Source organism: Bubalus kerabau, chromosome 2, assembly GCF_029407905.1.
Source record: "Bubalus kerabau isolate K-KA32 ecotype Philippines breed swamp buffalo chromosome 2, PCC_UOA_SB_1v2, whole genome shotgun sequence".
NCBI classification, from domain to species: domain Eukaryota; kingdom Metazoa; phylum Chordata; class Mammalia; order Artiodactyla; family Bovidae; genus Bubalus; species Bubalus kerabau.
Window position 1 is genome coordinate 176,840,778 of NC_073625.1, and position 225,208 is coordinate 177,065,985.

General features: G+C 46.4%; 4 protein-coding genes, 1 long non-coding RNA gene, 1 other non-coding gene and 1 pseudogene across 16 annotated transcripts; 5 read left to right on the plus strand and 2 right to left on the minus strand.

Annotated features, from left to right (window-relative positions):
- The first annotated feature begins 1,381 nt into the window (after positions 1-1,381).
- LOC129644132 (uncharacterized) lies at positions 1,382-5,422 on the plus strand. Its single transcript, XR_008710753.1, has 3 exons — positions 1,382-3,066; positions 3,988-4,193; positions 4,879-5,422. It is a non-coding gene; the product is annotated as an uncharacterized LOC129644132 (long non-coding RNA).
- A 4,600-nt stretch (positions 5,423-10,022) lies between these two features.
- On the minus strand, positions 10,023-63,491 carry ESYT3 (extended synaptotagmin 3). The gene is made up of 23 exons (XM_055569561.1): positions 62,022-63,491; positions 41,102-41,143; positions 39,452-39,586; positions 35,298-35,374; positions 33,731-33,797; positions 33,044-33,133; positions 32,511-32,566; positions 31,059-31,179; positions 25,758-25,928; positions 24,998-25,080; positions 23,339-23,387; positions 23,049-23,138; positions 22,607-22,669; positions 22,441-22,503; positions 21,839-21,907; positions 21,221-21,307; positions 20,505-20,654; positions 18,342-18,811; positions 17,564-17,662; positions 16,932-17,063; positions 11,656-11,761; positions 10,798-10,847; positions 10,023-10,472 (listed from the first exon to the last, which is right to left on the minus strand). The coding sequence occupies exons 1-23, from the start codon at positions 62,337-62,339 to the stop codon at positions 10,436-10,438; spliced, it is 2,625 nt and encodes an 874-aa protein (XP_055425536.1). The 5' UTR covers positions 62,340-63,491; the 3' UTR covers positions 10,023-10,435.
- TRNAG-CCC (transfer RNA glycine (anticodon CCC)) lies at positions 50,353-50,425 on the plus strand. The gene has a single exon. It is a non-coding gene; the product is annotated as a tRNA-Gly (tRNA).
- LOC129644134 (uncharacterized) lies at positions 58,729-61,353 on the plus strand. Of its 2 annotated transcripts, none has more exons than XM_055569562.1 (2): positions 58,729-59,935; positions 61,024-61,353. In XM_055569562.1, exons 1-2 carry the CDS (start codon positions 59,212-59,214, stop codon positions 61,101-61,103), a joined length of 804 nt encoding a protein of 267 aa, XP_055425537.1. In that variant the 5' UTR covers positions 58,729-59,211; the 3' UTR covers positions 61,104-61,353. The 2 variants fall into 2 exon arrangements, 1 of the variants encoding a protein (XP_055425537.1); XR_008710754.1 differs by lacking the exon at positions 58,729-59,935 and adding an exon at positions 60,008-60,920.
- Positions 63,492-73,310: 9,819 nt separating the features above from the next.
- On the plus strand, positions 73,311-86,178 carry LOC129644529 (protein phosphatase 1 regulatory subunit 14A-like; annotated as a pseudogene).
- Positions 86,179-105,660: 19,482 nt separating this feature from the next.
- MRAS (muscle RAS oncogene homolog) lies at positions 105,661-173,420 on the minus strand. 9 transcript variants are annotated; one of them, XM_055569566.1, is made up of 8 exons: positions 172,856-173,066; positions 172,637-172,728; positions 145,737-145,794; positions 144,166-144,376; positions 115,699-115,852; positions 114,031-114,130; positions 108,138-108,217; positions 105,661-106,527 (listed from the first exon to the last, which is right to left on the minus strand). In XM_055569566.1, exons 4-8 carry the CDS (start codon positions 144,356-144,358, stop codon positions 106,428-106,430), a joined length of 627 nt encoding a protein of 208 aa, XP_055425541.1. In that variant the 5' UTR covers positions 144,359-144,376; positions 145,737-145,794; positions 172,637-172,728; positions 172,856-173,066; the 3' UTR covers positions 105,661-106,427. The 9 variants fall into 9 exon arrangements, with proteins under 9 accessions (XP_055425541.1, XP_055425542.1, XP_055425540.1 ...); XM_055569567.1 differs by having other exon boundaries at positions 172,849-173,066; XM_055569565.1 differs by lacking the exons at positions 145,737-145,794; positions 172,856-173,066 and adding an exon at positions 173,283-173,387.
- A 26,521-nt stretch (positions 173,421-199,941) lies between these two features.
- Positions 199,942-216,155, plus strand: NME9 (NME/NM23 family member 9). 2 transcript variants are annotated; one of them, XM_055570372.1, is made up of 9 exons: positions 199,942-201,296; positions 203,271-203,342; positions 204,955-205,071; positions 206,141-206,216; positions 208,876-208,958; positions 211,199-211,291; positions 212,187-212,341; positions 213,950-214,089; positions 215,850-216,155. In XM_055570372.1, exons 1-9 carry the CDS (start codon positions 201,132-201,134, stop codon positions 215,945-215,947), a joined length of 999 nt encoding a protein of 332 aa, XP_055426347.1. In that variant the 5' UTR covers positions 199,942-201,131; the 3' UTR covers positions 215,948-216,155. The 2 variants fall into 2 exon arrangements, 1 of the variants encoding a protein (XP_055426347.1); XR_008711113.1 differs by lacking the exons at positions 199,942-201,296; positions 203,271-203,342; positions 204,955-205,071; ... (3 more) ...; positions 212,187-212,341; positions 213,950-214,089 and adding an exon at positions 215,028-215,189.
- Positions 216,156-225,208: the final 9,053 nt, after the last annotated feature.

The window sequence follows — 225,208 nt, forward strand, 5'->3', positions numbered from 1 at the left end:
ATTGTAAAGATTTCCAGGAAGCAGCATAGTGGAATGCAGAGAATAAATGTCAAAATATAAGCACCTAGATCCTTAGTGTGGTGACCATAGGGATTAGAAGTTAAGGTAATATCTTAGGTTTTTTTAGATTTAAATTCTTTGTTTTGTTTGCCTGCAATTACATTTCTTAACACTAGCCCGCAATTTGTGAAAGAACTTGTGTCTTTGAGGGTTGAGTAGAAAAAGTATTTGGATATTCAGTAGTATAAATGCTCTTAGTTAATTAGATTACTCCAAGAAATTGTTGTGAACCAGTTTGGAAATCCAGTGACTTTTGAAAGGAAGAAATATAATTTTTTTTAATTGCAGCATAGTTGATTTACAATTGTTAGTTTCTGGTGTAAAATGATTCAGTTTTATGTGTGTGTGTGTGTGTATGCACACATTCTGTTTCATATTCTTTCCCATTATGGTTTATTATGGTAGCTCAGATGGTAAAGAATCTGCCTGCAATGTGGGAGACCTGGGTTTGATCTCTGGATTGGGAGGATTCCCTGGAGGAGGGCATGGCAACCCACTCCAGTATTCTTGCCTGGAGAATCCACCAGGACAAAGAAGCCTGGAAGACTACAATTCATGGGGTTGCAAAGAGTTGGACGTGAGTGTTTACAATTATAATAGTTTATTTTATTGTAAAAGTTTATGTAATTTACAGTTACAATAGTTGATTTACAGTTGTGTTAGTTTCTGGTATAGCAAAATGATTCAGTTTTATGTGTGTGTGTGTGCATGTGTATACACACATTCTTTTTCATATTCTTTTCCATTATGGTTTACTATAGGACACCAAATATAGTTTCTGTGCTATACAGTAGGACCTTGTGTATCTGTTTTATATATAGTAGTTTGTATCTGCTAATCCCAAACTCTTAGTTATCCTTTCCCTACTCCCATTTCCCTCTGGTAACCATGAGTTTGTTTTCTGTATCTGTAAGTCTGTTTCATAAGCAAGTTATTTATGTCAATTTTAGAGTTCACATACAAGTGATATCATACGGTATTTGTCTTTCTTTTTCTGACTTACTTCACTTAGTATGATAGTCTCTAGGTCTCTCCATGTTGCTACAAATGGCATTATTTAATTCTTTTTTATGGCTGAGCAATATTCCATTGTATATATGTACCACATCTCTATGTGTTCCTCTGTTGGTGGGCATTTAGGTTGCTTCCATGTCTTGGCTATTATAAATAGTGCTGAATATAGATAAATATTTATTTATATTTAAATAAATAAATGAATAAATTTATTATAATATAAATTTATTTATTTATAATATATCTAAATTATAAATAGTATGAACATTGGGATGCATGTATCATTTTGAATTATCATTTTCTCTTTATGTATATGCCCAGGAGTGGACTTGCTGGATCATATGGCAACTCTAATCTTAGTTTTTTAAGGAATCCCTATGCCGTTTTCCATAGCGGCTGCACCAGTTTACATTCCCACCAACAGTGCAGGGAGTTCCCTTTTCTCCACATCCTCTCCAGCATTTGTTATTTGTAGACTTTTTAATGATGGCCATTCTGACTGGTGTGAGGTGGTACCTGACTGTAGTTTTGATTTGCATATAAGAAGTATAATTTAAAAATTACTTTGTCTGAATTTTGTCAGCTAGTTCAAGACAGCTTGTGGTTAACTCTTAGTTTAAAACAGGAGTTTTAAAACTCTTCCTCAAAGGCCAAGGTGTTTTTCTGAGGGCCACTGAGAGGGATGGTGCCACTACTAGGAAGAACATTAGGCCCTCTCTATCTGGTCTGCTTTTATCCTGGCAGTTCTACTTTTATCCAGTTGTAATTATTTAAAATATAAGTACTGCAACCATTGCTTGGCTCTTGATTTTTTACCATTTTATGGATGTATAATTGACCTATAATAAATTGTGTATAAAGTATTGTTGTTGTTCAGTCGCTCAGTCATGTCTGACTCTTTGCAACCTCATGGACTGTAGCATGCCAGGCTTCCCTGTCCTTCACTGTCTTCCAGAGTTTGCACAGATTCATGTCCATTGAGTTGGTGATGCCATCCAACCATCTCATCCTCTGTTGTCCCCTTCTCCTCCTGCCTTCAATCTTTCCCAGCATCAGGGTCTTTTCCAATACGTCAGCTCTTCGTATCAGATGGCCAAAGTATTGGAGGTTCAGCTTCAGCATTAATCCTTCAATGAATATTCAGAGTTGATTTCCTTCAGGATTGACTGGTTTGATCTCCTTGCAGTCCAAGGGACTGTCAGGAGTTTTCTCCAACATGACAGTTCAAAAGTATCAATTCTTTAGTGCTCAACCTTCTTTATAGTCCAACTCGCATCCATACATAACTACTGGAAAAAGCATAGCTTTGACTAGACGGACCTTTGTCAGCAAAGCAATATCTCTGCTTTTTAATATGCTGTCTAGGTTTGTCATAACTTTTCTTCTAAGGAGCAAGCGTCTTTTATTTTCATGGCTGCAGTGATTTTAGAGCCCAAGAAAATAAAATCTGTCACTGTTACAATCTGATAAATCCTGATATACATATACATCTGTGAAACCATCAAAATAATATACCTATTGTTCCAAGAGTTATTTCTTTGCCCTTCATGACCCATCCCTATTCCTATCCCTAGGCAATAGCTGATCTGCTTTCCATCACTATAGACTAGTTTGCATGTGACAGGATTTTATATAAATGGAATCATACCATATGTTCTCATTTTGTCTGGCTTCTTCCACTCAGCATAATTAATTTGTGATTTTTTTGCATGTTGTTGCATTGATTAACTGTCCATTCCTTTTTATTGCTGTGTAGTATTCCATTGTATGAAGATACCACAATTTGTCTATCCATTCATCTGTTGATGGAAATTTAGGTTATTTCCAGTTTTTGACTACTACAAATTTCGTAGTAGTGTTCATGTCTTCATATGGACATATACCTGATATTCATTGACTTGAAAACTGTCCTATTTTTGTTTCAGTGATACAGGTGGAAGTGTAAATTTGCTTTCTGCTCGTCCTGGTTAAAAGTAAAGTGTCTAAAAACATGTAATGTTTCTTATGTTGTCTTTTTTTTTTTTTTTAAAGTTGCATGGTACTGTAGTCAGAGAACATGGTCTTTTGGTATTGGATCTTTGGAATTCATTGAGATTTTCTTTATGACTTTATTGTGATGAATTTCCACATATTCCACATGTGCTTTAAAAAGTCTAATCTCTAATATATGTAGTGTTATTAATATACTGTTTAAATCAACTTCATTTCTATCATTTTTTTTTGTCTACTTGGTTTATGGAAAATTCTGAAATCCCTGAATTTGTCAAATTTTGTTTTTTCATAAGTACTTTAAAAAGTACTTATGGCCTGTTTTATAAGTACTTATAAATTCATAGTCAATAATATCTTCTTGATTAATATCTCTTCATTGCTTATACATGCTTTTACCTTGAATGTAGTTTTGTCATTTTAGTTAATAGTTGCTGGATATTCTTTTCCTTTTTTTCTTATTTTACGAATCTCTTTTTATATGTTATAAAATATAACACATATGCTAAGTATGGTAAAAACCATAAATTTCAAGTATAATAAATGATTATAAAGTGAACACCCATGCAACATCCGAGAAATACAACATCACCAGCACTCCAAAAGGCCTTCTCCACACACCATATGTGTCTTCCCCAAAGAGATAATCATTAGCTTGGCTTATGTTAATCATTTACTTGTTTTTTCTTTTTTTTTAAAATAGTTTTGCCAGTCTTGTGTGTATGCCTAAACCAAGATAGTTGAGTTTTGCCAGTTTTGAGCTTTATAAAAATAGGATCATGCTGTATGTTCTTAATTCTTTTGTTCAACATCATGTTTGTACTATTCATCTGTATTGTTTTATGTAGGTCCAGGTCATTTGTTTTCATTGGTGTCTAGTATTCTTCTATGAATGTTCCATAATCCATTTGTTTGTTGTTCTAGGGATTGGCATTTGGGTTGCTTCCAGTTCTTGGCTATTGTGAGCTACTGCTGTGAACATTCTTGTACATGTATCCTTGTTCACTTGTGTGCAGGTTTTCTAGAATCTAAGAGGCAAAATTGCTGGGTCCTAGAGGAAAACACCGGAGAAGGCAATGGCAACCCACTCCAGTACTCTTGCCTGGAAAATCCATGGACGGAGGAGCCTGGTAGGCTGCAGTCCATGGGGTTGCTAGGAGTCGGACACGATTGAGCGACTTCACTTTCACTTTTCACTTTCATGCATTGGAGAAGGAAATGGCAACCCATTCCAGTGTTCTTGCCTGGAGAATCCCAGGGATGGGTGAGCCTGGTGGGCTGCCGTCTGGGGTCGCACAGAGTTGGACACGACTGAAGTGACTTAGCAGCAGCAGCAGAAGACACATCTAATGATGTGAATGGATCCTCTGGGGTTGTATAGTGTGTGACTTTGATAGATTATATGTATTTTAACTTTAGAAGAAAATGCCAAACTGTTTCCAGAGTAGTTGTACCAACTTATATTCCCACCATTAATGTATGAAGCATCCCCAGTTTTCCATATTTGACCAACTTTTTTGGTAAGTCAATTTTTTTTTTTTTTTGCCAGGATAATATGTAGAGCTCTTAGTGTGACTTTAATGTTTATTTTCCTGATTACTAATGAAGTTAAACATCTTTTCCTTTGTTTTTTTTTAGTTTGTAGTTTATTTTTGAAGTGCTTGTATGTGTTTTGGTGTTTTTTTCTGTTGGACAGTCTGTCTTCCTATTGATTTGTAAGAGTTATTTACATATTCTAGACATAAACCATTTGATGGTTTACACATGTTGTGAACGCCTTCTTCCATTCTGTTTCCTCTTTCCATTTTCCTCTAGGATTCTTTCCTCGGCAGTAAAGAATCCTCCTGCAAAGCAGGAGGCCCCGGTTCAATTCCTGAGTTAGGAAGATCCATGGGAGAAGGGATAGGCTACCGTTTTCATGAACTGAAGAACTTAATTTTAATATAGAGAATATAGTTAAAGATGTAGAGATTTATAGTCAGTTCTCTTAGTGTCTTACGAAATCTTTCTCTAGTCACAAACTGTAAAGTTACTCTTCTGTGTTATCTTACAGCTGTATAGTTTTGCCTTTCACACTTAGTCTAATATACCTGGAGGTTTTTTTTTTTTTTTTAATGTGGTATAAATAAAGGACTATTACCTTTTCTGTCATGGATACTCAGTTGTTTCAGCACTGTTTATTGAAAAATCTATTATTTCCCCTCTGCTTATAGTGTTTACTTCTGTCATACATTGAATATCTGTTTGTGAATGGGTCTGTTACTGGACTCTCTTCTATTCTTTTGGTCCATTTATCTCCCCCTCACTAGTATCCCACTGTCTTCATTATTTTAACTTTAAAATAAATTTTGGTATCCCACCCTTTGTATTTCCATGTGTACTGAGTCTGATTATTAAATTATACACACAGACACACACTACATATTGAGATTTTTATTGAACTTTCATTAAACATAGGATCAGTGGGGAAAATCAGAATCTATAATGTTGGATCTTCAAACTCCTACTGTAGCATAGCTTTCCACTTGGTTAGGTTTATTTTAACATTCTGTAATAAAGTTTCATAATTTTCCTATAGGGATTATTGCCAGATACATTCATAGTATTTGATCTTTATGCATTTATTTATAAGTTGTCTTTTTAAAATTTCACTTTCCAGCTGTTTCAGAAATAGAGAACTATAATTGATTTTTAAATATTTACTTTATATTCAACATTCTTGCTGGAAACTCTGATTAACTCTAGCAGTATATCTTTAGATTATTTTGGATTTTCATACTTATGATCATATCATCTGCATATAACAACAGTTTTGGTCAGATATACCTGTTTTTCCTTACCCAACTACATAGGCCACAATATAGGGCTGAGTAGAAGTGGTGATAGGAATCAACCCTTTCTTGTTGCAGATTTCAAAAGGAAATCTTTTAATGCTTCACCGTTAAGCATGATGTTGAGCTTCCCTGGTAGCTCGGCTGGTAAAAAGAATCCTCCTGCAAAGCAGGAGGCCCTGGTTCAATTCCTGGGTTAGGAAGATTCATGGGAGAAGGGATAGGCTACCCACTCCAGTATTCTTGGGCTCCCCTGGTGGCCCAGATGGTAAAGAATCTGCCTGCAGTGTTGGAGACCTCAGTTCGATCCCTGGATTGGGAAGATCCCTGGAGACAGGAATGGATACCCATCCCCGTAATCTGGTCTGGAGAATTCCACGGACAGAGGAGCCTGGCAGGTTACAGACCATGGGGTCCCAAAGAGTCGGACATGACTGAACAACTTTCACTTGGTACCATTACTATAAACAGAAGTCTAAACTACCCTTGGGTTTGTCATTTTCATCCTTTTACTTTCAACACTTCTGTGTGTTTGGAGAGAACCTCTTGTAAATAGCATATAGCTGTACTTTTAATTTTCACGGAATTTGACATTATAAGTTTTAATAGTGCCTTTACTATGATTGTGGCTCAGCTGGTAAAGAATCTGCCTGCAATGTGGGAGATCTGGGTTCAGTCCCTAGGTTGGGAAGATCCCCTGGAGAAGGGAGTGGCTACCTACTTCCAGTATTCTGGCCTAGAGAATTCCATGGACCATATAGTCCATGGGTCACAAAGAGTTGGACACGACTGAGTGACTTTCACTTCACTTACTATGATTACAAGTATATTTAGAAGTCTTTTGCCTATCTTTTGTTTTTTTTTTAAATATTTTTCTATGCTACTTTTTTCTTCTTTCCTATTTTTTTGGAGCAGTGTTGAATTTTTATTCTTCACTACTGATTTGGAAGTTTTATATTTCAACTCTATTGATTTTTCTATTGTCACTCTATATTATTGGTTATCTTAAAAATTTTAATACACACTTAAGTCAAGGTCAGGTCAGAAGACAAAAACTACATTGCACAGGTAGCCTAACAGGAAACATTTAAAATAAGAATTGCTGACTAGTAAAAGTAGTGAACTGCTAAAAGGAGACAAAAGAGGACTCTAAGGAGTATGCAGTAGTGACTTGGGAAAGCAGATACCACCCCCAGGGGTAAAGGAGAGTGAACAAGAAACGAACTTAAGAGTGCCTTCCCACGAGGCTGGTATTTAAACCTCTGAGTAGAGGTCTGGCTGCCACAGGAACAGGCAACCCACTTGTGGCAAATAAACTTGCCAGAGGGTGTTGGATGGTGCTAAACCATGAAGACTGTGTTTATGGTTGCAGGGCCCAAGGGCATGAGCCAAGAGTAAACTGTGGCGGGTGCTTAGGTAACAGAGAACAGCCTCACACGACAGTCAGCTAGCTGCCATGGATAAGGGCACTTCAGTAAAGAAAGAAAAGCCCCTTCTTCCCACTCTGGCCTTGCAGTGTCTCTGCAGTGTCCTCAATTGATAAGCCTAACATCAAGACCCCTGGCAGAGGGGAGGAGGCTGTGTTATTTCTAATATCAAAGCAGGGCCAAGATGGGTTGATTTGGAGCTGAAAGGTAACTAGTAACTGCCACATACAAAGCTATATTTTAAAATATAAAACTCCTTAGTGCTAAGTGCTAAGTCGCTTCAGTTGTGTCCGACTCTGTGTGACCCCATAGACGGCAGCCCACTAGGCTCCCCCATCCCTGGGATTCTCCAGGCAAGAACACTGGAGTGGGTTGCCATTTCCTTCTCCAATGCATGAAAGTGAAAAGTGAAAGTGAAGTCGCTCAGTCATGTCCGACTCCTAGCGACCCCATGGACTGCAGCCTACCAGGCTCCTCTGTCCATGGGATTTTCCAGGCAAGAGTACTGGAGTGGGGTGCAAAACCCCTTAGCTTCTTAAATAAGGACTTGAATACTTTTAACATTCCTCTGAACCAGCTTCAAGGCTCTTAGATGTCAGTACTAGCCCAGTTTTGCAGACATTTTAGGTTGCTTGCTTGCTTGTTTAAAACAGTCAAGACTTACTTAGGTTTACCTTACTCTCTGTTGTTTTCCACAAGCCACTCCTGCCTTATGTTACATTTTGTTTCTTGCTGAAATACATCCAGTGGCCATTTTTCAATTTGGTATTCCCATGTGCTTCATACTAAAAAAAAAATTTTTTTTTTTTTTTTGCCTGTGAGCTTCCTTTTAGTGGGAATTATCTGCTGTGGTGGTTCCACGTGTGTCCTAGATGGGAATCACAACCCTAGGGGCAATTTTGTGGTTGCCCCAGTCAGGGCTTGACATGGTTCCAGGTTCTAAACCCAACTTCACATTAGTTTCAAGGTTTCCAAACTAAGTCAGTTGTGTGTAACTTCAGACTCCATGTTCCCGATAGGAAAGAGTAGTTGATTATTTCCACCCATTGCTGACAGCCAGTTCCTTGTCCTCATTCTCAGCCAAGGTGTTTTGTGAAGACAAAACTTTCCAGGCTCCATGTCCCTTACATAGTAGCTTTACCTTTTATCCGGTGCGCTAAAATTCTGGTTCTCTTCAAAACACCCTCTTCAGTTCCTATATGCTACTTTAGATTTTCTCTTTGAACTATCATTGGAACTTAACCTGTGTTACTTTTTAGTCATTCATGTTTAAAATCATGCTTAAAATTTATGGTTTAATTAGGTTTTCTGTGTGTTTGGACTAGAGGAAGGATAGGTTTTCACTTGTCTGCTTTGTCTGCCATTTTGCTCAAGTAGTTGTTTTAGGGTTGCTAATATTCAGGAAATGATATATGATACATTCCATTTATTCCTCTGGTACTTTATCGTTTCAAGGAACTTGTCTGTTTAGTGAACATTACAATGCTGCTGTGAGGTAGATAGGACAGGCATCAATTGTCCTATTTTATAATGAGAACTTGTCACTCAAAACAGCAAAAACAAATTTTATTACACATCTGCCATGTACTTAGCATGGATGTACTAAGTCTTGTACTTAGTCTTGGATGATGGGGGTAAAAACTCAAGTAACTTGAGGTTAATTAGAAAGTAAACAGAAGCATCAAATACCAAACACAATACAGATAGTTTCTTAGCATATGACTTTAGTAGATATTTAATAAACATTTTTTTAAATTAAAGGTTACAAGGTAGGGAATTGTTAAAATGAAAAATGTAGAATGTTGATAGTAGATGCCGTAGGTTGGGGGAGAGGCCCTGTCAGTGTGCGCTGGCTCAATGGAGGAGGTGGGTTTGACACAGGCCTCTTAAGAGGTGAGTAGGATTAGTAGGCAGGATATATTTGGACAGTTCTGGAACAGAGCATCTGCACATGAATAAGGCAGCCAAAAACTGGAGACCTGATTGTGTTCAGTCTAAAACACAAGGAGTGGGCTTGAATTTTGTAGAAAACAGGAAAGAGATCATTTATAAGTGAGAGTAACCTGACAGAAACTTTGTTTTAAGATGTTACCATTCTTTAGAAAAGCTGCAGTGAGAGCAGTGGTGGGGGAGGAAGCAAGGGCAGGGGGTGCTGCCTGAGCCGACAAGTGACAAGAAGACTTGACAGCAGCTCTAGGAACATGAGAAACGACAAGAATATTTGGTTTTATAAAGTCTGAAATGCAAAAGAGGCACTTGTTTAAATATACAGTTTACATAATTGGTTTTTAATGTTGTGTAGGTGAATCAGCCCTCAGAAAAGTGGAACAGAATTCCCAAACCTATCTAAGAGAGATACGGAAAGCCCCTGTTCTCTCTGGCACTCCAGTCTCCAGTGCTCTGCTATGGGAATGCAGACAGACCTGGGCTTGAAACTCTGTTTGCATTTTCTTAATAGAAATAATGCCACATGCTGGAGTTTGATCCCAGGCTATCCCACACTGAAGTACTTAACTCAAGGTATATAGGTATATCACTAACATGGTTGTCATCAGGAAAGTATGTTTTAGTTTCACAGTAGATACAGGAACAAACCTCCAGAGAAGTACCAAAGGTGGCAGCCAGTAGAGCTTAGGTAGAGTTAGCTCTCAGAACTTTTGGGTGGGTCACTTTTTAGTCCCATAAAAAACCTTCCTCCCTGCGTCAGTCCCTGCCCAGGAGTACTGACAGCTGCTCCACAAATGGACCTCCCCCATCTTCTGTCTAAGACAGGACGCCTGGTGTAGACATGCACGTCCTAGGTCAGAGAAAATGCACCACTGAGGTTCTGATCATTTGTTAGGCACAAATACTCCACTTCTTTTTGGATTTAAACAATTAAACCCAACCAAGAAAGAGTAGTTCTTGCTTTTACATGTGTTTACCGCTGCATAATACTATCCAGTCATGCAGTTATACTGCACACAAGAATGTGTGTATGTGTATATATACACATATGTATGTGTATATATATATATACACTCACACATATGTGTATTTTCAAATTGCTATCGTGATTTAAATAACAATATACATATGTACATATTTAAAAAATAAAGATGTTGTTGTTCATCATCAACTTCTAGGCTGTCCATCTGGAGTCAGCTCATACCTGTAAGACAGTTGGATTTGGACTTGTGTTAGTATTGCGAGTGTGCTGTGGCAATATCAGGACAAGTGGCCTAGTCTGTCCTACTTGGGCCTGTGGGACCAGCAGAACTCATCTCTGTAAGTTGACCAGCCAGGGTTAAGACTAGAGCTTACAGCGGTTCTTTAGGTAAATGAAGTCTGTAAGCATTAAAGCCTTAAGTAAAAGTGATAATGTCCCCCTCAATAAGATATTGAAGAGGGAAGAACTTTGAAAAGAGAATATGGGCAACCACCTGTAATAAATTGAGTAGCAGATTTAATGTGATAAAATTAAACCACTCACTTACCACTGTGAGAAGCCCTTAATCAGATCTTCTTTTGATAAGTCAATCAGTACCTAAACAAGCACAAATTATCAGTTCTTGTCCTCAAAACTGCATTAAATGGAAACATATTGGGATAAATGAAACTGATCCTAAAAAGGGCCTCCTTCAGTTTTGAGCAATAGTTCTTTTTCCTTTGACTTTCAATATATAGAACCTCTCCAGAAGGCCAGTACTGACACCAACCTCAGTGTCCTAGGAAAAGGTGAACTGCTATTTGCAGTTGTACCTCAGGAATTTACTTAACGAATGTTTTAGAGAAAACAGCTTGCCTTTACTTACAAACTGATTCAGAATTTTAAGCAAGACACTATAGTTTTCTCAACAATAAAAATGGGAATATCATCACCTACTTCACAGAGTGGGCTTTAAAGAATGAGCATAAGATAATGTTTAAAATACAACAACTACAGAGTATACAAATACCATTCTTTTTTGTCTCTCCTTCCTGAGGATTATATTTACTTTTACATTCACCACAAAAGTCTTGACATAATGAGAAGATCCAAGCTTCACACAATGCTGTACTTGTGAAAACAATACTTAATATCATAGTAGAGGTTCAAATACTTTTGTAGTGATGAACTTGGATATTCTTGAGTTTCTTAAAATAGGGTTTATTAATTTATATACTTTAGTTTTAAGAGTATTTTTTAAAAGGCACAAAACAAAAAACCTCCCAGTGAGGTTGTATCTTCCTTAAAGTCAGTTCTGATAACAAACTGATGATCGCATCAAAATTTCAGCAAGGATGTGTTCCACCTGTGAACTCCAGGTAGCCACCAGGAGGGAAAGAGTACCAAGATCCCCTTTTGTACTTACCTTTCCCAGTTCCTTCCTTCTGTGTGAACCAAGTGGTCTACTGTTTTTCACTGCGACATCTAGTGACCTCTTCTGTACTTCATCCATGGAAACAAAAAATTCAAATCTGTAAGGAGCAGAAAGTCAGAAATGAGATTTATATATTTTAATTATTTTCATTGAAAATCTCTAGTGTTTCATCCATTTTCCTACCTTTAAAACAGAAGATACAGACTGTCTACTGTTCTAGATACTATCAAGAATCTAGAGCAGTATTAGGTTACAGCAAATACTTGCTGCATCATTATCATAGATAATCACTGTCCTGTTACAAAACCTGGAAGTGTCAAGAGGCCATTTACCCCTTTTGAGAACTTCTTTGGACTACTGTGCTTTGGGGTTGCTTCTTTCTTTCTCTGACTCTACTCTGGTTATCACTCTGTTCAGCTGTCCCTTCTCTCTCTGCCTGCTCATAGTACCACCTCAGTCCCTTTTTGTTTTTTCTGACCAACTAAGGGCTAGGTTGCTGAATAATTAGTTTTGCTGAAATTGCATGGAAAAAAGTGTCCTTTTCCCACTTGTGCCTGTGGAGTAAGGCAGAGGAATCTTAGTATACAAGCTTTGTCACATACTCACAAGAGGCCTCTGGACTCCTTCAGGATTAAAAAAAAAAAATCTTTAAATTTTTTTAAATTGAGTGAAGATTCTTTAAATTCAATAGTGCTTTACACTTTTCAGAAGTTTGACATTCATGATTTAATATAATCCTATAATATCTCTTAATTTTTTAAATTGAGATATATATGACATAGCATTATTAGTTTTATGTGTCTAATAATGATGTGATTTGTATATGTTATAAAATGATCAGTCTAAGTAACATCACCACATATAGTTACAAAAAATTTTTTTTCTTGTGATGAGAACTTTTAAGATCTATTCTCCTCGCTACTTTCAAATATGTAATACAGTATTATTAACTATAGTCACCATGCTATACATTATATCCCCATGAATTACTCACTTAATAGCTGGAAATTAGTACCTATTGACCCCTGTCATCTATTTCACACACACCCTAATCTCCACCTCTGGCAACCACCAATCTCTATATCTATGAGCTTGGGTTTTTTTGTTTGGTTGGTTTTTTGGTATTTTTAGGTTCCACATATAAGTGAGATCATAAGTATCTTTTTCAAACTTATTTAACTTAGTAGAATGCCCTCAAGGTCTATCCATGTTGAAAATGGCAAGATTTCTTTTTTTATGGAGTCGCGAAGAGTCAGACACGACTGAGCGACTTCACTTTCACTTTTCACTTTCATGCATTGGAGAAGGAAATGGCAACCCACTCCAGTGTTCTTGCCTGGAGAATCCCAGGGACGGGGGAGCCGGGTGGGCTGCCGTCTATGGGGTCACACAGAGTCGGACACGACTGAAGTGACTTAGCAGCAGCAGGTTGTTTCCATGTCTTGGCTATTGTAAGTAATGCCACAGTGAATACAGGTGTGCATATATCATTTTGAATTACCGTTGTTTTAATAAATACACAGAAGTAGAATTGCCTGGTAGTATGGTAGTACTGTTTTTTTTATTTTTTTTGAGGATCCTCCATACTGTTTTCCATAGCTGCCCCAATTTACATTCCCACCAACAGTGCCCAAGGGTTCCCTTTTCTCCATATCCTTACCAACACTTGCTATTTTTTTATAATAACCATTCTCACAGATATGAGGTGATATCTCATTGTGGTTTTGATTTGCATTTCCCTAGTGACTAATGATGTTGAATATCTTTTCATGTACCTACTAACCATCCATATTTCTTCTTCAGAATAATGTCTATTCAGAGCCTCAGCTCATTTTTAATCAGATTTTTTTTTTGCTGTAGAGTTCTGTGAGTTTTAATATAGATTTTGGATATTGACTGCTTATCATATATGATCTACAAGTGTTTTTTCCAATTTGGTAGGTTGTCTTTTTATTTTGTTGGTTTCCTTTGCTGTGTAGAAGCATTTTAATGTGGTCTCAAGTTGCCTCACTTGTTTAGTTTTGCTTTAGTTGCCTTTGGTTTTGGTGTCTAATCCAAAAAATCATCACCGAGACTGATGTCAGTGAGTTTAACTCACCTAAGTTTTCTTCTACGAGTTTCATAGTTTCAGCTCTTACATTCAAGTCTGTAGTCCATTTTAATTTTTGTGTACAGTGTAAGATAGTGGTTGAATTTTATTCATTTGCATGTGGCTGTCCAGTTTTCCCAACACTACTTGTTGAAGAGACTGTGCTTCCCCCATTATACATTCTTGTCTCCTTTGTCATAAGTTAATTGGCCATATATGTGTGCGTTTATTTCTGGGCTCTCTATTCTGTACCATTGATGTCTCTTTATGCCAGTACCATACTGTTTTGATTATTATAACTTTGTAATATAGTTTGATGCCTGGAGACATCAGGGAGTATGATGCCTCCAGCTTTGTTCACCTTTCTCAAAATTGCTTTGACTCTTTTGTGGTTCTATGCAAATTTTAGGATTTTCTATTTCTGTGAAAAATGCCATTAGAAGTTTGATTGCATTGAATCTATAGATTGCTTTGTATAGTATGGACATTTTAACATTATTCTTCCAATTCATAAGCATAATATATCTTTCCATTTGTTTGTGTTGTCTTTGATTTCTTCCATCAATGTCTTAGTTTTCAGAGTACAGGGTCTCTTACCTCCTTGGTTAGATTTACTCCTAGATATTTTATTCTTTTTGGTGCAGTTGTGAATGGTTTTCTTAATTTCTCTGATACTTTGTTGTTAGTGTATAGAAATGCAGTGGATTTCTGTTTATTAGGTTTGTATCCTGCAGTTTTACTGAATTCATTATAATAGATTTCTGGTGGCATCTTTAGGATTTTCTTTAGAAAGCACCATGTCATCTTCAAACAGTGACGGTTTTATTTCTTCCTTTTTTTTTTCCCTTCTTGTCTGATTGCTATGGCTAGACTTTCCAATACTGTGTTGAATAAACCTGGTGAGAGTACTGGTCTTGTAAAGTGGGTCTGCAAGTGTTTCCTCGTCTATATTTTGGAAGAGTTTGGGAAGGAATGGTATTAATTCTTCGAATATTTGGTAGAGTTCACTAGTGAAGCTGTGTGGTCCCTGGACCTGTTTGTTGGGTGATTTTTGATTACTGATTTAAACTTCTTCCTAGTAATCAGTCTGTTTACATTTTCTGTTTCTTCATTATTCACTCTTGATAAGTTGTATCTTTCTAGGAATTTATCTTTTTCTTCTAGGTTATCTAATTTGTTTGATGTATAACTATTCATAGTCTCTTATGATCCTTTGTATTTCTGTGGTATCAATTTTACAGCTTCTGTTTCCTCTTTTTTGTCCTCTTTTTTTTCCCTTGGTGAGTCTAGCTAAAGGTTTATCAATTTTGATTATCTTTTCAAAGCTCTAAGTTTCATTGATTTTTTTTTCTATTGTTTTTTTAGTCTCTATTTCCACTCTGAACTTTATTTCCTTTCTTCTGTTAACTTCGGACTTTGCTTATTCTTCTTCTTGTTCCTTGAGATGTAAGGTTAGGTGGTTTGAGATTTTTTACTGTTACACTGTTATCATATAACAGTAAATGATATATGCATTTACTGTTATGAAATTTCCTTTTAGAACTGTTTTTGCTACATCCCATAAATTACGTTATGTCACATTTCCATTTTCTTTGAACATATCTTATTTGTCTTGATTTCTTAACATGATTTTAGTCTTCTTAAATTTAACACTTGTTTGTGGCAGCCTAGTATATGATCTATCCTGGAGAATGTTCTGTGTGCACTTGAGACTGTGTATTCTGCTGCTTTTGGATGGACTGTTCTATGTATTAGACCAGTTCATCTGGTCTAGCAAGTCATATACAGCTAATGTTTCCTTATTGAATTTATCAGATGATCTATCCTTTGATGAAAGTAGGGTACTAAAGTAGCCTCCTTGAATTCTGAATGATAAGTTTCCCCAGTAGAGTATTTTTGGTTGGAAGCATTTTTCTTTCAGCACTTTGAATATATTGTGCCACTCCATTCTGGCCTGCAAAGTTTCTGCTGATAGTCTTATGTTGGGGGCTGGCGGGGGGGGGCGCTCCCTGATAATGTAATTACTTGTTTTTCTCTCGCTGTTTTTAAGATTCTCTTATCTTTAACTTTAGATATTTTAATTATAATGTATATGGTGTCAATCATGTACTCAACAAGAGACCTCTGAACTCTTTACTTCTGGGTTTACATTTAAGATCAAGGTTGCCAAATCTGCCTTGTAGATAATCCAGGCATAAATTGCTGTTAAAAATTTGAGAGAGAATTACTAACAGATTAGGTTTGTCACAAAAGTCAACCTCCTGTGTTCCCACATAGCAATTTTGACATCCTTTTATGTCAGAGCTCCCTTTGAAGGCAATATTTTTCACTTGTGTGACTGGAGAATATAGGATGGTGCCTAATATTAATAGAAAGTGTTCAATAAATATTGAAAGAATTAATTCTCTCTCCCCACATTCTTTCTTGATATCAATGAACTAAAAATGTAGCTTTTGAAGGAACATTAGTCTTTAGACATGACCCAAAAAAGAACTCAGTACAGCTCTTTTTAAAATGAGTAGTTATTGATCAAGATAAGTGGAAACAAACATCATTAGGTAACTCATCCTAGGCTGGCTAGCAATGTCTTCTCTTAGGATCCCACAGCAAAAAGAAGCAAGTACCTTGTGATCAACTTAAAATCAAGAATAAGAATATTAAAGATAAGACTTACCACCACAGACTCATCAAAAGCAAGAAATGTGATTAAACTCTGTCTACTAATTTTGTCCCCAAGGACATGGGTGGACACACTGGGGGAGGGTAGCTGTTCCACCTATGCTTGTTACAGGAGTGAAGACAGGCCAAAGAGCTTGGAACTTTGGAGGAAATTTTAGGTCCTTAGGTTCAAGGTATGTTTATTTATGTTTGAAAACAAACATCTGACTAGATTCAAATGTTTTTGCTGCCAAAGGGGATTCGTTTAAAGAGAAAGAGTGTGGAACATTTCATAATCAGGAACGCTTTGGTCCACACAGGCAAGAAAAATGGGTAACTGTTTTGCTAAACTTCTCTGGCAGTCCTTTTCTCCCACAAAATGTAGAAGCTTCATGACTGTGTTGGTGTCCTGTTCAACCCCAGCCCTTCCCAGCATCTGGCAGTTGCCAGGCACACAGGAGGTACTCAGCAAATACTCACGTGGCTGAGACACTCTAAGCAGGCTACCTGGGCCACTTACGTCTCATCAAACCGGGGCTCCAGGGTCTTCCGCTTCACTGAGGTCTTCTTACGACTTGCCCACCTCCTTTCTGGCAACAAGTAGACTCTGACATAGGGATCAGCTCCACTGCTGGTACAGGGCGTCAGGTTTCTGATTTGGTTTCAAACACATTAAAGAAAAAGGCCCCTCATTTTGAAATACTGAAAGTACTCATTTGGAGAAAGCTGTACTAGCCATACAGCTTTAGATAGCCTTGGGGATAAAAATGCCCTGTAATCTAGACCAAAAAAATCAAAAGTCTGCAGAATTTGGAGGACAAAACATCAGATGCATGGTTTTAAAAACATGTGTTTTTATGAAGTTTGGGGTAGAGCCAAGTACTTTTCCATGTAAAGGAAGTTGAAGATTCTTGAAAAAATGTCCTGGCTCCAGGGCACCCCAGACAGCTTTGCAACAGATGTGTCTGAGCAACACCCTTGATTCTGGAGCCTGTCAGCTCCATTGAGGATCCTGTTAGAGCATTCGAACCTCACTCCTTCCAAGTGTCTACCTTGGGGCTGCCTGTCCCTGCCATTGCTCCAAGTGCCCCCAGTGATTTTTGGTCACCTGATGCTCCCAAGGGATCTTTCCTGGTCCTAGCGTCTCTTTACCTGCAGCCGTTGATTAGCACGCTGAGACAGCGCCGCAGACACACATAGCGCACCGTGAGCTGAATCTCACCCAGCCCCCGATGCCCGAGATCCCCGCCTCTGTAAAGAAAGGGCTTGTCATTTCTCTTGCCATTACGGGTGCTGGCCTCTCCCCCCACCCCCAAGAAGCATGTCAGTTAACAGATTAATTCTCAATAAGGTTCCTTTTAGTTGGAATTACTTCCTATCCCGCATTCATGTATAATGATCCTACTTCACTGTAGGGAAAGCATGGTACCATAGGAAAAACTCTCTAGCAACATCTGCCTTTATACTATGATTTCTTGTGGAATCTTGGGCAAGTTACTCAACCTTTATAATAGTAAGTTCTGTCTTTTAGGGTTACTGTGAAGATCCAATTGCTAAGTCCAGAGTCAACACTTAATAAATAGCAGCCATTGATTATATAATTCCACATTCTTGGCTTTCCATATCATCCCAGTATAAATAACTCTTTAGGATCCAAGGTATGTTTTTGCTGTAAGGAACCTTAACAACCAAAGCCCAACACTGTTTTATAGTTGGTGTATAGCTAGAGCCCCACCAGACTTTTGGGCACATGCACACGTGCTTTCTCTCCCCACATCCTGTGTTCTTTCTATCCCACCATGCTCCCTTATGAAACCATTTTATGAAAAACCAGGACTTGCATAGAAAAGTAAGTTCATATCTACTTTTCCATCCAGGGAGGTATTTTCCATGCAGGTCATTTTAGAAAATATTAAGCAGAGGTGCATACTCAGTGTTGAGGCTGATATCTGTCAGGTCAAAGCAGGAAGAAGCCAGGGAGTTGAGTGAGGACATGCTGGGAGCCAGCCCTTTGGGTGGCCATGCGAATGGGGAGGCAGGGCATTTCATGGGTCTGGGTGACTTGATGGGCCCTGGAGAGTGGGGGCCTGGCACAGCCAGGTAGATGGTGGCCAGACTCTTCTTCCCCATGGGTGCACTGTCCTTGCCTTTGGGCTCTGGGCCCGTCTCTTCAAGCATGGGCTTGGTGGCAGTGATGGTGGCAGAAGTGGTGTTCTTGGCGGCTTGCTTGATCTCGGAAGCAGGGTCTGGAGGGCATGACAGATCTGTAGGGCCCTCTCCCTGGGGTGGGGCTCTAGGGTCCTGGTTGGCGGTGACCTTCTTAATGAACAGAGGGCCTTTCTTTAGGGCTTCAGGTCCTGTGTATGGACTTCCCAGCTCCCGTTCTTCCAAGTGCAGGAACTGTAAGCAGATGGCAGGGTTGTTTATGGACTGGCACACCACTTGCACTTTCTCCCCGTCTGCTCTCACCTTCACCCCTGGGAAATGGTTCCTTCTCTCTTCTGGAAGGAACAGTTTCCTCAAAACTCTGTTCCTTCCTGACTGCCCAATCCAATGGATTTTTACTCCCAGACCTATTTTCGTAACCTCTCTGCCTCTGGCTCCCTCTGACCAAACCTTCTCATTGCCCTTCTTGCTGCCTCAGTAATCGTCATGAAGACTCAGTTGTGACTCCCTTTTCTCTATACTAGTTCTGGTTGCTGGAGACCTGACCCATTTACCTTAGCCTTCCTGTATATCACCAGCTGCCTTCTGGATGTGATAATTTCTAACCACCACCTTATTCACCATTGCTTTCCCCTAAAATGTGTTTTCTATCCAGATACAATCATGTGCTCCCAAAGTTTCAAACCTCAGCCATTGTTTCTCCTTCTCCTTTTCCCATCAATCATTAAGACTCTTCCCAGGAATTTCCATTTCCAGTAATATGGTGATCAAAATATTCTGAAAAACCTCTTGTTAGAAATGCTCAATAAAATGAAACAAACATATTTCTAAACGCATAGCCAAATTCACAAGAAAGTAAGGGAAATCCCTAGGTTTTAAAAAAAAAAAAGCAAAAAAAAAAAAAAAAGAAAACTGAAAAAAGGTTAACTTTCTCAGGGTTATTTATCAACCTTAGAATCCAAGGGGTTTGGAGATGAGGCCTTGGGTCATTGTAGGACCTGGGAAGGTGGGATATGTTTAGTGAAAAAGTAGTCTAGGATAAACATTTCACCCACCAGCAAAGACTGATGACAAGAAATATATCTCAGCCTATACTATGGCTAGTGGGAAATAAAAGTATTTCCTGAGAATATGGCACTGTATAGGTTTGTCTCCTATGAATTTTGGATTCATATTTATACACCCTATGGAGTCACGAAACCCAAAGTTTGAAAATTAATATAAAAATGGACTCAGGTTTATAATGTTCCTGAGGTGCCTGGCTGCAGCCAAAGCAGAACTTCCTTGGAAGTGAACAACCTCACTTCAAGTCACAAAGGTAACACTGAACACATGTCTGCAACCCCAGTTACCAAATGTAGAAATGAGTCACCATGAAAAAGCACCGACAGACACAACAGACATCAAAATTTAACTCCCCAAGATCTTCAGATAACAGGATTAGCAGACATACATTTTAAGTATTTTCAAATAATTAAAGATGGACTAGAAATGAAAATAAAATACAACAGAAGATATTGTAGATTTGGAAAACATAAAGTGAAAAATGAAAAAATAGCCTTTGAAATAAAAACCATGAACAGGTTTAACAGCAGATTAGGCATAGCCAAAGAAAGATTTAGTGGTATGGAAAACAGGTCTGAGGTGATTAGAAGGTAGCACCAAGAGATAAAGAGAGAGAAAATATGAAGGTCAGGTCATGTTAAGCCATGGAGATGATAAGGTCCAATGTAATCAAAGGAAATGTAGAAGGAGAGATTAAAAGATTGGGAGAGGCAATATTTGAAGAGAAAATGGCTGACAATATCCTGAAGTTGATACTAAAAAATATGAATCCATCTCTGAACTTCTTCGCAACACAGGGCAGATACTTAGTGCTGGGGCAGACCACCCCTTGCCCACCCTGGAGGAAAAGGGAGAGATTTACCCGAAGCACCAGCCTCATGGAGATGAGGCTGTCCAGGCCTGAGTGGTCCAGCTGGAAGCGCTGCTCCAGAGTAAGGTCTGCATGGGGGAGAATCTGGCACAGGGGGAACTCCAGCACTCCTAGAGCACACTCTTGGTCGTCATCAAGCACCTGGGCAATGGGCCGGTCACAAAACAAGATGATAACCAAGCCCCACCCTCGCCAGCACTACTCGGCTCCAGCCAAGACTGAGTTTACTTTGGTAACTATGTTCTGTGCTTCTCTTGGCCTCTGGTTCTGTTCTGAAAACTGGAAATGAGACCTGACTTGGTCCCTGCCTTCAGTCAGGGCAAGAGAGTGACTCAGGGGAGAGGCAACCATGACCTATATGAGGCAAGTTTGTCACTGCCCTGGGGCCTTCAGGGCTTTAGGGACTGATGAGCTGTGCTGCTCTATGATGGGACCAAGTACATCATCATTAATGTCCTGAGTAGATTTCAACCCAGGCCACACTAGGTGCTATTAATATTTAAAAACTGGAGACTCTGGCAGGGAGTGCCATGGGACTTAAGGGTTTGTCCTTCCACAGCCTCCTCCCCAATAACCTTGGGCACCTGCTCATGAGATGTGGGCCCTCAGTATCCCCTCCTGACTCCCTGGGGAACCTGCTCAAGCCCCCACCCCTCGCGGCTTAGACACCTCTGAGCTCTGTTCCAAGAGCCCAACTTCATGCAAACCTTCAGATGCAGCTGTTCAGCAGCCACATTGTGCACGAAGAAGGAGAACACCTGGCTCCACACAGGGTCCTTGCTGCAGGGACAGGTCTGGGAGCAGGAGAGAAAGGGAGCACTGAAGGGTTAGGTTGGGCAGAGCAGGGTACCAGTGCCCTCTGCTCTTACTCCATCCACCCAGGGATAGACCCACACATGCTGCAGCTCGTAGGAGGCAACAGGTCAGGGCAGCCAGACTCAGAGGTGAGGAGAGTGTGCCAGGAACTCTCACAGGGGCTGAAATCCCACCAGCACTAGAACTCACTTCCCTAGGGAGGTGGTGGTAGAAGGGCAAGGGGACTTCTGCTGCTGGGGTGATGGAAATGTCGTAGGCTGAGAGCCATGCCTAAGCTGGAACCCTGGTTCTGCTTTCTAGCTCTTGGAGTCACTGATCGCTGGTCCCCAGATTCTTGAACTATAGAACTCTTTCGTGAGGTTATTTTGAAGACACAGTGATATAAAGCACCTATAATGTGCTCTGGCACCTATTTCAGTGTAAGCTAATTACCTTCACTTTTGCTTCTCTCCCTGAAGTGTTGGGGCCCCCATTTCCTTAGTCTTTGGCTGTACACCAAGCTATCTTACCTTGCTCAGGTGTGTCTTCTTGCCTACAGAGAGCCTGACGTAGGAAGAAGGGTCTCTGCTGACTTTATTCTGTGAGGGGACAAATCCGCAAAATAGAGATAGCACCCACAGTGCCAACTTGAGACCCTGCCTCTCAACCCTCAGGAGCATCGGTGGGACCTGAGGCCACCCAACCTGCGTCCCTTTGAGAGAAGGCCTCCTTGGTGCTCCCAGGGGTCTGGGCTGTCATCACTGTGCCAGCACCTGGGCTGGGCTGACCCTGTGGGGAGCTTCCAAGTTAAAGACAGGAGGCATGGCTGGACACAGGTGCTTGTTCCCTAGAGCTGTGGAGACAGACAGGGTGGAGCTGAGCTCTGGCTTCCCCTGAGCTGTGTGACCCAGGCACTTAGCTTCCTGGGTCCTATTTTTAAATGGCAATAAAAATGGACACATAGCCACCATGGGACTCAGGCATAACGGATGTGGGAGGAGCCCAGTGCCCAGCTCACTGCAGACTCAGTGATCCCCATTGAGTCATCATCCCCAGGCTGTGTACACAGCAGACTGGAAGCTGTGTTTACTCGGGGAAAGGAGCTGTCACTTCCTTTCACAAACACACTTACCCTGGCAAATCTGGACAGCTTTTTGGCTTGATATTCACCATTTAGGTACTCAAAAGGGCTTCTCTGCAGCACGAGAAGAATAGGGTGAATGAGCAACATATGGACATTTGAGAGTGACGGGCACAAGGCAGGGTGTGTGTGATGCTCTGGCCATGTCACCACTCACCGGCAGGTTGCAGGCGCTCTCCAAGAAGACCACGAGGATGGCAGTGGAAAAGCTCCCACGGTCCTACAAGCAGACACAGACCCTCACTACAAGCAGGGGACAGGCAGTTTAGGAGAGCCCTCTTCATGGCTCCAGACTGGCCATCCCTCCCCTCACAACCTAGCTCTTTGTTGAAAATACAACTGCAGCATGACAGACTCGAGTCAGAACTGGTGGACTTCCTATGAGCTGGGCTGACAGGCACTAACAGAACTTTTAAGGATCCCATCCACCCTGTGTGGAGATGAGGGCTGAGGGACACGCTCTCCAGAAGGCGGGGCTGGCCGGAGGACCCTGAGCAAGATCTGCGGCTTCAGGTCCCTCCTCCTCCCTCCTCCCCACACACCACTCACAAGTGCCCGCCTCCACCTTTCTGCCCAGAAGCCTGACACCCTGCAGTCACCTCAGTCACAGCGTCCGGCTCTGTGATCAGTGAAAGCCATTCCAGCCGCAGGTGCAACCGCCCGCTTGTTGTGTTGTTCAGCGCAAACCACTGCAGGGGGATGGGGAGGGGAGCTTGGGGACAGGGCCAGTGAGACCCCGTAGGGCCCTGATAGGGGCTTCAGGGAAGAGGTGAACCAGAGCAGACAGGGTGGGCTCTGGGCTAGGAGAGGTGGTTATGGAAGGCCAGTACTACAGTTTGGGGCGGAAGCAATGCTGTCCACAAGGAGGGGTTGCAGGTGCCAACTCTACCTCATCCACCACTCTGTTGGTCATGACATCCCCGAGGCAGATCTGCAGGCTGGAATACACAGGGAGTGAAGGTCAGTTCAGCCCAGGGGCAGCAGCAGGCATGGAGGCCCACTCTGAAATGTTTTCAAGTATCTGAGTGGACCTCAAGACAGGACCTTATTCATCCAAAGAATGAATGCAAGACCACTTTGAGCTCAAGCTAAGGAAGAACTGTCTAGCCACTGGGGCTGCTCCCATTGGGCATGCTGCCCAAGCAGGCAAGCAGCTCTGACCCCCGGAGGGGAATAAGCTAACGCTGCTGGACACACTGGCTCTGGATGCGCAATGAGGGTGCTACTGGCATTTTGGCTGGGATGAGTCTTCATTGTGCAAAACTGCCCATGCATTGCAGGGATTTAGCTTCTCTGTCCTGTGTCCTCTAAATGCCAGTGGCACCACCTCCCACAGTCACTGTAATAACCCAACAGGCCCTTCCATTTCCAAAACTGCCTCAGATGCCCTCCAGGGGCTAAGTATAGTTGGCATGAGTGTGAAAGAAGGTAACACATTCACCGTGTGCCTCCCACCTACCCTGACAAAGCCCAGCTGGGATTTAATTCCATGTTAACTGTTAGAAATGTGCTGGACCTCAAAACACACTTGAAATCAGTTACGTAAAACATGAACCACAGACACACTTATAATCTGTAACATTACAAAAGTCACAACCCCTTTAAGATGAAAATTTAAAATGGTAAGTCACATCTGGTGGTAAGCTATTTCTTAGCCTGTTAGGTTGTGCCTGTCCCATTTTGTTTCTACATTTTAAAATCACATGTACATGGAAACAAGCTAAACAACTTAGGAGTATGAAGATCTGGGTAAAACTGTTCTGCTGCTTCCTAGTCCCGGCCTCTGAGATGGGCAGTGGTGTCGCTTCCACACCAGCACATGTGAACACACACACATCCCCCCTGGAAAAATGTCGACTGCTTCCCCCACTTCCTTAGCTATACTGAATATCCTCGTGGTCAACACACATAGATCCTACTCATCATTTTTAAAAGCTGTAGGGTATTCTTTAGTTTAGCAATGATAAATTTATTCAAATATTCAACCAGTGTCCTCTGAGTCTGGTCATGCTTCCAGGTTTTTTGTTTTGCCACCATAGATAGTTCTGCAATAAATGATTGAGGTCTAATGCTTTTTATAGGAGATTCCTGAAATTGGGATGGCTGGACCAGTGTAATTTTGGGGTTTTGATGGCCCCCACCCTAGTCCTTTCAATCCTTAGAGCACAGAGGCTCTGTTCCACCACAGAGTGAGCACATGTTTCTTGGGTGCTGGGGCCAGGCTATGCATGCCAGCCTTAGCCCTGCACACTGCTCCAGATGGGACTCTGGGTACATTATGAAGAGCACAGAAAGCAGAGCCCATGGTGCACAAACCTCAGGACCCCCTCCATGCCTCCAGAGGGCTAGGACTCAGGGCTAGACACCCAGGGGACGTCTGGGGAGGAGGTCCATGGCAGCGGTATGGAATGGCAGTATTGGCTGCCTGGCACAGTCACCATGTCAGAGTGTGGTGGGAGTTGCAGGTCCCTGAATGGTGCAAGTGGGAGTACCTATGACCCCAAGGGCTAGAGCCCTGCACCCCCAGGCCCAGCTTGGCCCTCCTCACCTGCCCAAGAAGTCGTCCTTGTCAGGATCCTCATCGTACAGGTCCACTTCCAGATCCTGCCCAGGGACTTCATACACTATGAACTGGGAGGAAAGAGAGGTAACTTGACCTGCAGGCCCCGAAAGCTGATGAAACAGACATCAAGCATGACCCCAGGGGAGCCAAGTTCCAGCCCTGCCTCCTGGAAGCTCGGAGCCCTGGGCAGGTTCCTGCCTTTCTCGGTTCCTGGAGAACCTTATTGGAAGAAGGGAGTGATGCCCTCTCCTGTGGGATGCAGAGACTCAGAGGCATCTTGTATAAGACTGTGGCAGGGTTGGGGCTCGGACGGGTGGCTGCTCTGTTTTCTGCCAGGGGCTTGTGGCTTCCAAACTGTGACCCTTAACCTGGCTGTGGGCCTGCCCTACCCACAATAGGGACTGTGGTTGAACTTAAGGGAGAACTTAAGGCTACTGGCATCTGGTTCTGAGAGGGGGCAGGACTGCCCCTGAGGTTCTATGAATTGGAAACTTCCAATGAAGCTGCCTCTGGTCAGGAAAAGAGGGAGGAATCAATCAATAAACTACTCCACCAGGAGCGGCCATCTCCAGAAGCCTAGTGGGTCTGAGAAGTAGGTCTGCCTGTCCCCAACGCCATGCCTCTGGCACAGTGCTACCCCATGGGTATGTGAAGACCATGAAGGCAGAACCCCATCTTGTTTGGGCCAGTACTGCCCAGAGTGGAGCTCTGGAGAGCACCTGGGAGCCGCTAAGGAGCCCCTTACCTCAAACACCTCATTCCAGGTGGGGGACAGGTTCTTATAGATGGTCCTGCTCCGGAAGTGCTGCAGGCCGATGCTCACCTTGGCGTAGGGGTCTGACTTGCCTCGGATTCCCAGGAAGCTGTCCTTCTGGGCCAGCTTTTCAGCCTCCAGCAAGTGGACTCTGATCACTCCCTGCAAAATGCCCCAATCTGAGGCTCACAGCTGTTTCGAGGAACCTCAAAGTCCCCAACTTCAGGGCCAAAGCCATCAGCTATCACTGCAGCCCCATCTCACCCTTTCCACAACTGGAGACAGAAGCCACAGGGCCACAGAGCAAGTGCGGGCAGGACCCAGGGCTCAGTCCACTGCATCAAGATGCCCGCACACATTCCCGCCCTTCTGACCTCCCTGCCTCCAGCCTACCCCGTGAATGGCCTGTTCAACTGCAGCCATTTCCTCCCCTGTGCCAACTGCCATGCTGCCTGAGCTGGTTTCCTCCTGTGAGCTGGTTTCCTCCCGTGTTCCATCCCTGTCTCTAACCCACATGCAGACTGAGATCCAGTATCATTTCTTCCCAACACCCAGATGTACATGCCCCTGTGGGCACTGCATGATGCTCACAGTAGGTCTATGGGCTCATCAAGGCCTCAGCACTTAGTCACCTCACTCCCAACCCTCTGGGCTACATCTTAAGCCAGAACAGAGCACAAGAATTAGGACAAACACTTAAGGGGACCAGGAGACCTCCTGCCTAGCACTGTTTTTTTTAAATAGTAAATACATAAGACAGTAGGTGCTGAGAGAGGGCATCAGAGGGCAGACAGACTGAAACCACAATCACAAACAACTAGCCAATCTGATCACATGGACCACAGCCTTGTCTAACTCAGTGAAAATAAGCCATGCCGTGTGGGGCCACCCAAGACAGACGGGTCATGGTGGAGAGGTCTGACAGACTGTGGTCCACTGGAGAAGGGAATGGCAAACCATGCAGTATTCTTGCCTCAAGAACCCCATGAACAGTATGAAAAGGCAAAAGGATAGGATACTGAAAGAGGACCTCCCCAGGTCAGTAGGTGCCCAATATGCTACTGGAGATCAGTGGAGAAATAACTCCAGAAAGAATGAAGGGATGGAGCCAAAGCAAAAAAAAAACAAAACACCCAGTTGTGGATGGGACTGGTGATAGAAGCACGGTTTGATGCTGTAAACAGCAATATTGCATAGGAACCTGGAATGTTAGGTCCATGAATCAAGGCAAATTGGAAGTGGTCAAACAGGAGATGGCAAGTGTGAACGTCAACATTCTAGGAATCAGCGAACTAAGATGGACTGGAATGGGTGAATTTAACTCAGATGACCATTATATCTACTACTGTGGGCAGGAATCCCTTAGAAGAAATGGAGTAGCCATCATGGTCATCAAAAGAGTCTGAAAAGCAGTACTTGGATGCAATCTCAAAAACGACAGAATGATCTCTGTTCGTGTCCAAGGCAAACCTTTCAATATCATGGTAATCCAAGTCTATGCCCCAACCAGTAACACTGAAGAAGCTGAAGTTGAACGGTTCTATGAAGACCTACAAGACCTTCTAGAACTAACACCCAAAAAAGATGTCCTTTTCATTATAGAGGATTGGAATGCAAAAGTACGAAGTCCAGAAACACCTGGAGTACCAGGCAAATTTGGCCTTGGAGTACAGAATGAAGCAGGGCAAAAGCTAATAGAGTTGTGCCAAGAGAATGCACTGGTCATAGCAAACACCCTCTTCCAACAACACAAGAGAAGACTCTACACATGGACATCACCAGATGGTCAACACTGAAATCAGATTGATTATATTCTTTGCAGCCAAAGATGGAGAAGCTCTATACAGTCAGCAAAAACAAGACTGGGAGCGGACTGTGGCTCAGATCATGAACTCCTTATTGCCAAATTCAGCTTGAAATTGAAAAAAGTGGGGAAAACCACTAGACCATTCAGGTATGACCTAAATCAAATCCCTTATGATTATACAGTGGAAGTGAGAAATAGATTTAAGGGCCTAGATCTGATAGAGTGCCTGATGAACTATGGATGGAGGTTCGTGACATCATACAGGAGACAGGAAGCAAGACCATCCCCAAGAAAAAGAAATGCAAAAAAAGCAAAATGGCTGTCTGAGGAGGCCTTACAAATAGCTGTGAAAAGAAGAGAGGCGAAAGGCAAAGGAGAAAAGAAAAGATATACCATTTGAATGCAGAGTTCCAAAGAATAGCAAGGAGAGATAAGAAAGCCTTCCTCAGCAATCAATGCAAAGAAATAGAGGAAAACAATAGAATGGCAAAGACTAGAGATCTCTTCAAGAAAATTAGAGATACCAAGGGAACATTTCATGCAAAGATGGGCTCGATAAAGGACAGAAATGGTATGGACCTAACAGAAACAGAAGATATTAACAAGAGGTGGCAAGAATACACAGAAGAACTGTACAAAAAAGATCTTCACGACCCAGATAATCACGATGGTGTGATCACTCACCTAGAGGCAGACATCCTGGAATGTGAAGTCAAGTGGGCCTTAGAAAGCATCACTATGAACAAAGCTAGTAGAGGTGATGGAATTCCAGTTGAGCTATTTCAAATCCTAAAAGATGATGCTGTGAAAGTGCTACACTCAATATGCCAGAAAATTTGGAAAACTCAGCAGTGGCCACAGGACTGGAAAAGGTCAGTTTTCATTCTAATCCCAAAGAAAGGCAATGCCAAAGAATGCTCAAACTACCGCACAATTGCACTCATCTCACTGCTAGTAAAGTAAGGCTCAAAATTCTCCAAGCCAGGCTTCAGCAATATGTGAACCATGAACTTCCAGATGTTCAAGCTGGTTTTAGAAAAGGCAGAGGAACCAGAGATCAAATTGCCAATATCCGCTGGATCATGGAAAAAGCAAGCGAGTTCCAGAAAAACATCTATTTCTGCTTTATTGACTATGCCAAAGCCTTTGCCTGTGTGGATCACAATAAACTGTGGAAAATTCTGAAAGAGATGGGAATACCAGACCACCTGACCTGCCTCCTGAAAAATCTGTATGCAGGTCAGGAAGCAACAGTCAGAACTGGACATGGAACAGCAGACTGGTTCCAAATAGGAAAAGGAGTACGTCACGGCTGTATATTGTCACCCTGCTTATTTAACTTATATGCAGAGTACATCATGAGAAACGCTGGGCTGGAAGAAGCACAAGCTGGAATCAAGATTGCCAGGAGAAATATCAATAACCTCAGATATGCAGATGACACCACCCTTATGGCAGAAAGTGAAGAAGAACTAAAGAGCCTCTTGATGAAAGTGAAAGAGGAGAGTGAAAAAGTTGGCTTAAGGCTCAACATTCAGAAAACTAAGATCAACATTCAGAAAACTAACTTCATGGCAAACAGATGGGGAAACAGTGGAAACAGTGTCAGACTTTATTTTTCTGGGCTCCAACTGCTGATGGTGATTGCAGCCATGAAATTAAAAGACGCTTGCTCCTTGGAAGGAAAGTTGTGACCAACCTAGACAGCATATTAAAAAGCAGAGACATTACCTGGCCAACAAAGGTCCATCTAGTCAAGGCTATGGTTTTTCCAGTGGTCATGTATGGATGTGAGAGTTGTTCTATAAAGAAAGCTGAGCACCGAAGAATGATGCTTTTGAACTGTGGTGTTGGAGAAGACTCCTGAGAGTCCCTTGGACTGCAAGGAGATCCACCCAGTCCATCCTAAAGGAGATCAGTCCGGGTGTTCATTGGAGGGACTGATGTTGAAGCTGAAACTCCAATACTTTGGCCACCTGATGCAGAGAGCTGACTCATTTGAAAAGACTCTGATGCTGGGAGGGATTGGGGGCAGGAGGAGAAGTGGACGACAAAGGATGAGATGGTTGGATGGCTTCACTGACACAATGGACATGGGTTTGGGTGGACTCCAGGAGTTGGTGATGGACAGGGAGGCCTGGCGTGCTGCAGTCCATGGGGTCGCAGAGTCGGACACAACTGAGTGACTGAAGTGAACTGAACATATGTATTTGCCCTTTAACTCAGCAATCCCATTTCCAGAAGTCTATCCTAAGGACCTACTGGCAAAAATATGAAAAGACATGTACAAGGCCCGTCAGTAGAGACTGGTTGAATAGATACAGTACATTCACATGGTGGAGTACGGTGTACCACAATGCCATGGGGTAACCCTCACAACACGTGTGTGATAACAGCAAGGTGAAGAAAGCGGTAGCCTGCTGCCACCCATCCTAGAAAGAGAGACTGTGCCTGCAGTCAGATAATGCACACACAACCATACAAATGTATATGCTCATATTAGAAAACAAATAATGGAAAGTAATAGAAGGATAAACCTTTACTTATAGGGGAGGCAAGAACTAGGTGGTAGAAGCCAAGCTCCCTAAAATAGCTTTTCATACTGGACTTTATAAGAGTGCAGATATTTCACATGATTGTAAAAGGGCGTTAAGATTTAAAAAAAAAAAAAAAAAAACTCTAGAAATAGGGAATGGAAGGAAACAAATCCATGAAACATTCATGGCCAATTGTCACCAACACAAAGAGGGACCAAGTGAGTTTAGATTGTAGCAACTTGATGTACATGTCCAGTGGGATGTGCTCTAAGGACAGAATGTTTACAGTGGTTTTGATGTAGGCGACAGTGCTGTGTTGTTATGCTGAGGCTGCTAAACCTGCAGGGTGGGTAAGGACCACGCGTTCCCCTGCATGACCTGAGGGGGCTGATGCCTCCCACCTGGCACTGATGGTAGAAACAGGCACCTCCCCTTCTCCTGAGGCCCTGACTCCCTGACCCACAGCCAGGGCACCTTCTGCAGGGAGGCCACGTGGCTGTCCCCGGGGGCCTCCTGAGCTGGGCCCAGGATGGGCAGGGGCAAAGGGGGTGGGCACCCAAGGAAGCCCCATATCCTCGCTCCTTCCCAGCAGATGTGAGGGTCCTTGGCATCAGCAAAGGATGGAGTGGGAGCCTCCTGTCCCTTAAGGGAAGGTGGCAGGCTCTGGAGTTTTCTGGGGGTGAATGAGGCTGCCCACAGACCCTAGCACAAGCCCTGTGGGGGACCAAGGTCCAGGAAGAAATGCTCCCTGGGCTTTTCCCTTCCAAGACAGGTAGCTTTGGACAAGTCATTCAACCTTCCTGAGACTCAGTCTTGGCCCCCAAAAATGGGATGCCAGGCCCTCACAGGGCAGAAATAAGCATTACCATCTGAGGATATACCCCTCTGCCTGGCCCGTCTGTCCTTCAGCTCTGGGCCTGGTGCTCTGCAGCCAGTGTGGGTACTCACACAAGGCAGAGGGAAGCGCAGGTTGGTTACGTCCAGCCCCTTCTTCACGGGCACAGTCACACGGTTGGGCAGCACCAGGTGGGTGGCAATGAGGTTCTCCAGTAGGCTGTCTGTCATCTCACTGGGGAGAGTGGGCACGACCAGCTATGGAGGGTGGCAGCACCTCCCCCCGGCCACCTGTCCCTCCGCCCTTCCCTGGACCTGGAATGAGGAGCAGAGCTTGGGGACAGGTGGGTCCCTCCCAGCAGAGAGCAGCCGTGACCCCAACCTGTCTGGATGAGGGATCAGGGGAGGATGTAGGGTGTACATTTTGACAGCCCCCCACCCAGATCATGCTCTATTCCTCTCTGAAGCATCTCATCATGGTAACCAAAAGCAAGGACCTGGATGCTGGGTTAGAATCTCGGCTCCACCAACCACAAGCTGTGTGACCTTGGAAAGTCACTGATCTCGACCTCAGTTTCCTCATCTCTACCTGCTGTTATAAGGATGAGTAAATACATGTGAAGTGCGGAGAACAGTGCCCCATGTCCAAGAAATGCCAGGTACACGTTCATGACTAGCTCTTCTACTCCCTGACATCACCTTGAAATTCTCTTTATTGCCTGATTCCATCTCGCCAGTACAAGGAGACAGGGCAGTGCCTATAACAGGGCTGGCACACAGTAGGTGCTCAAGAAGTATCTTCTGGACAAAAGAATGCATGACTGGATTCTCTGTGCCTAGCGGGCAGAAATCAGTGGGAATGGCCCCAGTGAGTGAGCAAGTGGTCCTAGCAGCAGGTGAGCCAGCTCGGGGGCACCCTGGCTAGTTCACTGTCCCTCCCTCATGGGAGGTGTGTCCACCCAGGGCTGGATCCCTTCTCTGCTCCTCTTGGGCCCCAGGGAGGCAGGCTGCTCAGACCAGCTCCTCCTTGCTGGCTTCTGCTATGACAGCTGCCCGCCCCCTCCCACACTGGTGTCTGTGACGCGGTCACCATGGGCAGGAGCCATGTGGACTTCTCACACACGCGTGGGTCAGGGAGGAGTTAATAAGAACAAGGAGGACACTTGTGTGTGTCCACACCCACTGTGCCAGTACCACACACACCTGAGTGTGTTCTCCCAGGGAACTCAAGACAGAGGAACTAGGCTCCCGTTTACTGAGAAAGAGCCCAGAGAGCTGAAGGAACTTGTCCAGAGGTGCACAGTGACTAATGGGGGGCCGGAAGTCTGGCCTGCTTCCAGAGCCTGCGCTCGCCCCTCATCAGCTCACACAGCCTTCTCTGGGACATCCCATCTCATGGTGTCACTCCAAACACACCACCCCTGACCCTCTGGAGGGGCAGGTCCCACGCCTCTCCTGGTGTAGAGAGCAGGGAGGGTTCAGCCGTGGGGCAGCTCCTGTCACTGACCGCACAGCCCGGGGTGGGGCCCACCTAGGCTCTGCCTAGCAGTCCACACAGGCCCTTACTTGATTCCTGGTGCATCCAGCAGGTTGGTCAGGCCTGTCCAGTTGATCTGCAGGTGCTGCAGGGGCAGAAGGGGGCAGTTAGGCTGGAAGGAGGCAGGAGCCCCGGCTGAGCATCCTCACGCCCACCCCCATGGGGAATTCAGCCTTTGGGGGTGGGGGTGCCCTCTGCACGGTGCTGGGTGGGTGAGGTATGTCCTGTCCTGCTCAGGACCAAGGCTGTCAGGTGGGCTGCTTCCTGCCAGGACCACAGGAGTGGCCCAAGCGCACGGCCAGGCCAGCCTGGCATCAGAGAGCCTCTGCTCCACCCTAGGCAGCTGTGTGACCTCAGCTGGCCACTTCTCATCTAGCCGGCCTTCTTCCGGGTCTTGGGGACAGCAGGGTGGAGCTCCTCAGGCTTCCCAGGGAGCATATGAGATGATGGGTCTAGGTGGGCTTGGGCACATCTGTTCTTGGGCTCAAACCCAGTGCCTGGGCAGCGGGGGTCAGCGCCGGTTCACAGGGAGCGGCAGGCCTGCCTCGTCCTGGGGACTCACCGGCTTTTGAAGGAAGAACATAGTCACGGCTCCCACAAAGGGCTTGTCCACCAGTAGGGGCTCCAGGATGATCCGCAGTGTGCCCTGCAGCTGGACGGCAAGGAGGGACCTCAGCCGCCCTTCTCCTCACACCTGTTGCGCTGAGCGAGACGCTGCTGGCTCTTTCATGCCCAGGCCACCCCCAAATGTCAGGGCCACCTGCCACCACTGCAGCGACCGCACTCAGGGAAGAGAAGCCTGCATGCAGCGGCCACCCCTTTGCTGGCCACCAGGGTCCCGGCTGCCCTCCACTGCTGTGCTGTCTGTGGGCCTTCAGCCTGGCCCACAGCTGGGGCCCAGGCATGCTCTCCAGCTCAGCTCCACTCCTGCCATAAGCTCCGCCTCCTCCATCCACCTGGGTTTCTCAGCACCCGCTCAGCATCTGTAGAGCGTCTCACTTCCTGGGGTCATTGAAGCCTCTCTGGCAGGGAGATTCCACCAACAGCGGCAGGATGGGGCAGTCCTGAGCAGTGGGGCAATGAAGCCCAGCCACCAATTCCTGGTCTGTGATCTCAGGCCTGGAGTCCCTTGATTGGTACCAGCCTCTGTGCCTGGTGTCATCGCCCCCTCTGCAGCCTCCTCCAGTGTCACCCCACTCCCCGTGCCCTGACCCCAACCCTGGAGGTAGTCATACCAGCCTCCACCCACCTGGATCCCGTTCACACCAGCCTGTATCTTCTGCAGCTCCACACTGATCTCACAGTCCCCGATATAGCTGGAAGTGGGGAGGGAGGAGGAAAATGGAGGGCAAGGGTAGGTCCACAACTCAGAAAGGTCAAGAAACTTGCCCAGAGCAGCCCAGCACAAGCCTGAGCCCTGCATCACCTGGATGTGGACTCCCTGACAGCCTCGGCCTTTCTCAGCTCTGTGCAGACTCCTAGAGACAGTACCCAGGGTCTAATGAGCATCCCCACCTCTGCCTTCAAAGGCAGCAATTCTGCATACCACCTCATCCCATGACACCCCATGGATGCCAAAGAGGAGGTCTGGGGTGCACACCCTACTGTGCTTCCACCCCATCTCTGCCTAGGTCTCTGCCTGAAGACCGCAGAGTATCCCTGTTGCCTCCCTCCAGCCATTCATGCGGGTTGTTGCTGGGGGTAACGAGGTGGGCAAGTAGTAAGATCTCAGAAGACTGAGTCCAGCTGGTGCTCCTGCCAAGCAATGGTCACAGGGAGCCCAGAATGGGTGCCCTTGAAGGTAGTCAAGGACTGAAGGAGAAGCGGAGGGAGAGAGCAGCTATCCAGTATCTGTAGGGTGCAGGCTGAGGAGCCAGACATCACAGAAATGCTGAGTGTCCCCTGGAAGACTGGGGTGTGCCCGGGGATCCCAGGGGCTCCCTGAGCTGACTGGAGAGCTGGGTGGGTTGGCTAGATAACTTTGACCAGTGCCAACTATTCACACAAGCATCCTGTGGCAGCCTGGGGGCCACAAGGGCCCAACTGCCAACAGTATCTTAACACATTTGAGACCAGCCCGCACGTGGGGATGGATATTCCCAGAGTTACTTCCTGTCTTCCCAGTGTGTTCTTAGCACCAGTCTCTGGGCTAAGGACAGGATATATGTGGCACTGGAAAGGAACGGGCAACATTGTGGAACCTCGGGAGTTGATCCTTGGTCCTTTAAGCACAGTTCAAATCCCACCACCTCCAGGAAGACTTCCTGGGTTGAACCTCCATTCTGACTCAAGCCTATTATCAGCTTCATTCAAAATAAACGTCCTTGCCTGATCCACTAATCAAGTCACTCACATGTCTTTGCATCCTTTAGTTTTTCTGATGTGCCACAGTGCCCAGTTCTCCCCCTGGCCTCTCACAGCCTGTGCTCCAAGCTCCCTGGGCCACACCACAAGTCCCCACGTTTTCCTGTCACACTTGCTGTCTCTTGCTACATCCTCTGTGAGACAGCTGATCTGACCCTCCAGGTGACTGGGCTCTGGCCTCCAAGAAAGCTCTGCTGCCTGGGCCTTGGTACCCAAAGCACGCCTGGTGCCTAGTCTGTGGGAGGAGCCAGGCCTAGTGGCTCTCCTGGGACCATCCTCCCCATCCCAGCAAGGACCCCATGCTCCAGCCCAGCTGGAAGAAGGGGCTTATGTGCCATGAGAGGCTTTCACACTCCACATGAGTGTTTATTTGCAACTCCATCTTCAACCTGGCTATTCCCACAGTGCTCCCCCATCCCCCACACCAGGCCCCCGGGGGCACAAGGGCTCACCAGATCTGCAAGTCCAGGACCACCTGTCTGCGGTTGCGCTGGTCTGTGTGCGTCTTGATGCCGTTGACCCTGGGGCACTGGAAGAGATGCCAAGGTTGGGGGGTGGTGGTGGCGGCAGGGAGTGACCTGGTCAGCAGGGGTCTTACATGGGGTAGGGGGGCAGCAAGGAGTTGCCAGCCCTGCCCATTGGTTTCAACCACAACAACCCATGTGACCACTGCACTCCAGGGGTGAGCACAAATAGAAAAACCCACCCTGTAGACCCTGCCCACCTGTGGCATCTTAATACCTCCCTCTACAAACAAGCAAAATTTTCATAATGGAGAAACAGTTCAATCAACCACAGTATTATCCTCCTACTCTCTCCATGCAAAATGATACTTACAAACGCGTTGACACATGAAAAGGTGACATCAAAGAATACAGAGCCAACAGTGCAGGAAAAAAGTAATACAGGGATATGATGAGCAGTTCATTAAAATTATTATGTACATTTTTTCAAAGAGTTTGTGGTAAGTGTGATATGTCAGCTTTTTAAAAAGTATAACTTGTTATAATTTATTTTCTTCTACATTCTCATATTTAACATTTATTTTTGTCTTGGTTTTATATTTTAACATTCCTTTTCTTTAAGAGGGCCCCCCAAATTGCAGGAGCTTCAGGTGGGAGAGCACTTGGCTAGATGTTAAAGACCCAGAAAAGCCAGCAGAAGCCTGGCAGGGAGGAAGGGCCTGTCACTGACTTGCCCCAGCCTGGAGTCTGCTCCCGGGCTGGGGGCTGGCCTGCAGGCACCTGTGAAAGCCCAGCCAGCCCCAAGAGCCCCATCTGTGGAGACTGCCCTGGAGCAGGCCGCCCAGTTGAAGGTACCACCACAGAGAGGAGGGGTAGCCACTGCTTATAGTCTGTTCTGTGTCAGGCAGGCGGTCCCAGCCCAGGGCTCATGGTGAGGTGTGGGGCGCCAGGCTGGTCAGGTGCTCCATGTGGAGCACTACTTACCTGGCCATGCACAGTGGCCCTGATGCCAGGCCTGTTAATCACACTTCACAACCACCCTCAGAAATGGGTCCTTTCCTCTTACAGATGAGGAAACTGGAACTCAGAGAGGTTAAATCACTGGCCCAAGGTCATAACAGCAGTGAGCAGGGTTGGACATGGACACAGGAATCAAATGAAGCAGGAAACATTCTTGGGCATGAAGGGAGTAGGTGGACGGGGTGCACTGGGCCTGGCTAAGCAGGAAGGTCACAGGCAGAGACCTCTGTGATGCCCCCCAGTGGAGAGGTGGGAAGGGGAGAGGGATGGGAGAGTTAGGAGGGGTGGGAGGAGCCAGGACACAAAAGACTTTGAATGTCAGGACCAGGCATTTCCCCTGCAGGACCAGGGCATCTGGTCGGTCTGCAGGGCCCCTGCCAAGTGCTCATGAGAGGGTGAAAACCACCCTTCAGGACCAGCCACTCCTAGTGAGGTAGGAGGCAGAGGGGCCCCAGGGCAGGACAGCTGGCGTTCGTCAAGAGGAGTAAAACTGAAGCTCTGTTTCCCCTAGACACTCCAAGGACAGTTAGTGGCAAGAGTTGACTCTGAAGTAAAGATGACTGCTCCTGAGGTCAAGGAAAACTTCCCTGTCTGTCTGTACATGCGCAGGAAGGCTCCTTGGGGGTCAAAAAGGGAGGGGAGCCCCCCATAATGTGTGGACATGCACCCACCAGCCTCTGCAGCGGAATCCATTCTTAGCAAAAAGTTCTGCATGCACGTTTGGGAGGGTTCTAGAACAGGTCAGATGTGGGGAAAGAAACCAGATAATTGGCCAAAGGTAAACAAAGACCCGGAAGGACTGCTTTATATAATGATTTAACCACCTCTTTCCTGCACTCCTCATTACGGGTGACACCCACACCCTTTCTCTCTGGGTGTGTACTTCTGCGTTGTTTCTGTCTTAAACTATTTCTGTGTGCTCTCACACATGTTATGATAATAAGCTCTGGGTCTCTGATAATAAACTTTGTATCTGGTTTTACAGTTTTTGCCTCCTTGAAAACACTTTTGCTTTCAGTGGGGGTAAAAAGCCAGGGAGCAATATCAGAAATTTCAGCAACCTCAGATATGCAGATGATACCACTCTAATGGAAGAAAGTGAAGAGGAACTAAAGAGCCTCTTGATGAGGGTGAAAGAGGAGAGTGAAAAAGCTGGTTTAAAACTCAAGATTCAAAAACTGAAGATCATGGCATCTGATCCCAACACTTCATGGCAAATAGAATGGGGAAAAGTAGAAATAGCGACAGATTTTATTTTCTTGGGCTCCAAAATCACTGCAGTGACTGCAGCCACAAAATTAAAAGGTATTTTCTTCTCCTTGGAAGAAAAACTATGACCAACCTGACAGCATATTAAAAAGCAGAGACATAACTTTGCCAACAAAGGTCCGTCTACTCAAAGCTATGGTTTTTTCAGTAGTCGTGTATGGATGAGAGTTGGACCATAAAGAAAGTTGAGTGCTGAAGAAATGATGCCCTCAAATTGTGGTGCTGGAGAAGACTCTTGAGAGTCCCCTTGGACTGCAAGGAGATCAAGCCAGTCAATCCTAAAGGAAATCAGTCCTGAATATTCATTGGAAGGACTGATGCTGAAGCTGAAACTCCAATACTTTGGCCACCTGATGTGAAGAGCCGACTCACTGGAAAAGACCCTGATGCTGGGAAAGACTGAAAGCAAAAGAAGGGCGTGGCAGTAGAGGATGAGATGGTTACACAGCATCACTGACTCAATGGACATGAGTTTGAGCAAACTCCAGGAGATACTGAAGGACAGGGAAGCCTGGAATACTGCAGTCCATGAGGTCACAGTCAGTCACATCTTGGCGACTGAACAACAACAAGCCTCTATCCCCTGATGGTCTGGCTTTCATCCAGGCTACCCAGGTTCAATTCCTGGGCAGGGAAATATCTCACTTCAGGACTGCTCACTGCTACCTTGCTGAGATCACTAGGCCTGCTTCTGCTGCCAGTAAGGGACTGCTTTCCAGCAGCACATGGTCCCATAGGCATCACCGCCCGATGGGCAGACTGGCCAGGCAGGCTCTGCTATGAACACAGCAGTCTATGGGCTTCTTAACTCTTCACCTGCTGTGTACCCCTCTGGGAAGTCCTCCCTGACTCCCAGAGCCCCCATGCCTCTCCACTCCTGAATCCACGCGTTCCTCCATCATCACGTATACACTGCCAGGTCAGCATCTATCATCCACCAGCTTATACATCTGCCTCCACAGAAGGACAGAGTTCTTCCTGAAGGCAGGGGTACAGCCACAGCATCTCTGACTACAGAGCACGTGGCTGGGCTCAGTAAGTCATACATGAGTGAAGCAGGGAAAGAACAAATAACCAACAGATGCTGAGCCAGTCCAGGCAGAGCCTGAATCAGAACCCCCAGGATCAGGCCAGCCTGACCTGCCCCCACTTGGGCGGCTAGCTGAGCACACACCGTGGGGCTGGAAGACAGCTTTCAGTGGGCCAGCCTGCCTTCTGACCCCTGCTTATTCTGGGGCAGACCAGAGGCCAGCACCTCTGGTTGACAGGGTGATGGACTTCATGGTGGCTCTGCCTGAGGTACGCATTTCTGATGATCGAAATAAGACATTATAGAGGAGCTATAGGGCAGGAAAAGTGAGGCAGGAGGATGGACCAGGAAATGCAGCCTAGAGTCGGGACAGGACGTTAGGTGTGTTCAACACACACAGTTTTATCCTGGTCACTGAACCAGCATGGATTTGTAACACAGATTGCCAGTATCAATCAGTTAGTAGAGACTTAGTCACTGCTGTGAAGCACTGACCCCCTACTCCATGAAGGTGAGTTCTCCCCAGCTGATGCTGAGGTTAGCAAGCATGACTGGTACATTTTTGTGCGGGTTGGCTTCCACCACATGGCGTGTTTTCAAAATTGTGCTTTAGAAGAATGCAATTTCCTCCCACTTCTCTTGTCTCTGAGCCAGGCTTCCCTAGAACCCGCAGAGACAGTGGTGCGGGGACCAGAGGCTGAGGGGTTTATCCTGAGGCCAGAGACTGGGACGTGCAGGTGGGGGCTGGGTGCCCTGTGAGTCAGGCGTGACCCCCCCGTGGGGGCGGGGAAGAGCCTGCTGCCCCTCCCGAGACAGCACCAACCTTCTGTCCAAAGTAGAGCTTGGTGAAGGTGAAGGTCCTCAGGTGCATGCTCTTCTCCCGGATCTTGGGCTCCAGTTTCTCCCGGAACTTGTTTTCCATGATCATGCTGAGGTAGGGCCAGATCTGGAAGATGATCTGGGAGGACAGGACGATGCCCTACATGCTCAGGTCTGTGCTCCCTGTCCCAAACCCACAGCTGCCCAGGGGCGGTCCTTATACTGCAGCACCCATCGGCCTGTCTGCCCACCCTATCCCATCAACCTACCTGTCCATCTGTCTGGTCATCAAACTAGATAACTATGGCCATGATTCTCATGCTTACAGTGAGATCCCAAGATTTGCTGCCATTGTGCAGCCCACCATGAAAGTCATTCAGTGAATTAATAAGATGAAGCCCTTTAGTTCTGTGCTAAATAAGGAGCAGGTGCCAGAGGTTTAAGAAGAAAAAAAAAAAGAAACCACAGAAGGTAAATTTAAATTGTTTCCTATGGATTTGATTTTTTTCCTAAGAATCAGAAAAGGCTGCCTATAGCTGAATTCTGCAGCAGGACAACTCATGGCGCTGGGAACCAAGTGTGGGACCTGGGGAGAGAGGGTGGCAGAGAGAGGGGACCTGGTGGCAGGAGATGGTGACCAGAGAGGGATACAGATGGCCCTGGAGGTATGGGCTGGAGGGGCAGCAGCCCACGTGTTCTGTTTGGGACAAGCCTACTCCCTCTTCCTCTCTGGGACCTGGGCCTTTATTTATTTTAGTTTTGTGTGTGTGTGTGTCTGGACCATTTTGTCTTTTACTGAATTTGTTACAATATTGCTTCTAGCTTACCTTTTGTTATTTTGGCCACAAGGCATGTGGGATCTTAGCTCTTGGCCAAGGATCAAAACCTGCACCCCCCCCACCCCCCATCGGAAGGCGAAGTCTTAACCACTGGACCACCAGAGAAGTCCCTTGCGCTTTAATTTAAAGATGCAGCTCCCTCTTTTCAAACCCTAATCGGAGGAGACTGAAGGAGGTGAGTTTCAGGGCTTAATGCCCATTGTCTCAGAGGCCTCGATGAGCCAGGCATTGTGATACTTTAATTACCTCATTAGTCCTCACAACAACCCCACGAGGCAGGGACCATAATTATTGCCATTGCACAAAGGCAGGAAGCATCTCCGAGGCATCAGGGGACCTGCCCTGGTTGCGGAGCCAGTGCTGCCAGGTCGTGGCGGGGACCAGGCGAGACCCAGCAGCTGCTGTCAAATCCCTGATCACAGCCTTCCTCTCCCCAGGACACGCTGGTCTCAGCCTGCTGGGATTGGAGGCCTGCATTTCCCTCTGTACCTTCTATCTTTTCTGCTGTGGCCATGCATTACTTTCACAATTAAAAGACAAAAATTTCACAATTAAAAAAAAAAAAGCTTTTTTTTAAGAAAAGAAAGTCATTGTCTGGTGAGGAGAACCCTGAGGGTGGGAAAAGTGGAAGGCCACCACCCCAGGGACTAAGGGCCACCTTTGGCTCCCAGACAAGGCTTCCATCAGGACTGCAGGACTGCCTTGCTCACACAAGCTCCCCCCATACCCCTGCCCCATCCAGGGTCCACACCAGGCCCAGGGGGAAGACAAGGCCTGGAGTGAGGCCAGCACCCCCAGGCTCGCCCCGGCCTTACCTTGTTGGCCCATTCAACCCGTTCCATGTCCGGGAAGTGAATCTAGGGAACAGAAGGCCGAAGAGGAAGTTAAGACTTGAGACCTGCCGCCGTCCCAGAACCAGGCAGGCTCCCACTCCCAAGCACAGGAGCTTTGCTGAGACCCACCCTGGATACCCAGAGCCCACCCTCCAGGAGGGGAACCAGCCCGGTGGTGCCCACCCACCTTGGACCACCTGACACTGATCCGACCCTGGCTGCCAGCTCCTGGGTGGGAGACGTGGAAGGGCCGTTCTGCACTGACCCTCCACCCTCACCTTCCTGATGGAAGCATAGAACCCCAACCTGGGCCTCCCCCAGGGTGACACCTGAGATGGCTTCTTGCAAATTCCATCCCCCTTATTTTAATGATACAAGTAATCATAGCTTCTGCAGAAAAATTAGAAAATACAGCTAAACAAATACAGCAGAGAATGCTGCCTGGTAATAACTGTCATTACCAGGTTGATTTCCAGGCTCTTCTAGAAACAAGTATCTGTAGTTTTCACAGAAACTGAGGTCACAGCGCTTTTTCTTAGCCTGCTTTTTTTCACTTAACAATATATTATGATGGTGCTGACCCAAGGGTAACTGCTGCCCATTTGAAAGGCCAACAAGGGCACTCTGCCATTTTCAGGGGCAACTACAGAGTGGGGTGCCCCCTCACCTCCCTGGGCCCCACCCAAGGCTCCCTGTCCCCAGCAGGGAGGCCCCTCGGGCCAGGTCCTATATTCACAGCCCCAGGCCCTGGGCCTGCCAGGTGAGGGGGATGGAGGTGGGGGGAGGTCCCTGTGAAGTGACAATTCTGTTGCCTAACCTTTGCATGACATGATCCCGAGGGTGCTGAATCCCTCCCCACAAGAGTCTCAGTTTCAGAATGTCTACTGAACTTAATACCCACCCCCCACTCCAGCCCCACCATCATCCCCAGCACCAGGATTTTCTGGGATGGACACAGTAAGCATGTGTGCGTGCCATGGATCCATAAAACGAAACGATGTCGTTTTACTGTCGCCCTGCAAGTGTCTGGGGCATGAAGTCAACCCCAGATCAGGTTCATGGTGGGCCTGGGACCTCCTGAGGAGGAGAAAGGGCCAGCCCTTCCCACCCCAGGGGCTCAGAAGGTGTGCTGTCCAGGGACTGAGTATATGTGTCCATGCAGTGCACATGCCTAGCACAGCCCTGCCAAGTGCCAGGCCCTGTGCTGCCCAGAGATCCCCCAAGGATCCAAACACAGACCGAGGCCTCGTCCACCTGCCCAGGAGAAGAGCTGTTCCCAAAGGAGGGGAAAGAGACTTCATTCTCTCATGAGCAATATTTTTTGCCCAGTTTTTTAAATTTTGGCTGCACTGAGTGGCTTGCAGGATCTTGGTTCCCCAACCAGGGATGGCACCCATGTCCCCTGAAGGGGAAGTAAGGAGTCTTAACCACTGGACCACCAGGGAATTCCCTTGGAGCAGTTGTTAACAGTCTGAGAGGTTAGAGGAGCCCAGTGTTTCTGAGACCCCTGGAACATCACACCATCCTCCCAGGCTCAACTTCCCCAGCTCTGGGCCTGGGGCTGATACCAACTTGGAGAAGCATCTAATATTCCCAGGTGCTGCCAATACTGCCTGGTTCCCTGAGAGGGAGCCAGTCTGGCCCAGGAACGGAAGGGGATAATGGGGCAGGAATCTTGCGGGGAGTAGGGCAGGAGCCTGACCAGTTCACCAAACTGGATTCCAGGCCAGCGCAGGGGGAGACTCCTTGATTGTTCCTGGGTACACTCACTACCCAGCACTGAAGTAAAACTCCTGCATGTGGGGCTGAATCAGACCTCTTTCCTTCCTTTGATTGCTCCATTCACCTCTCTCTTAGACCTCCCTTCTTCCCAGCAGCCTTCCCAGAGCTCTCAGGTTGAGGCTCAGTGTCCCGATTAGGTGTTGCTGCTTCTCCATTACAGCTTTCAACATCCCTTATTAAAGTTGCTTGGCCTTCTGCCTGCCTCCTCACTGCATGGCAAGCTTTGGTGGGCTGACTCAGCTGTGCTCCCTCCTAGCACCCATCTCAGGTGTATGAATGTCTTAATAACTATTTGTGGAATGAATGTGGGATGAATGAATTCTCCTGTCCTCAAGGAGCTCCCAGGCTGCTAAAGGAAGCAAGCCATTAACAGGCTATTCCAGTACAGGATCAGCACCCAGGCCGGGGCAGAGGGGGGGCCGGGGCAGGGGGGCCCACAAAAGGGAGAGTTTGGTTACAGTGGGGCTGTCACTGGAGCCTCTGCCCCTCTCCCGCCCAGGCCTGCTGGCTGGACCTTTCATACCCTTCCTTCCACCTTAACTTCCCATCCCGCCCCACACACCTTATGTGCATACCCCTTCCAACGCACTGCACCCCTGCCCAGGTGGTTTTCTCCCCTGGAAGCTGAGAAGTGCTGATCTGCTGGGTCCTGGAAAGGTGATCCAGCGTGCTGGGTCTGACCTCACCCACACTCGGGATCTAGTCAGGCAAAGATTCCCGCACTGCCTCCATCTGATGAATCCAATAGATTCATTAGGGTGCACCAGGGTGGGGCTTCTAATTCATTTTTAACAAGCTCCTGGCATGATCCTGGAGTTCAGTCTGGGTTGGCTGTAAGGGGCCACTGACAGCCCATCTCCTGCATTAGAGTGACCCACACTCACCCTGAAGGGAGGACAGCATGGCAGGCCCAGGGCCCGCACTGAGTACATTGTCACAGTCTCTCCTGACCACCCTCGCCTGTATTTGAGGCTCCTGCCTAAGAGATGCCCCCAGAGAGTGAGTCTGAACCCCTGACAAGAGCAGTGATTCAGACAAAGAGACCATCAGGACACCCTATTTCGCCTTAGGCACCGAAGGGCCTCCCTGGGCCTGAATCTTAGCCCTGTCTCCCTCCTCCGGGAGACAACACAAGAGCTGGGCCACCTCCTTGGTGACTGCCCCTGAGTAAGTTCTGGACCAGGGAAGGAAGCAGACAGGCTGACCTTTATGGAGCAACTGCTCACACCCAGTGCGTCAGTCCCATGCAGACAAACGAGTCTTTCTCTCATTATAATTCAGACCTTTCCTGACTCCAAAGTCTCAAAGTTATTCTGTTTTTATCTATTGGCTTTGTGTTTTAGTTTTCACATAAAAGTAAGGTCTTCAATAGTCTGGAATTATTTTTTTATAGTGGGTGAGGTAGGTATATAATTTATCCACACACTTGAAGTCAATTTTCTAAGAAGGAAGATAAGGGGAAGGAGCACAGGAGGAGAAAGGCAAGGCAAGGGGCGGGGGGTGGGGGGGGTGTTGGAGGAGGTGGGGGGGTGGGTGGAGGAGAGGGAAGGGGAGGAGTTGGGAGATTAGTTCATGTTTCCTACTAACTAGTGAAGGTACTTCCCTCACACACAAGCTGCTCATGTGCACCTCAGCGTGTTTCAGGACTTGGCACTGAACACCATGGTCTGTTTGCCTGTTCTGGCATCACTACCACACTATTTTAATCTCTGTGACTTCACAATATAACCTGGGGTAGGGTGATTCCCCTCTTTTTGCTTTTCTTTTTCAAACTGCTTTAGATAATAGTAGGTATTTCTGCTTCCATATGAATTTCAGAATCATCTCGTCAACCTTCCCCAAAAATACCCTCCTCGGAATTTGATGGTTATATTTCCAAATTCATAGATTAATTTGTGGAAGAACTGACCTCTTTAACAGTGTGACATTTTGCATCCATGAGCAGAGTATTTCCCTTTATTTATTCATATTTGTATGAACTCAAATTCATTTTTTTTAAATACAATCATTTTCTATGATTGTATTCATATTTAGGATCATAACCTTTTCTCTAAAGAAGTCCTACACATTTTTTGTTACATTACTCTGTAGGTTTTGCAGTTACTAAAAATGATGTTTCATTTTCTGGGCAACTTTTCTTGAAATTTGTTACCAGTTCTGTTAATTCTCATAGGTAATTTATACACATTTGTAATCTCCAAGTGATGATTTATTTTTTTCCCACTCCTTATCCTTACACCTGCTTCTCTGTGCCAGTCCTCTGGCACTACACAGGCACTCATGGTGGTAGCAAGTAGCTCTATCTGGTGCCCAACCTCAAAAGGAAGTTTCTCCATGAAGCATAATTTTGCCATGAATTTGGGAAGACAGCCTCAATCAGACTGAGGAAGTTCTTTGCAATTTCTAAACTTCCAAGCGCTCTCATTATAAATGGGTATTGAACTATATTCAATACTTTCTCATATTTATGAGCGACTCAAAGTTATTTTTTCCCTTTCATCCATTAATGTGATCAACTTAACTGATGTTTCTTTCTAAACCAGAACCCATCTCTCTTTCCTGGTATAAATCCTACTTAAAATATTTAGCTAGCCTGATATCTCACTTAAGTTTTATACACTAATGATTCAAAGTGATACCTACAGCTAAGTCCCTTTGGACTGCAAGGAGATCCAGCCAGTCCATCCTAAAGGAAATCAGTCATGAATATTCATTGGAAGGACTGATGCTGAAGCTAAAACTTCAATACTTTGGCCACCTGATGCAAAGAACCAACTCATTGGAAAAGACCCTGATGCTGGGAAAGATTGAAGGCGGGAGGAGAAAGGGACACAGAGCATGAGATGGTTGGATGGCATCACTGACTCACTGGACATGAGTTTGAGTAGGCTCTGGGAGTTGGTGAAGGACAGGGAAGCCTGGCATGCTTCAGTCCATGGGGTCACAAAGAGTCAGACACGACTGAGCGACTGAACTGAACTGAACAGCTTTTGTTCTTGGACAATTTCTATCTGATTTCGATATAGAAATTTTATGAATAATTGTAAAATGAGTGGGACACTTTTCCTTATCTTCTGAAACAACATGTAAATATAGGAATTATCCGATTGATGGAATTTAGTATATCTTAACCTATAAAACCATCTTAGCTGGAGACTTTTGAGGGTGGTTAATCACCATTTCTCTCTTTAGAGGTCAATGGTGTCTTTAAAGGTTAAAGGTCTATGATCTCTTAGTGTGGTAATCTTGACATTTATATTTTTCTAGAAATGTATCTAGTTCATCCAGGCTTTCAAATGTCTTGATACATAGTTATTTACAATGTTTCATTGTCTTAATCTGTTATGCCTATATAGTCATTTCTGCCTTTTTCATTCTATAGTTTATCTTTTTTCATAATCAAGCTTGACAAAGTTGTGCCTATTGGCCTGTTGTTTAATCTTTTCAGACAACTTCAGTTAATAATTTTCTTTACCTTTTATACTTTTGGCTGCACTGAGCAGCCTGAGGAATCTTAGTTCCCAACCAAGGATCAAACCCCGTGCCGCCTGCACTGGGAGCATGAAGTCTTAACCACTGGACTGCCAAAGAAGTCCCTACTGTTATTTTAAAATGTTTCTTCATTTTCATCCTTATATTTATCATGTTCTTCTTATTTCTTTGATCTAAACCTATTGTTCTTTTATTAGTCAGACTGTGAGTTTTAGAGTTGAATCATTTATTTTTCAATTTTTCTTATTTTATGATAAATTTAAAGTTATAAATTCCCTTACAATTTTCGACATCGTTTTTCATCATTATTCAGCTCTCAATTTTTGAAATGTCCATGATTTTAAAAAAAGTTTTTTTAAAAATTTTAATTGGAGGCTAATTACTTTACAATATTGTGGTGGTTTTTGTCATACATTCACTTGAATCAGCCATGGGTGTACATGTGTTCGCCATCCTGAACCCTCCTCCCACCTCCCTCCCCATCCCATCCCTCAGGGTCATCCCAGTGTACCAGCCCTGAGCACCCTGTCTCATGCATTGAACCTGGACTGGTGATCTATTTCACATATGATAATATACATGTTTCAGTGTTACTCTCTCAAATCATCCCACCCACACCTTCTCCCACAGAGTCCAAAAGTCTGTTCTTTACATCTGTGTCTCTTTTGCTGTCTTGCATATAGGGTTATTGTTACCATCTTTCTAAATTCCATATATATGCATTAATATACTGTATTGGTGTTTTTCTTTCTAAAACAATGGTTTTTAAATAGTAATATTTTAAAATTATCTAGACATATACCTACAACTATTTATTGTTTTCTAATTTCATTTCTTTATGTTCTGAACACTCTGCTCGTTGGAATATATTGATAATACCTTTGTGGCCTGGTACATGATTCATTGGAATATATCAAAAATATCTTTGTAGCCTGGTATATGATTAATTCCCATGACTGTTCCACATATGACCAAATTATTAATCACTGCCTTTAAATAGTGTTTATCCTTGTTTACTCTTTTGTGTACTTGATTTTTCATGTTCAGAGAAGAATATATGAAAAATTTCAAGCCCAATTGCTGATTTACCTAATTCTCCGAGCAGTCTGTGAGTTATTGGCTTATATTTCAAGTTTATATTATGAAATACATATATGGCCATGATTATTACACGTTCTTAATTATGGTTCCTTTAATGAGCATATTGGAGAAGGGCATGGCAACCACTCCAGTATTCTTGCCTGGAAAATTCCATGGACAGAGGAGTCTTGTGGGTTCCAGTCCATGGGGTGTAAAGAGTCAGACAGGATTGAGCAACTAACATTTTCATACTTTTATAAGCATATTACATCTTTGTCTTTAAGACATATCTGAGTTAATATGAAGCTTGCTTTTATTTCAAAGTTGTCCATTTGTATCTTTTTTCCATCCTGTTTTCAGCCTTTTTGAATTCATGTTATGTCCTTTAAGACTTACTTTAATCCCTTATTAGCCCCATTTTACAGATAATGAAACTAAAGCTGAGAGTGAACTTACAATCACCAGCTGTGGAGTATGAGAGCTGTGACCCAGATCCAGGACTGTCTGTGATTTTCCACTCGTCCACACTCGCTCCTCTTATAAAACATTACATACCACTGTTTTCCTCTCCTGCAGAAAGTCTAATTTGGCAGAGGACTGCCCTCACGGGACCTGAGCCTTCACCACTAGGCCACACTTTCTACGTCACTAAGGGCTTCCCTGGTGGTAAAAGATGGTAAAGAATCTGCCTGCAAGGCAGATCTTGGTTTGATCCCTGGGTCAGGAAGATCCCTTGGAGAAGGGAATGGCAACCCACTCCAGTGTTCTTGCCTGGAGAATCCCATGGACAGAGGCGGGCTACAGGCCATGGGGTCGCAAAGAGTTGGACATACTGAGCAACTAACACATGCATAGGGTTCCATAGACACTTGCATTTGATCCCCTCATGTTGTATAAAGTGAACAGCAAACACGCAGTTATCCCCACTTTACATATGAGGAGAGGCTCAGGGAATAGCACTTGCCAAAATCAACCAGGAGACCAGAACTCAGATCTTCTCACCTAAGTCCAGCCTTCAAGTCTTTTCCCTCATCCATTTACCCTCTCCTGCTGCTACCTGAAATGTCAGCATTTGAAGTCTACTTCTTAGTGCTTTTCTAACCTACTCCTATGCATTTAAAATGCCACCTCTGTCAACCTCAGTTTTCTCATCCATATGTGGGCATAGTACTACCAACTTCACAGAGTTACTGAGAAAATTAAATAAAACAATTCAAGTATGGTGCTCAGTATACTTCCCAGCTCAGAGTAAATGCTCCAGAAATGGTGACTGTTGGTGGAAGGCATACAGACCTCAGAGGTACAAACACTGACACCTCTGACCTTAGGTACTTGCCAAAAACAAGATCCTGTGGGTTGTATGTCTAGTTCTGTTTGATCCAAAGCCCAGCAAATTCTCTGGGTCTCCTCGTGCCCACGACTTTGCACTTTGGGAGACTGCTGAGAAAAGGGAACAGAAGATGAGAAGAGGATAACACAGCTAAAACCGCTGAAGCACAAGAGGAAGGACCAGGGGTGGCTGTTGTTTCCCTGGCCTCGGCTGATTGGCTGAGCTCAGTGCCCAAGAGGCCCCATGGGAAATTCTGCCCAATGGGGGTGCTCCAAATGTAGGCAGGGCAAAAGGATCCAATCAAAGCCTCTGCCTCTGTCTTTCCCTCCCCAGGTAAACAAAGGGAAGGCAGAAAAAGAAGCCAGGTTGGCTCACTCTCAGACTGAATCCTAAAGTCATTTTAGTTCCAATTCCCAGGAGCCTGGGAGTATCCAGGAGTCTCTGGGACCAGCTAGGATGAGAGACACACCCACCACCAGGCAATGCAAAGGGCTAGACTCTGAGCGGTTCTCAAACTTTTCTGTATAAAAACTTCACCTGGCATTTGGCAAAACTAATACAATTATGTAAAGTTTAAAAAAACGAAAAACAAACAAACAAAAAACTTCATCTGGAAAGCTGGTGAAATGTGGATTCTTGGTCAGGTCCCTCTGAGATTCTGACTCAGGAGGATGGGGCAGGGCCTTGAAACTTGCATCTTTAATAAGCTCACCTGCTCCTTCTGATCCTGGTGGTGGAGGATGCGAAAGCATGAGTGCTCAGGGCCTCCCAGGCTGGAGGACCTGCCCCAGACCTAGAACAAGGTGGCCCTTCTGCTCCCCAGTGTTCCTGACCAGGGATACAGTCACAGCCTTTGTCTCCAGTGATTACTCTTAGGAGAATATCGCTTTGTCATCAAATTTTTACCCGTAGCCTACGGACCTCACTTCTTTTACAAAGGGAATATCTTTTGTGCCACAAAGAGCAAAGGGAGGCATGAACTAACAGGTGAAAAATACAGCATCACAATTCTGCCTGGCTCGAGGCTGCCCTGGCCTCTAACAGGTGTGTGGTCCTTTTCCTGCAGCCTCGGGTTTCTCCTGATTGAGAGCAGAGAAGTTGCTCAGTCCTGTGCTGCCCACAGGATCTACAATCCAGAGAGAGAAAGGACAGATGTACTTCTAAATGGAGACAGAGCTCTTGAAGGTTCATCTCCATAGAAACACGAACCCTCTTCTGACTGATGTATTACGGGTATGGGCAGTTCTCCAGAGCAATCCTGGAAAATTCAAAAGTTGCTGGGGCCTGTGGTCAAGTCACCAGAATCTCAGATGCCTGCTCTTCCACCCGCAGGAGCCCTTGGGCAACTTTCAACAGATGAGCTCTCAGCCCACATCTACGGCCTCCTTAAGCTAGCACTGTCATGCGGCTATTAGTGTACTTGGCCCAAAGCCTTCCAGGCAAAGTGGACTAATAATTTAATGACGGCAGTTTTAGATATGGTCAAGAGTGGTGGTAATCAGAGCCTAGAGAGGTAGGAAAGACTGTAAATCAAACCAAGTCTGGGATTTCCCTGGTGGTCCAGTGGCTAAGACTCTGCACTCCCAATGCAGGGCGCCCAGGTTCAATCCTTGGTCAGGGAACTAGATCCACATGCTGCAACTGAAGATCCTGCATTCCACAACTAAGAGCCAGTATAGCCATATAAATACACACACACACACACACACATAAATAAATAAAACAAGTCTAAGAATTCTAGACTGGCAGAGGCCACCAAAATGGTGATGTTGGTGCTTCATCTTTAGGTGGTCACATGCTTTATTTCTTAAACTCTTTAGGAAAAGTGATTGCACAGCAGTGAGGAAATGGAACCAGAGAGTGAGGGCTGCATGCCACTAGGTGGGCAGGGGGTGGGGGGGTGGAGCCCACAGATGGGCTGGAGTTGGGCTGAGAGGCCTGGACAGGAGGTTCTGGCCACCAGACTCTCTCAGGAGGCAAGGGACTAGAGGGCTTCACTTACAGAGCATGCCTGTCACTCGGTGAATCCTGCTTCCTTCTCACAGAGACAGTGGCTCCTCCCTTGGGAGCAGCTGTGTACAGACATAGAGATACACACAGACATATACAGGTAGGTGGACACACACATGTAGACACACACACCCAAGATATACACAGATGCACAGATACATGTACACACAGACACACACACCCAGAACTACACAGACCCATCCACAGAATCACTTGTTGTTCAGTCACTAAGTCATGTACAACTCTGTGACCCCATGGACTGCGGCCTACCAGGCTCCTCTGTTCTCCATTGTCTCCCATAACTGGCTCAAATTCATGTCTATCAAGTTGGTGGTGCTATCTTACCATCTCATCCTCTGCCACCCCCTTCTCCCGTCACCCTCAATCTTTCCTAGCATCAGAGTCTTTTTCAATGAGTCAGCTCTTCACAGTAGGTGGCCAAAGTATTGGGGCTTCAGGTTTAGCATCAGTCCTTCCAATGAACACTCAGGGTTGATTTCCTTTAGGATTGGCTGGTTTGATCTCCTTGCAGTCCAAGGAACTCTTAAGAGTCTTCTCCAGCAGTACAATTCGAAAGCATCAATTCTTTGGTGTTCAGCCTTCTTTATGGTCCAACTCTCACATCCATACATGACTACTGGAAAAACCATAGCTTTGACTAGCCAGACCTTTGTTGGCCAAGTAATGTCTCTGCTTTTTAATATGTGGTCTAGGTTGGTCATAGCTTTCTTCCAAGGAACACTTGTCTTTTAATTTCATGTCTGAAGTCACCATCCACAATGATTTTGGGGCCCAAGAAAACAAAATTTGTCACTGCTTCCATTTCTTAACCATCTATTTCTCATGAAAGAATGGGACCAGATGCTATGATCCTTAGTTTTTTAAGTGTTGAGTTTCAAGCCAGCTTTTTCATTCTCCTCTCTCACCCTCATCAAGACACTCTTTAGTTCCTCTTCACTTTCTGCCACTGAATCACATGTACACACAAAGATCTAAGTACATACTCTCTTTTCTAGAAAGAAAAAGAAAAAAGCCTCTGGATCCTGCTCTGAAGGGCATTTCTATACACACACTTCTGCTGACTCATCTGATCTTGCCAACTCCTCCCCAATGGAAAGAAGAGAGAAGATCCTCTCCCAGGTGTCTGGTGGGGAAGGGGATGCTGCACAAGAGGCCTTGCTGGGCTCCTGTCCTCTTGAGACAGTCCCTGCTCTCTGGGTGCCTCTGCAGAGTTCCTCCCTCGCCAGAAAATAGCCCATATTTCAGTCACTTATCTCCTGATGAAACATTGCCTTACATCCCTTTTTTTCTCTGTTCTTGGGAGGTAAACGTTTAACCATGAAAACTGTTTTTAAAAATTATTATTATTTTTGACTGTACAGCACAGCATGTGGGACTGAATCTGGGCTCCCTGTATTGGAAGCTTGGAGTCTTAACCACTGGAACACCAGGAAAGTCCTGAAAACAGCTATTAAATCTGTTACTTTTGGGGTGAAAATCACCCTGCCCAAAGTGCCTTAAGAGAAATAACTGCTTTGCCAGCTTGGAATTCCATTTTTGGGCTTCCCTGGTGGTTCAGGAGTAAAGAATCCACTTGTCAATAAAGGAGACCTGGTTGGGAAGAGTCCTCTGGAGAAGGAAATGGCAACCCACCCCAGTATTCTTGCCTGAAAAATCCCATGGACAGAGGAGCCTGGCAGGCTACAGTCCATGGTGTTGCAGAGTTGGACATGACTGAGCAATTAAACAATAACCACTGTTCTAGAATCTGTAGGTTCCTGAACAGCACAACCAGCCTTGAACTGTCCTCAGTTGGCTGGACTCAGCAGGATGACTAAGCAGACAGATAATGTGGGTGGCAGAAGCCTGTCATCCAGGCTGAGGAGTAAGGGCTCAGAGCAGAGAGGGACTGCTCTGAGCTACCTGCAGAGTCATTGTTCAGGGAGTGCATGCATGCATGCAAAGTCGCTTCATTCGTGTCCAACTCATTGTGACCCAGTGGACTGTAGCCTGCTGGGCTCCTCTGAACCCATGCCCTTCTCCAGGGGATCTTCCCAACCCAGGGATCGAACCCAGGTCTCTTTCACTGCAAGCAGATTCTTTACCACTAAGCTACTGGGGAAGCCCCACCTGAGTATCATCCTAAATTGCCAGCGAGTTCAGTGACCCTGCTAGGTCTGGTAATGCCTTGAGGGTAAAAAAACTTATCCTCTTGCTCATTAAATTAGTAAAAGGCCAACCATCCAATCCCAAAGGAGGGCAATACCAAAGAATGTTCAAACTACCAGACAATCGTGCTCATTTCACAAGCTAGCAAAGTCATGCTCAAAATCCTCCAAGCCAGGCTTCAACAGTACATGAACCAAGAACTTCCAGATATACAAGCTGGATTTAGAAAAGGCAGAAAAACTAGAGATCAAATTGCCAACATCCATTGAATCATAGGAACAACAAGAGAATTCCAGAAAAACATCTACTTCTGCTTAATTGACTACACCAAAGCCTTTGACTGTGTGGATCACAACAAACTGGAAAATTCTTCAAGAGATGGGAATACCAGACCACCTGACCTGTCTTCTGAGAAATCTGTATGTGGGTCAAGAAGCAACAGTTAGAACCAGACATGGAACAACAGACTGGTTCCAAATTGGGAAAGGAGTACGTCAAGGCTGTATATTGTCACCCTGCTTACTTAACTTATATGCAGAGTACATCATGTGAAATGCTGGGCTGGATGAAGCACAAGCTGGAATCAAGAGAATTTTTCCAGGAGAAATATCAATAACTTCCGATATACAGATGAACCCACCCTAATGTCAGAAAGTGAAGAGGAACTAAAGAGCGTCTTGATGAAGGTGAAAGAGGAGAGTGAAAAAGCTGGTTTAAAATTCAACCTTCAAAAGATGAAGATCATGGCATTTGGTCCCATCACTTCATGGCAAACAGATGGGGGAAAATGGAAACAGTGACAGACTTTATTTTCTTGGGCTCCAAAATCAATGCAGATGGTGACTGTAGCCATGAAATGAAAAGATGCTTGCTCCTTTAAAGAAAAGTTATGACCAACCTAGACAGCATATTAAAAAGCAGAGACATTACTTAGCCAACAAAGGTCCGGCTAGTCAAAGCTATGGTTTTTCCAGTAGTCATGTACAGTTGTGAGAGTTGGACCATAAAGAAGGCTGAGCGCGCCAAAGAATTGATGCCTTCAAACTGTGTTGGAGGAGACTCTTGAGAGTCACTCGGACAGTAAGGAGATTAAACCAGTCAATCTAAAAGGAAATCAACCTTGAATATTCATCGGAAGGACTGATGCTAAAGCTGAAGCTCCAATACTTTGGCCACCTGATGTGAAGAAAAGACCCTGATGCTGGGAAAGACTTTAGGCAGGAGAAGGGAATGACGGAGGATGACATACATGGTTGGATGGCATCACTGACTCAGTGAATTTGAGCAAGCTCTGGGAGACATGACTGAACAACAATAGTCATCATCTTCTTCCTCCTCTGCCTGTTCCTTCTCCATACTGATAAGGCCACAGTGAGGAGGAAATGAGGACCTTTCAAGTTCTTAAGTTTTGACAGATAAGTTTGATGTGTAATCTATATAAGGAATTAGAGAAACAGGGTCTGAGTTGTTTTTGTTTTTTTTTAATCTTTTGGCTACATTGCAAAGCTTGTGGGATCTTAGTTCCCCAGCCAGGGATCAAATCCAGGTCCCCTGCATTGGAAGCCCAAGTCTTAACTGCTGGACTACCAGGGAAATCCAGGGACTAAGACTTACATTGCAGATGTTCAGTGTGGCATTCATGCCACAGATTCTTATTGAAAGCCTGTCTGAACTGGGCACTGAGCAAAGAGCTGAGGGTACAGAGAGATATAAGACACACACCTTAAAAGAATATTTGATCTGGAGGAAAAGTTGGGACATAAAAATAGGTAGGTGCAAGTCAACACGGAAAGTGGGTGTGACAGAAGGGTTGCAGCGCAGGTCCCTGAGCTTTGACTTGAAGGAACAGTCAAGGGAGCCAGACTGGAAGATCAGAGGGAGAAATTTGCAGACACAGAGAGGAAACAACACCCACCTCGGCCCACCAAAGAAACAGGTCCAACTTGGACATAACCAAAATACTGGATGTCCGAGAAATGGTCAAGCCACTTATGGTCTCTTCATATTAAGGATATCATAACCTTTAAAGATTTTTTGAAAGAATGTTTGCAAGATAATATTAAGGCCACAAAGAGAAAAAAAATTCAAGGGTACAAGTTTTCAAAAGATTGTTTTCATATACCTTTTATACAAAGGAAGTGCTCTCAAACATAGGATATATTTCCGGGTGGTGGAATTGTAAATGCTTACTCTAATATTTACTTATAGTCCATATCCAAATATCCTACCATGGGACTATTTACACTTTTATAACCAGAAAAATGAGATTTTTAACCAGTTTATAACCAGTTACTTTAAAAAGTAAACACAGTGTGGGCAAAAGAATGGATTGGGTGAACCTGGGGTTTTGAAACATCCTACCTCCTGGAGAGTTCCTTGGTTTTTCAAGGGCTAGTGACCCTGGGCACAGTGGGATGGGACTTCTCAGGCAGGAGCAGCCACCCACACCTACACAGAGAGGGTGCACAGGAGCTGAGCCCTGACTCCCAGTGCAGCCTGAGGGATTCAACCATCATCTCCTTGGTTTGAAGTGACAGGATAGGTAACGAGAATGAGACTCTGTCCCTTTAATAGTTCCCACTGGGCCAGAAAACATTTAACTGTCTCTTCACTATTTGCAGTAGAAGAGGAGGTGGTGGAGGAGGAGGTGGTGGAGGAGGAGTTGTTGGAGGAGGGAGGGAGGGGAAGAGGGAGGGGGGAAACTTTCCTCCAGCACACGGGAACACTTTGGGGCTATGAGCTCTAGGTTTCCTGAGATTTAAAAATGCCTGAGAGTCTACCAGGAGAAGTAACTCTGAATGGAGGGTGGGAGGATAGGAAGGCAGGGCCCCAGTCCCCTGCTCCTCTATGTAGCTGTGTTGTGGCCTTCATGGGCCATGATGAGGATGACAGCTCACACCTCCCAGCAGCTCCCCCAGAGTCACTGGGGTCATTCCCATGGACAGACCGTCTCTGCCTGGGGTCAAGGCTCTGGACCACAAGGCCAAGACAAGCTGGAATCAGCTCTCCGTGCCTTTCTGTCCCCTGGTGAAGGACAGGGGCTGTTCTACCCTTGACCCTGATCCCAACCTATCAGCTGACCTCCCAATGACTTGGATCCTTAGCTTGGAGAAAAGGTTTCGGGGACTCCTCTATTCCAGGAAGATTCAGCTCCCCATAACTTGCACCAGGCAGTCTCCTGTGAGTCTCGTTGCTGTTGTTCAGTCACTAAGTCTTGTCTGATGTGACTCTTTGCGACCCCATGGACTGCAGCACATCAGGCTCCTCTTTCCTTCACTATTTCCTGGAGTTTGCTTAGATTCATGTGCAATGAGTCGGTGATGCTATCTAACTATCTCATCCTCTGCCACCCCCCTCGCCTTTTGCCCTCAATCTTTTCCAGCATCAGAGTCCTGTGAGTCTGGGTATCATTAATTACCATCCAGATCTGCTCACTCCAGGACAAGATGAGCCACTCAAGTGACCAAACATGATGGAAACTTTGGGTTCGGAGTGACCCACCTCCTCCTACAGCCTCTTCCTCCAAGGAGGCTGTCTGGGTTAGATTCATTCCCTCCCCCATGCTTTCCCAGAACGTGCATTCCACCTTGTAGGATCATGCTGTGTCAGAAAAGGGTGTTCTCGTGGCTCTGCATTCAGCTCAGGGGTTCCTTGAAAGCAGGGACCATGTGTCACTCATGCTGTGGGCCAGGGTGCAGCATGGTGCCTGACACCGCAAGTCCTCAATAGATGCTTGCTCACTGAGTAAAGGAACAAACATGCGGATGCCTGAGATCCCTGTGCCAGGCCCACATTCCACCTCTCTTATTACCCAATCCAGGCCCAGGACATGGTAAGTCCATGAAGCATCACTAGGTCATGGGGCAGAGACCCAAGGGGCATGATTAAAACCTGCCCTGCCCCTTCCTTCCTGCCTCGGATGCCATATGAATGACCTCACGGGGGCTGCAGAGGCCTTTTGGGAAAGAAGTCCCCAGCTCCAAGCCATGCCCAACGAGTCTTGATGTTTAAAACCAGGCTCCATGGCCCTGACTCTGAGAATTGAGCTTTGGGGTTGAAGTTGCGAGTTCCCACACTAGCTCACAGCTGTCACTGCATTTACTCCCCTAATTAGCAGAATTAGTACAGGACTGACTGTGGGAGCCTGGGCCCTGGAAGACTGCCGCTCCACCCACGAAAGGAATGTGAACTCTCAGCCTCAGGAAAGCAAAGCGCTCAGCCCTGGTTGTCAGGCTGAACAGCTGGCACAGAAACCTAGAAGGATCCATCCCAGGTATCATCATCCCAGGGATGCTGCTGCGAACCTTGGATCGCTCAATGCTTTGAGCGAATGGCTCACCTCTCCTGGGTATTTGCTTCAGTGGGCACCCCCACTTAGGTGGTGGGGAGGCAAGAAAGATTGGGAACAGTGTCCTGTGGGTTTGGGGCACTGGAGAAAAGCTAAGTTGGAGCTGATCAGTGGTGGCACACTCCTGCAACTAAAAAGGCTCTAGAGCATTCCCTAGAACCTCATCATTTTCAGGCAGGAATCAGAGACTCAGAGAAGACAGAGGACCTTCTCAAGGTCCCCCAGTGAATGAGCCTCAGACTCCAAGTCCACACCACCACATTACATCAGCCCACTCCCACCGCAGGAGACACACGAAGCTGCCAACTGACTGCTATCAGCTGCCAGGAGAGTGAGCATGGCCAGGCCTGAGACCACAGATAGACACAAGGTTTCTGACAGTTTCTTCCCCTACCAGGCGGGCCCTCATCCCCCAGACACATCCACCTGGAGGCAGGTGAGACTCGTACCAAACTTCCCTCCTTACACCGGCCCACTCGTGCAGGGGCACAAAAATATCTGATAAACAAACCAATTATCCAAGTGAGCGCTGGTCAAGGGCTCCATGAGCAACAACCCATAAACCACAGGGCAGCAAAGGGCCAACTGTGCCCAGATCTAGGAGGCAGCCTGTAGAGACCCAGCTGGGGGCCTAAGCCTCTGGGCAGGGGACAGTGGAGGCTTCAAGCAGTTTAGGTTACCTGAGGAGCCCAGAGCACAAAGGACTGACTCTGAAGATCAGGTGGGAAGTTTAGGAAGTACCAGAGGTGGAATTCCATGAACGGAACCCCAGGAAGGGCTGGAGTCTCCAATGGGCCCTGTACCCTGCAGCCATTCAACTCCAGAGCACATTTGCTGCTGGGCCATTTGGTAACGAGCTTCATTTCATGTTAGGAAAATGGAGAGTTGAGAGGTCTGGGAAATTGCAAAGGATACAGTGACAGACCCCCAGAGCATGCAGTCATGCCTGGCTCTGAACAAGCAGCTTTTCAGACTCAGCTCATCACAACCACGTGTAGAAACGGAGCCTTCAAGGCCAATGACTAGATGAGTGGTGGAGCAGGGACTATGGGATCAGGGTCTCTAGTTCTATCACTGTGCTGTCCACCGCTCCCAGCCCTGGCAAGGTGGGCTGACTGCAAAGGCTCTTGAAAGTGAAAGTCGCTCAGTCGTGTCCAACTCTTTGCTCTTAATTCTTTGAAAAATCTAAAAACTGAGTATGAGGAACATTGGCATGAGTGGCAGGCAGTGGCTGCTCCCCTGTTCAGAAGAGGAACTGCTGTCTGTCCACGTGGCTGGGGCACATTCACAGGACAAGGGCCTCCCTGGCATCGTTACTTGTGACCCCTTCTATAGCAGAAGCAGACTTCCCTTGAGCTGTTCCTGGAAGGGAACCAGAGGAGGAGTGGAGCTGTATCAAGTTAGACCAGAAACAACCTCCTTTAACAGGATTTCACAGGTGGGGACAATGAGAGCCAGCACGGGAAAGCAACTTCTCTTATCACCTGGAGGCAGCAGCTGGTATGACATGTTGAGGAGGAGTCTAGTGGGGCAGGAAAGGACGGCTGCAGTGAGAAGGGACTGCTGTGGCCTCTCAGGTCTGGCTCAGCCTGGCCTTGGCCTCTGTCCCCTCACAGGGACTGGGTGCAAATTAGAGCAAGGTGTGCACATGGCTGGACAGGCAGCAGGGGCGGGGGCCCACCCCCACTCACTGGGTGCTGGGTGATGACCTGCAGGGCTTCAAGGCCCTCAAGACCTTTTCTTCAACACCCTGGCTAGTGGTCTGCCAGTTGTTAATTAGTAAAAATATTTCTGGACACCAAAGATCATAGTCCATCAATCCCCTTTCACTCAAGAAAACCAGTTCTCCAAACAGGGAAGAAGGCCCACTGAAGGGTCCACATGTCAGATAAAGATGCCCAAGCTCTGAAATCGTGGGCAAGGGTCCCTCTTCCCCACCACATGGGAGCCACCTCTGTCTTCATAAACAGTGTTTGTCCTCAGGAGGCAGGCAGAGGGAAATTCAACCAAGTAGGTTCCAGATTTTCCACATCATCCCTGGGCATGGAAATCTCCATGAGGCAGATTCAAAAGCCCACGTTTGCATCTATTTGTGTGCTCTCCACAGGTGTTCACACAGACAACCTACTTCCCCAGACCTGCTTCACATTCCAGATCCCCAGTCCCAGTCATAGGCACCCAGCTCTCCAAATCAGAATGCAGAAGACCCTGGTCCCTCCTGCACCTTGCTCTAGGGCCCTCCCCCCCCACCCCTGCACCTTGGTCCCCACTACCACTGATACCACCTTGGCTAAAATTGGTTTCTCAACTGGTCTCTTTCCTCTAGCTTCACCCCTCCCGCCCTGCTGCTTTTTACAGGACCTTTCCAAAACCTTCCCCAGACTCCCTTCAGAATCAGCCCCAACCTCCATCACACCTACCTCAATCTGGCCCCTGTCCTTCAGCCTGCACTGCACACATCAGCCAGGCAAAGCACCAACACCCGCTCAGATACCAATCACACCGCGCCTCCACGCTATGCTCACAGGCCTTCTCTGCTTAGACTGCTCTTGGCAGGGCCACTGCTTCAACCCAGCGGGCTCGGGCCTGGGGTATGGTTTACAGGGTAAGAATCCAGGAGGTACCGTCTTGGGTTTTGTCTCATCCATCTCGCTGAGCTCCCTGTTGGCTAGGTCCATGTAGCTCTGGGGTCACCTCCCCCAAGAGAAGCCAGAACAGTTTCTATGGTGTCTGTGGGAGGATAGGGGGTTGGGGAGTATCAGGGCCCCTACAGGATCTGAGTCTTACTCCAATTTCAGAAACATTGCCTTGGTATACAGCTAAGTGCCTGGAGGCCTCCCTAACACAGGGAGGGGCAAAAGGGGAGAGGTGTCATTTGGTGAGGTCTCAGGGACTGAGGCTGCCATGGGGTCACGACAGAGGCCTAACAGGCAGCCTGAGACCCTCATCAGTGAGTAAGGAGTGTGGTCAGGTACAGGCCTGCTCTCTGGGTCCACACTTCTCAAGATCACAAGCCTCCATAGAACAAGCAAGGTCTGGGGGAGACAGGCCCCAGACTCAGTCTCCAAGGCTGCTACCCAATATTTGTAAACCTAATTCTGAAGCTTTACTGTCCATCCATATATTAATAAGTATTATGGGGACTTCCCTGGTGGTCCATTGGTAAAACTCTGTGCTCAATGCAGGGAGCCCAGGTTTGATCCCTGATCAGGGAACTAGATCACATGCCACAACTAAAAAATTCCTGCATGCTGCACCTGAGACCTGGAGCAGTTAATAAATAAATAAAAGGTATCATGAGCTAAATTGTGTCTCCCAAAATTTATATTTTGAAGTCCCAATCCCGAGTACCTTAGAATGTGACTGTATTTGGAAATAGAGTCTTTATAGAGATGATTAAGTTAAAACAAGACCATTAGGGTGGGCCCTAATCTAATCTGACTGATGATCTTATCAGAAGAGGAAATTTAGACACAGATATGTAGAGAGGGAGGGCCACATGAAGACATAGGGGGACAGAGCCAAGGAGAGGCATCAGAAGAAACCAACCTTGCCAACACCTTGGTCTTAATAAATTTCTAGGCCACCCAGTCTGTAGTACTTTACAGCAACTGTAGAAAACTAATGCAGTAAGGCTTACTTTCGAATTTAACATAAACAGGCCTTTCTAATATCTTCTTCTCATCCCTTCAGCAGTTACTGTCACCAGCGGCGGTGAGGAACCTACAGCCTGGCTGGATTCTAGAGTACAGGCCTCAAGCCAGAGGAAGTGAAGGGTCTGGTGGCCTCTGGACAGCTCTCCCCTCCGTGTGCCTGAATGTATCTGGAAGCCATCAGAGACAACCAGCCCCAGTTCATCATCCAGAGAAGAGGGCTTACAGCAGACCAAGTCTCAGACCAAACACCCCTCTTGCAGGTGTTTCCCAAACTCATGTGATCATGAGACTCAGGGAGGTTCCTTAATTCCACCTGGGGGTTGTGAGGTGGGGCCGAGGGCTTGTTTCTGTGAGGTGGGCCAGGAGATTCTCAGGATGAGAAGCATTTGAGAAGCCATAGCCCAGGTCATTCCACACCAGGAGATGGTTGTGTAGCTGCAGAGTGTGTATCTGCGTGTCTCTACCAGTCCAGGGAGGGAGAGAAGCCTGTGTCCCAGCTAGGCGGAGGCCGGGCCTCTCTCTCTCCCTCGCAGTCCCGTCCCTGAAGTCTGGTCTCTAGCCCGGCCGCCTCCCTCTGTCCCGGCCTCTGCCAGCGGCAGCTAGTCTGCGTTTCTGTCACTGCTGTATCTGCCAGTGTTGCACCCTGCGTTTTTGCCTTGAATCAACAGGCGAGTGGAAGAAGTGTCTTCTGTCTCCCTCAACAGTAACTTTGCAGAGTCCCAGACGCCCTTGTTTTTCTCCTGGGTGTGGCCCGCCTGCGATTTTTCTCCCAGGTTCTGGGCCCTCAAGTGAAACCCTGGTTCATGCTCCCAGCACAGCAGGACCAGAGGTGGGAATGAGACCAGGGAGCGCCGCGGCGAGAGGCACGGCCACCGCCCCCAGGGTCTGTCCCCTGGGGACCAGGTGTGAGGGTACTAGGCTCCCACCCTCCTTCGGGTCTGCGCGCCCCAGCTCCTTCGCCGACCGCAGGTTCCTTCCGAACCCCCAAGGCATTCGCCCCAACTCCGACCCTCCGCCCGGCTAGGCCCGGCTCACCCAAGCGGGCAGGTGCTGGCCCAGCAGCTCGCGGCTGATGAACTGGCGTTCGTTGTCTAGGAATTCGAAGGCGGCAGCCAGGCGCCCGAGCTTCCCGCGGCGGTTCCTGCGCCACCACATCCACAGCAGGACGCCGAGCAGCAGCCAGGTGATGCTGAGCCCCAGGTAGCCGGCTAGGTAGACAGGCGCCAGGCAGAACAGCACGCGCGCCGCGAAGGCGTAGAGCTCTGGCAGCAGCTGGCTGGGTAGGCGCGGCTCGCGGCCCGGCGCGCGCTCGGTCCCCCGGGCGCCGGGGGCGCAGGGCTCCTCCGAGGGCATCTCGTCGTCTCCCTCTGCCCTCACCTGAGTTCAAGTCTGCGCGCAGCGACGCCCAGGCACATCTGTCCTCCAAGGGCGAGGACCAGACCGCCGCACCGCGCCGCACCTGCCCGAGTGGACTCTGCTGCGCAGTTTCCGCGCCGCGAACTCGGGGTTCTAGGCAGAGCACCGAGCGCGGCGCCTAGGAATGCGCTGCGCCGCAGCAGCTCTCGGCTCCACACCAAGCCTACAGTTTAGGACGTCTCCGCCCCCGGGGGTGGGCCCAGGCAGCAGGGGGCGGGGTCAGGCTGCTGGGCTGGCGCCTGTCAAGGTCTAAATAGAAACCCAGTGTTGAGGGCGCCCTCGCACTTAAACGTTCTGTGCAGGTGACCTAAGAGGTTGTAGGCACAACACTCGGGTTTTGCCCCGGGGAGTTTGTGACTCACTGAAGCATGTGGACAAATGACTTGTCATGGATAAGCATCACCTAAAACCGGTTTCCTACACCCAGTCTGCAATATCCAGCAGTGTAGTATTCTCTTAGCAAGGGCCACCCAGCCCTGCATCTGAGTCCTCTAGGTGGATTAGAGCGCTGTACCTCTGCTCTCTCCTCTTGCACCTATAAAGCTTAGATCTAGCCCTACGCCCCACCTGATCAAGCTCAGTGTCTCCTCTCTGCCCCACCCACACTCCAATCCTCTGTGCCGGGTGTCAGTTTGAAACTTCATTCTCTACATCGATCAGACACTGGGAGTTTCCCGGGCCAGGCCAATCCTGCTCATCTCTGGGCGCCAGGTACTGTAAGCGATGGTGAATGACAAGGGAAATGAAGAGCAAGCCCTTGGGGTGCTTGGCGGCCAGTTATGAAGCCCATGGTTTCTACCTAATCTTTTCTGAATGGTCAGAACAGGTGGAGGGCTGAGTTCCAAGTTCAGACAGTAAATCATTTTGTGGATGACATACATTTTAGGCTCGCCGGAGTGGGGACATCAATTACTGGAATGGGATCTTCAGTTCAGTTCAGTACCTCAGTCGTGTCCAACTCTTAGCGACCCCATGGATTGCAGCACACCCGGCCTCCCTGTCCATCACCAACTCCCAGAGTTTACTCAAACTCATGTCCATTGAGTCGGTGATGCCATCCAACCATCTCATCCTCTGTTGTCCCCTTCTCCTCCCTCTTTCAATCTTTCCCAGCATCAGAGTCTTCAAATGAGTCAGTTCTTCGCATCAGGTGGCCAAAGTACTGGAGTTTCAGCTTCAGCATCAGTCCTTCCAATGAATATTCAGGACTGATTTCCTTTAGGATGGACTGGTTGGATCTCCTTGCAGTCTAAGGGATTCTCAAGAGTCTTCTCCAACACCACAGTTCAAAAGCATCAATTCTTTGGTGCTCAGCTTTCTTTATAGTCCAGCTCTCACATCCATACATGACTACTGGGAAAACCATAGCTTTGACTAGACAGACCCTTTTTAGCAAAGTAATGTCTCTGCTTTTTAATATGCTATCTATGGTGGTCATAACATTTCTTCCAAGGAGTAAGTGTCTTTTAATTTCATGGCTGCAGTCACCATCTGCAGTGATTTTAGAGCTCAAATAATAATAATAATAAAGTCTGTCAGTGTTCCCACTGTTTCCCATCTATTTGCCATGAAGTGATGGGACCAGATGCCATAATCTTAGTTTTCTGAATGTTGAGTTTTAAGCCAACTTTTTCACTCTCCTCTTTCACTTTCATCAAGAGGCTCTTTAGTTCTTCTTCACTTTCTGCCATAAGGGTGGTGTCATCTGTATATCTGAGGTTATTGATATTTCTCCCAGCAATCTTGATTCCAGCTTGTGCTTCCTCCAGCCCAGCATTTCTCATGATGTACTCTGCATATAAGTTAAGTAAGCAGGGCGACAATATACAGCCTTGATGTACTCCTTTCCCAATTTGGAGCCAGTCTGTTGTTCCATGTACAGTTCTGACTGTTGCTTCCTGAACTGCATACAGATTTCTCAGGAACCAGGTCAGGTGGTCTGGTATTCCCATCTCTTTCAGAATTTTCCACAGTTTATTGTGATCCACACAATCAAAGACTTTGGCATAGTCAATGAAGCAGAAGTAGATGTTTTTGTGGAACTCTCTTGCTTTTTCGATGATCCAGTGGATGTTGGCAATTTGATCTCTGGTTCCTCTGCCTTTCCTGAATCCAGCTTGAACATCTGGAAGTTCACGGTTCACATACTGTTGAAGCCTGGCTTGGAGAATTTTGATCATTACTTTACTAGCATGTGAGATGAGTGCAATTGTGCGGTGTTTTGAGCATTCTTTGGCATTGCCTTTCTTTGGGATTGGAATGAAAAGAATGTGATCTTGAAGCTGGCAAATGATTTGGAATTGTTCTGTGCGAATGTGCTAAGTCACCTCAGTCGTGTTCAACACTGTGACCCTATGGACTGTAGCCTGCTGACATCCTTTCAATAGTTGTATTGAAAGGTCAGACCTGATGGATGACAAGCACAATGTAACTGTATTCTCTTTTCCTCAGTCCTTCAGGTATCTATCTGTCTGTCTGTGTCTGACTTTTCCCTTCTTCTCTCCTGGATAAAATTACTTGTTGTGATGGAATGTGTTAGCAACACCTGTGTTCCTGGTGGTCCGAATAGATGGACTCTTCTCTGTGGTTCTTGGTCTTCCAGGACCAGCCAAAACAGTAGCTGAAACCACTCAGCTTGGCATCCTGTTATTACATTTCCCAGCACAACCTAGGAAGTCAAAGTAGGCAATGCATCTCACTTGAGTTCATTTTTGGAGAGTTCCTTTTTGAATGTACATAATGCTATTAAGGGCTCTGAGAAGTCTGCAGATAAAAAGCTATTATATTCAATTTAAACCACTTTTCCTAGATTATTTGACCACAGAACTCCTTTCCTCAAAACACTCCTCTAGAGGTTGACCCAGGTCAGCTTGAGCTAAGGGAATGAGGATGTTTGATAGGGATGCAGGGAGGTCCCCTGGAGCCTGAGGAACGCAGGGAGTTCCCCTGGAACCTGAGGCAGGAATGCGGCTGACTTTTGTGATGGGTGGACTGGGGAGTTAACTGGCACTGGGCTCTGCATCCCTGCTGCTCTGTCGCTGACCTGTCTCTTTTGCCTCTGACTGAAGTGGAGCACCTTCCTCACAGCTTCCAGGGTCACAGAGCTCCACAGAGAGACTGCTTAACCCTTATCCATCCTAATTCCAAATGCCTTGGAGAGAGTACCCGATTGTATCTATTGTCTCCTCCCCTCTAAACACAGCAGGTCTACACCACAGCCTCCCCACCACATTAGTGTGCTTGGGGAAGGGATGTGGAAGGTAGTGTGTTTGGGGAAGATTACCAGAGAAGGAAGTTTGTTGATTTGGGAGCTGATGTCCAAAATGAGATCTGGAGCACCCAGCAGGATGCGGCTACCCCCGCTGTGCTACCTTCTCTGCTCCTTGAACACACCAAGCTTGTTTACAACTCAAGACTTGTGTACTTGCTGTTCCCTCTCTCCAGAATGATTTCCACATAAATTTCCTCCAACGTACATTAAGGAAGTGGTATTAGGGTTGATTTTCTTTTCTCTCTTTTCCAAACTTTATTTATAATGGCATTACATTACTCTCATAAATTAAATATAGAAGAACATTGATAATACAGCAACTAAAACTCCATACCCCATCTAGAACATTGGAGCCATTATTTTCCTTGAACTGCACACACAACTTTAGTTACTACAGCCAGCAAAAGACATTTTATGTTCTGTTGGATCAAAACCTGGGGGGAATAATGCCTTCCAGAGCCTTTGCCTGAACCCCTTTGAGAGTTCACTGTATTGTACCACTTTTCCAGAGAATGCTAGCTCATTTGTTCAGTATATTTATTGACTGCTATTGTGGGTTGAATTGTGTCCCCACCCCTACCCCCCAAAATAAGTTGATGTACTAACCCCTGGTACCTATGACTGGGATCTTATTTTAAAATAGGGTCTTGGTAGATGGCATTAAGACATGATCATACTGGCTTAGAGTGGGCCCTAAATCCAATGACTAGTGTCCTGATAGAGAGAGGTATTTGGAGACAGAGACACAGAGGAGCTGTCCAAAGGGAGCAAGCCCATGCGAAGACAGGAGCAGAAGCTGGAATGATACAGTGCAGACCAAGGGGAAGGGCTGTGGGCAACCACCAGATCTAGGAGGGAAGAGACAAAGAAGCCTAACCCAGAGCCTTCCCAGAGAGCACGGTCCCACCAGCACCTTCGTTGAAATCCTTGATTGAACACCTTGACTGCTGGTCTCCAAGACAGTGAAAGAATAAGTTTCTGTTTTTTACACTTGATCTTAGCCAAAAGGCCAATAAGTGATAAATTTCTTTGTTTGCTTTTTGAAAGTTAACATTTATTTTTGGCTACACCGGGCCATCATCGCTGCAAGCAGACTTTCTCCAGTTGCGGTGCGCAGGCTTCTCTTGTTGTAGCTCCTGGGCTCTAGAGCTCAGGCTCAGTAGTTGCGGTACATGGGCTTAGCTGCCCCACAGCACGTGGAATCCTCCCAGGCCAGGGATGGAACCCATGTCCCCTGTATCGGCAGGAGGCTTCTTAACACTTGGACCACAAGGGAAGTTCTGAATTTACATTCATTTAAGCCACCCAGTTTGTGGTACTCTGATATGGCAGCCCTTGGAAACGAATACAGCCACTGACCAAGAGCCAGACCCTGTTCTCACCACAGGAGGCTCAGTGTAAACAGGATGGATGAGACCCCTGCTCTCACAGAGCTGCCATTCCAGTGGGGGAAGACAGACAGCAAACACACAAATAAAGAACAGAAAGTAGCAGGTAAAGAAAACACTGTAAGGAAAGGTAGTCAGTTGTGTGTGAGAGAGTAACTGACATGGGACAGAGGGCTGTTTTATTCTGAGTAATTTAGAAAGGGCTCTCTGAGGAGGTGACGTTTGAGTTGAGACTCAAAAAAAACCCAAAAGTCTACATACAACTTAAGTTCATCTTTAAAAGAAACTTAATATCTTGTAAAAAATATCTCTTTTTGAGAACAGAAAGAAAGAGCCTCTGATCTGTAGGTGTCATCAGTTTAACATTTGCATTTCCATGAGGGATTAGAGTAATTCTGTATCTCCCCTCTTATCACACTGAGAACTCCATGAGAGCAGCGGCTACATCCTCGTCCTCAGTACCCAGCCAGAGTTTGACACAAAGGGAGAGGCAAGAGCATAGTCAGTAATTTGTTTGCCCGAGTTGAAATCTAGAAGGGAGAACTTTCTGACTCCCAGGAAGTCATTCCCTTTTCTGCAGGGCAGTTTCCTCATCTGTAAAATGGAGATTGCAGTAATACTTAAATCAAGGGCTGGTGGGATTTCCCTAGCAATCCAGTGGCTAAGACTCCGCGCTTCAATGCAAGGGGTGTGGGTTCCACCCCTGTCCAGGGAACTAAGATTCTACATGCCAAGTGGCTCAGCCAAGAAAATTAAAAAAAAAAAAAATAATAATCATGGGCTGGTGATGAGGATTAAGTAAGACTCAGTGTGTTTAAAGTTGTGTGTCCAAATAGGAAAGTCGTCAAGGAAGACTTTAGTTTTGTCTGTATTGTTTAACTTATTACAGCAAGAATGTATAATATTTTTTTCTGTATAATCTTTTCCATTGATGACTTGGGTTGTTTTCACCTTTTGTTTATTATGGATAATGCTGCTATGAACTTTGGGTACAAATATCTATTTGAGACCCTGATTCAATTCTTTGGGGGTATACACCCAGAAGTGGAATTGCTGGATTATGGGGTAATTCCATGTTTAATTTTTTAAGGAAACACCATAATGTTTCTCATTTGTTACATTTAGTTCATTCAGCTTCAGGAAATTACAAAAATAATTCATGCTTGCTTTAACAAATAATACAGAGGTATATGAAGAAGAAGTTTAAATTCATGCACTCCATGTACAATCAGTACTATCTGTTGGGTTTCTTACCTCACTTCTCTTTCTCTATTTGTACAAAGACATCTAAACAGAGCTAGTTTTAGTTCTGGTTCTTTTTTTCTTTCATTCCTCCCCCGCCCAGATGGGGATAATATAAACCGTAAAGCTCCCCATTATCACTCCCACAAAATCTCCATGAGGTATGTTTTAAATATTGAAATTATTTTATAGTTTGTTATTAAGACAGAGAGATCAAAATAACATCCAAATGCTCATTAAAGTGGTAGAAGTATATACAGGAGGAAGCAACCACTAGAATTGTTGGAACCAGACAGGCAAAAAAAAGAAAAATCAGAAAAAAATGTTATTGTTTTCCAAGTAGCTGATCACCTATAGTATGTCACTCTGCAGAGGGTAAATGCATTTAAAATGAGGCCCACAGAGAACAAAGTTCTCAGGGTTTTTTCTGCAAAAGTAGAAGTAGACATGAGACCTGTCACTCAAATTATGAAAAGAGAAATGCCAGGAAAAGTGAGAATAGGACTTACTTTTAGCAAAAGAAGGATGTCATGGTGACCACTGCAGTGAGACTTTCTTGATCTCTTGTTTGGATACCCCAGCATCCAGCCTCTTGTGTGGCTGGCCTCTCCCGGTCTCCAGGAAGAGTGTCCGAGGCCCCCAGCCCCATATTCTATTTATACTTGTCTCCCACTTCTACCTCCCACTAACAGCACCTGCCTGAAATAAATCCACAGATGTTGGCACTTGTGGAATAAGTCTTTTTGTTTTGTTTTTAATATTTATTGTGTATTTGCTTATTGGGCCATGCCAGGTCTTAGTTGCAGCATGTGGGATCGTCAATCTTTGTTGTGTGAGACCTAGTTCCCTGACCAGGGTTTGAACACGGGCCCCGTGCATTGGGAGTGCAGAGTCTTAGCCACTGGGTCACAGGGGAAGTCCCCAAAGAAGTCTTTCTGATTATTAAAAAAAAAAAGTTTTATCTTTCCAAATATATAAATACATATATGTCCTCAAAGACAGTAGACTTATTTTAGAATTGTTAGATCTGCCTTAAATGTGTTGGTAATGTCCCAAAGAAAGGCAATGCCAAAGAATGCTGAAACTACCGCACAATTGTACTCATCTCACATGCTAGTAAAGTCATGCTCAAAATTCTCCAAGCCAGGCTTCAGCAATACGTGAACTGTGAACTTCCTGATGTTCAAGCTGGTTTTAGAAAAGGCAGAGAAACCAGAGATCAAATTGCCAACATCCGCTGGATCATGGAAAAAGCAAGAGAGTTCCAGAAAAACATCTATTTCTGCTTTATTGACTATGCCAAAGCCTTTGACTGTGTGGATCACAATAAACTGTGGAAAATTCTGAAAGAGATGGGAATACCAGACCACCTGACCTGCCTCTTGAGAAATCTGTATGCAGGTCAGGAAGCAATAGTTAGAACTGGACATGGAACAACAGACTGGTTCCAAATAGGAAAAGGAGTACATCAAGGCTGTATATTGTCACCCTGCTTATTTAACTTATATGCAGAGTACATCATGAGAAACGCTGGGCTGGAAGTAACACAAGCTGGAATCAAGATTGCCGGGAGAAATATCAATAACCTCAGATATGCAGATGACACCACCCTTATGGCAGAAAGTGAAGAGGAACTAAAGAGCCTCTTGATGAAAGTGAAAGTGGAGAGTGAAAAAGTTGGCTTAAAGCTCAACATTCAGAAAACGAAGATCATGGCATCCGGTCCCATCACTTCATGGGAAATAGATGGGGAAACAGTGGAAACAGTGTCAGACTTTATTTTTCTGGGCTCCAAAATCACTGCAGATGGTGACTGCAGCCATGAAATTAAAAGACACTTACTCCTTGGAAGGAAAGTTATGACCAACCTAGATAGCATATTGAAAAGCAGAGACATTACTTTGCCAACAAAGGTCCGTCTAGTCAAGGCTATGGTTTTTCCTGTGGTCATGTATGGTTGTAAGAGTTGGACTGTGAAGAAGGCTGAGCACCAAAGAATTGATGCTTTTGAACTGTGGTGTTGGAGAAGACTCTTGAGAGTCCCTTGGACTGCAAGGAGATCTAACCAGTCCATTCTGAAGGAGATCAGTCCTGGGAGTTCTTTGGAAGGAATGATGCTAAAGCTGAAACTCCAGTACTTTGGCCACCTCATGCGAAGAGTTGACCCATTGGAAAAGACTCTGATGCTGGGAGGGATTGGGGGCAGGAGGAGAAGGGGACAACAGAGGATGAGATGGCTGGATGGCATCACTGACTCAATGGACATGAGTCTGAGTGAACTCCGGGAGTTGGTGATGGACAGGGAGGCCTGGCGTGCTGCGATTCATGGGGTCACAAAGAGTCGGACACAAATGAGCAACTGAACTGAACTAAACTGAACTGAATGTTCCTTTGGCCCATACAATTATGAAGGAAAACTGCAACTCTCATTCCTTAATTGTGAAGAGTAGGTTCCTGGGATGTATTAAATGTTTATACCTGCTATGGTAGATAATCACTTAATACCTGTTAGTAATTCAAATTCTGACTGTACTTATTTTTATTAATAATTTATTTTTAATTGGAGGATAATTGCTCTACAGTATTGTGTTGGTTTCTGCCATCCATCAACATGAATCAGCCATAGGTATGCATATGTCCCCTCTTTCTCAAACCTCCTTGAACTCCATCCCATTCCTCTAGGTTGTCACAGAGCACTGAGTTTGAACTCCCCACGTCATACAGCCAGTTCCCACAGGCTGTCTATTTTACATACGGTAATGTATGTTTCCATGCTACTCTCTTCATTTGTCCCACCCTCCCCTTACCCCACTGTGTCCACAAGTCTTCCTCTCCGTCTCCATTGCTGCCCTGCAAATAGGTTCATCAGTGCCATCTTTCTAGATTCCATATATATGCATTAATATACAATATTTGTTTTTCTCTTTCTGACTTGCTTCACTCTGTATAACAAGCTCTACGTTCATCCATCTCATTAGAACTGACTCAAATGCATTTCTTTTTTGGCTGAGTAATTTTCTATTGTATATATGTGCCACAGCTTCTTTATCCATTCATCTGTTGATGGACATCTAGGTTGCTTCTACGTCCTGGCTACTGTAAATAATGCTGCAATGAACATTGGGGTACATGTGGCTTTTTCAGTTATGGTTTTCTCAGGCTATGTGCCAAATAATGGGGTTGTTGGGTCATATGGTAGCTTTATTCCTAGTTGTTTTTAGGAATCTCCATACTATTATCCATAGTGGCTGTGTCAATTTACATTCCCACCAATAGTGCAAGAGGGTTCCCTTTTCTCCATACCCTCTCCAGAATTTATTGTCGGTAGATTTTTTGTTGACGGCCATTCTGACTGTTGTGAGGTGAAACCTCATTGTAGTTTTGATTTGCATTTCCCTAATTGAACATCTTTTCATGTGTTTATTAGGCATCTCTATATGGAAACAGTGTCAGACTTTATTTATTTGGGCTTCAAAATCACTGCAGATGGTGACTGCAGCCATGAAATTAAAAGACGCTTACTCCTTGGAAGGAAAGTTATGACCAACCTAGATAGCATAATCAAAAGCAGAGACATTACTTTGCCAACAAAGGTCTGTCTAGTCAAGGCTATGGTTTTTCCAGTGGTCATGTATGGATGTGAGAGTTGGACTGTGAAGAAGGCTGAGCACCAAAGAATTGATGCTTTTGAACTGTGGTGTTGGAGAAGACTCTTGAGAGTCCCTTGGACTGCAAAGAGATCCAACCAGTCCATTCTGAAGGAGATCAGCCCTGGGAGTTCTTTGGAAGGAATGATGCTAAAGCTGAAACTCCAGTACTTTGGCCACCTCATGCGAAGAGTTGACTCATTGGAAAAGACTCTGATGCTGGGAGGGATTGGAGGCAGGAGGAGAAGGGGACGACAGAGGATGAGATGGCTGCATGGCGTCACTGACTCGATGGACATGGGTCTGAGTGAACTCCGGGAGTTGGTGATGGACAGGGAGGCCTGGCGTGCTGCGATTCATGGGGTCGCAAAGAGTCAGACACAACTAAGCGACTGAACTGAACTGATGTCTTCTTTGGAGAAATGTCTTTTTAGGTCTTCTGCCCATTTTTTGATTGGGTTATTTGTTTTTCTGGTATTGAGCTACATGAGCTGCTTGTATATTTTGGAGATTAATCCTTCGTCAGTTGTTTCATTTGCTATTGTTTTTTCCCATTCCGAGGGTTGTCTTTTCACATTGTTTATAGTTTACTTTGGTGTGCGAAAGCTTTTAAGTTTAATTAGGCCCCATTTGTTTATTTTTTTTTTAAATTTCCACTTCTCTAGTGGATTTTTTAGTGTGGAAACATGATCTGGAAGTTTTGATACTATTTTAATTTTATTTTTGCCCAGTATCCCTTCCTTTATCTTGTAACCTGTGAAAAATTGATTCCTCTCATTTTCCAAAAACAGGCCTAGCTCCTACAATCTGATGTTTAATCCCACCTTTGTCTTTGACTCCTTTGTTCATTCATTCAATAAGTATTCACTGAGAGTCTTCATACCAGGCAATATATAGAACACAGGAGATGCAGCAGTGAATGAAGCAGACAAAACTCCTACCTTGGGAAGTTTATGTTCTAATTTTTTTTTTTTCTTGCTTGGTAGGCTAGCTATCATATACTTTTTCCTAATGTATTCCACCCTACTCTTTAAGGGCCTAATATAATTTTGAGCTTCTTCTACCTTTGACTAGATGAGCCAAAATCACTCCCCTGACCTCAGACAGCAGTCACGGTTTTCAGCAGAGAATCTCTAAGGAGCATCTTCTGATACATGATGTTGTTGGAAACCAATTATTCTGTTTCACATGCTGTTTGTGTTTTTTTGATCTGGAATCTTCTGTCGGTTCCAGTCCTGTTACTCAGCTGGAGATTGCTCCTCAGGTTCCTGCCTGGGGTGACACAGACTCTTCCAGGATTGGCAGATGCAGAAGTAGCAGAAGTGCCTGCCATGGAAAGGCACCAGTCTCTCAGTAATCCATGCTGACGCTGCAGCTCAACCCCGCTTGGAGGTCTGTGACGGCTGCTGCAGGCGCCTCCATGTACTGCGCGCCAGTGCTGACCCAGGCGCAAACCTGCCTTGCAGAAACAGGGACCAAGTGAGAGACGGCAGTCCCCTCTGTCATCACCGTCCTTCTGGAAAACTAGCAGGCTGTCTAACTGCACACCCCCACATTGGCTGCAGTTCTATCTCAGTCCTTCAGTTTCAATTTTTCACATAAACTGCCTTAATAATTATGTGCTGTGTGATTAGTCATTCAGTCGTGTCCAACTCTTTGTGACCCCTGCAACCTGCCAGGCTCCTTGGTCCATGGGATTTTTCAGACAAGAATACTGGAGTGGGTTGCCATGCCCTCCACCAGGAGATCTTCCCAACCCAGGGATCAAATCCAGATCTCCCACATTTCAGGCAGATTCTTTACCATCTGAGCCACCAGGCAAGTCCAAGAATACTGGAGAGGGTAGCCTATCCCTTTCCCAGGTGATCTTCCTGACCCAGGAATCGAACCAGGGCCTCCCGCGTTGCAGGCGGATTCTTTGCCACCTCTTTTCTTAATTAGTTGCATTTTCAAAACTAATTGTGATATGGTTTTCAAGGAAATTTTCAACTTAACCTAAATTTTCAAATGTATTAGCATAGAAGTGCTTATAATGTTGTTTTTACATGGCTGTAGGATCTATAATCAGATGTTCCATTTAAATTCTTGTTAGCTACTTTTTTTTTGTTCCCTTAATCAGTCTTGTTAGGGATTTATCAAATTTATTAATCTTTTTAATAATCAATTTTTGACTTCAATTATTTTCTTTATTGGATGTCTTTCTGCTTCCTAATCATCCTGCTTCTGTCTTAATTATTTCCATTATTCTACTTTCTTTGGGTTTACTCTGCTCAGTTTTTTTCCTTTTAGGTAACTTCTTGAGATAGAAGTTAAGATAATTTAATTTCAGCCTCTTTTCTCTTATATGCATCTAGAGCTATAGGTTTCCCTCAAGGCACAGCTACAACTGTATCCAAAAAGTTTTTAAAATAACAAATTGCTAACATTTGGAAAAGGTCAGTTTTCATTCCAATCCCAAAGAAAGGCAATGCCAAAGAATGCTCAAACTACCGCACAATTGCACTCATCTCACACGTTAGTAAAGTCATGCTCAAAATTCTCCAAGCCAGGCTTCAGCAATACGTGAACCATGAACTTCCTGATGTTCAAGCTGGTTTTAGAAAAGGCAGAAGAACCAGAGATCAAGTTGCCAACATCCGTTGGATCATGGAAAAAGCAAGAGAGTTCCAGAAAAACACCTATTTCTGCTTTATTGACTATGCCAAAGCCTTTGACTGTGTGGATCACAATAAACTGTGGAAAATTCTGAAAGAGATGGGAATACCAGACCACCTGACCTGCCTCTTGAGAAATCGTATGCAGGTCAGGAAGCAACAGTTAGAACTGGACATGGAACAACAGACTGGTTCCAAATAGGAAAAGGAGTACGTCACAGCTGTATATTGTCACCCTGCTAATTTAACTTCTATGCAGAATACATCCTGAGAAACACTGGGCTGGAAGAAGCACAAGCTGGAATCAAGATTGCAGGGAGAAATATCAATAACCTCAGATATGCAGATGACACCACCCTTATGGCAGAAAGTGAAGAGGAGCTAAAAAGCCTCTTGATGAAAGTGAAAGTGGAGAGTGAAAAAGTTGGCTTAAAGCTCAACATTCAGAAAACGAAGATCATGGCATTCAGTCCCATCACTTCATGGGAAATAGATGGGGAAACAGTGGAAACAGTGTCAGACTTTATTTTTTGGGCTCCAAAATCACTGCAGATGGCAACTGCAGCCATGAAATTAAAAGACGCTTACTCCTTGGAAGGAAAGTTATGACCAACCTAGATAGCATATTGAAAAGCAGAGACATTACTTTGCCAGCAAAGGTCTGTCTAGTCAAGGCTATGGTTTTTCCAGTGGTCATGTATGGATGTGAGAGTTGGACTGTGAAGAAGGCTGAGCGCCGAAGAATTGATGCTTTTGAACTGTGGTGTTGGAGAAGACTCTTGAGCGTCCCTTGGACTGCAAGGAGATCCAACCAGTCCATTCTGAAGGAGATCAGCCCTGGGAGTTCTTTGGAAGGAATGATGCTAAAGCTGAAACTCCAGTACTTTGGCCACCTCATGCGAAGAGTTGACTCATTGGAAAAGACTCTGATGCTGGGAGGGATTGGAGGCAGAAGGAGAAGGGGACGACAGAGGATGAGATGGCTGGATGGCATCACTGACTCGATGGACGTGAGTCTGGGTGAACTCTGGGAGTTGGTGATGGACAGGGAGGCCTGACGTGCTGCGATTCATGGGGTCGCAAAGAGTTGGACACGACTGAGCGACTGAACTGAACTGAACTGAACCAATTATACATCAGTGTTATCACCAGATTCGGATATGGAACATCTTTATCACTCCAAAAATTTTCCACATGCTTCTTCCCAGTTAACACCCATGTCCAAAGGTAACTACTCTTCTGATTTCTATTACCATTGGTAGATGTGCCTGTACTTGACCTTCATATAAATCAAATCCAACAGTATCCCAATAGTATATATACTTTTGTGTATACAGCTTTTTTGCTCAACTTAATGTTTTAGATATTAAATATTAATCTGTGTTATTGCATGTGTGATTTTTAAATGCCTTGTAACAGTCCATTGTATGGATGTAGTACAATTTGGGCTTCCCAGGTGGCGCTGGTGGTAAACAATCCACCTGCCATTGCAAGAGATGAGGATTTGATCCCTGGGTGGGGAAGATCCCCTGGAGACGGAAATAGCAACCCACTCCAGTATTCTTGCCTGGAAAATTCTATAGACAGAGGAGCCTGGTGGTTTACAGTCCACTGGATTCCAAAGAGTCAGACACAACTGAACACATGCTACAATTTATTGATCCATTTTTATGAAGGCAGAAATTTAGTAGATTTTTAAAGAGTTTTTTTTTATTATAAATAAAACTGCTATGAAAATTATTACACTTGTATTAGGTTGGTGAAAAAGTAATTGTGGTTTTTGACTGTGAATTTTGAATCATTATAACTAGGCCCAAACACATCTTTATTAAGCAAAATAGGAAATATTATAATCAACACAATGTTGTCAAAAAGAAATAAATTTGTTCATTCCTGTAGCATAAAAATCCGTGTTTCGGGATTTGATGAATCTTGGAAAGCATTTTCTTCCTCCCACTGGTTGTGGAAGCATTTTCCCTGTAAAAAGTTGTTGAGATGAAGGAGTGGTGGTCAACTGGTAAGAGGTCAGGTGAATATGGCCCTTAAGGCAAAACTTTGTAGCCCAATTGGTTCAACTTTTGAGGCATCGGTTGGGTGACATTTGGTTGGGTGCTGTTGTGGAGAAAAATTGACGAATGCTGGCTGCAGGCATTGCAGTTTTCAGTGCATCTCATCAACTTGCTGAGCATATGTGGGGAAGTTAACAAGATGGTGCCAGTCAGGCACTCTTGCCCCATGCTCTCATGCCCTCTTGGCCCATGTTCTGTGAAAAAGACTTTGCATGGTTGTGTAACAGTTGAGATCACTTACGGCACTGTGCATGCGCTTGCTTGGTTGGGCTACTTTGTGCAGTATGCCTGTATGGGCACCATCTGGTAAGGCTTTGCTGTTGCATTGGGGCTACATTGGGGTGGCATCATGGTTATGTTATGGCTGTGTTATGGCTATGTTATGGTTATATGGTAGCTGCTGCCACAGCTTCTGCATCAGCCAGGAGAGAGGCTGTGTTATGGCTGCTGTGCCAGCCAGGAGAGAATAAACATGTCTGCAGTTCCTGCGGCTCCTCGTGTCTTCTTCCAGCCTCTTACTTACCCTGGGTTCAGCGAACAGTGCAGACAGTGTGAATAGCAAGACAGCTGGCATCACAAGCAGGATTAGCAATTCAGCATACTTCTTAGATGTAATGGTTTTGCCAAGATTCAGAAAGCTGTAGTGGATCAGACAGGCAGCATGCCACCAAATAACGACCATGACCTTTTTTTGTGCAAGCTTGTCTTTGGGAAGTGTTACGGAGGTTCTCAGTCCAACCACTGAGCTGGTCATTGCCGGTTGTTGAATACAATCCACTTTTCATCGCACATCACTATCTAATGGAGAAATGGTTCATTGTTGCTGTGTAGAATAAGAGAAGATGACACTTCAGAATGATGATATTTTTTGATTTGTAGTCAGTACATGAGGCTCCCACTTATTGAGGTTTTTCACCTTTCTGCTGTTGCTAAGTCACTTCAGTTGTGTCCAACTCTGTGTGACCCCAGAGACGGCAGCCCACCAGGCTCCCCCATCCCTGGGATTCTCCAGGCAAGAACACTGAAGTGGGTTGCCATTTCCTTCTCCAATGCATGAAAGTGAAAAGTGAAAGTGAAGTCGTTCAGTCGTGTCTGACTTCACCTTTCTAATTTTCTTCAAATGCTGAACGACCATAGAATGGTCGATGTTGAGTTCTTTGGCAAATTCTCATGTAGTTGTAAGAGAATCAGCTTCGATGATCCTGTCAATTGGTCACTGTCAACTTCCAATGGCCTGCCACTGCATTCCTCACCTGGTCTGCTTTGCAAAACTTCTTGAAGCACCACGGCACTGTTCGTTCGTTAGCAGTTCCTGGGCCAAACATGTTGTTGATGTTGTGAGTTGTCTCTGATGCTTTATGACCCATTTTGAACTCGAATATAAGAAAAGTGCTCAAATTTGCTTTTTTGGCTAACATTTCCCTAGTCTAAAATAAATATAAACATCAAATAATAAATCATTAGCAAAAGCAAGAAATGCACATTAAAATGATGTATAACATAACCACATTTATTTAAGAATGTATTCCAATATCAAACAGCAAATTTCAATAATGCAAAAATCAAAATTACTTTTGCACCAACCTAAATATTTTAGGTAGACATATATTCTCTTGGTCTTGTGTGGAATTGCTTGGTAATATGATATGTGAATTTTTAGTCTTAGTAGATACTGCCAATGTTTCTGCTATTTTAAATTACAATGTTCTGAATAAATATTAATTTTATTATTTTCTCATTTCCTGACATATTTATAATTAACAGTATGGAAGAGTTGGGGCTTCCCTGGTGGCTCAGACAGTGAAGAATCCACTTGCAGAGCAAGACACCTGGGTTCAATCCCTGGATGGGGAAGATCCCCTGGAGAAGGGAATGGCTATCCACTCTAGTACTCTTGCCTGGAGAAATCCATGGTCAGAGGTGCCTGGAGGGCTGCAATCCATGGGGTCACAGAGTCAGACACAACGGAGCAACTAACACTTTCACTTTCATGGAAGATGTTAATGCTTTGTCAAACTTCTTTTTAAAATAATATGTCTATGCTGTTATGTCTTTTCCAGATTTAGTTATTTACTGTTGCCTGCGCCGGCTCTTCGTTGCTGTGTGCAGGCTTTCTCCAGTTGCAGTGAGCAGGGGCAACACTCTTGTTATGGTACACAGGCTTATTGCAGTGGGCTCTCTTGTTGTGGAGCACAGGCTTTAGGCTTGTGGGCTTCAGTAATTTCGGTGGGTGAAATAGCTGTGGTGTACCGGCTTAGGTGCTCTGCAACATGTGGGATCTTCCTGGACCGAGTATTGAACCTGTGTCTCCTGCCTTGGCAGGCAGATTCTTTACCATTGAGCCACCAGGGAAGTCCCCTCTCAAACATTTTTAAAGGTCACAGAATAATCACAATTTTTCTCCTTAAGATTAAGATTATTAAGGTTATTAAGATTAAGATTATTATTAAGGCTAAGATTATTAAAGTCACTGTGAACAGTTTCAACTTGTTCTACACTACTGTGCAAAGTGAGGACTGCCTATATTTATCACAACATAATCACAAGAGTGATAGCCTGTCACCTTTTCCATGTTCTGTTGGCTAAAAGCACGTCACTTATCCTCACTCAAATGGGGCAGATCAGACTATACAGGGCTTAATGCTAGAGGGGAGAGATCATGGCCTGTTTTCAAACTTTGCCTCAGGTCAGTTTAGTTGTTGCTCAGTCATGTCTGACTCTTTGCGACCCCAGGGACTGCAGCATGCCAGGCTTCCTTGTCCATCACCAACTCCCGGAGTTTACTCAAACTCATGTCCATTGAGTCGGTGATGCCATCCAACCATCTTATCCTCTGTCATTCCCTTCTCCTCCTGCCTTCAATCTTCCCCAGCATCAGAGTCTTTTCAAATGAGTCAGTTCTTTGCATCAGGTGGCCAAAGTATTGGAGTTTCAGCTTCAACATCAGTCCTTCCAATGAAGACTCAGGACTGATCTCCTTTAGGATCGACTGGTTGGATCTCCTTGCAGTCCAAGGGACTCTCAAGAGTCTTCTCCAACACCACGTTCAAAAGCATCAATTCTTCGGTGCTCAGCTTTCTTTACAGTCCAACTCTCTCATCCGTACATGACTATTGGAAAAACCATAGCCTTGACTAGATGGACCTTTGTTGGCAAAGTAATGTCTCTGCTTTTTAACATGCTGTCTAGGCTGGTCATAACTTTCCTGCCAAGGAGTAAGCGTCTTTTAATTTCATGGGTGCAGCCACCATCTGCAGTGATTTTAAAGCCCCCCAAAATAAAGTCTGTCACTGTTTCCCCATCTATTTGCCATGAAGTGATGGGACCAGATGCCATGATCTTAGTTTTCTGAATGTTTAGCTTTAAGCCAACTTTTTCACCCTCCTCTTTCACTTTCATCAAGTGGCTCTTTAGTTCTTTGCTTTCTGCCATAAGGGTGGTGTCATCTGCATATCTGAAGTTATTGATATTTCTCCCGGCAATCTTGATTCCAGCTTGTGCTTCTTCCAGCCCAGAGTTTCTCATGATGTACTCTGCATATAAGTTAAATAAGCAGGGTGACAATATACAGCCTTGACGTACACCTTTTCCTATTTGGAACCAGTCTGTTGTTTCATGTTCAGTTCTAACTGTTGCTTCCTGACCTGCATACAGATTTCTCAAGAGGCAGGTCAGGTGGTCTGGTATTCCCATCTCTTTCAGAATTTTCCACAGTTTATTGTGATCCACACAGTCAAAGGCTTTGGCATAGTCAATCAAGCAGAAATAGATGTTTTTGTGGAACTCTCTTATTTTTTTGATGATCCAGCGGAAGTTGGCAGTTTGGTCTCTGGTTCCTCTGCCTTTTCTAAAACCAGCTTGAACATCTGGAAGTTCACAGTTTATGACTGAGTTTTCTAATCATGAACATATGACCATGTTACATCTATTCATTTGGTAAGGTCTTCTGTAGTTTGTGGGTTGGTTTTGTTAATTTATTTGTTTAGGACAATGCCTGTAACTTTCAGAATAGAGGACTTGCATAATTTTTAAAGAGCTTTTCCTAGGTTTTAAATATTTTTATTGCTATGGTAAGTGTGTTGATTTTTAAATTTTATTTTCTAGTATGTGACCAGTAGATAGAAATACAATAGATTTTTTTTTAAATTTTGAACTTGTATTCACCAAGTCAACTTATTAGTTTGTATATTCTTTTAGATACTACCCAAATATAATCATGTTGTCTGCCAATTAGCACATTTTTTACGTCTTCCTTTCCAATCTTTATGTCTCTAGTTTCTTTTCATTGCCTTTTTGGAATGGCTAGGGCTTCCACTACAATGCTGAATAGAACAAGAGTAAAATTCTTGTTTTGTTCCTGATGTTAAAGCATTCAATATTTTATCATTGTGTGTGATTTAACTGTAATTCTTTAAGAATGTGCTTCATCAGATTAAGAAACTTCTTTTATATTAGTTGGCTGAATTTGATGTTAAATTTGAGTAAGTGCTTTTTCTGAATCTATGGGGATGATTATGCAGTCTTCCCCTTTTTTTTTTTCAGTAAATGCAGCAAACTGTGGTGATTGATTTGTGGATATTAATTAAATGGATGTATACATTTGACCCTGCAGGCCTAGGATAAAACCTGTTTATCATTAGATATTATCCTTCTATCTTATTAGAATTATTTGATTTGCTAATGTTTTGCTAATAGAATGTTGGCGTCTATATTCATGAGCAACATAGGTCTGAAATATTCCATTCTTATAATTTTCTTCCCTTGTTGATTTGTGATATCAGGATTATCCTGTCCTCTTAAATGAGGGAGAAGTTTCATTTTCCTCTGTCTATGAAAGAGTTTTTGTTTGGTTTGTAATGTATCTTCCTTTGATGTTTGGTAGAAATCAAGTCATCTGGGTTTAGAGTTTTCTTTGTGGAAAAGTTATTAATTATTAATTTAACTTCACTAACACCTATGACTATTTCGTATTTTATTTATTCTTATGTCAGCTGGGAAAGATTGAGGGCAGGAGGAAAATGGGGTGACAGCTGATGAATGGTTGGATGGCATCATCAACTCAATGGACATGAGTTTGAGTAAACTCCAGGAGATACTGAAAGTCAGGTAAGCCTGGCGTACCATAGTCCATGGGGTCGCAAAGAGTTGGACATTACTGAGTGACTGAACAACATCAGGTTTATGTTCAATATGTTACAGTTTCTTTATTTGTCAGTTAAAAACTATTCTATTTTCCATTGTGATTTTCTCTTTGATCCATTGATTATTTAGAATTTTCTATTTAATTTTTAAATAGTTGGAAATTTTCAATATGTTCATTATTGATTTTTTCATTTGATTCCATTGTGGTTAGAGAACATCTTTTGTATAATTTCAATCCTCAGATATATGCTGTTTTGTTTTATGGTCCAGCACATACTCTGTCTTTCATTCCAATCTTAAAGAAAGGCAATGCCAAGAATGTTAAACTGCCATACGATTGTGCTCATTTCATATGTAAATTTACACCCAAAATCCTTCAAGCTAGGCTTCAGCAGTATGTGAACTGAGAACTTCAAGATGTACGAGCTGGGTTTAGAAAAGGCAGAGGAACCAGAAATCAAATTGCCAACATTCGTTGGATCATAGAGAAAGCAAAGGAATTACAGAAAAACATCTACTTTTGCTTAATTGACAACAAACTGTGGAAAATTCTTAAAGAGATGAGAATACTAGACCACCTTACCTGCCTCCAGAGAAACCTGTATGCAGGTTAAGAAGCAACAGTTAGAACTGGACATGGAACAACTGACTGGCTCAAAATTGTGAAAGGAGTAAGACAAGGGTGTATATTGGCAGCCTGCTTATTTAACTTACATGAAGAGTACATCATATGAAATGCCAGCCTGGATGAATGATAAGCTGATTGCCAGGAGAAATATCAGCAACCTTAGATATTCAGATGATACTACTCTAACAGCAGAAAGACAAGAGGAACTAAAGAGTCTCTTGATAAGGGTGAACGAGGAGAGTGAAAAAGCTGGCTTAAAACTCAACATTCAAAAAACTAACATCATGACATCCAGTTCCATCACTTTATGGCAATTAGAAGAGGAAAAGTGGAAGCTTTAACAGACTATTTTCTTGGGCTCCAACACCACTGTGAACACGAACTGCAGTCACAAAATTAAAAGACATTTGCTCCTTGGAAGGAAAGCTATGACAAGCCTAGACAGCATATTAAAAAGCAGAGACATCACTTTGCCAACAAAGGTCCACCTAATCAAAGCTATGGTTTTCCAGTAGTCATGTACAGATGTGAAAGCTGAACCATAAAGAAGGCTGAGTGCTGAAGCATTGATGCTTTTGAGCTGTGGTGTTGGAGAAAACTCTTGAGAGTCTCTTGCCTGCAAGCAGATCAAACTAGTCAATCCTAAAGAAAATCAGCCCTGAATACTCACTGGAAGGACTGATGCTGAAGCTGAAGCTCCAATACTTTGGCCACTTAATCTGAAGAGCTTACTCATTGGAAAAGACCCTGATGCTGGGAAAGATTGAGGGTAGGAGGAGAAGGGGGCGACAGAGGATGAGATGGTCAGATAGGAACACTGACTCAATGGACATGGGTTTGAGCAAACTCTTGAGTGACAGTGAAGGACAGGGGGGCCTGGCATGCTGCAGTCCATGGGGTCACAAAGAGACATGAATTAGTGACTGAACAACAACAAATATACTCTTAGTTTCATGTGTGCTTGCATATAAATTTCACTCTGCAGTTGGTAGGTATCATATTCTATATATGACACTTAGATCAAAAAGATTAATACTATAGATGAGAACTCTATATCCTTACTAATTTTTTGTCTCACTCTTCTTAAGGTATTGAGAGGAAAGTTAAAATCTTTTGTGACTATTGGTTTGTCCCTTCCTTCTTTTAATTCTGTCAAATATTGTTTCATGGATTTTAAAGCTGTGATATTGGGCACATACACATTTATAACTGTCTCTTGATGTTTGTGCTGTATGCTCAGACTCTCGAGTTGGGTCTAACTCTTTTCGACCCTTTGGACTGTAGCCCACCAGGCCTCTCTGTCCATGGGATTTTTCAGGCAAGAATACTGGAGTAGGGTACCATTTACTCCTCCAGGGGATCTTCCTGACCCAGGGGTCAAACCTTTGTCTCTTATGTCTCCTGCTTTGGCAGGCATATTCTTTACCACTAGCTCCACCTGGGAAGGCCACCAAGGAAGGCCTTGATGAATTCACCATTATTATAAAATGTCCCTGTTTATCTCTGAGAGTTCTCCTTGTCTTGAATATGAATATAACCACTCCAGCTTTCTGTGCTTACTGTTTCTTACTGTTTGTGTGATATATCTTTTTCTATCCTTTTACTTTCAACTTATCTGTGTTCTTATATTTAAAATGTGTCTCATATATATAAGGTTGGGTCATTTAAATAAACTAATTAGAAATCTCTATCTTTAATCATAGAATTTGATCCTTTTGTATTTAGGTGATAACTGACATGTTTGGCTTTAAGTCTACTGTATCACCCTTTGCTTTCAATGTGTTCCATCTGGTATTCTTTCCCTTTTCTGCCTTTTCTACCATTAAAAAAAATTAAGCAAAGAGCGAACTGACAATGCTTCATACATAATTGGAGGTTTTAACACCCTTCCCTCACCAATTGGTAGAACCAGACATAAAATCAACAGATATAGAGGATCTGAACCACAGTATTACACTTTGACTTAATTGATATTTGCAGGACGTTGCATCACAAAACGGCTGACTGCTTACTTACACCAGGTGCTAAGCAGTAAAATTAAAAGGATTGAAATTATACAGACTATATTCTCTGCCACAGTGGAATTAAATCAGAGCTCAACAATAATAACTAGAAAGAACTGAAATATTTGGAAATGAAAATACACTTCTATATAATCCATGAGCCAAAAAAAAAAAATCACATGGGAAATTGAAAAATATTTTAATCTTTTATAAAATAACATTAAAATTACAATATTTTGTGCTAAGTTGCTCGGACCTGTCTGATTCCTTGAGACCCCATGGACTGTAGCCTGCCAGGCTCTTCTGTCCATGGAATTTTCCAGGCAAGAATACTGGAGTGGGTTGCTGTTTCCCGCTCCAGGGATCTTCCCCATCCAGGGACTGAATCCACCTCTCTTATGTCTTCTGCGTTGGGAAGTGGGTTTGATACCACTAGCGCCACCTGGGAAGCCCTAATATTTTGTGAGATGCAGCTAAAGAGGAAAATTCACATCTTTAAATGCTTATATTAGAAAGAAGAAAAATCTAAAGCCAATGACCTGTGACCCTACCTCAAGAAATTATATAACAAAGTACAATTTGGAACATAAAGTAAGCGAGAAAGGAAATCATAAAGACAAGGGCAGTAATTAATGAAATCGCACAAAGGCCAACAATAGTGAAAAATCAATGAAGCCAAAAACTGGTTCTTTTAAAATGTCAGCAAAATTGATTAGCTTTTGGCTAAACTGACAAAGGGGGGAAAAAAAAGAAAGAAGACATAAAATATTAATATTAGGAATGAAAGTGGGGACATCACAATAGTCTCCACAAATACTAAAAGGATAGTAAGGGAATCAAGTATTATAATTAACCTTATGCCAAAAAATTGGGCAATCTTGATGAAAAGGATCAGTTCTCTCAAAGAAAAAAACTACTTAAACTGGCACAAAAAGAAACAGGAAGTTTGGATAGCCCTTTATTAACGTCAAAAATTGAATTTGTAATTTAAAACTTGCCAAAAAAGGCCACGACCCGTAAGGGGTGCCCCGGGCGGTAGGCGAAAGCGCACAGCGCGGCGCGGAGGCCGGGCCAGGACCTTCTAGCAGTTCAGCGGCTGGGCGAGCGGACGCTGAGCAAGCTGCGGTCTCCATCGCGGGCCGGGGTTGGGGGCGGGCGGGCAGCTCCGGGGGCGGGGGGGTCGCTGCAAAAGTGACGCGTGCGCGTCACCGTCAAGTATGACCGGCTGAAGCTGCAGCTAAGCCTGGAGGTGGAGAAGTGGATCGACGGGCGCTTGGAGGAGTTGTACAGCGCAGGGAGGCAGACAATGAGGTCAACATCGTCAATTGTTGAAAGTAGAGAGCGAAAAGGAGAGAAGCCAGAACAGCCAGGAATCTTCTAAAGTCGTGCACGAACCCCACAGAGGGCTTCATCCAGGAGCTGCTGGTGAAGCCCCGAGGCCTCCACAAGCAGCCAACTTTCCGCCAGCCCAGCTCCTTCGGCGTTGGCAGCATGAGCCCCTCCAGGACCGAGCCCGGAAGGCGCCGCCTTGATCCTCTCCGGCCTGCGTGACCTCTTACAGCATCTCCCCTTAACGCCGTCTTGGCTTGTTTATAAGTTGTATTCAACGGTTCTGTAACAATAACACTGCGTGCCTGTTTAAAAAAAACACACACACACACAAACGTGCCGAAAACCCCAGGCCCAAGAGGCGTCACTGATGAATTCTATAAAACATTTTACAAGTAAAAACCAATCCCATACAAACTCCTTTAGAAAACGAGGAAGTAGAAAACACTTCCCAATTCATTTTACAAAGCCAGTATTACCTTAATACCAAAACCAGATGCAGACATTACAAGGAAAGGCCTATATTCCTCATTCAATAGGTGTAAATTTAAGTAAAATTAAATTCTCACTTATGTAAGTATGTCTACTGTAAATATGTATTGAAAGGTGAGTGAGTGTGAAGTCACTCAGTCATGTCCGACTCTTTGGATTGTAGCCCACCAGGCTCCTCTGTCCATGGAATTTTTTAGGCAAGAGTACTGGAGTGGGTTGCCATTTCCTTCTCCAGGGGATCTTCCCTACCCAGGGATTGAACCTGGGTCTCCCACATTGTAGGCAGATGCCTTACCATCTGAGCCACCATGGAAGACCATATTGAAAGGTACTTGGGAACCTGTCCGACTCTTTGCAACCCCATGAATCGCAGCACGCCAGGCCTCCCTGTCCATCACCAATTCCCGGAGTTCACTCAAACTCATGTCCATCGAGTCAGTCATGCCATCCAGCCGTCTCATCCTCTGTTGTCCCCTTTTCCTCCTGCCCCCAATCCCTCCCAGCATCAGGGTCTTTTCCAATGAGTCAAGTCTTCGCATGAGGTGGCCAAAGTATTGGAGTTTCAGCTTCAACATCAGTCCTTCCAATGAATACCCAGGACTGATCTCCTTCAGAATGGACTGGTTGGATCTCCTTGCAGTCCAAGGGACTCTCAGGAGTCTTCTCCAACACCACAGTTCAAAAGCATCAATTCTTCGGCACTCAGCTTTCTTCAGAGTCCAACTCTCACATCCATACATGACCACTGGAAAAACTATAGCCTTGACTACATGGACCTTTGTTGGCAAAGTAATATCTCTGCTTTTCAATATGCTGTCTAGGTTGGTACATGTTTACCTAGCATTAATGATGATTTTTCTAGTTGGTGGTTAAAAAACCAAAAACTGTGTAGTTGTGCTTTTCTACATTATTTGAATCTTAACAAGTATGATTTTGCAGTAGAATAACTGTTCTTTAAAAAAAAACAATGAGCAAATGTTTTATTAGCTCTAGGTTATGGGAATATGAATGATTTGTGGTTTTCTTTGTATTTTTCTGAATTTTTAAAATAAAAATAGATACTATTTTTTGTTTTGTTTTTAGTACCCACCCAGTCTTTAAAATGTTAGGTAGTTTCTTTCCGCTGCTGCTAAGTCGCTTCAGTCATGTCTGACTCTGTGTGGCCCCATAGACGGCAGCCCACCAGACTTCCCCGCCCCTGGGATTCTCCAGGCAAGAACACTGGAGTGGGTTGCCATTTCCTTTTCCAATGCATGAAAGGGAAAAGTGAAAGTGAGGTCGCCCAGTCGTGCCCAACTCTTAGCGACCCCATGGACTGCAGCCTACCAGGCTCCTCTGGATTTTCCAGGCAAGAGTACTGGAGTGGGGTGCCATTGCCTTCTCCGAGTTTCTTTCTAGTCCTATTTTATTCGGTGTTTCCTATTGGGAAAGTGTACTGAATTTTATCAAATGACATGTACAGATATGACCACATGATTTTTAACTTCTCCTCCTACTGAGCCACACTGGCATTCCTGGGGGAAGCAATTTATTGCTCAAATGTCTACTTAGTAAGGTACAAGCAGAAAGCAAAATTTTTCCACTGTCCTTCAAGCCCACTTGCTGGGTGTGCTCCCCTTCACTCTGGATGAAATCTTGGAAAGCTTTCAGCTTTCATGATTATTTTTGGTCTAAGGAGAGTTTCATTTTAGTAACTAAAAAGCTCTATTCAATCCAATATTTAAAACTACAGTGTTTTATCTAATTCAAATGTCTCCTCCCCTTTAGCTCTGCCTCTGACTAGGAAATCTGAGAAGGGGACAGGGGTTTTACTTCTTTCCTAAGTGATGTTTTGGGGGCTGTATTCCTCAGGATTCTTCAAAGAAACAGAATCAGTAGGATATCTATATTTGTATTGAAGTAAATTTTTATGAGGAATTGGCTCACATGTGGCTCACAGCTCACATGGAAGCTGAGAAGTCCCTGCATCTGGGTCTATAAGCGGGAAACCCAGGAGAGCTGGGGTTGTGACTCAGCCTGGTCCAAAGGCCCGAGGAACAGAACAGATGGTGTAATTCCTAAGCCAAGGGCAGGAGAAGACTGATTATCTCAGCTCAGCAGTCAGGCAGAGAGAGTGAATTCTCCCGTCCTCCATCTTTTTATTCTATTCAGGTCCTCAGTGGAGTGGACGATGTCCACCCACACTGGGGAGAGCCATCCTCTTTTCTCAGTACACGGACTCAAGTGTTAATCTCATCCAGAAACATGCTCACAGACACACCTAGAATCATACTGAACCAAATATCTGGGCACTGCGTGCTCCAGTCAAGTTAACACGTAAAATTAACCATCATAGGGACTGTCTGGGGGAGAGCAGAGATAAGGAGTGGGGGTCCTATTGATCTGGTACTTTGTCACCTGGTGTTGGTACCCTGGGGTGTGTTGCACTCACAGTTACTGAGGGGGGCTTGCTCCCCCAACACTGAGGCTCTCTTGTGTGGAGATTTTAACCCAGGCTGTGCCTCCTCGTGTTGGCAAGTGTTGACCTCTCCTCTTGGTCCCCGGTTCTCCTTTTGCCCAGTGTGGGGAATCTCTACTAAATACCACTCTTTCCATGGGGTCCACTGCTGGCCCACAGGAAATCGGCACAGGCCAATGCTGAAGGTCTGAAGATCTGAAGTGCAGGCCTTTTTTAAAGACAATCCTCACCAATAATCTGCTGTCAGACAAGGGCAACTCCAGCCAGTTGCTGACCTTGAGTCTTTATCAGGCCCTGTGTCCCTCAGGTGTCAGGAGCCCCTCCTTTGACTTGAAGTGCAAGGCCAGGTGGTGGTGGTGGGATTATGCTCACTGATAACACTCGCTTTCCAAACGCCTCTGCACTCCTCCTCCTCAACCCCTCAAGTAACCTCATGGTCTGGGGGGTCCTCTTGGGTGGGCAGAGGTCGGGTGACTGGTACCTTAAGGAAAGGAGGTGCTAGACAACTCTGCCCTTGTCCTTGGCCTGTGGGGTTCTGCCAAAACTCTGTTTTTAATATCCCTTGTGTGGAATAAGTATTCTCTTTATACTCAGCTGGGTTTATGAGTGTCTTTTAATGTCTGCCCCTATTTTCACACATGAAATTTCTCATTTATTTTTTTCTACTTGTTTCACCAGACTTTGATACTAGGGTATTTCTAGCTTCATGAAATTACTCAGGGGCTTTTCTCTATAGTTTTGTAAAGTTGGAATAATGAGGAAATTGCTTCTTTGGGGGAAGTTAAGTACGAGTTAGCTGTAAAACAGTCTTGGCATGGTGCCTTTTTATTATTATTATTAATTTATCTGATTGTCTTGGGTCTTAGTTGCAGCACATGAAATTTTTGTTGTGTCAGGTGGGATTGTTCGGTGAGGCACTCGGGCTCTCTATAGTTGTGGCTCGCAGGCTCCGGAGTACATGGGCTCAGCAGTTGCGGTGCATGGGATTAGTTGACCCATGGTTCGTAGTATCTCAGTTCCCCTGTGTGTGTTAGTCGCTCAGTTGTGTCTGACTCTTTGCAACCCTATGGACTGTAGCTCGCCAGGATCCTCTGTCCATGGAATTCTCCAGGCAAGAATACTAGAGTGGGCTGCCATGCCCTTCTCCAGGGGAGTCTTCCCGACCCAGGGATTGAACCGATTCTTTACCATCTGAGCTACTGGGGAAGCCCTTGTTGCTGTTGAGTAGCTAAGTCGTGTCTGACTAACTCTTTTGTGACATCATGGACTGTAGCCTGCCAGGCTCCTCTGTCCATGGGATTTCCCAGGCAAGAATATTGGAGTGGGTTGCCCTCAGTTCAGTTCAGTTCAGTTCAGTCACTCAGTCGTGTCTGATTCTTTGCGACCCCATGAATCTCAGCACGCCAGGCCTCCCTGTCCATCACCATCTCTGGAGTTCACCCAAACCCACGTCCATCGAGTCGGTGATGCCATCCAGCCATCTCATCCTCTGTCATCCCCTTCTTCTCCTGCCCCCAATCCCTCCCAGCATCAGAGTCTTTTCCAATGAGTCAACTCTTCGCATGAGGTGGCCAAAGTACTGGAGTTTCAGTTTTAGCATCATTCCTTCCAAAGAATACCCAGGGCTGACCTTCAGAATGGACTGGTTGGATCTCCTTGCAGTTCAAGGGACTCTCAAGAGTCTTCTCCAACACCACAGTTCAAAAGCATCAATTCTTTGGCACTCAGCTTTCTTTACAGTCCAACTCTCGCATCCATACATGACCACTGGAAAAACCATAGTCTTGACTAAACGGGCCTTTGTTGGCAGGGTAATGTCTCTGCTTTTCAATATGCTATCTAGGTTGCCCTACTAGGGATCAAAACCGAATCCCCTGCATCACAATGCATATTCTTAACCCCTGGACCACCAGCAAAGTCCTGGCATAGTGCCTTTTTTTGGTTGCAGTGGGCTTTTGTTGCAGCAAGTGGGGGCTACTCTTCATTGTGGTGCGCAGGCTTCTCATTGAAATGGCTTCTCTTGTGGAGCATGGGCGCTAGGGGGTAGACTCAGTAGTTGTGGTGCATGGGCTTAGTCGCTCCACAGCATGAGGGATCTTCCTAGATCAGGGACTGAACCTATGTCTCAGGCAGATTCTTTACCAATGAGTCACCAGGGAAGCCCTGGCATGGTGCCTTTTAAAGTGATAAATCCATAACAGTGTTTTCCAAGTTCTTCTATTGTCACTGAATTCCTCAAGTTTTCTACCTCTCTATGGTTCATATTCGGCAATACACACTTTGTCAGAAAATCACTTTCTTCATAGGCTTTGCCATTTATTGCCATAGTGTAGCACATGTGTTAGCTTCCTAGGGCTGATGAAACAAATTGCTATAAACTGGGCGGCTGAAAGCAACAGAAACCCACCCTCTCCTAGTTCTGGAGGCCAGAAGTCTGAAACTAAGGTGTTGACGGGACAGTTTGTCCTGGATGCTCTCAGCAAAGCTTGGTGCTCCTCAGGCTGGAGCTTCATCCTCCAGTCTCTGCCTTCATCCTCACTTGGCCTCCTCTGTGTGTCTTTGATCTTGTCTCCTTTTTCTTGTGAGACGCTGGATAGTAAACTTAGCTGCTGCTGCTGTTTAGTCGCTCAGTTGTGTCCAACTCTTTATGCCCTCATGGACTGTAGCCGTCCAGGCTCCTCCATCCATGGGATTTCCCAGGCAAGAATACTGGAGTGGGTTGCCATTTCCTTCTTCAGGGATCTTTCCAACCCAGAGATCAAACCCGAGTCTTCTCCTTGGCAGGTGGATTCTTTACCACCGAGCCACCTGGGAATCAAGTTTGGGGATCACCCTAAATCCAGGATAATCTCATCACTAGATCTTTAATTATGTCTGCAAGACCCTCATTCCGAATAAAGTCACCTTCACAGGTAATGGAGTTCAGGATTTGGACATATCTCTTTTAGGGCCACTATTCAATCCAGTTTGTTGTTGTTTAGCTGTTAAGTTGTGTCCAACTCTTTTGCGACCCCATGGACTGTAGCCTGCCAGTCTCCTCTGCCCATGAGATTTCCCAGGCAAGAATACCCGAGTGGGTTGACATTTCATTCTGCAGGGGATCTTCCTGATCCAGGGATCAAACTCATGTCTCCTGAACTTCAGGCAGATTCCTTACCACTTAGCCACCGAGGATGCCCATTCAAATCACTACTCTTTTACTTAAAGAATCATGAGAATTGGATTGAGGGTTTCTGAGAAACATACACATTTATCTGTAATTAAAATTTTAAAAATCGTCTATTTTCTGGGACCTTCCAGCATCAGTAAGAGAGCCTTGTTTACAAGATGCCACCAGGTCCATTTTCACAGGAAATAAGTCTATTGCTTCCTTTTCACCACATGTGCGGGGGATTTGGATGGCAACACTGAGTTCTGTGAAATTCCTCCCTTAGAGGTGACCTGGAGAGAAAGGAATAAATATTTCACACTTTCTGCAAAAAGTTTATTCATCTATTTGAGAATTCGAGCTTTCTAAAGAGTGGGGGGAATCAGAGGCACAGAACCATTCCTTCAGGTACCATGCTGTTGCCTTCCCAGGCCTGGCACTTCTTGAGGGCAGGGGCTCTCATAACATCATGGTGGGAGGGGGTGGAGGAGGGCAGGACCCGCATCTCCGCCGGAATCTCCTCCCGCTTTATGCTGTCACAGGGCCACCTCAGTGCAACCTCCCTTTGAGGAAAAAAATAGTGTAGCTGCTGGAAACAAGAGAGATCATGAAATCTGATGAGACTGGCTGTCACAAGTCAGGGTTCTATTTGCTAAGCAACTGTAATGAAAACATTACACATTTCCATCAAGATTAAAAACTAAAACCACAATAACTCTGAGCACCATCATAAGTGAAAATACCTGTCACAACCCTGTCAGATGGCACACCACACAAACCACCACCACCACCCCTGACAAAACAGTTCAGCCTCTTGGAAGTTATGAATGATGGGACTTCCCTCGTGGTCCAGTGGCTAAGACTCTGCGCTCCCAATGCAGGTGGCCTGGGTTCAATCCCTAGTTGGGAAACTAGATCCCACGTGCCATGAAAGATCCCAAATGCCACAACTAAGACCAGGCACTGCCAAATAAATTAAAAAAAATTTTTAAGTTCTCATCACAAGAAAAAAAAAATTTTTTTTTAAAAGGAAGTAGACCCACTGGAGCTCTGGAGAGAGGGAGTCCTGCAGCCATAGAAGAGGAGAGAGTGCTGGCCAGTATATCTCAATCTTCCCAATGCATCTGAATCACCTGGAGGGCTTGTGAACCACAGGTCACTGACTCCACCCAAGTCTCTGATTCAGTGGGTCTAGGGTGGTGAGACGGAGAAGGCAATGGCACCCCACTCCAGTACTCTTGCCTGGAAAATCCCATGGATGGAGGAGCCTGGAAGGCTGCAGTCCATGGGGTCGCTAAGGGTCGGACATGACTGAGCAACTTCACTTTCACTTTTCCCTTTCATGCATTGGAGAAGGAAATGGCAACCCACTCTAGTGTTCTTGCCTGGAGAATCCCAGGGATGGGGGAGCCTGGTGGGCTGCCGTCTATTTAGTCGGCACGACTGAAGTGACTTAGCAGCAGCAGCGGGGTGGGGAGAATTTGCATTTCTCACAAGTTCCCAGGGACTTGTGAACCACTGGCCCAGGTGGGGCTTTGGAATCTGTCCTGTTAATAAGCTCCATCTGTGATTGAGGCAGAGCCTTTCAACATTTTGTTAAGTGCTGGTTACAGGGTGATCAGCCCTGGTCAGAGGCCAGGGACTTAGGTGTGTGGGTGTTTAGACCCAGAGCGGGATATGTACTGGGGTTCATCTAATGGTTCCTAAGAGGGCTCTCCAGCCTGGGCATGTGTGAACCATTTGTGAAATGTATGGTGAACTTGCTATGCTCCAGACCCTGGGTCCCACGGTGTACCTGAATCTGAATACAAGCTGCTGTTCTGGAAGGCAGAAAGACCCAGAGGGTGAGTGAGAGCAAGGTAGAGGGGTCTGACCCTTGATATCCCAGGACTCTTACCCTGGAAGCCCAGTCAGAGGCCTTTGGGACCAACCCCACCACGTGAGGCTGGCAAGGGACCCATCTGCTCTGCGATGGCGCCACCTGGTGGACAAGAGGAACACTGGCTTGGTGGCAAGGGGACCTTCAAATGGGGATAACGCGTACCTCTTAGTGCTGCTACTACTGCAAACATCATGTTGGTAGTGCCAAGAACAACAGCTAGGAAATATCAAGAACGTACTCTGTATATGCCAGACACATACCATATAAGCTCTGTGGATTCATCAACATTTAATCTTCATGACACTAGAGGACTGTAGTCATATGGGTTTGGTTTTCACATGAGGGAATCCCGACGCATAGAGCTGGAATAACTTGCCAAGGCCACATGGCTAGTGAGGCAGTGTCCGCAGACCCCTGTTTGGGGCTGGCTTGGAGGGCACCCTTGTGGCCCAGGCTTTGCCACTCTGGCCTCTGAGAACTGGAGAGAGCTGTTTAACATCTCTGAAGCTCAGGTTCCTCTCCTGAGAGGAGTTTAGTGTCCTCCTCCTGGGGTCCAAGTGAGGGAAGACCTGGTGAGAGAAGCCCTCAGCTCTGGGCTTGGCTTCTGTGCAGCCCCAGGGCATCATTCCCACAAATGTCTGGTCAGTGGTTCCCCATCCCATGCAACAGACCCAGCCCTGCCCAGCGCAGAGCAAGCCCTCAACAAGTAGCATTTCAGCTCTTGGCCTAAAACAGGGGCCCCAACCCCCGGGGCCACAGACTGGTACCAGTCCATGGCCTGTTAGGAACCAGGCCAAACAGCAGGCCGTGACTGGTGGGCCAGCAAGTAAAGCTTCACCTGTGTTTCTAGCTGCTCTCCGTCACTCCTGGTACTGCCTGAGTGCTGCCTCCTGTCAGGTCAGCAACAGCATTAGATTCTCACCGAAGCACGAACCCGACTGTGAACTGCACATGCGAGGGATCTAGACTGCATGTTCCTTAAGAGAATCATCTGGAAACCATCAAGTCTCCCCCAGTCTGTGGGAAAATTGTCTTCTACGAAATCGGTCCCTGGTGCTGAAAAGTTTAGGGACTTCTGACCTAAAAGAAAATATCTGTGTCAATAAATCCATCTCCTTTCCCCGCCTTCGATACTATACCCCTGGCCCAGTGAAAACGCTCGTCACTTCTGAAGAACTTCCTTGCAGAAGTGAATGACAAGGAAGAGAAATTAACACTGAGCGTTAGACAGAGGCAATCTGGCCCTGACTGAATCCAGGAACCAGCAGCGGCCAGGAAGCCTGGCTGGGTACCCCCCCTCCAGGGTCAGAGCACCCCTCACCCCCTCACTACGCCCCAGCACAGGGCAAGTTCTTCCCCTGGCTCCTGCTGGGGTGTATGCTGGCCAAGCTGGGGGCAGCTAGTGACCATGTCAAAACAGACTTAGTCGGCTGTGGGAGGGGTATGGTTAGAGAAATATGGATCTCATTGGCCCCTGAGGCCCAAGTGAAGTGGGGGTTTATGCAAAGACTGAAGCCCTGAATTCAGGAGGCCCTGAAGCTGGACTGGAGAGGGAGATGGCGTCCGACTGAGTGTGACTTGGCTCTGCCCCCTGACGTCAGGAAACCTGTTGTGACAGAGGTCTTGAACTTGGCCCGGGGGAAAAGTTCTGGGTGAGAGGGTTCACAGGGTGCTTTGGAGCAAACTTACCCCCAGATTACTGCTCTGTGAAGGGAATTCCCCCTGGAATTCTGGGGTCAACAAAAAGATTGCCTACTGGACACAGGCTTTTTATTGGGACAGCTGGCTTAACATGAAAGCTAAAACTTATTTCACTCTTAACTCCAGAATACATTTTCAATGAAGTAAAGTTGATGACAGAACACCTACAATGTGCCAGAATTGTTTCTAGAGCTTTCTATGAATTAGCTCATTTAATCTTCACTACAGTGGTATGAGAGTCCAAGGAAGAGTCCCTTGGACTGCAAGGAGATCCAACCAGTCCATCCTAAAGGAGACCAGTCCTGGGTGTTCATTGGAAGGACTGATGTTGAAGCTCAAACTCCAATACTTTGGCCACCTCATGTGAAGAGTTGACTCATTGGAAAAGACCCTGATGCTGGGAAAGATTGAGGGCAGGAGGAGAAGGGGATGGCAGAGGATGAGATGGCTGGATGGCATCACTGACTCGATCGACATGAGTTTGGGTAAACTCCAGGAATTGGTGATGGACAGGAAGGCCTGGCGTGCTGCGATTCATAGGGTCACAAAGAGTCAGACACGACTGAGCAACTCAACTGACTGATACAAACCATAAATAAAATCAAAAGATTAATTAGATGCTAGGAAAATAAGCATGAATAAGCAATTTCTGAGGAATAAAAACTGACAAAAAACTTAAAATGCCCAATTCTACTGGTGCTCAAAGAAATAAAAATAAAATAGAAATTTGATGCCATTTTCTTCACGTGTCCATTAAGCAGACATTTCGAAAAAGATGGTAACAACCAGGGGTGGTCAAAGTATAGGAAATGTACATTTCTTATGCTGGTTCACACATTTTATCTTTACTAGCTGATCACAGGTATTGCGTTATTTATTTAATTTTGCCCAATTACTGTTCACTTAGATCATTTTCAATTTTTTTTTGTCTTATGAATGCAAAGACCATCTTTGTTCATCCATTCTTTGCAACTTTGACAATTTCTTTAGGAAAGGGCCCCAGGAGTGGAACTTTTAGGGTAGAGGATTTGAAACCTCTTGATGCTGGATCCAAATGGCTTTCCATGAAGGTAGAGTATGTTTGGCTTGACAAGGGGAGCTGGGTATGAGCAGAGCTCAGAGTAGCCCTGGACCTGGAGAAATGAGAGTAACAGGTAGAGTGAGTACAGCCTGGAGGCTGCCTTGCAGATGAAGAGCATGGGGTGGGGGGAGGGAGGGACTTGGGGGAGAGAGGCAGGCGGGGAGAGATGGGAGGGCAGAAGTCAGAGGATGGGGTATAAGGTGGAGCCTTCCAGGCTGGCCATCCTAGGGAGGACAGTTGATGCCCAGGCGTGCCCCACAAGGGAGGCAGGAGGACCCCATGGGGCAGATTGGCCTGGATTCTAGCACTTCACTTACTGGGGCAGTCACCCAGCTCCTCCAAGTCTTAAGTGAAGTGAACCAGGCAAAGCACAATGACTGGTAGGTGATCAGTTGCGGTCACCTATGGTCAATAAATGGTGCCTGTCGTTACTAGTCAGCACTCCAGAAGCATTTACTGATTTGATTCTGGAATTTCGGCTAACACTTAAATAAAACATTCCCTGTGCCAGCCATTGGCTTCCAGGTGGCACAGAGGTAAAGAATCCACCTGCCAATGCAGGAGACACAGGAGACACAGCTTTGATTCCTGGGTTGGGAAGATCCCCTGGAGTAGAAAATGGCAACCCACTCCAGTAATTCTCCAGTAATAACTCCTGGGAAATCTCATGGACAGAGGAGCCTGGCAGGCTACAGCCTCTGGGTTCCAAAGAGTTGGATATGACTGAGCACACACGCACGTGCCAGCCATTATTCTTAAAGTGTATATATCTAATTCAAACCCAAACAATCTGATAAATGAGGAAATCTAGGCACAGAGCAGTTGGGCACCTTGCCAAAGTCATCAGCCAGCAGCACAGCTGGGCCAGACCTGGGCACCCATGTTCATGGCCCCTCCCCATGCCACCCTGCACATCAGTAATATCAGAATCTCGGCAATGCCAACTGCAGAGAAGGAACAGAAGTCTGAATTCATTTGGGGGTGGGGGAAGTTGTCATATTGACTCAGAAAATGGTTCTGGTGCCTGCATCAAGGGCTCCTCCAGGTCACCTTCATGTAGGATCCAGGCGGGGTCCCAAGCGGCCCCTGGCTGCAGGCTGCTCCCACAGGGGAGCACCTGGGGCCCCTGGGTCTCACCCATTGTGCTAACTGCTGGCTGGCCAGCCTTGCTCAGGAAGAAAGTCTGGAAAAAGGCAGCAGACAGGCCAGGTGGTGCCCCTGGAAGGAGGCCCAGCGCAGAAGCTCCGGAAAATGACAGTGATCTAGGTTCAAAATGCCTCTGCTGAGTCACTCAGGGGAAGTTGATCTGCATTCAGCTCACTTGGAAGAAGGCGGGGATGTGGGAGATGCAGTGAAAGATTTGCCTCAAACAAGTTAAAATTAAAAGAGGGTGGGGTGGCTGGCAGGACCAACTCATCCTTGGCATGGATGGGGTGCTGGTACACAGCAGTCTTGGGAGCCAGATGGACCCGCAGGCAAGGCCAAGCCCCATCAGCCCCGGCTGTCCCTGGGCCTCGTCTTCTCTTCCTGTAAAACAAGGGCCATACCACCTGCCTCATGGGTGCCCGAGGAGAGTAAACGAGATAGTATGCACAAATAGCACCGTGCCTAGCTTACTGTAAGCTAGTATCATGAAACATTCGTTGGTGACCAGTGTGTGTGGTGCATGTACCCTGTGCGGACCAAGTAACGTGGGTTGGCTGATTCAGGGTTCTCAGGATCATGTGCCAGGAACTTGGGAGAAGCTCAAGTGCTCAGGCCCCATCCCAGACCTGCTGATTCTCCCGGGGGATTATGATGGTTGCTAATGTTTGAGAACTGCCACCTAACTGATAATATTAGTATTGCTGTTATAGAACAAGGTGAAAAATTTTATTCTTACTAATAGGGGGAGCCACTGTCCTGGTTTGCTAGGGACTGTCCTGGGTTTAGCACTCAAAGTCTCACATCCCAAGAAACTCCTCAGTCACAGGCAAACTGGAAGCTTGGCAACCCCCCTCCATTAACAGTTGGAACCAGGGACTTCCCTGGTGGTCCAGTGGTTAAGAATCCACCTTCCAATGCAGGGGATGCAGTTTCGATCCCTGTCTGGGAACTATGATGATTCCACATGCCAGCAGGCAACTAAGCCTGCACGCCACAACTAGAGAAAGACCAGGCCACACAATGAAGACCCAGCATAGCACACCTGTCTCTCCAAAAACCAAAGAGTTGGAACCATACTGTACCCTAGGAAGGGATTATGGGATTGTGGCAAAAGAAAGCCAACCAGGCAAGGGGGAGGGAATCTGAAGGGTAGGTGCTTAGCTGACTAGTTGCGGGGGGAGGTTGCTGTCAGAGGAGGCGTGGGTGGGATGGCAACTGGGCAAGGTGTGGGGTGAAGGCCAATTGAGAGGCCCTGACAGCCAAGGGGCCATCCTGGGGACCCCAAATACTCAGCACAGCTCAGGGGTGGCTACTGAGTGTGGACTTCCTTTGTAGAAACTGAGGCAGAGGCTGACCTTCAGAGGAAGGAGGCTGTGAAGCCTCAGAAACCGAGTCTGCAGCTGCCCTGGGGCTGCTGTAGGCTGGGGACCAGGGACACAGGAGGGCAGTACAGGTCTTTCTGACTTAGGTTTAAAGGTATGGAAGCCCCTGGTGATATCTGTAATCATTATTAATCCATTTAATAGACATTCGGTATTAGCATTGTAGCACCAGGCCTGCCCCTGGATCTGGGGTCATACATGTACATCATTGTAGATTGGACAGACTGGTCAACAAGTTAAGCCAGGCTCTGAGAGGACCTGCTTGGGTGAAGAGAGAATCCTCATAGGCAAGTGTTGGTTTACAAAGGGTTGGGCTCCTCAACCCATTTCCTTCTTTTATTAACCAATTTTCACTGAGAAACTATATGGTTCAAGGAATCAGCCTAATGCTCCCTGGTGGTGCAGTGGTTAAGAATCCACCTGCCAATGCAGAGGACATGAGTTCCATCCCTGGTCCAAGAAGATTCCACATGCCATGGGGCAACTAAGCCCATGGGCAACAACTGAGCCCGTGATTTAGAGCCTGTGCTCCGCCACCAGAGAAGCCACTGCAAAGAGAAGCCCACACACTGCAACTAGAGAGTAGCCCTCACTGGCCACAGCTAGAGAAAGCCTGCACGCAGCCAAAAAATAAGAAAGGTTTGCCTCCAAATTAAAATATATATATATAATTAGCATAAAAATGGAACCCATCTCGTGGTCTCAACCTGGCCATCAGCTGAATCCTCTGGGGAGCTTTAAAAACTCTTCATACCTGGGCTCTGACCCAGGCCAACTGCACCTGATTCTCTGGGGCTGTGGCCTGGGCAGCAAGGTTTTTTCCCCAAACTCTGGAAGTGATTCTAATACTAATATACAATCCTTTGCAAACCACCAGTTATGAATTTGAGATGATGACATGTCAGGAACCTTTGCTATATGCCTTACATCCCTTCTCCGAACCTGGCGTCCACCCGGGGAGCCTTGCCAAGTGGTCTCATGCCATCATGGCATCCTGCGTTTCCTCTCCACTTTGCCAATTCTGCCCAGGAGGCTGGGGCCTGAGCGGCAGGTGGTGTTAACCCCAGTGGGAGGAGCTGGATGAGTCATGTGTGGGTCATGCACTTAGTCACCTGGGGGATGGGGAGAAGAGGGGAGGCCACCCCCATCTCAGGATGTTGTGGGGGCAATGTGGGGGGGTGTGAAGAATGTTAAAGATGGACCTTCGCTCCTTTCATTTCCTCTCCCTACTCTTGGTGGCCTTGAAACTAGCAGAAGGCCCTGCAATCAGAAAAGGAGGTTCAAGGGGCCAGTTCATGTTTTAACTGAGGGGGAGATCCATGACCATCTCCCCAGAAGAATGCATATGTACACACAATTTTGCATACGATTTTTGAAAAATGTTTATTATTTATTTATTTTTGGCCATGCTGAGTCTTCATTGCTGCTTGGGCTTTTCTCTAGTTGCAGCGAATAGGGGCTGCTCCCTAGTTGTGGTGTGTGGGCTTCTCATAGCAGTGGTTTCTCTTGTGGAGCGCCAGCTCCAGAGTGTGCGGGCTTCAGTAGCGGTGGCACTGGGCTTAGTTGCCCGGCAGTATGTGGGATCTTTCCAGATCAGGGATTGAACCCATGTCCCTGCATTGGCAGGAGGATTCTTTACCACTGAGCCACCAGAGAAGCCCCTGCATATGATTTTGAGGAGGGGTAGAGAAGGGGTCAGCCACCCCACCCGTCACCCCACAGAGCCAAGGTGAATAACCCCCATACTAGGGTTCCTGGTGGTCCCTAGGGCCCTTTAAGAGACCCTTGTTCATCAGACACAGGAAGGAGAGGAGGACCTGGGCAACTTCCCCCAGAAAGCGGGCTGCTGTTCTGTAGATTAGAACCAAACAAGCTGCCCTTACGTCCACATGGTAGGAAAGCACACAAGGCTGGGCCTTAAGTCACAATTTCTGACTCAGTAGGTCTGATATGGGCCTGGGTGACTTGCATTTCTAACAAGTTTCCAGGTGATGCTGAAGCTGCTGGTCTGGGGACCAAACTTTGAGAGTCACTTACCCGATTATTTTACCTCTGTTCATCAGTCCAGGTACGTGTCCCATGATTGAGCAGGAAGCGGGTTTGAGTCAGAGTTAATGCTTTCCCTTTTCACTGCCAGGATGTATGTTCTACTGAAAGCATCCATCAGTTCTTGGCTGGTAGAACTCAGCTTTCTTATGTTTAAAATTTCACATTAGCATGATAATGTGCTGTTTGCCACAATGTGTGTGTGTGTGTGTGTGTGTGTGTGTGTGCGTGCGCACGCGTGCTCAGTCATATCCAACTCTTTGTGACCCCATGGACTGCTAGGCTAGGCTAGGACTCCATGGACCCTGCTAGGCTCCTCTGTCCATGGAATTTTTCAGGCAAGAATACTGGAATGGGTTGCCAGTTCCTTCTCCAGGGGATCTTCCCCACCCAGGGATCAAACCTTTGCCTCTGGTGTCTCCTGGGCTCTTTACCAGCTAAGCCAACAGGGAAGCCCCAAGCACGATGGTGGAAGTCTGCAAAGTGAGAGTCCTGGGGGATGAGAGTATCTCCAGCTGGTACAGAACACCCACCTTCAGAGAAAGTTCCAAGAACACTGAGCTTTTGTGTGTTCTCAGCTTGGATTCAGAGCTCTGTACATTGAATGTGGCTGTCTACATTTTCAGAAGAATGTTTGAGCATTTGAGAAGCAAACTGGGATCAAATTTGCCTTTGTGTAAACACTTCCCATAATTAAGGAAACCACTTGCTGGCTGTGGAAACACTTCTGAGTTTGCTGCCTGGCCAGGTAGAATCTTGTGGCTGTTACAGGCAAAGGAGCAAACTCTAATTGTTGAGTTGAAAGCAGATGAGACTTCTCTTGGGTGGACTGGCTGAGCTGGCAGTCCAAGTGCCAAGGCACAAGTGCATCCAGGCTGGATTTCATTCCGATGCTGTTGATATCCTTTGTAGGGCAGTGATACTCAGATTTTACTGCACATACGAATTACCTGGGGATCTTATTGAAATGCAGATTTTTTTTAAAGCCTGGATTTGCTTATTTTAAAATATTTATTTATTTGGCTGTGTCAGGTCTTAGTCAAGGGACACAGGATCTTCTGTTGTGGCACATGGGCTCTCTAGTTTGGGGCATTCAGGCTCTGTAGTTGAGGCTCGCAGGTTTAGCTGTTCCAAGGCATGTGGGGTTTTAGTTCCGTGACCAGGGATCAATCCCATATGCCCTGCATTGCAAGGCGGATCTTAATCGCTGAACAACCAGAGTTAAGAATTTTGTCCTGATTTTGACTGAGTAGGACAGGACTAAAGGAGAACTATCAGAACATCCTTTGCCCTGCTCAGCGCCATATACCCACTACCCAGCCCAACGCCTGGCATGGGTGGAGTCCAATAAATCTGTGTGGAAGGAATGAATAGGCAGGCAGCCACACCACCCCTCCCCATTCTAGTCGACAGTCTTCTCTGCCCCCAGCCCAGAGGGGATGAGAAGCTGCCTCTAGCCCCCAAGTTAACCTGCTTCAGCTGTCATCACCCAAAGAGTACCCAGAAGGGATTTGGTCTCTACACCCTGGGGAAAAAGACCCAAAGTTTTTTGCCAAGTACCCAACAGTTTCAATCAAAAGAGAAAAGAAATCACTTTATACAAAAGACTGTAATCTTACAGATGGGGGCAGGGGGCAGTTTCCATGAAAAGCAATATCAGACAATCCACTTGGTGTCCTTTGCAAAGAGCATCATTTCTAGGATCTGTACTATGGATGCCACACTTAGCTTTAGCTTTTGTCTACTTAGGGAGCACACATCATTGTCCCATTCATAGGCGAGGAAGCTAAAGATTGAAGCAGGTAACTTACTCAAAGGCATATAAAAGTCAGAGGCAGAGCCCGAATGCAGGGCTGTTGGACATCAGGAGGCTGTGTCTCTAAACGAGTGCTCACCTGCCTTCATCCTCTGGCTCCACGCAGGACGGGGACATCATTCATAGCCACCTGTGGTTTTCTCCTTGAGTTAGATTTGCTCTGCAAGTGGGTGTCATTTTGGGCTGGACACTGACCACATACAATGTTCTTATCGTAACTTTAGGAATATTTGAGTAAGAGGAAATCAGACAGACAAGAGCTCCTCTGCTTTTCTTTATTAATGAGTTGGGATACACAAAGACTTAATAAAAGTTACACAAAAGGCTCAAGCTTCATCGAGATCTTCAGGCATCACTTGTTTCACGACAACGGCCACTAGCGTAGACAATGGCTAACACTGTGTCATAGAAGCTGGGCGCTCACGGGCACTCAGCAATTCAAATGTCTTTCATTCTAAGTAAACCCGACATGGAATCCCTACTCCAATGGGGGCTGCAAAGGGAGGGGACCTGGCTCTGGCTCTGGATTGACTGTAACACGTCTGAGGGGCTGCTGAGGGGTCAAAGCTGCTGTGTGTTAGTGGGTCTTGTCTCCTGGGAACGGGAGACAGGCCACACTAGGCTCACAGGCACTCTCCACAAGGAGATGGGGCATGGGGTGGGGCGCACAAAGTCCTAACTGAAGCCATCCAGTGTCCCCTGTGAGGGGAGGCCAGTGGCCATCACTCCAGGCGTGGGGGTGGGGAGGATGGCTCGGATCACTTGCCCTCTAAGGGGAGAACAGGAGCCCTACTAAGTGAGGGGAGGGGCAGGATGTCAGAAGGAAATCTGTGAGCGCACAGTGACAAAGACAGGGGGTGAAGGGATTTCAGGAATGGTGTGCCCCAGGGGGCATGAAGGTAGCACAATTCAAAGCCGGTAGGAACACCAGAGTGTCACCAAAGACACAAGTCTCATTGGGCTCTGCACTCAGGGAGGAGCACGGCTACTGGTTTTCCAAACCGACCCTGCCAGGTGCCCATGTGCTGGGGGTACCGCTGGGTACACTGTAACTCAGGCCTAGGTGGAAGCCATCACTGGCCCAAGAGCCCACAGTTCTCCAAAATGCAGAGAACCATCTTTCAAAAGTGTTATTTACCCATCGCAGCTGTAGGGGAAATGAGGTCATGGGAAATGAAGGCGGACTATTAACAGGGAGACTGCCGAAGGCCATCGTTTACCCAGTTTCTGCCTTCAGCATCGTGGGCTACGTGCTGAGTGCAGGAGAGATGCCCTGGAAGATGGGGCTGGGGGCTGGGGTAGATGGCACTGCCCTAGTTGGGGGAGGGCCCAGAAGCAGCTGGAATCCCCTTGTCTGGTTACATTCACAGCTAAGGGCTTCATTCTAAGTCAACTGGTCTGCTTCCAACAAGACTCCCCAGTGCCATTGGGGAACCGCAGGCTCCACAGTGGTTAAGGGTGCTGGTGGTGGTCCATGCCTGGGAACATTTCACAGCGGATATTGCCCTGTGGGCAAGGCTTCCTGGCCCGCTCCACCACTCTCTCCATCACCGCATCTCCATCCTTTCTTCTTCCCTCTGTCTTGCCTCTTCCTCACCTTCAGTTAACAGCTGCCACCCAACTGTACCTGGGCTGCTGGGATGTGGCCCAGAGGAGCATGAGAGTTGGAAAGGGCCTTGTCCTGTCAATGTTTAGAAGGCCCACTGACATTACGGGGTCGTGGGAAGATCTGAATGCCTGAGCTGAATGTTGTTATCCTTCCTTTTCGACTCAGAAAAAAAGGGCCATTTAGACAAATCATGAAGGCTAATTTTCCAACAAATTATTTTGTTCAGCAGCAGAGTCACTCTTTGGCTATGCCCCCCACCCCTTCCCCCACGTTGCTGGTGACCTCGTTGAGTTAGGACCATAGCATATTTTCAAAACTAAAGAAGAATCCAGGTGTCTCCATGTCCAGCTGGGTGTTCACTTGCTCCAGAGTTTCTTTCTCCAAGTGGTGACCAGGCCACCTGCTAGGGATGTTCTAGTTTGTTTGGTGGCCTGATTTGTAACAGATAGAAAATAAGGTCACTAGCCGACTGCCTTGTCTTCTGACTCTCTCTCCGGGGTGTGCTGTGGCTCCTGCTGCCTCTCCGCCCTGCCCCACCCCACCCCACCCCATCTGGCTCATACCAGCAGCACCTGAGAGGCAGGTGGGCATTGTCAAGGAGCTGGGGGCTGGCCCCTTGTAGAAACAGGTGTAGGGGAGCCATGTCCTCACCCCAACCTTTCTTTCTCTTCCAATTATAGTAAAGATCCAAGAGGTTAATAAAAGTTTGTGCCAGAAAGGCAACCTGTAATACTAAGCTTGCAAATACTTCAAGGGGTTTTTGCTCATTTATTGGACTGAAGAAGTGAGTCAGTTGACTCAAAGGGAAAATGGCTTCAGGTCTTGGTGCTATTTTAGTAAGAATAGTATTGGATCATTTTTGGTGAAGACTTAGCACAAACTAGAATTTTCCAGATGGTGTCCATGTTAGCCAACTTCAATGTGGAGACCATTCACACCTGCTCAGGGAGTTTGTATCAGAGGCACCAGACACGCAGGTGACGGGAGAATGCTCTCTCACAGCTGCTGCGAAGAACACAGAACTCCACCCACAACACGTGAAAAAGAAACGAACACTTTCACAATGCCAGTCAGCTTGCTTCATTTATACATCTCCAGGTTAAGGCGAAGCCCTTTAAAAACTGATGTGCCAGCCCCTCTCCTCAGCAAAATAAAACTTTGTTTCATAATATCTGTATCCTGAACCACAGTAAAGCCTTCTGGGTAAACACATCTCTCTTCTCTCCAGTTTACAGGCTGTGAGTGGGGTCTGTTTCTCTTGAACCTCCAGCCACGGTCGCTGTGAACTTCCCAGTCTCTCGGTCACTCTACTTTCATAATGAGTTGAGTTTTGGCATGGCTGGGAAAATTCAGCTAAAAAAAAAACCCACAATATTCCAGACATGATATCGGAGAGGTCTGCTGAAGACTTGAAACTTCACCAGGCAGTGAGTACAGACCCCTTTAATAAAATAATAATCCCTAAAATAATTTAAAAATCTACAAAAGACACCCAGGCTCAGACAATGTGGACTGGGGGGTGGGGTTGGGGGGAGCTTGATCATGGCTTGTTTTCGTACGTGGAGAAACACTCCCACATCAAACCCACACTATGGAGTTCAGAGAAACAACTCAGCCACGGAGAGAGGGAGGGACCGGACTGCGTCAGCACAGGGGCTCGGATGCTGCTTTGCTCACTGCTGCCTCCTCGTCTCTGGTGAGACACCGGGCCACCTGTGCCCCTCCAGGAAAGCCAGACCCTACCTCCTCCCTGCCCTCCCTCCCTCTCTCCCTTCCTGTGCCAAGTCCTCGGGCCAAGGGTCATGGTTAGAATGGTCTTCGATGCAGTTAGGCAGTGGAGGGTCCCGAGGGCTGGCCAGTTCCCGGTCACTGTGCCCAGGGCCTCGGGCCATCACAATATCACGCACTGCAGTTTGTGGGTGCCCGTGGCCCGGTCTCCCCGCCATTTGGTTTTCTTCTTCTTCTTCTGGCTTTTTTCCGGAATCTGCTGCCTTTTGAGAGAAGGAAGGACAGAATAGCAATGTTACAAAGGGCCTTTGCTTCTCCCTGCCTTCTCCTCCCTTGCTCCTGGGCCTGTGACTGGGAGGTCAGCTCTGGTTCTGGATGGGGAGGGGTGGGGGAAAGGGGGCAGGGAGGGGACGTCCTGGTCCTGGATGCTGGAGGAGGAAGGCCTGGCCTGGAAAGCATCTCTAAGGCAGGGAAAGTAGGAAGGGAGAGAGGGCAGAGCAAAACCTGCCATCCTACTGGTGAGATTTCCTGATACCGTGCTATGGCTGCATTTATTTCCATCACATGTAACATCAAGCTATGTTATATGTCATACAGTGTTGGCTTCTATGTGTGTGTTTCATATTTTATTTTATTTTTTTAAAGATTTTTTTTTAATGTGGACCATTTAAAAATTCTTTATTGAATTTGTTACAATATTGTTCCTGGCTCACGTTTTGGTTTTTTGGCCAAGAGACATGTGGGAATCTTAGCTCCCTGACCAGGAATCAAACCCTTGCTCACTGCATTGGAAGGTTAAGTATTAACCACTGGACCACCAGGGAAGTCCTGTTCATTATTTCCTATGTCTAAAACCTGTCCTTGGAACTAGGAGGTCCATAACTAAGACATCGCCCCCTCCTGGTGTGGTAGCATCTCCTAACACCAGGCAAACACCCCTGAGAAAATAATTTCATGAGTGCAGGACTCCCAGCTAAAGCATAAGGTGAAGGCTGCCAACCACAGTCCTTGCTGGGGAATAATCAGAAAAGGAGGTTTTTGGGTGTGTGTGCATGAGTGTGAGTGTGTGCACACACTGGGGGTGGGGGGCTGAGAGATGGCAGGTCAGGAAGCACATGGTTACAGCCTGCATGTGATTCCACAACTCTGTGAGAGCCCTAGAGGTCTCCAGCATAAGATAACAGGCTAAATGCACGTCGTCTGCAAACCACTGATTAGGTGTCTCTGTAGGTTGAGGATTTGGGGAACAGGAAAGATAGAGGATGATGAGACCAGCCAGGAGGCTGTCTCCATCATCTAAGCATGAGATGATGAAGCTTTACACCTAACTACGCAAAAGAATGTACAAGAGAACATGGCTGGGGTTTCTGACAATCCTCGCAGACCGCCAGTGTGTGGGGACTGGTGAGGAGACAGATGTGCAAAGCCTCTGTGACTGCAGCCTGGGAATCAGATGCTGGTCATTCAGCTAGAATGTCAAGGGGTGCTCTGACATCAGGGAAGACGGGAGGGCCTACTTTTTACTGAGCTGGCAGCTTTGGTGTTGGGAGAGCCTGGGATTGGATGGGGGGGAGGGCAGGATGGAGGCGCTGCCCAAGGGGAGTCTGAGCTGCAGGATGAAGGAGATCCAGGGAGGAGGCTGCGCTGGTACCTCGGGCAGGAGAGCACTTTGCTTGTGGCTCCATCCACAGGGAGTAGGGGAAGGCACAGGTGGGTGGGGAGGACAGAGAGATGGACAGAGGCATAAGAAACCCAGAACAAGGCCCAGAAGAGCCCAGCCCCGGCCTGGACAAGGTGCCCCCGTGCTCCTCCAGCCCTCCCTGTGCCCATCCTGCCGCAGAGGCTCCGCTTCCAGGTGGCGAGCCTCACTCACCTAATTACTCTAACCAGGTCGTGGAAGGCTTTGTCAACGTTGAGAGGTGGGTCCTTGGCACTGGTTTCTATGTATGGAATCTGGAAGGCAAAGTGGAGTTACTGAGATACACAAAGCCCTTTTCCCTAAAAAATGCAAAATTCTCAGAGTCCCCAAGGAACCCTGCAGAGCCCCCTGGCACCTACAATCTCAAGCCTTGGGTGGCTTCTCACTCTTTATTTACTTATTATTGCTTTATTTAGAAGCCGTGTGGATTTTATTTTTTTAATTAATTTTTATTAGAGTATAGTCACTTTACAATGTTAGTTTCTGCTGTACAGCACAGTGAATCAGCTATATGTTTACATACAGCCCCTCTTTTTTTGGATTTCCTTCCCATTTAGGTCATGACAGGGCATTGAGTAGAGTTCCCTGTGCGGTACAGTAGGTTCTCATTAGTTATCTATGGTTTCTCACTCTTTAAAGTTGGAAAGTTTTCCTGACAGCTTTTCTGACTCTCTCTTTTGTTCTTGGTTCACAGAGATATTTCGGAGTCCCCTAAAAATAGAATGAAAAAGACCTTTTTATACACTTGAAGACTAAAGACTGTTTCATTTATCAAACTGACGTATGTTCTGATTCTATTCACTTTCCTCCCCGAGGTCTCTTTCTGTGCCCTGGGGGATCCTGCCCCCCTTCCCGGGTCCTCCCGAGGGGATGTGGTGGGAAAGGGGATGGCCCTGGGCAGGACTCTGCACCCTGGTGATTCTGGTGGTCTGTGCATCCCTTCTGGTCTCCAGCAGCCTGCCTGGCCCAGCTCTCTCTTGTGTGCATCTGTGAGCCCAGAGCTCAGTATGTTTACAGAAGGCTCATGTCTGCATGTTTAGGACTGAGGAGTCACCAGCCGGCTGGAGGGTGGCAGTAACTGGGAGACATGGTTGAAGGGACCTCGTAGGGCCATGTCTACCCCAAGCCTTGGGCTGGTACAGCGAGGAAAACAAAGCTTCCATGAAGTCAGGACAGAGACTCCTCCTTTCACAGGGACCCCATAAAAGCAGGAGGCACACCCCCACTTTCCTAACAAGTGGAGAGAGTGTGGGCTCCAGACAGCACGCACTGGCCTCCCTAGATGAGATGCAGGCAAGCCAATTGTGATTAGACTGAAGAACTCTGGTATTTTTTGCAACTTTTTCCTGATTACAAAATTAAGACATTTCACTATTAACACATTGGAAAAAAACACAGCGAAGAAAATAAAAATGACCGACAGGTTAAAGGCAGGGATAGGGTAAGTCGTCATCTTAGAGGAGGAGCAGGCTGTAAATGATTGCCCAGAACACATCAAAAAGTACCTTCCCACCAACGACCATCGCAGATCAGATGTTCACACATTGCTGTGGCTTCGAGCAGGGGCCTTGCTCTACTGACCCAGACACAAAGAGCAGAGCACAAAGGCCAGGGCTCAGACCTTCAGAATTTCCAAACTTCCATTCAACAAATATTTGAGCCTCTGATAACCCTGAGAGGAAACTGCCTTCCACTGAAGGCTATTAGGTTGTAGGCTCCTCACTGAGGTGACTGTGGGTTGTTTGGCCTCCGAGATCTCAATGTCCCCGACCTTGTTAATCCTCACGTTAACCCGCTGAGGTAAGCAAATCAGCTATCTCAGTTTTGCAGCTGGGGAGACTGAGCTCATAGTGGTGATGTATTTGCCCAAGGCCACACAGCAGCCAGGGGAGACTCAAGATCTGGACCGGGAACACCTTCCACTTCCTGCCTGGCCTGACGCAGACAGGTAGGGGTGCTGAGGTCCACTACAAAGCCTCTTCTAAGCATGGTAGGCACCCCAGTAGGTCCCGGGAGCTGGAGTCCTAGTCGATCTTTTGAGGGCAGAACAGTGTTCTCCCCTGTGGACATCCAGGGGGCAGGGACCTACCCGGAGCCTCTTTGCATCCTGTAATCCTGCCAGCTCGCATGTCCCAGGTTCCTAGGGCCAGACCTCTGCTTCCTGCCTACTCCCTCACAAACACGCCAGCTGTAATATTCCTGGTCTCCAGACACTGCTACCTTTTTTCGGGGGGGTTTGGCCTCTGTAGAAACACTGAGGTGTATTATCTGGGTTCTTAGAATTCTAAGATTTCGTAGTAACAACACTTAAATAAGGGAAATCATGCAACAAATGGTAAGTAATACTGTTTGGCTCCACTGAAGGGCCAGGAAATGCCACCTTCTTACATTGAGTGGGGGTGACCTGCCTTGGTCAGCTCAAGAGGAACTTGCCTTATGAGCTCGAAAATTAGGACAGGAGCTAACAAGGTCATGTGGTCTAATGATAAATGGGGTTACAGCATTTGCTGTAAAAACAACATTAGCTGAGACACTGGAGACCTGGGTTCCAGTGGGGGTAGGTGGGGTACGCCTCACCAGCCCCCTGTGTTTCATTCTCTGTTACCTGAAGAATGGGGCTGCTGCTACCCCCACACTGCCCCCTTCCCCCAATCCTTACCCACCCACCCAGAAGGGGTCTGTGAAAGACGTCAGCATCAGCTTACTGTGTGGAGCCTGAGTCTATGGGATGGGATAGCTCCTGGCCTCTCTCTGTTCAGGATGTTGGCTGGTAGACAGGTGGTGCTTTCTGAGGTCTCAATCTAATTCTAAACCCAGTGGTCAGTTCAGTGCTCACCTGGAGACTTCTGAGCACACCTGTCTTGGTCGATCCCTCCCTCTTCTTGGAGGCATGTCCTTTTCTTGGCTCTCAAGACCTCACTCTGGTCCTTACACATCACTGACCACTCTGTTGCTTTTCCTGCTTCTGCTCATCTCCCCGTATGCATGGCACTGAACTGTCCCCAACCTCAATCCCAGGACTCTTGCCGTACGCACAGGGGTTTCATGACTTTTTTCCTCTTGGGTTTCAAGGCATTTTTTTCTTTTTCCATGTATATAAACATATAATTATATATGTACACATAAAATTGAGGTATGATTGACACACAATGCTAATTTCAGGTGTACAACATAAGGATTTGGTATTTGTTGTTGTTGAGCCACTAAGTCGTGTCTAACTCTTTGCCACTCCCATGAGCTGCAGCACACCAGGCTTCCCTGTCCTTCACTATCTCCTAGAGTTTGCTCAAACTCATGTCCATTGGGTCAGTGATGCCATCCAACCATCTTGTCCTCTATCACCCCCTTCGACTTCTGCCTTCAATCTTTCCCAGCATCAGGGTCTTTTCAAATGAGTTGGCTCTTCGCATCAGGTGGCCAGAGTATTGGAAGTTCAGCTTTGGCATCCGTCCTTCCAATGAATATTCAAGGTTGATTCCTTTAGGATTGGTTGGTTCGATCTCGCTGTCCAAGGGACTCTCAAGAGTCTTCTCCAGCACCACAATTCAAAAGCATCAATTCTTTGGCACTCAGCCTTCTTTATGGTGTAACTCACATCCATACATGACTACTGGAAAAGCCATAGCTTTGACTAGAGGGACCTTTGTTGGCAAAGTTATGTCTGCTTTTTAACACACTGTCTAGGTTTGTCTAGCTTTCCTTCCAAGGAGTGTCTTTTAATTTCGTGGCTGCAGTCACTGTCCACAGCGACTTCGGAACCCCAAAAAAGAAAATCTGTCGCTGTTTCCACTGTTTCCCCATCTATTTGCCATGAAGTGAAGGGACCAGATGCCATGATCTTTGTTTTTGAATGTTGAGTTTTAAGCCAGCTTTTCACTCTCCTCTTTCACCCTCATCAACAGGCTGTTTAATTCCTCTTCACGTTCTGCCATTAGGGTTGTGTCATCTGCATATCTGAGGTTATTGATATTTCACCTGGAAATCTAGAGTTCCATGTCTGGTTCTAACTGTTGCTTCTTGACCTGCATACAGGTTTCTCAGGAGCCAGGTAAGGTGGTCTGGATTTCCCATCTCTCTAAGAATTTTCCACAGTTTGTTGTGATCCACACAGTCAAAGGTTTTAGTGTAGTCAGTGAAACAGAAGTAGATGGTTTTTTGGAATTCCCTTGTTCAGCCAGAAGTCAGGCCATGTCTCTCCTCACTCAGAACCTACCAGTGGTCTCCCCCTCACTCTGAGTAAAAGCCCTTAAGGCCTTAACCCACTGCACCCGCCTTGCTTTGACCTTGCCTCCTGTTACTCACCCCTCCCGTTCCTTCTGCTCTGGCCTCCTTTCACCTCCCTGCTGTTCCTCGAACTCCCACAGCAGGGTCTTTGGATTGTTGGATTATCCGTCTGCTGGAACATTCTTTCCCCAGATATCCAGAGGACCTACTTGCTCATCTCCAGTCAGTCCTGGCTGACATGCACCATCTAGCAAGGCTCTCCCTGATCATCTATTTGTAAAAGTGTGCCCCTCCCACTCGACGTTCCCTCCCTCTCTCCCTAATTTACCTTCCCCCAGAGCGTGTTACCTGTGGGCACACTCTAATTTACTTTGTTTACTTATTTTTTAAAAAGCTGGGTTTCTTAAAAATTATTTATTTATTTGGCTGCATTGGTTGAATCTTAGTTGCAGCATGTGGGATCTAGTTCCCTAACCAGGGATGGAACCCAGGCCCCCTGCATTGGGAGCTTGGAGTCTTAGCCACTGGACCACCAGGGAATTCCCTGTTTTGTTTATTGACTGTCTTCTGTCACTAGAAGTCAACACTTGAAGCATGGAGTTTTGTATCCCAGGACACAGGACGGTTGAATGAATATGTGAATGAACACAGAAGGCAGAGATAAGCAAAACTAACCTACAGTGAACCCTTTCCTCTACTCGCAGAGCTAGGCCCACCGGGCAGAGGGAAACAATAATCCTGTAGACTTCCCGGGAGGCTAGGTGGATGTCTACATAACTGACTAGTGAGGCCAGGGCATGGCTGGGCCAATGCAGGGGAGGGGTGGGAAAAAGTCCAGTGACCCCACCATCCAGTGGGTAAAGGGGCATCACAATGAATAGAAAAAAAAAAAACAAAAAAACTTAAAGATGTCTGCTGACATGCACTGTGGGCTGGGCCAACCTGGGTTTGATCACTTCCAAGATCAGTAGTGCCTACCTCCACGTGTGGTAGCCGGGAGTAGATGCTCCCCCAACACAACGCCTGGCATGAGCAGGGCTCAGTGAGGGTGGCTGATCCGACGGTTCTGAGCGCAGTCAGGTGCTGGCTCAGAGACAGAAGCCAGCTCTTTGCACGGCCCAGTGATGAACCTGCCGCGTCAGGGCCAGGGCCCTCCCCAGAGCAGGGCCTCTACTGACTGACAAGGACATGCTTTCTCTCTAGGTTGGCATCTTCTTTCACAAAATATCCCACACTGCACATGCTCCATCGCTATGGAATCCAGCCCATGACCTAGGATGTCTACGTGCCATTCCCACAGACCGGGACTGCAGGAGTGAGGTGACACTGACATCCCCTGAGCCCCCCACTCCAACACACACACACACACACACACACACACACCACACACACACACACACACACCACACACACCACACACACACACACACACCACACACACCACACACACACCACACACCACACACACACACACACACACCACACACACACCACACACACCACACACACACACCACACACACACCACACACACCACACACACATACACACACACACACACCACACACACACCACACACACACCACACACACACACACACCACACACACACACACCACACACACACACCACACACACACCACACACACACACACACACACCACACACACACACACACCACACACACACACACCACACACACACCCCCCCACACACACACCCCCCCACACACACACACCACACACACACCACACACACCACACACACACACACCACACACACACACACACACACACACACACACCACACACACACACACACACCACACACACACACACCACCTACATTGTGTTTGGTCGCCATTTCTTTTCCTTGTTCCCTGGTGATTTTCCTCAAATGCATCAGATCGACCTTGTTGGCCACGAGGATCATCGGGAATGACTCCCTGGGGAAAAAAGGAACAGCACCTCGTGAGCCTCCCCTGGTGAAGGTGGGGCGCCCTTGCCTCAGGCCTGACAGAGCGCACAGCACGCCGCTATGGGCCTGAGGCTGACTTCAGAGCCTTTCCTTCCACATCTCCAGGGATGGAAGAGGGGCCTGTGGGCTGCTGGCTGCTTTGGTTTGAAGCCTCATGCCTGTTGCAAGGTGAGTGGGGACCCTCCTGGGAACCCCATGGCTTTACACTGTCTGGGCCAGTGGCTGCGTTCCTGGGCCCACTTCCTCCCATCTCCCAGTCACCGTGACACACGCCCCTGCAGGTCATCATGCTGTGGCCATCAGCAATGACTCGTGAAGAGCACCAGGGCCGGGGGTGGGCACACAGCTGCCCCTCAACAATGGCGGCTACAAAATCAGGATGGCTCCCAGGAAGTCAGGAAGGGATCTGGAGTCATGTCTGCCTGAAAGTTTCTGAAGGACACATGTGGCCACACTCCTGTCCCAAAGTCAGTGAAATGCCCATCTCACAGCATCTTTGTCAGCAGTGAGTATTTTCATTAAGAAGTTGTAATTTGATGGGTGAAAAATGGTACTTTATCATGCTTTCTTGCACTTCTTTGATTAGCAAGAAAGTTGAATATCTTCCCACATCTGTGTTATTTATGTTTTCTCTTTAGAGATTCCTATAGTCAAGGGTTTAACCCACATTTATCTCTTAGAACTTTATGTGTATGTATGTGTACATGTATGTAAGCATCTTTATCTTGAAAAGTTACTACCACTTTGCCTTTAAGATAGGTGTTAACTGGACTTTTCAAATTTACTGAGATTTGGTCAAATCTCCTATTAGTTTGTCCTTTTGTTTTTATACTAACCTCTTTAAGAGCCAGTTAACTGAAAAGACCAGTTGGACTTTCAAAAATGTCAAATTATTTAACTACTCCACATTATGCTAAGGAAAACATGAGCCATTAACTGTTGCTATTGTTTAGTTGCTAAGTCGTGTCTGACTGACTCTTTGTAACCCATGGACTGTAGCCTGCTAGGCTCCCCTGCCCATAAGACTTCCCAGGCAAGAATACTGGAGTGGGTTGCCATTTCCTCCTCCAGGGGATCTTCCCGATCCAGGGATTGAACCTGCATCTCCTGCATTTTCAGGCGGATTCTTTACCACTGAGCCACCTGTTAAGCCCAAGCCTTTAGTTAGAGGCTTATAAATCTCACAGTCAAATGTGATTTAACCAATTACAATGTACACTGGAGAGAAAATTCACTTTTTCTTTGGCTGTAATAAAATTTGGTTAAATTGGAGCTGAAAAACAGATGTTATTTATGGTTCCTTGAGTCATCAGTGGGGACAGTTAAGGCAAGATGGGAGGGAGCCAACCCCTCGAGGCCGTGGATGCATGTCGACCCCTCTGCCATGTAGAAAGGACTGGGGTGGGAGCTGGTGGGAGTTGGAGGAACCAAGGGCTGAATTCAGCTCTGCTCCTTGAACCTCAGCTTTCACCTGAAGATCTGAGAGAGACAGACAGAGCCTACCCTGAGCCAGGCATGGGGTGTCCCAGCCCTCACCTGTCCTTGACGCGCAGGATGAGCTGGTGGAAGCGGTCCACGTGCTCGAAGCTGGCCTTGTCCGTGACCGAGAAGACGATGAGGAAGCCGTCCCCTGTGCGCATGTACTGCTCCCGCATGGCGCTGAACTCCTCCTGTCCGGCCGTGTCCAGAACTGCGGTGGGAGGAGGCCATTCAGGGGCTGGCACCATCCGTCTGGGAGCCCCTGAGGCCTGCGGACCCCCAGGCTACAGCTGCGCCCCCTCGGGGTGGCTTCATAGAGCTGTCTCCACGAGGCCCGGGCTGTGCTGTCAGGAACCAGCAGGGCCTCAGGCACCTCAGTGTGAGGCTCTGACTGACTTATCTGTGGACCCACTGATTCTGCCCCATTAAGGCTCCTTGGGCCTTAATTCTCTGTTTGAAGAAAAAGCCTCATGAAGTCAGTGATCACTTCTGTGGCAGAACTCCTCAGGAGTCCCCAGACCTGGGCCTGGAGCCCTCAGCAGCCCTTACAAGCCGAGTCTTGGGGAGGTCACTGACTCTCTGAGTCCTTGTTTCTTCATTTGTAAAATGGACACAGCGCCTCTACTTGGCAGCCCCTTGGAAAGAGAGGCCCCGGACCAGCTTGCGGGAAGCCCGAAGAGGCCTTCCTGGGTCAGAAAGGGTCCCCAGCCCTGTGTGCAGGGGACCAGGGGACGAGGCAGCCCCCTGAGAGCCAGGGCCTTTGTCGCCAAGGATGAGGCTGCTGCAGGCCTCCTGGGATCTGGGAACTGAGGCAGCTGGGGAGACAGAGGCTGGGGAGACCATCTCCCCAAAGGCTCTTCCCCTCACCTTCCCCAGCCCCCCACCCCATAAGCCTATTCTCCAGAGATATAGGTTCTCCCTGATTGTTTCAGAGGTCACAGCCACAGCTGGGGGGAGGCTTTCTTTAGACCTGCAAGCCTGACAGGCTCCAGGCCCATGGGGGTTGTGAAATTTAAACCCTTCAGCGGCTTGCAAACTTCTGCTGCCTGCCACCCCTCCCCATTCCCCCAGCTCTCTATGTCTGACCACACACCTCGCCTCTCCTGGAGGCTGTGGAGCAGTTAGTTACAGATTCTGAAGCCGATTCTGGGCTGAGTCTGGCTCCTCATTCCCAGAGTGTGACCCTGTGCAAATTCACTTCTGCCTCCTGTTCCTAAAATGGGGCTGGTCAGGGCTGTCCTGAGTTAATATACTAAGGCCATTAGAGCAGCGCTGACACAAAGAAGTCCCTTAGGAGCGTCTGCTATGAGTATCTATCCTCTCCTGGGGCTCCTTTCCCCAGCCCTTCCTCCTCCCTGCTCCTCTTGCCTTGGTGAGCTGATACTGATTCACAGAATACTGCTGCCTCAGCCCCGACTCTCCAGCCCCATAGAGGCCCTTCATGGCTCTGTTCTCACTGTCCATTTAAAAGGCCCCTAGCTGGACTGTCTGTTCCCAGAGGCAGGGACCTGATTTGTGCGTCACCCATCTACTCGGAGCCTGGCATAAACAGCACTCAACAGTAGCTGAGTGAATTAATGAATGTGAAGTCTATTCACTTTCCTTTGTTCATTTATTCAAGAAATATTTGAGCATCTACTGTGTGTCTGGCAGTGTTCTAGGCACTATGCATACAGGGGAATGGGGCAAAATCCTTGCTCTCATGTGACTTACAATCTAATAGAAGACAGATAAACTAACGAATGTATACTGTAATTTCTAGTAAAGATGGGTACATACTAGGAACAGTAGCGCCAGTTGGAGGTATCTGGTGGAAGTTGGTGTCATTTTGGATAGGGAAGGGTGGCATCTCTCCTTCTCCTTTAGGAGAAGCTTTTGAGCAGTGAGTAAATGATGGGGGTGGGTGCACCATGTGGCCAATGGCAAGAGCATTCCGGGCTGAGGGAACATGGTGGGTGGAGGTGGGCAAAGGCAGGCTAGCTGAACTGGGGAAGTGGAGGGACTGGTGAGTGGAAGATGGGGGGAGGTGGGGCAGGTCAAGGGTGGGTGGGACTGCTGCATCCGGTTAAGGCTGACTTCATTCACTGCAGATACTGGGCAAAAGAGAGAGATGATCTATAGGACATTTGAAAAGTTTACCCTGGTGGTTGGGGAAATCCAGACCAAGAGTAGAAGCAGGGGCACTAGGTAGGCGGTTATGCAGTAATCCAGCAAGACAAGACAGAGAGCTGGACTGAAGGTGGGGTGAGGTGGCTGCTGTGAGAAGTGGCCTGATTCAGGCACTATCTAGGACAGAGCCAACAGGAGCAGGGTGTTCTGCAGGGAAACATGGGGACGTGGGGGTGAGAGAGAAAAGCATTGAGGCTGGTGGCTATTTGGGGGCTGGGCCAAATGAATGGTGGTATCATATCCTAAATGGGGGAAGATGGTGAATAACAGGGTTGGGGGGGAGCTGAGTTTCTGACACACTTCAGAACCTCTCAGACATGTATGTGGGACTTCAAACAGGCATTTGGAGACTTAAGTCAGAAAAGTAGAAGAGGGGCAAGAGATACAGACGTAGGAGTTGCCAGTGTGTGGACGGCCAGGAAAGCCATAGCACAAGCTAGTCAGGACCCCCAGGAATCCACATCTCTGGCAGACACTGTGAGATCAAGCCTGAGAAAGTGACCTTGTCCCCACAGCCTGTCACCCTGCACATCCCCCTGAGCCACTCAGCAAGGCAGAGGGGCAGGGCTTGGTGGACACAAGGACACAAGCTGCACCCCACACGTAAGAGCCTGGGTCTCCTCATGTATGAAAGCAAGGCGGGGCTCCTGGGTCTTCAGGTCCTTTAAGTTCTGACATCCTAGAATTCTTTGGTTTGGATATTAATAATAAATGAAGGGGTTAAGAAAATAAGATCTACAGCTGAGGACCAGCGGGGAGACTGAGGCAGTTTCCCCAATTTCCTTGGGAGGAGGGATGAAGACTGACCTTCACCCAGAGGGAGTGAATCCCACTCAGAACTGCAGTCAACAAAACAGATGCAAATGGCATGGATTTGACTAAAGTGGGAATGGCAAGGCCTGAACTGAACAGCAGAAGACATTCAGGTAATATTGTAATTCATGTATGCACAGATTTTGAGGGTATATATTACCTGAAACAAAAATAGAGATCTGGGATATCTACAAATACCATCATTCGGATTAAAAAAAAAAAAAAAATTCAACAGGGAGTTGAAAATCAAAATGGACCCCTCTAGAAAGGAAACACAGTCATTCCAGACATCAATTGCCTTATAAATTACATTCTCCACACTTTCTAAAAGAATTCCTGGAGGATATACTCCAGCAAAGTGAAAAATAGATCCATGAAAAAGAAAGATGAGTGGTATTATAAATGATGTCAACAGTGGTATGCAAAGGAAACAGAAAAACCTGAGTTAAGTTTCAACACATATTATAATACATTTTATAAAACAATTTGAAGACGATGAAGGACAATTTAGAACTAAAATCTATGATGATCCATATGTGAGGGTAGGGGCTGGGAAAAATATGTTATCATTAATAAATACTAAAGTTCTTGCCTCATTTGGGAAGAGTCTAAAGATACTGATTACATCCAGATGTTGATATAAAAATGTAAGTATACACACATATATATACAATATTAGAATAATCACCCCAGATAAGACTCAAAACTTCCTAATCATTAGAGGAAAGAAAAACAGGATAAAGTAAATGAGACCAGTTCAATGAAAGGCAAAAATAAACTATACACAGAGTTCCCTGGTGGCTTAGTAGTTAGAATTCCGGATTTTCACTGCCATGGCCTAGGTTCAAGCCCTGGTTGGGGAACTGAGAGCCTGTAAGCCACACAGTATGGCAAAAAAACAGAAACAAAAAACTATACACAAATAAGAAAGTTTAAAACGTAGACATGAAATAAGATGGCAGAAATAAATCTACAATGAATGACAGCAAATGGGTTAAATTCACCTATTAAAAGCAGATACTCAGTACAAAATCCACTTGTCTGCTACTATAAAAGACATGTGTAAAACAAAATGACACAGAAGAAATTAAAAATGAAAGGATAAAAAAGGATATGCCAAATGGCATTAAAACATGTATAATGTCATATGTGAAATGAATTGCCAGTCCAGGTTTGATGCATGATACAGGATGCTCGGGGCTGGTGCACTGGGATGACCCAGAGGGATGGTATGGGGAGGGAGGTGGGAGGGGGGTTCAGCATGGGGAACACGTGTACACCCGTGGTGGATTCATGTTGATGTATGGCAAAACCAATGCAATATTGTAAAGTAATTAGCCTCCAATTAAAATAAATAAATTTATATTAAAAAAAAAGGATATGCCAGTCACAGGCACCCACAAAACAGAATTCAAGACTAAGGCATTAAATAGAACAAACCAGAGTATTTATAATGGGAAAAAGTACAGCATCAAAAAGTGTCAAAGTCATGAGTCATAAATATATAAGAATATTGCCTAAATTATATGTATATGTATAAAAAACTGATTTTTTAAAACTGTAGGAACGGACAGATCCCACAATCATTGTGGGAGAATTGAACAGTCTTTCCTTAGAGATAGAACAAGTCACTCCCCAAATAATGATCTATCATTAAATAACACAATTCAAAAATGTAAACTGAGAGACTGAAAGATTATATCCAAACTATAAATAAATATTTTCAAACACATGTGAAACAGTCATAAAAATTGGCTATATATTAGGTCATAAATAAAAATGTCAACAAATTCCAGAAGGCAGAAGTCATATGGAACATCTTTTGCACTATAAGATCAGAAATGAACAGTAACATGATTCTAAAAGAAACTATCCACTTGAAAAATCTAAGAAGCTATAGTGCTCTATGGTGTGGTGGTGGTTTAGTCACTCAGCGGTGTTCGACTCTTGCAACCCCATGGACTGTAGCCCTCCAGACTCCCCTGTCCATGGGATTTTCCAGGCAAGAATACTGCAGGGTGTTGCCATTTCCTTCTCCAAGGGATCTTCACAACCCAAGGATGAACCCTGAGTCTCCTCCATTGCAGGCAGATTCTTTACCAACTGAGCCAACAGGGAAGCCCATAGTGCTCTGTAACTCTTCAGTAAAAGAGAAAAGTGGAGCAGAGATTACAGACAATTTAGAATTGTATCATAAACAATTATAAACCCCTATACTTTGAGACCAAAGTGGTACTCAGAGGAAAATTACAGCTTTACATGTACTTTTAAAAACAAGAAAGACTGAAAAGTAACTAAGCATTTAAACCAAAAGGCTAAAAAGAAAAAATAAAATAAAACCAAAGAAAGAAGAAATTGTCAATAAAAGTAGAAATTAAGAAAATGGGAAGAAGGAAAAAGTAGCTGATATCTAAAAATCAAAAGCTGATTCTTTGAAAACTAATTAAAAAAAAAAAAACCTTTAGGAATTCTTATCAGAGGAAAAAGAAGATATTTGGAATGAGAAAAGGCCCCTGTCTATGGATATAGATAAATATTTAATTATGAGAGAAAACTATCTACAGTTTTATAGCAATACATTTTCAACTCTTTATTTAACTTAAGAAAATATAAATGAACAAAACTGGCTCAAGAAAATATGTAAAACCCAAATAGGCCAATACTTATCAGTGAAATTGAAGAGACAAAACTCTTCTGTGAGGAGCACAAAGCTAGTTTTATAATCAACGTGGCTCAGTGGTAAAGAAGCTGTCTGCCAATGCAAGAGATGTGGGTTTGGTTCCTGGTTCAGGAAGATCCCTTGGCGAAGGAAATGGCAACCCACTCCAGTATTCTTGCCTGGAAAATCCCACGGACAGATGAGTCTGGCTGGCAACAGTCCATGTGGTCACAAAGAGTCAGACACAACAACCAAACAACAACAAGAACAATACAGAACTTTCTAGCTCATTATAACAACTTAGCATAATCCTAATAACAACCTGGACAGAAATAGCACGTGGGCATGTAGTGACTGCCAGGCCCGAACCACCTTTGGGGGACAGAAGTAGCCTGCATTGTGACCCTATCTATGAGGTACAGCCATTCACTTGCCAATTACTTTCTGAGCACTTATTTGATGCTAAACCACTGTGCTGCTTGGTACTTTGGGTGGTTAAAGAATAAGATGCATCTCCTTTTCAGGGTACTTAAGAGGCCAGTTGGGCTGATACTTAAATAATAATACAGGACAGAACAACAGACTGGTTCCAAATTGGGAAAGGAGTACATCAAGGCTGCATATTGTCACCCTGCTTATTTAACTTATATACAGAGTACATCATGTGAAATGCCAGACTGGATGAAGCACAAGCTGGAATCAAGATTGCCGGGAGAAATATCAATAATCTCAGATATGTAGATGACACCACCCTTATGGCAGAAAGTGAAGAGGAACTAAAGAACCTCTTGATAAAAGTGAAAGAGGAGAGTGAAAAAACTGGCTTAAAACTCAACATTCAAAAAACAAAGATCATGGCATCAGGTCCCATCACTTCATGGGAAATTGATGGGGAAACAATGGAAACACTGAGAGACTGTATTTTCACTGCAGATGGTGAGTGCAGCCATGAAATTAAAGACACTTGCTCCTTGGGAGATAGGCTATGACCAGCCTAGACAGCATATTAAAAAGCAGAGACATTACTTTGCCAACAAAGGTCTGTTAAGTTAAAGTTAAAGCTATGGTTTTTCTAGTAGTCATGTATGGATGTGAGAGTTGGGTCATAAAGAAAGCTGAGCACTGAAAAATTGATGCTTTTGAACTGCGGTATTGGAGAAGACTCTTGAGAGTAACTTGGAGTGCAAGGAGAGCCAACCAGTCCATCCTAAAGGAAATCAGTCCTGAATATTCATTGGAAAGACTGATGTTGAAGCTCCAGTACTTTAGCCAGCTGATGCGAAGAACTGAATTGGAAAAGACCCTGATGCTGGGAAAGATTGAATGCAGGAGAAGAGGACAACAGAAGATGAGATAGTTGGATGACATCACCAACTTGATGGACATGAGTTTGAACAAGTTCCCAGAGTTGGTGATGGACAGGGAAGCCTGGCATGCTGCTGTCCATGGAGTCGCAAAGAGTCGGACATGACTGAACTGAACTGGACAGAAAATGATACATGTTATTGGAGACCTAGAGGAAGGGTGGGTTCCTTCAACTTAGAGGGATAATGGAAGGTTTTAGTGAAGAGAGGGCATTTATTGGAAGAATAGAAACTGACATAAAAAGACAGAGCCTGGGGAAAGTCCTCCTAGGAAGGGGAACAGCAGAAGCAAGGGCCCAGGGGCTGGAAGGGAAAGAGCAGTAACGAGGCTGGCGCGCTGAGGAAAAGGCCTGTGCCGGAAGAGGTGGGAGAAAGAGGAGACGGGGAGGTCAGCGGACGGGACCTCGGGTTCTAAACTAAGATGTCAGAACTTGGTGGTACTGGGGAGCTATTGAAGATTCTGAGAGGGAAGAGATATAGTCAGAGGAGAGTGAGTGAAGCAAGCGCTGGTGAAGAGGTGGAGGAGGGGCCTGGGCAGAGGCAACCAGGGTGGAAGAGACAGAGGGTGTGTGCTTCAGATAGAGGAAAAGGAACGAACGGGGCGCCCCAAGGACATGGAACACAGGGATGGGAGCCAATGGGAGACCGCAGACTAACTTGGGCCCTAGGAGGGGAGGGCAGGTACAACCAGGGAGGACGTGGGGGCTGAGCTGAGCCTTGTCTGGTTTGGGGTCCACCCCTCACTCACCTCTCCCGGCCACACACATCCTGCAAATGCCTGGTCACAGGCCCCTTGTCAGGGCCCCTGCCTCCAAGAAGAAAATGGGCAGCTGTGCTTTAAAAAAAAATCATGATTTTGCCTGTATCCCTCATGCCTGATGTCATGAAGGTAGGAGGACTCCTGAGACAGAAAGTATTAGTCACTGTGAGAGGGGTCCTGCCAATGTGTGCGTGTGAGAGACAGACAAAGGCAGAGACAGACAGAGGCAGCCAGCCTGGAGAAGGAGCGAAGAGAGAAAGAGAGATTCTGGCAACAGAGCGGGTCAGGGCTGTGCACTCCATCTGCCCTGCTCCAGGCTTCCTACCCAGGGGTGGATGACCCTGCAGTGTTGCTGAAGAAGATTTAAGTGGATACCCTGGAGTTGTTCTTGGGTCTGGTGGATTCTAGAAGCCAAGCCCACATGCTGGCAGGGATGGGGCCCCAGCATGCAGGCAGCACCAGCCTGGGTCCCTGCTAAGCCCTCCCTTCCTAACCCCTCCCCGGTCCCTCCTTATCCCTCCCCCTTCTCCTCCAGGGCTCCTAGAGGGAGACAAACACTTAGAGAGGGGTCTGGGGGCTCTGACATTGGCCCACAGCCAGGGTACAGCCCAAGCTCTTTGGCTAAAAGTAGTCCTGCCCAGTGTGTTCCGACTGATGTCAAGCACTGAGCTGAGACTTTATACAACTCACCTGTCCTTGCAGTCCTCTTCATGGCCCTGGAAAGGAGGTATTACTGTCCCCCTAGTACAGATAAGAAAATTGAGGCCCAGGAAGTTAAAGGATCTGTTCAAGGCCACATGCTGGGGAGAAGGTCACCCTGACTCCCCAAGACCCAACTGCCTCAGCTCGTCCAGGCTGTCTGCTTCAACCAGAGGGTGTGGATCTGACCAGCTGTGCCTCAGATCCAGGCCCTTGCCTAGCCATGACCTCCACCAGAATGCCCACACAGGGCTCCCCCAGCAGGGCTGCAGCCCCTCTCCTTTCCTGAGGGCCCTGGCCTCTGATCTCCATCTTTGAACCCTTCCTGTTGCACGTGGCTCTGGTTCCTCCAAGCCTCTGCTCAGTTCCCCACTAGGGTACAGCCCCAGAGGGTGCGAGTCTGGCTTTCATTTCCCTGGGTCCCCCAAAAGCTTCAGTACCCAATGAAGGCTCAAAAAATATTTGCAGAATGACTGGACAAATCACACGCATGCCACAGGAAATGCAGTTATTGTGTTCAAACAACCCATGCCAGCTGCAAGGGAAACCACTAAAACAGACTTTTAAAGCCCTATAACTCACCCTTCAGAGTGAAGTAAGTGTTCTGGAATATGAAACAACACAGATGATAATTTCTAGAGATACCATGCCTCCAAGGACCAACGTCTCTCATCCCAAGGTCCACCTTGGGAGGCAGGAGGGACTGTGTCCAATTTCACAGGGCAGTCAGGCAGGGAAGCCCGGGCTCTGCCTGGGAAAAGACTCCCATTAAAAAATGCCAGTTTGTTGAGGATCAATAGTGATGAGGGTTCCCCTTTGGGGTAGGCTGGGTGCCTGGCAGAGGGCTCGATGCATCAACCAGCCACCATGCCCAGGAAAAGGGCTGCTCTTTCCTTCTCCGAAGCACTGGCCCAGCATGTTGAGCCAGGCAGCTCTAAGCGGGAGGGAGCTAAAATCCTGTGGCAGGCGCCGGCTGGCTCCTTGGCAATGGGGGAAGATTCCCTCTGGCAGTGGCCCCAGCCTTGACTGGCTGACGTCAGGGGAGACTGCTGGTCACCGGCCCCAGGGAACAGTTGTCCTCGTGACCACACTATTGCAGCTGGGGGATGCAGGGATGGGGGGAGGTCTTGGGAGATGCTTTCATGAGGCCCATGAGACCCCTGACTTGGTGGGCATGTTGCATGTGAGGGGTCCATGACTTTGTGGGATTCTAAGAGGAGCCTGGACCTCCCCCCAATCCCGCTTCAATGTCACTCTCAGGGAGGGAAGAGAAGATAGAGGGCAGGGAATAGCAGGGGACTCATCAGTATAACCAGGGACCCAGGAGTATCCCAGAGACAGATAGGGCCCAGGAAGGGAGAGAAACAGGGAGGCAAAGCACTGTCCTGGGATCCCGTTTCCATCTCACAACCACAGGGATGTGGGGGGTTTACAGGGGAAGAAACTGAAGCAGGCAGGGTTGGGACTTGCCCAGGTTCCTGCTGTAATGAGCAGCAGAGGCAAGATCTGAACACAAGTGTGTCTGGGCCTGGCCTGGCTCTGCTCCTGGCTCTGCCTGTCTCCGTGGCCTGTGAAGAGGGGCAGACCCCATAGGAGGGGTGAGGACAGAACCCCTGAGGTTTGTGGGGATGGAAGACAAAGGCCTGAGGGCTATGCCTCCTCCCCCACCCCCACCTGGTTACCCCAAACCTCTACCTGTTCCACACCTGCCCCTGGGCAGCCCCGCAGAGCCAGGAGGAGAGAGCCCGGGTACACTGGCCTAGTTCCCCCACAGCAGTTCCCAGGGCATCCTAAGAGCACCCAATAAATCTAAAAGAGCCCTACCAGTCCGTTCATTCTCCAGCCGCTGTTTTCCACTACGTCCTCAATCCTCCAGCTTCCACTGCAGCTGAAGGTCTAGAACAGATCAGCAGGAACTAGAGTCCACAAGCTTGCAAACCAATCCACCTCAGCGACAGCGCAAGACTCACCTACTGTGGGTGAGGAAGGTAAAGGGGCACAGCCACTTCAGAAAACAGTTTGGCAGCTTCTCACAATGTTATATGCAGAGTGCATCATGTGAAATGCTGGGGTGGATGGAGAACAAGCTGGAATCAAGATTCTGGGGAGAAATATCAATAACCTCAGATACACAGATGACACCATCCTTATGGCAGAAAGTGAAGAGGAACTAAAGAGCCTCTTGATGAAAGTGAAAGAGGAGAGTGAAAAAGCTGGCTGAAAACTCAACATTCAAAAAACAAAGATCATGGGATCCAGTCCCATCACTTCATGGCAAATAGATGGGGACACAGTGAGACACTTTATTTTCTTGGGCTCCAAAATCACTTTATATGGTGATTACAGCCATTAAATTAAAAGACACTTACTCACTGGAAAGAAAGCTATGACCAACCTAGACAGCATATTAACAAGCAGAGACATTACTTTGCTTACAAAGGTCCATATAATCAAAGCTATGGTTTTTCCAGTAGTCATGTACAGATGTGAAAGTTGGACCATAAAGGAGGCTAAAAGCCAAAGAATTGATGCTTTTGAACCGTGGTGTTGGAGAGAGTCCCTTGGACAGCAAGGAGATCAAACTAGTCAATCCTAAAGGAAATCAACCCTGAATATTCATTGGAAAGACTAATGCTGAAGTTGAAGCTCCAGTACGTTGGTCACCTGATACAAAGAGCCCACTCATTGGAAAAGATCTTGATGTTGGAAAAGATTGACAGCAGGAGGAGAAGGTTGGATGGCATCACTGACCCAATGCACCTGAGATTAAGCAAGCTCTGGGAGATGGTGAAGGACAGGGAAGTCTGGCCTTCTGCAGTTCATGGGGTTGCAAAGAGTCAGATACGACTGAGCGACTGAACAACAACAACACAATGTTAAACAGAGTTACCACTCGACCCAGCAATTCCACTCCTAAGGTGCATCCGAGAGAACTGAAATCATGTGTCCACACAAAAACTTGTACATGACTGTCCACAGAAGCATTCTCCATCACAGCCCCAAAATGGAAACAACCCAAGCATCCACTGACTGATGAATGGATAAACAAAATGTCATCCCTCCATATACAGCTGATCCTTGAACAGCACAGTTGTGAACTAAGCAGGTCCATCTATATCGGGATTTTTTCTAATAAATATACAAAAATATATGTATAGAACATTGTGTGTAAGACTTGTATTGAAGTGGATAGTCTATCCTTACATTAGGCATATGGTGAGTGATATTTAAAATCAATAATGTGTTGGGCTTCCCTGCTGGATCAGTGGTTAAGAATCTACCTTGCAATGCAAGGGATACTGGTTCGATCCCTGGTCTGGGAAGACCCTATATACCATGGAGCACACACACACAACACTATTGAGTCTGTGCTCTAGAGCTCAAGAGCCGCAACTACTGAGCCCATACACTACAATTACTGAAGCCTGAGTGCTATAGATCCTGTGCTCTACAGCAAAGAGAAGCCTGCATATTGCCATGAAGAGTAGCCCCTGCTTGCCACAACTAGAGAAAGCCTGCATGCAGCAACGAAGACCCACCACAGCCAAAAAAACCAAATAAATAAATCTTAAAAGAAATAAAGATGCTCAACATCACTCATTACCAGAGAAATCCAAATCAAAACCACAGTGAAGTACCATCTCACGCCGGTCAGAATGGTTGCCATCAAAAAGTCTACAAAAAATAAATGCTGGAGAGGGTGTGGAAAAAAGGGAACCCTCTTACACTGTTGAGCTTCCCTGATAGCTCAGTTGGTAAAGAATCTGCCTGCAATGCAGGAAACCCTGGTTTGATTCCTGGGTCAGAAAGATCCCCTGGAGATGGGATAGGCTACCTACTCCAGTATTCTTGGGCTTCCCTTGTGGCTCAGCTGGTAAAGAATCCATCTGCAATGCGTGAGACCTGGGTTTGATCCCTGGGTTGGGAAGAGCCCCTGGAGAAGGGAAAGGCTACCCACTCCAGTATTCTGGCCTGGAGAATTCCATGGACTACAGTCCATGGTGTTGAAAAGAGTTGAACACGACTGAGCAACTTTCACTTATACTGTTGGTGGGAATGCAAACTAGTATAGCCACTATGGAGAACAATGTGGATATTCCTTTAAAAACTGGAAATAGAACTGCCATATGACCCAGCAATCCCACTGCTGGGCATACACACCGAGGAAACCAGAATTGAAAGAGACATATGTACCCCAATGTTCATTGCAGCACTGTTTATAATAGCCAGGACATGGAAGCAACCTAGATGTCCATTGACAGATGAATGGATAAGGAAGCTGTGGTACATATACACAATGGAATATTACTCAGCTATAAAAAAGAATGCATTTGAGTCAGTTCTAATGAAGGGATGAAACTGGAGCCTATCATACAGAATGAAGTAAGTCAGAAAGAGAAACACCAATACAGTATATTAATGCATATATATGGAATTTAGAAAGATGGTAACGATGACCCTATATGCAACATAGCAAAAGAGACATGGATGTAAAAAAACAGACCTTGGACTCTGTGGGAGAAGGTGAGGGTGGGACGATTTGAGAGAATAGCATTGAAACATGTATATTACCATACGTAAAACAGATGATCAGTGCAAGTTCGATGTATGAATCAGGGCACTCAAAGCTGATGCTCTGGGGCAACCCAGAGGGATGGGGTGGGGAGGGAGGTGGGAGAGGGCTTCAGGATGGGGGGACACATGTATACCCATGGCTGATTCATCTTGATGTATGGCAAAAACCACAATACTGTAAAGTAATTATCCTCCAATTAAAATAAATTAATTAATTAAAAAGTCATGTGTTAGTTTTCTTACTGTCTTTTTTTTATAACTTTGCTTTCAAAGAATTATATTACCATACAATATGTTTGGCCCCACCCCTCTTTTCTCTCTCTCTCCCTCTCTCTTTCATAATTAAGCTGCATTATCAGTCTATCATCACAGGTAAGTGATTTTTAAAAAATGCAACAGTGTTTCCAATACTGTATTATGAATATGAGTATAATACTACATGTCATAAAAACTGTATAACCCTTCATTAGTGTAAAAACTAGGCTACTGGGAAATAATTGTATCAGTTACACCAGGCTACCAAAAACACTTATATCGCTGCATCTCTGTTATCAATGCATGAATCATTATGTATGCAAGTGCTAAGTCGCTTCAGTCATGTCCGATTCTGTGCGACCCTATGGACTATAGCCTGCCAGGCTCCTCTGTCCATGGATTCTCCAGGCAAGAATACTGAAGTGGGTTGCTGTGTGCTCCTCATGAATCATCATACCTGTACAATGTATTTTTCATATCATCCTTTCATTTTTTATGTTTAGTGTAGTAATACATAAGACAAAATTGATGTAGGTACTGACAGATATAAACAGATGACATAAACTTGTGGTATCAATATATACTGTGTGGCACTGTATTTTCTCTTCCTTATGATTTGCTTAATAACATTTTCTTTAGTTCACTTTATTGTAAAAATACAGTCTATAATACATATATATATAACATATAAAATACATGTTAACGACTATTTAAGTTACCAGTAAGACTTTGGTCAACACTAGGCTATTTAGTAGTTAAGTCTTCAGGGAGCCAAAAGTTATACCCAGATTTTCAACTGCATGAGAGGTTGGCACCCCTAACCCCTGTGTTGTTCAAGAACCAACCATATTAGAATATTATTCACACAGAAAGTGAAAGTGAAGTTGCTTAGTCGTGTCTGACTCTCTGCGACCCGTGGACTGTAGCCCACCAAGCTCCTCCATCCATGGGATTCTCCAGGCAAGAATACTGGAGTGGGTTGCCATTTCCTTCTCCAGGGGATCTTCCCGACCCAGAGATCGAACCCAGGTCTCCCACATTGTAGGCAGATGCTTTAACCTGTGCACCACCAGGGAAGCCCTTAAATACAAGAATACAGTCTCTCAGAAAACCTCCTATAGAGACACAGAACTTCAGATCCAAGTACTAACATCAAAGATTTCAAGGGAGGAAAAGAAGCCAGGTTGAAAGAAGAAGGGGGAGGAGGCGGGAGAGGGGGGGTGAAAGGGGTGGCCTTACAGATGTCTCCTGCCACCTACAGATACCCAGGCATTATGGGACTTTTCCCTGGGCCTCCAGAGAAGGGAGGACTGGAACTAGGCCCTACCAGAAATCAGACCAGACCAGAACCAGAATTCAAGTTCTCTGCCAAGAGGAGGTAATCAGTCTCCAATCCTCAGCTCAGGCTGAGGGCCCTTCGACCAGATTCCTGCATCCAGGATCGGAGGACTAGAAAAACGGGGAAGGATAGGAAGGGTTAAGGAGAGGAAAGAGAGAGGGAAGAGGAGAGAGGTCAATAAAGTCTCTTGTTCCTTAGCCGGTCGGGGCACTCTGGCCAGTTGTCCACGTCAGGAGGAGACCAGGGACAAAAGGGTCCCAGTTGCGGCCACTGGGTCTGGTCCATTGGCAGGCAAGCTGGCTCCTGAGTACCCCGAGTGGTCAGGATGTCAGTCTCAGCAAAGAAGAGTCCCCGCCAGAGACGCCATTTGTTGCAGGAAGGTGGACCCCTTCCAGGGCCCGAAACTGGGCTCTTGTCTGACACTTGGAAATGAATTGTCTGAGGAGACACATGTGCTGACAAAGCAAGAGATTCACACAGAAAAAGGAATGAAATTCTGAGAGCATGCTACAACATGGATGAAACTTGAAGTGCTAAGGGACAGGAGCCAGACACAAAGGTCACATACTATAAGATTCCATTTATGTGAAATGTCCAGAATAGGCAAATCCATAAATGCAGAAAGGAGACGAGAGGTTTGGGAACTGGGAGGTGGGGAGGATGTCTAATGGGGTGAGGTTTTTGGAGGGTGATGAAATGTGGATGAGATAGTGATCCCAGTGATGGGTGATTTTTTAATCCACCAGAAATTTTGACTGCATATCTTTGTGTATATACTATCAGCCACTGAACTGTGCACTTTAAAAGGGGGGGGTAGGGTGGATTTTACATGAGAATTACATCTCAATCAAAAAAAATTGTATGGGGGGGAAAAACCCATTTCCCTTCTCTGCAGCGCTTTCTCCACCTGCCTCTCTCTGCGGTGGATGACTCAGCCCACTCCTGCCCAAGACCATCCCCTCTCCTCCAGCTACGTGCTGGATCCTGTCTCCTGTCCCCTATGCAAGGACACAAGCACTATTTTGACCCCTCCCCTTTCTGCATCATCCATTTCTTTGCTGGTTCATTTCTATCAGTATGTAAACATGGCATAGTTTCTTTTATCTTAATAAAACAAAAATAAACCAAAAAATTAAAAGTGAAAAACAACCTTCCCCTTAACCTCACACCTTCCAATGATCGTCCATTTCTCTAGTCCCTGTACAGCCACACTCCTTGACTGGCCTGTCCTCACTGCCTGCCCTTCCTCTCCTCTACCGTCTCTTGAACTCGATGTAATCAGGCCACTCTATCAAAGCTGATCCTGTCAAGTCACCACCAGATCGCTAAATCCAGCAGACACTTTGCAGCCTTCATCCCACTGGGTCACTCGCCAGCATCTGACACACTTGATGGTTCCGTCCTTTTCGAAGAGCCTCTGCACTTGGCCTTGGTGAGTTACTCTGTCCTGCTGCTTCTCTGATTCTAATCACTCTCTGAACATTGGTCCCTGCACTCAGTCCTGGGACCCCGTCTCTAACCATGTTCACTTTTACTCAGAGGTCTCCTGTCTCATGGCTTCACACGGAAGCTCCCAAGTTTCCATCTCCAGCCTGCACACCTCCCCTTACTCTAGACGTAGACCTCTGCCACTGGCTTGACTTCTATTTGTATGTGTGAAAGGCATCTCAGATTTAACACACCCAAAACCTGACTCTTGATTTTTCCATCAAACTTACTTTTCCCAGTCTTTCTAATCTCCTTTAAATTTTATTTTATTCAAGTATAGTTGATTTATCGGTCTTCCTAATCTTGACAAACATCACTCTATTCTACTAACGGTCCAGTCTGAAAGCTCTTCTCGTTCTCCCCCCACCCATCCCACATACTCCATCAACAAATTCTGTTATTTCCTCCATAAAATACATCCAGACTCTAACTCCTTCTCACCACCTCCTTTACCGATATCCTATTCTACCATCAAGAGCTTCTTAACTGGGCTCCCTAGTTCGGTCCTGGTTCCCCTCTGGTCTATTGTCCACCCCATGGCCAGATGAACCTTTTAAACATCAGTCAGACCATGCCTGTCCTCTGCTCAAAACCTCCCACAGTTTATACCCCTTCTAGGTTCTGGAAGTCACTGCCCCCAGCTATCTCCTTGACCTCTCCTCTTAGCCTCTTGCTCACCTCCTCTGCACCCTGGCCTCCTATCTATTCCCCAAACATATCCCTGCCTCAGGGCCTTTGCCCCTGATTCTCTATCCAAGATCCTTTCCTCCCAGCTTTTTCCTTCAGGTCTTTGTTCCAATATCACCTCTTCAGGAAGGCCTTCCCTGCTCTGTGTGGATAAGGCAGCAACTTCTTCCGCCCTGTCTGTTTCTTCTACCTTGCCTCACTCTCCATCACAGCATCCATACCATTTGGCACATTACACATTTGTTTACACTCCATTTCCCCCATTCTACCAGAAACTTCATGAGAACAGGGACTTGACCTTGCCAACTGCTGCCAAAGAGAGCCCCAAAGAGAGCCAGGTACACAGCAGGTACCCAGAATTGTTCATAGAATGAACTAGTGAACACTCCCACCTACATACATCTCAGGGGCTGATCCACACATCACTGGAGGGGAGTGGTGGCAGGTTCAAGTCAGGGGCACAAGCCTCACTCCGGACCTCCCCAGATGCAGGCAGCCAGGTCAGCGACCCCTCATCTGCGTGTGTGATGGGACCTATTCTTTTTCCTTCTTTCACCTGGTTGGATGGTGCATTTTATTGCTTGCTTCTTTTTGTTTAAATTGGAGTATAATTGCTTTACAATGTTGTGTCAGTTTCTGCTATACAGCGAAGTAGATCAGCTACTTCCCTCCCTCCCTCTTGAGCTTCCCTCCCACCCCACCCCTCTAGGTCAACACAGAGCATAGAGCTGAGCATACGCTTCCCTGGTGGCTCAGACAGTAAAGAATCTGCCTGCAATGCAGGAGACTCGAGTTCGATCCATAAATCGGGAAGATCCCCTGGAGAAGGAATGGCAACCCACTCCAATATTCTTGCCTGGAGAATCCCCATGGACAGAGGAGCCTGGTGAGCTACAGTCCATGTGGTCGCAAAGAGTCAGACGCAACTGAGTAATTAACACTGTCACATTTCTTTTTTCCCAGGGTACATACGTGTCAATGCTACTCTCTCAGTTTGTCCCACCCTCCTCTTCCCCAACAAGACCTATTCTTGAAAACATCAGGCCACCCTTTTCAAATGTCACATTAGAACAATTTTAACAATGAAAGCATCACGCAGCTTACGCTGTGCTGTGCTTCACAAGAGGTCACCTTCCCTCACTCAACAAACAATAACAAAGCACCTGATAGGCACCGCTGGGCTTCCCTGGTAGCTCAGCTGGTAAAGAATCTGCCTGCAAATGTAGGAGACTCCGGTTTAATTCCCGGGTCGGGAAGTTCCCCTGGAGAAGGGATAGGCTACCCACTCCAGTATTCTTGGGCTTCCCTGGTGGCTCAGATGATAAAAATTCCACCTGAAATGCTGGAGACCTGCATCCAATCCCTGGGTTGGGAAGATCCCCTGGAGGAGGGCATGGCAACCCACTCCAATATTCTTGTCTGGAGAATCATATGGACAGAGGGGCTTGGCGGGCTACAGTCCGTTCATAGGGTTTCAAAGAGTCGGACACACCTGGTGACTAAGCACAGCACAGCACAAAAGGTGCTGCTGGCAGCAGGCACACAGTGGTGGGCAAAGTCTCTCTCCTCCAGGAGTTACAGTCTGTAATGTTTCATTTACTCTTGGCAACAACTATGAGGCTCTATAGTTCGGACAGAGGCTCCACCAACAAGGGCATTGGTCTTGGTCCAGAGGGTGTTTGTGCCCAAGGGAAAGAGGAGACCCCAGTCACTGGACCTGGGCCCTGGTGATAACAGGCTGACAGTGACTGCACCGGGGCCCGGAGCCAGGAGCATCAGCCAACACAAGGGCGGACAGGACAAATCTCAAAGTGGGCTGGAGCGCCCAACCCAGGCTAGTCATGTGACTTTTAACAGTGATCAACAAGAAGTTCTGAAATCAGGGCAAAAGCCAAAATTAACTGCAGGAGACTAGGGCCTGACTGTGAGTAAAAGGAAACCACCCCCTGGGGTTTGGGTTGCTGACAAGCAGGGAATGACCCCCACACTGCACTCAGACCTTCATCACTCAGGCCTGCCGAGCAGACTCTAGGTCACTGGCCAATGGCCGGTCCCTCAGCTCCCAGGCTGACCAGTAGGGCTAAGGTGAGCACAGAGCAAGATATACTTGGCTTTGGGGTCAGAGGGAATGGGGCACTGATTAGCTGTCTGATCTTGGACTATTTCTTTCACCTCTCTGAGTCTTAGTTCCCGCCCCTGCCGAGGCCTGACCAATCAGAGGGCTGCTGGACAGGCGTGGGAGCAGGAGGTCTGGGTTCCCAGGAGGAGTGCTAGGTGGCTGCAGCAGCAGGTTTCCAGGGGTACCGAAGGATTTTACCACCTACCCACTGGTACAGTAGTACTGGGGCATACTGGTTAAAGAGCACTTGTGCTCACTGGTAAAGTGGAGACATTAATCTCAGTATAACAGAATTGCTACAAGGATGAAACAAAGCAATCCCTGTGAAGCGCTCAGCACAGGGTCTGGCTCGGAAGCGCCAGTGCTACTCTACCTGTGGGGAAAATGGTGAAATGTGGGGTGGCCAAAACGTTCACTCGGGTTTTCCATACGATACTAAGGAAAAACCCAAACGAACTTCTTGGCCAACCCAATACTTTAGCGCCCTTGGAAAACTGCCGCCCCAGGGGCCACCCTGTGTTCCCAAGAGCCCTCCCCTTGGGAACCCAGACTTCCTGCCCTCCTCTCTGTCCAGCAGTAGCTGCTAACAGTGCGGAGGGCAGAAGGAGTGACAGTGGCCTGGCCTCAGTGGAAGGAAGGACTTTCTACCAGCAAGCACTGCCCCCAGCACCTTGGAGACAAGTGAGCTCCATGTTACTGGGAGCATTCAAGCAGTGGTGGCTGATGGAGGCGAGATAAAGGGTCAGGCAGAGGTCTGCAGGGCTGAATTGCATAATCTCAGGCCTGTGGCCTTGCTCCCTCAGAAAGGAGAAGAAAGAGGGGAATTCCTCCCCGATCACTGCCCACAGGGAAAGGCGGGGGATGGGGTGGGAGTGGAGGAAGGACAGCCAGCTCTGCCTGAACCCCCTCTTAGTGGGGGCCACGGAGAAGAGCCTGCTCTGCAGTTGACCTAAGGACTGCTGAGCACAGAGCCCACCATGCAAAGCCCCCGGCTCAGAACAAACTCTCAGTAAGTGTTCTTGTCCTCTCGCTGCCCTACCCACGCCCTCCTCCCCGACCTCCCCAGAAAGAATGTGGATTCGAGTGTTCGGGGAAAGGCCAGATCCAGGCCCCTCCGTGAAGACAACAGCACTTGTGTCTGTGGTCTGGGCAGAAGCCAGGGTGGAAACGTCCCAGCTTCTGAGGGTGCAGGAGGGGAGCCGACGCTCTCGCTCTTGGCAGAGACTGAGCCCTCGCTGAGGACAGAGTGGCTGCAAAGCGGGGGCCCGAGAGCCCCCAGGTGGGCAGGGGTGTCCAGAGACCACTGTCCTCTGTCGAGGGGAGACAGATGCCAGCCTCCAGAGGCTGGCGGGGCCAAGGGCGGGGCTGGCGGCCCTGTGGGTGGGCAGAGGATTTGCTCAACATCCTCCCCTGGAGGCCTGAGGCTTGGGCCAGAGGAGGAGGCAGGCTGACAGGACGGGACATGCTGGGCAGAGTGAGGAGGCCCTGGGCCTGGCTCTGCCTCCAGTGAGGTCTGACCCTGGCGAGTCACTTCTCCGTCGCCACCGCACTTTCCTCGGGTGTAAAGTAAAGGGGCTGATATCACACAGCTCAGGAGCCTTCCAGCTCCAAGCTAACAAGAAAAAGAGGCAGGCAAGAACTCCACGACAAAGCAAGGGAGAGCATGGACTGGAGCAGATATTTGTAGACCCACATTCATGGCAGCAGTGGTCACAGTGGCCAGGTGGAAACAACACAAACGTCCACTGCCGGATGCATGGCTCAGCACAATGTGGCAGACTCAGACAGAAGATTATTCGGTCTTAGGAAGGAAGGGAATTCTGACACATGTCATAACATAGGTGAACCACTGTGGCAAGTGAAACAAGCAAGTCACCAACAGACAGTACTGTATGATTGCACTCACATGCGGTACCCCGAGTACAGAAAGGAGAATGGGGGTTGCCAAGAGCTAGGAATGGGGAATAGGAGTTGTTGTACCAGGGCTTCAGCTGGAAGAAATGAAAATGTTCTGAAGATAGATGGTAGTGATGCTGCAGAACAGTATGAATGTACTTAATGTAACAGAGCTGACCACTGAAATATGATGAAGACTGTCAGTCTCGTGTTATATCTATTTTACAACATGCACACACAAACCCCACAAAACTCCAGGACTCTGCCTAAGGCTTGGGTCTTTCTGACTGGGGTATGGGGAGTCACACAGCTCCAAGTCACAGACCCCCAAAGACGGGGCCAGAGACCTGGGAGATGGGGAGGAGAAGCAACCCCACAGCGAGAGGTGGGCCCAGTAATGAGGGGAGATGCTCCCAGAGTTGGACCCTTAACAGCAGAAGGTCAGACAAAGGTCCCAAACCCTTGTAGGAAAGAACACAGACCAGGCTTGCTCCAAAGTTGGGGGCCTGCTGCAGACATTGGGAAACCTGGCTGCTGGCCCCTGAGGTCTTCCATCTCCTATCTTCTAGAGTCTTGGAGGACTCGGGCAATGAGACTCCTTGAAAGAAAACAAGAAATAAGGAATTCCCCAGGAGGTCCAGTGGTTAGGACTCTTCACCTCTACTGTAGTGGACCCAGGTTCAATTCCCAGTCAGGGAACTAAGATCCCACATGCTCTGGGGAGAGGCCAAAAAAAAAAAGAAATATGGAAAATAAGAAATAGGTTTGTTTGTAAGTAGGTAGGGAGCCTGTGAGACTCTTCAGTGTGGAAACCACAGAGAAGGCCCCTTGAGCATTGTGAGCATCTCTGCTCTGAGATTCAGATCAGAACCAGGGCCCCTGGCCCTCTGGAGACCTTGGGGCAAGGAGCTGCAAGGGCAGGTGCAGCTGTCTGTCGACCCTGATAATCCAGGCCACACCCCGTGCTCTCGAGATTTCAACTCTATTCCCAGAGGCGCAGGGACCAGCTGTGGGAGGTTGGAGAGGTTTTCCCACCCAGCCAGACTGACAGAGAGCAGAGGAGACAAAGGGAGGTCAAGACCGTTGCTGGCTGTGTGACTCTCTTTGCGCTTTATTTTTATAAAAACAATGCTGCTGCTGCTGCTGCTGCTAAGTCGCTTCAGTCGTGTCCGACTCTGTGCGACCCCATAGACAGCAGCCCACCAGGCTCCCCCGTCCCTGGGATTCTCCAGGCAAGAACACTGGAGTGGGTTGCCATTTCCTTCTCCAACGCATGAAAGTGAAAAGTGAAAGGGAAGTCGCTCAGTCGTGTCTGACTCTCAGCAACCCCATGGACTGCAGCCTACCAGGCTCCTCCATCCACGGGATTTTCCAGACAAGAGTACTGGAGTGGGGTCCCATTGCCTTCTCCTTATAACAACAATAGCTACCACAATTATGTTTGTAAGGACAAAACGCATGCGGCATGGACCTTCCACACAGTAAGTAATTGCCCACAGATATCATTACTGTCTCCTCCTCTTCATCATCACTATCAAGCTGCCATGTTTTTGCTCCTTCTGAATTTGGAAGAGGAAAAACCCCAGAGTTTGGGGCACTTGGCGGGCATCCCAGACTCAATACCTCCCCAGGATGCTATGGCCTCCAGGGAAGCAAGATGTCAGAGAAAGTCCCATCCATCCCAGGGCTGCAAACCACTCAGAAGAGTTCAGTCCCAGCAGGGGTCAGAATCATGCCCAAGCCTAAACGTAACCAGCACTTGATGAAAGTTCCCCAAATACGGGACATCCTTTTAAATGCTAGATTAATTAGAACTGAGTTGTAATGTTTTAATCCTTTCTTTTCTTAATAAGACCTGATTGAGTGGCTGCTAAGTCACTTCAGTCATGTCCGACTCTGTGCAACCCCATAGGCGGCAGCCCACCAGGCTCCCCCGTCCCTGGGATTCTCCAGGCAAGAACACTGGAATGGGTTGCCAGTTCCTTCTCCAATGCATGAAAGTGAAAAGTGAAAGTGAAGTCGCTCTTCACAACCCCATGGATTGCAGTGTCCCCATGGATTGTGAAGTGTCCGACTCTTCACAACCCCATGGATTGCAGCCTACCAGGCTCCTCCGCCCATGGGATTTTCCAGGCAAGAGTACTGGAGTGGGTTGCCATTGCCTTCTCCACTGATTGAGTGGCGAACTGTGCTAATCTGGGAATCTAGTATCTACTCCTGAGGCAGGCCTGGGTAGTGTGTGCTCAGTCACTCAGTCATGTCCAACTCTTTGCAACCCCATGAACTGTAGCCTACCAGGCTCCTCTGTCCATGAGATTCTCCAGGCAAGAATACTGGAGTGGGTTTTACCATTTCTTCCTCCAGGGGATCTTTCTGACCCAAGGATCAAACCCATGTTTCCTGCATCTCCTGGATTGGCAGGTAGATTCTTTACCACTGAACCACCTGGGAAGCCCTAAGGCCTGAGTGGGCAATGCCCTAAATCAGGTCTGATTCTGGGGTCAGGATCAGAGGTGCAGACCCTAGGGGAGCCCAGGAGCTTCAGAACACAAGCTCTGCAGATTCATACTTACAAAGTAATGCCATGGTCATGCTTCCCCCTCCCTGGCTCCACTGCTATAAATGTTATCCCCAAACCTTCCTAAAATCACTTTTAAGGAAAAAAAAAAATTAAGAAACAATTTTGGGTAGTCTAATACCCAAAGTTACTTTCTAAAAAGTTAGAGAGGGACTTTCCTGGTAATTCAGTGGATAGGAATCTGCCTGCCAATGCAGGGGACATGGGTTTGATTCCTGGTCTGAGAAGATCCCACATGCTGCAAGGCAACTAAACCCGTGCACCACAGCTATTGAGCCTGTGCTCTAGAGCCTGTGAGCTGCAACCACTGAACTCTGCATGTAGAGCCTGTGCTCTGCAATGAGAGAAGCCCCTGCAACGAGAAACCCGTGCACCACAATGAAGAGTAGCACCCTCTCACCACAAGTAGAGAAAAGCCCGAAAGCAGCAACGAAGACCCAGCCCAACAGCAACAACACAGTTAATTAATGCATTTTTTAAAAGCTAGAGAAGATAATATGGCTCTGAAGAGAAATAATATTTATTGAGCTCCATCTACATACCAGGCATGATGTTACTCTCTTACAGGCATTATGCAATGTTTTTCAGAATGTTTTCTGTGGAAATAGACCAAGAATGATGTGCAAAAAATGGTCCCTTGGGAAACCCTAAAAGGGCAATATATTCTTCCAATATACTTCTAACATGTTTGTATACTGAAGGTTCTTTCAAACCATGTAGTATCGAAACTGTTTATATTTCTTTAACTCAGTATATATTCCAAAGTGTGGTATATATTCAAATGGGTGATAAAAGAGATGATTTTAGAAAGCGTGTAAACATAAGTTGCAAACTTTACTGGTTACACATATTTATTTTGATGTCAGTTAGCAAATGTATATCGTTAGCACATCAAACCTGTGATTGCACATACATTGTTCAGGACTCATTCATTTATTTCACAGACATTCACTGTGGACCTACTCAATACTCTAGATGCTGAGGATATAGCAGTAAATGAAGTCCCTGCTCTCATAAATTTATATTTTAGTGGGGAGCAACAAAAACTCAAATAAACAAATAAATATATTGAACATTTATAAACACATGTTCAACAGCAAAAGGTAGAATAAAGAAAAAGAGCTGGGCAGGGGGACAGAAGTGACAGGGGTGGACTGGATATGATAGAGGGACACTTGAACAGAGATCTACATGAAGGAGACTGTATCTCTGCAGAAGAACGTGCTCAGCAGAGAGAACAGCAAACACAAGTCCCCAAGGCGGGAACGCACCTGGTGCCTGAAGGAACTGTTCCAAGCTCCAGGACTACAGACAAGCTCTGAAGGATGCTTTTTAAAATTAATTAAATTCATATTCCACAATATTTGCCCCTTTAAAGTATACAAGTCAGTGCTTTTTAGTATACACACAAAGTTGTTCTATTTTTTTAAAGTGATGATTTGGTTTTGGTTCTGGCCAAGATGGAGTATGGGCGACCTTCTCACCTGAAATAACCAAAAAACAGACAAAATATATGAAACTGGATTTCAAGACATCAGACAACAGGCAACAAAGGACAGTGACTCCTGAGGGATGGGATACACAACAGGGCACCTATGAGTGCCCAGTTCACTGCCCTGAGCACTGCCAGGCTGCAGTGCTGAGAGGGGAAACCCGGGGATAAAGAACGTCATTTTATAATATAAAAGGGTCAATTCATCAAGCGAATGTACCCATCCTAAACACTTAGCAATTAACAACAGAGTGTCAAAATACACGCAGCAAGAACTGATCAAACTAAAAGAAAAAAAATAGACAAATCCACAATTAAACTCTGAAATTCAACACCCCTCTCTCGAAAATTGAGAGGACAGGTAGAAAGAAGATCAAAAAGGATACAGAAAACCTAGAGAACACTACTTACAAACTTGATATAGTTGACATTTACAGAACACCACACCCAACAACAGCAGGATTCTTTTCATGTGCATGTGGAACATTTACCAAGATAGACCATATCCTAAGTCATAAAACAAGCCTCAATAAGCTTTAACGAATTCAAATGATATACTGTATATTCTCTGACACAGTGAAACTAAAGTAGAAGTCGATGACAGAAAAATCTTTGGAAAATTCCTAAATAGTTGAAACTAAATAATATACCTCTAAACCACTTATGGGTCAATGAAGATATAAAAATGGAAATTAAATGGTATTTTTAACCTCATGAAAATGAAAACATAACATTAAAATTTGTGGGACACAGCTAAATGAGTAGTAGTTAGGGGAAATTTATAACACAAAAATGAATATCTTATTAAGGAAGAAATGTTCAAATCAATGATATCAGCTTCTACTTTAAGAAGTTAGAAACAGTATAGAAACTTAAACCCAAAGTAGTCAGGCAAAAGGAAATAAAAAACATAAAAGTGGAAATCAATAAAACCACATGGAAAAAATCAATTGACTCAAAAATTGGTTCTTTGTGAAAATCAATGATACTGATAAATCTCTAGCCAGCCTGATCAGGAAAAAAGACAAAACACAAATAACCTATATCAGAAATGAGAGAGGCAACAGCACTATGGATTATACAGATTATAAAAGGATAATAAGAGAATATTATGAACAACTTGATGCCAATAAAGTTGATAAATTTGATGAATTGATCAAGTTTTTAAAAGACACAAACTACAAAAATTCACTGGAGAAGAAATAGATAACCTGAGTAGCTCTATATCTATTTTAAAAATTGAATTTTTAGTTTAAAACCTCCCATAAAGAAAACTCCAAGCTCAGATGTCTTCATTGGTGAACACTACTAAACATTTAAGGAAGAAATAATACCAATATTGTTCAAAGTCTTCCAGAAAATTGAAGAAGAGAGTCTACTTCTGAGATCATTCTAAAAGCCAGCATTACTCAAACATTACAAGAAAATTACAAACCAATATCTCTCAAGAATATAGATGCAATAATTCTAAAAAAAAAAAGTGAGGTTTATCTACAATACAACGTTTTAACGTTAGAAAAATTAATCAATGTAATTTACTATATCACAGACTAAAAAGAAGAACCCCATATAATTATCTCAAGAGACACAGAAAAAGCATTTGACATGTGCACATGGACAAATATAACATGTAGTCCTGATAAAAACTCTCATCAAACTAGGAATACAAAGGAACATCCTCAATTCGATAAAGGATATCTATAAAAACTCTACGGCCAACATCATACTTAATGCTCAAAGACTAAAAGCTTTCTCCTTAAGATCAAAAACAAGACAAGTACCACATTAAGTCAATGAAATAAGGCAAGAAAAAGAAATAGAAGCCATCCAGATGGGAAAGGAAGAGGTAAAACTATCTTTTTTCACAGACATGATCATCTCTGCAGAAAATCTAATAGAATCTCCCAAAATCCACTAGCACTAATAAGTAATTAGCAAGGCTGCAGGTTACAATATATAAAATTCTATTGTATCTCTATATACTAGCAACAAACATTAAAAACAAATAAAAACGAGTATCGTTTATAATACAAAGGTAGGTATAAATCTGACAAAGTATGTAAAAGAGCTATGAACTCCAAACTACAAAATAACTGATGAGAAAATTAAGGAAGACTTAAATAAATGGAGAGAGATACTGTCTTCATAGATTGGAAGGCTCAGCATTGTTAGGATGTCAGTTCTCCTCAAACTGATCCATAAGTTCAATATAATCTCAATCAAAATCCAAAATTTTAGAATTTAACTGATTCCAAAATTCACACAGAAATGAGAGAAACTAGGCTATCCAAAACAGCTTGAAAAAGTATATAAAGTTGGAGATTTAATTATACCTGATTCTAAGACTTATAAAGCTACAGTTACCATGATGGTATGCTACCGGTGTTAAGACAGACAATAGATCAAACAAATAGAATACATGGACAATCAATTTTCATCAAAGGTACAAAAAAGACAATTCATTGGGGAAAGGACAATCTTTTCAATAAATAGTGCTTGGACAAGTAAGTGCATGTCCACATACCCAAAGATTACCTTTGTCCCATATCACACCACATACAAAAACTAATTCAGATCATTGACGTAAAAGTAATACCTAAAACCATTAAATTTCTAAAAGAAAACATAGGAGAAAACCTTTGTGACCTTGGGTTAGGAAAAGATATAACTCTTGTCTTTGAAAGACACTGTTAAGAGAACAAAAAACAAACCAAAGACTAGAAAAATATTTGCAATTCACATATCTGATAGAGAACTTGTATCCCGGTGGTTTTCAAAGCTCGCCTCATAGTATAACACTCTATGATTAATGGCTCTTTGTTTCAAGATTCAAAACAGTACAAAGTAAGGATCAGTAAGAATCTAGAACAGTGGTTCTCTCATTTCACCATCACCTGAAGGGCTTGTTAAAACACAGGTTGCTGGGCCCCAACCTCAGAATTTCTGAACCAGTTGGGCCTGAGGGTTTTCATTTCTGCTAAATTCCCTGCTGGTGAACTGCTACTCCAGACCAACATAGACTAAACTAGAAACACAATGTCAAATGCAAGATTTCCCAGCCTGTCCTAGGGGCAGTTACCAAATAAACTATGCTTATTAAGAAAAAAGTTGATTTCCTACTTTTTAATTAGTTAGTGATCAGTTGTGTCCAACTCTTTGCAGCCCCATATACTGTAGACTTCCAGGCTCCCCTGTCCATGGGATTTTCCAGGCAAGAATACTGGAGTGGGTTGCCATTTCCTACTTCAGGGGACCTTCCTGACTCAGGGATTGAACCGGGTCTCTGGCATCTCCTGCATTGGTAGATGGATTCTTTACCACTAGCGCCGCCTGGAAACTTCTTAATCAGCTAGAGATATCTATAAAAGTTAATCAGAGCTTCTGATCAGAGAGACATAACAACCATGACATCACTGAGTCGGCATGATTCTAAGCCTTGCCTCTTTGTTGAATACACATTTTGGTTTCTACAAAGCTGTTCAGAATTCACCCTGGAAAACACACACAGCCTTGCACCAACCACCCCATAACGGCAACATGGAAGAAACCAGCACACCCAGCTGAAGACTGTCAACTTTCCCTAACCTGTATTAACGCCCCACCCCCACGCAGGGCTGTCATCAAGTCTCACCGTCCAAGATGGCCCATTGATTGTCAATCTCTGTATGTTTCAGGTAGGAGTCTTCGATGGTGGGGTCGTAGTCAGGCACAAAGATCTTCTGGAAAAACTGGATGGTGAGGGCGCTCTTGCCCACACCCCCATCTCCCACCACCACCAGCTTGTACGTGGGGAGGTTGTCGCTGGGGACTGCACTCGTTGCCATGTTGCTGGTTGGTCAGACCTGGGGAGGCAAGACATGTGGAATGAGGCAGGGGGGCTTCCTCCTCTTTGACTTAGGTGAAAATATTCACAGGGTTTCCTTTTTTCTTCTAGAGTAACAAATACTCCCAATTGTACAAATGAAGACCTGCAAAAGAAAAGTACCAACCCTGATCCCTCACCCAGAGATTATAACTGTTAAAATGATTTATTCAGTCATTTACTGGAAACCAACTATGTGCCAGGCCTGGCCTTGGGGACATAATACTGGTAGATGCCATGGAGTCTTTAACCAGCCAAAGGCCATGTCAAACAAGCCATACCACCACTGAATTCTGCACTATATTCCTGTGCAGCTAAAAGCATGGGCATTGGTCTGTGCAGGGAGGGCATAGAGGTTCACCTTTTACATTGAGTCTGGTCATTGGATTGAAGTGCTGAGAAGGATGGGAGGTTTTCTGAGCTCAGTGGAAAGAGGAGCACAAGAGCTTAGCACACCTGAGCTCAGAGTCCTGAGTCCCTTCTGACTCTCAGAATTTGGTGATCCTGGTTCCAGCCGCTGGTTGACTTGCCTTTAATCATGCAGAAAGTCATGTGAGAATCTCATGACATCTGGTCAACCCATCTTTTAGTTGGGGAGGAAGAAGGGGAGGATCAGAGACAAGTTTTATGTTGATGGTGTTGAATCCAGAGAAGGCAGTGGTTCTTAACCAGGGGCAAAATGCAATGCCTGGAGATGTATTTAGATGCCAAAACCAAGTGAGTGCTACCAGCGTCCCATCAGCAGAGGTCAGGGATGCTGCTAAACATCCTATAATGCCCAGGAAGTTTCCCCTCCCAGCACATAATTATCCATCCTAAAATGTCCAGAGTGTCAAGGTGACCAGCCAGGGGCTAGAAACATGGGACTAAGATTCCAAAAAACAATTGAGCCTGATTAGCTCAGGACTGGCTGTGCAGAGGAGACAGCAGAGACATGAAGAGTGGTCTTTGGAAACTGTATCACAAAGTGACAAGGAGGAGAGGTGGGCAGGGAGCACGGAAGGAGCACTCAGAAGAACAGGAGGGAAACTAGGACCTGTGACAGCAAAGGAAGCCCAGAGTTCCCCGAAGGAGGAGGGTGACAGCGTCAAGGCTGAACACTGGTGGGGGAAACAGGAGCAGAGTCATCTAAGCAAGAATTCGAGGATGTTGCCAGAGACCTAAGCTGCTCACTGCAGACGCTGCTGGAGGGAAGCACAACCACCCGGGGTGGGCCATTCCCGGGTAGCTTCAGGGTCGGTAGAAGGGTGGGGGGTGGCACGCCAGGAGACAACACACCGCTGTCCTGTTTGCATCTCTGCTGCTTGGGAATGCCACCAATTGAGCCACAGTTTCCTTACCTAATAGATTAAAGGGCTGAGTTTTCACAGTTGTTCTTAGCTCCAAGAATCCTCCATTCTAGATTTCAACAGAAAGGGTGTTAGACACAAATGTGGATTATGAGGCCACCCTGATTTGCATGGGGCTATAGGCGATTGTGCAGTTACTGAAGCTTGATGTTGACATTTAGGATTTCCCTGCAGTGGCCGGGAAGTAGGCACTTTTATACATTGCGGGTGAGAGTATAAATCTGTCCAAACTGGGCTGAGAGTATGTTTGCATAAATATGTCAAAATTTAAAATGGACATATCCTCTTTTAAAGCTATACCACATGTGAGAATGTAGTCTAAGGAGGTAATCAGACAAGTGTACAAAGATGTTAAGAACAGGGGTAAAAATGGAAATAACTTAAATACTGGGTAGATGGGGGAAGAGTTAAAAGTTTATCCATACAATGAAATACTAGATAGCCATTAAAAAAGGATGCTATTGACTAGCCTAGAGAAGGTTTACAATATATATCTTAAAAAACAAGCTGCAAAACAGCAAGTACATTCGACTACATGTCCACGAAGTTACCCACCTGTGAATCTACATGTATGCTTCCAGGCACAGAGAGGATAGGCAGGTAGCTGTCTCTAAGGCAGATTTTGGGGTCCTTTTTCAATTTTCTACAATAAGCGTGTATTCTATTTGTGTTTTAGAAAAGCCGGACAATATTATGAATGTTCAGGCCACAATATTATGAAAAGGAAAGGGAAATGTGCGATTCCCTCTCATTTTGAGTGGGAATTTAAGCTCCCCTGGTGCAGGATAAAAGGACCAGGTGCCAGCTAAGCCCCAGCATCTGGCTCCCTCATCCCCCCAACAGGTGAGGATAATGGTGGGGATAAGCGGTGGCTTCAACGCACTGAGCTCTCCCACATGACAAAGCGGTTGGTCCCAAAGGGCCAGAGGGGTGTTGAGGGAGACAGAAATGGGGGGCAGGGGAGGGTATGGGCCACTCTCTGTCTTCTCTGCCTCTCGGGGGTCAGGGGAGTTTGATGTCAGCTCCTCACTGCCTCTCCTTAACTGCTGACCTAGCCTGAGGAGGGCAGTGACACATGGGCCAGAGTGAATGTGTCTGCCTGTGAGAGGCTGTTTTTAAAGCTCCCTTCCAAGGAGATATAAACGACTATGCATAAAATAAATAAGCTCCCAGGATATAATGTATACAACAGGGAATATAGTCAATATTTCACAATAACTTTAAATGGAATATAATAAAAAAATTTTGAATTATATGTTGTACACTTAGAACTGATATAATATTATAAATCAACTATACCTCAGTTAAAAAAATAAAATAGATAAAAATGAAAGCTATCTTCCCTTCTCGCTGGCAGCAACGTGAATAAAAAATACTAAGCGGAAAAAAAAAAATACTAAGCGGGTGGAAAGGTATCAGGAAGGAAAATAGTTTCTCTTGATTTTCTTCTCAAAATAAAACAAGAAATACATCATAAATATGATAGAGGACATGAATCCAACCTTTGAGGCGGCGCTCAAACCACCCACAGCAGAATCACCTGGAGACCTTACAAAATTGCCCTCTGCCTGCAAGCGAGGCAGCTGGCAGGAAGCAGATGAGGCCAATTTCCTTTCATGGTGCCCCACACTCAGGAGTTGGCCCAAGAGATCACAGGGCGGGGGGCAGTTCAGAGCTCCCTCCAAACTCAGGCTCAGTGGAACAGGGTTAGAATGCATGGTTAACACAAACACTGGACTGGTCCCTCGTAGGGGAAAACCCTTCAGCGCTTCCCATAGCAGATGGGGATTCACTGGACATTCATGGCTGACCTCTCACACTGCTCTCTCCCAAGCAACTGTGTTTTCCAGTGTACCCTGAGGTCATGCGGTGCCCTTTGCCCACCCCACCCACACTGGGGCCCTGGGGAAAGAGCCCAGGCCCAGGAATCGCCTCCCGTGGGCGGTGCCCCCTCTGACCCATGCCCTGCAGCTCCTGGTGCAGAGGCCCTCACTACTTGTAGAGGACTGGAAGTCCTCTACACTTATTGCACATAACAGGAGAGGGCTGCATCTCATCCCTCCATCACCTGGCCTGGCACAGCATCAGCAAGGACAGATGTTAGCTAGAGGTACCAGGGCCCATTGATGGCGTGTTTTTTTTTTTTTTTAATTTATTTATTTGGCTGCACCAGGTCTTAGTTTTGGCATGTGGGATCTTAGTACCCTGACCAGGGATCGAACCCGGGTCCCCTGCTTTGGGAGCAAGGAGTCTTAGCCACTGGACCACCAGGGAAGTCCGAACAACCATTAGACGACCCACCACACGGTGCCAGCCTCTCCACACAGAGGGCTCAGTGGTGGCTCGCTCAGCCACAGGTTGGGACTGTCTCCCTCCCCTCCCAAGCGCGACTGGTCACACAGATAAGACCCTCCTGGAACCCAGTGTGAGCCTGGGAGGAAAAGAAGGTTTGCAAGGGTGAGACTGGAGTCCAGAAAACTCCCCAGTCCATAAGGTCTCTTGGGCAGAACGTCCCCTGAAATAATCCCTGACTCAAAGGATGTCTTTGTAAACAGGGAAGGCAGTCAAAATGCCAAGGGGCGTGTACCACCCTCCTACAAAGTCGGCTGATCTCACGTGGTGTGGAGAAAGATTTTTGAAAGTCACCACAGGGTAAAAGTTTGGTTGGTGGTTAAGTAGTAAACTGCTTCCATTTACAACATCCCTCTCCTCTCCGGCCTGTTCAACTAGACAGTGTCTTGGACATCATTCTAGAACACTGGTTCTTCACCATTTGGGGGTCGTAGACGGCCCCTCGGAGGTGGGAGGGTGAAATAAGGTGGGTCTGGGGCTGCCTTTAAAGTCTCCCCACCGATTTTCCATGCCTTATACTCTCCCAACCCACCAGCTGAGTGACCTTGGGCGAGTAAACCTTTCGCAGCCTCAGTTTTTTTTAATACTTGTAAGATGGGGTTGGCTAGAGAACCATCTTTTGCAGGATCGCTCTAAGCATGAAATTAAAATGTATGAGAGGAGCCTGGCTTAAAGGAGGTGCTCAAATGTCTGTTCTCTTGCCTTGTTTACTTTGTTCCCAGAAGACAGTCCCGCCGACTCCCTCCCTCCACTCTTGGGGCTCGGCAATTCCCAGCCTCCTCCCCCGCCCCATCAGAGGCCCCAAAGCCACCTCAGCTCCCTTGCAGTTGGATTAAATAGGCTTGTGTGGCAACGTCACCCGTCATTTAGAACATTGTTTCCATGGGAAATGGCTCTGAGGTTCCAGACAGCCCGCTCCACTCAGAAACCAACTTTTGGAACAGCAGCCACAGGGCAGAGGAGGTGGCTGAATGCTGGCTGCCATGGCAACCACCGCTCCCAGAGCCCCTCCCAGTGCATGGGCAACCCAAATTCTACCTCATACTGGAAACTTCTTCCTAAAAGACAGTATCACTGCCTGGACGATTTTAGTGACGTGTATATGAAAACTTCAGGCATCTGTCAGCTGAGAAATAAGCTTTTCTGCTGGCTGTCTTTTGCTCCTTTTCTCTCCCCAGAATTAGCACCATCCTGCATGGGTTGAAGTTATTTCCTGAATGGCAGATTCACCTCCCCAGCAACTGGGGAGCTCCATGTGGACAACAGCCACGTCTCCTCAATCCTTTGCTACTCATGCGGCCAGGCAGGGGCCAACACATGTATACCCCTTAGAGTGTATCTGACTACTCAGTACTGCCCAGTGCAGCCTTCCACCCAGCCCGCCCTCCCCTGGATTAAGAAGCAGGGCAAGACACCGGCTCTTCTGATAGGGGCAGCCTCGTGGCCCTAGGAGGTGTGTGTGTGGGTGGGTGGGGTGGGCTTAGGTGGACACAGGACCCCTGAATAACCTTTCACCCAGCAATTTTCAAGGTGTGCTTGGAAGTGGGGGTGGTTGCTGACACCTTCTGGGAAGTCTTGGGCAAAGACTCTGTTCTTGGGAGAAGGGGGAGTTGGAGGGGGTGTCAGTCATAGCCTTGGGCTCTTCAGCCAGGCAGCCTGAGTTCCACTCAGTGTCTCTGATATGGACTGCCTGTGTGACCGGGAGCAAGTTTCTTAATTTCCGGGAGCCTCAGTTTCCCCATCTATAAACTAGAACAGAACCCTTGAGAATGCGTAATTACAGTCCCAGTGGAAAAAAACTGATGGTGGGGGTCCCTGAGTAAGGGCATATTTGCACTGATGTGGCAAGTAGCCGGGCCCCTGGGCTCCCTCCAGTGTGGTAGGCCCCAGTGATCTGGACCTTGCCCACCCCGTACTGAAGGCGCCCGTACCGCAGAGGGCTGCTGGAGGACCCAACACAGTAATGAATGCCTAGGACAGCGGTGGGCCCCGGGAGCCCCTCAAAACAGCAGTGCCCAGTGGTTATTATCCCTCACCAAATCTGCCCCCTTCTCCCTAAGTTCCCAGTTTCTAGGGCTTCTACAGAGCTTATTTCCCAACAGAATAGTTCAGAACACTGCCCATTTTTCCAAGTGGACACATGGTAAAAGAAGACTTTGGCCGCAGACACTGTCAAGGGGCTCATTGGGCTTCCTAGCCTCTCCATGCACCCCACCCCACCAGCACCACCTCCAAAGCAGTGTCATGTAGTCCTGGCCAGAAGAAGAGGTGCCCAGGAGAAGCTACAAGCAGTAACACCCCCCACCATTTAGAGGGCATCGGCTGTGTATGGATCAGACACCAAAGGTCAGGCTTGGTGCCACCATGCCACACTGCCTAGAATTCTGGTTATTTTTGCAGCATCACAGTACCTTTCTTGGACTGCCTTTGTGATTCATAACCCAAAGGGCAATCTTCATCCTCCCTGACCACAGAAACCGTGGTAGTGGTCATCCCAGAGCCTCCCCCAAAGATGCTACCAACTTAATTGAAGGTTTAGTGTCACTGCTTTTTGCTTCTCTGTTTCTAGACTAATCATTTTAAAGATTCCTTCCTAAACTGATCAGTTGAACTGCAAGTTGTCTGGTAAATAAAGCTGGAAGAGGGGGACACGTTCATTATTAATGCAGCTCTTGGGAGAGTGAACGGACTCTCATTCACATTGAGTGGAATCAGCCCGGGGAAGTTAATCTCATCTCTGTGATGTCTGGGTGTGCCCAGTGCAGGGGGATGAGCACACACTGCGCGGGGAGGACCCAACCCTTGTGGAGGAAACGGCTCTGCATTCCAGGAGCTGCCCTTCCCTTCTGCACAATTCCCAGAAACGGGCAGCCTCCCTGGGGGCTGCTAATTTGCAGGCAGTGCATAAATGATGTGCAGACCCGCCAGGGGTCTGGGCCACTTGGCATCCCTAAGGCTCCATTCTCACCTCGAGGAGACTTTGCTCCACCCTTTGTCTCCCACCTTGGCTATTCCCAGGCCAGCGCTGTCACTGCATCACTCAGGCCCTCCAGGAAGCTACTGGTGCATTCAGTTCACTCAATCATTAAGACTTAACCGCCTACGGCTGATTTATGTTGATATATGGCAGAAACCAACACTATAATATTGTACAGAAATTATCCTCCAATTAAAAATAAACAAGTTTAGAAAAAAAAAAAAAAAAAAAGATGACCACCAACCCAACTGTGTGTGTTATTTTATGCTGGACAGGACCTTAAATATCATCAGGTCTAGATGGCGAGTATATGGCATGGGTGCCCCTCCTTCCCAGAGCCAAGGCAGATATCGAAGTCCATTGTGCTCCTCTTTCCTGCTCAGTCTTACAACCCTTTTCAATGCAGCACCCTTGGCAGCCAGAACCAGACGATTGGTCCAGAGATGAAACTTGTTTGCCATCCCAGATGGAACCCAGTCGTGTTCGACTCTGTGACCCCATGGACTGTAGCCTGCCAGGCTACTCTACCCATGGAATTCTCCAGGCCAGAATACTGAAGTGGGTAGATTTTTCCTTCTTCAGGGGATCTTCCCAACCCAGGGATTGAACCCAGGTTCTCACATTGCAGGCAGATTCTTTACTGTCTGAGCCACCAGGGAAGCCCCACTACTCTTCAGGTTCCCTCCAAAACATCCCACGTACTGGCCATCCTGTTCCATGGGAGAGGTTCAGGACCTTCAGGGGGAGCCTGCCTGGCTATCTCTGGAGAACTCTGCTAATGGATCAGCCCCTGCTTTTCTACCCCATCAAATCCGAGTTCCTCTGCCAGGATCACACCTGGACTGCAGCAGCAGAGCAGAAATACCAGACGGAAGTCCAGAGATCCAGGCAAGGCCACTGCTTGAAGTAAGTCAGCTGAGGGAAACAATGCCCTTGACCTTCCTCACGAACCCCAAGTACGATGTGCTTCCTTACAGCACAGCATTAACACTAGGTCCTTACTTGCTAGTCTGTGGGTGCCTCCTGACTGAGCCTGAGAGCTTAGCCATTTACAACCAGCACTATGAGTCCCAGAGTAGGTGTGTGGAAATGACCTGCTGTAATAATTACAAGAGTGGCCCTGTTAAAAATAATAGGAACCCTTAATTACTGTAAGTGATATGTCTGACACTATTGGAAGATTTTACTAAATTAACTTATTTAATTCTCATAACAACCCTATGAGGTATAACTTAATTGTCCCCATTTTACAGTTGAAGAAACTGAGACACAAAGAAGTGAAATAACATCTCTCTCTCTTTTTTTACCATGCCCCGTGGCTTGTGGGATCTTAGTTCCCTGACTGGGGATTGAACCCGGGGCCCTCAGCAGTGAGAATGCGGAGTCCTAACCACTGGACTGTCAGGAAATTCCCAAACTTCTTTCAGGTCATCATCTAGAAAGCAACAGTGACAGGATCTGAAACCATGCAACATGGCTCCAGAGCCTGTGGCCAGCCCATCAGGCTAGGCATCCTCTTGTGATAGGCAGGATATTGCAGGGGCAGAGTCAGGCCAGGCCAGAGAGAGAGAAGATCCAGAAGCACTGGGAAGAGGTCAGCAGTGAGCCGGGGAGGTGGTGTTAGAGTCAGGGCGACCTCCATGACCAGACTGCTGCCCCCAGAGGAGCAGCTGAGCAGGTCAGCACCCGAGTCATCAGGGCAAATGCTAATCTCTGGGAACAGACACGCCATCCCCCCTGTCCCCTATCCTGACTGTGACCAAGCAGGACACAGGGCTGGTACTGACAGGTACTCCTGTTTTGAGGATCAGACAGGAAGCTGAGGGATCAGGTGGCTGCTCAGCGTCGTGGGAGCACCAGGGCTCTGAGACCTCATTTTCTGGCACCCTGGTTGGGACCCTCTCCACTGTGCTTGTCCCTGCCTCAGTCCATCCCCTTGTGGTCTTACATACCGGTTGCTCCTTGCCCAGCTTGGGGCTGTGCCTCACTTAAAACCCCTCACCAAGGAGCCTGAGCTAGGAATCATACATTTGCAAACTTTGACAAGTTACATTCTGTACCTCTCTTCTGTAAAAGTGGAGACGGCAGCGTTGGACTTGTGGGGGTCTGGCTCACAGACAGTGTTCAATAAACATCAGGTAGTTACCATCATTTCTCTACCAGAATGCCAAAGAATTGATGCCTTCGAACTGTGGTGCTGGAGGAGACTTCTGAAAGTCCCTTGGACAGCAAGGAGATCAAACCAATCAATCTTAAGGGAGATCAACCCTGAATATTCACTGGAAGGACTGAAGCTGCAGCTCCAGTATTCTGGTCATCTGATGAGAATAGACGACTCATTGGAAAAGTCCCTGATGCTGGGATTTGGGGAAGATTGAGGGCAGAAGGAGAAGGGGGCGTCAGAGGATGAGATGGCTGGATGATGCAATGAACGTGAACTTGGGCAAAGTCCAGGAGATGGTGAGGGAGAGGGAGGCCTGGCGTGCTGCAGTCCATGAGGTTGCGATGAGTCACACACGGCTGGGCTATTGAACAGCAACAACAAAGTTATCATCATTCAGTTCAGTTCAGTCGCTCAGTCATGTCCAACTCTTTGCGACCCCATGAATCACAGCATGCCAGGCCTCCCTGTCTATCACCAACTCCCGGAGTTCACTCAGACTCACGTCCATCGAGTCAGTGATGCCATCCAGCCATCTCATCCTCTGTTGTCCCCTCCTCCTCCTGCCCCCAATCCCTCCCAGCATCAGAGTCTTTTCCAATGAGTCGACTCTTCGCATGAGGTGACCAAAGTACTGGAGTTTCAGCTTTAGCATCAGTCCTTCCAAAGAAATCCCAGGGCTTATCTCCTTCAGAATGGACTGGTTGGATCTCCTTGCAGTCCAAGGGACTCTCAAGAGTCTTCTCCAACACCATAGTTCAAAAGCATCAATTCTTTGGCACTCAGCTTTCTTCATAGTCCAACTCTCACATCCATACATGACCACTGGAAAAACCATAGCCTTGACTAGACGGACCTTTGTTGGTAAAGTAATGTCTCTGCTTTTCAATATGCTATCTAGGTTGGTCATAACTTTCCTTCCAAGGAGTAAGCATCTTTAGCATCCTTCAAAGTTCATCCCAAGTTCTTCTTCCTGCAGGAAGCCCTTCTGCCTCCCCAGAGTCCTTCCTGAGCTCATGCCCTGCCAACGAGCTGGTTCCACAGATGACAACTCGTCAGAACTCAGCCCCTCGCCAGTCACTCCTTGGGGCACTCTCACACCCATCTGCCAGCTGGTCTCAACACCCCATTCTCCTTGTGGGGGGGAGGGGGCAGTCTCCTGTAGCGATGCAGTAAGACGTCAAGCCCCCACGTGCTGCTGACCCAACATTGGAGATTTAAGCTCCTCAAAGACATTTCCCAAATATTCAGGAGATGCTTGTTCACTGAAGAGACTGCAGCAAATATCAAATTACTGGGAACTCAGCATGAGACACAGTTTCTCCCTCTTTAAATCCAGAGGTGCTCTCCATCATAAAACCTAGCCCTGCTCTGGGTTACTACTGGCTTGGCGGGTTTATCCTTGGAAAGAAAAGCCTATTAAGGACACATGACATGAGAAAGGGCCCAGAGGAGAATGAGCCAGGAGGAGTAAAGTGGACAGACCACCAGCGCACAGAGGCTCGGATCTGGGAGGCATGCATGTCCAGTCAGTGCTCCCAGAGCACCACCATTGTGCCTGGTCCTGGGAACTGGGGAGCCTGAGATGAATGAGCCCCCACCCCTGGCCTCAGGGTTCAAGGGGTGTGGAGGGGAGGGGCAGACAGAGGGTTACAATACAAGAGGCTAATAAGTAAGCACACAGGGAGAGCAGGAGGGTATCATGCCCAGCCTGTGGGCACTGCAGAAGGCTTCCTGGTAGAAGCAATGCCAAAAATGGGGTCTTGTAGGCCAAGTAGGTATCAGCTAAGGTGAGTGATGGAGACAAGCATATCCTAGGTGAGGACCAGAAGGTGCAAAGGAGTAAAGCACAGAGGTGTGAAAAACCAAGCAGGTGCCAAGTTCTGCAAACAACACGCTGTGACTGGACTGCAGGATGCGTCCCGTGTGCCACGGCGGTAGGGTGGGGGTGGGGTGGGGGTGAGGTGGGAAGCGGGCGGTGAGGAGCACTTGCTGCTCCCTGACAACCAGGGATGTCGGTCTTTGTATCCTGAGCACTAAGCACAGAATCTGGCACGTGGTGGCTGCCCATCAGCACTGAATGATGAAGGAACAAGTGCGGGGCTGTGGGGCGAGGTGGGAGGAGCACAGGGTGCCCAGAGGCCCTGGGACTCTCCCCTCCCCACAGGGCGCCATGTAGGCTCTCTGGAAGGCTGCCCAGTCTGGTGGGCCCACAGCCCTTTCTGATGACCACAGTGATGTTCACCCAGCAGAAAAGCCCAGTGGAGACTGAATAAGTTGTGTGAGAACTAAGGGCTCCAGAGGCTCCAAGGAGCGGGGAAATAGATGGAAGGGGCTGCAGGGTCAGGTGGGAGCAGGAAGGTTACATAGGAAGAGCTGGCATGGCCACAAAGGTCCCAAGGCAGAGCTGCAAGGGGTGGCATTTGGTCTTCCCAGTTGGCAGCCAGGAGCAGCATCAGGGATACCAAGGCATGTGCCCTTGGGCACAGCTGGAAGAGGGCCAAGCTGGGATTTGGCACTGAGACTGACAACTAAAAACTAAAATTCTGCCCCACTCCCCACCCAGCTACTCCAGGGGTGGGTGGTCTGAGAGGCTCTCAGGACCGAGGGATAAACGAGGGCTTCAGGGTCTCAGGTCCACACTGCCCTTCAGAACCACGTGCTCTGTTAGCACCCCTGGATCACAGCGTGCTGCCACTGGCCACTTGGCCCTCACAGACCCACGTCCTCATGGGTTGGGGTCCCGGCCCCTTCTGTCCCCACATCCCACCACCACAGGGAGGGTGGACTGAACCCAGTCCAGGGGTGAGGGCCAGGGCTGCCGCCCTACCACAAGAGGCAGAGAGGAATTTAAATTCTTATTCTCAGGGACTTCCTTGGTGGCCCAGTGGCTAAGAATCCAACTTGCAATGCAGGGGACATGGGTTCAATCCTTGGTCAGGTGACAGATCTCACATACCACGGAGCAACTAAGCCCACAGACTACAACTAGCGAGTCTGTGTCCCGTGATGAAAGATCCTGCATGCTAGAACTAAGACCCAATGCAGCCAAAGAAAGGAAGAAATACTTGTTGTTGTTGTTGTTCTTATTCTCAGTCCTGGAGTCCTCTCCGTTTCCCTAGTGCAGGGCAGTTCCACTGACAGCTGAGGAGGAGAGTTTCTCAGCCTTAGAGAGGCATCTGTGTGGACACTGGGAAAGTCAGGCTGGCTGTCACCCCACTGCAGAGGGCTAACTTCTGGGCTCCCCAAGCGAGGCCCTCAGACTCCCCAAAGCCTGGCAGGTTGCTCCCCATTCTGATTCAGCTGCCCTCTCAGGCCACGCCTGGAGCAAGGGCTCCTGTGAGCCCCCCGCATCTTCACATCTCCTCCTGGGCTGGTCTGGCTCAACCCCCACAGGCCCCTTCTCTCGCCCTCTGCCCTGGCCCTCTGTCCTCTGCCTCCCCATCCGCTCCAACATCCCTTTACCTTGCTTGAATCTCAGGCCAAGGCCTGGTGGCACGTCCCGCTCAGTGGCTGGCTCCGCCTTGTCGCCTGCCCTCCAGCAGTGCTGGCCTCCCCAACTCCAGCGCTGTCTTCCCTCACCCAATCCCGGGCACGGCACGGTGCTCCTGGAAAACCCGCCACGGGAGCTGGAAGCTCTTCCCACAGGCCCACCTGAACTGCCCCAGTATCTGCGTCCCTAGGGACAGAGGCAGTGCTAGCCTGTCAGGGAGTCTGCAAATGAATGCTGTCTGCCTGTACTGCCTTTTTACCTTCCCTGCCTGTGAAAACATTCCCTCTGAGGAACAGCCACCCTGTCTCCCAGCCTCCCAAAGCCACCCCTTCCTCCCTGGCCTCTCTTACTCCCCAGGCCACCTTCCACTGAGCCACCTTGCCTGTGACAACCTGGAGTGCTGGCCAGGTGGCAGCCAGAGGGCTTTGCGGCCACTATTCCATTTGACTCATCACGGCCACCTCACTGACAGGGCTCTGGTTAGCCCCTGAGGTCCCCGAGGTTGTCTAGGCCATGCAGTTCCATCTGCAAGTGACCACGAGCTCCCTTCTCAGCTGCACGGCCACACTCACTCTTCTCCCTTCAAATCAACGAGCCAGGAGTTGTTTTATTATCACATTTCCCCCACTAGAGTGGGGCTGGGGAGCTATAGGCTGGACCTCATATTCCTTATCTCAAGGTCACTATCTTTCTCTTGAGTGGGGTGTGCGCTAACCAGGGCACAACTTCACAGGCCATCCCTCAGGGATGACCCAGCCTAGAGCTGCTGCCTCGCAGAACCCAGGGCCTCCCACCAGCCCAGGAGGCAAGTGGCCCAGGAGAAGGGCAGGCACAGTGACAGCAAAGGGAAGGCCTGGGTGTGGGAAGCAGGCATCCCTTTGTGTCAGCAGCCCCTTGCCTCTGAGATGGATGCTCCTTGTCAGGGCTGAGTTGTTAAACCCCACCCTCCCACATCCTGGCTGACCCACCATCTGAACTGCTTTATCCCGCGGTAGCAGAAAGAGGAGCTCGGGAGACAAATGGATACCCCAAACTCACATGTAGGCAGAGGCAAGGTGGATAAATGGGAGAAGGGGACAGAGACAGGCAATGGGGAGCAGTGGGGCCCGGGGTAAACAGGAGACCTCTGGCAGCCTCCACCAGCTGACTGTCATGACAGGAGTGTGTCTGCAACAGGGTTACCAGAAAGTCTAAATTTTTTAAGAGTAGCCAGATATCTGAATTTTTATGTAAACTAATTTTTTTAAAATGTTGGCTTCCCAGGTGGTGCTAGTGGTAAAGAACCCACCTCCTAATGCAGGAGATGTAAGAGAGTGATGAGGATTTGATTACTATCCACTCCAGTACTATTGCCTGGAAAATCCCATGGACAGAGGAGCCTGGTAGGCTACAGTCCATGGGGTCACAAAGAGTCGGACACAACTGAGCAACTTCACTTACTCACTTACTTCAGGAAGATCCCCAGGAGGAGGAAATAGCAACCCACTCCAGTATCTGGCCTGGAGAATCTCGTGGACAGAGGAGACTGGCAGGCTACAGTCCAAAGGGTTGCAAAGAGCTGGACAATGACTGAAGTGACTTAGCACACATGCACCAATTAAAAAGTTGTATACACTGTACAAGACAAACAAATCACCCTCCTGGGGGACCCCAGCCCATAAGGGCACCTGCTGCTACCCTGGCCACCCTGAGCTGGCCAGCACTGAGTGGTGTGGCCGCTCCAAAGCAAATAACCTTTTGCACTGCCTTGGCCTGGCCTGGCTTTTGGTTTTGACTTTGGTGTGAGGTTCAAGGAAGGGCTTCCTTGGCAGTTCAGCTGGTTAAGAATCCGCCCTCAATGCAGGAGATTCCGGTTCTATTCCTGGATGGGGAAGATTCCCTGGAGAAGGGACAGGGTACCCACACCAGTATTCTTGGGCTTCCCTTGTGGCTCAGATGGTAAAGAATACGCCTTCAATGAGAGAGACCTGGGTTCAACCCCTGGGTTGCGAAGATCCCCTGAAGGAGTACATGGCAACCCACTCCAGTATTCTTGGCTGCAGAATTCCCACAGACAGAGGAGCCTGGTGGGGGCTACAGGTCATGGGGTTGCAAAGAGTTGGATAGGACTGAGTGACTAAGCACAGATTAAAGGAAGTGACCATCACACCAAGGAGCAGCAGTAGGGAGTGCTCAGCTCGGAGACTCTCCAGTCTGGCCATCTTTAGCTGGGAAGGGCAGAGGGGTGGCACACGCAACCACCCCAAAGCCTGGCAGAGCCTGAGGTGGAGGAGGGCAGAGAGGCACATTCAAAATTGACTATTGCTTTGATTTCTTTTCATCATGTATATACAAAATGTTAAACACTATAAATGAAAAATGTGAAAAATTTTTATGTTCAACCAAAAATGAGAAAGAAACAGGATTGAGGCCCATCCCTGAGGTGAGGAGAGTTGATCCAACCCCCATTCTAGACGAGTGAGCAGACTGTAGAGAGAAGGGCTGGAGCAAAACAAAGGGGAGACTTTCTGAACGCGAGGCGGGCATGGCAATGAGCACCCTGGGGAGGCGGCGGGGGGTGGCGTTCCTGGGCAAAGGGAAAGGCCAGGGAGGCAGGACCGGGGGAGGGTCCAGCTCCCTGGGTCTGAAGGCCTGAACTTGGCTGGAGGTGAGGAAGGCGGACTTTTCAAGGACCCTGCCAAACTCTGAAAGGGCAGGAGACCACTTTTCAATCTCTTTCCCCAGACCTAAAGAGCAGCTGCATCTTCCCTGTCCTCCTGGCCAGGCTGGACCTCAAGCCCGGGATGGACAGAGAGCAAAGGGCAGAGTGGGCAGGCCCACTCAGTTCCCAAGCAGCAGGAGCCACCCAGAAGTTTCCATTGGTTGGGGGGGTGGGGGGGGGGGGCTGGCTGCCTACCTCTCTTTCTTCTACATATGGCACTTTTATAAAAAGTTGTGAGTCCAAGCATCTGCCCCCTTGGCTACGCATGCGAATTTGGCTGGTGCGAACTCACTTCAGTTGTGTCTGACTCTTTGCGACCCTATGGACTGGAGCCTGCCAGGCTCCTCTGTCCATGGGATTCTCCAGGCAAGAATACTGGAGTGCGCTGCCATTTCCTTCTCCAGGGGATTTTCCCAGCTCAGGGACCAAACCCACATCTCTTATGCCTCCTGCACTGGCAGGTGGTTCTTTACCACTAGGAAGCCCTGCTTCGTGTGTGACCATAGGCAAATCGCTCCACCCATGCGCGCCTCAGCTTTCTCACCTGTTAACAACAGTATCCACCTCACAGGGTTGTTCTGAGGATGGAATGAGCCAATATACATGAGCGCTGAGCGCCCGGCACGTGAGGTGCTTGTTTATTACTGTCATCATCATCGTTGTCATCACCATGTTGTGGGAACTCTCGCCAGGGTCCCCTCCACCGAATGGCGGAGACGGGTGCCTGGGGCCATTCAGGGCTGCTCTCCAGGCTGCCCTGAAGCACTCGGGATGGGGCTGGAAGGGAACGAAGGGGCTGCCTTTGGATCACCTCCTTCGGCCTGCGAGGTGATCAGTAGGGAGACTATAGCGAGACCTCGGCCACCCAGTGGGATGCAAGACCACCGCTCCTGCTGTGAGGGCATGCCAGGGCTCAACAAGGAAGCACATTTTATTCCTGATGACCCAAGGAATGAGCACCACCCAGAACCCGTGGGTGGCTTATTTTGGGGTGCAGAGAAAGGCAGAAACTGCAGAGCCTCATCCCATTTGACAAGGATGAGCCCAGGAGGTAAAACTGGAGGCAGAGCAGATGTTAGAAACACGGGAATGAGTCCAACAGGCCCAGTTTGGAATCCCGGTTGTGCCACCCTCTAGCTGTGTGACCCTTGACAAATTAATGTATAAACCTCTCTGTGCAAAACTATCACTGTTGGATGGGTAGCAGTAACCAGGGGGAGCAGAATCAGGCTGAGTCCTGTGGCCAGGGCTGTTCATCACGTCCTGACCAAGTGCTAAGCACTCACCTACCTTCCCTGACCAGCACCTCAGACTAGGTGAGGTCACTGCTCTGCCTCCCAAGACACCCAGTTGTCTGTCTTGACAGCACTCTGCATGCTGCACTCGTGGCTTAATTGTTTATGATGCAGTGTATATTCCCCACTAGACTGTCAGCTCCAGGAGGACAGGGCCCATGCTCCGTTTTATCCTCCACTGTATCTCTGGAGCCCAGCACATATGTTACACTGAGAAGATGCTCAATAAATATATTGACCTACCTCAGTTCTAATCCTCACAGCTACTAATAGTTAGAACAGTTAAACAGTGCACACTGTTCTAACACAAAGAAAAAAGATTAACATTTGTGTTTGCTCTGGTCATTGGGAAAGAAAGCCTGGCTGAAGACTTTGACCGGGTTCAGAACAGTGACGACAACAATCCCACAGCTCCTGCTGTGGTTCTGCAGGTCACGGTGTAGGTCTGGGGTGCAGGTGCATACCTCTTGCTCGAACAAGCTCTTTAATGGCTCTTTTCACAAGTAAAAGGGTAGGCTCCCAGCCTAGTCTCCGTGTCATCATTTCTCTGCAGTTAAGAATAATGGTACGGAAATGCAAAAGACCCCGATAAGCCACAGCAATCTTGAGAAAGAAGAATGGAGCTGGAAGAATCAACAGTCCTGATTTCAGTCCATACTACAAAGCTACAGTCATCAAGACAGTATGATATTGGCACAAAAACAGAAATATAGACCAATGGAATATAACAGAAAGCCCAGAGATAAACCCACACACCTATGGGCACCTTATCTTTGACAGAGGAGGTAAGACTATACAATGGAGAAAAGATACCTGGGAAAACTGAACAGCCATGTGTAAAAGAATGAAATTAGAACTTCCTAACACCATACACAAAGATAAACTCAAAATGGATTAAAAACCTAAATGCTAAACCCAGAAACTATAAAACTCTTAGAGGAAAACATAGGCAGAAACTTTTTGACATAAATCACAGAAAGATCCTCTATGATCCACTTCCTAGAGTAATGGAAATAAAAATAAAAACAAACAAATGGGACCTAATTAAACTTAAAAGCTTTTGCACAGCAAAGGAAACTATAAACAAGATGAAAAGACAACTCTTAGAATGGGAGAAAATAATTACAAATGAAGCAACTGGCAAAGGATTAATCTCTAAAATATACAAGCAGTTCATGCAGCTCAACATCAGAAATACAAACAACCCAATCAAAAAAATGGGCAGAAGACCTAAACAGACATTTCTCTAAAGAAGACATCCAGATGGCTAGTAAACAGGTGAAAAAATACACATCACTCATCATTAGACAAATGTAAATCAAAACTATAACTAGGTATCACCTCATACCTGTCAAAACGGCGATCATCAAAAAAAATCTACAAACAATAAATGCTTGAGAGGATGTGGAGAAAAGGGAACCCTCCAGCACTGTTGGTGGGAACGTAAATTGATACAGCCACTATGGAGAACACTACGGAGATTTCTTAGGAGTTTTACTCTTAGAAATAAAACTACCATATGACCTAGCAATCCCACTACTGGGCATATACCCATAATTGAAAAAGATACATGTATCCCAGTGTTCATTGCAGCACTATTTACAATAGCTAGAATATGGAAGCAACCTAGATGTCCATTGACAGATGAATGGATAAAGAAGCTGTGGTCTATATATACAATGGAATATTATGCAGCCATAAAAAGGAACAAAAAAAAATTTTTTTTTTTTTTTAAAGGAACAAATTTGAGTTAATTCTAGTGAGGTGGATGAACCTAGAACCTGTTATACAGAGTGAAGTAAGTCAGAAGGAGAAAAACAAATATCATATATTAATGCATATATATGGAATCTAGAAAAATGGTACTGATGAACCTATTTCTCAGACAGGGGCTTCCCTGGTGGCTCAGAGGTTAAAGTGTCTGCCTGGAATACGGGATACCCGGGTTCTATCCCTGGGTCGGGAAGATCCCCTGGAGAAGGAAATGGCAACCCATTTCAGCACTCTTGCCTGGAGAATCCCATGGAGGGAGGAGCCAGGTAGGCTACAGTCCATGGGGTCGCACTTTTCATGGAATCTAGAAAAATGGTACTGATGAACCTATTTCTCAAACACAGAGAACAGACTTATGGATTCAACAGGGCAAGGAGAGAGTGGGAAGAATTGAGAGAGTAGCATTGAAACATATACATTACCATGTGTAAAATTGATGCTTTTAAACTGTGGTGCTGGAGAAGACTCTTGAGAGTCCCTTGGACTGCAAGGAGATGAAACCAGTCAATCCTAAAGGAAATCAACCCTGAATATTCATTGGAAGGACTGATGCTGAAGCTGAAGCTCCAATACTTTGGCCACCTGATGTGAAAAACTGACTCACTGGAAAAGAGCTTGATGCTGGGAAAGATGGAAGGCAGGGGGAGAAGGGGATAACAGAGGATGAGATGGTTAGATGGCATCACTGATTTGATGGACATGAGTTTGAGCAAGCTGTGGGAGTTGGTGAAGGACAGTAAGCCTGGCGTGCTGTAGTCCATGGGGTCACAAAGAGTAAGACACAACTGAGTGACTGAACTGAACTGGCTGGTGTGTAAAAGAAACAGCTAATGGGAGGTCGCTATATAGTGCAGGGAACTCAGCCTGGTGCTCTGTGACAACCTAGAGGGGTGGGATGGAGTGAGAGGTGGAGGGAGGTTCAAGATGGAGAGGACATGTGTATACCTATGGCTGATTCATGTTCATGTATGGCAGAAACCAACACAACATTGTAAAGCAAGTATCCTACAATTAAAAATAAATACATTTATATATATAAAAAAAAAATAATGGAAGTTGGGACTTTTCAGAAGTTCTGGAGGAAAGTGTCCAGGAAAAGTGGTCCCTGGAAAATGGCAGTCAACTAGGCTTGAGGAGACAGACAGCCAAGGAGGTGAGCAGGCAGGGGAAGAGGTCTGGCGCTGTTTTAACTTTGCTCCATTCTGAGCGAGGGGCCCTTTCTCATAGGCCCTCGGTGACCGCCTGTTACACACAACAGCCTTGGCGCGGTGGGGCTCAGGGAATGAGGAAGCCACACCTAGGGCACCCACGCAAAGCGTGGCGGCTGACTCTGGAGCCCAGATGGCCAGCGGGCCTGGTCCCAACTCGGCAATCCCCAGAAAAACTGCAGATGAACGGATAATCTTCAAAGAAAAATAAATGATACTCTCAGAGAGCTTCCACAGGGAGAAAAGCTTTGTGGAAAACGAAGAACTATTGGGGAGAGCATCTCCCCACTTCCACATCTGTGGGATGAGAGCTTGCCCAGCCTAACTGGATTAAACAAGAAAGGAGGGCGGTGTGGCCAGGACATGTAAGTTGCAGCAGCCCTGTCCCTGTTACAGATACGGCAAAGGAGGGCCAAGCAGGTGGGGACTTGCCCAAGGTCACACAGAGGACAGGGAGGGGACAGAGAGTCAGCAGGGGGGCTGTGGCCCAGGACCCTCCCTACTCTCCTGTGGCTCCTCTGAGGAAGGGAGTAGGGACTGAGGGGCCCTGAGCCCCACCGAGGCCAGTTGCTGGTGGCCCCAGACCCTGCCTGGGCCCGCTCCTCCTTCCTTCCACACAGGGGCTCTCCCACCCTCCACCCAGCTCTCCTATCCACACATACCAGCCCCAAATAGAAAAAAAGCCCCCGTTAAGTGCTTATGAGAATAGTTATTTTGTGGAAGAGCCAAGTGACCTGCTCCCGCTCCCCCCTTTCCATCCCTCCAGCCGCCCTCAGTTTGAGCCCAGAAGTAAAACAAAGGCTTTGTTTCTTTATTTTGATTTCCTCTTTAAAATCTCAAACATGCAGGAAACACCCACCCAGCCCCAGATAAGCGGAAAGGAGCCCCGTGGGCGGGCGGGGCGCGCGGGTCACCAAGTCTTAGCACCCCAGGAGCACCAGCAGGGCAAGGGGGTGGGGGGGCTGACTTCCTCTTCCAGAAGAGAATGGGTGTGAGTGAGCGTGTGTGCGGAGCCTAGGCCTTCCTGACTCGACGCCAGGGGAATCTCAACCTGAGGAATGTGGGTGGGGAGGGACCACGCAGAAGACATATCTCGTAGAAGTTATTTTTTTTTAACATATGCCCCCAAGGCTTTGGGACCGCGGTTCCACCCTTTTCCATCATCTCCGGTTACAATAAAGCAGGCATTGAAGGAAGAACATGATGGATGCTATTTTGGGCTGCTGAGCCTCCTTGTGAGAGAATGGTACTCCCCAAAAAAGATGCCTTTGCCTCTGCCTCTCCCTTGGGACCTCCGTTCCCAGTGGAATTAAAATACAAAGGAGTGAGCTTGGGGTCATCTAAAAGGGGGAATTTTCAAGGTGTGTTAAAAGTTCTAAAGGCTAAAAAAGAAGAAAAAACAAACAGAACTGAATTAAAACACATTTTGCCCTTGAAATGAATATATAATGCTTTGGGGAGGCAAGAACCTGTCCCCAGGTCCCCCCAGAATGGTCAGCTCTAAGGGGAAGATGGGTCTCCCCAGCTCCAGCACATCTTCGGCTATCTCCACACAGCACCACGTGCTTACAAATACTTTTACTTTTAATCTGGGTAGTTAGGATTCAAGGGACATCCTAACATAGAGTATATATAGCAGATTCTTAAAAAAAAAATTTTTTTTTTAACTTACAGTTTCTGCCATACATCAACATGAATCAGCCATAGGTATACATATGACCCTCCCTCTAGAACCTCCCTCCCACCTCCCACCCCATCCCATCCGTCTACGTTGTCTCAGAGCACTAGTGTGAGTTACCTGCATCATACAGCAAATTCCCAGTGCCTATCTATTAACATATGGTAATATATATGTTTCCATGCTACTCTTTCCCTTCGTCCTACTCTCTCTTTCCCCCACTGGGTCTACAAGTCTGTTTTCTATATCTGAGTCTCCATTGCTGCCCTGCAAATAGGTTCATCAGTACCATCTTTTTAGATTCTACATATATGCATTAACATGATATTTGTTTTTCTCTTTCTGACTTACTTCTTAGGCTCTAACTTCATCCACCTCATTCATTAGAACTGACTCAAATGCATTCCTTTTTATGGCTGAGTAACATACCATGAGAAGACCATAACTGAAAAAGATGCGTGTATCCCAATGTTCATTGCAGCACTTTTTACAATAGCTAGAACACGGAAGCAACCCAGAGGGCCATCAACAGATGAATGAATAAAGAAGCTGTGGTACATATATATAATGCAATATTACTTAGCAGATTCTTTTTAAACCAAAACTTTTCTTTAAAAAGTAGGCCATCAACATAATATGTATGTGTATTCTTGCATAAACAAATAGTTATCAGCTTTAGAATATACTTAACTGCCTTCATTGGCACAGCTTCTGACCATTTCTATTGCAAGAGAAACTCCAACAAAGCAGATCCTTCTGAGGTCTTTGGGGTCCTAGTCTTTGCCAGCTTCTGCAGCATCTCCATCAAGTCAAGGGAAAGGATGCAGACAGTGTTATCCATTGTTGGTAACTCAGGGACAGAAAACATTTCAACTCATTCTCACCACTTAGTAAAGAAAACCTGGGGACCACCTCAGGTCCCTGTGTTCTATCACAAAACTAATTGAAATCTGTCCCCAGTGGTGACTCCTTGAAAAGCCAATCTGCTTGGGGAATGCAGGGCTTTTCCAGAAGGTTTTAAAATCTTTCCTGCACAGCTTTACAAGTGGTGCTTTGCTAACTCTCTTAACTCAAGCCTAAGTGAAAGTGAAGTCGCTCAGTCGTGTCCAAATCTTTGCGACCCCATGGACACCAGGCTCCTCTGTCCATGGGATTTTCTAGGCAAGGGTACTGGAGTGGGTTGCCATTTCCTTCTCCAGGGAATCTTCCTGACCCAGGGATTGAGCCCACGTCTCCCGCATTGTAGAAAGATGCTTTACCATCTGAGCCATCAGGGAAGTCACTCAAGCCTAAGCTACATGCAAATGGGCCATGTCAGGTTCCAGCTCAGTCAGCCGGGGTGGAAGAAGGAGCCTGCAGAGCTGGGTGAGAAACCATCTCCTGTCATGGAGAGCTGCCCCCTCTGCAGCTGGGACCCTTGGCAGAGAGGAGGACCCAGGACCAGGCACATGGGAGCCTTGTTTCCAGGAAAGGGAGAGCGGCAAGGCTGCGGTGATGTTGTTCAGTCGCTCATTCACGTCCGACTCTTCGTGACCCCATGAACTGCAACACGCCAGGCTTCCTGTCCTTTACTATCTCCCTGAGTTTGCTCAAACTCATGTCTGCTGAGTCTGTGGTACCATCCAACTATCTCATCCTCTGTTGCCCCCTTCTCCTCCTGCCTTCAATCTTTCCCAGCATCAGGCTCTTTTCCCAAGGCCGTGTCAGGGGTTAGAAAGGTACCATATCAGACTCCACCTTCCTTCCTTCAAAGCAGTCCTGCACTTTAGAACATAAAATGCATTTTGCTCAAGGTTTTGAAGATGAGCAGCTTAACAAACTGTTAAGTTTGTTTCATCTAATTAGAATAAGAAAATTGTTTTTTTCCTCTCTTTTCCAAATATTTACATTTACTATCTGAATCACAGTTTGGTTTGGGCAGCTGTGACTACATGATGTGCCACAGTCTGGCCTGAAACCACGATGGTCAAGGCAGGTGTGTATGTGGGTGGAGGAACTTTTTGAAAGAGGTTAAATCCCAAGACGTACACTTATCTCTCCCCAGTGTGAGTTCAGGCAGCAAAAATATCTACTGACAACCTCGATGGAGACCCAGGTGGTTATTCATTAAATTTGTTGGGGACATGGAGCTAAGAGAGCCAAGACGTGGAAACTTGGGAGCGGGGCTCTGAAAGTCAGTCGGAGGCTGAGGGCAGGCCCAGCCAGCCAGGTCTCCTGAGCAGGGACATGCTGAAGCCCTCCAGCATGGAAGGGATCAAGGGCAGACAGAAGGGTCCCATCTGCTCAACTGGGGTATGGATACATGGTGTTTGTTATATATCATCCTTTGTATTTTTATATCTTTGAAAATTACATAATATGTCAAGTGTGCAAATGATGGAGGGCTTCCTGGTTGACCAGAGGATTAATGGAAATTAGGGGAAAACTGCCACCATCTAGGGTCCCTCTGCCTCTCTTGTCAACCAGCCGTACCTGCACCTCCACGGTTGCTGTCGCTTCACAGCATCCCTGTGTGTGAACTGCTCCGTCCTCTCTCCCCATGAGGCCTCCACTCCACTACAGCACTGACTATATCTAGCCAGACCCCCATGAGCCATGCCCCATGAGCACTGAGAGAGAAGGGAGGTGTCATCAGAATGACCAAAGTTATCTATCAGTCCTGGGAGCAGCACTGTGTAATAGGTGGAGCATGCCCTCCGGGACCAAACAGACCTTGGTGAGACTCCTTCCAAGCTCTGCTCCTCTCAGGCCATGGCCATGGGGGTGATTACCACTCTGAGTCCCTGTTCCCACATCTGTAAAGGGCTAACAGCCAAACTGTTGTGAGGCTTAGAGATGGCCAATGCAGAGCCTCTAGTCCAGTCCAGCCCGGAGCGGGGGTGGACATCCAGAGAGACTATCTTCAAGCCACGTCATCTGAGGAGCAGTTGGAGAATGCAGGGCTGCTCACGCTGGAGAAAAGCATGACTGTCAAGGTTCATATGGCACAGATCCAGTGGGACAGGTTAAGGTGAGAAAGGAAAGAACTTTGCAAGGATGAGTGAATCCCCAGTGGGTAAACTGATTTGAGGGGCAGCAACCTCCCTGTCTCTAGAAGGGCCCAGCTAAGATCTGCTCCTCAAAGGCTACACAAATTTTCCCAGCCCATTTGGGCCAAAATGTCTACCACTGAACTATTACTGGCTTAATCTTTACCTTAAAAATTAGCATAGTTTTTAACTTAAAATCCTTCCTTAGCCTTAATCTGAGCAAAATAGCCATTAAAAAAATAGGTTTGATGTCATACCTTTATTTTTAAAATACACATAAATAAGTATATATGTAACTATTAAAATATGTCCTGCCTAAAAACCATTTACCTCACCACTATGAGCAATATGCTCTCCTAGATCTGAATTGAGACTAAATATGCTCCAGGGGCCCCTTCCTGGTCTGTGATTCTGTTATCTAAAGGCTGCCTGAATACTGATAATGCTCTTAGTTCTTATCGCCCTTTCTGGTCTCCCAAGCATGTTCTCATCTGTGTATTTCATCTAATCCCCATGACAACCCTGAGGGCGGGCTAGAGAAGTCACAGATGGAGCCTGAGCCCCTGCAGCACAGGACGCTCCCAAGGCCCTGTGGATAGGGTCAGAGAGGGCCCGAATCAGAGCTCAGGACTCCCATCCCCTGCCACCTCCTTCTATTACCACATGCTGAACAGCCAAATCCCTTCCTGTACTCTCCAAAATCTCATTAGCAACATAACCCACATCCAAATCACAATGTTTTATCCATCTAGGTGGCCAGATGCCAGCTCTGTAGATGAAAATGTGCCCCTCTGAGCAAGTCACCTCATAACCAATGGTAACCCACATTGTCATTTGGCCACCTGGCCATCAGCAGTTTCCACTGACTAAAGCTATCAAAAATACTAAAGGAGGTGGTCCAGTGGCTGAGACTCCGCCCTTCCAACGCAGGGGACCCAAGTTCATTCCCTGGTCAGGGAACTAGATCTCACATGCCACAACTGAGTTCATACACCGCAACTAAAGATCCTGCATGCCACAGCGAAGACCCAACACAGCCAAATAAATAAATATTTTAAAAAACACGAAAGGACAATGATAGGGACATTTAAAAGCTAAATACACACTGCTACTTCATGACCCCTACAATGCGGATGACTGCAGAAAACTGTCTTGGATCATGCCAGTGGGCAACAGACCCTGGGCTCAGTGGTGAGGCTCAGCAGATGGCCGGGGTGGGGAGGTGGAACATGCAGCACCAGCCTCATTATGGCAGCAAGAATGTTACCTGGAAGACTAGAGATGGGCACCAAGGGATGCACAGCAGATGCCAAGGAGTGCAGTGAGGATGTCCCCCTGGCCTTAACAACGTCCTCTGTTGTCTGAAGAGGGGACGGCAGCACTACGCTCTCAGAGTTCCACAAGACAGATCTGCTGGCTGAGGGCATGGACTTCCTCTCATGGCTGAGAATTATGCCTGTCCGGCTCCGCCACGACAGCCTGCTGGCCTGGCTGGGAGGTCAGAGCCTCAGAGCAGGTCCTCAGTGAACAGTAGTGAAGCAGGGGATATAGCCTGGGATCCAGGGCTCATTTTCAGAGATCCACAAATCTCCCAAACTGTATGCCTAACTTCATACATCCAAGCAACGTTTCTCTGGGTGTCTCACTGGCATATTAAAGAAGTAGTGGCCCAAGAAGGTAAAAACCATTGCTCTGAACACTCAGCCTTCTTGGCTGCCTGTGCTATGCAAGAACTTGCTGGAAATGGCACTAATATCCCATCCCTGTACAGAGACAACACCAGGGTTGAGAGCATCTTTGGGAGATCTAAACTCTGCTTAATCCACTATTACTTGGGTTTTGTTATTTGCAGCCAGAAGCATCCTTCTTTTCTCCCATCCCCAGACAAAGGTAACTGTACCTTCTAGCTAGTCAGATACCTGCCCCAGGCCTGGCAGGTGCGAAGCCTTTGGAACTCAATGCACACTTTTTTGGACACTTAAGAACATCCCAACTTTGCACAAGAATGTGTTCCCATATAGTTCACACACGTGTGTTTTGTGAAAACTACATGATATTCATGAGCAGGTATGTTTCCAAGTGCTTCCAGGGAGGCATACTCCTTATGGGGCATTTCATAGGGAGACAGTGATGACACCAGATGTGAAATATAAAATGGAGGTCATATTTCCCCGAGAAGTTACTTGATCCAGCAGGCTGGTCAACTTGTGAATCGCGCTGATATTAAACCCAGACACTCCAGGAACTGGTTCAGTCCATCAGAGCCCAGAAGTCTTCCCTGGTTCCACGTGATCACTCAAGCTCAGGAACCAATCCCAGGGATAATGGACTTGTCTCTCTCTAAAAACTCAGATCAACCGAAAGTGTGAAATACCTGTGGTTAGAGCAGGATACTGGATGCTTGGGGCTAGTGCACTGGGACGACCCAGAGGGATGGTTTGGAGAGGGAGGAGGGAGGAGGGTTCAGGATGGGGAACACATGTATACCTGTGGCGGATTCATTTTGATATTTGGCAAAACTAATACAATTTGTAAAGTTTAAAAATAAAATAAAATTTAAAAAAAGAAAAAAAAAAGTTATACCTGTCACAAAGATATCTTAGGCAAGTGAAAACATAAGTAGTGGCAAACACACAGAGCTGGCAGCCCTGGACAACTGTCACTTGCCTCACCAGTGTTCAGCAGAGGGCCTTGACCGCCCCCCTCCCATAAGGAAACACTGAAGTAGAGGGGTAAGGGGCAGTTTCTGCTAGAGCTCCTGGCTTACACAACACCCACCCCACCCCCATAGAGGCTGGCAGACCCTGTAGCTTGCAAAACTCCAGGGCATCAAAGCTTCAAACCTCCTGACCTATCAGAGAAAGGACAAACTACACCCTAATCCACAGACAGAGAAGCTAACTAGCTGCTAGGAATGAGAAGAGACTGAGGGTCAAAATCGTGACCCAAAACATTTTCAGTCCCCTAGTCAGCAGGGAAATGCAATTTATAGGAAATTGGGAGATTTACAAAAATGTTAGCCAGCTCAAGTTTCTTTCCTGGGAAGAGAAGTAGGAGCAACTCTAAGAATTGTCATGGTGAAAACGCTTTGTTTGCTGCAAAGCCCCTGACACGTGTCAGTTATTAATACCAGCAGCTCACCACCCCACACTTGAACCAAGCAGTGAAAGGCAACGGAGTCAAAGCCTAACACAGGCTGCACCTGGAGCCATGAAGCCAGGGCAGCCAGACCCTCCCCAGAGGGGCTGGAGAGCTGAGGGTCTACATGGACCCTAGATAGGATCTTGGGCAAGTTACTGACTCTTTCTAGCCCCTGTTCCCCATTTGCATGGGGGTAATAAGAAGACCCTTCTGGAGTCTCGTCAAATGATGAGCAAGCATATACACGTCAAGGGCCTGGTCTGTGAAAGCCCTGCTGGCAGCTATTATTACAGTGGAGCTTCAGGGCTTTTTGGTCAGCTTTCTTCATCATTCCTGCTGTGAGGAAGATCACTCTTTTGAGGCTACAGTTCTGAGCCTTGTCAGTTACACTTTCTGGTCAGGTCCAGGACACAGTGTGAGTCTTGGAGGGGCAAGAACCATTCTAGCCCAAAGAGGTTTACTAGGAGTAGGGGCTTGGGGTGGGGGTGGGGGTGGGGGCGGTAAGGAGGGACAATCCCAGAGCTCAGGGATCAGGGCCCACATGAAGTGGCCCTTGTCTGCCTCTCCAGACTGGCCTCTGGCCCCAGCCAGCACAGACCTCAGCTCCAGCCACAGAGTCTATCTGGGTGTCCAGTGCCCATGGTCCGCCAGGCATCACCTCCTTTAGGAGGCCTTCCCTGACCCTCCACGCTGTCTGTTCCCACAGCCCCTGTGCTCCCCTGATCCCAGAACCGATACACAGGGTTCACTTTGCACCCCTACCTTCCCCGCGGCACAGGATCTGGCACTGTGCCCCACACGCAGTGGGCGCCCCTGCAGGTCCCATTCAATGAATGAGCCGGGGCCCCTGGTGGTGGTGACCAGAGCCCCAAGCCCCGTGGCGCCGCAAAAGACTGTTAATGCAGCAGCCTGCTTTTTATCATTCAGACAAATCTGACAACTCTCTCGGCAGATCCCTGCCCTCGTTAACGCCCTTCTAAAAATATAAAGAGCCACCACCAACCCTTCCCCATCCCACTCGAGACCCGCCGCCCACTCCCCGCGGGTTCTCGCCAGAGGAAAAAGGAACCCAAGGGCGGTTACCATGAAAGGGGCTTTTTAGGTGGTGAGCAGGCCCATCTCACTGGGGTCCGGATCGTCGCCGACTTCCCGATCGCACACCGTTACACTGGAGCCTGCGATGGGGGAAAAAGGCCAGTCCCAAAGCGCCGTCCTCCGGCCCGGCCCGGGGCGGCCACACCTCCCGCCCGGAACAAAGCGCCCGGCCGATCCCCTCCCTCCCAGCCAGCCCCGACCTCTCACCGCGCACTCCAGCCCAGCTTGGCTCCGGCCTCAGGCCACCTCCTCCATGCCCGCGCCAACCAGAAGACAGCGCCGCGCCCTCCGGGCCCCGCGGCGCCCGGACTGACGGCTTTGGGCCCGCGGCCTGCCGGCCGCTTCGGCCGGTCCCCGCCCCGGTGCCTCCTTAAAGCGACCGCGCAGCCCGCGCGCGCCCCAGCCTAGCGCCCGGCGAGCCGCGCATTCCTTATATTGCAACAGCGCCTGCTAAAAATAGAGCGCCGCCTCCGTGGGCGCTGGGGGGGCCGGGTCCAGCGCCGCGACCCTGCCACCCCCGCGGGCCCCAGACTCCCAGGACGCGCGGCTCACGAGGTTTGTGCCACCTGCCCCGAGCTCCGGGGACCCAGCAGGGCGCGCGTACCGGGCCTCCCCCGCGGCCCCGCGCACTTACCGGGGTCCGACCACTGGCTCCTGGGAGCTGGCTTTAAGGTGGACGCCGAGTGGGAATTCGCCCGGGCCTCTTTAAGAGCCTCTGCGCTCCAGCCTTTAAATCTCCGCTCCCGCCCGGCCAACTTCGGAGCCTACAGACGCCTCCCCTGTCCTAGGCGATCCCAGGTCGCCACCTTAACCGCATGCCCTTCGAATCCTGGGCCATGTTTCTTCCTAGATCCAGTCTCCAGTGTCGCTTCCCGAAGGCCCTGTCGGTGCCGGTTCTTGAGCCTAAAGTTCGTTCAGAGAGAGGCGACGGACGGGGACAGGCGACACTCGCGATCCATTTCATCTTTTCAGTTCCGCTGACTCCTCTCCATCGGCGTCATTTTCCCCGGCTTTTAAAAACTGAGATATAATTCACACACCAAAAAATTCCAGCTTTTAAAGTGGGCAATACAGTAGTTTTTAATTTATTCACAAAGTTGTACAACCATCACCATTACCTAGTTCCATATCATTTTCATAACACCACCTCCCCTTTAAAAAAAAAGAAGAAGAAAAAAAGAACCCATTTACAGTTACTCCCCATTCCCTCCTCCTACCGGCCGCTGGAAACCACTAATCTACTTTCTGTCTCTATGGATTTGCCTACTCAGGACATTTCATGAAAGTGGAATCATACATGTGGTCTTTTGTGACCCAGCTTCCTTCACTTCACAGGATTTTTTCAAGGTTCATCAACGTTGCAGCATGTAGCAATGCTTCATTCCCTTTTGTGATTGAATATCATTGGGTTGTGTGGACACACTACCTTTTATCTTTGATTAGCTGATGGACAGTTAGACGGTTTGTACTTTGGGGCTATTATGAATAAAACTGCTATGAACATTCATGTACAAGTCTTTGTATGAACTTATGTTTTCATTTCTCTTGGGTATATACCTAGGAGTAGAATTGTGGATCATATGCTATGTTTGACATTTTGAGGAACTCCCAAACTGGTTTCCAAAGCAGCTGCTATTTTACATTCGACCAACCATGTATTAATGTTCCACATCTTCACATCCTCACCAGCAATTGTTATCATCTGTCTTTTTGATTATAGTCATCCTAGTAGTGGGGATGGGGGAGTGGTATCTCACTGTAGTTTCGATTACCAGTGTCCTTTATTAAAAGATTTTTTTTAAATGTGGACCATTTTTAAAGTCTTTATTGAATTTGTTACCATATTGCTTCTGTTTTATGTTTTTATTTTATTTTTGTTCTTGAGGCATGTGAGATCTTAGCTCCCCAACCAGGGATCGAACCCACACCATCTGCACTGGAAGGTGAAGTCTTAACCCCTGGACCACCAGTGAAGTCTCCTATCAATATCATTTTTGAGGATGTTCTTTTTGTAGACAGACCTTAATGATAATTTGGAACCAGCTTTACACATCTGATAAACCCATCTGGAACCCATCCTCTTATTATTTTCAAAGCTTCACCCACCACCCCAGGCCTTTGCTACCCTGAGTCCTTCATGCGGTACTGTGGCACAGGGTCTGACACAGGTTTCAGTTGGCACCCAGGTACCCAAGCCACCATTTGGTGAGAGCTATTGTGTCCCCTGCACCCACTCCCACCTGCTGTCCTGAAGGCCCTGCAGATCCCCTGACTCTCCATGGCAGTGGGGGAGGGTTTGAATCCCATCAAGACTATTGCGTCTTGGGAGGGAATGAAAGACCCGATTGAGGAGGGGGCTTGAGGGACAGCTGTTCGTCTTGACAGTCTAGTCTTGCCCTGGGACCTGCCTCTTCCCCTGCCCCTTCCATTTACCACAGGCCTTGGGGGAGAAGGCAGGGGTCTGTGTGTCCTGGTTTGCAAAGGAGTCAAAGGTTTGTCTTTTTAAAAATTTTTTATATTTAAATATTTATTTTATTTGTATTCCTTTATTTGGTTGCACCAGGTCTTAGTCACAGCTCATGGGATCTTTGATCTTTGTTGAGGCAGGAAAACTCCTAGTTGAGGCAGGAGAACTCCTAGTTGCAGCGTGTAGGATCTAGTTCCCTGACCAGGGATCAAACCTGGGGCCCCTGCAATGTGAATGTGGAGTCTTAGCCACTGGACCGCCAGGAAAGTCCCTCAAAGGTTTGTCTTTATACCACTTTCATACACAAATATTTAATAACCTGTCTCCCTTTAAAATGGAACCTAACACACAAGTACCTGGGTTTCTGTAAGGGTGAGATTAGACACTACAGGTTGACACTGGAGTCTTACAACAGGGCACTTGTCCCTCTTGGGCTGCCTCCTCTGCTTTTTGAGCCCTGAAATAAAGCAAACAGCTGCTAGCAAATAGGAGCTTTAAAGAATAAGGTCACTGAGCAGAAAAGTGAGGCCTGGGGTTGACGGTTCATTCATTCAGTAAATACTGTCAGTATACCTACTATGTGGGCTTCCCTGGTGGCTCAGGCAGGTCTCCTGCAATGTGGGAGACCTGGGTTTGATCCCTGGCTTGGGAAGATCCCCTGGGGAAGGGCATGGCAATCCACTTCAGTATTCTTGCCTAGAGAATCCCTATGAACAGAGGAGCCCTACAGGCTACAGTCCATGGGGTCATAAAGAGTCAGACATGACTGAGCGACTAAGCACTGCACAGCATAGCACCTACTATGTGCCAATGCAATGCATAATCCTACCTCCAATTGCCAGCAGAGGGGGAGATGGTATGGAATTGAGAGGCATGGGGGCTGACGGAGCCCAGAGGAGGGGCAAGCACCCAGGGCAGATTTTTTGTGAGAGGTGATGATGAAACCCGGGCTTGATGGACAAAGACCAATCAGCTAGGCTGAGAAGGGAGGGAGAAAACCTTATAGACTGAGGTATGTTTGAGTTGAAGTCTTTGCCCAAACTCCAGCAGAACCTTATGGCCAATCAAGTGTGGTTGGGGCATGATAGAAGCCTAGGCTCATGTCCAAGAACCCAGGCAGGGTTCAAGCCCAAGTTTCAGGCACTGAGGTCTAAGGCCAGCCATGGGGCCAGGAGATAGTTCCTGAAATAGGACAGAGATCAGAGCTGTGACCCAGAGTAGAACTTCCCTGCTCAGCGACAAGAGCAAACATGCCTGATGGGCCGCAGCGCGTCCCGTGTCTGCCTCTGCCTGAGCCTTGCTGAGCGCCAGGCCTCACAGCAGACCCAAGCTGGTGTCTTGGGGTTCAGGAAGCAAACCTGGAGGAGGAGGGCTGCAGACTTCAGGACCTGGAGCCAGCCAAGTAAGTCACTGTGGCACAACCTTCCTCCAGAACTCTGCCCAGAGCAGCCCCTGGGGGTTCCAGCAGCGCTGGGCTCTGGAGCACACAGGCACAGAGATGACTTTCACGCCTCCCAGGGCCCGGGGCAGAAGGCCTTACCTGACCTGCTTTAGACATAAGAAGACCACAAGCTCAATCCCACCCAGTCAGTGGACCAAGTGTCAGGGCCTTCCGCCCACAGAGCCTCCACTCTCTCCGGTGTCTGGTGGCCTCGGTGGCAGGTCAGTTGGTCAGGGGTGTGTGTGTGTGTGTGTGTGTGTGTTTGGAAAGCAGGGCAGAGGTGAAGAAAACACTAGCACTCTTCCCAGCCCTAGTCCCTTCAGGCCTGTGGCCCAAATTAATCTCTTGCTGACCCTGGAGTGCCAATCATGGCTTCGTAGAAGAGCTTCACCCCACCCCCAGGCCTGTTCTTCCCCTTAGCTGACCTTTCTTCTTTGCCAAGTACAAGGCCTTTCTTCCCCTGGGCTGCCCATGATCTGATGCCAAGAGCTACACAGAGTCTTCTCTCAGGGTTGCCATGGTCTTTCCCAGCCCAGGTTCAGCCATCTCTCATCTTTACCTCTCTCTGCTACCTGCTCTGCACCCTCCACACCTGCCTCAGCCCCATTTGGGGAGGCCTCCCAAGACTTTCTTCTTTGATGCTTATGCTTACTGATGCTTGTTGTCCATCCTTCGCATGGGCTCCCTCTTGTTTTCTGGGGCCAGAAGAGCAGCTTGTGATCAGTCAACTTCCCACTCAAGGCCAAACTTCTCCCCAAAGTTGTCCACACTCAACTAACCTTTGTTTCTGATCATTTATTTTTCTTCCCTTGGTGCTTCCTCTACTTAAAGTCCAGCGATTTTTAAACATTTTGGCCTGCAACCCATAGGAACCAAGAGGTTTGACATTGCAAACCAGAACACACACACACACACGAAACAAAAATTTTGTGAAACAGTACTTACTATTACTATGTGCCATGCACTCTGATGTATTCTATTCTGTTTGGTAAGCAAATGCTAGCGAGAGCTACTGAATTGATTTCATGCTCCACAAATGGGTTGTGACCTACGGTTTGAAAACCATTGAACCACATTTTGACTCCTGGAGCCTCAGGGTAGTAACATGATAAAAGTTAGTCAAAAAAGAAAATTCATCCAGTATCATGCATCGAACCTGGACTGGCAACTCGTTTCATACATGATATTTTACATGTTTCAATGCCATTCTCCCAAATCTTCCCACCCTCTCCCTCTCTCACAGAGTCCATAAGACTGTTCTATACATCAGTGTCTCTTTTGCTGTTTCGTACATAGGGTTATTGTTACCATCTTTCTAAATTCCATATATATGCGTTAGTATACTGTATTGGTGTTTTTCTTTCTGGCTTACTTCACTCTGTATAATAGGCTCCAGTTTCATCCATCTCATTAGAACTGATTCAAATGTATTCTTTTTAATGGCTGAGTAATACTCCATTGTGTATATGTACCATAGCTTTCTTATCTATTCATCTGCTGATGGACATCTAGGTTGCTTCCATGTCCTGGCTATTATAAACAGTGCTGCGATGAACATTGGGGTACACGTGTCTCTTTCCCTTCTGGTTTCCTCAGTGTGTATGCCCAGCAGTGGGATTGCTGGATCATAAGGAAGTTCTATTTCCAGTTTTTTAAGGAATCGCCACACTGTTCTCCATAGTGGCTGTACTAGTTTGCATTCCCACCAACAGTGTAAGAGGGTTCCCTTTTCTCCACACCCTCTCCAGCATTTATTACTTGTAGACTTTTGGATCGCAGCCATTCTGACTGGTGTGAAATGGTACCTCATAGTGGTTTTGATTTGCATTTCTCTGATAATGAGTGATGTTGAGCGTCTTTTCATGTGTTTGTGAGCCATCTGTATGTCTTCTTTGGAGAAATGTCTATAAAATATCATGTATGAAACGAGTTGCCAGTCCAGGTTCGATGCACGATACTGGATGCTTGGGGCTGGTGCACTGGGATGACCCAGAGGGATGGAATGGGGAGGGAGGAGGGAGGAGGGTTCAGGATGGGGAACACATGTATACCTGTGGCGGATTCATTTTGATATTTGGCAAAACTAATACAATTATGTAAAGTTTAAAAATAAAATAAAATTAAAAAAAAAGAAAAAAAAAAAGAAAATTCTACACCAAGATTTTGAAACACATGCTGGGGACAATAATCTGAAAAGGGTTCTGAGTTTCTGCTTTGGAAGCACAGGGTCCCAACTACTGGACCACCAGGGAAGTCCAACACACAAATTTTAGAATGGCACGTGGCAGAAAGAGAGCTAGCTAGCTCTCCGGCCTCTACTTGTAAGAGGGATAACCCCATGGAGGAAGGTATCGCCCTCAGGTGATTTCCTCTTCTAGGTAGGATGTGTAGGTTGTGGCAGGCCAGTTCTCCAGCAACAAAATGAGATGAGGCTCTCCAGCTGTGCCCTCTCCCCTCCCCAAGGACATTTGCTAATTGGGGGCACTGGCTGATGATCACTCTTTGCCTAGAAGGAAGACTTCTAAAGGACTAAAGAGAAACCAGTAAAGTTTTTAGGGGCTACATGGTATTAGAATGAGAAACTGGAAACAGGGGGCCTTAAAAACATGACCAATTTTCTCCACATGACGTTGGCTGAGTTCCGGGCCTGAGAATGCATCTAAAAGACTGAAATCTTCCAAAGTACCGCAGGGCTTAGAAAATAAAGCTTTCCGAAGAAGGAACGGCCCACCTCAAAACCAAGCCCAGTTCCTGCCTCCTCCTGAGATTTGCCAAATTTTGAAACTCCATGGGGACAGCATCCAGACAGCTGGGTTGGGAATTTTTTTTTTTTTTCTTAAGAGAACGTCTTTTTTAAAAAATGTATTTATTTATTTGTTTGGCTGCATCAGCTCTTAGTTGTGGCATGAGGGGCTTTTGCCGGGGTGCACAGGCTCTGTGGTTGTGGCACAGGCTCAGTTGTCCCAGAGCATGTGGGATCCCAGTTACCCAACCAGGAATCAAACCCATACCTCCTGCACTGCAAGACAGATGCTTAACCATGGGACCACCAGGGAAGTTCCAGGGTTGGGAACTTCTGAAGGGCAGAGCTGACTCTTTACAGCCTTCCATCTTAGGAGACAGATCTTCAAGGCTCTCAATCAAAAACCACACATGAGAAATAGGGGTAAACCAGAGATAGGGTGAGTCTTGCAAAAACTAAAACCCAGTTGCAACCTAGCTTGATCCTTCCGTGGATTGAGATGATCACACCTCAACCTCACCTGCTTAAGAGAGGAAAGAGGGTATACTCTGTGGGGCCAATGACCTAATCTGGGGTCTCTCCACCTCTTACATACAATAAGAGTCTGTGTATAGGAAAACCGGGGGTTTCCTCAGTGGCTCAGTTGGTAAAAAAAAGAATCTGCCTGCAATGCTGGAGACCCAGGTTTGATCCCTGGTAGGGAAGATCCCCTGGAGAAGGAAATGGCAACCCACTCCAGTATTCTTGCCCAGAGAATTCCATGGACAGAGGAGCCGGGTAGGCTACAGTCTGTGGGATCGCAAAGAGTTGGACACGACTGAGTGATCAACTTTCATTTTTTTTTTTCATAGGAAAACATAACTAGTCCTGTGAAGAAGCATGAATATATAATTGATAAACAACAGAAAAAAAAATAGACAACAGACACACAAATCATTCAGCTATTAGAATCAGTAGACAGAACTTTATAATAATGAGTGGAAGAACTGGAACTCTCATGCACTGCTGGTGGAAGTGTTAAATCCATGTATCTGCCAGAGCGCACTAAGGATACAAAAACTACACAGTACTTTGGACAGGAAATTTTACTGTGAAGAATTATTAAGGGGCTTCCTTGGTGGCTCAGCAATGAAGAATCTGCCTGCCAATGCAGGAGACACAGGTTCGATTCCTGATGGGGGAAGATCCCACATGCTGCAATGCAACTAAGCCCCTGCACCACGACTTTTGAACCTGTGCTCTAGAGCCCAGGAGCCGCAACTACTGAGGCCACGTGCTACATCTACTGATGCCTGTGTGCCTTGAGCCTGTGTTCCCAACAAGATAAGCCACTGCACTGAGAAGCCCATGAACTGCAACTAGAGAGAGAGCAGCTCCCGCTCTCCACATATAGAAAAAGCCTTCACAGCAACGAAGACACAGCACAGCCCCAAAAATAAATAATACATTTTAATATAAAGAATTATTAAGCATTAGAGGAGACTACCTACTAAGGAGAAAAGATAACCCTAAAGAATATAGTTATAGCAGAAGTCAGGAGTAGACTCTAGGGCTGAGGCAGAGAACCCAAAGGAGGAACAAAGCTGTATGAGTCCCAGTCCTCACCTTCTACCACAGGGCTGAGAATCTCCATTGTTGGAGATTATGTAGCCATGACCCATGGGATGAAGAACAGCCTATCTCAAAAACAAGGCTAGCCCTTTGTTGAAAGTCCATGCAGATGGAATTTACTGGAAAGCATCCTCTTGGTGTTGAGGGAAGTCATCCATGGAAGGGAGTCACACTGTGGAAACGGCTGGAAAATTTCCCACAGGAATAATACATTGGAAAGTCAACCTCTGGGGTTTTGGAGGAAGCTGCACATGGAGATATGCTTTGTGTTTCTGACTGCCACATGCTGCAGGAACCTGCCAAGGAAGACATCAGAACCAGAAGAGAAGCCTCTTTCTCCTACGGTGACTGCCATTGCTCCCTACTGACAAACCTTGACACTGTACTGGATGGCAAAGGAGAAATGCTCGCAGGGCCCAGCTCCATTAGAACAGGGCAGGTAACTGAGAACGGACCTGGAGGTAATAAACTGATAACTGACAAAACTGGCTTTGCAAAACTATTTAGTAGACTCTACTAAAACTAAACATACAGCTACCTTTGGACTCAAATTTTTTATTAATACTCCTAGGTATATATCTAAAGACAAATTAGTATATTCACCAAAAGACACATTTAAGAATATTTATAGCAGTTTTAGTCATAATAGCCCCCAAACTGGAGACAATCCAAATGTTTATTAACTACAGGATGAATAAATAAATCATAGTTTATTCATATAATGGAATATTCTACTGCAATAACTAAGAATGATACACAAACAGAAATGAATCTCACAGACATTTTATTAAGTGAAAGAAGTTAGACGCAAAAGATAACATATACTAAGTCCAGTAAAAAGTAAAACTAATTGATGGTGTTTGGAATCAGAATAGTGGTTTTCTCTTGGGGGAGAGGAATGAGAACTGCGTGGGTGGAAAGAAGAGCTGTAAATGTTATGTATCTCGATCTAGGTGGTGGTTATAAGGATATACACTAATGTGAAAGTTCAACAAGCTGAGCATCAATGATTAGTACACTTTTCACAAACTCTGGGAGACAGTGAAGGATAGAGGGGCCTTGTGTGCTTCAGTCCACGGAGGTCGTGAAGAGTCAGGCAAAACTTAGTGACTGAACAATAACAACACTTTTCACATTTCACTGTATACACAGTGATTATACACAGTATACACAGGGGATTGGTTCTAGGACTTGATACAGATACCCAAATCCATGGATAATCCAAGCTCCATGGTCTGCCCTCCAATATCTGTTGCTTCCACATCCATGGATTTAACGAACTTCTGAGTATGTGTTAAGTCTGAAATTCACAGTAGGTTGAACCTGTAGATGCAGAACCCACAGCTACCAAGGGCCAACTGTATATTTATTGAAAATAATTCATGTATAAATAGACCAGTATAGTTCAAATCCATGCCTTTCAAGTGTAAACTATACTTTAAAAACTCATAATATCGCCACTTAGATTAATATATTGAGTAATGTGGAGGAAAAAGTATTAATAAAATAGATGGATAAAAATGCCACCAGATAAGTGGAATCTACCAAAAAAAAAAAAATCCAAAGCAATAAAAATCAAATGAACTCTCTAGAACTTAAAAAGTATAAGAACTGAAACCAAGAACTCATTGGATAAGTTTAACAGTAGATTGAACACTGTTGAGCACAAAATGAATGAACTTGAAGGCAAGTCAAAAGAATACATTGAAGCTAAAGCACAAGGGAGAAAATGGAGAGAAAAAGAGAAACTAGCATCAGAAAGATATGTGGGGCATATTCACATGTCTAACATTCCTATCACCCGAGTTTCCAGATGAGAGGAGAGAGAGAAAATGGAACAGAAGCAATATGGGTTTCCCCCACTATCTGAAAGTAGAGCATTCCTATGAAACCTTTCATAAGCTGAAATGCTATGAAATGAAATATCAGTTACTTTGGTGCTAATGGATGCACAAAATAAACTGAGATAAAGCAGAGATGCTCATAGACACTGTTCAACGCTATGGTGCCTTGATGCTGAGATGTTGGGTATAGTTCCTGGGGAAGGAGCTTGGCATTGCCATTTTTGCCTGTGTAACAGCTCCCTGAAAACAAATGCTGAACATTATTTTCAATTTTTTGCCTTTTTCCTTAAAAGTGAAAGCCCCTCTATGGATTTCTTTCTTTTAGTAAAAACGTACTTATGTACTTATGCAGGAATTACTTATGTAATTCCCAAAAGGAATTCATGTAGTTAAGTGCAAAGAAAACTACAGGCAGGCTCATCATAGTTGCATTGCTGACAGAAGAGTAAAAAATAAAATTTTAAGCATCAGACATTGAAAAAACCCTTTGATGAACATTTCCTGGCAGCTAATTAGAAGCTGAGCTTGAGTGAAAGCCATTCTCTGCCATGTGAACAATGTCGCCAGCTTCTCAACAGGCATCAACCCCAATGTCATTCTGCAGTTCAGAGCCTAGGACCAGCATCCTGAGCACCACTTCTAAATAATTCCCAGCCCCAGCTTGTAAAATGGTAGGTAAATGATCATAATTTGTAGCTGCATGTTCTCATGTCTTAGGATTTGAAGTATCCTTAGGATTTGAAGTACACCAAGTCAGAAAAGGGGAAATTGCCCTGATTTTGAAACTGAAAATACAAGACTGGCTTATTTCAATTTAGCCAAATTTTCTGAAATCCAATAGCATCACCCCCTGTCAACAAAGAAGAATTTTAGATCTCTGATGGTTAAGATTTTGAAACACTTTTATATTAAAATAAATATGGATATGATAGCATCCCCAAATACACAATCTTTGAGATAAATATTTGCAAAGTTTAGAGAATTCAGAGGCCATTTAGAATTAGGACTTTAGATGTTCACACAATTTTTATCATTATTTTTCGGCCCTGAGGCATGTGGGATCTTAACTCCCCAACCAGGGATTGAACCCATGCCCCCTCCTTTGGAAGGGCAGAGTCCCAACTACTGGGAAGTCCAACACACATATTTTAGAATGGCACACAGCAGAAAGAGAGCTAGCTAGCTCTCTGGCCTCTACTTATAAGGGGAGCAATCCCATTCAGGAAGGCATCGCCTTCATAACCCAATTACCTCCTAAAGCCTCACCTTCAAATACCATCCCATTAGGATTAGGATTTCAACATATGCATTTTGTAAGTCAGTCAGTCAGTTCAGTCACTCAGTCGTGTCCGACTCTTTGCGACCCCATGAATCGCAGCACGCCAGGCCTCCCTGTCCATCACCAACTCCTGGAGTCCACCCAAACCCATGTTCATTGAGTTGGTGATGCCATCCAACCACCTCATCCTCTGTCGTTTCCTTCTCCTGCCCTCAATCTTTCCCAGTATCAGGGTCTTTTCCAATGAGTCAGCTCTTCGCATCAGGTGGCCAAAGTATTGGAGTTTCAGCTTCAACATCAGTCCTTCCAATGAACACCCAGGACTGATCTCCTTTAGGATGGACTGGTTGGATCTCCTTGGAGACCAAGGGACTCTCAAGAGTCTTCTCCAACACCACAGTTCAGCTTTCTTCACAGTCCAACTCTCACATCTATACATGACTACTGGAAAAACCAAGCCTTGACTAAACGGACCTTTGTTGACAAAGTAATGTCTCTGCTTTTTAATATGCTGTCTAGGTTGATCATAACTTTCCTTCCAAGGAGTAAGCGTCTTTTAATTTCATGGCTGCAATCACCATCTGCAGTGATTTTGGAGCCCAGAAAAATAAAGTCAGCCACTGTTTCCATTGTTTCCCCATCTATTTGCCATGAAGTGATGGGACTGGATCCCATGATCTTAGTTTTCTGAATGTTGAGCTTTAAGCCAACTTTTTCACTCTCCTCTTTCACCTTCATCAAGAGGCTCTTTAGTTCTTCTTCACTTTCTGCCATAAGGGTGGTGTCATCTGCATATCTGAGGTTATTGATATTTCTCCTGGCAATCTTAATTCCAGCTTGTGCTTCCTCCAGCCCAGCGTTTCTCATGATGTACTCTGCATATAAGTTAAATAAGCAGGGTGACAATATACAGCCTTGACGTACTCCTTTTCCTATTTGGAACCAGTCTGTTGTTCCATGTCCAGTTCTAACTGTTGCTTCGTGACCTGCATACAGATTTCTCAAGAGGCAGGTCAGGTGGTCTGGTATTCCCATCTCTTTCAGAATTTTCCACAGTTTATTGTGATCCACACAGTCAAAGGCTTTGACGTAGTCAATAAAGCAGAAATAGATGTTTTTTTCTGGAACTCTCTTACTTTTTTGATGATCCAGCGGATGTTGGCAATGTGATCTCTGGTTCCTCTGCCTTTTCTAAAACCAGCTTGAACATCTGGAAGTTCACAGTTCACGTATTGCTGAAGCCTGGCTTGGAGAATGTTAAGCATCACTTTACTAGCATGTGAGATGAGTGCAAATGTGTGGTAGTTTGAGCATTCTTTGGCATTGCCTTTCTTTGGGATTGGAATGAAAACTGACCTTTTCCAGTTCTGTGGCCACTGCTGAGTTTTCCAAATTTGCTGGCATATTGAGTGCAGCACTTTCACAGAATCACCTTTCAGGATTTGAAATAGCTCAACTGGAATTCCATCACCTTTACTAGCTTTGTTTGTAGTGATGATTCCTAAGGCCCACTTGACTACACATTCCAGGATGTCTGGCTCTAGGTGAGTGATCACACCATCGTGATTATCTGGGTCGTGAAGACCTTTTTTGTACAGTTCTTCTGTGTATTCTTGCCACCTCTTCTTAATATCTTCTGCTTCTGTTAGATCCCTACCATTTCTGTCCTTTATTGTGCCCATCTTTGCATGAAATATTCCCTTGATATCTCTAATTTTCTTGAAAAGCTCTCTAGTCTTTCCCATTCTATTGTTTTCCTCTATTTCTTTGCATTGATTGCTGAGGAAGGCTTTCTTATCTCTCCTTGCTATTCTTTGGAACTCTGCATTCAGATGGGTATATCTTTCCTTTTTTTCTTTGCTTTTTGCTTCCCTTCTTTTGAGGGGACACAAAAATTCAGTCCATAATACTATACAAATATAACAATCAAGTCATAGAAGTACTAGTGTTGTTCTTGTTATTGAGTCAGTAAGTCATGTCTGACTCTTCGTGACCCCATGGAGTACAGCACACCAAGCTTCCCTGCCCTTCACTATCTCCTGGAGTTTGCTCAAATTTATATCCATTGAGTTGCTGATTGTATCTAACCATCTCATTCTCTGTGGCTCCCTTCTCCTTTTGCCCTTCAATCTTTCCCAGCATCAGGGTCTTTTCCAATGAGTTGGCTTTTCGCATCAGGTAGCCAAAATATTGGAGCTTTAGCTCCAGCATCAGTCCTTCAGTGAATATTCAGAGTTGATTTCCTTTAACATTGATTGGTTTGATCTCTTTGCCGTCCAAGGGACTCTCAAGAGGCTTCTCCAACACCACAGTTCAAAAGCATCAATTCTTCGGCACTTAGCTTTATTTATGGTCCAACTTTCACATCCATACATGACTACTGAAAAATCCATAGCTTTGACTATACGGCCATTTGTTGGCAAAGTGATGTTTCTGCTTTTTAATATGCTGTATAGGCTGGTCATAGTTTTTCTTCCAAAAGCATCTTTTAATTTCATGGCTGCAGTCACCATCTGCAGTGATTTTGAAGTACTAGAAAATAAAATCTGTCATTACTTCCACTTTTTCTCCTTCTATTTGCCATGAAATGATGGGACTGGATGCCATGATCTTAGTTTTATGAATGTTGAGTTTTAAGCCAGATTTTTCACTCTCCTCTTTTACCCTTATCAAGGGACTCTTTAGTTCCTTTTCATTTTTTGCCATTAGAGTGGTGACATCTGCATATCTGAGGTTGTTGATCTCTCTCCCGGCAATCTTGATCCCAGCTTATGATTCATCCAGCCTGTCATTTCACATGATGTACTCCACATATAAGTTAAATAAGCGGGGTTACAATATACAGTCTTGACGTACTCCTTCCCCAATTTTGAACCAGTCTGTTGTTCCATGTCTGGTTCTAACTGTTGCTTTTTGACCTGCATACTGGTTTCTCAGGAGACAGGTAAGGTGTTCTGGTATTCCCATTTCTTTGAGAATTTTTCACAATTTGTTGTGATCCACACAGTCAAAGGCTTTAGCATAGTCAATGAGGCAGAAGTAAATGTTTTTCTGGAATTCCTTTGTTTTGTCTATGATCCTATTAACATCAGGAGACACAAATATATAGTGGAATAGACTAGAGAGCCTGAAACTCACATTTAACCACCAATTGATATTTGACAAAGGTGCCAAATGGAGTCAAGTTTTTCAACAAATGGTGCTCACACAATCAGAGGTCTGTATGGGAAAAAGGACATGACCTGTACCTCACATCCCCCACAAAAATGTACTCCACACAGTGGTACAACCATACTGTGGAATGGAGCAATTAAAAAGGAACAAAATATTGACACGTGCAACAGCTGTAGGAAACTATGCTGAGTGACAAACGGCCAATCTCAAAAGCTACATACCATGGATATGACTTAGATAGCATAAAGCTTTTATTTTTTATTGGGATATAGTTGATGAACAATATTGTGTTCGTTTCAGGTGCACAGCAAAGTGATTCAGTTATGCATGTAATCCATTCTTTTCCAGATTCTTTTGCCATTTAGATTATTACAGAGTACTGAGCAGGGTTCCCAGATAATTTTTAAATGACAAAATTTTAGAAATGGAAAGCAGTATACTGATTGCCAAAGGTTAGGGACAAGGAGGAGAGATCCAGAAGGGAGGTGGGTGTGGTTATAAAGGGTAACACAAAGGATTCCTGCATTCAGAATCTTGACTATGGCAGTGGATGTGCGTGCATGCTAATTTGCTTCAGTTGTGTCTGATTTTTTGCTACCCCACGGACTGTAGCCTGTCAGACTTCTCTGTCCATGGGAGAATACTGTCCAGGCACGAATACGGAGTGGGTTGCTGTGCCCTCCTTCAGGGGAATCTTCCTGACCCAGGGATTGAACTCACGTCTCTTATGTCTATCTGCATTGGCAGGCGGGTTTTTGTTTGTTTGTTTGTTTGTTTTACCATTAGTGCCACCTGAAAAGTCCCCATGGTGGTGGATACATGAACCTAAATATGAAAACATTTTATAGAACCTAATACACACACACACACACACACACACACACACACACACAAAGAACCTAATACACATACACACATAAATGAGTACAAGTAAAACTAGGGAAACCTGAATAAGATGTGTGGATTGTATTGATATCAGTATCCTGGTTGTGATATTATAATTATATAAAATATTACCATTGGGGTAAACTTGTCACAATATACAAAGATTTTCTCAGGGTGGTTTTACAACTGTATGAATCTACAGTTATCTCAACAAAAATTTCAGTCAAAAAGTGAGTTTGAGATGGCTCATAAGCCTACATGTAAAATTTAAATAACTCCTTTTATTATAATTAAAAAACAACTTCATGGGACCAGGCAGATTCCTTAGGAAAAGATCTCTTAGGGCAAAGAAAACAATAAACAATTAAAAAGTCTTAGATCTCCTCAAAAATTTAAAATTTATGGTCATTAAATCCAACCTGGTAACAGCATCAATCTGGTAGCTAGGGTCAGAATGTGGAGAATTCTACACCCGATACTTCATCACTTAGGTTGCAAAGTTACCAGGCTGATTGAGGAAAATTAATCAGAGAGCTGCATCTGGGGCTAGGGGAGGGAGCAGCCACTGTGATCCTTGACTGGGAAACTGCCTTTAGAAGGTGATACTTTAACAACAGTACCAATAATGGCTCTGCTGTCAAGAAATTTTAAAGGACATTGTCTCTCTTCACAACATCCCCAAATGGGAGGTGTTATACTCCTTTTAAAGACAAGGAAAGCAAGGCTGAGAAAGTTGAAGTGACTTACCCAAGCTCATGCGGGCAGTAGGTGGCAGGTTCAGTGCCCAAAAGCCTATGAGACTCGAAAGTTCCCAGTTCTAAGACGTCTGGCTGCCTTCCTCAGAGCAACTTACAGTAAGGACATGCTGGTACTCATGCAGAAAGAAAACGATATCTGGGAGCAGACATATTTGTCAGCCTAGACAAAAAAATGTACATTCTTGTCTAACATGGAAAACTGGAAGTTGTCTGGGGAAATAATTTGCTGTGGTCTGTGATTTGCTCTTAAAGCAAGTAGGTTCATTCTTCTTTTACACAGTCACATCACAGTTCTGAAATGTTTTAATAGAGAAAGCACTCCTGGTATTCAATTGGGATCACAGAAAGGGTTTCCCTTGAGGAAACCACCACCTTGTGGCAATGAGCTTAACTTGCAGGACCAAGAAAGGTTTCTGTTGCTTGTTTCCTATCTTTCATACTCCCAAACGCAGTGGTAACCCCTGAAGTTGGAAATGTTGCATTAAACAAAACAAACAAGCCAGAAAAGTACCTTCCTTAGGAGAGGCTTAAATAAAATCGATATCAGTGAAAAAGATAGCTTTTGAGCAAAGCAATCAAATCACTGACCCATGTTATAAAATATGACAAAGATGGAAATTTCTTTAAAACAAGATACTAAAAGTTGGGGTGATCCATTTGGAGAAAAAACTGAAGAGGTTTCATATTGTCTGAACTGTACACTTTTGAAAGTAAAAGGGGCTGCTATTAATAATTACAGAGGACAGCAGGTATAAGGTCAGGGTGTGAAGACACGTGGCTCCCCTAAATTGTTTGTGTGGTTTAGCCTGGCAAAGTTGTGACTACATTTTATAGAGGCTGTGTGGTAAGAAATCCAACCCTTTTAAAGTGAATAAAAAGTCTTCCTCTCTCAGTGTGCTGGCAGGAGGAGTTTCATAACTGATCTGAATTTTATTTTTGGAACTAAAATCTAAGGGAGATTTCAAACTATTAAAGAGCTTGAGTAACCACCACCATGTAGCCAACAACAACAACAAAAAAACCACAACACACAAGCCATCACTTACTTGCACCTAGTAAACCCAGTTTGTAATGTTGTGTTTTACAGATACCATTGTACAGATATAACACAGACTATTTACTCATCTATTGAAGGATATCTTGGTTGCTTTTAGTTTTGGGTGATTATGAATACAGCTGCTATAAATATGTATGTGCAGTGTTTTGTGTCCACCTAAGTTTTCAAATCAGTTGAGTAAGTATGTATATGTGCTAAGTCGGTTCAGTCGTGTCCAACTCTGGGACTCTATGGATTGCAGCCCACCAGGCTCCTTTGCCCATGGGATTCAGGCAAGAATACAGGAGTGGGTTGAGTGCCCTCCTCCAGGGGATCTTCCTGACCCAGGGATCTAACCCATGTCTCTTATGTCTCCTGCGCTGGCAGGCAGGTTCTTTACCACTAGCGCCACCTGGGAAGCCCTGAGTAAGTATAAAGGAGTTGGTTGCTCAGTTGTGTCTGACTCTTTGCGATCCCATGGACTGTATGTAGCCCGCCAGGCTCCTCTGTCTATGGAATCCTCCAAGCAAGAATACTGGAGTGGGTTACCATTTCCCTCTCCAGGGGATCTTCCCGACCCACAGATCAAACCAGGGTCTCCTGCATTAGAGGCAGATTCTTAACGGTCTGAGCCACCAGGGAAGCCAGTTTTAAAGTATATCTATTTTTTCTTTCGTGATTCATTCTTTTCATGTTGTGTCTAAAGTTATTGCCAGACCAAGATCACCTAGATTTTGCCTATGTTTTCTTCTAGAAATTTTATGATTTTCCATTTTATGTTTATGATTAATTTTGAGTCATTTTTTTGTGAATAATGTAAAGTCTATGTCCAATTTTTTTTTCAAATGGATGTCTGATTATTCCAGCACCAGTTTTTGAAAAGATTTATCTTTCTACATTGACTTTCCTTTCCAAGATTGGTTGACTACATTTGTATAGGTCTATTTCTACACTTTTTATTTTATTCCATTGATGTATGTATCTATCCTTTCACTAAAATATTGTCTTACTTATTGTGACTTAATGGTAAGTCTTGTAGTCTTATATCAGTTCTCCAACTTTGTTAATCCTCATTGTTGTGTTGCCTATTTGGATCTCTTATCTTTTCATATAAACTCTAGAACCAGTTTGTTGATATCCACAAAATAGCTTGCTGATGTTTTGATTGGAATTGTGTTTAATCCATAGGTCAGATCTCAACAGTATTGATTCTTCTTATCCACAAACACCCTATCCAGACAGCATATTACAAAACAGAGACATTACTTTGTCAACAAAGGTTCCTCTAGTCAAAGCTATGGTTTTTCTAGTAGTCATGTATGGATGTGAGAGTTGGACTATAAAGAAAGCTGAGCACTGAAGAATTGATGGTTTTGAACTGTGGTGTTGGAGAAGATTCTTGAGAGTAACTTGGACTGCAAGGAGATCCAACAAGTCCATCCTAAAGGAAATGAGTCCTGAATATTCATTGGAAGGACTGAGGCTGAAGTTGAAACTTCAATACTTTGGCCACCTGACATGAAGAGCTGACTCATTGGAAAAGACCCTGATGCTGGGAAAGATTGAAGGCAGGAGGAGAAGGGGACGACAGAGGATGAGATGGTTGGATGCCATCACTGACTCAGTGGACATGAGTTTGAGTAAACTCCAAGAATTGGTGATGGACAGGGAGGCTTGGTGTGCTGCAGTCCATGGGGTTGCAAAGAGTTGGACACAACTGAGCGACTGAACTGAACTGACATGTTGTTACTATATTCATTTTCAACTGCCTGCTGAATCTGCTCATTCCTAAAGGTGTGGTGTTAAAGTCTTCAGTTATAAGAGTGGTGGTGGTTTAGTTGCTGAGTCATGTCCAACTCTTGCGACCCCATGGAGAGAGGAACCTGGAAGGCCACAGTCCATGGGATTCTCCAGGTGAGAATGCTGGAATGGGTTGCCACTTCCTTCTCCAGGGGATCTTCCCAACCCAGGAATTAAACCCGGGTCTCCTGCATTGAAGGCGGATTCTTTACCAACTGAGCTACGAGGGAAGCCTTCAATTTGGGTTTATCTATTTTTTTCTTTGCAGTTTAGTCAGTTTTTGCCTCAGGTTTTGGATGCTTTGCTCTTAGGTGCATACACAAGTATTGTTATGTCTTCCTGGAGAATTGATCCCTTTAGCATTATGTAATACCTTCTCTTTACCCCTGATAAATTTCCTTGCTCTGAAATCTGCTTTGCCTGAAATTAGTATAGTGACTCCAGCTTTCTTTTGATTACTGTAGCATGCCATAGTTTCTCCACCCTTTTACTTCTAACTGTCTTTAAAAACAAACAAGCAAAAAAACCCTTTTAAACCTGTGCTTTATATTTAAAGTGGATTTCTTGAAGACAACATACAGTTGGGCCTTGTTTTTTTAATCTCCTGGCAATTTCTTTTAATTGGTATAGATCAATCACACCATGTTTATAACTGCTTCTGTTTTCTCCACTTGACTTTCATACTTCATTTTGAATTTGTTATTTTGTATTTTTTATCTTGAAAGAAATCTCTTCAGATCTGTCAAAACCTGGGAGCCACCCCTGCCCAGTATGTATTCAGTAGAAATAGAAAAGCTGCATGCCAGTCCTGGTGGGACAGAACGGATGCAGGAATGGAGGACGTAGCTCTACAGCACATGATGCATCTGATCCGTGCTTGGTGGGTGCCAAAGACCCAGAGAGGACAAACTCTTCAGCCAATGAGTGTTTCTACAGTCCAGTCCTGACAGCAAGAGGCGGGACACCCTCCTGCCTTTGCGCTAGCCCAGAGTGGGCGTGGCTTATGTGTACTCGGGTTCATTTCTTGGCCGCCTTTGTACCCCCTCCCCACCCCGCCCGCGCAGTGTTGCCATGACGACCGTGGCTGGGTCGCAGCAAACTGTGTAGGAAACTCTCGCTGCAGGTTGAGGACCCGGTACCTGTTTGCAGGGGCTCAGTTTCCCAGGAATAAATGGAAACAGTAGGGATGGCAGGGTTCTGTAGGCTTTTTCCGTACAAATTCCTTGGCAGGCATTTCGGGGCCTGACGGGCTGCGTGGCCCGGCGTCCCTACTCGGGCCTCCACGCGCGCCCCTCCGCCAGCTCCCGGCGGGGAAGGGACTCCGCATGTCCAAAAAAAACCTTTTGGCGAGCCAAGAGCCCTCGGGCTTAAGCTCAGTTTTCTCCGTGGGGTGTTTACTTTGGATCACTGCTGCCATTCATAATTAACTTGAAGGAGCGGAGTTGGGGAGGTGGGCGCTTTATCTGAAGGAGGCTCTAGGCTTGCCGATCTACTCAATGTTTGCCGTGAGGTTGCGGCCAGAATGGCCTGAACCCTCAATAACAGAGCTTCTGTCTTCTTTGTAGAGCCATGGGCAGCAAGAAAAAAGAAATTGCCCTGCAGGTAAGTCTCAAAGCGAAGTTGGCTTCCAGCACTTGATTGGGGTGGAATAGGGGGCGGGGAGGATGGTTTGGAATGGGAAGTGCAGTATAAAAATGACTTCCCTGGTGGTCCAGTGGTCAAGACTTTGTGCTTCCATTGCAGGGGGTACAGGTTCTATCCCTGGTGTGGAAACTAAGATCTCATAAGCCGCACAGTGTGAGCAAAAAATTAAAATGCGGCATATAACAATGTTCACAAATTTGAATATTGTACCCTTCTGCCTTAAAGGAATAAAAGCTTATCTTGACCTCTAATTATGACAATTTTTTGTGTGTGCACTTAAATATAAACATGAGGAGGGCATGGCAACCCACTCCAGTATTCTTGCCTGGAGAATCCCATGGACAGAGAGGCTTGGTGGGCTACAGTCCCTAGGATTGCACAGAGTCGGACACTACTGAAGCAACTTAGCACGCATGCAAATATAAACATATAATCACAAACTTGGATAAAAGCTGCTTATGTTTATAATGCTTATGCAACCATGAAACTGAAACATGAATTAAAATAAAAAAAAAAATAGCAAGAAAATATGAATCAGTATAATTTGATCTGGCATATATTTTGTTGAGGTATAATTATGACTTGCTGAGAGAATATAAGTTCTTAGAGTCTGGGCATATGTCTGTAACTGTGCCCTTTCTGAAGACCCACTTCTCCCATCACTGCTTTCTTGAAATCATTTGTTTATTCAAAGTATATTTTGATATTTTATGCACTATACTTTCCTTATAGAGTGCTTTACTTTGTTTGCACCTGTGACAAGTGAATTAATAAGACAATAACTACTTATTGTCCTGGCCTGGACAATAAGTAGTGGTTGATTCTAAAGTGATGGTAAAAAAAAAAAAGCAGGCATGGAAGCAGATGGATGTGGGATGGAAGGCTTTATTATCATAATGTAATGTGGGTGCCTTTTAAAGTAAACTTTAAAATTTTTTCATGGTCAGGCTCTAGGCACCTCTCAATAGATGGGCAGTGGTTTCCAGGCATCTGATTTCTCCTTTATTGTTCTCTGTGGCATCAGCACTTTACATGTGAATTTGCATGTGATTTTTAAAAAAAGAAGAAAGCAGTATCAGGCTAAGGATAGTGTGCAGGGGGCTGGATGGGCAGGAAAGGGAAGAGTTTTGGTCTGGAAGTCAAAGATTTGATGCAGTTCTTGACTCTTTTGGGACTTCGGATAAATCACATAACTGCTCTGGGCTGGAGCTTACCCATCTGTGGAAGGAGCATGTTGGGTGAATTATCCCTAAGGGCTTTCCAGCACTGAGATTTTAGTACTCTAGAGTTATGAGACTTTTTCTGTGTCTGTAAATCAATTCTAAGCACCTGGTCCTATCAATTATTGCTGTGAACAATGCCCTCAACCTCTCTGAGCCTCCTTGTTCTTTGTGTAAACAGGAGGGATAATACATACCTGGCAGTACTGTGGTGATGAGACTCCTTTAGATACGTCCAGGCTTGCGGCTCTAAGCGTTTTGCTCCATATGATTGTCTCTTCATGTGTCTATGTCTGATATTCCCTTGGAGAGTAATAACATTTGTTATCAATCTTTTTCATGCATATTCCCCAGAGCTCTGAGTTCATTGTGGTGCTCAAAGGAAGTGCTCCCTTTTGCTGAGGCAGGGAGTGGGGGGTCGCTATGCACTGAGGCCGCTGTGTAAGCATTGCTTCTCTACCAGGTCAACTCCTTGAAAACAGTGTTCTAGGGTCTGCCAACCAGGAACCCTGTCCTCTCCCTAGGTAAGACTATTTAGGGTTCCTCAGTTGACCCAATATCCCAGCAATATAACTCCTAGGTACTTACTTACTGAAGACAAATGAAAGGGTGAACGCAAAAGATTTAACAAGAATGTTCCTAGGTCTTTATTCATAAGAGCCCCAAATCATCTATCACGCAGAATGTGATGTTGTCATACAATGGAACATGCTCAGGAATAAAAGTGAACAAACTATTGAGATACAATTACATAGATGAACGCCCCAAATCCGCTGAGCAAAAGAGACCAGCACAAAACAAGACATGCTGTACTATTTCATTTATATGAAGTTTTAGAGTCAGTAAAATCAATTTGTTATGACAGAAAGCAGGTTAGTGTTTACCTGGGGAGAGGAGTAGGGAGTGAGCGGGAGGAGACCAGAGGGAAGTTTCTGGGGAGATGGAATGTTCTGCATTGTGATAGAAGTGTGGTTACCTGGGTATGTGCATTTGTTAAAACTCACTCATGTGTAACAGTTTAGTTCTGTATGTCTCACCATATATAATTTATACCTCCATACAATGTATAAAAAGACAAAAAAGCAAAAACAAATTAGTACCTCCCTGTACATGAATTCAGATAAATGTCAAAATTTAATGTTGAGTAAAAACACAAATTGCAAAAGGAGATCTTCAATATAATACTGTTTATGCCTATTTATGTACACAAAACAATTTTATATATAGTTTTGGCAAAGTAACAAGTAAAAATGATTTTTTAATTAAAAAAATTTTTTTTTAATTTTTGGCTGCACTAGGTCTTCGTTGTGGCATGCAGGCTTTTCTCTAGTTGCTGCCCATGGGAGGCTTCTCCAGTTACATAGCATGGCCTCTAGAGCGCACAGTCTCAGCGGTTGCCTCACACGGGCTTCTCTAGTTGTGCCACCTGGGCTTAATTGCTCTGAGGCATGTGGGATCTTAGTTTCCTGACCAGGGATCAAAGCCATGTCTCCTGCAGTGGAAGGCGAATTCTTAACTATTGGACCACCAAGGAAGTCCCAACAATTTTTAAAATGAGATTTTTCTTAGGATAGTGGTTATTCTTGGGGTTGGAGGCAGGAGGAGAGAGAGGAGAAAAGAAGACTGGGCAAAGAGGGCAGCTTGAGCTGTATTTGTAAGTATTTCATTGAGAAAGAGATGGAGAGAGAAGAGAGAGACCTGACTGATAGATATTAGTAGATAACCTAGAGCGAATGCACCAAATTGCCTCCCCATGGGCACCCGCAGTAATACAGCGTCTGTTCCTCTCTGATGCTAGGTCAACGTCAGCACCCAAGAACTTTGGGAGGAGATGCTCAGTTCCAAAGGACTAACTGGTAATTTAAAATGATTTTTTAGACCCACTCTTTTCAAAATTCCTAAATGGCATATTGAACTATGAAGGGAAAACCTGCAAAGAGTATCATTTCCCTATAACCTTGAGCTTCATAAATAAAAAAGAAGGTAATTCTTTTGTGTATATGTACATATCTGATTTCAACATCTGTTAGTCCAATTCAGGAAAGTAGTCAGTACTGCCAGATAGCAAGGTTCCCTTGTTTTAGAGCTGATTATCATGCTCAGGGCATATTTGGTGTTAAAATTACTTGAGGCACCACAAAAGGGGAAGGTATTGAAAGGAACAGGGTATCTCTTGGAACTCGAGGGCTGGAATGAGAGCCAGGTAGCCCAGGAGAGTGGAACCAGGGGCTGCACAGTTACTAGGAAACAGCACAGCCTCCTAGTCCCCTACCCTCCTTGTATCAATATCTATTGCTGAATAACAATTTACCCTAAAACTTAGCAGTCTACAGCCTCAACATTTATTATCCCACAGTTTCTGTGGACCCAGAATCCAGGGGTTGCTTAGGTGGGTGCCTTTGGCTTGGGGTCTCTCACCAGGCTGCAGCTAAGGAGTCAGACCAAGCATGTCAAGGCTCAACTTAGAGTTTAACTTACTTCCAAAGTTGGTCATGTGGCTTTGGCAGATCTTCAAAGGTCATTTCCAAGTCCATTCCTGTGACCATTGGCAGGATATAGGTCCTTACTGGCTGTTGGCCAGAGACATCCATTTCTTGCCATCAGTTTCTCCATAAGACTACTCACGACATGGTAGCTTCTTCCCCCCAGCCCCTCCACCCAAAGCAGGGTTCAGGGAGAGAGAAAAAGAGAGAGAGCGAGCGAGTACACAAGAGAGGGAGGTGAAAGTCACAGTCTTCGTGTAACCTAATCTCAAAAGTAACATCCCATCGCGTTTGCCCCCTTTATTTGTTAGAAGCTCTGGGTCCAGCCTGCACTCAAGGGCAGAGGCCCACACAAAGGTGTGAATCCTGGGAGACAGGGCCCACTGACGGCATCTTAGAGGATGCCCATCACAGCTGCTCCCCACTCTTCCTTTCTCCACTTCTTTTCTTCTAGAAGGGCTCTATTTTTGTGTCTGGTCAGTTCTCTCTATCAATGCACCTGCTCTGTCAACTTGTATCTGCTCTCATCTCTCTCCTTCGCTGCCTCCCACACCATGACTTTAGCACTCAAAACCCCCTCCCCCAGCCCTCTCTCAAGACTCAATTTGTCTCTGCAGCCCTGTCACCCACTGTACTCTGGGGTGTGTCCTGGCCTCTAGCCTTCCAGCACATGCCAGTAGTTTCCCCACTTCCTCACTCATATCCGTGTTGTTCCTACTACCTGGAGTATCATGGACCCCAACAGACTGTAGAAATCTTTCTCCTTCTCAGGCAGCTCTAAAGCAGCCTCCGTGAATGAAATCTTCCCTGAACCTCTGTGTGGTCACTTCCACCTGGTGTCTCTAAGGCATCTGGGGCGGGACTCTGTCCCAACCTTCCAGCACAGCCAGCCTTGTGTGGCCCCTGTGTGGCTGGGCATTCCGTGCCTGCACCCAGCCTCTAGACACAGGGCCAATGTCTTTTCATCTCTATCTGGAGCACACGTGTCCAGGCCTGAGCTGAGTGGGTACTTAATAAATGCGGTTGCATTGATCCAGGATGGGGTGTGAGTCTGGCCACACCCTATTACTTGAGGGGCTACAAAGCTTTGTTCATGGTGCCAGGTCTTAACTATTTTGTCCATATGGTTTGTCTGTGCAATCAGAACACAGCTCCTGGGTAAAACTTCTATATCTTTAATAACAAACTCATAAGAAAGTGAGTTTCTTACTACTCATAAGTAAGAAAACCACAAACTCATCGTGTTTTGAGGATTTGCCATGTTCCAGGCACCCTATGTGATCATAGCTGCCATCTATGGAGCGTGGAATTGTTGAGCCCAGCACTAAGTGCAACACAGGGAATTGTGCAGACTGGAGGCAGCAGGGGCTCATCTGCCTCGTTCATCAGGCAGTCTCAGGAAGACATGAATCTTTCTAGAGCCAGCAGAGATTTGTGCCCAAAGTCAACCACCATCTTGGAACTCTGGTTGGCTCACTTCCATCTGCCTTCAAACATGCAAAAGTCTATTCAGGTTTGCACACACACACACACACACCCTTCCCTTTTCATTTCTCTACCATTTCTTCCCTTCCTTCTCTGTTTGCTTCCTGCCATTCAATCTCTTCATATAGTTTCTCCCCAGTCCCCAGTCCCTTCTCCCCCTTAACCATGGCAAGTGTGCCTTTGTCCCCACCACTCCTCAGAAAGCCAGGGAGTGCAAGAGGAGATGGGAGGTTGGTACAAATGACTGGGCTGACCTCAGTGGAAACCCTGCATAGAGATTGGTAGCTGTGTCCCAGTTGTTTTTATTTTTTTTTTTTACCTGCCAGAGCTTGAACCTGTTCTCCTTGGTGGGCTTGGATAGAGGGTCATCTGAGTCTTCCAGGACTTTTTCCCAGTATGACCCAAATGCCTTTCTCTCCCATTACTGGGGTCTACTGAAATTGCTCAACTGTGAAGCTGTTGTCCTTAAGGAAGCCCAGAGCTTCATCCACCTCCGCCTGGATGCTAAGGACCAAATCCCTCTCTCTTGCCCCTGCTGGTGTCTAACTGCCTTTGGGACCATTTGGCTTAGACTCTCTGGTTGGTACTGGAAATGCAGCATATCTGGAATCTAGTGCACTTTCCTCCCTCCCCAAACACTCTCCCTGCCTTCACTCGGTTCTGTTTTTCTGCTGGGGCCAATGGTGGGTCTTCCTCACACCCGCAGGACTGTCACCCCCCAGTCTTTCCACTTCCTTTTCAAGGTCTCAGGGATTCTTCCATTCCTTCCATCCCTCCCTTGACATTGCCACCCCTGTGTCTGGCTTCCCGATCCCTCCCAAACCCAGTCTGATTCTATCTCTGCAAAACTATGTTGCTTGGCTGAACTGACTCATACTCTTGAAATTGTGCATCTTCATTCCTAGAGTCATTGAAAAAGCATGAACTATGGCATCAGACAAACCTCAGTCTAAAACTTGGTTCTACTCCTTGAGAATTTTTATTTTGTTTTACCTTGGGTTGGTTATTTCATTTCTATTTCTATGGTAGGATAAAAATACCTATGTTGCTGGATTTTTCTGAGAGAAAAGCCAAGTGCAGATGGCTTAGTAAATATTAATTCTCCTTTCTAAAAACCTACTGTGAGTCCTCATTGCCTAGTAAATCAGGATGGAGCTCCTCAAACCCACATTCCTTGCTTGTCCAGTGGTCTCTGTCACCACTTCCCACAGCCCAACCCCTACCATGCTTCCCACCATGGGCTCCCTCTCTGCCCATCCAAGCCTGGCATTTCCATAGTGTCCAAGGCAAGTCACCCCTCCACTGGGTATCCTCTTCCCAATTCCTATGGTACAGTGTTAGTGCTGCCAGAGTCTATGCTAACTTCAGTCATGATAATTTAGGTAATTCCTTAGCAGTCCAGTGGCTAGAACTCAGTGCTTTCACTGCCAAGGACCTGGGTTCAACCTCTGGTCAGGGAATTAAGATCCCATAAGCCATATGGCACAGCCAAAAAAAAAGGAAAAAAAGATAATTCATACCATGTTTTATTAATAAATGTTCTCATACGATGTGAAAAATTGAAATGTGAACCTTCAAAAAGTAAAATCACAAATCGCATGCTATTAAAACTGGCAGAGCTGAGAGTTTATAAGCAGTGTCCACACTCCCTCCCCATGACCATGCACTCCTGCTGCTGAACAGAAATGCCCTGCTGTGTGGATCAGGCATGAACTCTGACTGCTGAGGTCTTCACGAAGACATCCTTTCTCTACAATGTGACCATCAGGACGTCACCATCTAGCACTTACTCGTGGTGTCTGATTGGGCTGAGTGGGTCCTGTGTGTGTCCGCTGCACAGGTGTTGGCTTTGTTGCTTAGCTTCTTGCAGGCCTCGAGGTCTAGTGCCATCAGACAAGAGGGTCCCTTGTATCCAGTTCCTGCCACACTCTGGAGACCAGGACCAAGGCAGAAACAGGCTCCCCAGTTTCCACCTAGGTCTCTCTTAGGTTCACTTTCTGGGAGAACAATGTTGATTTGATAGAGTAGGTAAAATTCCCCTTTACCCAAAGCAAGTGGCTTTTAACTTGTCAGGAGGAAAGGGTAATGCTGTGTTTATTAGCTAAGAGTTGATTGTATGCTGACAGGTCACCTACTATTCCTTTCAAAAGGGATACTTTCAGTCCAGTTCAAATAGTTACAGAGGGCCTCTCTGTGCTAGGCCTGAAAATTCCTTGCGGTAAAGGATGCATGTTAAGTAAGTGGTTTTCACTCTACTCACTTCATTGAGTTTAGAATTTGGAACACTGAGTTCACAAGGGAACGCTGTTTCCACTCTCGCTCATGCTCTGCTGGGAGAATAAATCCTCTTAACCAGCAAATGGGGCTTCCCTTGTAGCTCAGTTGGTAAAGAATCTGTCTGCAATATAAGAGACCTGTGTTCAATCCCTAGGTTGGGAATATACCCAGGAGAAGGAAATGGCAACCCACTCCATTATTCTTGCCTGGGAAATCCCATAGACAGAGGAGCCTTGGAGGGCTACAGTGCATGAGGTCGCAAGAGTTGGACATGACTTAACGACTAAACCACTAAACCACCACAGCAAATAAAGATGGCCATCGGAGCGGGTGGGAATGTGCTGGTATCGATTTTGCCTGACGTGGCCGGGCGCTCCGGTTTCTTGGTTCCCCGCAGTTGTTGACGTCTACCAAGGCTGGTGTGGCCCCTGCAAGCCCGTGGTGAGCCTCTTCCAGAAGATGAGGGTGGAGGTTGGCCCGGAGCTTCTGCATTTTGCAACAGTAAGATCCTCTCTCAGCAGAATGTCGAACAACGGTTGCAAAAAAACTTAAACACTGAAAAACAGGAACAGGAAGCCTGAGGGGCCTTTTGCAGATCATGGAGAGAGTATTCATTGTGGAGTTTCTGCTGATGCCAGTTTCTCGGGGGAGGAGGTTTCCTGCCTTCCCCGCCTCCAGCAGTCCTGGTGGCCTCGGCCACCCCTGGCTCTGGAACAGGGACTACTTGGCCACTCTGAGGCCAGTGCTCCTCCTTCTTGTCTCCTGGACACCGTGAAGCCTGGAGTCTCACTTCCAGAGCACAGGGTTTAAGATCTCTATCCTTGCTACTTAAAGGGGACTTTCAGCAAAAGTTTCCTTGCGTCAGTGGATGGAGATGGGAATCACTTCCGGAGACGCGCGTAGGAGACGCGGGATGAGCTGCCAGGGGTGAGGCTCAGCCAGTACACTCGGGAGCGACGCTCCCTCGCGATAACTCTGGAGAAGCTGGGCTTCCGGGGCCTGCCTTCCGGGGAGCCTGTTGCGAGGCTTCAGTGGAGGAGCGCTGGAGGGGCCTGAATGGCCGGCTTTATCCGACTTGGAGGCAGAACTCAAGGACCCTCCTGTGTCCCAGCCACTAGGAGCAAACGTGGGATGGTAGCGGAGGAGCTCCCTTGATCCGGAGCAGGAGAAGCTGTCATTTCCTCCTTATTTTATTCCTCAAAAAACTACACGGGCAACACTTTTTACCCGTATGTTGACAGGACACTTGTTAAGGTTCTGATGAAAAGACATTAGAAGGAGCAGCATGAGAGAGAAAAGCCAGGGCTCCACCTGGGGAGGGCATCACTCGTGTGTGTGTAAGATGTGTCATGTATGTATGTGATGTGTGTGGTGTGTAACATATGTGTTATGTAGCGTGTGTGTTCTGTGTAATGTATATGTGTGATGTGTGTGTGATATGTGTGTATGGTGTGTGTTATGTGTAATCTGTGTAGTATAGTATGTGACTTATGTGCAATGTATGTGTGTGATGTGATCTGCGTGTTATGTGTACTGTGTGTGGTGTGGTATGTAATGTATGTGTGGGGTATGGTGTGTGTGGGTGTATAACGTATGTGTGTGCATGTGTGTGGTGTGTTATGTGTATGTAGTGCATGTTGTGTGGTGTGTATGTGTTACGTGTAATGGATGTGTGTGCTGTGTGTGTATGTGGTATATGGTGTGTAGTATTGGGGGCTGTGGTGTGGTGTAGTGTGCGTGGGATGGGGATGAAGTGTGTGTGTGTCGTATGTAGGGGGGATGTGGTGTGTGTGTGTGTTTTGTGGGTTGAGGAGTATGTATGTATGTGATGTCTGTGCGTGGTGTGTGTGTGTGTGTGGTATGTGAGGGTGTGTGGTGTGTGTGTGTTGTGTGGGATGAGGGGTATGTGTGTATGTGATGTCTGTGTGTGGTGAGTGTGTTGTGTGTGTATGTGGTATGTGGTGTGGGGATGAGGTGTAGGTGTGTGTCTGTGTATGTTGTATGGGGATAAGGGGTATATGTGTGTGTGTGGTATGTGAGGGGGGTGTGGTGTGTGTATGTGTGTATGGTGTGTGAGGGGGTGTGGTGTGTGTGTGTGGGGGGTGTGTGTGTGTGTGTGTATGGTGTGTGTGGTATGTGAGGGGGTATGGTGTGTGTATGTGTGTGTGGTGCGTGTGTGTTGTGTGTGATGAGGGGTATGTGTGTTTGTGGTGTCTGTGTGTGTGTATGTGGTATGGGGATGAGGTGTGTGTGGTGTGTGTGGGATGTGAGGGGGTGTGGTGTGTGTGGGATGTGAGGGGGTGTGGTGTGTGTGTGTTGTGTGGGATGAGGGGTATGTGTATTTGTGGTGTCTGTGTGTGTGTATGTGGTATGTGACGTGGGGGATGAAGGGTGTGTGTGTGTGTGAGATGCGTGTGTGAGATGTGTGTCCCATGCGGCTCTCCCATCAGTCTGCTGACCATCTGTCTCCTTTAGGCAGAGGCAGACTGTCTCGATGTGCTCGAAAGATACCGAGGGAAGTGCGAGCCAACCTTTCTGTTTTATGCCGTGAGTACCTTTTCAGTTGGGGATGGTCCCACGGCTGCACCCCTGAGTGTTCAGAAGGATGCCTCTCACCAAGAGCCCACATTATTCCCAGCAAGAGGTGCTGGCTTCTCCTGACTTTATTGTTTGGCCGAGGACCAATGCCCTCAATCACGGCACTGCTTGCGGGCAGAACCCTGAGGAGTCGCTCTGGGCTGCAGGCCTCCTGAGGGCTGGACTCAGGACAGAGGATGATCCCCTCGGACGCCTGTGCGCCTTCTAGCTCGTGAGCCCTCTTGACTCAAGTCTCACTCCCAGCACAGAGTTTGGCGAGTCCCACTGTGCTCCACAGAGGGAACATGAATGCTCCACAACATGAACACTCCTGTATTTACCTTTGCTTCATCATTAAATATGAAGATATGCTGACAAAAAGTTGGAAATGAGAAGGTCGATGGATGACAACCAGTGGTTCGGCATTTGCAAGACTGCCTGGTTGCCTTCAGCTGTGACATCACGCGGGGCTCCCGGCCCCCGAGGGCCTGCCATCTCACATCTGGCTCTTGGCTTTAGGTCACCTGCCAGGCCCTGAAGACAACGGGTTGATTTTCTCCTCCTGACTCAGTACAGTGCTCCGTCACACAGTCAGGGAAACTGGGGTCTGCTCACCAGGGCACGGGTTGTTTAGCTTGGAAACCTTCGGGCTCCTGCCCTCGGCAGCAAGTCTCACAAGTTGGAAGCTTCTGGTGAAACATCATTTGAGCTTTGGCCTTCAGGAGGGAGATTGAAGTTATTTGATGGAACCTGGTGGGGGAGGGAGGGGGAGTGGGAGATGCTGAGATGGACATGCCCCCAGCCACATGGCATCAGAGCTCAGTGGCAGAAAAGGCATCATTACCACAGTGGTTTGCTTGCCTGAGCCTGGAGCATGCGTATTAAAGCGTCAGTTATAATGGCCATGTGGGGACATGTGGCAGCTTGTCACCGTCGTCATGCAGTAGAGGTCCCCTGAGGGTGGGATGGACACAGAAGGAGGACCCAGTGTATATGATGGTCTGTGAGTGACGAGTATGGAGACTTCTGAAGAATCAAAGACGGGAACCTCCAGTTCACTGCAAACAGCACCTCCACTGTGAGGTTCTCCCTGATCACCCCAGATGGGTTGGGAATTGATTCTTGCCCCAAATCCCAAGTACCCCTATTAATGCAATGGCCTTATCCTGTTGTAGTTGTTTCTCTGACACCACCATCTCCCTCCCCACTCCACACCCAACTCACTGAGGGTGGTGTCTGTGTCTTTCCATGTTTCGGGTTTATGTTCTGTGCCTCTGTCTTGGTGTTGGGCATACTAAGTGCTCAGTTGATACTTGTTGGATGAAGGAGCCACAGAGAGGCCACACTTAGTGACTCAGAACCTATGGCCCTGGTCCTCCCCCACCTAACTCCCCGCTGCCCTGAAGGAAGTTTTGAAGGGAGAGGGGCGTGGGGTAGGGGGCAGAGAAGTGACTGGAGGCCATGGGCGTGGGGTCCATGGACCTTGACCTTGGGCACACTCCCAAAGCCCTTGGACACTCGCTAGCTCTTGAAAGAGGTTGCTGTTGTGTGATCTGAGCAGGACCTCTGTGCTGTGTTCCAGGGAGGAGAGCTGGTGGCGGTGGTGAGAGGAGCGAATGCCCTACTGCTGGAGAAAACCATCCGCGAGCAGCTGGAGGCAGAAAAGAGGGTGCTGGCTGAAGGCAGAGAACGGAGGGTGGTAAGTGGCCAGGCCAGCAGGTCCCTCCCCTGCCCCGCCAGTGTCCTCCCTGTCCCTGGAAAGCTGCAGTAAATGCCCACCTCAGGGGAGGTGCAAGGCCCACTAGGAAGTCTTTGAGGAAGTCATCCTCTTCATCCAGAACACTTCAGTGTCTCATCTATTTCTTGCTCATCCCCACTTCATCTCCCAACAGGGGCTTCTGTAACCCTGACAGCGAATTCAGAAATGAAAATGAAGTTATGGATCCAGGAGTGGGTTGGAGGAGTCAGCCTCAGGGGGACATCTCTCCTGGTGACCTGCCCTCCCCTCTCATTCCTGGGTTTTATTTGTGACCCCAGGGGGTTCATTTCTTTAACTAGAAAGGGGTCATTACTTTGAGAAATAGGATCAGAAAGCACTACTTGTGATTTAGGTACAACATTTTCAGGATAACATGGACTGTGAGTTTTTCATAAAGAATCGGCAGCCTTTGAAAACTGACACCCCTTAGTTAGAAGTATTTCCTGGTGCTCTGAGCGGCTGCCACAGGAGGCTTAACGTTGAGCGGTGTCCAGTGTTCAAGTTTTCACTCAATTCCAATGAGCAAAGCGCTGTTCTCATAGAATGGATTGAAATCAAATCATACATTTCCCCCAGAAAACTGGCAAATTTTCCCCAAGAAAGAAAACACTTGTGCCTCCTCCACAGATAAATGATCTGTCTTTACTACTTCCCCACACAGTGGGGCCAGTTGCCTTCTATCTATTTGTATTTCAGTTCTTTGTTTGTCTGCTTGTCAACTCTCTAGTTCATCTTTCTTCTTCCTTAGTTTCTACTTGATGCTCATGGAAACAGGCAGGCTCTAAACCTGAAGATCAGCATGGATTTCCTTGTGTTCAATTGCTCTCACCCTCTACCACCGTCCAGTTACTCAAAAGGACCTTGAAAAGTTTCCAAGACTGATCATCTTGACCCTCTTCTTTTGCTCTGCATTTGGAACCTTTACTTTCTTGGCTTCTGTTGGTTGTTGAAGGTCTTTGTGGAATTTTAATCAGCTATCTACTTTCTGTCCATGACCAATTTGTACTAGATTAAAGATGAAGCTCTTTCTGATGAAGATGAATGCTTTTCTCATGAAAAGAACAATGGTGATGATGAGGACCTGGGTGAGTACAGAACCAACAAGCAAGCAAAAGGCAGTGCAGATTCGGACTTGATGTGTTTTTTAAAAAAATATAGGAGTAGTAAGTTTATTGAATAATCTGAACTCTGGGGAAATAACCCATAAAACATTTAATCTCCAATCACCTGACTTCAAATATACTGTGTTAATCTCCGTCTGCTTTAATGGCATCTTGAGTGTCTTTCTGATCATGTTCAACTATAACAAGTGTGACTTTCATGACAATTACTGAGCATCAGGAAAGGCTTTCTTAATAAAGTGGAGGGGAATGATACTAATAAGGTAAATGAGGTGCTAGGGTTTCCTTAGTTCTTATTTGAGTTAAGAACTTGAGTTTCTTTAACCATTTTTCTCAAGTGTGAGAAAGTCAGCTGTCCTGAACCCCTTCCCTCCCCACAGCCCTGTACCCTCTTCCTCTTAGTCCCCAAGTATCAACTCATGGATTTTACACTCTTGAGCATCACTGTTCTTCCTGAGCCTTTAATATGCGAACATCTTGACCTGGCAGTGGGAAGAGAAGCCAGAAGTTAGAGAAGTTGTTGCTGGCAAGGTGGCTCCTGATGGTCCCTGTGACACCAGAGGAAACCAGGATGTGGCTCAGGAGCCAAGCAGGAGAGAGGAGGAAGTTCTGATTACTGCCTGAACGAGAAAAACTGCTATTTATGTGTGGATGACAAGGACTGTCTGAGATGGATTCTAATAAGGGATGTGGTGCAGTTTAGTAGAGCAAGAAACTTCAAGTGTGAAAGAGAAGTCAGTGATTTGGCTTCTGCAGGAAATACTCATTGTCTCGTTTATGGATTATCTCTTCTTCTCTTCCCCATTATTTTCTCCTAAATCCAGTCTCTCCACTTAGGAAACTACACAACGCCTGCCCTTGCCCTTAGCTTTCCACTCCTCCCAGCTTATCTTCCTGGTCCACACTCCTTGGGCCACCCTCTCCTCTGTCACTGCCCCTCTGCTGCTCCCAGGGCTCCAGTGACCTTCCTGGGGCCAAATCCAGCAGGCAGTTACCAGTCAGAGCCTATGGTGTCCTGCTGCAGGCTTGGCTGCCGTCCACAGCGTCTTCCTACTCAAAACCCTCTTCTTGAGACTTCCCTGGTGGTCCAGTGGTTAAGGTTTCACCTTCCGATGCAAGGGGGATGGGTTCAGTCCCTGGTTAGGGAACTAAGATCCCACATGTGCTAAGTCACTTCCGTCATGTCCAAATCGTTGTGACCTTATGGACTGTAGCTCACCGGGCTCCTCTGTCCATGAGACTCTTCAGGCAAGAATAGTGGACTGGGCTGCCTCCTCCAGGGAATCTTCTGAACCCAGGGGTTGAACCCGCATCTCTTATGCCTCCTGTGCTGGCAGGTGTGTGTGTTCTTTACCACTAGTGGCACCTGGGAAGCCCTAGGATCCCACATTCCTTGTGGCCCCAAAACAGAGGCAATATTGTAACAAATTCAACAAAGACTTCAAAAATGGTCCCCATAAAAATCCCACAAAAACAAAAGTACCTCTCTTCTTGTCTGATGTCTGAGACATCTCAAGCTTTCTCATTTTCCTACTCATTTTCTCTGGCCTGTCCACAGCCTCCCCTTCCTCAGCTTCTTTTCTTTTGCTCTCTCTTCAGACAGGAGTTCTCAGGCTCCTGCTCTGGCCTCTCCTCTTCTCACCTTATACCTCTGTGCAGTCTCTTTAATTGGTCAATTTCTAAGGGCATTTAAAGTCCAAGGATTCATAGGATGTTAGAAATAGTGCTCAGGGAAGAATGAACCGATTGGCTGCTTAACATGATCCACACTTTTTCAGCCCACATTTTTTAGATTTTCGGAGTCAACACAACTGATGTGAAAGTTGAAAAGAGAAAATAGGCCATGGGGGATATAGTCTGTGGGCAGCGTGCAGAGCTCACCAAGGCCAAGTCCATACAAACCGGAATCCAACAGGGATGGGTTTGTGCACAGATGTAGGTTACCCCGAGGCATCTGTGGGCCCGAGCAGTGGACAGCGGCTATGCAGCATCTCCCTCATCACCACAGCTGCTTGACCTGTGGACACAGCCACCCAGTAGCCTGGCCAGTGAGCTCTGTCTGTTGCCTGGGCTCCAAACAACAAAGCGGCTGATTCTCAGGAGAATGGGACAGAGACAAAAGAGTTTGGTAGAACGTGCCAGTCCTGAGTGGACTTGGGGTCTGGGGCAGCCACCACTGACCACATGCTAGAAAATCAGAAAGACGCACTGAGACGAGAACACAGTAGGTTGCAGTTAGAGGCCAAGGATCATGAGGTGGGGACAGGAAGGGATGAGAGTGTCCTGGCCTGCTTCGCCTTTGTTCCAGCTGTGTCCCCTCTCCAGGCTGACTTGGTTGTTTCTGGGTTTTGCTCCTGAGTCGTCTTTGATTTCCTTCTCCACCTCCCATCCTCTCCTCCCTCCCCACACTCTCCCTCCCAGTTCGTGTCCCTTGCAGCCAGGCTGGGGTTGGGGTCTGGAGCCAGACCCCTGCATCCACTAGAGTCCAGGTCAGCAGAAGCTCAGCCAAGAGGCTGGGGGAGGGAGGCGGGGGCTGTGCGGAGCTGCATGGTCCCTGCGGAGAGCATCCTGAGAGCCTCCTGCGAGCCCAGGGTCTGACAGCACCATCCCCGGCTTGTTGCAGTATCATCAGCGAAGACCTGCACCTTGGCCATCATTAAACCAGATGCGGTGGTCCATGGGAAGACAGATGAGATTATCATGAAGGTAAGAGAGACAACGGGAGACTTCTGAGTTGGGAAGATCCCCTGGAGGAGGGCATGGCAACCCACTCCATTATTCTTGCCTAGACAATTCCCATGGACAGAGGAGCCTGGCGGGCTACAGTTCATGGGGTCGCACAGAGTTGGACATGATGCAAAGACCTAGCCCAGCAGCAAGAGAGACAACATTTCCCTTACAGACTATACTTGTGTCTTCTCTGGTGGAAAACAGGGCTGGGGCATAATGTAGCAGTGTCCTAGAGGGAGGAGGCGTCTAAGGAGTTTTAATTAAAATTCCAATGAAGTAAATCACAATATTTCTTTATTTATTTTTGGCTGTGCTGGGTCTCTGTTGCTGTGAAAGGGCTTTTCTCTAGTTGTGGCATGTGGGGGCTATTCTTTGTTGCCGTGCATGGGTTTCTCATTGGGGTGGCTTCTCTTGTTGTGGAGCACAGGCTCAGTACTTGTGGTGCACGGGTTTGGTTGCCCTGTGCCATGTGGGATCCTCCCAGACCAGGGATCGAATTTGTATCCATGCATTGGCAGGTGGGTTTCTTGACCACTGGACCACCAGGAAAGTCCTAAATTACAATTTTTAAATTGAATCAGGTCAGATATGATGAGAATGAAGGTGTCCACTGCTTTTAATGTTGTCTTTCCATCATCTTTTACTTTCAACACATTGAAATGTGAATTTGTGCTTGCTTTCAGTTCAGTCGCTCAGTCATGTCCAACTCTTTTCAACCCCATGGACTGTAGCATGCCAGGCTTCCCTGTCCATTACCAACTCCCAAAGCTTGTTCAAACTCATGTCCATTGAGTCAGTGATGTCATACAACCATCTCATCCTCTGTCGTCCCCTTCTCCTCTTGTCTTCAATCTTTCCCACTATCAGGGTCTTTTCAAATGAGTCAGTTCTTCACATCAGGTGACCAAAGTATTGGAGTTTCAGCTTCAGCATCAGACCTTCCAATGAATATTCAGGACTGATTTTCTTTAGGATGGACTGGTTGGATCTCCTTGCAGTTCAAGTTATTCTCAAGAGTCTTCTCCAACACCACAGTTCAAAAGCATCAATTCTTTGGCGCTCAGCTTTCTTTATAGTCCAACTCTCACAATGACTACTGGGAAAACAATAGCTTTGACTAGATGGACCTTTATTGGCAAAGTAATGTCTCTGCTTTTTAATATGCTGTCTAGGTTTGTCATAACTTTCCTTTCAAGGAGCAAGCATCTTTTAATTTCATGGCTGCAGTCACCATCTGCAGTGATTTTGGAGTCCCCCAAAATAAAGTCTGTCATTGTTTCCATTGTTTCCCCATCTATTTGCCATGAAGTGATGGGATCGGATGCCATGATCTTAGTTTTCTGAATGTTGAGTTTTAAGCCGACTTTTTCACTCTCCTTTTTCACTTTCATCAAGAGGTTCTTTAGTTCCTCTTCGCTTTCTGCCATAAGGGTGGTGTCATCTGCATATCTGACGTTATTGATATTTCTCTGGTAATCTTGATTCCAGCTTGTGCTTCATCCAGCCTGGCATTTCACATGATGTACTCCACACATAAGTTAAATAAGCAGGGTAATAATATACAAGCTTGATGTACTCCTTTCCTTATTTGGAACCAGTCTGTTGTTCCATGTCCAGTCCTGACTGTTGCTTCTTGACCTGCATACAGATTTCTTAGGAGGCAGGTAAGGTGGTCGGTATTCCCATCTCTTGAGGAATTTTCCAGTTTGTTGTGATTCACGCAGTCAAAGGTTTTGACATAATCAGTAAAGCAGATGTTTTTTGGGAACACTCTTGCTTTTTTGATGATCCAATGGATGTTGGCAATTTGATCTCCAGTTCCTCTGTGTTTTCTAAATCCAGCTTGAACATCTGGAAGTTCATGGTTCATGTACTATTGAAACCTGACTTGGGGAATTTTGAACATTACTTTGCTAGCATGTGAGATGAGTGCACTTGTGTGGTAGTTTGAGCATTCTTTGGCATTGCCTTTTTTTGGGATTGGAATGAAAACTGACCTTTTCCAGTCCTGTGGCCACTGCTGAGTTTTCTAAATTTGCTGGCATATTGAATGCAGCACTTTCACAGAATCACCTTTCAGGATTTGAAATAGCTCAACTGAAATTTCATCACCTCCAACTAGCTTTGTTCATAGTGATGCTTTCTAAGGCCCACAGGACTTCACATTCCAGGATGTCTGGCTCTTTACCATATATATGTGTGTATATCTCCTACAGATCCAGGAAGCTGGGTTTGACATTTTAACGAATGAAGAGAGAACCATGACAGAAGCAGAAATGCGACTTTTCTACCAACACAGAGCTGAAGAGGTCAGTTTTTCAGTTTCCATTTGTCCAACATGCTTGCATTTCTTTCTCTTTCTCCAACATTATGTTTGTAAATTGATATTAGTTTGGGAAAAACTAGATTATTATGAAGAACAAGATTATGAACAGCAAGTGGGTCATGAAATTACTCTCAGCATAATGATTACAGGCTGCATCAGGGAGACGTTGCTTGGTATGCTCCCAAAGATCAGAGTTTGATTCTAACTTAAGTAATGAAATAAGGAATTACTGGGGGGATTCTCTGTGACTCCCAGAACTGAAGAAAGAAGGCTGAAGGAGTTGCATGAGAAGGTGTGGGGACAAGAAGAACCAAGGCAGGGGTGTGGATTTCTGAAACAAAACCTCATGGGCAGTCACTTCAGGTGCTCCTGTTGGGTGACAGATTCAACCACTTTTCATCTATTTCTGCTTCTGACCCACTCACCTGGGAGACAGGGTCTCCTAGCCTGGGCCCCACCTCTCAGGTGAGGAGGGTGTGTGGGGAGGGGTGGATAGGCATTGTGGTTGTCGGCCAGACTAGGACTGAGTGAAACGGGGAAGGGCCGCTCCCCAAAGGAAGCTTGAGTGCTGCTACTTGAAGAAGGGGGAAAGGTTGCAAGATGCTGCAAAGAAGTCTCAGCTGTATCCCCTGATTTCCATGTGTGTGGTCTTCTAAATGCTATCCAACTTCTTATAATTTCATGCTCAACCCCAAACATGCCATTTCAGAGCCCCATATCTGGGTTCTCTGTGTCTCTGGGTGCCACTTCCCCTCCCTGGGCTCTTCCAGGGCATGCTGGCTGGTGGTGAGGCAGCTCATGGACCCTCTCCCATCCTGTGGGTGGGATGGGCCTCTGGGGCCCCTGGCCTGATTCACTCCCTTCCCTCCCTGTGCTAGGACACATTTGAGAAGCTGGTACATCACATGTGCAGTGGACCAAGCCACCTCCTGATCCTTGCCAGGACTGAGGGCACCAAGGACGTGGTCACTGCCTGGCGAACCCTCATGGGGCCCTGTGACCCTCATGTGGCAAGGAGGGAGCAGCCTGACAGGTAATGTCAGCAGCAATGGTCCTTTCATGCATCTCAACACCTGCATCTGAGGAAGCTGAGAGCCCTGCTAGGGGCTCAGCAAATTGTGGGTAACACAGAAGGCACTCTGATGGCCACGAAGCTCCCTCTTTGTTATATGCTGGGGAGTCCCTGCCCTTTGTTATGTATTTGAGGAGACCCTGACGTCTTCCCCCTCCGATCTCACCCCAGCCCTTCAGAGGATGCCTCCTTGCTGCCTCTTCCCCTCTTCTGAAGGGTGCTGTGGGTCCAGTCCTCACTGTTCTCTCTGTAGCAGAGGGTTTGTGGTCCCAGAGCCATCTGAAGCCCTGACCCAGAAGTACAGATTCCAGGGCTACACCCAGCCCTGCTGAGTCAGAGACTGAGTGGGGCCTAGGAATCGGCTGTGTAGACTCAGCACCCCCCCCCCCCCCACCTCTTACCCTCTACTCCCTACCCAAGGTGTCCTGAGGCCCCTTAGAGTCTGAGCACGCTGTTCTGCACACAGCGCTAGGCTGCCTTGGTTGGCTCCCTGGCTCCGTGTGATTGTTTAGCCTGACACCACCACTGCCAAATCCACGGTCTTGCCTTTGAAGAAGCTGAGAGAGGCCCCGCCAACAAGAAAGACATTAGCAAGAGACTAACTGCAGTTGTACTTTATAGTTGTAGGGAGCTGGGAGCATTCATGTTTGGGGCAGCCGGGGCGGATGAAAGAGCCCAGAGTTCAGATCTTAGGTTTTCTGAGCCTCGGTTCTCTCATCTATAAAATGGGGTTGTGAGCACCTATCTTGGGAAGCTGTTAGAGCGCTGTGGTTAGAATCTCTCTTCTTCCTTTTGCTAACTGTGTGGTCTTGGGTCATCTGTGCTTTAATCCCTCTGCCTTAATGTCCTCATCTGGAAAATGGGAACTACAACGGGAAAGGACCTGCCTCAGATTAAGAGAGAGAAAGAGGGAACTTGGAACACTGTTTGAGATAAAGGAAATCTTATCAGTATTAGTATTGTTTTAGGGAACCTTGAGGGATTGACTATGCCAATTTGTATCAAGCCCTCAGCAGGGTTCTTGCCCGGCCCCCAGTAGTAACAGCTACAAAATGACAGCTCCTGGGCTCACACCCTGACTCCTGCACATTAACCCCCTTTTAAAAATATTTATTTGGCTGCATCAGGTCTTAGTTGCCACACGTAGGCTCCGGAGCACAAGGGCTTCAGTAGTTGTGGCACACGGGCTCTCGAGTTGCGGCACATGGGTTTAGTTGCTCCATGGCATGTGGGATCTTAGTTCCAAAATCAGGGGTCAAACCCACACCCCCTGCATTGCAAGGCGGGTTCGTCACCAGTGGACCACCAGGGAAGTCCTGACTCATGCACATTTAAACTGGGGGTCATGACGGTCTCCCTAGTCTCCCTCACAGCGTTGTTGCGCAAATGAAACAAGGTCAGAACACTGCTGGTTACCATCACCCTTGATGCTGTTCCTGGCATTTCCAGCAGAGAAAGCCACATCACAGAAATGCTGCCTGTTGATGGGTAGCTGGTGGCCGTGTTGCCGATCGAAACATTTCTTTTCAAATGAGACCATTCTTTCTTGTACATTTTGGATCCTGCTAGTCTCCGGGCTCAATATGGCACAGAAATGCCCTTTAATGCAGTCCATGGAAGCTGGGACTCAGAAGATGCCCATCGGGAACTGGCCCTGCTCTTCCCTGGTTTTCAGTTTTCAGACCAGATTCCAGAATCCGCCCCTCTGGGTAAGTCATCCAGGCAGATCTGGTCTGTATTTAATCCCCAGTGGGGATGGTGTGTGTGTGTGTGTGTGTGTGTGTGTGTGTATGTGTGTATGTATGTGTGGTTTGAGGAGGCGGGGTTGGTTACTGATAGTAACTATGTGGTAACCAGCTTCAGGAAAAACCGGGCCCCTTAGGAAACTTTAGCCACTGTCCTGCTGTTTTATTTTCAGAGTAACAGTGTTGCTTTTTAATACCTCATTACATTTTTTGCTGCATATTTCACTTTGAAGCCAAACTCTTGTTGCAAAGTTACTTTGCATTCACCCCTGGAAACCACAGGAAAATGTAACTAACTTTCCAGAAGCCAATTTCCAAGGCAAAGGCCAGTCACTCGGTCACTTCCTCTGAGGTCCGCAGGCCCCACCAAGCTTTTGATGGGGTTGCTGAGAAATAGAGGGTTATACAGAAGTACCCTCTGCCTGGAGCGGCTGTGGCTCTCGTATCCCTCAGCCCCCCCATTTGGGAAAAGTGTGCTGGGCTTTTTTGGAGGTACCCCTTCCAAATCCGGGTGAGAAACCCACGGGGCTCAGAGCACATGTGACCTGCCCCACCCCGTGAGTGGGAGAACAAGGCCTGTGCTGCCCCTGCCGAGTTGCACATCCCTGTTTGAGCCTGAGGTGAGGCAGAAGGGGCCAGGAGTGAACATGCTGGGAAAAGCAAAGGATGTGAAGGTGGCCTTCTTGGGAGAGGGCTGCCTGCAGATCTGAAACGGTAATAACCTCTGTATGCCTACCTGTTAGGGGTTTTCACCCAAATACTTCCTTAAGTGTTTATGTTCATCATGGTCTCCTCAAGATCCACAACCAGCCAAGTAAGAATAAGTGGTCCAAAGGCAAGAAAGGGAAGGGTGAGAGCTGACCCCAGCTGGCCCTTGTTTAATCCTGGCGTGGCCTACTGCTGGCTGAGGGACAACTGGGAGTGAGATGTTTAGGGAGGAACTCTCACTCTGGTGTGGGCGGTACTGGGAAGACCAGCTTGCCTCTAGGGACCTGCCCTCACAGAGAGCCCACCATGTATGGTCAGGGGACCTCCTCATCCATTTGGGGTAGTTACTGGAACAGGTAGGTATGACTCCGGGGAAGGAGGAGAGGGAACTGACTGGGGAACACTCACTGGGGAGAGCTGGGAGAGTGTGAGCCTGACCTCCCGTGATAATGAGCGGAAGGGCCTGAGCCTGGATCACACCTGGGATAAGTACACAGCTTCCCGTGGGGATGACCCGGAAGTAGCCTGGTTGGGGTGCGAGTGTTCTGCCCCTTTTCTGATGTATGTGCTGCACCCTCTCAGCTGTCAGGAGAGTGTGCTTTCCATGTACCCAGCACTTTTTATGGGCCCTGGAGACAAGAGAGTCCTGGGTCTGAATCCTGCCTCTGCTATTTATTAGTGGAATAGCCTCAGGAAAGTTACTCTTTTGGACCTCGGTTGCCTCATCTGTGAGACGGAGATGATGAGACCCGTTATAGCCCCATAATCATCTTTCTCAGAGGGTTCTTGTGACATACATAGCCTGGGGCCCTGACACAAATGCTCAGCCAGTGTCACTTCCTTTCCTAATTCTCTTCTAGTCCCTGACCCGCATACTAGGACCTCTTTGCTGCTCTGTCCACCCTGACCCCTAGCTTCACTGCCTATCTTTCTGCTGTTCTCTGGTGGAGTCTGTGGGTGGGGGAGCAGGACTGGGCTGCTGTAAGAAGTCCTACAAAATGCCTGTCATCCCACAGGCCATGAGGCTGAAGGAGCGGAGGGCCCCGGCAAAATGCTGTGCTCCCCGGAGGATGTGGATGAGGCAGCCCGTGACCAGGGTGAGGCCACAAGCTGAAGTCAGAACGTTTATATCTGCTGCACATAAGGAAACTTCCAGAACTGGAACTTCCTCTCTTGAGCACCGATACTTTCTTGATTTAGCTATCCTTCATGAATAAAAATAATGGTATCCACTTTCCTGCCTTACTAAACAGTATGAATGTGGAATATGTACTTTTGGGGGGCCATCTTTGACATTTTAGAAGATAAATGGACATCAGTCATTGAACTCTGCTGTGACACGATGTCATCTCAGGGGATACTTACTGAGCTAGAGGACAGTGTCTCCCCAGGAATAAATCTACATTATGGATGAAATGATTTTTAGACAAAATTTTTTAAAAATACTTATTTGCTGCACTGGGTCTTACTTGCAGCACTTGGGAGCTTCAGTCTTCACTGTGCCACACAGCATCTTTAACTGCAGTTCTTAGTTGCAGCACACGGGATCTAGTTCCCTAAGCAGGGATTGAACCCAGGCGCCCTGCATTGGGAGTGAAGTCTTAGCCTGGACCACCAGGGAAGTCCCATGGATGAAACAATGTTAGAGCTTAACTTAGTAAAAGTGAACTTGAAATCAGTGCAACAGGACTGGACATGACACTTCAGGGCTTATGGGGGCAGATATAAATCAGCTTTAATTCAGGCCATGCGCCCTGGCTACAACGGGCAGTCCTGGAATAAGCTGATTCACCATCTGTGGTTCTCCATGAATCAGAACATGTTCAGAAAACACTGCGTGGGGGTTATATTTGGACCCAGGGTTCAACTAATTTTCTTAATGCCCCTCTCTCCTCATTTCTTGGGTTTCTGATTTTGGCTAAAGCTGAATTGTATTAAAAATTTTTTTCTGTTTGGCTGCACCATGGGCTTATAGGATCTTGGCTCCCCAACTAGGGATCAAACCCCAGCAGTGAAAGCTCCAAATCCATGGGGCCACCAGGGAATCACCAAGCCTAATTTTAAAACCTGAGAGCTCCTCGTGGTGGCACCAGCTTTCACTCAGTTGCCTGGTTTAGTTGTTCCTTCATGGGTGACAGGAGCTGTTCAGTAACTATCACTACTCCTGTGAGTAGTAACATGCCAGCTACCCCTTCTTACTGGTTTGTTCTTTGGTTTATTGTAAATGCACTGAGCCTGGGCGTACTCTTTTCTCTCTGACTTGGGAAAAGGCTGTGTTCTTCTACACCATGAGGCAAATGGCTGGTTTTCTCATGAGGTGACTCTGTGCTTATGACCTGAAGAAGCTCTCTAAATGGACAGTTTGTGTCCACAAACTGTCTTCTATGGGCACACTACTCTGTCCTCCAGTCTGTAACATGAGCCCTTCGGGGCTGGGGCCAGGGACACAAGGAAGAGTCAGGCTGTAGAAGGTTGGGATCAAGGCCTGTGACACTGGGTTCAATTCAGTTCAGCTGCTCAGTCGCGTCTGACTCTTTGTGACCCCGTGGACTGCAGCATGCCAGGCCTCATTGTCCACCACCAATTCCTGGAGTTTAGTCAAACTCATGTCCATTGAGTCAGTGATGCCATCCAACCACCTCATCCTCTGTCATCTCCTCCTCCCACCTTCAATCTTTCCTAGCATCAGGGTCTTTTCTAGTGAGTCAGTTCTTCGCATCAGGTTGCCAAAGTATTGGAGTTTCAACTTCAGCATCAGTTCTTCCAATGAATATTCAGGACTGATTTCCTTTAGGATAGACTGGTTGGATCTCACTGCAGTTCGAAAGACTCTCCAGAGTTTTCTCCAACATCAGAGTTCAAAAGCATCAATTCTTCAGTACTCAGCTTTCTTTATAGTTCAACTGTCACATCCATACATGACTACAGGAAAAACCATAGCTTTGACTAGATGGGCCTTTGTTGGCAAAGTAACATCTCTGCTTTATAACATGCTGTCTAGGCTGATCATAGCTTTTCTTCCAATGAGCAAGTGTCTTTTAATTTCACGGCTGCAGTCACCATCTGCAGTGATTTTGGAGCCCCCCCAAAATAAAGTCGGCCATTGTTTCCACTGTTTCTCCATCTATTTGCCATGAAGTGATGGGACCGGATGCCATGATCTTTGTTTTCTGAATGTTGAGCTTTAAACCAACTTTTTCACTCTCCTCTTTCATTTTCATCAAGAGGCTCTTTAGTTTTCTTTGCTTTCTTCCATAAAGGTGGTGTCATCTGAGTATCTATTTCTCCCAGCAATCTTGATTCCAGCCTGTGCTTCATCCAGCCCAGCATTTTGCATGGGTGACAATATACAGCCTTGATGTACTTCTTTCCCAATTTGGAACCAGTGTGCTGTTCCATGTCCAGTTCTGACTGTTGCTTCTTGACCTGCATACAGATTTCTCAGGAGGCAGGTAAGGTGGTCTGGTATTCCCATCTCTTGAAGAATTTTCCACAGTTTGTTGTGATTCACACAGTGAAAGGTTTTGGCATAATCAGTAAAGCAGATGTTTTTCTGGAACTCTCTTGCTTTTTCGATGATCCAATGGATGTTGGCAATTTGACCTCTGGTTTCTCTGCCTTTTCTAAATCCAGCTTGAACTTCTGGAAGTTCTTGGTTCACATACTGTTGAAGCCTGGCTTGGAGAATTTTGAGCATTACTTTACTAGCATGTGAGAGGAGTGCAATTTTGCAGTAGTTTGAACATTCTTTGGCCTTGCCTTTCTTTGGGATTGGAACGAAACTGACCTTTTCCAGTCCTGTGGCCACTGCTGAGTTTCCCAAATTTGCTGGCATATTGAGTGCAGCACTTTCACAGCATCATCTTTCAGGATTTGAAATAGCTCAACTGGAATTCCATCACCTCTACTAGCTTTGTTTGTAGTGATGTTTCATAAGGCCCACTTGACTACACATTCCAGGATGTCTGGCTCTAGGTGAGTGATCACACCATCATAGTTATCTGGGTCATGAAGATCTTTTTTGTATAGTTCTGTGTATTCTTGCCACCTCTTCTTAATATCTTCTGCTTTTGTTAGGTTCATACCATTTCTGTCCTTTATTGTGCCCATCTTTACATGAAATGTTCCCTTGGTATCTCTAATTTTCTTGAAAAGCTCTCTAGTCTTTCCCATTCTATTGTTTTCCTCTATTTCTTTGCATTGATTGCTGAGGAAGGCTTTCTTATCTCTCCTTGCTATTCTTTGGAACTCTGCATTCAGATGGGAAATCTTTCCTTTTCTCCTTTGCCTTTAGCTTCTCTTCTTTTCTCAGCTATATGTAAGGACTCCTCAGACAACCATTTTGCCTTTTTACATTTCTTTTTCTTGGGGATGGTCTTGATCACTGCCTCCTGTACAATGTCACAAACCTCCATCCATAGTTTTTTAGGCACTCTATCAGATCTAATGCCTTGAATCTATTATCACTTCCACTGTACAATCGTAAGGGATTTGATTTAGGTCATACCTGTTTTGGGTTCGAATTTATACACAATTTTTGTGTTTCCTGTCTAGAGAATATCCTTTAGTATTTGTTGGAGAGCTGGTTTGGTGGTGCAGAATTCTCTCAGCTTTTGCTTGTCTGAAAAGCTTTTGATTTCTCCTTCATACTTGAATGAGATCCTTGCTGGGTACAATAATCTGGGCTGTAGGTTATTTTCTTTCATCATTTTAAGTATGTCTTGCCATTCCCTCCTGGCTTGAAGAGTTTCTATTGAAAGATCAGCTGTTATCCTTATGGGTATTCCCTTGTGTGTTATTTGTTGTTTTTCCCTTGCTGCTTTTAATATTTGTTCTTTGTGTTTGATCTTTGTTAATTTGATTAATATGTGTCTTGGGGTGTTTCGCCTTGGGTTTATCCTGTTTGGGACTCTCTGGGTTTCTTGGACTTGGGTGATTATTTCCTTCCCCATTTTAGGGAAGTTTTCAACTATTATCTCCTCAAGTATTTTCTCGTGGTCTTTCTTTTTGTCTTCTTCTTCTGGGACCCCTATGATTCGAATGTTGTAGCGTTTAATATTGTCCTGGAGGTCTCTGAGATTGTCCTCATTTCTTTTAATTCGTTTTTCTTTTATCCTCTCTGATTCATTTATTTCTACCATTCTATCTTCTAATTCACTAATCCTATCTTCTGCCTCTGTTATTCTACTATTTGTTGCCTCCAGAGTGTTTTTAATTTCACTTATTGCATTATTCATTATATATTGACTCTTTTTTTATTTCTTCTAAGTCCTTGTTAAACCTTTCTTGCATCTTCTCAACCCTTGCCTCCAGGCTATTTATCTGTGATTCCATTTTAATTTCAAGATTTTGGATCAATTTCACTATCATTATTCGGAATTCTTTATCAGGTAGATTCCCTATCTCTTCCTCTTTTGTTTGGTTTGGTGGGCATTTATCCTGTTCCTTTATCTGCTGGCTATTCCTCTGTCTCTTCATCTTGTTTAAATTGCTGAGTTTGGGGTGTCCTTTCTGTATTCTGGCAGTTTGTGGAGTTCTCTTTATTGTGGCGTTTCCTCGCTGTGTGTGGGTTTGTACAGGTGGCTTGTCAAGGTTTCCTGGTTAGGGAAGCTTGTGTCGATGTTCTGGTGGATGGAGCTGTATTTCTTCTCTCTGGAGTGTAATGAAATGTCCAGTAATGAGTTATGAGATGTCTATGGTTTTGGGGTGACTTTGGGCAGCCTGTATCTTGAAGCTCAGGGCTGTGTTCCTTTGTTGCTGGAGAATTTGCTTGTTATGTCTTTCCCTGGAACTTGTTGGCCCTTGTGTGGTGCTTGGTTTCAGTGTCGGTATGGAGGCGTTTGATGAGCTCCTGTCAATTAATGTTCCTTGGAGTCAGGAGTTCCCTGGAGTCAGGGTTTGGACTTAAGCCTCCTACTTCCAGTTATCGGTCTTAATTTTACAGTAGTTTCAAAACTTCTCCTTCTATACAGCACCACTGATAAAACATCTACGTTAAAGATGAAAAGTTTCTCTACTGTGAGGGTCACTCAGAGAGGTTCACAGCGTTACATGGAGAAGAGAAGAGGGAGGAGGGAGTTAGAGGTGACCCAAATGAGATGAGGTGGAATCAATAGTGGAGAGAGTGGGCTAGCCAGTAGTCACTTCCTTATGTGCACTCCACAACTGGACCACTCAGAGATGTTCACGGAGTTATACAGGGAAGAGAAGAAGGAGGCAGGAGACAGAGGTGGCCAGAAGGATAAAAGGGGGAAATGAAAAGGAGGGAGACAGATCCAGCCAGTAATCAGTTCCTTAAGTGTTCTCCACCGTCTGGAACACACAGAAATTCACAGAGTTGGGTAGAGTAGAGAGGGGTTAGGGAGGAGATACAGGTGACCTGGTGGAGAAAATGGAGAGTCCAAAGGGAGAGAGAGCAGTCAAGCCAGTAATCTCGTACACTAGTGAAAAATGGGTCCTGAAGATTGGGTTCTTAAAGGTACAAAATTGGTAACAAATAGATAAAAGCAAAAATTAGAAATCTAGAGTAGAGTTTGGAATTTCAAAAATGCGATGTTAATGAAAAGAAGAAGGAAAAGAAAGAGAGAAAAAACGAACGAAGAAAAACAAACAAGGTCGTGAAAATTATAAAGAAACTACAGGTACAAAATTGATAACTAAATACCAAAAAGCAAAAATTAAAAATCTAGAGTAGAGTTTGTAATTTCAAAAATACAACGTTAAAAAAAAAAAAAAAAGAAGAAGAAAAATAAAGAGAGAAAACAAACAAACCAACAAAAACAATGTCGCAAAAATTATAAAGAAAATACAGGTACAAAATTGATATCAAATACCAAAAAGCATAAATTAAAAATCTTGAGTAGAGTTTGGAATTGCAGATATACAATGTTATATAAAAGAAGAAGAGGAAGAAACAGAGGAAAAAAAAGTCACAGAAATTATGAAAAAAACTATAGGTACAAAATTGATAACATATATCAAAAGGCTAAAATTAAAAATCTAGAGTAGAGTTTGGAATTTCAAAAATACAATGTTAAAGAAAAAAGAAAAAGAAAAAAGAAAAAAAAACACGGTCAAAAAATTATAAAATATATATATGAAGTTTGCTGAAGAAGAAGAAAAAAAAAATAGGGTCTTTTTTTTTTTTTTTTGCAAAGCAATAGTTATAAAAGTGAAAATTAAAGGACAATAGAGGACTTAAAACAATTTTTTTTAATTAAAAAAAAAGAGAAAGATTGATGGTAAAAATAGTAAAAATATATCTAGGTCTTTCTCTGGTTTTGTTGTGAGTATTGTGGGTTCAGTTCATTTTTGGCAGTTCCTTGGTCCGACTTATATTTCTCGAGATCTATAGGCCCCTTCCTATGTAGTCCGTAGTAACCACAGGGTTTTAATCTATGGCCTGTAGCTTCCAAGGCGTTTCCCTCTGTTATAGCTTCTTCTGTTTGCTGGTCTCTTCAGTGTCTGGTTCCCGCCCTGACACAAAGGGGATGGTTGAGGACACTATTTTTTTTTTTTTTTTTTTAAATTTAGGCTCACTTGTTCAGCCGCGCTGTGGGGAGGGAGGGAGGGATGCTGCAAACAGATAACACTGGCGTGTGCTTGCAGTGCCTCAGCCACACTGGGTCTGCCCCCGCTCACGGCGCGTGTAGCCTCCCTGCCCACACTGCTTGGGCTCTAGGTTGTTCCGCCGGGAACAATCAGAGGCCGGCCCTGGGCTGAGCTCCCAGGTCCAAGCCGCTCAGGTTCAGGCACTCAGGTAGTCCTCAGAGGCGCAGACTCGGTTGGGCCTGCGTTTTGTGTTCTTCCCAGATCGGAGCAGCTCAGGTGATGAGGTGTTTGGCGGGCGCCAATGCTGTGACTTATCGCCTCCCCGCCACTCGGTTATCTGGGTGTAAAACTGGCGCACCTTCTCAGGCAGCTGTTGACCGTCCAGACCCCCAAGAAGTTTTAGTTAGCAAAGAAGCCTGCTTACAGTTTTATAGATAGTGTCTCTCTGGGGCTGCGATTGCCTCCTTCCGGCTCTGGCTGCCTGTCACCGGAGGGGGAAGGTCTGCAGCCGGCTATCTCTGTTCAGTCCTTTGTTCCGTGCGCGGGCCTGGCGGTGTCTTAGGTTAGGGCTGGCTTTTCCCGTGGTAGATATCCCACAGTCTGGTTTGCTAGCCCAAATTATTTCGCTCAGATAGCGCTCAGGACATTCGGCCCGATTCTTACTCTAAGGGACACAGCCCGCGCCGCACTTCCCTGCCCAGCCCCCGCTTGCTAATGCCGTGTGCAGGCATCTGCGCTGCTTCTCCGCTGGGGGAGTTACCGTAGGGCTCACAATCCGCGATTTTTAATTGTTTATTTTTTTTTCCCCTCCCTTTTATGTTGCCCTCTGTGCTTCCAAAGCTCGGCACAGATTCGGCAGTGAGAGGGTTTCCTGGTGTTTGGAAACTTCTCTCTTTTTAAGACTCCCTTCCCGGGACGGAACTCCGTCCCTCCCTCTTTTGTCTCTTTTTTTGTCTTTTATATTTTTTCCTACCTCCTTTCGAAGAGTTGGGCTGCTTTTCTGGGTGCCTGATGTCCTCTGCCGGCATTCAGAAGTTGTTTTGTGGAATTTACTCGATGTTTAAATGCTCTTTTGATGAATTTGTGGGGGAGAAAGTGTTCTCCCCGTCCTACTCCTCCGCCATCTTGGCTCCTCCCCCCCTGATTTAGGTCATACCTGAATGGTCTGGTAGTTTTCCCTACTTTCTTCAACTTAAGTCTGCATTTGGCAATAAGGAGTTCATGATCTGAAGCACAGTCAGCTCCCAGTCTTGTTTTTGCTGACTATATAGAGCTTCTCCATCTTTGGCTGCAAAGAATATAATCAATCTGATTTCGGTATTGACCATCTGGTGATGTACACGCGTAGAGGCTTGGTATTTCCCACGACCTTGGGTCACCTCTGGATGGAAAGTTGCCTGCCCTTCGTACTCAGCACCATCAGCACAGGCCCCGTGAGAACACTCAGTGGAGCCCTCCCTGACAGACTCTGTCAGGGAAGTTGACTCCGCCAAGGCAGGACACCCCCCCACCCCCCCAGATACAGAGCCCACCAAGGGGCTGTGTTCTGACCTTTGTGAGTGGTCTCAAGAGGCGGCGGCTCTGTCGGTCTGGGCTCACCTCTGAGCTGGCTCCAGAGCCCCACACTTGGTCTTCCACACCATGGGTGTTGTTTGGCTCTGAATGAGTTGCTTGGGGGTACATACAGTTCACAGCTATCTGGTCTCCCCAGAAGCTGGGATGCCAAGCTTCCATCCCTGGAGAGAGGTGAGGTGAGAAATGGAGTGACCAAGGCCTCTGAAAGCAGGGGAGAGAAGAGCAGGTGGAGGCACTGGCCTGTGTGTGTAGGTGTCTGCGATGACCTTTCAGCCTTCCCAGGATGTGGCTGGGATGGCAGGGCTGGGATGGGGAAAGCAGGAGGACATAGGTGACACGGCTGGGGTAGGAGGTGTGGTGACACACCCCTTCCTTCTATTGCAAGGGTGCTTCTTTTCTCAGAGTCCAGAAGGTTCCTGGCAGAAGGAATGAGGGTGGGGTGAAGAGAGAGGAAGAGAAGCTCCTGAAAGTGATGGAAATGTCTGCTCACCAACAGAGGAGGGAACTCCTTGGTAGACACCCTGGGCCTGCGGGATGGGCACCGTTTTAGGCCTTACGGCTTCTCCCAGGTGTGAGCACCCGACAGGGTGGAGGGCAGGCCTAGCCCCACTAAGTCAAGGAGGTGGCCTGACTGTCTCAGGCCCTCCACTCAGCCAGGGGGTTGACCGTCCAGCAGAGCCAAGGCCAAGGCCGGGAGCTGAAGGGATAGAGGGAGGAAGGCACTTGTGGGGCCATAGCATGGCTCCCTCAGCTTGCCCTGAAGCCAGGTCAGGACCAAAACCCTCCTCAGGCTGGGAATGGACACATGCCTCCTGCCCAGCACCCAGGGAGGTCAGTGCCAGGGGCAGGTCCAGGGCAGCACTAGCCCCACCACAGGTGGCAAGGTCCTGGGACTTCTCTGTCAGCTCTCCAGCAGGATCAGTGGTCAGTCCCTGCTTTCCCAAGCCTTGCCTCCAAGCTCCTCCTGTGGCAGGGGAATCGCCTCCCCCACCAACCACCTCACCATCTTCCCCTCACGCTCTAGGGCAGGCATCCTTGGCTTTCCCTCAGATTCTAGTGAAGCCAAGAGACAGGTGGCGTGTCCCTACGTTTCAGACATGGGGGAGGAGGGGAAGAAGGTGGCGCACTGGAAATGCAGAGCATCTGTGCAGGTGGTCATCTGCTAAGCTCCGGGCTTGAGTCCAGCGGGTGCTGGTGGGGGAGTGGCATACAGAAAGAAAAGAGGAGAGGACGGAAGGGGAGCCCTGGA

Bases quoted from the DNA above. Each gene is read 5' to 3' on its own strand.
- LOC129644134 (XM_055569562.1), top strand. From the start codon at position 59,212: ATGTCAGATAAAGATGCCCAAGCTCTGAAATCGTGGGCAAGGGTCCCT. The intron at 59,936-61,023 runs GTAAGAATCCAG...TCATCCCTTCAG, and splicing joins CCTGGGGTATGGTTTACAGG to CAGTTACTGTCACCAGCGGC.
- ESYT3 (XM_055569561.1), bottom strand. From the start codon at position 62,339: ATGCCCTCGGAGGAGCCCTGCGCCCCCGGCGCCCGGGGGACCGAGCGC. The intron at 22,670-23,048 runs GTGACTGCAGGG...GTCTGCTTGTAG, and splicing joins AGCCGGACGCTGTGACTGAG to GACCGTGGGAGCTTTTCCAC. The intron at 11,762-16,931 runs GTAAGTGGCCCA...TGCTCCTTACAG, and splicing joins GAGCCCCGGTTTGATGAGAC to ATTTGAATTTTTTGTTTCCA.
- MRAS (XM_055569572.1), bottom strand. From the start codon at position 144,358: ATGGCAACGAGTGCAGTCCCCAGCGACAACCTCCCCACGTACAAGCTG. The intron at 115,853-144,165 runs GTGAGACTTGAT...CTCCCACCGCAG, and splicing joins TCAATGGGCCATCTTGGACG to TTCTGGACACGGCCGGACAG. The intron at 106,528-108,137 runs GTGAGTGAGGCT...TTCTCTCAAAAG, and splicing joins GACCTGGTTAGAGTAATTAG to GCAGCAGATTCCGGAAAAAA.
- NME9 (XM_055570372.1), top strand. From the start codon at position 201,132: ATGTGCTGGTATCGATTTTGCCTGACGTGGCCGGGCGCTCCGGTTTCT. The intron at 201,297-203,270 runs GTAAGATCCTCT...TGTCTCCTTTAG, and splicing joins AGCTTCTGCATTTTGCAACA to GCAGAGGCAGACTGTCTCGA. The intron at 206,217-208,875 runs GTGAGTACAGAA...GGCTTGTTGCAG, and splicing joins TGGTGATGATGAGGACCTGG to TATCATCAGCGAAGACCTGC.